At 36.4% G+C, this 288,358-nt stretch overlaps 3 protein-coding genes and 1 long non-coding RNA gene across 4 annotated transcripts in view; 2 read left to right on the top strand and 2 right to left on the bottom strand.

Annotated features, from left to right (window-relative positions):
* The window catches only part of PIP4P2 (phosphatidylinositol-4,5-bisphosphate 4-phosphatase 2), a 46,137-nt gene extending 18,228 nt beyond the window's left edge, over nt 1-27,909 (top strand). The window contains exons 3-7 of the mRNA XM_032249550.1: nt 930-1,036; nt 2,659-2,782; nt 13,240-13,292; nt 25,486-25,576; nt 26,401-27,909. Coding sequence (XP_032105441.1) covers nt 930-1,036; nt 2,659-2,782; nt 13,240-13,292; nt 25,486-25,576; nt 26,401-26,544 — 519 coding nt within the window. The 3' untranslated portion in view covers nt 26,545-27,909. The remainder of the gene's footprint in view (nt 1-929; nt 1,037-2,658; nt 2,783-13,239; nt 13,293-25,485; nt 25,577-26,400) is intronic.
* A 7,512-nt stretch (nt 27,910-35,421) lies between these two features.
* On the bottom strand, nt 35,422-42,129 carry LOC116530989. Its single transcript, XR_004260209.1, has 3 exons — nt 42,062-42,129; nt 37,410-37,414; nt 35,422-35,500 (listed from the first exon to the last, which is right to left on the bottom strand). It is a non-coding gene; the product is annotated as an uncharacterized LOC116530989 (long non-coding RNA).
* A 1,879-nt stretch (nt 42,130-44,008) lies between these two features.
* CUNH8orf88 (chromosome unknown C8orf88 homolog) lies at nt 44,009-68,796 on the top strand. The gene is made up of 6 exons (XM_032249588.1): nt 44,009-44,156; nt 48,859-48,957; nt 50,672-50,748; nt 55,200-55,275; nt 64,957-65,063; nt 67,881-68,796. The coding sequence occupies exons 2-6, from the start codon at nt 48,879-48,881 to the stop codon at nt 67,902-67,904; spliced, it is 363 nt and encodes a 120-aa protein (XP_032105479.1). The 5' UTR covers nt 44,009-44,156; nt 48,859-48,878; the 3' UTR covers nt 67,905-68,796.
* A 2,285-nt stretch (nt 68,797-71,081) lies between these two features.
* On the bottom strand, nt 71,082-226,271 carry NECAB1 (N-terminal EF-hand calcium binding protein 1). Its single transcript, XM_032249579.1, has 13 exons — nt 225,862-226,271; nt 215,913-215,937; nt 196,967-197,075; nt 150,966-150,991; nt 142,842-142,939; nt 107,148-107,284; nt 98,496-98,617; nt 95,837-95,913; nt 89,763-89,816; nt 83,252-83,364; nt 77,533-77,610; nt 76,390-76,481; nt 71,082-71,437 (listed from the first exon to the last, which is right to left on the bottom strand). Exons 1-13 carry the CDS (start codon nt 226,252-226,254, stop codon nt 71,409-71,411), a joined length of 1,353 nt encoding a protein of 450 aa, XP_032105470.1. The 5' UTR covers nt 226,255-226,271; the 3' UTR covers nt 71,082-71,408.
* Nucleotides 226,272-288,358: the final 62,087 nt, after the last annotated feature.

Consider the following 288,358-nt stretch of genomic DNA (forward strand, 5'->3'; position numbering starts at 1 on the left):
CTAAACTTCATTACAGTTGTAAACTTTGTCCTATTTATGTGGAAAATTATTTAAAGTTATTTTATGTCTGTAAGATGTCACTATTGTTTTTCTGGGCTTTGGTGATTACGAATTTGTTATTAGCATCTGTGCCAAGTGTTTACAAATGGTTTCACATTTTATTTAATTTAGTTGATAGTAATTTAGGAATGTTTAAAAGATTGAAGAACACCTTTCCTTTTTTTTTTTTAAATTGAGCTTTGGGGAGCAACTACATTTTCAACAATATTTTTATAGTTTTAAGTAATAAAACAGTAAAACATATACTGGTTTAGCTGAAATACATTTCTTTCGTAGTTAGGCTTTATATATTAAATTTTGGGCTGGGTGCGGTGGCTCAAGCCTGTAATCCCAGCACTTTGGGAGGCTGAGGCGGGTGGATCATGAGGTCAAGAGATCGAGACCTCGTGAAACCTCATCTCTACTAAAAATACAAAAAAAAAAAATTAGCTGGGTATGGTGGCGCGTGCCTGTAATCCCAGTACTCAGGAGGCTGAGGCAGGAGAATTGCTTGAACCTAGGAGGCGGAGGTTGCAGTGAGCCAAGATCGCACCATTGTAACAAGAGCGAAACTCCATCTCAAAAAAAAAAAAAAAAATTTGATCTCTGGAAATCTGCAATTAAATATTAATTTTATCTCTGGCGTTTTAATTTTTTTCTCTTTAGAAAAGTTTTTTAAAAAGTCAGCCAGTGATTACTGTGTCTTGAAGAACTGCAAAACATGAGTAATTGACTTTATATGTTTTATGGAAAAATCATAAAATAAAATCTTAAGTTATGAAAGCAATACATTTCATTAGTTTTAATGGAAGTAATTCCTTTTTAAACACAAACTTTGACAATCTGTACTTTGGTTAATTGCTGTGTTTACGTTTTCTTCCCTTATCCAGCCAATCAAAAACCCTCCAACAGGGAAGAAATATGTTAGATGCCCTTGTAATTGTCTTCTTATCTGTAAGGACACATCTCGACGAATAGGATGCCCGAGACCCAACTGGTAAGAAATAAAGATTAATTAATTAATTAGTTCATTCAACAAGTATATACTAAAGGTTCTTTATGTGCCAGGCTTTGTTCTTGAAAGAGTCTTTGTTTTCAAAGTCATTCATAATCTAGATTTTTTTTTTTGTTGTTAAAGGAATGAAAAGCTTAGTTTGAACTTAGTCATAGATATTTGTAGGATATAAAATTCTTAAATGAACAATGAATGTTTTCTTTGTGTTATGCAAGTATTTCGTGTACTGTAACAAATCAATGGCTCATTGAACTTATTGAAAAATAATGAGGCCAAGCTAGTGGCTCACACCTGTATTCTCAGCAGTTTGGGAGGATTGCTTGAAGCTGGTAGTTTAAGACCAACCTGAGCAACTCAGTGAGACCCTGTCGCTACAAAAAATTAGCCAGGTGTGACAGCATGCACCTATATTCCCAGTTATTTGGGAAACTGAGGCAGGAGTATGATATGGGCTTAGGGATTAAAGCCTGCAATGAGCTATGATCATGACTCTGCACTCCAGCCTGGGCGACAGAGTGAGACCACATCTCTCTCTCTCTCTCTCTTTTTTTTTTTTTTTTTTTTTTTTTAAGACAGAGTCTCAATGGGAAAAGTCTCAGAGAGTTGGCTCACTGTGACCTCTGCCTTCTGTACTCAAGCAAAACTCCTACTATGGCCTCTTCCTGAGTAGCTTGAACTACACGCACATACCACCACTCCCAGCTAATTTTTGTATTGTTTTGTAGAGAAAGGGTTTCACCATGTTGCCCAGGCTGTTCTTGAACTCTTGAGTTCAAGTGGTCCCAAAGTGCTGGGATTACAGGCATGAGACACCATGCCTGGCCCATCTCTGAAAAAAAAATCAGTTAGTTTACTTTTGATATAATTAATCTTCATCTGCAAGTGTTTTGGTTGTTTTTGTGTATCTCACTGTATGTTACACTAATTTCTGCTGAATGTATATGTGCAATAAATTCTGGAATTATTTGTCCATGCCCAGTACCATTATGGATGTACCCAGATACAAGTATGTATATAAAGGCCTTACTTGTGTTTTTTTTCTGTGACCTCCCTGGCTTTTTGACCACTACATAAATCATGTACAGACCTTGCCAATGATAGACTAGAGAACAGAAAAGAAAGAAGAATCTTGTTGTTTTCTTTTCCCTTCTGATTAAATAGGCATCAAGGAATATCACACTGCTCAGAGAAATTTGGTTGTAACCCAGCACTTCAGTGCCTTCATGGCACACACGTTTTTGTTGATATAGAATATTTTTAACATAGCCTTCTACTTAAGTCAAGTTGGCTTCCTAGATAGGGAAGGGTAAGAATTGTTTTCTGATCTGAACTTATAAAAACTTAAAAATGGCAGTTAAATGGTTCCCACTGATTAGGACCAATGTTATAATATATTGTTTCTATCTCAAGTACAGAAAGACTCATATTTTGCTTTTGAAAAACTGACTATTGCTACTCTTTGCTGTTTTGCCTCCAGCTTGGCATTTAATTCACTTAATTTATAAAACAAGTAATATATATTTCATATTTTTGGCCATATGTTGTAGGTTTTGCTTTCAATCCATTTGTGGGATAGTGAATTTGTTTCTTTTCTCTTTTTACAGTAGACGCATAATTAACCTTGGCCCAGTAATGCTTATTTCTGAAGAACAACCCGCCCAACCTGCATTGCCAATCCAACCAGAAGGCACAAGGGTCGTGTGTGGCCACTGTGGTAACACATTCCTGGTAAGTCACTGGACATTTGTCATTAATCTGTAAACATAGGTCATGACCTTACAGATTACTGCTCATAGTCTTAGGGTTTTGTCCAAATGCAAATTGATTGCAATATTAAAATAGAGCCTTATTTAGGAAGATAGTCAGATGTGCAGCTAGGATATACAGCATCTTTTGTGATTTAGAAAAGGTACATCCTCTGATTGGTCCAGTTGCAAAAAGGATCCTCTCTATGAAGGCCAGTGAGAAATTGTGCCCAGGCTTAGTTCCTTGAGTACCTTGGCTTGGTGAGCAGCTGGATCTTATCACTGCTCTCACCTGCTCAGCAGAGGTCAAAGTGTACAATCTCATGCAGTAGATCTGCTTCATGGCATCTAGATTCAAGAAAAATTTGAAAAATAATTTATCAAAAATTTTCTGACGTTTGAAAATTATTCTTGGACCAAAGGGAATTAACACTGTTACCCATAATTAGATAAAACCAATTTATCAAAAATTTTCTGATGTTTGAAAATTATTCTTGGACCAAAGGGAATTAACACTGTTACCCATAATTAGATAAAACCATTAGATAAAGAATAAGAAAGTATAAGTAATTCAATATGAGAAAAAGCTATAGAAGTTTTTGTTTTACTACTTCTAACTTAAACTTAGTTTGATTTTTTTAAAAGTTAAATTCATAATCACTTATCCTGTCAGGAAGAATAAGGACAGGTTTTCTTTTCTTTTTTTTTTTTTTTTTTGAGATGGAGTCTCCCTCTGTTGCCCAGGCTGGAATGCAGAGACGGGATCTCGGCTAACTGCAATCTCCATCTCCCTGGTTCCAGTGATTCTCCTGCCTCAGCCTCCCGAGTAGCTGGGACTACAGGCATGTGCCACTATGCCCAGCTAATTTTTCAATTTTTAGTAGAGACGGGGTTTCACCATGTTGGCCAGGATGGTCTTGATCTCCAGGACAGGTTTTCTTTAATTGTTCAGCCCACATAGGAGACAAAAGATTTTCTTTAAAACTTGAATATGAAAAATACTTAACAGAGTATATACATGGGAGTCTGTAAACAAAACCTGCTGTTACTAAGACAAGAAAAGCTTAAGGAAATGTAGGTTATTTGCTTTTTTTTTTTTTTTATAATTTTACTTTTATTAAAGAACTTTGGCTGGGCGTGGTGGCTCACACCTATAATCCATGCACTTTGGAGGCCAACGCAGGCAGATCACCAGAGGTTGGGAGTTCAAGACCAGCCTGACCAACATGGTGAAACCCCGTCTTAAAAAAAATTATAATAAATAAATAAATAAAAAGAAAAAGAAGAAGAAGAAGAAGAAAGAACTTTATGTACATAATTCTAAATGTCAAATGGGACTTCTTCTCATCTAGCTGACCCCGTTACTGTTCCCAAAATGCTTTCAACTCAGCTGCTTTACTGATAGTCACATCTATTATTTATTTATTTATTTACTGAGATGAAGTCCCACTCTGTTGCCCAAGCTGGAGTACAGTGGTGCGATCTCAGCTCACTGCACCTCTGCCTCCTAGGTTCAAGAGATTCTTCTGCCACAGCCTCCTGAGGAGTAGCTAGGACTATAGGTGCAGGCTGCCACACCTGGCTAATTTTTGTATTTTTAGTAGAGAAGGGGTTATGCAATGTTGGTCAGACTTCTATCTGTTTAAATTGCTTGCTTATCCTTTTTCTATTTGATTAAGCAATTTTAGGCATTACCCACTAACTTGTAAACTGCAAGATGGAAACTTAGCATTCTTACCGCCTTCCCTCTCATTTTCCTCTCCTTGCTTTCATACTCACAGGCGAATTGCAACATTTTGTTTAATACTTAGTGTTTACAATTTTTATGATAAGGTAAATTCCGTTCACAGCTAAACCAAGCAATATGGTACATTTTTCTTCTGTATGATATGGCTTTTAACATTTTCTTGGATTTATAAACAACTGCCCCCTCCTTTGGATTTAATTTTCTATGTATAAATCATTCATTCTTCTCATATTCTTATATAGAACTATAAAATGCCTATCATTATAATTAAATGCAACAAGGAATTTATTATTTAGTCTTCTTGCGACACAATTGTCATTCTTCCCATCACCATCATCATTAAAATTCCTTTTATCTCTTTCCTGTGTTAAATCCCATGCCATCCTCACAGTTCTTGGTTTATTCCTTCATTCTGATGGAGCACGTCTACTCTTTGTTTTCTGGGAAAACATGCAGGGAAATATTATATTTGAGCTCCTTTTCTCTTAAGCAATTTTTAATCTGATCTTACATTCACTTTGTAATTTGTCTATGTGTACCATTCTAGGTTGCCAGAAATTTAAAGTATTTGTTCCATTGTTGATGAGAAGATCAATTGCTATTCTGCTACCTGATCCTTTTGATATGACATATTTTTTCTTCTTTTTCTCTTTCCTCTTTCATTTTCTTCAGTGTTCTGAAATTTCATGAGGATGTGTCTTAGTGAAGGTCTTTTTGAACTCATCATTTGGATATTCAGTGGGCCCTCTTATTGTCCCTTACATTTTTTTTTTGTTTTTAATTTTGGTTTCTTATATTACTTACTGGGAAGCTGCTTCATTATATCTCCTAATCTTAATTTAAAATTTTAATTTCAGATGATCTAACTTAATTTTTAATTTCCCAGAGCCTTTGTTCTCTGATTTTTTTTTATGCATTCCTTTTTCATCTTTCTGAGGCTATTAATTATATTTTTTCTGAGATATTGCTCTTCTTCATGCTTTCTTTCTTTCTTTTTTTTTTTTTTTACTACTTTTTCTAGTTTTTTTATTTTGATAGAAGTTTTATGCAGATGTTTATCTATATTTAAGAGCAAGTCACTGATTCAAGTCTCTCTGCATGCAGGCAGGGGATAGGTGAAAACTTCCTCCTCCTCATCCTCTCCCTCCTCCTTATCCTTCCATGCCTCCTTGTCCTCTTCCTCCTCCTCCTCTTCTTTTTTTGTAAAGCTGTCAGCTATAATATCAATTGGTCTTTTTTTTTTTTTAGGGCAGATTTCTCTGGGGAAAGATCCTGTAATCTCTTGTAGGAGATATGTCTGAGAGACAGCCTTCTAGGAGATAAGAGAGGTAATAGGGGTGAAGCTCTTACCCACTTTTCAGACAATAGACTTTAATTTAATTCCTTTGTTTTTAGAGTAACTTTTTATTCTTGCCTTCTTCTTTGCCTGGTATTCCTGGTCCACAAGCTCTGTAGTCCAATTTCTCTACAGAATAAATTATTCTTCTCTTAATATATTGGGGAAGGGTGGTTTTCTGGTTTTGTGAGAATTTGCAATCAATACTTCTGTTTCTGTTTTTCTCCCAGCTTTATTGGGGTATACTTGACAAGCAGAAATTGTATATTTCAGGTGTACAACCTAATGTTTTGATATATGTATATATTGTGAAATGATGACCACAATCAAATTAACTAACATTTTGATTGCCTCATATAGTTACTCTGTGTGTGTGTGTGTGTGTGTGTGTGTGTGTGTGTGTGTGTGTGTGTGTCTTTGTGGTAAGAACACTAAATATCTACCTTCTTGGCAAATTTCAAGTATATAAAACAATGTTGTTAACTATAGTCACTATACTATACATTCAATTATTCATCCTGCCTAACTGAGACTTTGTGCTCTTTGACTAAAATCTCCCCATTCCTCACCCACCTCAATGCCTGGCAACCACCATTTTACTCCTTGCTTCTATGAATTAAACAATTTTACATTCCACATATAGTTATGATCATGCAGTGTTTGTCTTCTTGTGTCAGGCTTATTTCACTTAGCATAATATCTTCCAGGTTAGTACATTAGTACATGTTGTTACAAATGGAAAAATTCCCTTTTTTTTTTTTTTTCTTTTTGAGATGGACTCTTGCTCTGTCTCCCAGGCTGGTGTGCAATGGCACAATCTTGGCTCACTGCAACCTCTGCCTCCCAGGTTCAAATGATTCTCCTGCCTCAGCCTCCCGAGCAGCTGGCATTACAGGTGCCTGCCACCACATCCAGCTAATTTTTGTATTTTTTAGTAGAGACAGGGTTTCAACATGTTGGCTAGGCTGGTCTCAAACTCATGACCTCAGGTGATCCACTAGCCTTGGCCTCTCAAAAGTGCTGGGATTACAGGTGTGAGCCACCACATCTGGCCAAAATTCCCTTCTTTTTAAGGCTGAATAATATTTAATTGTATGCATATACCACAATTTCTTTCTTTTTTTTTTTTTTTTTTTTGAGACAGAGTTTCACTCTTGTTACCCAGGCTGGAGTGCAATGGCGCGATCTCGGCTCACCGCAACCTCTGCCTCCTGGGTTCAGGCAATTCTCCTGCCTCAGCCTCCTCAGTAGCTGGGATTACAGGCACACGCCACCATGCCCAGCTGATTTTTTGTAGTTTTAGTAGAGACGGGGTTTCACCATGTTGACCAGGATGGTCTCAATCTCTTGACCTTGTGATCCACCCGCCTCGGCCCACCATTTCTTTATCCATTCATCTGTTGATGGAGATTTGGGTTGTTTCCATATCTTGGTTTTTATGAATAATTTTGCAGTGAACTTGGGAGTGTAATACTCCTGCTTTATCCTTACCCTAACCTCCACCTTTAAAAGTATGGGTCAGCAGTACCTCACCGGTTCTGGGTCTTTCAGTGTGAAACAGTCTGCCGTCATTGGCTAATCTCTCTGTAGGTAGTCAAGTTTCAACAAGTCATTCTGCTTTCCATTGTCCAAAAATTTGAAGCTGTATTCTCTCTTTTTTTATCCTTATGGTATTATACATTTCAAAATTCATTTACTATTATTTTAGTCAGGTTTGGAAAAAGTGGAAATGCATGCATTTATTTAATTTACTATATTTAGCCAGAAATACTAGGATTTTTCCAATCTAGTAGGACGAGGTAAGTCTTCTTTCTTACACTTATATTTTATTGATTAAATCAGTAACTAAGTATATAAATTAGAAAATATACTTCGTGGGGATACATAGCAAGTTTCTTTTTAAAAAATCACTATAGGCTGGGCATGGTGGTTCATGCCTGATATCCCAGTATCCCATGCCAGATACCCTGCTTGAGGCCAGGAGTTTGAGACTAGCTCGGGCAACACAGAAGAGACCCCACTTCCACAAAAAACAATTAAAAAAATTAGTGGCCGTGCGCGGTGGCTCATGCCTGTAATCCCAGCACTTTGGGAGGCCGAGGCGGGTGGATCACGAGGTCAAGAGATCGAGACCATCCTGGTCAACATGGTGAAACCTCGTCTCTACTAAAAATACAAAAAATCAGCTGGGCATGGTGGCACGTGCCTGTAATCCCAGCTACTCAGGAGGCTGAGGCAGGAGAATTGCCTGAACCCAGGAGGCGGAGGCTGCGGTGAGCCGAGATCGCGCCATTGCACTCCAGCCTGGGTAACAAGAGCGAAACTCCGTCTCAAAAAAAAAAAAAAAATTAGCACCTATAGTTTGAGACTAGCCTGGGAAACACAGAGAGAATTCACCTCCACACAAAAAAATTTAAAAATTAGCACCTATAGTCCTAGCTACTCAAGAGGTTGAGGTGGGAGGATTATCTGAGGTCAGGAGTTTGGAGGTTGCAGCAAACTATGCTCATACCACTGCATTCCAGCCTGGGTGATAGACGGCAACCCTGTCTCTAAAATAAATAAATAAAAATCAGTATATCTTTATTTAATATAAGCTAACACACTCTAGTTACCAATAGATATTACATGAATTAACTAAATTAAATATATAAAGCATATTTGTTATTTTCTTTTTCATATGTGAACAGATTTTTGAAAGTAAAGCAATTTTAAAATCTTCTATATAGATTTGTTTCAACCTACTTCCAGAGATCTCCCTTCCACAGCTACTTTGAATTCTTTCTTGTTGTTTTATATTCCAAATACTTGCCACGGATAATCCTTGTAGCCATATTATAAATAAAATTATTTTATTTATTCAATAATATATATTGAATATATACCAGGCACTAAGGTAGGTGCTGGGAAACAGTGGTGAACAGGAAGCATAGTCTCTGCCTTCATGAAATTTTCTAACCTAATAGAGAAATGGACAGCAAACGGACAAGCCTGAAAAAGCACAAGGCTACAATTTTGGCTTTTATTTTTCAGCAAAGTGATGATGATGGTCAAGAATAGCATAAAGAATTTGGGAGAAAATTGACTGTACTAATAAGGTAGAAAAGGGAATGAGGAAAAAAGAGCAATCAAAAAGACAATTGTTATAAAGGTTTATATTTAATTTCTAGAATCATCTGGCAATGAATTCTAGACAATGATCTAAATTGAGAGTTTAGATAGATATGTATGTGCCATGGTTTTTATTATTTTAAAAAACAATTTATACATTTAGTTATTTTTCTCCCAAAAGAAAATTACTAAAGTAATGTGCAAGCCAGAGACGACTAACTTCTAAAGCTGGCTCTTCCTTACCTAACTTTCAGTGCAGGCAAGTGAATCATATTATCATATTAGCACAGTAATTATGATTTAAAACTTTAATCCTTTAGCACGAAAAGATGTTTTGGATTAAAATACAGTATTTAGAGATGATTTCTTCATAACATGTTATTTGCCCTTCAAACTGTTAATTACTAGATTAATTCATTTACTTATTTCCTACTTTGTTTTAGCCTTCGCTTACAAGGCTCAAAGCAATTGAGATAAGTTACAAAGATGCATTAAGTTCAATAGGTTTGAAAATCAAATGTGAAAAAAATCAGGAAAAATAATAAGTAGGGCAGAAAAAATAACCTGAAGTCAAACATAAGTATGCTAATATTTAGTCTAATACAGTTGATAAAATTAGGCTGAATCTTAGCTCTGAGTTATCCAGAGTCAAAGAAAAGAGGAAAATATGATCTGTGACAAAACATTCAAGATATTTTATTGAAAAGATCACATAGGAAATACTTATCCTGAAATAATGAGCTCTCTCTTGAGAAAGAATTCTCCCAAGGATTAAAATAAAAGAACTATTGCATGTGACAAGGCTTTTATCATATAAAAAAAGAAAACTTGTACTTAAAAATAATTTAATTTTGATATTTTAACCTGAGAAAAAAAAATGCTAAAGTAGGCCAGGCATGGTGCCTCACACCTGTAATCCCAGCACTTTGTGAGGCTGAGGCAGGTAAATCACAAGGTCAAGAGGGAGACCATCCTCGCCAACATGGTGAAACCATGTCTCTACTAAAAATACAAAAAATTAGCTGGGCATGGTCGTGTGTGCCTGTAGTCCCAGCTAAAGAATTGCTTGAACCCAGGAGATGGAGGTTGCATTGAGCCAAGATTGCACCACTGTATCCCAGCCTGGCAACACAGCGAGACTCCATCTCAAAAAAACAAATTAAAAAAATTGCTAAAGTAATATGCAAGCTAGAGACTAAGTTCTCTATATTCTCACAGCATCCTTTTGTTTATAATAACATCTTTCAATATATCAATGTTATAATGCTAAAGTTAAATTTTCTAGGAATTCACAATATTTACATTATTCATTTCACAGCCTAGTTGGGACTATGGATGAATTTAGAAAAGCGAGATTTGCGTTTTCCAAGATGTATTCAATGGCACATTCATTTTGTAGGTTAATAGTAGGTGATTGTGAGTAAAGAGTTCCATGTTCATTGGGAATCACTAAAATTAAAAAAATTAAACAGAATTTAAAATAGGATATTATTTAACAATTTTAGCATATACCATTGTATATATTTAAGACGGAGTTTTTATGTTGTATGTCCAAACATTTTTTATCCTCCAAACCATTTTAAGATCATCTAGCCTAAGTAGTGATTTGAAGGGCATTGTTTAAAAATAATTTCCCAGAAGAATGAAATGACTATAAATCCTGCAGCTTGTTCTCCATGAATGCAAAGAAATTTCTTAACACAACTGAACAGCAGAGTTTATTATTACATTTCTGAATGGCCCATGGTCTCTGTTGATGATGAAAGGCATATCCAGATACTTTGTCAATCAACACTAACTGAGGGCTGTTGTTCTTCAATAAAAGCCAACACAACTTCGTTCAAACTTTGTCCTGAAGTGGGCCAATTTAGTAACTTCAGGCAGGGTCAGATTTTTTTCATCTGTATACAAGGACAAATGGGTGCCATAGCAGAAAGGGACAATAGTTTTAACTTGAACATATTTCAAAGTGTTACCAGTTGCCTATACCTATCTATCTACATATTTCAGTAAGGTACTATATTAGTTTTAGGAAATACAGTTTTTTTTTTATTTTTTTACAAGTCTTCTAAGATTAGTTGCAAAATATATCTTGGGGAAACTAAATTTATCCGTTACATGTTACAGAATAGTTAGAAATAAGTCAGATATTAGAAGATCTTTACTAAAAATGATTGGAGTTTAGAGAAGTTGCTTTTACTCTTTCTGACAGAAATAAGGGATTTTATTTATTTATTTATTTTTTTGTCTAATGAGACTTTAAGGTCTGGCAATAAAATTTTAAGAATCCAGAGGCAGATTTTAGATGAGAAAACAGTACTAACTCAACTTATTTTCCGAAGAATAGGTATTGGTATTCATTTGAATAGATTCTAAGAACCTTACTCTAAAAATAGATGCTTTTATTTCTTAGTTTGCTCCATTTAAATAAATACTTGCAGATAACAACAACAACAACAAAAGATATGGTAGATTGCTGGCAATGTAATATATGAACTGCAGAATAAAGTCTCCACTGTTTGTTAGTTATTGATTTATCATGCATAATTTGTGCTAAAATGAAGAACACTATAAAATGATAACACTGGACTAAACAGTCTCCTTAGGGGCCATCTAAAATACTGGAATTCCTATGTCAGTCTGTTAGCCTTAAGTCTTGGATTTTGAGTTACTCTTGACTCAAAGGTTTCACAATTGCCTTCTCAAACCAGTTTGCTCTTTTAACTATGAAAAACTTAAATTTATTATTTATAAATAACATTTGAAATGACATTAGAAGTTCACTAACTATCCTAAGCCTATTACAGAAACATAAAAAAGCACTTCATAATAGTTCTATATTCTTCCACTGCTTAATGTTCTGTATTATTTCTGTAGAAATCTATATTAATATCTGCCTTAGCACATTAACTCAAAAATTTTTACCTTAAGAGCAATTTTAAAATAAATCAACTTGTTACAATAAGTAACTTTCTCATTGTAAGTAAGGAAAGAAATATTTGCTCTTGTTTGAAAAATAAGTGCCCTTGGTTTGACATTTGTAGCTGTTAAAAAATAATCAGTTTGTAAAGAGAGTGAACATTCATGTGAAATTTTCTTTCTTTTTTATTTGTTATTTATCTTGGGACTCTATGTTCCTGTTGTGACTGAGAGAGATCATAACAAGGTTAACTAAATTTCATGAGATTTGAAATAAAAATGAGGAGAAAGGAGTCTATGAAATTTAAATTCATATGTTCTTTTCTGATATCTAATCATAAAAGAAAAAATATGCATCAGATATTTTCTAAAAGCTATCTTCTATTGTGTGGAAAACATTTGAATATGCACAAGTTGAAACCCTACTGTAACTAGAATTTGAGCTTTCTGAAGAGAAAAATTAATGGCCTAGATTCCCAAATGAAACAATTTTAATAAAAACAAGTTGTTTTGATGACAAACTGCCAAAGTACTTAAATAAATGTCCCCAAATCTATCAAGGAAATATACCCTTTATAAGGAGGTATATAGAAAAGCAAACAAGATAGAAGAAGATTGTTATAAAGTCAACAAAATATATTTCATGGGATAAAGGTTTACTTTAAATTTATATTTCATATTCTTTCAAAAACTATCTACGACCAGTAAGTCATTTCAGCTATCTGAATAACACTCCTATGAGGAAGGTGGCACATTTATTACTTACATTTACAGGGAAGAAAACTGTACTAAACAGTGTGTTTTTGTTATATTGTATAAGGAATGACAACAAGAAACAGTTCCTGACTTTAGTTCTACCTATATCTAATTTGTTTAGTTTACATACTTGGTGGCTTTCTTGTGTAAAATAAATAGTTTAATTTTAGTAATGAATCTAAATATTCAGGTATTTGAAAGGCCAGCCTTCAATACTTAAAGGAAAAATAACTTTGATGATATATGAAATATGTTTTTATTCCCTGTTAGTGAACTGAGACTTACTGAACAAGATGACCCCAATTACGGTATTACATTCAGTATTCATGTAAAGCAAACCTAGATTGCGTCAAAGCATTGGAAAAGTCATGGGAACTGTTTCAGAGGAAGATCCTAAACTATATTTTAAGAGAGGGAGAGAAGTGTTGGAGGGAAAAGCTCATGTAACCATGAGAAGGTGATTGCTTCTGTTGTGATCCCTGATGACATTTTAAGGAACAGAAATGTCTTATCAGATTGGATAGTTTTCAGTTGTTTTTCTTTTCAATTCCTCTCTTTATTTATTTTACAGTGGATGGAACTGAGGTTCAACACTCTGGCAAAATGCCCACACTGCAAAAAAATGTAAGTTCCCTACCATTGGAAATACTATTGAGAAGTACTTGAGAAAAATTTGAAGAGTTCAGAATTTTCACTTAAGTAGATTCTGATTTGAAGACATGCTGTGAAGTGAATGCATGCCAATATATTTATGCTTTGTAAGACTAAAAAGAAGACATCCTAAAACAAATATATCCCATTATGAAATTAAAATGATTAGGCTTAAGTATCATTCTCCAAAGGGAAATCAATTTCTAGTATACAAAAGTAAAATTGCTAAGATTATCAGTAACTTGGTTAAAAGATTATAATCTATTGCAAATAATATAAAATTTACATTTATAAAATGGGCTACAATCTAGGAGAAAATTAAAATTGTTCTGGCCTTTTTCATCTCCTGCCTAATAATATTATTACTGATGGCAACATTTATATAATTGTCTATCTTAACTATTTAGCCTATTTTTCTCTATTCCTAAATGATGTACCTAATGAAAATAACATGACAATATAAAATGGAAAATAATTGAAGATATTTTGATTAAAGACATTTTATGGCATCTGTGTTGGGGGTCCCAAGACTACACCAAGGTTCCTTTATTTTATACGGGGACTCATAGAAATTAATATATAGTTGTACTTACAGATATAATTTATCACAGCAAAAGTATGCAAAGCAGAATCAGCAAGGGGAAAAGTCACATGGAGCAAAGTCTGGAAGAAACTAAGGACAAGATTCCAAGGGGCTCCTCCCAGTGAAGTACCCCAGCAGTGAATTATTACCACGAATGTACCATGTTGTCTACCAGGAGGTTCATTAGAAACTCAGTGCCCAAAGTTTCTACTGGAGCTGGTTCCATTGGCACTTACTACCTAGCACACACCAAAATTCCAAATTCCTGTTTGAATGGAGTTTGTGTCTAGCATAAACCATACTGTTTACACAAATAATTTATACATAATAAGCCACTTTTACCAGTTAGGGAATGATGAGAATTCTCCCCAAATCTAAATTTCTAGTTGCCAGCTAAGGGCCAACCTTGCAAGCAGGGCTTTGTAAGGATAGAAGTCTTGGGCCTGCTGTGTTAACTCTTTTCTGCATAGCATCTATTTTGATAATAAAATTATAATTTAAAAATTATTGTTATCCTCATCTATATGAATTATAAATTAAGCAAAGTAAGTTAAACTAGAATTCTTAGACAATTCAATTTTTATTATTGAAAATAAGAGGTTTGATATAATATTCATATTTTAATTTGTGTGATCCTTAGTAGGATATAAATACCTTATCTACATTGAAAGTTGAAAAATCCCAAGAATGGTTTGTGGGGAAATAATTGAAAAGTAGAATATATATAACAAAATATCTCTATCTCTGCTAGATCTGATTTTAACTAAATATAGCTCTGTAAGAAAAACTTCTTTACAGACAATTCTCAAAAGATAGGTGGGGTTTCACCATGTTGGCCAGGCTGATCTCGAACTCCTGACCTCAGGTGATCTACCCGCCTTGGCCTCCCAAAGTGCTGGGATTACAGGCATGAGCTACCGAGCCTGGCCCAGCAGAGACCTCTTGTGATTAACAGACTGTGTGCTAATCAGAGTGATAGTTGGTTTATATATACATATACACTAGCTAATCTTTACAGCAGTCATATAATACAGGGATTATTATTGTAATTTTACAAATCAGAAACTGTTAAGAGAGGTTAAGGATTTTGCTCAAGGGAATTGGTTGGTTAATTATTTTCCTACAATGGCAATATTTTTACTACTAATAAAGAAGTATTGAATGTCTGACTACTCTGTGATTTGTTAAAATATCACAAGACAGTGTATTAATATGAAGAAGAATCTGTATCAACTACTTAGGGAACAACTTACATAGACATTCACATGGAATACATAGGCTTCAACATTATTCTAAGAGGAAGGTTGGTAGAATTGGAGTCACATGCTAAACATGGGAGGACTTGGAGCATTCATTACTTATTTGAGTGCCAGTACTGTTATCATGTGAACTCTCCTAGCTGGCATCTGAATTTCTTTGCTTTTTGAATGTTTTCCTTCATAACAAAATAATGGGTGATCTTTTGGACTAAGATTCTGAAACAGTTTTATTTCTTTAAACACGAATATACTAACATTAGTTTTAAGTTACAGAAGTTGCTAAATTTATTACTATGAAACAAGTGTGTTATGTGCTTACCTCACAAAATGTGTGGGACTGCTCCAAAGACTAAGGGGCATTTTCTCATCTTGCTGTTTCTTACTCATATGGTAGCTAGTACTATGATAGCTAAAGGTGATGTCATTCTTTTAATTGGGTGGCTTGTGGCCACTGCCAGAATGAAGGTGTACTTGTAGCATTCTGAAATACAGTTTGGGCTATGTTTCTGTGCAAATGTTATAGTGTACCTATGACTAGTAGAGACATTGATTTAATCATGACAATTGTCACTGAATATCATTTCTTTTACATCACTGATGTCCTCCTTTTTGAATCACTTCCTGCCATTTTAAACAATAGTGGAGTTACTCTTAAGTGTTATTAACCTTTTATTTTGCCATTTAGTGCTACATTTTATAATTATTCATTAATTCAACAAACAATTCTGTGCTAAGTACTGGTTGCTTGAAATAAAAGACAAAATCTTGCCTTAAAAGAATTTAGTCTTGTGGGCAGAGTGGGGAGAATAATTAATAACTGTAAAATTTTAAGTGCTTTGAAAGAGGTATGACCAAAATGCTCTGCTTTGAAGAGTCCCTAATCCAGATTAGAGGGAAAGGGATTATGAGTGAAGGTTTTCAGGAGGGAGTGATATATGAACTAGGTTATAAAGGATGAGTGAGAATTATGTGAAAAAGAGGGTGGGATAATACACTATAGAAGGAGCTACCTGTGCAAAGGTACAAAGAAGTCAGAGTATAGATGTATTAGTAAAAAAAAAAAAAAATGTAATAGATAGGACTGAATGTAAAGGGATGAGAGAGAGATATTGGGGTCAAGAATGACTCTATTACTGAGAGGCTGTAGAGCCATTCACTGAGACAGGAAATGCAGGATTTAGAAGAAATGTGTGTGGCAGAAGATGATAAATTCATTTTGAATGTATTAGATAGGGAATCCTTGGTTTGCTAGATTGGTTAATCATCATTCCATCTATCTGCTTTTCAAATCAGCAATCTTAGATCAATATAGCCATGGCTTCTCCCTTTCTTACCAAGATAACTGAGAGTTGAAAAAATTCTGTGTTGATCAGCTCTTTACAAACATGTAGCTTTATACTTTATCTAAATTGCTCTATATTCCAAAGTGTCCTTGATTCTCTCCCCATTTCCCAAAACAGCTATCTCCAGATATTTACTATTCCTTCTAAATCCCCACCTCAGTACCCCAGCTCTCCAAGTCTCATCCAATGAATTGCCTCCTATCTCTCTAAAATAATTGAAGCTATCTGTGAATTCTCTCATTTTTGAGAGAATTCTTGTAAACCTGTTCATACTTGTAAACCTGTCTTTATCCATGCTCACTTCATTTTCTCTTCTTGAGGGATTCAGGTCTCTTCTTTCCAAGGCTTATGCCTTCATATAATTATGGCACCCTATTCTTTCTGGACAATTAGTCATCAGTCCCCTGTAGGCCACTGAATTTGCTGTAATGAAATACACATCCTAATCATAAATTCCAATATTTTGGTTCTCATCTTGCTTGTTTTCTTTGTAGAATTTCGTTCTATTGATCATCCTGGGTGTGCTGATTAATTTTAGGTGTCAACTTGACTGGACTAAGGAATATACAAAGAAATGGTAAAGCATTACTTCTGGATATGTCTCTGAGGGTGTTCCTAGAGGAGACAGGTGTGTGGACTGAGTGGAGAAGATCTGCCCTCAATGTGAGTAGGCACCATCCAATTGACTGGGGGCCCAAGAGAAAAAAAAAGGCACTGTCCAAGTTCACTCTTCTGGAACTTGGACAGTCTTTTCCTGTCCTTGAACATCAGAACTCCAGGATCTCTGGCCTTTGGACTCTAGGACTTAGATCAGTAGTCCCTCAGCTTCTCAGGCCTTCATCCTCAGACTAAGAATTACACAGTTGGCTTCCCTGATGATGAGGCTTTTGGACTTGGACTGAACCACACTACCAGCATTCCAGGGCCTTCAGCTTACAGATGCCCTGTTGCAAGACTTCTCACCCTTGTTAATCGCATTAGCCAATTTCCTTAATAAATTGCCTCTTACTATCTAATGTATCTATCTATCTATCTATCTATCTATCTATCTATCTATCCATCCGTCTGTCTCTCTGTCTCTCTGTCTATTTATATACCTATCTATCTGTCAACTATCTCCTATTGGTTCTGTCTTTCTGGAGAACCCTGACTTATACAGTGATTTCTTTTCCTTAAAGTTTGTTTTCTTGGTTTCCAGACACTGCTTTCTCCTGGGTTTCTCCCACTTCTCACAACTCTCCTTTGTTGGCTTTATTTTCTCTTCCAAGTTGTTAAATTTTGTTATTTTCCAAAGATGGAACTTGACCATACTGTATCTGGGTTTTCTCTTATGTTCCTGTGTCATTTAGATGCCATTAAATGACTCCAGATATTTCTTTGGAGCTTCAGATGTAAATATACTATCTCTATTCACTATCTAGCCTAGAGTTAACTTGGTATCTCATGGTCATTTCAAACACAACCTGACCCAACATTTCCACCTTACTCTGCAAACTAATCTCCCATGTGTGTTAATAAATATATTTTGTTTTCCTTTTTCACCCCCTACATTATTTCTAGAAAAATATATTATATTAATGAATGTTATCTTGTCTGTCCAATTGACCAATCTAGAAATATGAGTATATTTTTCATCATTCTCTGTATTTAAATGGTAATATCCTATCAATTCTATCCCTTGACATTTTAATTCTATCCTCTTATTCTCATGATTTCTACTTTAGTTCATGCATTCAGTATCTCTCACCAAGACTATTATTGCATTGGTTTTCTAACTTATCTCATGACCTCCAATCCTGCAATTATCTGTTCCTTTACTAGAGTAGTAGTTCCTAAATGCATACATCATTTTAGATTCTCTGGCATCAAATCTTTTAGTGGCTCCCAAATTCATAGCTGTGGCATACAGTTGTGTAAGTTGTAGCCTGCACAATCTGAAGAGGTATAATTTCCATTGTTATTTTAGGTTTGTATATTTAGTTGCATATAAATTATTCTGAGGACTTCTTTTACTTATTGGCATCAATATACCATATGGTTTACTATCATCCCATTGGATAAAATCCAAAATCAAACTCCAAACTTAACTTTAAGTCTTTGCCTAACCTTTCTACGATATCTTTGTTTTATTCTACCTCTATACACACAACCTATTTATTTCCTTGCCCCAATAAATTCTACTTCTACTTTCATAAACATATTATGCAGTTCCTTTCTTCTGTTCCTGAGTCTTATTCTGAGAGGCCTAGAATGGGCTAGCTACTCCTTTCCTCACCCTTGTCTAACTGAAAAACACCTATTTAACCTCAAATATTAGCTGAAACTTCCCTTGCTTCTACTATTCATCTGTAGAAACCTTCTGTGGCAGAAAGGCTGTTCTGCTGCTTGTTCCTTGAACAAATTTTCTTTTTTCACACCTGAACAATTCTTATATAATCAGCTGAAATGACTTATTCCCACATCTACTCACAGTTTACTCTACCCTTAAGTCTCATGTAATAAAGCCTTTCCTGGCTGCCTTGTCTGAAATTGTAATGTAAAGAACATTGTTCGGCACATTTTTCCCTTATAAATTCCTGTAGCACTAGCTACACTAGTATTTTCCAGGTATCCTTTATAATCCTAGTGTTTCATAAGGTGTTTTTATGAAGGGAAAGGTTAATAATCTAAAGAGTGAATAGTTAGATTTTTGGGAGCATTGAATGGTCTTTTCATCTTGGAAATTCACTGTCCACATTTTTGAATATGCCCTTGACTTTCACATCCAGTAATATGAAAAACCAATTAACTAAAAACCATTCTTTTAAATGCATGTGACATTTAAAAAATGTGACAGTTAAATGTCTCAGCTCATGTGACAGTTAAAAAAAAAATTCTCAGGGCCCAAAAATGAAGATGAAATGACAACCAGGACTATCCTAAAGGTATTTGCCAATACTAGGGATTTAGAGCCTGGGTTTCAGCGTTCAGTAAAGAATGTGAGAAAAGGCCTTGGCCTCACACAAGGTAGAGGGGTTGGAATACTACCCCCTCTCAATAAAGTACTTAAAGTGCACTTCCCTTAGAAAACAGTGGGTCAGGAAAAAGAAATTTACCAGAAAAGGAAGATTGCAAAGAAAAAAATTCATAATAACAGTGAATTTAGGTTTATATTTTATATTACTTAAAATCAGATGTAGGAAAACCTAGTTCTAGAAGCTAACTTAAAAGTTTAAGGTTGGTATCACTCCAAGAAGCCTGAGAAAAGCAAATAAAAGTTCTGTGTGGAGTAAAGCATCCCTAAACTATCCATGCAAAGATTTTTTTGTATTAATAGCTGCCAAAATAAGTTTTCAAAAAAAGCTACTAGTCACAGGAGGAAACAAGATTCCAGAAACATAATCAACATTGATAACAAACAGCATAATTAGACTCCTAAAAACTTCAGATTTATAATTACTAGATATAGAGTATGTTAAAACTATGCCTAAGATGTTTTAAAAATAAAAATAAGAGAAAACAAATAAGACTATTTAAAAATTACCAGGTAACTCACAAAAACATATACATGATTATTGCAAATGTGACACATGCAACAGCTTGGATTAATTGAATTTATGCTGAGAAAAAACAAAAAACAAAAAACCTAGCCATACAAGGCTACCTGCAGCAAGATTTCATTTATGTAACATTTTTCAAATGACAAAATTGCAGAAATAGAGAACAGATTAATGATAGTGTGGCAGGCAGAAGGTGTGGGGTGGGCAGAAAGGAGGGTGTGGTTATAAAAGGATCCTTAAACAGTGATAGACTGTTCTCTATTTTGACTAAGGTAATAGATCCATGAACCTAAACATGTGACAAACTGCATAAAATTAAAGACAAATCCATACTCATATAACTGAGAAATCTGAATACTGGGGGATTATATGAATGTTAATATCCTGTTTATAATACTGTATTATAATTTGCAAGATTTACTATGGGGGAAATTGGGCAAAGGGCACGTGATATTTCTGTGTGTTATTTATTACAACTGCTTGTGAATCTATAATTGTCTCAAGTAGTAAATTGAAAAAAAAACAACCAGACAGATATAGAAATAAACAATAGCAATTCTAGAAATTAATACAGAAATTAAAATGCCTGTAAAGGATAAAGAACAGATCAGATGAAGGAGAAGACTAAAGTTATAAATTGGAAGATAGAGGTAAGTGAATTATCAAGAATCCAGCATAGAGAGACAAAGATGAATGTAAGATTAACAGAAAATATATTATTAAGATGCCTAATACATATCTGATCTAGAAGGAACAAATAAAGAATGGGATAGGGCATTTTAGGAGATAATCTCAAAGAATTTTCAGATCTATGAAAGATATGAATTTTTAGATTCAAAAAGAATAGAGAAAGCCAAGCAGGATAAATAAATGTGTTACAGTGAAATTGTAAAAAAAAAAAAAAACCTAAGAGAAATAGTAATTAAAAGCAGAGAGACAAAAGGCATATTTTCAATATGAAAAAGACAACTGTTCTGTCAGCAAATGTCTCAACAGCAAAAATAGAAGCCAGAAAACAAGTTTTAAGATATATCAAAAACACTAAGAAAAATTAACTGTCAAACTGGTATTATACACCTATCTAAACCACCAAAGAATTATGAAGGTAAAATAAGGATATTTTCAAATGCAAAACCAATAAATCTAAAAACAAGCAAACAAAACCCAGTGTATCTACCATCCTGGCACTCTTACTAAAAAAAACTGCTAAATGATGAACTAAGAAATATGAACAAATATTCCAGAAGAAATTTCTGCAATGCAGAAAGAAATGGTAAAACAATAAATTGTAACAATTCACCAGAAACACTGACTGTATTAAATATCAAAAACAACAATATCAATTATATTAATGCTAATAAATTTCAAGAAACAAAAATACAAAACTGAAATACTGGAAAACAATAGCATTAAGATGGGAGTTGAATGTTTGGAGTTAAAATTTTCTAAAATCCTTGTGTTTATCAGGAAGGTGGATTTACTAAATGACTTTAGTTTTTAAAAGATATATATGTTAAAATTTTAAGTACCACTGCCAAATGAATGAAATAAATTGTAACACTTTAGAATAATAATAGGAAAATGAAATAAAAGAGTAACAGTCAATATGAAAGAGTCTGGAAATAAAGGTAGAAAAGCAGAAAACACAGGAATAGTAGAAAGCCAAAATACGATGTCAGAAATAGTCCAAGCATACCATTAGACTAATATTGCTAGTAAAACTTAACAGAGGCTGGGCTCAGTGGCTCACGCCTGTAATCCCTGCACTTAGGGAGGCTGAGGTGGGTGGATCATAAGCTCAGGAGTTTGAGACCAGCCTGGCCAATGTGGTGAAACCCCATCTCTGCTAAAAACACAAAAATTAGCCAGGCATGGTGGCAGTGCACCTGTAGTCCCAGCTGCTCAGGAGACTGAGGCAGAAGAATCTTTTGAACCCAGGAGGTGGAGGTTGAAGTGAGCCAAGATCGTGCCACCAATGCACTCCAGCCTGGGTGACAGAGCCAGACTCCTTCTCAAAAAAAAAACTTAACAGAAAGGATAAGACTAGATGTAAGAACCCCTATATACAATTTGAAGAGAGAATACATGAAATATTAGAACAGAGTACAAAAGTATAAGGATAGAAAAAGATATAAGCATGAAACATTAACCAAAGGAAAAGACATACAAGGCAAACACTAACCAACATTAAAATAATAATATTAATATTAATTAAAATAACAGAAACTGCTGTTTTCTTCTTCCTTTTACTAGTAGAACTCTGAATTTGACTAGTCACCCATCTAGAGACTGCATTTCCTAGCCTGTCTTGCAGATAATGTGGCCGTGTCTAAGTTAGGACCAATGGAATGTGAACAAAAGTGATGAGTACAGTTTTCTGATACTCTCCTTAAAGACAAAAATTGCTTATCTTGGTTTTTTCTCCCCTCATTGAATTAAGTGGAAAAGGCAACTGTGGCAGGAATGTTGTTACCTGTGTAGAGTTTGGCAATACCAATTAATCAGGGAATAAAGCTGACTACTAACAGTAGGCTGTACATTTACCTTCAAGTTTTATATGCTAGAGAAATAAACTTCTTTTTAAACTTCTGTATTCTGGGTTTCTAAATGTTATGTTCCCGTTTCTCCACAACCTTGCCAGCATCTGTTATTTTTTGACTTTTTAATAATATTAATTCTGACTGGTGTGAGATGGTATCTCATTGTGGTTTTTATTTGCATTTCTCTAATGATCAGCGATGTTGAGCTTTTTTCATAGAATTGTTGGCCACGGCAGGGCACCATGGCTCACACCTGTAATCCCAGCACTTTGGGAGGCCTAAGCAGGCAGATCACGAGGTCAGAAGTTTGAGACCAGCCTGGCCAACATGGTGAAACCCCATCTCTACTGAAAATACAAAACTTAGCCAGATGTGGTGGCACACACCTGTAGTCCCAGTTACTGGGGAGGCAGGGGAAGAAGAATCTCTTGAATCCAGGAAGTAGAGGTTGCCGTGAGCCGAGATTGCACCATTGCACTCCAGCCTGGGCGACAAAGCAAGTCCCCGTCTCAAAAACAAAACAAAACAAAAGAATTGTTGGCTGCATGTATATCTTCTTTTGAAAAGTGTCTTTTCATGTCCTTTGCCCACTTTTTAAGGTTTTTTTTTTTTTTTCCTGTAAATTTAAGTTCCTCATAGATGCTGGATATTAGACCTTTGTCAGGTGCATAGTTTGTAAAACTTTTCTCCCATTCTGTAGGTTGTCTATTCACGCTGTTGATAGTTTCCTTTGGTGTGCAAAAGCTCTTTAGTTTAATTAGATATCATTTGTCAATTTTTGCTTTTGTTGCAGTTTCTTTTGGTGTCATCATCATGAAATCTTTTGCCTGTTCCTATGTCCAGAATGGTATTGCCTGGGTTTTCTTCCAGGGTCATTGTAGTTTTATAGATTACATTTAAGTCTTTAATCCATCTTGAGTTAATTTTTATATCTGGTATAAGGAAGGAGTCCAGTTTCAATCTTCTGTATATGGCTAGCCAGTTATCCCAGCACCATTTATTGAATAGAGAATCCTTTCCCCATTGCTTGTTTTTATCAGGTTTGTTGAAGATCAGATAGTTTTGTGTGGCCTTATATCTGAGTTCTCTATTCTGTTCAATTGGTCTGAGTGTCTGTTTTTGTACCAGTAATATATATTGCATGTAGATACCACATATGTATTAAATGTGTAAGAGAGTTTACGATTGATCCAATAAGTACTTGTTGATAATTGCCTTATCCTGTAAGGAGATGGCACTTGAGTTGTGGAGTAGGAGTAGGTTATTTTTTTTTTCTGAGAAGATTTCTCAGATGTAGTGACAATTTGAGTGAGGGAAAAGAGCATGGGTTTTCTAAGCAGAATTTAGGCACTGAAATTAATGTACTAAACTGTATTCTCTTGGCTCACAGAAAAGCTGCTCTAATAGTCACTTAGAAACTTTTGGCTTGTTCAATACATAATTCTAATAAGCTTAGTTGGCTTCTAATGAATGGTATATTACAAACTGCCTAAGGCAGATACACAGGCAGTGATGAGAAACAACCACCAGCTGTGAGGCATAAGGCAGGAAAACCCACTAGTGGATGCATAGAAGTTAGAACCAAAAATAGGCTGGGGCTAAATATTACAGAAAGGCAATGAGTCTACATGCCATAGTAACTCTAGATAGCAAGCTGTACAATACAATAATTAATGGTGGTTCCCAGGTCATCCAGATGTTTGTGTTTGGGCTCAAGTATCCAGGAAAATTTATGATGTATATTTGCAACAAATTTCGGAAATTAAAGGAAATAATTTTGTATGCAAAATTAACCTATTTCGAACAGTATGTTTCTAAATCGTGTCTACTAAGTGATGAGTTTCTGTATTTTATTTATTCATCAGACATTCTTTGAAAGGTTATTATGTGTTAGGTATAATCTTGACACTGGCCATACAAAGGCAAACCAGATACTTATGTGTCATTCACTAACACGATACCTTGCATATGGTATATAGTAATAAATATATGTATGTTAAGACAGAGAAGAAAGTGCTAATTTGGCTACTGATCTCTGCTATAACTTATATCATTTTGAAAATTACCACAATTAGAAATTGAGAGGGATAATACCATTAGATTTAGAATTTCATTTGAGTAGCAAATGGAAGTTTTTGGCAGTATATATTAAACAGACTTCAAAAAGTTAAATCCCTTTAATTTGTAATCCTAATTCTAAATTTAAAAATTTTAAGAATGATTAAAAATAAGCACACTGGTTTTAAATGCTGCTTTGTTGGCATTATGTATAATAAACAACATACTTTAATGTACAATGGTAGAAAATTTGTTAATTATGTTATATTCATCCATCAGAATTTTAGTTTGAGAATATTAGAGGGAAAAGTTCATGCTATATATTAGTAAAGTACAAAATTGACTAGAGGAAAGTATGCAAAATATTGAATGACTATTTTATATATTGGGAATATAGGGAAATTTTTCTTTTCCTTTTTATTCTTTATTCTTTCTTTTCTTTCATTCTACTTTCTAAATTTTTAACCTTAAACACATACTATTTTAACTGCTAAAAAAAATCAAATACTATTCGTAAGATAGCTCTTTTTCCATTCTGAAGTAGATTCCTTGGAAATAAATTTTTATCTTAGGAGATTATTAGGTACTATGGTGGATATCTGTTGATATTATCAATAACCAAGGCTTGAACTTTGTTTAAAGCCACAATAATATCACAAATTCACCATGAACAATTTTGTCATCCATTAAAAATGATGTGTTTAATGCACGTTCTTGTCTATAAAGTTGAAGCAATTAATAAAAAATATATAAAGTAATATTACCAAAGCCATAGATAAGAACTTACACAAATGAAATGGTGAATTTTTATGTAAATGTTCTCTGTGCTCTCATGAATTTGCAGCTCCTCAGTGGGTAGTGCGCTTCCACGAAGACGCTGCTGTGCATATATTACAATTGGAATAATATGTATTTTAATTGGAGTAGGATTAACTGTGAGTATTACTTTGGTGTTAGAATTCTGTCCTCTCACCTTTATCAATAGTCAGTCTGAGGCCTGGGACAACCTTCAGGGATCCCTGAAGAGGCTGCATCCTTGGCATGCCAGGCCTAGAAGCTTCTGAATGACTATGAGCAATCAGAAACCCAATCCATGGACCTCTTTTTAATGGAACGTCCATCCAGGTGAAATGGTGGCTTTGGATCCCTCCAAGAGTCCTTACTGTTGGAGACTTTATCATCTATTTAGCAACAGCCCTTTTTTTTTTTTTTTTTAATTTATTGCCAGAACTAATTTTGCATAGCTATGGGGTATCGTATATTCAAAGCAACATTCCTTCAGCTACGGAGATCTGCAAAACCACTCTTCTCTTTATCCAAATCAAGCAGAGATTTATCACCAATATGAAGATGCCTTATTTTTAGAGGAGCCTGGAGCTAAGCAGTTAGCATGGGTATTATACCAGAAGAGGAAGATAATCTCTTTTGCGGCCATTTCCATTCTCCTTTGTTCATCAGTACAGCTAGTCCCTTATTATTAGCAATGTCCTACTGTGTCTCATGATAGTTACATAAATTAAATTCCTTTCAGAGATAACATATCTTAGTGTGCTTTCTTGTTTATAACATTTATAGTTAATATAAGTAGCAGTATGGTCTATCAGTTTTGTCAACAGATACACCTACTCTTATAAGGACTTTGTGTATTCAGTCTGGGGGTTTGTTTCATAAAAATCACATGTAAGCTGATACAAGTGCTCTAAGAAGATATTTTCTTAAAGTCTCTAATCTTTTGTTTTTATATTGCTTTTTACTTTAGGTTGGCACCCAAGATTTTGCAAGGCGATTTCGAGCAACCTATGTTTCTTGGGCGATTGCTTATCTCCTAGGGTTGATCTGCCTTATCCGAGCTTGTTACTGGGGAGCCATAAGAGTCAGTTATCCAGAACACAGTTTTGCATAAGCTTGTTTATTTTTCAGTGATGCAGGTGAGAGTGTCTAGCAGTTCTTGGTAAGCTACTCTGGGCATCTTTAAATTATTTATCCTAATGGATTCCATTCTGGTTTATACATAATAGTTTCAAGACTTTGGGAGTCTTTTATGAACAAATGCTCATTGCACTACATTATATGCAAATTGTTTTGCTGCTAGGTTTTCATAATTGTAATAATAAAGCTTTTTCATGTTCTTTTACATCTCTTATAGATATTTTTGGATCTGTTACCAAACATTACATTTACTCACACCCTTTCATTATTTTAAAATCAGTTATTTCATTACTTGCTGATATGTGAATATTCCTAAGTGTTTATAAATATTTCTACAATAGTTTCACATTTATACTTACATTTTAATTAAACAGTATCAAAATTGCTTGCTTAATACCTAAGCAATATGCATTTTGCTTGAACTGCTTACTGTAACTTTAACCTAAGATTATAGTGACCTTATTCAGGAAAAAAATTTAGTGTACCTTCAAAGACTTGACATTCTTGACAGAGAAAAAAACATTTCTAGATACTGTATGCTTGTTTTTGTTGTTTGTAGAAAGATACAATATTTTGGTAGTAATTTAAAATACAAGAATGAATATTTATTTGTCCACAGTTGGAGATGTTGGATAAATGTCTTTTCTCAAAGATCACAGGACTTTTGTCTTTCATTTTTGTCTTTTTATTTACCAGTTAGAAAAGATCTGGTCTGGATTTATGGAATTTAATGTTTATCATTACATGTTTTATAATACTTAACTATTTAATCAAAGATATATTTACATTGGGTTGTGCCCCTTTTCCTTAAATCATGGTACATTTTTCTTATTGAGGTAATTATGTACTACTGTACTTACATTTGAAGAAGCTTATGACATTTTACAATAGCTAAAATAATTGAAATTGGAGGTAATTTTACTATTCTCCTCAAAGGTAACTTATCAGATAATTACCCAAATTATTCAAGAAACTAGATCAGAGAAGAAGAACAACGTAGTTTTCTAAGAATTCATTGAAATTTATGGAATCAGCTCCTGCACTGCCCATCTTTGCAGTTTTGAAAAATAAATTGCTTAATTACAAATGTTCTACAGTCTTTAAATGTAGTCAAATTAGACAGTGAGATCGTCTGAGTAAACTAATTGGTGATTCCAGAGATAAGACTAACATTTTAAACTATTTATGTTACTGATTAGTATAAAGACGTACTCATCCCAGAATTTGGAGGAAAATACATGTACACTTCCAAGAGTAAATGACAAATGTATAAATGTGTTAGCTCAGGATTATATGTACCTTTAAAAATACACTAATAAAGATTATTGTTCAAAAATTACCTTGTTTTATTCCATTAAAAATAATGTCATTTCTGAAGTTGTCTTGAAATCTTGCTGTAAAATTTCCATGTTTAGAAATATACGTAATTTTTTAAATAATATTCATTTATGTTTTTGTACTATTTTCATGGCTTTATTTTTAAAATACAGTTTTTAAATCCAATTTTAATGTATTTGATGTTAGGTATAAAATAATTTTATTTCTTTTCCTATGGTTAACTAGTTGTAACAGCATTGCATATTGAATAATCCATTCTTTCCCCGATTGATCGGAAAGCTCACATTAAATTACATGCTATATCATATTCCTTCTGGAAAAATAAGTTTATGAGAGCAGGAACCCTGGTAGTCTTGTTCCTAGCCTTATCCCCACTTAGAACAGTTCCTGGTGTATATGTGCTCAATATACATGAGTGAATATGCATGAATGAATAAATGGTTGAATGAATTGTTATTTTAAATTCTTATATACAGTTGAATATGTACTTTATATTTCGTACCAGAATGTATAGGTAAATATTTGTATAATCTTGGGTTAAGAAAAACGTTCCAAGTAGAACCTAAAAGAAGAAATTATATAGAAAAGGATTGATATAACCAAACAACAAAAATCTCCCCAAAATTTCTGTATTAAAAAAAAACCATAAGCTAAGCCAAAAGACAAACCGGTGAAGCTATTTTCAAAATAGTAGAAAGACTGTAATATCGGAAGGGACTAAAGGTATAAAAATGCAATTCACAAAAGAACTACAATAGGTCATAAACTGTTTTTCAATTTTTCTTTTTTTTTAAGACAGGATCTCACTCTGCCACCCAGGCTGGATTGCAGTGGTGCGATCTCAGCTCACTGCAGCTTCAACTTCCCTGGCTCAAGCCATCCTCCCACCTCAGCCTTCAGAGTAGCTGGGATCACAGTGTGCATCACCATGCTAGGGTAATTTTTTGTATGTTTTGTAGAGATAAGGTTTCAGTATGTTGCCCAGGCTGGTCTGGAAGTCTTGAGCTCAGGTGACATGCCCACCTTGGCCCCCTAAAGTGCTGGGATTACAGGTGTGAGCCACTACACCCAGATCCCAGTTTTCTAATATTTGAAGAATATAAGTTAAAACAAAGAGATGCTATTTTTCACTTACTATATTAACAAAGAAAGAGAAAGTGCAATAATACCCCTGTAATGCTGAGGATATGGGAAACACACACACACACACACACACACACACACACACACACACACACAGCCCACATATTCTTTGACCTAGTAATTCTCTAAGAATTTGTCCTAAAGGCATTATCAATTTTCTGTTTACAATAGAAAGTAAAAAGAAAAAAACAGTCCAACAATCCAATAACATGGAATTGGTGAACCAAATTATGGCACACTTACACAGTGAAATAGCAGGCAATCAAGAATATGATGAAAAATTTCATCCATTGAATTGGAAATGGCTTGCAAATTGTGTGATACACAGAATATGATCCATATTTTAAAAAATGTATTTTATGTGAATATATTTTAAAAAGTAAGGAAAATAAAGCAAAAATGTTAAGAGTGGTTATCTCTGGGTGATGAGAGAGAAACGATTTTTATTTTATTTACTTATGAACTAGATTGATTGCTGGAAAGTAAGTTTTACTCTTGATGAATAGATAAGAGTAGTTTATGATGATTACGTCAATATTTGTTAATTTTCATATTGATTCTTGAAGAGTTTTAAAATAAGTTTATTAAAACCCAAATGCATTTCATTGATAAAACTTAAGCTTTAAAGTCAACATATATTTAAGCTTAGTCCTATATGAGCTACCAAAAATTTTTAATTTATTAAATTCAAATTTATGAGATTTTATACTGTTTTTTGTTTTTTGCTGTTGTTTTTTTTTTAAGTAGAGCATGTCTTCCAGTGCCTAGGGAATACAGAAAATAACTGGGAAGAGATTATTTGAAAGAACACATCATAGCCACAAATCAGACAAGGAAGGATGTGTTTGTCCCTGGCTGTTCAAAGTAGTAAAAATTGCCTTAGTTCTTCTTAGAAGAGAAAAAAAATGGCACCATGACCAGGTGTTCTTGAAAAAGTCATTTGTGAGTACATATATGTTATTTTAGAAGAAAAAAAGGAACCTAATAATGACGTGCCAAGTAGAGTACTAACCTCACAATACATGACGTTTAAATATTCACAAGAACCTAGGAAGCAAGTACAACATTATCGTTTCTGTTTAATTGAAGTGCTACTCCCACAGATCTGAAAAAGTAGATTCTGAGTAGGACAGGAATCTGCATTCAAAACAACCACTTCCTCATGATTCTACTGAATACTTTTCCTGTATCACACCTTGAGAAACACTGTACTATACAATGTTGAAAATCTTATCACATGTTTATATCCACTTTGTCTGCCATTCATATTTTTGCATACAGAAAAATGCTGTGATTGTATTTAAAAAAATTTTTTTTCTCATAAGTTATTGGGGTACAGGTGGTATTTGGTTACATAAGTTATTTAGTGGTAATCTGTGAGATATTGGTGCACGATTTCTTTTGTTTAGCTTTTGTTTAGTTTTGATATGGTTGTACTTGCACTAACATGCTATGATAAACCTCTACAGCTATTTCCATGTTTATGATCTGCATAAATTGCTATGAAATCTAAGTTTTCATTTATTCAATGTATGTTTCTGGTATGCACATACATACACATGAAATAAGCAATGAAAGAAAAAGCCCTAATGTTTATTTACCCACCTTATGTATGTATGTTAACATTTAATATTCACAGTTATGATTTTACCATTGAAGACGCTAAGACAGATTCAATAATTAAAGGTCACTTAGCTTATACTTGAGGAAGCCAGCTGGAATCAGTCTGTCTGCTTCTAAAGTGCATCTTCTTTCCACTACGTAAGGTTTTATTGTTTCACTTTGTAGTGAAAAACGTTTGATTTTTGTGCCCCCTGCTGTTCATTGTCTGTAGGTCATCTGTAGAAAGAGAATTATGAGAAATTATTTGCCAAAAATAGTTATTTGAAAATCATAACGTTTAAAATTTTTAAATGAATTTGATATTATATCCAACTACATTAAGTGTAGAGAATTTTGATTTATGTAGCAAAATATTATTACCTATATTTTCTTTTTTATAATTAGCATACATTTATAGGAAGGCTGGGCAATTTTTTCTTTCTTTCTTTCTTTCTTTTCTTTTTTTTTTTTTTTTGAGAAAGGGTTTCACTATGTCAGTCAAGCTGGAGTGCAGAAGCAGAATCTCAGGGCTGACTGCAGTCTCAACCTCTGCGACTCAAGACGTCCTTCCATCTTCACCTCTTGAGTAGCTGGGACTACAGGTGCACCACCATGCCCGGCTAGTTTCTTTTTTGTATTTGTAAAGATAGGGTTTCGCCATGTTGCCCAGGATGGAATGGAACTCCTGGGCTCAAGCGATCTGCCTGCCTTAGCCTCCCAAAGTGCTGGGATTAAAGGCGTATGCACCCAGCCAGAAGTATTTTCTATTAAATATGAGGAAATTGATATTCAATGAGCTTTAAATAACATAACTGTATTTTCTTTTTCTTGTAATAGCAATATTTATGAAAATAATTATTAGCACAGAATGCTAATAAGAACTTGTAAAGGCTTTTAATTTTAAAATTTGTTTCACGTACTCAGTTACAAATTTAAATAAATACTATGCTCTTTATATTTTGCTAACATGCATGTGTTTGATTAGAAGTGTAGTATTAGATTAAAAGCAGAAAAATAAAGAGCCTATCTATATTCTTTTGGGGACAACCTCACAGAGTAAGGATCAGGTAAGGCTGAAGATTTAAGAAGTGGGTCTAGTTTGTAATATAGTAAATTAGAGTCTTTGATCTAACAGTCTTTTCAATTTTGTAACTAAGAGTTATTTAACGTAACTTACTAAATAGGGAGTGATCACACACATTGCTCTTACGAAGTTTTTGAATGCCTTGAGTGGCCTGTTCAAATATGTAGGTAATAACGGCAGAATAAATAAAGCTATGGAAAAGTTCCCAATGTTCCAATAAATTTTTCTGAAAAACCAAAGGATTATAAATCATTCTATTATAAAAGGACACATGCACATGAATGTTCATTGCAGCACTGTTTACAATAGCAAAGACCTGGAACCAACCCAAATGCCCATTGATGATAGGCAAAATGTGGCACATATACACCATGGAATATTATGCAGCCATCAAAAACGATGAGTTCGTGTCCTTTGTAGGGACATGGATGAACCTGGAAACCATCATTCTCAGCAAACTGACACAAGAGCAGAAAATCAAACACCGCATGTTCTCACTCATAGGTGGGTGTTGAACAATGAGAACACATGGACACAGGGAGGGAAGTACTACACACTGGGGTCTGTTGGGGGGAAATAGGGGAGGGACAGTGGGAGGTGGGGAGTTGGGGAGAGATAGCATTGGAAGAAATGCCAGATATAGGTGAAGGGGAGGAAGGCCGCAAATCACACTGCCATGTGTGTACCTATGCAACAATCTTGCATGTTCTTCAAATGTACCCCAAAACCTAAAATGCAATAAAAAAAAAAAGAAAAAAAATATTTTTTCTGAAAAACCTTGCCTCAGTATCTGATATTTCCACATCAGATATACCTTTGGCTTAAGATATTGGACATTTAAATAATCTTGGAAATGCATTAATTTTTTTTTAGTTATTAAGCCTCTAGCAAGAGTTTAGGAAATATTGAGAATTCCTTAGCTTGTGTAAGGCCATGGTTTTTTCTGCTTTCTTCCTACCTGCCTCACTCCTTTTATAACTTCCCCTCTACCTACCATCTGCTATCCACAGATCTCCTTTAACTCCCTCCTCACCAATGCAGACTTCAGTACCTGGTTTTCATTCTTATCACATGCTACTGATTAAATGTCAATGTGAATGGCTTATCTAATACTGTAGTCTGGACTCACAGTTCTTAATCAAGTCTAATGACCTTTATTTTCCTTCCATTTCTTGTATTCACCTCTGTAGCGGCATGCTGGGTGGTTATACTCAGAACCACTCCATGTCTAAACTCTCACACTCAGTTATCCCACTGTCTGAAAATATACCTCTTTTGTCTAGAATTCTCACTCTGTGACGACTTCAGGTTTACTATTACTTCAATTTATCATCCCCTCCTTTATTTGCCAGTGAATCTCACCACCACACAGGTAAATGGCCTTATAAATTTCTGATTTTCACCTTCAATTGTCTCCTGAATCATTTCAGTGAACATTCTCCAGAAATGCTATCTCAAAACTTCAAAGTCCTGCAGCTTTCCAGTAGACCTCTTCCACTTAAACTGGATGATCTCTACTTCACCTAATCTTGCTTTTGTCCCTTCCTTTCACCTACAATCTAGATGCCATTCTCTTATGCCTCCTCAGACAAATCACAGTACCTTTTTGTTGTTTTCTCTATCATTCTGAGTGGCCAAGTCAATAACTGGCATCACTATTTTCCACTTCTCATTCTCACACTCTCTGAACTGTTGCAAGTTTTCCTTATTCTCTCAGCTATGTGTCCCTCCCTCCTTTCCTTCCTTCCTTCCTTTCTTCTTTCTTTCTCTTTCTTTCTTTCTCTTTCTTTCTTTTCTTCTTTGTCTTCTCTTTCTTTGTTTCTCTTCCTTTTTCTTTCTTTTTTTCTTTCTTTCTTTCTTTTCTTTTTTCTTTTCTTTTCTTTCTTTCCTTTCTTTTTCTCTCTCTCTTTCTCTTTCTTTCTTTCTTTTTCTTTTTGAGAAGGAGTCTCACTCTGTTACCCAGGCTGGAGTGCAGTGGTGCCGTCTCCCATCTCAGCTCACTGCAACCTCCTCCTCCTGACTTCAATTACCTGCTTCAGCCTCCCGAGTAGCTGGGATTACAGATGCCTGCCACCATGCCCAGGTAATTTTCATATTTTTAGTAAAGATGAGGTTTCACCATCTTGGCTAGGCTGGTCTTGAACTCCTGACCTCATTATCCACCTGCCTCAGCCTCCAAAAGTGCCGGGATTACAGGCATGAGCCACCGCACCCGATCGTACTTTTCTTTCTTTGTGGTCACTTCTACCTTTACTTATGGCTCACAATAAACATTGCCTGGATTTCTGTAAGCCTCTGAACTGATTCCTCTGCCTCTCTTCTTGTCTTGCTGATGTCTACTCTGCTTCCCAATCCATTTTTCACATTGTCATTTAAGTAATTTTTTTTCCAGATGGTCACAGAATACTATCAAACACAAACTAAAATCCTTCAGTGTCTCTCCATATCGTTATAAAGGAGATAAAAGACACTTCATCTTTTGTTAGCCTAATATCAAGCTACTACCAGGCAGTCTCTTGTATTTGTGTTTCTGCAGTACTAAATTACCGATGTTTTCTTGTATTGGCTGTTGCTTTATTCCTGTGTACCTCTGGGCTTGTTCTTTCACCTGCAAGGAATATCCTTTTCTAAGGTGGGTAAATGTTTTATCCTTTAAAAATCCTGCTCAGGCATTACCTCCCGTGCGAACCCTTTCGTGATGCCTCTTCAACAGAATTATGCCTTTCCATGTAGTACTTCTTTTATTTCACATAAAGGCTTCTACTACATATACTATCTTCTATTTCATATATAGGCACTATTATTAAGCTAGTGTTCTTTTCTTGCTAATGTGCATCAGCCATTCTCGTCATATTTCAGTTTGTCTTTGTATCCTCAGTTCCTAGCACATAAACATGGGTCTTCACAAGTTTTTTACTGAACAGAACTGAGCTGAATAAAACTAAGTCATTATTATATCTTTTAACAGAGGGGTTCTTAACCACTGCCCTCCCCCCAACCCCAGACTGCTACTGGTCACTGGCCTGTTAGGAAACAGGCCACATAACAGGAAGCGAGCGGCAGGTGAGTGACTGAAGCTTCATCTCAATTTACAGCCCCATCCCATTGCTGGCATTACTGCCTGAGCTCTGCCTTCTGTCAGATCAACAGTGGCCCACAGGAGTGAGAACCCTATTAAAAACTGCACATGTGAGGGATCTAGGTCGTGTGCTCCTTATGAGAATCTAATGCCTGATGATCTGAGGTGGAACAGTTTCATCCTGAAACCATCCCCTGCCCTTCCAGTCTTCCAAGAAATCAGCCCCTAGTGCTAAAATTATTAAAATGTTTTAACACATTTCCATAGTAATTATGAGTGTCTCTGTTGTATGTTTGTTAGTGTATCCTTCAAAAACTACTTTGTAAATGCTTGAGGAATAAATGAATAAAAGGCGACTATTGGCAGGAGGTTGGTAAGGAAATCATTTGGTAAACATTAGATAACGCTACCTCTTCAGCTTTCTGAGTTGCCAGGCTTTCAGTGGGACCGCCCAGGTTAATCTTAACAATTAACTTATTGAGCTGAAATTGTCTGTTTGCATATCTGCACCCTCACTAGACAGCACATATCATGAGATCAAGATCAAGTAACCAGTTTGTATGTATGTGTGTGTGTGTCTAGTACTAGGCACCATGAAAGTAGAGTTAAATAAAATAGGAAAATATAAATGTAAATAAAACCTCTACTTATAAGTAGTAAGACACATTAGAAATTATTATCCTTCTGGAGGACGATCCAAGATGGCCGTTTAGGAACAGCTCAGTATTGCAGCTCCCAGTGAAAGCACAGAGGGTGAGTGGACGCCGCGTTTTTATTGCCCACAGACTAGGAAATTCCCGGGCAGAGGAGCTCCACGGTCGCCAGCGCGGCTGTTTCGGCCAGCGCGGCTGTGCCGGCCAGCGCCACTGCTTTGCCCCGCGCGTGCGGCTGCTTTGTTGGCGCCCCGGAGCCGCGGTTCTCCATACAAAATACACCGGTCCGGGTGCCCTTTTGGCTGGCGATTGGAGCCACGGGAAGTCGCCCATTCGTTGGTTCAAAGGGGACTGAGCAGAGAACCAGGACAGTAGATTCCAGGGCAAAAAAAAAAAAAAAAGCTCCACAAACCTCAGTGCTGCTGTTTAAGCCAGCGCAGTGAGTGGCCGCAGGGGAAAACAAACAGACCCCGGCGCCTCTTCAACAGGCGACTGGAACACCAACTTAAAAAATGAGCTGAGGCAGGGAGCCAGGCGATCAGGCTCGGCTGGTCCCACCCCCACAAAAGAACAGCAACCAGAAACTCTGGACTGAGACTTTCACAGCAAGCGCAGCTGAACCAGGGACGGTCCAGCTATGTGGGGGAGGGGCGTCCGCCATTACCGAGGCAGCCTGCCGTTGCCAAGGCAACCCGCCATTGCTGAGGCAGCCCGCCGTTGCCAAGGCAACCCGCCACAGCAGAGACACTCTGCCTCAACAGACACGGGCCACCATCGCCAAAGCAGTTCTAACTACACCCATATAAACAGGACTGCAGGGAAGTTCACTCAGCAGCGGGGCGGAGCCCACAGCAGCCCAGCAAAGCTGCTATAGGCCGACAGTGACTAGGCTGCCTCCTTGCTGGGCTGGGCAGGTCTGAAGGAAAAAAAAAAAAAAAATAGAAGGCCGCAGCATAACGGAAACTCATAAATAAAGCCCTAAATCCCTGGGACAGAGCACCTGGGAACAAAAAGCAGTTTATGAGTTCTGCTGCAGCAGACCTAAAAGTACCTGCCCAGCAGCTCTGAATGAACAACAACAGAGCTCACAGCTCACCATTTGAGCTCCTATAAAGAAGAGACCGTCTCCTCAAGCAGCTCCCTGACCCCTATATATCCAAGAAGACACCTCATAAAAGAGAGATCAGATTGACACTAGGCGGGTATCCTTCTGGGACAAAGATAGCAGCAGAAGAAAACTGGTAACAACCCTTGCTGTTCAGCAGCTGCTGCAGGTGAACCCCAGACAAGCAGGGCCTGGAATGAACCTCAGCAGACCTACAGCAGAGGGGGCCAGACTGTCAGAAGGAAAACCAAGAAACAGAAATAACCTCATCATCAACAAACAGAACGTCAATCTGAAATATTTGAGACCCAATCTGAAAGCCAGCAACTACAAAGTCCACAGGTGGATAAATCCTTAAAGATGGGAAGAAACCGGCGCAAAAAGGATGAAAACACCCGAAACCAGAACACCTCTCCTCCTAAAAGGGATCACAACTCTTCACCAGCAAGGGAACAACGTTGGATGGAGAACGAGTGTGATGAAATGACAGAATCAGACTTCAGAAGGTGGGTACTAAGAAACTTCTGTGAACTTAAAGAACATGTTCTAACCAAATGCAAAGAAACTAAGAACCTTGAAAAAAGATTTGATGAAATGCTAACGAGAATGGACAAAATAGAAAGGAATATAAGTGAATTGATGGAGCTGAAAAACGCAACACGAGAACTTCGTGAAGCATGCACAAGTATCAACAGCCGAATTGACCAAGCAGAAGAAAGGATATCAGAGGTCGAAGATCAACTCAATGAAATAAAACGGGAAGGCAAGACTGGAGAAAAAAGGGTAAAAAGGAATGAACAAAGTCTCCAAGAAATGTGGGACTATGTGAAAAGACCTAATCTATGTTTGATAGGCGTACCCGAATGCGATGAAGAGAATGAATCCAAGCTGGAAAATACTCTTCAGGATATTATCCAGGAAAACTTCCCCAACCTAGCAAGGCAGGCAAACATTCAAGTCCAGGAAATACAGAGACCACCACAAAGATATTCGTCAAGAAGAGCAACCCCAAGGCACATAATCGTCAGATTCACCGGGGTCGAAATGAAGGAGAAAATACTAAGGGCAGCCAGAGAGAAAGGTCGGGTTACCCATAAAGGGAATCCCATCAGACTCACAGCAGATCTCTCAGCAGAAACCCTACAAGCCAGAAGAGAATGGGGGCCAATATTCAACATCCTTAAAGAAAAGAACTTTCAACCCAGAATCTCCTATCCAGCCAAACTAAGCTTCATAAGTGAAGGAAAAATAAAATCCTTTGGGAACATGCAAGTACTCAGAGATTTCGTCACCACCAGGCCAGCTCTACAAGAGCTCCTGAAAGAGGCTCTACACATATAAAGGAACAACAAGTACCAGCTCAACTAAAGGGCAAAACACCCAGCTAGCACCAAAATGGCAGTATCAAATTTACACATAACAATATTAACCCTAAATGTAAATGGACTAAATGCCCCAATCAAAAGACACAGACTGGCAAATTGGATAAAAAGACAAAACCCATCGGCGTGCTGTATCCAGGAAACCCATCTCACATGCAAGGACACACAAAGGCTCAAAATAAAGGGATGGAGGAAGATTTACCAAGCAAATGGAGAGCAAAAAAAAGCAGGAGTTGCAATTCTCATCTCTGATAAATTAGACTTTAAAGCAACAAAGATCATAAGAGACAAAGAGGGACATTACATAATGGTAAAAGGATCAATGCAACAAGAAGAGCTAATGATCCTAAATATATACACACCCAATACAGGAGCACCCAGATACATAAGGTAAGTTCTTAATGACTTACAAAGAGACATAGACTCCCACACAATAATAGTGGGAGACTTTAACACCCCATTGTCAACATTAGACAGATCAACCAGACAGAAAATTAACAAGGATATCCAGGACTTGAACTCAGACCTGGACCAAGCAAACCTAATAGACAATTACAGAACTTTCCACCCCAAATCCACAGAATATACATTCTTCTCAGCACCACATCACACCTACTCTAAAATTGACCACATAATTGGGAGTAAATCACTCCTCAGCAAATGCAAAAGAATGGAAATCGTAACAAACAGTCTCTCAGATCACAGTGCAATCAAGTTAGAACTCAGAATTCAAAAACTAACTCAGAACCGCACAGCTTCATGGAAACTGAACAACTTGCTCTTGAATGTTGACTGGATAAACAATGAAATGAAGGCAGAAATAAAGATGTTCTTCGAAACCAACGAGAATGAAGACACAACATACCAGAATCTCTGGGACACATTTAAAGCAGTCTCTAGAGGAAAATATATAGCAATAAGTGCCCACATGAGAAGCAAGGAGAGATCAAAAATTGACACCCTATCGTCAAAACTGAAAGAGCTAGAGGAGCAAGATCAAAAAAACTCAAAGTCTAGCAGAAGACAAGAAATAGCTAAGATCAGGGCAGAACTGAAGGAGATAGAGACACAAAAAACCCTTCAAAAAATCAATAAATCCAGGAGCTGGTTTTTTGAAAAGATCAACAAAATAGACCACTAGCCAGATTAATAAAAAAGAAAAGAGAGAATAACCAAATTGATGCAATAAAAAACGATAAAGGGGATATCACCACAGATTCCACAGAAATTCAAACCATCATCAGAGATTATTACAAACAACTCTATGCACACAAACTAATAAACCTGGAAGAAATGGATAAATTCCTGGACACTTGCCTCCTGCCAAGCCTAAACCAGGAAGAAGCCGAAACCCTGAACAGACCCATAACAAGGTCTGAAGTTGAGGCAGCAATTAAGAGCTTACCACCCAAAAAAAGCCCAGGTCCAGATGGGTTCACAGCTGAATTCTACCAGACATACAAAGAGGAGCTGGTACCATTTCTTCTGAAACTATTCCAAACAATACAAAAAGAGGGAATTCTTCCAAAATCATTTTATGACACCAACATCATCCTGATTCCAAAACCCGGCAGAGACTCAACAAGAAAAGAAAACTTCAGGCCAATATCCATGATGAACATAGATGCAAAAATCTTCAATAAAATACTGATAAGCCGATTGCAACAGCACATCAAAAAGCTTATTGACCATGTTCAAGTAGGCTTCATCCCGGGGATGCAAGGCTGGTTCAACATACGCAAGTCTATAAACATAATTCACCACATAAACAGAACCAAAGACAAAAACCACATGATTATCTCAATTGATGCAGAGAAGGCCTTTGACAAAATTCAACAGCCCTTTATGCTAAAAACACTGAATAAGCTAGGTATCGATGGAACGTATCTCAAAATAATAAAAGCTATTTATGACAAACCAACAGCCAATATCATACTGAAGGGCAAAAACTGGAAGCATTCCCCCCGAAATGTGGCACCAGACAAGGATGCCCTCTCTCACCACTGCTATTCAATATAGTATTAGAAGTTCTAGCCAGAGCAATCAGGCAAGAAAAAGAAATAAAGGGCATTCAAATAGGAAAGGAGGAAGTCAAATTGTCTCTATTTGCAGACGACATGATTGTATATCTAGAAGACCCCATCGTCTCAGCCCCAAACCTCCTGAAACTGATAAGCAAGTTCAGCAAAGTCTCAGGATACAAAATCAATGTGCAAAAATCACATGCATTCCTATACACCAATAACAGACTTAAAGAGAGCCAAATCAAGAACAAACTTCCATTCACAATTGCCACTAAGAGAATAAAACACCTAGGAATACAACTAACAAGGAATGTAAAGGACCTCTTCAAGGAGAACTACAAGCCACTGCTCAACGAAATAAGAGAGGACACAAACAGATGGAGAAACATTCCATGTTCATGGGTAGGAAGAATCAATATCGTGAAAATGGCCATACTGCCCAAAGTAATTTACAGATTCAGCGCTATCCCCATCAAGCTACCAATGACCTTCTTCGCAGAACTGGAAAAAACCACCTTAAACTTCATATGGAACCAAAAGAGAGCCTGCATAGCCAAGTCAATTCTAAGCAAAAAGAACAAAGCGGGGGGCATCACACTACCGGACTTCAAACTATACTACAAGGCTACAGTAATCAAAACAGCATGGTACTGGTACCAAAACAGAGATATAGACCAATGGAACAGAACAGAGGTCTCGGAGGCAACACAACATATCTACAACCATCTGATCTTTGACAAACCTGACAAAAACAAGCAATGGGGAAAGGATTCCCTGTTCAATAAATGGTGTTGGGAAAGCTGGCTAGCCATGTGCAGAAAGCAGAAACTGAACCCCTTCCTGACACCTTACACTAAAATTAACTCCAGATGGATTAAAGACTTAAACATAAGACCTAACACCATAAAAACCCTAGAAGAAAATCTAGGCAAAACCATTCAGGACATAGGTGTAGGCAAAGACTTCATGGCCAAAACACCAAAAGCATTGACAACAAAAGCCAAAATAGACAAATGGGACCTAATCAAACTCCACAGCTTCTGCACAGCAAAAGAAACAATCATTAGAGTGAATCGGCAACCAACAGAATGGGAAAAATTTTTTGCAGTTTACCTATCTGACAAAGGGCTGATATCCAGAATTTACAAAGAACTAAAACAGATTTACAAGAAAAAAACTAACAAGCCCATTCAAAAATGGGCAAAGGATATGAACAGACACTTTACAAAAGAAGACATACATCAGGCCAACAAACATATGAAAAAATGCTCATCATCACTGGTCATCAGAGAAATGCAAATCAAAACAACATTGAGATACCATCTCAAGCCAGTTAGAATGGCGATCATTAAAAAATCTGGAGACAACAGATGCTGGAGAAGATGTGGAGAAATAGGAACACTGTTACACTGTTGTTGGGAGTGTAAATTAGTTCAACCATTGTGGAAGACAGTGTGGCGATTCCTCAAGAACCTAGAAATAGGAATTCCATTTGACCCAGCAATCCCATTACTGGGTATATATCCAAAGGATTATAAATCGTCCTACTATAAGGACACGTGCACACGAATGTTCATTGCAGCACTATTTACAATAATAGCAAAGACCTGGAACCAACCCAAATGCCCATCGCCGATAGACTGGATAGGGAAAATGTGGCACATATACACCATGGAATATTATGCAGCCATCAAAAACGATGAGTTTGGGTCCTTTGTAGGGACATGGATGAACCTGGAAACCATCATTCTCAGCAAACTGACACAAGAGCAGAAGATCAAACACCGCATGTTCTCACTCATAGGCGCGTGTTGAACAATGAGAACACATGGACACAGGGAGGGGAGCACTACACACTGGGGCCAGTTGGGGGGAAATAGGGGAGGGACAGTGGGGGGTGGGAAGTTGGGGAGAGATAGCAAGGGGAGAAATGCCAGATGTAGGTGATGGAGAGGAAGGCAGCAAATCACACTGCCACGTGTGTTCCTATGCAACAATTTTGCATGTTCTTCACATGTACCCCAAAACCTAAAATGCAATAAAATAAATAAATGGGAAAAAAAAATTATTATCCTTCTAACTGGGGTTTCTATTTCTACTGTCGCTTTTTTTCAATACATTCTCCAATTCTTTGAGTGACTGAGGCAGGGCAGGAATCGGACTGGGGGTGGGGAAACCAAAGTAAATATTTACTTAGAATAAGAAAATCAATAACAACAAATTAGAGATTTTAAAAAAGATAAATACCACAAATATTTTAGAAATTCAGTAAAATGATATTTTAAATTAACTACCTGAACCATCGCTATGTTTTTCCTATATTTTTAGTTTTACATTTTTTATTGCCTTGTCATTTGACAGGATGAGAATGAATAATGTGCTATTCCCTTCAAGCAAAGTTAGTCAACATTTATTTTTTATTATTGGAAGCTTAGAAAAGTTATTGCAGTTTCACGATTTGTTGTTGGTAATAATGTCAATTTTTAGTTCTATTAAATTTGGGGAAACTTGTCATGAGGTAGGTTCTTATGTGAACTCTGATTTCAGGGCACTTCAATTTTTCTTAGGCAGTAACTAACCTTAAATAGTCTTTAAGTTGCTAAAAATCATTAACCTGTTTGTTGTCGAGTTCTTCTTGTAAAGGTATGAGTTCTAGATTATCTTTATAGATGCCAATATTTTATGTCACATCAGTTAAACATTTTGAAAAGTTTCAATGTGTTTACATGGTTCATTTTTCTTCCTCAATTATAAAAAAAAATCAAGGAGTCTGTCTATTCTACTCTAATTTCTGTCTTCCTCTCAATAAATTACTAATATTGATCTGAATTGGAAATTTTCCAATTTACATTTTTGTCACAATAGTTTCTACTGACTTCAGTGATATGCACAAAATAATTTTATTGTAAGTTGTATATAAAATTATACATGTTGCATTGTTAAGCATATCCTGAAGAAGAAAACTTCGGTTGTGACTAGATGGATGAAAATCACATCCTGCACTTAAAATGTTCAACATCTGGTGGTTAGAATATATTGATTCCACTGTGCAAACTTCTGGTGCCTCACCCTAAGGGATTCCTTCTTATCATGACTCATGTCTGACCCTGGACCCTAGTCTCTGATGCCATGTGAGTTGTCTCAGCGGATGGTAGGAGTGTTTCTGGGAGCCATTTCTACACAGAGACAGCTAGCCATAACTTGACTATACATGGAAGTGCTAGTGAAACTTTATACCTTCCAAAATGGTAAATCCAGATAGTGCCCCACTTAAAACCGTTTAGTGTTTCCCATTTTCAACTGTCCTTCTTGCTCCTGGGGACGTGAGGGACGGCCACTCCCACGTCCCTCAGTACAAACAGGTATCCCCAGAGGGGACACTCAAAGATAACAAAAATGAGCAAAACGATTGACGGTGAAGCTTAAAAAGAAATAAAAGTTGCCTTAATTCATTTTGTTCCTTTCAGGATGGCAGTTTGTGTGAAACGCTGTATACCCATCTGACATAAACCATGTCTCTGCCAACCCTAATTCTGGCACCCTCTAAATGCACCAAGAGGAAAGCAGGGCCTGCCTGCCGCTCTGACGGGCCAGAGGGGGGACGGGAGGGGGGGTGGGACTCAGTCGTCAGCACGACGGCGGCCTCCCTCACAGAGGCCCTTCCTCACAGAGGCGGCCTCCCTCACAGAGGCGGCCTCCCTCACAGACGCTGCCTGGAGCCCGCCGCCAGGCCCCCCGCGTCTTTGCACAAGCAGGGACACGCACTGGGGTCCCGAAGGCTGTTCCCGCAGGCGCGCCCTGTCCAGGGCGAGCCCATTAGCACCTCACCTCACTCGCGCCCTCCTGCCTTCGACGACCGGTTCCCGGCGGCGCCGCTCCAACCCCACGTGCCTAGCGCACCCGGGGAAGCGCGCGCCACCTGTTTAACGGTTCTAGCCCTGCAGGCGTGCTGCCGCTCTCGGGCTCGGCGCCCGAGGCCACGCCCCGTGCCCGCCCCGGGCCAGCCTCGCGACCCTCGGAGCCGCCTCCCGCCCCGCCCCCCGTCGCCGCCACCCGGGTCAGCGAGCGGACGAGCGGCTGGAGCCGTTCCCCGACGGGCAGCAGGGCGCTCGGCCTCCAAGTCTGGGCTGAGCGTGGCGACGCTGCTGCCCCGAAATCCTCGTGGATCTTGAGGCGGTAAGTGTCTGGGGAGGATGAGCGACACTAGGGGACGAAAGTCGAGTCCCGCGGTGTGAGGAGGCGGGTGAGCGCCGTCTCCCAGGCCCAACCCCAGAAAAGTTGAGACGAGGGAGAGAAGCTCTGAGGCGGGTCGGGAAATCTCTGAGGGCCCCTTCGGTCCCCTGTGGACCCTGAAGTGGGAGTGGGATGGGAGTGAGCGCTTTGGAAGGGGGGAAGGAAAGTGTAGGGTGCCGGGTGAACCCGGCGGAGGGCCAAGTAGCCGAGACCACAGCCACCGCCAAAAAAGGAGCTAAGTACACAGCTCCCCCTGGCTCTGCCCCAGCACCTGGTGCCAGGCGGTGGGAGGCTTTCAAGACGATTTGCCCCCTACTCCTGGTGGCACAGGTTTTCATTCCTGGTATTTTAGTCAAAGCTACGTAAAGGACAATTACATGACTAAAGTAATCACAGACACCTATTACCTGGACAGCTTTAGCCCATCTAAATGTTAAATTGTGTTTGTTTTGAGAAATCCCTCAAATGGACCAAAAAAAATTTTTTTAAAATTAATTATAAAGAGAAGGCATGAAATGGAAAATATGATGGAACTCTCTTAGCTTCTAGTTTTTGGATATTTTCGTTTTAATTTTTTTTTAATAGTGCAACCAGATACGTGAAACATGAAATGTCTTTCACCACTTGAATCATAAGTGGTTTATTTCTTACTCCCCGAAATGTCCTGTATGTTACTTTTCGTCTGTCATTTTGTTAGTATGAGCAATTTACTTACAAGCAGCATTTGGTTGCAAGGAATCCTAACTCTGTAATGTTTTGAAGTTGGAAATTGAGATGAAATTTTATCTGGTTATCATATATGAAATATACACAAGGTAAATGCAAATATGGTCTTTTCATTATTTCACTTCATATGATCTCATTTCTCAACAGCAGCGGAATCATCAGCACTTTCCAAAGAAGACTAGAATTTATGTTAGACTTTAAGTTTAGTACTCAGCTTCTAAAAACAGTGCAGAGTATGTTTTACATGCTGTGATCTGTGGTTAGTATGGCAGTATACCATGTCTGTAGCGTGAGGAAAGCACAGTACTCCCTAATTTATTTAGTATTCTAAGAAAAACGGTAAATTGAGGAAATGGAAATTATTAGCATGTACCAATTTATTCTGCGTGGCTTTATAAATGTTACTTTTCATCGTTAATTTTTAAATCTATACACACAGTGTTCACATGGAATAAATGGAAAGTCAGATGTCTTTCTTTTATGTACCAAATAGGCAAGTTTTGGTACAAAAGTGTGAACTTTGTTGTCAGTTCCTGACGTCTAGCCCTTTGTAGCTGTGCAGACTTGGGCATGTCTCTTATTTTTTAAGCCTCGGGTTTCTTATCTGTAAAGTGGGGCTAAGAATAATTTTCTTCCACAGTTCATATATTGCTTAAAATTAAATGAGATGATATATGTAAGGCATTTAGTATGTAGTAGGACCTTAAAAATGGCACGTTAATTAAAAAATAAGATTAATAAGATTTTGTCCAAATTGGTCAGTATATCTGCTTATTATCCCATTGTATTTTAGAAAATTCTAGGTTTATTGGTTATATTAGGACTGATAGGGCCTGAGGATTCATACTTAGGTGAATTTTTTAAAACAGAAAAGGAACCTAAGATATAGTTAGTATTGCCAGATGTAGAATAGCAACTGTAAATAACTGATTTACCAATATTCTATTCATACAATTTGGCCTTTAAAGATGATTTGTTAAGTGTATGTGAACTTGGAAAAAAAAAGATTCAGCAACCATTTCTCAGCATGTATTAATAGAAAGTTTTTTGGAGATGTTGGCTCAAAATATCCCTTAAAAAGCATTTATGCCATGTAAATATACATTTACATTTTAAAATTTACATTTTACAACATTATGATAGGCCCACTACTTGCTACCCAGTGTTGTAGGCAGAATTCTGTTTCTTTTGTAACTGTGCTTTGAATAGTTGATATCATACATGTCTACTCTAGGTAGTACCAGTAGCTTCAAGGGAAATTTTTTGATCTCTACATTCCATGGATTAAGCAGGCATTAGAGTCTAAGATTGAACTTATTTTGTATAATGACTTTGTAGTGCAGTTAAGTCTTTATTATTTTTTACTAAACTGAGAATTCGGTTTTGGTTTATGGAGTCCTTAATTATAATCTCATGAATCAGTTTTACGATAATAATTACTTTACATAAACACTTAACCTTTTTTATTAATAACATGATGGTGAGATGTAATATGCATTGTAATCCCCAACTTGTCCCCTATAATGTCAATGATTCCATGCAGGCATAGTTCACTAAAGAAAAAAAATATATATATTAAACAGAATATTGCATGACACCATCTATTCTAATTTCCTTAACTGATATGGATTTATATAAAGGGAGCTGTTGCTGTATCTTTCCTATTGTAAATTGAAGGGTAGGTGGCAACAAAAGAGCTTTTAATTTTTATTTATTTACTTTTGTTGCAAATTCATGTAATAGAGTTCTGTAATCCTCAACTCTTGAAAATCCCTAGTTTGAATACTGTGGATTTGTCTTGCTCAGCATTTGGAAAAGACTTAACAACCTACAACTAAATTTCAGCTGAGCAATGAAAAACAAGGAAGTGTGTGCCAAAGTACTCTATTCTATTGTATTCTGATTCACTAGTTTCATATGGGGAACAGGATGGAAAGTTACTACATACTAGTATTGGGATCTTAACTAAAATAGGTAGGATAAACATCTAATAAAGCAATGTATAGTAGGTTGCTTTTTGGTCCTTATTTTAAATATACTCTTCCACATGGAAAATACTAGTAACTATTTATTTTAAGTATTTTTTCTACTTGTGCTTATAACTTTTTTTTTTTTTTTTTTTTTTTTTTTTTTGCTTCTGGTTATATCAAGTTGTACTGCCCAACAAGTACAGAGAGCATTAGTTTTGTTTAGAGGCTGTTAATTGCCATGTTGAAAAACTAGTTAACAAACACATTACAAAGCTGGGTAGGTATTAACTTGAAGTACTTGCTGGTTTATCTCCAGATAGTAGCTTTTGAGGGGCTTAATTATCATTCCTAATTTTGGGAGATTGTTGATAAGTTTATAATTTTAACTTTTGAATTATATATGTCCAAAGATATTTTAAAATAGGATCAAGCATTTATGGAAACTTAAAGAGTTACTAACTGTATCTTATACTTGGGGAAACAGTCACTTAGACTTATTATTTGCTTAGTATCATATGGTTACAATTATTTCTGGATAAGCAGGTGCAGGAGCAACTGGAGTTTGACTTTGTCTTGATGGGCATCAAAATTTGGAAATCTTGTGTCCAATACAGGCATCAGATTTTAGTTGCAATGAGGAGGTATTATATGGAGTTTATTTAGTAAATCTATGTTGCAGATATTAGAATACAAAAATAAATAAGGTCTAGTTTTTGTGGCCTCAACTGATAGTCCAATCAAGTAGACATGTAATATATTTATTATGATTTATTTTAGAAAAACTGATAAACAAAATACAGTAGGGACCAGTGGAGGAGGAAGGTAAGGAAAGAGGAATTATTATTATTATTGATATTATTAGTTTATTATTAGAGAATACTATTTTATTTAACCTTACCTGTTGAGACATGAGGATATTTTCCAAGGAAGTGGCAAGAACTTCATCTTGATCTTGACAGCTAAATAGCTGTTTGGAAGAAGAGCAACAGAGATAGTGAGGGAACTCTAAACAAAACACTTGCATGTCCAGATATATGGTGAAACAACATTAATATTTTGGAAGTAGCATGAACAGGAATTAAAGACTGATTTTGGGATCAGAGGCTCTAATTTAGACCATCAAATTGAAGGCTGTTTTACCAAGTGCAGTTCGAGGGAGTTGGTGATGACTTTAAAGGAATACAGGAGTCAAAGTTATTAATTTGATTTTGGATATATTGAATTTGAGGTACCTGTGATAATATATAAATTGAAATATTATTAAACAATTAGAAAAATATAACTGGAGTTTAAAAGAGAAGTGGATGCTGAAAGTATAAATTAGTGCATATTTATCTTATAGACAAAAAGTTGCAACCATGAACATAGATGAGTTTTAACTAAGAAGACCAAAGCCAAATTTGTAAGAACACCTACATTTAATTAAAGACAGAAGAAGAGGAATCAGCTAAGGAAGTTAGAAGAGGCAATCAAATAAATAGGAAACAAACCAAAAGAACATAGCCAGGGCAATGTAGTGAGACCCCCATCTCTTAAAAAAAGAAAAACAGCTGGATATGGTGGTTCATGCCTGTAATCCCGGCTACTTGGAAGGCTAAGGCAGGAGGATCTCTTGAGTCCAGGAGCTTGAAGTTGAAAGGAGCTATGATTGTGTCACTGCAGTCCAGTCTGGGTGACAGGGTGAGGCTCTGCCTCAAAAGAAAAAAGAAAAGAAATATAGAGTCAGTAAACTTAAGGAAAGAAAATGTTTTAAAGAGGGAATATTAAACTGTGACAAATGCTATAAAAGAAGTCTGAGTGTTGCATATTAAATGCTTTTTTGTGTTTGTGTTTTCCACTTTAACTTATAAAATAGGTGACTTTAAAAAAAAGTTGTGGTTATCTGTATATATCTAAAGCATCTTGATTGTTTTGTCCAAAAGATAAAAATGTATTTTTTCATCTTCAAGTATGGAACCTCAAGGTCTTTATGACAATGGAAACCAAAAAATTAATTGGTAAACCGCTTCAACCAGCAAGACCTGTTCGTCATCTGACCTCTCCACCAGGTGAGTAATAGAATGTACAGTTCTTTAAATAATGAATTTATTAATGGCTAATTTGTATTTGAAAGGCTAATATACAAAGTAATTGTTTCAGGTGGATATTTAAAGACATAGTGAAAACTAAGAGTTTATAAGTATTACTGAAAGAAAATGATTCGTAATTATCTACCAATCTATAGTCTTATAGACCAACAAAGGAAAGAAGAATTACCCTTGACTGAAAGTAACTTTTTTTGTGTGTGGTTTTTTTCATGTCTCCTTTTTGTAGGCTTCCAGTTTCTGATTAGAGTGATACTCCCAGTACCAATTGTATCCTGTGATTATGATCACTGCAGAACAATCGTGCTGGACAGATAATGTAACCTTTTAAAAAAATAAGGGCATACCTAAATGCAAAAAAAAAAAAAAAAAAGATTAGCATAAAGCTTAAAGATTCTGTAGTAGTTTTGTCATACTTGTACTCTGATAGAGGTTATGGCTGTGTTTGAACGGGAACATATCTAATTTTAAAAATTTTATTTTAAACATTCTAAAATGTTTTTCTTTTACCCATGAAAATATTCTTTTGGACAAATTATTGAAATACCTGGTATTTAACTTCTAAATTAGAATATTAGTCTTTTAATTATATTCATTACTTGTTGCCAGAATGGCTCCTGTGTCTACTTTAGGTGATATACATACAACTTTAAAAAATTTTTCTTAGTCTGGGTATTCAACTGAATTAACTTACTACTTAGAAAAGGGAAATATAGATATTTTATTGAGTCCACAAATGAAGCAAAAAAGGTAGAAGTGTCACCAATTTCTATCTTGTGTTCATTTTCCCATCATTGGATCCTTCAAGGAAGATAATCTCCACATTGGTCATGTTTGCTTTCAATATGCCTGTGACTTAGGTCAGATAAATGAAATTTATGGATCTTTTGGGACCATAGCTGAGTAATGCTAATTCTGTATACTTCTGGTGCAGTAGAAGCAGTTCTGTAGGGTCAGGTCTCAAATTTTATCCTAAAGGAAAGAATATAAAGCCATTGCCGCAGTTCTTTTCTGTGACCAGACTTTTTCCAGCAACTCCCACCCCACTTCATCTCTGCAGATCCAATTTTGCACTGGTTTCTCTCCAAGATTGTTACATGGAAGAATGAGAATGAGGGGGAATACAAGGTGGGCAGGTAGCCCTGGTATCTTATTTAATTGTATCTTCTTAAGATCCATACAGCAGAGTAGGGAATTATTAGACAGAAAAGTCTAGTAAAACAAATTAATTTTGGTGTTTCTTAACACGCTTACATACTCCCTGGCCCATGCAGATCCCTAAAGGAATTATCTACTTTTTCTTTAAGATTCAGATTCAGATTTAATTACTTCATCTTGTGAAACCTATGCAATTCCCCAAATTTACTCTGCTTGCCCTAGTACTTTCTATAAATCTCTCAATAAACTTACAGTTTATCAAATCATATCATTATATACGAGCTTGTCTTTTAAAATGGACTGTGAACTCTTATGTCTGAACTCTTTTCATGTCTGTATGCCCATCCTTTTAACACAGCATCTGACATTTCATAAGGCTGGATGAATTTTGAATAAATGAACTATCAGAACACAATTCAAAACAGTGCCAAGAATATCCTGGATACTTAAGCTTTTTAGTTGATGATATTATTTATTGAAATAATAGTTATATAAAATCATTTTTTCCCTCTCCTAACAGGAGCAGTGTTCCCTTTCAACTTTCAAAATGAATATCCATGCAACACTCAGTGCATACAAAGTGGAGTTATTAGCAGAGTAAGTCTTAGAAATTAAAATAAAAAGAAATATTATAGATTGGAAAGTAACATGTGTTAGATGGCTATTGTGTGCCAGATACTATGCTTTATATACTTACTAAAAATTTATTGTATATTTTAAGCATATGTTAAAGAGAATATAACATGCATTAATCTGTCACCCAGCATTTTCAAATCTAAACATTTTGCTATATTTGCTTTAAAAAACTTTAAAGAAAAAAACTTAACATATAGTTACAAACCCTGTATATATGCTTCTACCATCCCATTTCCTTACCATCCTGCCCATAGATAACTATCTTCAATTTGTTAGTTTTTCCATGAATATATTTGTACTTTTGATAAGTAGAATTGTTTTAAGTTTTACATAAATGTTTTTGTCATTTTTGCTTTTACTTTTTATTAAAAATTTTATTTTTTTTTACTAATTAGCCACAAAGTTTAAAATTCAAAATACATAAAATGACATTTATTGAAGTTTCCCTCCAATCTCTGTCCCAGTCTCCTATTTCCTCTGATCAAAAGTAAGCATTGTACCAGTTTCTTATCTAGATACTATTTCTTTCTTTTTTTCTTTTTTTGAGATGGAGTTTCACTTTTGTTGCCCAGACTGGAGTGCAATGGTGCAATCTTGGCTTACTGCAACCTTCGCCTCCAAGGTTCAAGCGATTCTTCTGCCTCAGCCTCCTGAGTAGCTGGGATTACAGGCACCTACCACCACATACAGCTAATTTTTTGTAGTTTTAGTAGACATGGGATTTCACCATGTTGGCCAGGCTGATCTGATCTCGCACTTCTGATCTCATGTGATCCACCCGCCTCGGCCTCCCAAAGTGCTGGCATTACAGGTGTGAGCCACTGTGCCCAGCCTCTAGATACTATTTCTTATCCAGGAATAGACTATGCATGCACAACCATAAGTATATTCATAAATGGAATAGTAGGCAACTTTACAATTAATAAAGCAGTTCAATATGTGCTGATACAGAACAATCTTTTAATATATGTGACTATACTGTATTTTTTTTCTATTTTCTGTTGATGGCGCTTGTTACTATATTATAATAAATGCTACCATGACTGCCATCTATATGTTTCATTTTTACATGTTTGCGAGGTTCTCTCTGTCATACAATTAGAATAGAATTGCTAAGTATTCTTAACTTCAACTTTTAGATACTGCCAAATTACTCTCTAAAGCAATTTGTATGAGCAAAGGCTCTGATTTTTCCTATGTCCTCACCTTGCTGTTGTCAAACTTGAACACTGGGTAAGACAGTGGATGAGAAATTATACATTTTGGTTGGTTTTAATTTTTAATTCTCTGTTACTTGTGAAATAGAGCATCTTTTCATATGTTTAGTTTGATCATTCGGATTTCTCTTTCGTGAACTGCCAATTCATATCATTATCCTACTTTTCTTGGGTTTTCTTCTTTTTTATTTATATGCCTTTAAAATACCTTCTGGATTCTAATTATTTTTCTTATGTTCATAACAAATATTTTCTTTTCCAGGAATATGGTCTGTGAGAGAGTCTCAGACCATATTTTTTTTGTTTGTTTAAAAGTTTTAAATATTAATGTAATATTATCAATGTTTTTCTTTAGGATTTCACTTTTAAGAAGTCTTTGCAGTCCCAAAATTAAGATATTTTCTTTTATATTCTTCCAAAAAAATTTAAGGTTTTGCTTTCATATTTAGGTATATAGTCTACCTGAAGATGAATTTTTTGGATGGTGTAATACAGAAATCTATTTTTTCTCCTATAAGCAAATGATTATAAAGCATAATTCATTGAATAATTCATCCTTTCCACACTGATTTATAGTGGAATCTTTATTAGATAATAAGTTTTCATGTAGCTATTTCTGTTCTAGGCTCTTTATTCTGTTGTAGTGATCATTTTTGTGTCTCTGTATATCAATATCATGATGTCTTAATTACACTGGCTTTTAAGTTTTCTATAAGTCATAGAAATGTTTTATTTGTTCTGGCAGCTGACATTTCTCTAATACAACAGTAATATTCATTACTTTTTGGAATTGTTGACCTTCTTTTACTTTATATGTAAAAAAATTAGTATGTTAATATTGCAGTTTTACAAAGAAAAATCAAATTATGGAGTTAAATTACTTCCAAACATACAATTTTGTCTGTTGCTTCTATTATAATGCAAAAGCTGTTAGAACCTATGTTAGAGATAATTGATATATTTTTGAATCACCTTTATTGAGGTGTAATTTACATACAGTAAAGTGAACTCATTTGTTCAGTGAGTTTTGGAAATATTTATCCCATGTAATGAACCCCACAATGAAAATCTTCAATCTTCCTCCAAAATGTCCTTATGTTCCTTTGCAATCATTTACTACCTCTGCTTACACTAACCCCAAACCCTCCTTCCTGCTCCATACATCCATTGGTTGGCCTCTTTTAATGAGAGATAAGTTAGTTTTGACTGTTCTAGAGTTTCATATAAATGAAATACGATAATATGTATTCCTTGGTGTTGGGTTGTTTTGCTCAATGTTATGTTTATGAGATCCTTTCATGTTGTATATATAAGTAGTTGGATTTTTAATGTGGAATAGAATGCAACTGTAAATATACAACAATTTGTTTATTCATCAGTTGACAAACATTGGATTGTATCTAGTACTCTGTTTCCCAGTCTATCCTGCCAATAGGTTGTCAGTTAATACTGGCTATTGGCTTGGAGCTCAGCCAGTACTATGAACTGAAGTGAGCACCTACAAATGGCCTTTCCAAGTGGCTTGTGCTTCTTATAACACTACATGTGGGTTCTAAGACTAATGTTGAAGAGACAGGAGGTAGACGTTGCCAGCCTCTTAATATGTGGGACTGGAAACTAACACAGTGTCACTTCTGACACTCTTCTGGTCTGATTTTCCTTACCTATAACACAATGATCATAACACTTGCCTTATTCCTTATAGGATTATAATAAATGAGATAACATATAGATGATCACTGTGTAAAACTTTTTGTAGGTATACTTTTTACATGCTACTAAGATTTAAAATAATCATTATTTTAAAATTTTAATATGTACAGACATGACAAAGTAAAATTTTACCTTCAAGTTTGATTTTAGATCTTACATTTAAGTAGATGTTAAAAATTAGTGAAGTGTGCATCTGCTAACATTTCCAGAGACTAGAAATAGTTTTTTATTTGTAGAATACCATTTTATAGCTAATTAAATACAACAGTCTAGAAGATCTTTGGAGAACCCAAATCATATACATTTTCCTGGTTTTCTATCTCTACTTAAAAATAAAAAGCTCTACTACAACTTGATTTTTTTCTGATGACATTCTTGACTAAATAGTGAGAATTATCTCCATGGATTTTATTGTGTCATAGCATTAGATAATTAGTCCTACTGCCTTGCGTGGAGTAGCTAGCATTTACAGAAATTTAATTTCTGTATAATTTGTCAATACAATGATGGAGCAGAGATATTTATTTTTTAGGATACATGTCTCCTCCAAAGAAACCTGCCTTCATGATTTATCTTAATTCAGTCATGGTTTGCAAACTGACTTTGTCAGCACAAGAGGAGATCATCTCTCAGGGGTAGATAGTTATTGACCAAGTTTATTAAACTGATTTGTAAAATCAGAACACCAATTATTTTTTAATTAGAAATCTTGACGTCTTGTGTTCTGAGTTCCTTTTATTGGTACAACCAGTGTATTGTTTACTTCTAGGGAGATTTATGGATAGCTACATTGAATCTGAATATTTCTTGGTGAGCATGGAATCAGAAGAAAGGGATTTCGGTAAAAATTGATTTTTAAAATATCATTAGTTTAGCCAATCTTATAATAAAGATGCTCTTGCAAGTGAGACTGGGAAAACTCTGCACTAAGGCATCTCTCTTCAAGACATAGAGCTCTGCCAGTGTTTCTGATGTTCTTTGTCTCATCAGATACATCAATTTTTCTTATTTACCTTATTTCCAAGGCACTAGATGAAATAGTCCATATGCCTATAAAGTTACATCAGTCTCTACTTCAGATATTTAAAAAGTAAATAATATTGTTGCAGAATTTTTGTGAATACAAATGTGTTGTTTTCATCAATTAAATTTTTCTTCTGAATGGCATTTTTTTCAGGAAAAAATTTTTTAATGGCTATGGAATTATTTATCTTTAGGACAATAAAATTCATCTTTAGTTTTATTTTCCTTTTTAATAATCATAATAATGTCAAAAAACCATAGATATATGTGAATATATTTTGAAAGATGTTTTTGTTGCTCATTTTTAATAAGCAGACTTATAATGATTGCTATTACTTAGCCCCCACTAAAAGGATTGACTAATACATTTATTATTAGGAAAATATTTTTGGGTAGTTAAATGAATTATATACAGTTTTAAAACCTAAGTTAAAAAATTACTTTCTTCATGTTCAATAGTGTAAGACGAATGGAATGCAAGCCTTTTCACAAGGTCTTAATGAACAGCAGCAACATCAGTCTCCAGTTAAAAAAGGTAAAATTTTATCATAATTCCCAATTTCATCCTAGAATGTCTTAGCATTCATATAAAGTTAATATGATTTTATTGCTTAGATCCAAACCTATGTAAATATGAAATTTTATTATATATTTTTAGATTGATTTCTATCTGTATAAGTCAGGCTACCAGTTTGACTGCTTTCAAGGAGACACTGGAATACAATCGCGTAAACAAGATAGAAATTTATTACTAGATTTTCTGTATCATGTAAAATTCTGAACTGTCATAATGATTTTTCCCTGTGAAGTTTCTATTTTCCTATTGTTCTCTTACCTTATTGCTATGCCATCCTCAATACATGGCTTCCATCTCATGGGCTCAAGATAACTGCCTGAACTCCTGCCATCATGTTCCCTGTGTCGCCATTAGGAAGAAGGGAAGGGGGAAGGGGGAAGGGGGAAGGAAATTCACCTTTAGAGTATGACCCAGAAGTTGCACATAGTACTTCCACTTACATCCCATTGCCAGAACTTGGTCATGCTGTGCCTACCAGGCAGCCTACCTTACCAGGGTAGACTGGGAAACATAGCCTTTAGCAATACAGTCAGTTAATTCTATTACTGATATGAAAAGAAAGAACTGCTCTAAGGGAGAACAAATAGTCTCTCCCACACTAGCTATTTTAAAATAAAATAAAATGATTTAATTTAGTTTCCAAATTTTTGTCAATCAATGTATGTAGTTTAAAAGTTTGACGTACGAAAATACCATTAGTTTTTTCTTCTAATATTTATCATCATATTTCTAAATACAATTATTTTCAAATTTCTCAATTTTTAAAAACAATATATTGATGTTTTATCTTGGTAATTGAGAACTTAAGCTCCTTTGCTTCTTCACCTTTCCATCTCCTCACCATGTAATTATTTCACAAGTTTCAATTAAAGTGTTACTCACTCTTTGTACTATTATAACTGTGTAAAATATAGCTGCTTAGCCAAGAGGTGCGTATCTTCCTTTTCATGCAATTACTTACTTATTCTAGAGCTAATGGTTACTTTATTTTTCTATGTTATCTATTGTTAATTCTTTTCCTAAAATGCTCTGACAATTCTGTCACACTTGTTTATACTTACAAGTATACCAGTTCTTTTTTTCCTTAGATGGGACATTCCTTTCAGAATACTCCATTATCCTATTTCAGTATGGACCAGTTGTCCTTTAGTACTGCTGTACAGCTATTTTTCTGCAGTGGACCTTTGCTATTATCTTGGGATATTCCTTTATAATCCTTTGGTTTCTTTTTTAAAAAATTGAAGCAGAGTTCACCCATTCACCAATTTAACAATTTTAAAATGTACAATTCAATGGCTTTTAGTACATTCACAATGTTGTGCAACAATACTACCAATTCCAGAACATTTTTATCACCCTAGAAAGAAACCTCATGCTCATTAAGCTGTTACTACTTTCTCTCCCCTCTGCCTAGGCCATGTGGTAAACACTAATCTATTTCTATTTGGATTTAGCTATCTGGCCATATTATATAAATGGAATTATACAATATGTGACATTTTTTCAATTTATTTTTTAATTGATATATAATAGCTATACATATTTTATATCAATTAAAATAATTGAAGGCAGATGTGGTATTTTGATACCTATGTGCAATGTGTAAAGATCAATAAGGGAAATTGAGATATCCATCACCTCAAACATTTACCTTTCTCTTGTGGACAATATGTGATCTTTTGTGTCTGGCTTCTATCACTTTCCATAAGGTTTTCAAGGTTCATCATGTTTTAGCACTATCAGTACTTTATTCCTTTTTATGACTAAAAAATATTCCATTATATGGATTATGTCACATTTTGTTTATCCATTCTCAACTGATGCACATTTGAGTTGTTTTCACTTTTTGGCTTTTGTGAATAATATTGCTGTGGACATTTGTGTACGAGTTTTTGTTTCAACATTTGTTTTCATTTCTCTCAGGTATATACCTAGGAACAGACTTGCTGGTTCATTGGTAAATCTGTGTTTAGAAGGAACTGCCAAATTTTTTTCACGGCAGTTCTACCATTTTACATTCTTAGTTGCAAGGTACTTGGGTTTCCAATATCTCAATAGCCTTGCTATTGTAATCTCTTTTTATTATAAGCAATCCTAATGGGTGACAAGTAGTATCTCACTGTGGTTTTGATTTGCATTTTTCTTATGGTTAATTATTTTGTTTTTTCATGTACTTGTTGGCTATTTCTATTTCTTTTTTGGAAAAATGCTTCAAGTTCTTTAACAATATTTTAACTGGGTTGTTTGTTATGGAGTTGTTTTGTTATTGAGTTGCAAGACTTCTGGATATTAGACTCTCATCTATTATTTATTCTCCTCCTTCTTCTTCCTGCCACCCTTCTCCTTCCAGTGTATGCATGTGTATATATGTTGTCTTTTCGTTCTCTACTGGAGCTTATCTTATTCTCTTGATAGTGTCTTTTAATGCACAAATTTTTTAGCTTTGATGAAGTTTAACTATTTTTCCTTTTGTTGCTCATGTTTTTGGTGCCATATCTGAGAAATCATTGCCACATCTAAGATTCACTCCTGTTTCCTTCTAAGAGTTTTATAGCTTTAGCTTTTGCATTTAGGTCTTTGATTTATTTTGATCTAATTTCTGTATATGATGGCCACTTTCATTGTTTGTCATGAAGATATCCACTTGTCCCATCATAATTTGTAAAATAGACTGTTCTTTTTTCATTGAATGGTGTTGGCACCTTAGTTGAAAAATCAGTTGACTACAGGTGTATGTGTTTAATGTGTTTATTCCTGGATTCTTACTTCTGTTCTCTTGATTTATATGCCTGTCATATAAAATATGTTATATGTCAGTACCACACTTTTTTGATTACCATAGCTTTGTAGTAACTATTAAAACTGGGAAATGTAAGTCTTCCAAATTTGGTCTTTTTCCAAATTGTTTTGGCTGTTTAGGGGTTTTTGCAATTTCATGTAATTTTTTTTTAAGATCAATGTTTCCATTTCTACAAAAGAGGCTATTAGAAATTTGATAGGGAGAGCATTGAATCTATATATCACTTCAAGAGGAATATTGCCATCTTAACAATATTAAATCTGACAATCCATAAACGTAAGAAATCTTCCCATTTAGGTATTCTTTAACTTCTTTTAGCAGTATTTTATAGTTTTCAGTGTACAAGTCATATACCTTCTTGGTAAAATTTATTGCCAAATACTGTATTCTTTTTTGATGCTATTATATATGGAATTTTTCATTGTCCATTGATCACATATAAAATAAATTTATTTTATGGGGGGACATTACTATGAATTTATGAAAATAAAAAATATTATGAGAATATTGTGAACAGTAGTTGTATGCCAAAAAAATTGATAACTTGATAAAATAGAAAGATTATTAGGAACACAGAATTTACCAAAACTAACTCAAGAAGAAATGGAAAATTTGAATAGGCCTGTAGCAAGTAAGAAGATTGAATCAGTAGTTAAAAACCTCCCCCCAAAAAAAGTTCAGGACTTAGATGGCTTCTCACTGGTAAATTTTACTAAATATTTAAAAAACAATTAACACTAATCCTCAAACTTTTCCCAAAAAAATGAAGAGGGGAGAACACTTCCAGCAAGGCCAATATTATTCTGATAGCAAAGCCAAAGATATCAGAAGAAAAGAAAACTATAGCCAATATCCCTTCAAATATAGATACAAAAATCCTCAATAAAATACAAAAAGTTTTTACTATCAACATAGTAAAAAGATTATATACCATGTTCAAGTGGGATTAATCTCAAGAATGCAAGGGTGAGTCAACATATCAAAATCAGTAACAATATACCACATTAATAGAATTCAGGGGGAAAACACATGATCATCTCAATTGAAGAAAAAGCATTTGACAAAGCCCAACATCCCTTCTTGATAGAAACTAACATGATAAATATATATATGAAAACCTCACAGCTAAAATCATCCTCAATGGTGAAGACTGAAAGCTTGTCCGCTAATATCAAGAACAAGATAAGGGTGCCTGCTTTCACTGTTTTTATTCAATGTTATACTGAAAGTTCTAGCCATAGCAATTAAGTAAGAGAAAGAAACAAATGACATTTAAATTGGGAAAAATGAAGTAAAAGTATCTCTATTCACAGAGAACACAGTCCTATACAGATGATCCCCAACAAGATGGTTTGACTTATAATTTTTTGATTTTATGACAGTGCAAAAACAGTATCTGTTCAGTAGAAACTGTACTTTTCTCATGATGCTGGCAGCATCAGCAAGATGCCACTCCTAGTCAGCCATACATTTTCATCTTTTGCTATTTTTAACTTGAAATGGGTCTATTAGGATATAGCCCCGTTGTAAGTTGAGGAGCATCTGTATTATAGAAAATCCTAGGGAATTCACATAGACTATTAGAGCTAATAAAAATAAATTCAACAAAGTTGCAGGATGCAAGACCATTGCTTATGATTTTAGTAGTTTGAATCATTTTTTTCCTAATCAGTCCTGGTAAAGGTTTGTTAGCTTTTATCTTTTCAAATAATCAACTTTTGATTTTGCCGATTCTGTTTTTTTTTTTTTTTTTTTTTTGTCTCTATTTCATTTATCTTCACTCTGATCTTTATTTAGTTCATTTTTTCTATTATTTAATTTAGTTTGCTCTTTTATACTAGTTCTTTAATGTGTAATGTTATTTAGTTAAGCTATTTCTTTTTTAAAATAGACATTTATAGCTATAAACTATGCTCCAAACATTGTTTTTACTGCATAAGTTTCAATATGTTGTGACTTTGTTTTCATTTGTCACATATTTTCTAAGTCCCCTGTTGTTTATTCCTTGATCCATTGGTTGTTTAAGAGTGTGTTTCAATTTACATGTATTTTTTAATTTTCCAGTTTACTTCTGTTTTTGATTTCTAGTTTTATTTCAATGTGGTCATAGAGCATACTTTGTATGAATCTTTTTAAATTTATTGAGACTTTTGTGGCCTAACATATGAGTTCGTCCTGGAGAATGTTCCGTGTGTGGAACATGTGTGCTGTAGTTCCATATGTGCCTCAGAAGAATGTATATTCTGCTGTTGTTGGGTAAAGTGTTGTATACATGTCATTAGATTAGTTGGCTTGTAGTGTTGTTCAAATTGTTTACTTGTTGATCTTCCGTCAAGTTTTTCTATCCATTATTGAGAATGGGATATTGAAGCCTCCAGTTATTAATGTTGAAATATCTATTTCTGTGCTTAATTCTGTGTTTTTCTTTGTGTTGTGTACATATGTGCTTATAATTGTTATATGTTCTTGATGAATTGATGCTTTTTTCATTGTATAAATGTCCTTTGTTGACTCTTATAACAATTTTTGTTTTAATGTCTATTTTTGTCTAATGTTAGTATACTCACTCCAGCTATCTTTTGGTTACTGCTTGCATTGAATATCTTTTACAGTCTTTCACTTTAAACTTACTTTCATCATTGGATCCAAAATGAGTCTCTTGTAGACAGAATATAGATGATTTTAAAAAATTCATTTTTGCCAATCTCTGCCTTTTATAATAATTGAAAAGTTTAGTACATTTATTATAATTGATAAAGGATTTAATCCTCCCATCTTGCTGCTGTTTGTCTCCTATACATCTTTTTTTGTTATTTAATTCCTCCATTACTGTTTTTTGTGTTTAATAGATATTTTCTAGTGTACTATTTTTATTTCCTTTTAATTTTCTTTATTTTATATGTTCCTAGTTGTTGTATTTGATATTTATAACAAACTAGTTTGAATTAATATCAACTTAGTTTTGATGTTATATAAAACATTGCTCCCATATATATGTCCAAACTCACCCTTATGTTGTGCTTTCAGCATTTTAAGTATGTCATCCTGTCATCCCATGACTTCTGACATCAGTAGTTTTTGATGTGAAATCAGCTGTTTATCTGATGGAGAATTCATTGTAACTGAGGAATCGCTACTCTTTCTGACCTCAAGATTTTTGTTCACTTTTATAGATTATGATGTATCTATGTGTGAAGAATCTCTTTTAGTATACAGATAGATGCTCCTTAACTTATGGTGGGATTACTTCCCAATAAACCCATCATAAGTTGAAAATATAGTAAATTGATAGAAGAGTCTTTGGCCCAGAAAGTCTTTGGTCAGAGAATTACCTATGCTTAAAGACTGATAACTTGAACTGCTTTCATATAATCATGAAGTCACACAGTTGTAAGTCAAACCATCATAAGTTGGGGCTGTCTACATTCTTTATACTTTATTGAACTTCTTGGATGTATAGATTCTTTTTTTGTTGTTAAATTTTGGAAATTTTACTCTACAGTTTCTTCAAATATCATTTTTTCTCCTTTTTTCTCTACGTTTTCCTGGGACTCTCATTATATATTTCTTGGTATGCTTGATCATAATGTCTTAGGCTCTGTTCATTTTCTTCTTTCTGCTCCTCAGACTGAATTACTTTTAAATTTGTTGATTCGTTCTTCTGCCTGCTCAAACCTACTGTTGAAACCCTCTCATGAATTTTTCATTTAGTTATTGAACTACTCTAGAATTTGTATGTTTTTTCTTATAAGTTCCATCTTTTTATGGATATTATCTATTTAATGAGACACTTTTAAAAATAATTTTCTTCAGCTCTTAGAGCATATTTAAAGTAGTTTATTGAAAGCCCTTCTCTAGTAAATTCAATGTCTTGGCTTCCTTAGTGAAAATTTCTATTAATTTCTTTTTTCCAGTGCATGAGCCCATATTTTATTCTTTGCATGCTTTATAATTTTTGTTGTAATTGAGAACTGGACATTTTGAATGTTGTAATGTAGCTGCTCTGGAAATCAGATTTTCTTCCTTCCCTTAGATTTATTGTTGCTCTTTGTAGTAGTTGTTGTTGTTGGCTTAGTGACTTTTCCACATGAATACTGTAAAATCTATATTCTTTGTCATGCATGACTATTGAAGTCTCTGTTCTGTTATCTTAGTGGTCAGCTAGTGATTTGACAGAATTTCCTTCAGTACCTAGAACCATACCAAACTGAAAAACAAAGAAATGCCTCTTTAAGCCTTTGCATACGGCCTCTTATTTTGAGATATTGCGTCAATTCTGCCTTCCCCTTCATTGTCTGCTTGCTAGGAATCTGAAAGTCAGCTAGGAGTGAGTGCTTAGGATCTTTTCAAGTTTTTCTGTGAGCATAAGCCTAGTTTTAACATGCATGTGAGCTTCTAGAAATAATATTTGGGATTCTTTCAGTGCCCTTCTTCCTCAAAGCATCTTGTTATTAGCTTTTCCTCCCAAGCTTTTTGGTATGCCTAATGTTTGCTCCAACTGTTATCCCTTGTCTCAGGTGGAAGCAACTAATACATTTTCCTGTAAATGTTTGGACAAATGGATTTTGGGTAGCAGCCTTAATGCTGGGAGAATTCTTAGTTAAGTGTGAAGTACAGGCAAGCTTCTTGAGATGGTTCTTCAGGGAACCACCAGAAAGGTCAAAACAAACAATCCTAATTTTTTTGAAAATAAAGTCTATACTACCCCCTCCAGTTCTGGGGACCTATAAAAGTAATGAGGGCTGTTGTCTGCAAGGCCATGAACTATCTGGGAAATAGTCCCAGGTAAGTTACGTGCCACAAAACTTTTCCCAAATTTAGCTATTTTTTCTTCACTAAGCATTCCCCTGGTTTTTACAAGCTTTGGGTTAGATTCCAGGGTTCTGAGAAAATTGATTCTGACAGCTTTTATGAGCTTACTTGTTTTTGTAGACTGAAAGACTTTTACAGTTCTCTACTTGGCCATTTTCCCTGACATCACTTACCTCCATTTCTTGAGTTCTATGTTTTCTTCTTTTTTGATTTATGTCCTCATTTTGTTTGCCCAAGTGCATTCTCCAGAAGTTTCATAAAAAAAGGGTATTGGGGGCCGGGCGCGGTGGCTCAAGCCTGTAATCCCAGCACTTTGGGAGGCCGAGGCGGGTGGATCACAAGGTCAAGAGATCAAGACCATCCTGGTCAACACGGTGAAACCCCGTCTCTACTAAAAATACAAAAAATTAGCTGGGCATGGTGGCACGTGCCTGTAATCCCAGCTACTCAGGAGGTTGAGGCAGGAGAATTGCCTGAACTCAGGAGGCGGAGGTTGTGGTGAGCCGAGATCGCGCCATTGCACTCCAGCCTGGGTAACAAGAGCGAAACTCCGTCCCAAAAAAAGAAAAAAAAAAAGAAAAAAAAACAACGGTATTGGGTTGTGAATTCTTTGAGTTTGTATATTTGAAAATATCTTTATTCTATTCTCACACTTGATTGATGGTTTAGCTATATAGAATGTTCCAGATTAAGGATGAACTTCAAAAATGTTAAAGAAGCCAGACCCAAAATTTCAGGTAAGTTAATTTTTGCTTGATGTATTTCAGAGCTGTGTATTAGGAACAACACATTGATAATTCTTACCTTTTAGTTGATAGGAAGATAGGATAATTCAAGCCTTATTATTCCTAGTCTTTGCATATATATCTTTTCATACCCATTTACTTTCAACTTATATATCTTTTTATTTAATGTATGTCTCTTGGAGACAGCATATACTAGGGTCTTCTTATTTTTTAAATCCACTCTGTCAATTTGTAGTCTTTAATGTAATGTTTAACATAGGGGGTCAGTAAACTATGGCCTACAGGCCAATTGCTGTTTTTATAGATAAAAATTTATTGAAACATAGCCACACCCTTCATCTATATATTATCTGTGGCTGTTTTTGCTTTTAACAGTAATACATATTTTTAAAAATAAAACTTAGAGAAAAAAGGGAATCTGTTATACTTACCTATTTACCATCTCTTTTGCTCTTTATTTCTGAACAGTAAAGTCTCCATCTAGTATAATTTCCTTCAGCCTGAAGAACTTCCATTAGCATTTCTTGAAGATCACATCTGCTGGTGATGAATTCAGTTTTACTTTATATGAAAATGTCTTTCCTTCACATGCATTCATGAGGGATTATTTTCTCCTACTGGATATGAAATTCTGGGTTACTGTTCTTTACTTTTAGCACATTAAAAATATTATTCCATTGTCTTCTGGCACAGCATATAATCTGTCTGGGTGATCATTTCTGGTAATCATTTCTGATGTGAAATCTGCAGATATTTGAAACATTGTTCTCCTTGTAGATAGGGGCCCTATCTTGGATCCTATTCATTATTAACCTAGCACAGTTCCTGATATATAGTAAGATGTACAATAAATGTTTCTTGAATTGAATTTATTTTTATTGTATTAAATGTTTAGTATTGATTGAGACTAGATAGGCTCATTAAGGTTACATTTTGACAGGATCTGAATTGCCCAATAGTTGTTATTGTGGTTATACTTTATACAAGATCATTTTACTAGGTTTAAATAACCAGATGAAAAAAGCCATGCATTTCCCACTTTTCTAATTATATTTCTTTTATTTTTCCTTGGTTACTTGGTTTTCTTTCTATGTAAAAGGAGAATTGGAGGCAGTAGATACTTTTCAAAGCTTTTTCTTTTTCTCCTCCTTCTCTTTTGCATAGACACTACTCATCATTTTATAAAAAATGAATAGAGGACATCTAAAAAGAAATGAACCAAAAAGTGATCTAGATAGTTCTACATTTCATACCATTACATTTGATGTTTAATATCTACAGAGAGAATTAAATACAGCAGAGATTTCCTGTTGAAGCTCTCAAGTGTTTCCATCTGCAGAAAAAAACCAGACTTTCTGCCTGATCATCCCATTGTACTGCAAAAACCAGTAAGTAGTTTTCTAATTTTGTATTGTAATATTATATGACAAAAATATTTGCCTTTAACGTTTTCATCAGACTCTACCTCTAGATTTTTAATCTTCCTTATTACAAAATATAAGTAATTCAGAAAACTGCAAAAATCTAAAGGTATAATATAATCAGTTATTATAAAGTAACTACCCAAGAAACAGAATGGAATAGCTATATTTTGTTTAAGAAATATTCTTAATTGAAAGGTCATGAAAATATTGTCCCATACTCTAAAAGTTTTTTCTATTAAATTATATCATTCACCTGGAATTAATTTTACTCTATGAGGTGGGCACTAAGTTTTACCTTTTTATACATGGATTTCCAGTCATTTAAAAAATATTTATTACTTCTCTGACATCTTTGTGGCAATATATGCATGGTCTGTTAATGGGCTATCTAGTATGTTCAATTAGTTTTTTTATACAGTATAACAAATCATATTTTTCTTTAACACATCTTTTCTATTCTTAGCCCTTTATATTTCTGTGTTTCCTTATCAAATTTCATTTAAATAAATACACATAATAAATACTTACATGCATCTTAGGATCGTCATTGGAAAGGACATGAGTTTTGTCATCAGATATGGCTTCAAATTGTAGCTCCACTCTGTGTGCTGGTAGTTCAGGTTTGGACAAGTCATTTAACCTCATTGAACCCTAATTTTGCTATTGCTGATAAGGATGATAATCTCTGGCTGTCAGGATTAATAAAATAATGCAGGGGAGTACTGAGTATGATACTTTTGTCTCATTATGCACTTAGTAAATGATTCCCATTCTTTGTGGTCTCTACTTAAGTTTGACTGGAATTTAACTTTGTATTAGAGTTTTCATAAATGCTTTTATTTAGGTAAAGGCAGCTGTGACTCCACTGAAATGAGACTCAGAATATAGGTATACTGAGAATAGTTTGAATGGGAGATATACACTACTACCTCATATCTCCATTTTTGGGGTTCTAATTCTTTGAAATTCATAGCATTTTTCTCAGATTATAATTTTTTTAATGTTATGTTGTAAACTCTCTATTTTTTTTATTATACTTTAAGTTCTGGGGTACATGTGTGTGAACGTGCAGGTTTGTTACATAGGTATACATATGCCACGCTGGTTTGCTGCATCCATCACCCCATCATCATCTACATTAGGTATTTCTCCTAATGCTATCCCTCCTCTAGCCCCCAACCCCTACTATCTCTCTCCTAGCCCCCCATGCCTGACAGGCCCTAGTGTGTGATGTTCCCTTCCCTGTGTTCATGTGTTCTCATTGTTCAACACCTTCTTATGAGTGAGAACATGTGGTGTTTGGTTTTCTGTTCTTGTGTCAGCTTGCTGAGAATGACGGTTTCCAGCTTTAGCCATGTCCCTGCAAAGGATATGAACTCATCCTTTTTTATGGCCGCATAGTATTCCATGGTGCATATGTGCCACATTTTCTTTATCCAGGCTGGGTTGGTTCCAGGTGTTTGCTATTGTGAACAGTGCCGCAGTAAACATACATGTGCATGTGTCTTTATAATAAAATGATTTATAATCTTTTGGGTATATACCCAGTAATGGGATTGCTGGGTCAAATGGTATTTCTAGCTCTAGATCCTTGATGAATCACCACACTATCTTTCACAATGGTTGAACTAATTTACAGTCCCACCAACAGTGTAAAAGCATTCCTGTTTCACTACATCATCTCCAGCATCTGTTGTCTCCTGATTTTCTAATGATGGGCATTCTAACTAGCATGAGGTGGTATCTCAATGTGGTTTTGATTTGCATTTCTCTAATGACCAGCGATGATGAGCTTTTCTTCATATGTTTGTTGGCGGCACAAATGTCTTCTTTTGAGAAGCATCTGTTCATATTCTTTGCCCACTTTTTGATGGGGTTGTTTGCTTTTTCTTGTAAATTTGTTTAAGAAGTCCTTTGTAGATTCTGGATATTAGCCCTTTATCAGATGGGTGGATTGTAAAAAGTTTTCTCATTCTGTAGGTTGCCAGTTCACTCTATTGATAGTTTCTTTTGCTGTGCAGAAGCTCTGAAGTTTAATTGGATCCCATTTGTCTATTTTGGCTTTTGTTGCCATTGCTTTTGGTGTTTTCATCATGAAGTTGTTGCCCATGCCTATGTACTGATTGGTGTTGCCTAGGTTTTCTTCTAGGGTTTTTATGGTGTTGTTAGGTCTTTTTTTTCTTATACCACAGTGGCACCTAAACTCCCTAACTTTAGATCTCTAGCCAGTTCTTTTTAAGTTTTTAATTCTTTTTAAGGAGTTAAAATATTTTTATAAAACTTCTGGTACAGGAATATTAAATAAGAAAAAATGTACTTGAACTTTCCCACCTGTTCAACAATCTTTGGGATATGTAATTCATGGTCTGTAAGAATAAATATAACCTTCGGTGCTATATAAACTATAGTCACCTTTTCATTTGTAGACTTTCCATCTTTAATAACATTTTATTGTGTAAATAAAAGATTGACATACACTTTTTTAAACAAACTTATACATTACAATTAATTTTACTTTTGATTTACACATTAATACATTTTTTAAAGTTAGGTGCCACAGAAACAGAACAACAGGTTTGGAATACAATATATTTTTAAATGAATTACATATATTTTTAAAACATTAACTGTTTTGTTATTTGACAATTCTAGTTACTTTAATAGTAACATGCATTTACATCTATAAACACCTGGTACATTCACAGTATTTGGTTCGATAAACTAATTAGTAAAAACTGTATTCAATCAATTGGTAAATTAACCTTTTATTTTATTATACAGGAAAACAACCAAAGTTTTAAGTAGCATTTGAAGAACAGATGAATATGAAGATAAAGAATTATTCATTTTATATTTTGGACATCTGTAAATGAGGTGGATCTAGTAACAATAACTGTAATGGACTGTGACAATTTATTCTTAATTTTGATGGTTGGCTATTTGACGTCTCTAAAAATGAGAAAGAACTATTTTAAACTATAAAGAATTTTCTAATCAGTTTCAGCTTTGCAGGCAGTTTCCTGCATAAATTGGGAAGTAACACGGGAAAGTAAGAATTTGGTTAGTGAAGTGGTAAAACTGTGTATTTATAATTTGCATGCTATTTGCAATGTTTTGTTTTTCATCACTTGTAATAATGGAATGGAAATGTAAGTTGTAAAGACTCCCAAATATAAAATATTTGCTACAGTGTATATATGGTACATAATTTTTTGCTGCTTTTAAAGTTGTTTTTGTTGTTCTGCTTCCCACTGATTTCATACCAGCTCATGAATGGATCATTACAGTCTCTCCAGAGGATTAGAATGATTCAGAATGTTCAATGCATAGTTCTCAATGACAGGAAAGAGAATTTTTTAATAGGGATTTCTTTTCAGATATATGATTGGTTACTAGCACAGATTGATAATTTGGAAACAATGGTAGTGAATGAAACTGAAGTTGAAAAACAACTGCTACTTATGTCACTAATCAGACCACATGAATAGTAGAAGTTGAGCAATTTCAAAGTAAAACTGATACTTTTATTTCCAAAATAATTTAGGCATTTGCAAATAATTGAAGTACTTGAACTTTCAATTCTGTAATTTCTTATAACATATATGGATGAAGAATTTTTGGGTTTAAGCTTTTAATTCCTAGAAATTTTATACATTAATTCTCCTTCAGTTTGTCACTCTGGATGTTGCTGTTTTTTTTTTTTTTTTAAAAAAAGGTTTCTTCCAGAAATATCTGCTGATATATAGGTAAGTGTAAACTTTCCCTAATTCTGTTTCTCAGATCCCTAGGTCTACTGCAAAAAGTTTGTTTCACTGAATTTTGAACTCCTAAAACTAGTACCTTTTCCTTCACTGGTTTTTGATCTTTTTTCCCAGATTCAAGCTTGTAGTCCATGTTATGTTTCCCACCTTGGTCTTTTAGTGACGTCTTTTTTTTTTTTTTTTTTTTTTTTTAATTACTTTGTTCTTTAGGAAAATGGATTGTTTTTTAAATAGAAAAAAAAATCTTTGTTAACTATAAACTTATTGTTTACTTTAAAATGAGATATTTATACTTAGGTCCCAGTTTTTTCTTTTCTTTTTTTTGCCCTACTTGTTTCCTTTTCTACAATAGGTTCCAGTATATATGTGTATGTTAATACACATGCACACATGTTCACACACATGCAACTCTCACAAACATGCCCAAATATATATATAATTTGTATAAGAGCTGGGGTCAGAATGACCATATAATTAAATTGGTTTGCTTTATTATTTGCCCATTCTCAGGTCATTTTAATTCTTGTTTCAGAATATGATAGAGCATATTCCAATTTGGAATCTACAGACCCCTTCTACTTAGTACTGTTACTGAAAACAGAACCCTTTTAACAAGTAATACTACCGTGCTACTTTGGAAACTGCCTCGTTCCCAAAAGATTTGATATGCTTTTTGAACTGGATACTTCAATGGACTAACCAAAGCAATGTTTTGATTGGCTATAATTTGTATTTTTGAAACCATTTACAACGAACATTTTCAAGATGTGTTTGTCAAAAGTCCCTTAGGTTTTGATCTTTTCTTACTGTATACAATCAGTCTGCAGAGACTTGTTATGTGTCTGTTTGCCTTCGTACATATGTATAGCCTGTTTGAATAATCATTGTATATCTCCATTTATGTTGTTCTTTGCTTTGTATATAAATTAAAAGAGTTGGCCCAGGTGTTGTTACACAGTGCTTGTCATCCTTAGAGTTGACCAGAGGCACACACATACACATATATACACACACATATACACATGTGTATATGTATAATATATCAAAATTTCCTACTTATTTCTAAAGAAACTATGAAAGGATTTAAAATTTTATTTATATTGAATGAGGATTGAGAGTATACAAAGGTATTGGTAAGAGTTGCTGTTTCATGAATCAGTTTGAGAAAATATTTTAGGTCAAATTTATACTTAAGAAATAAAATTTTATTAGTTCAATCTTCCTTTCTTTTGAGTTTTTCAAAGGGGAAAAACAGGAATATTTTACCTTATATTTTTCCCTGAAGACTTATAATTTCAAAGGAATTTATACTAGAAAATAGCATGGCAATACATTTTTATATGTATTATATTTTCATTAGCAGGGTTTATAACTGGAACAGATTTTTATTATTACAAATATTTAATTTTTGAGCTTGTCGAGCAAAGTATAGATAATATACTATCTATAGACAGTTTTATATAGATAATATGCTATCTATAGACAGTTTTATATAGATAATATACTATCTATAGACAGTTTTATATAGATAATATACTATCTATAGACAGTTTTATAGGTAGATATCTATAGGTAGATAGTTTTAGTCATTCTAGTGTTGAAACCAGAAAGCAGATGTCTTCTGTCTAATACTTTCCCTATTATTTTATGACTTCCTTAAGGTTTTTTGCTTGTTTTATAATTCTTCTTTATTCCTTTGGGTTAACATTTTTTCATGTATTTTGAAATCCTTATTTACATGCAAATATGTATTTTTCATAAGAAAAGTTAGCTGTCTTGACTGCATACCAAAACTATATGCCATAAAATTTGAACCACATTTTTCCAAAGTAATACTCTCTTCTTTCTTGATATATTTAACTTATAAAGGAATTATAATGCTAATAAATGATACAATGTTGCTATGTTACTAAATGGTACTTCAACTTATCACAGAATTGTTCACTTTTGAAAAACCAGTTTATAACTTGATACATAGATAGAGATTCTATAGGTTACAGCCAAGGTTATTTGATGCCTATATACTAACTTTTTAACTAATGTAAAGATAATAGTCATAGGGCTGTTGGGGATGGAGTAGACATTGTTGAAGAATAAACTTCAATCACAGAAAATCTGTTACTTAAAAATCACAAAAGGCTGATTTAACCCTTTACAATATACAACAGTTTACAAAATCTGCCCTATGAAGTAATGCTCTAAAAGTTTCCACTTTAAATATTTTATCACAACAAATTCTTTTTCACAATATTATTCCTTTATGCATATGCTTTTTTCCACATATTAGGATTTTGTCACTAAAAGGTTTTAGGTTGGTTACAATGTAGCAAAGCATTTAGCATTAAATATTGAGAATAGTGAACTCTGAAAATTGAGCTAAAATTCACATGAATGATAAAGTTATAGAATATGTTTTAAAAGAGTGCACTTAGTAAATATACTAAACAAAAGTATACAGATTAACAACCACAGATAATTTTCTAATTGACATTTTAGATAAGAACACCTGTTTTGCACTTGGAACCATAAAGAAAATGTCTAGGAACATCTAGTTGTTGTTCAGGATCCACCATGAAGCTGAGAAGAGAAAAACATTTTTTAAAATGATGAAAATATAGTGCAAAGAAACTTCAAGGTGCAAATTATTTCTAAAGAGACCATTTCCCTTACCTTTTGCCTGCATAATAACTTATCTTTCTAGTCACCGTTTCTTGACTATATGAGGCAAGATTGAACTCTTCCTATGCACTTGTTATTTGTACCATATCTTTTGGCACTTTGTTGCAGTCTAAGATTTTTTGTTCTATGCGAATAGAACTTGTTTTGGCAACAAGATTACAAATGCCCTGAGGATAAAATCATTTTGTTATTCTTATTAGAATCTACCCAATACTGGCAGTAGTTAGTGTGTGTTTGTGTGTGTGTGTGTGTGTGTAGTATTTATATGCTCAATATTTATGAAATCCTGTATGTAGAAATACCATATATTTATACATATAGTGTACATATATACACATATTTATACATATCTGTATTATAAATATTTGTGTAATTACACATGGTATTTATAAATACCATTTATACATATAGAATTTCATAAATATTGGTTATAAGCAAGTAGATAGGTTATAATATTTTAGTAAATCTGTATGTTAAAATTATAAATGTTTATCCCAGTGAATATAAATGTCCCAAAGACAAACCAATGGCAAAGATGTATGATTGGTGGAATGCTGTGAGAAACAGATAAATGGAAAGGATTAAAACTTGCCTTCAAAGCTGTTCAAGTAGTTTGCTGACAATAGGATCTTTCTTTTGTATCCTGTTTTCTCATAACCATAGGCCTTTCTCTTATTGCCAAGAGACATTCTGCTCCACAGACCAAGTTCATAAACTCCTTTTGTTTGGGTGGTTTATGATGGCTAATGGATCTGGGTTACAATATTCTAGTATACCTCATGTGAATGATTTTGTATTTGAGAGGTCATAGGAGTAGATTATAGTGTGTATTTCATATCTGGATGCAGTCTGGCTTAGTTGCGTAGTTTCTTTAGAAGTATCTTAGGTAAACCACTTAGTATCTTAACAATAAAAAGCAATCTTACCAGAAATCATAATTTGTGAGTTAAATTAGAAATATAAACCCACTCATACTCTATTTCTAAATGTAATAACTGCTTGTTTTTTTTTCTTTCAGATTTTAATTTTAGGTATAAATGTGCAGCTAATAAATCTTTAATTATTTATATTTATTTATTTTGAGACAAAGTCTTGCTCTGTCACCCAGGCTGGAGTGTACGGGCACAATCGCGGCTCACTGCAACCCCTGCCTCCCAGGTTCAAGTGATTCTCCTGCCTCAGCCTCCCAAGTAGTTGAGATTACAGACATGTGCCACCATGCCTGGCTAATTTTTTAAATTTTTAGTAGAGACAGGGTTTCTTCATGTTGGCCAGACTGGTCTTGAACTCCTGACAACTGGTGATCTGCCCACCTCGGCTTCCCAAAGTGCTGGAATTATAGGCATGAGCAACTGCACCCAGCTAATTATTTTTATTTTTAATCTTTATAACCATTATAACACAGACAATTGCACAAAACTGGTTTTAAAAAATAGTATTAGCAGTTATATGGCCATAAAACCCATAAATTTTTATGCTAACTTCAGCTTGCTGGAATAGACCTGCTGTCACAGTGATAAAACTTTAAAATAGGGTTGGATGTCCCAATAAATGTTAAAATGTTGTAGGTTTAGAAATCAAGCCTAACTTTTCCTCTTGTTCTACCAAATTTGAGTAATCATTGTTGAAATTAAATGTAATATGAAGATTAATGCCAAATAGAGCAGCAATTAAAAGGCATTAAATTGTATTGAACCTGAATTCACAGAACAAGAATTGATCCAGTTTTAACTGTAGTCAATTTTTCTTTCTAAATTAGGAAATGCTCTGAGAGAGAAACAGTAATATAATACATGTGCCAGTGATACTAACAGTGCATAGAAAGTTAATTCAAGATAATGATGAAGTTGGGTCAGAAACCTCTATCAGAGATAATTCCACATTTTCAATTCTTGCTATAGCATTTTCCCCCCCACTGATAACTCATTATCCTCCTGTTCTACCCTCTTTTCCTACTTTATTTTTGTTCAGCTGTTTTCTGTCCTGGAAAGACACAAGACACCAATAAGAACAAGCTTTGTTCCTTTCCACATTGGTTTAGGAGAGATGGAAATGGGTGTGATGGCAGACATAATAATTACAAGTGTCAGGACTTCATGGAAATTTTGACTGATGCCAAAGTCCTATTCATTCCTTCAGTTAGGAAATAATTGTTTCTTTTTGTAATACACTGTACTATAATAATACTGTATTATGTTAGGGAATGTGAAGAGAAATAAAATGTGGATCTCACTTTCTTGCATTCTATGTACAAAGTCTGCAGCAGTCATATTTACAGAAGTAGTACTCTAGGATCCCCCCCCCATTTTATTTATTTATTTAAAGATGGAGTCTCTCTCTGTTGCCCAGGCTAGAAGGCAGTGGCGTGATCTCTGCTCACTCCAACCTCTGGCTCCCAGGTTCAAGCATTTCTCCTGCCTCAGCCTCTGTAGTAGCTAGGACTACAGGTGTACACCACCACTGCTGCTAATTTTTCTATTTTTGGTAGAGACCGGGTTTCACCATGTTGGTTAGGCTGGTCTCGAACTGCTGACCTCATGATCTGCCCACCTCGGCCTCCCAAAGTGCTGGGATTACAGGCGTAAGCCACCGCACCCGGCCTTCCTCCCATTTATAAACTGCATGAGTCAAATTGTGAATCTTTGAGGATTAAATTTAAGCTTTACAGTGAGAGAATACATGCCGACTATTTTCTAGGCCAAAGCTGTCCTTAAGATTTAGAGTAAATACATAACTAGAGCTCCACCTGAGGCTGTGAGTCAGCCAACTCAAAAGCATTCACACCTGACCTCCTTCATCTCCTCACCTAGCTTTAATTTCAGAATGAACTTTTTCAACTTCTGTGTTCCCCAATCCATCAAAATCTACTTTAATTTTAAACTCCTATTACTCTATTAAAACTGTTTTCTTGAACAGTGACCTTGTCAAATCCAACTTCCAGTCCCATTCTCTTTAGTCACTCCCTACTATACATCCCCACTCATCCCCACTGTATCTTTGCATTTCACTCTTTTGGTTGATACTCCACTGCTATGATTCTCCTATCTCTGACTGGTTCCCTTTGACTTCTTAATAAAGGAGGGTTTTCTCCTTCTACCAAACTTTTAAAGAAAGACTCAGCAATCCCATTACTGGGTATATATCCAAAGGATTATAAATCGTTCTATTATAAGGACACATGCACACGAATGTTCACTGCAGCACTGTTTACAATAGCAAAGACTTGGAACCAACCCAAATGCCCATCGATGATATACTAGATAGGGAAAATGTGGCACATATACACTATGGAATACTATGCAGCCATAAAAATCAATGAGTTCGTGTCCTTTGTAGGGACATGGATGAACCGGAAACCATCATTCTCAGCAAACTGACACAAGAACAGAGAATCAAATACTGCATGTTCTCACTCATAGAAGGGTGTTGAACAGTGAGAACACATGGGCACAGGGAGGGAAGCATCACATACTTGGGTCTGTGGGGGGCATATAGGAGAGGGACAGTGGGAGGTGGGGAGTTGGGGAGGGATAACATGGGGAGAAATGCCAGATATAGGTAATAGGGATGAAGGCAGCAAACCACATTGCCATGTATGTACCTATGCAACAATCTTACATGTTCTTCACATGTACCCCAAAACCTAAAATGCAATTAAAAAAAAAGCCATCACCCCAAGCTTCTCTTAGATATTTTGTTCTTGTCTACATACTTTCTCACCAATCCCAGGTTTCAACCATCATCTTGCTGTGGTTAACTCCTGAAAATTATATCTGTAATTAGAGTCCCAAACTCTCTGGCTAGTTCCTGGTTCAGTGTTTTTTTTTTTTCTTCCCTGGCCTAGATTATTTCCCTGATTGGTTAATCTCTCTCCTCTCCATGACATCCATTTCTCCCTCCTGTTGGTTATTACTGATTAGAATGTCATCATCCCTCTCAAAAACCTTAAATTACTCCAGGTCACTATTCAAACTCCTCATTTTGCCATTTTTAACCTCACTTCTTACTCTCTCATCTATCTCCATTTGTACTATGTTTTATGCCTTAGTGACATCTTTGCACCAATAAAGCACATTCACACTTCTTGCATTTGTTCATGTCCAGAATTTACCAAAATACCCTTCCTCTCCATCTTTACTTGTCCACATCTCATCTGTTAAGGTCTAGCTCAAGAGTCATTTTCTTAAAAACTATTAAGGAAGTAATCACTTCTCCAAGTCTACAAAACACATATTATCTCTAATGATGACAGCTATTTTATGCCCTGAGCTGGTTTTTTTTTTTTCCTGCTAAAATTTGTCATTGCAAACATTTCTTTCTGTCAAGCTGAACAGAAAGCACTTTATGGGTAAAGGTTTTGCTTTCAGTTTATACCCTCTGTAACTCCCAACAATGCTTATTCAAATATAGAGCTCAATCAGTACGAGTAAATAGACTAAACACCCTGGCGCCTAGCACATATTAATACTTAGTAAATATATGTTTAATCAGTAATTGGATGGGTAGATGAATAAATTGTATCCAATAAACTAAATTATAATATGGTAAAATATTTGAATAATTTTTTGAAATATTATGTTTTGGTGGTACTTCAAGTTAATATAATTAGCAGATGACTAATTTGTAGGTTTAATATAAGTGGGAATACAAAATAGGGTCAACTAAGGACAAAATAGAACAAATATATAGATCTTTTATTTCTTCCCCCCAACTCCCAAATCATAAGATATATAAAGAAATAAATAAGAGAGCACCAATGATAAAATACAGAAGGAAAGAACATATTGTCTTTTAAGAAACAAAAAACAACATAAAAGGACATAGAAGCATTGTAAACCCAGGATAATTACCAGGAACTAGCATTGTAGATGTGAGTTCTGGAGTTTCCAAGAAATCCACATTACTTCTTTGAAATGTCTTGCTATAATTTGTCTGAAGGTGGCTGTATAAATAATTACAGGTTAAGGCTATGCATTTTTATGTACAATCTTCCTGAGTACAGCAGAGATCAAATTTAATCAAGATGGCAAGGTTTGGGATAATATTTTGGCTGTCGGGGTGTTTAAAAAATAGGATAGATAAGAAGGCAGACTGTATAGTCTACATTTCTAGAGAATAAAAAGAAATTTAAAAAACTATCTGAAAGTGTAGGCCTGGAAGCACAGAGTTGAACCATATTCCTCTATGGCTTAAATACCGTTGGTGTCATTTTGCCTTCATTATAGCACAGAGTGCCTTCAAAATTGCCATAGAAATAATATGTTTAGGTGAAATATGAATCAACTGAATTTCCAGGTATTCTATTACTTCCATAACCATATTTAACACCCTAAACATGGACTTAATTAGAGAGCTATATTCTCTGTACCATTTTAAACTGTCAGGAATTGTTTATATTCTCTCAGATGAGCAAATATTTCCTTCAATCAATTTTAAAATTATATGTTTGTTTTATGTTAGTAATTAATTTCAAAGACGCTGATTTCTTTTGAATGTTCGACAATGTCCTGAATTTCCACTTTATTTTCAGTGTTAAAAGATATTTAAAAGGTGCTAGGCTGTGATGATTCTAAAAATTAGATGTAGTTTTATTGTAAAATAAAATAACTGCAGACAGTCTTATGAAAAATTAGGAGGTAAAGCTTTTTTCTTCATCTCCCTTTTGTGCATCCTTTGTCTCCACCCCTACCACTACCCTCACCAGCTTTAGAAACCCATACCCCCTATGTATATCTTCTTATCTGAAAACATCAGTAAAATGGTAAGACTCAAAGTCGGATCATTACCAAAAGTATTTGTGCTTCAAGACAGAAGTGGTTTCTAAGCCATGAAATACATTTTTAAAAGTGTGTAGAATTCAGGGTAATGGGCAAATGGGACAGGTTTTAAGGTAAGGTAAAAAAGAACAGAGCTTTCCTACAAATCCTAAAATTATATCATGTATATTGCCACCTTCCTGACTTCACATAAAATCAGGCTTGCTCACAACTTACCTATTCCACACACTACTATTCTCCCAGAACTCATAGATCATGTAGCGAGATTCATTTGAAAGCTTTTGTGTAGAAATACTGAAATGGAAAATAAAAGGCATAATTAGCTATGGGAAATTAAACATGCAAGCTAATTTTTCTAATCTTTATATGTAGTGTGAAACAATCTTATCCATTAATATAGGAAACAATCTAAGGTGCCTGCATGAAAATCAAGCAGGTTTGTCAAAAATTTATTTGTTCAATATGTCTGTTTGCCATAAGTTTTTTTTTTTTTCTTTTTTCCAGTTTTCTGGGTTTGCATCATGAAAATAGTCTCAGTATATGGCAGACATCACAAATGTAACTTGTAAAATTTTATTCATTTATTGAAAAAGGTTTATTGAGCATCTGTTGTTCTAGGCCCAGAAAAATGTGAGTGCATGCTAGCTGCCTTTGCCCTCAAATGTGCTCTTAGGATTGCCCCTGTCAACCACCATAGCTCTGCCAAATTCTCAGCCTTAACAACATTCTTGAATTGACAGTTTTTGTGTGGGGTCCTGCTCTAGGCCATTTGAGCCACTTAGACCATACTACTATACAACTGACTCCTAGTTTGCCAATACCTAATGGTTCTCTCCCTTTTTCTCCTTTCCCTCTCTCTGAATCCCTCTTTCTCTAACCACTCAACATTGTCTCTGGATTAAGTTTGAGAGTCCACATGCTGGCCATAATTGCAAGGGTTTTTTGTTTGTTATCTTTTTAAATTTCCTTTCCAATTTGCAGGAGAAAATTTGTTTCTTCCAGTCCTTCAAATAGCCTGAAGGAGGAAAAAGCCTACATAATATGTTTTGAAGGAATGAAGAAAGCAGGCTGGCTGAAAATACAGGTTGAGGTGACTGCAAATTTAATCCTGTAGCAATGAGGAGCCACTGAAGGACTTAAAGCAGGGAAAGTGACGTGGCTACAGCTGTATTTTAAAAGATTCTTCTGATGACAGAGTGGGTATTGTAAGGAGGGTAGTCATACAAAGCATAAACAACAGCTAGAAAGGTAGTGAAATAGCATAGGTGAGAAGTGATGAAGACCCAAATTAATGTTGAAACAAAGGAATACAGACAGATTCATAAACTTGAGTGGGAGACAAAAATAAAGATGCCTTTAAAAACTTAATAATAAAAGTACAGATTGTTCAGCCTAATGGGTCATAATATAAAGCAAAACAAGGGGTCAGAAAAACAATACGGCTTTTGGGTTAATAGAGAACAAAGAACTTACCAGTAAAATAGTTAATGTAGATTTAGGATTTACCTAAGTGTGACCAGCAGGTGGCAGTAACTACACACAGACATTTTAGTTTTTTTTTCTTTCGGTCTGCTTGTAAATAGTGTTTTTTCAGAGTTGTTTATCTAGTTTGGTTCATTAAGGTATGGTGCGGCAAATATTGTTTTTAGCTAACTTCAGATTTTCGAGAGAAAGGTTTACTATAGAATCATAAGAATTGAATAGAATGTGGAATTTGTGATTTTCTAATCCCAGGAGTTCCTGATTATGCTCTTTGGTAGTTCACTAAAATCCCAGAAATGATGTGCAAATTAATATGCATATATATGTTTTCCTAGGAAGAGAATCTATAGCTTCCATCATAGTCTCAAAGGGATATGTAATCCTCAAACATAACCTTGAACAGTATACTGGACAAATTACAATTCATATCTGTTTTCTTTAGGCTAAAGTTTAAAATACTCAGCCTTGTGTTTCAGGCTCTTCATCAACTGCTTCCTGAAAGAAAAGTAATTCATTTGTATACTTATTACATTAAAAGCCCACTTATCCTGCTATTTGAACCTTTCATTTTCCAGACTAGCCATAGGACCGTAAGATAATAAATTAATAAAATTTTATCATAATGCTCAAGCTTTTAAAGGAGTAAAAAGGATATCATAGCATGAAATGGTAGTAGTTTAAAGTATAGCCCAACAGTACTTCCACCATTTACCATTTGTTAGCTGTGCCGCCTTGATCCCAATACTCAACCTCAGTTTTCTTATCTGTGAAATGGTGATAACAATACTGTAAGAATTAAAGTGCCACTGCACTCCAGCCTGGGTGACAAAGCAAGACTTTGTTTCAAAAAAAAAAAGTTACCTGTAGAATTCTTAACCCAGTACTTGGCTGTGTGTGTGTGTGTGTGTGTGTGTGTGTGTGTGTGTGTGTGTTTAATTAGTTGTTAGCCCAATAGCTAAAAGGAAAATATCACTTTCATTGGGTGAGTAGCTATGAAAGCTAAGCTGTTATAGTGTCAAAGCTAAGAAGCATGACAGAAATAAAAGGAATGGGGTGAGAGGAAAACCAGAAAAGAAATGGAGGGAAATGTACGTATCTATTAAAGCAATAAGAAGCAGGAAGCTAATAAATATAAGTACTAATAGTGATTTAAGCAGTTTCCATAGATAAGCCATTTTACCTTAACAGCAGCTAACACTGACCATTGTCTCCCCAAATATGACTCTCCTCTTACTAACATGACTCTGCCACTGTTCAATATTTGCAACACACCCAATGTACCAATCAGTGTTGGACTGAGAATATCCTGATAATCTTACTCCTCTCTGCTGGATGTTTGTTTCCTAGCCTTCCTGGGGGCCAAGAATGACCATGTGACTTGAATTCTGGTCAATGAGATGCAAGGGGAAGTATGCTGGGCAACATGGTGAAACCCCATCTGTACAAAATTTTAAAAAATTAGGCAGACATGGTGGCACATGCCGGTGGCCCCAGCTGTTCTGATGGCTGAGGTGGAGGGTCGCTTGAGTCCAAGAAATTGAGGTTACAGTGAGCCATGATTGTGCCACTGAACTACAGTCTGAGCAATAGTGCAAGATCCTGTCTCAAAAAATAAATAAGAAAATAGGTGCAAAATGCCTAATGTTGTTAGCCCTTACTAATATCTATTTTATTTTATGGCAGTTTTTTGTGCTTAACCATGGTGATACTGAGCTAAACATCGTGGGAGAAGAAGCTACAGAACCTCTGACATTCACAGAGCTTTATTTTCTCAGCCAAGCACTAGGCAATTGTGCTGGACACATTGGAGCATGACTGATAGCATTAGTGGCATTTGATAGAGGTAGAAAATTGAATTTGACTAACTGGTAAACTGAAAAATTGAATGTAGATAGGCACACTGGCATAACATCTATACCATATATATATTCTATATGGGTGTAGTGATTCTCTGATGCTCATTCTATCTGATGTAGTCTACATTTTGATAATTCCAGTAAAAGAAAGAAATTAGCTAAAAAATCAGCAATAAGAAATGAACAAAGAACTGTACAAAACAAACCAGTCTTGGAAAGGAATAGGAGAGGCTGAGAATATATCTTACAGGAAAAGGATACTCTCCTTCCCTCTACTTCACAGCAGGAGCCGTTGGAGCAATTTATTGTGGTTTTTGAAAGAACACAGTGCAGCAGGCAGCACAAATCTATACACTCTCTCACTCTCCCACAGCCTGTTTCTCTGGGGCTGTTTTAATAGCTTGAGCTTATTTTCCCAACACCCATTAAAGCAGTATTTCTGAACCTAAAAAATAAACCTGTGTGTCCTTTTTATAAATATGAAATTTCTAATCCCTAGAGATTGTAATACACTGAAATGGACCTTATCTTCTCTATATCCTCACTAAAAACGGTTTACTGAGCTCTACTTTGGGAACTTTACACCAAGGAAGGGGTATATGTAGGTTCTCTTTGCTTGTTTTTTTTTTTTTTTGTTGTTTTTTGTTTTGAGACAGAGTCTCGCTCTGTTGCCTAGGCTGGAGTGCAGTGGCACGATCTCGATTCACTGCAACCTCCGCCTCCCAGGTTCAATAGATTGTCCTGCCTCAGCCTCCTGAGTAGCTGGGATTACAGGTACATGCCACCATGCTTGGCTAATTTTTGTATTTTTAGTAGAAACAGGGTTTCACCATGTTGGTCAGACTGGTCCTGAACTCCTGACCTTGTGATCCACCTGCCTCGGCCTCCCAAAATGCTGGGATTACAGGTGTAAGCCACTGCACCCGGCCCACTTTGCATTTTTAAATATTCAATTTTCAAATGAGTATGCTCTTAAAAACTACACATATTCCCACATTTGCAAATCTGTCTTGATTTACTGAAGTAAAAAGGACTAAAATGGCATTTTGATTTGTGATCTTCTGAGTCTGGAGTGAAGTAGAATAATAAAAATAATAATGTAAACACAACATTTCCTGTGTTCTTGTTATGAAGGCACTACTGTAAGATGATGAGCTGTTAGTGGCACTGAGGAAGTACTGTACTCATACTCTAGAGAGGAGGTGAGCCACCCAGACAACCAGGAAACAATAGTAAACACAATAGTGACACCAGCTCACGTCTTTAGTAGATGGGAGGCATTGTGCTGAGCACTGCATATAAACTGTCTCACTTAATCCTCCCAAACATCTCATGAGGCTCTTGAAGCTCAGGCTTAGAGCCAGTGAGGGTCTTTCTCAAAACTACAAAGCTAGTAAAGTCCCATGTTTATTTCCAGAACCAGACATTTTAGCTAGAGAAATATTCTACTGGGATATGAATAAAATATAATTAATTAATCAACGAGAGGAAAAGCAAAACACCCAGAGACGTGAAGTATCTGTTTATGCGTGTGTGCGCGCGCACACACACACACACTCTTCTAACAACCTTCCCAAAGCAATATTTGAAGAGCATTATGAAATACAGTTTAAACAAGCTCACAAGACAGACTTAGCCTTGATTGTGGAAGTTTTCTACCTAGGCTCTGAACTTGAGGCAGTGCATGCGCTGGCAGAGACTTGCAGCTGGTTGCACATTTCTTAGAGGAAGAGTAGCCAAGTCTAAGGCACAGTGGTAGGAATGAACAGATTATACTGGAAATTCTAGCTGTTCATCATCATCAAGGCAGAGTGTTTAGATGAGGGAGAACACATCATAATAATGATATGGATTCCTGGGTCTGTCAGTAGGATTAAATATAAAGTCAGGAAAAACATCTAGCATTTGATAAGATACTCATTAGAGAGTTACTATAGGTTCTCAGTTAAAGGAATTCTCTGATAACTGTCTCTGGAAAATTATTATAGTAGCCGTTTATTGGACTGGTTGGAGTGGAAAAACTAAAGATAAGAAAACAGTATATTTTAGTAGCTTGAGATATTTGAAGCCTGAGCTGGGTGGTACCCATGGAAAGAGGAAAGAAAAGATTTGTTGCTGCTTCATTTTCTTTTAATAACTAAGGCCTGAAATCATGACTTCAGGGATGCCTGCAATTTCATAATGGCTGAAATGGTCATTAGGACACAGGGCATGGTGCCAAGGGAGCAATCACAGCTAGATGTCCTAGAGTTGGTGCCTGATCTACCAGAGATGATTTTAAATCAGTGTGTGGGCTGCCTGGATGCAAAAGGGAATTTCAACTTATTTGAAATTCAGTCTCCTCATTTGAGTTGTTCTCTCCATTTTGTTTTGCTTGGTGCCCCTAATGACCAAACGACACAGGGCCCAAAGATTAAAGAAAAAACATCCAGTTAAAGGCAGCAAGCGACATCACCAGATAGAATGCTCTGTATAACTTAATGTATCAATTCACAAATATCTGTCTTCTAGACCCCCAGTCTTGTCTAAAGTGGGAAATACCTTCACTGCATTCCCGGGCTGTTAAAGGTCTCAGGTGCAGGAGTAGGAGCGCTTACCGCAAGCATCCACTTTGGGAGGAAGCGCTCTCCACGTAGTGTTTCAGAGCAAGTTGGAATTCTTCCAGGTCCTCTTCTATCACAGACATCTGCCGCTGCACAAGCATGATGTGCTGCCGAGGAAGGGGTGAGGGTCACTGCATTGGCTGTCACAGAGCCTGGTTTAAGCTGACTCCTACTGCCCATCCCATACCTCCTCAAAAAAACAAATGATTGTCATCCAAAAATATGACCAAGGAAGGTCCAGACTATTCCAAGTATAAAATTGCATAAAGGCTGTAATCTAGGCAGGATATTTTCCTTGCCTCTAGTCACAAAAGCTAAACAAAGTGTTCTTTACAATGACATGTTTCCCCTTTAAAAGCAGTGATTCTCAATGAGAATAACTCGAGTTTTAAAATTATCTTTATATAAAAATTTCTGGGAGTGGGGCCCAGGCATTGGTATTTTTAAAACCTCCCTAAGTGTCTCTAATGTGCAGCCAGAGCTGGGATCACTTCCCTATAGCCACTTACCACTTTTTGAAGAGAAGTCCTATTGTGGATTATACAGCTCCAACTTCTTGGATATTTTGTGATATTAGACATAAGTGACAATCATTACAAACAACCAGATTTCAAAAAAAATGAGTAACTCATGCATTTCCAAAGGTACTTCAAATATTACAGTGTTGTCAAACACATTAACTACTTAAACAGGCCCTGTTCAAAAGATAATAGCATCAGATGGTGCTTGTTTTTAATGGATCACACTGGATTGGATGCCGACTGTTCCCTGTAACAAATCCTATTAGCATTATAGCGATTGTAGTTTCAAGACTTCCCTCAAGATCAGCCTGTGGGCTTCTCATGGAATTTTAGATCTCAACATTATGTCTTTTCGAGAATTGGTAGTGAAAGTATAAAAGTGCAGATGAGAGTAAGGATTGGCATGAATCATAAAAGTGCAAAAACAAAACACAGCAAAGTAAGGATGATCTAGAATATGAGAAAAATAACTTCCACAGTAATACCAGCTATGCAGCATGAGAGCTAGAATTAAACCTCTGCTCTACTGTTTTCTGTTTTCTAATCCAATGAGTTTCTATTTCATGTTAATAGCTATTATTTGTTGAACAATTATATTGTAGAGACTGTTAGGTATTTAGTATATTCAACAAATATTCCTACTTTTGTTGGACTAACCAAAGCACATGGTTTTAATATTAGTAACTAAGTAGAGTTAAAATTTAATTTTTACCAAAATAACAATGGATATGTCCTTTTCACAAAAATCTGCAGGGACCTCTTGGACATTTGTGATTACTGACTTATATAATTTGGAAAGCTCATGGGCTTTCCTAATGAGATATATAAATACATCTACCTATTCCATCATAATTCTTTTTGTCTAAAGGCAATTATTACATGATCAAGTGGGATGGATTACAAAAATAAAAAGAACCCTTCACTCTGCCCCTGAAACCATGCCCTTTGAAATTTGACTTTTTAGCTTCTCTCATCAAGACATTCACTCTATCCCCCACCCCGCCCCCGACCTTGGATCTGGGTTGGCTTTCTAATTTGCTCTGGCCAATAAACATGGCAGAACTGACAGTGTACCAGTTTCAAATTTAGGGCCCAAGAGGCCTGTGGATTTCCACTCTTTCTCTTGGATCCCTGAGATTACCACGTGCTACATCAGCGGCCAGCAAACATTTTCTGTAAATGGACAAATAGTAAGTATTTTAGGCTTTGTGTGCCACATGGCTCCTGTTGCAGTCAGTCAACTCTGCTATTGTTATGTGAAAGCAGCCACAGCCCACACATAAACAAATTAGTGTGGCTGTGTTAAAATAAAATTTTATGAACAAAAACAAGAGGTATGCTTTAGTTTGCCAACCCCTATATTAGGGGATTAAAAACCACATAGAGCACAGCTGAGCTTCTTGACGAGAAAGCTCAGCCAACATCAGCAAAGCTGACATGCAGCTTACTGCAGACACAAGGAGCCCATTTGAGACCATAAGAACCAGCCAGTTGATCCCAGCCTAAATTGCCTGCCTGCAAAATTGTGGTTATTGTGTTAAGCCATCAAATTTGGGGGTGGTTTATTATGTAGCAATAGCTAACTGATTTATTCACTTATGTACATTGATGTATACATTGGAAAAATTGAGTTCTTGGCTTCCTAGATTGGGTTGCAATGTCCAACTTTGCAACCCAAACCAGACATATATTTTCCCCCTCCTTTCCTAAGATATTTGCACAAAGAAATTCATTTAAAGAGGCCCAGATAATCTGCCAACGTTTGATGACTATTGTGGAGCTTTTTAAATAATGGTTAAAGTAGATTTTCTGAAATCCAAAGAAAACACAAATTTTCTGTGCTGGCCAGGTCAAGACAAGTTGTAGGATATGGGGTTTGGGAGAGGTGGAACAGGAGTCCTACTATCTTGTTAATATTTCTATGTGTCTCTTGTGTCAAATACACAGCCTGAAAGCTTACTAAAATGTGGGATCCCAAGACATAGTTAGCTCAGAGCATTCTTCCAGGGTTGAATATTCTTTCATGATGCTACATTTTTGTTTCTCTATTATAGATGTAGTAGTATATTAGTTATCATTTATCTTATAGGAATTTTGTTACAATTTCCATTGTAACAAGATATGGCTGGATATTTGGAATGTCTTGGACTAAATAGTGCTGTGTAAATATGAAAAGCCAATCTCAGTTCATAAGATAGTATTTGCCAGTGACATTAGATTATGTTCCATCAGCCTTTGAGTTCTTGGAACATTTCAAAAAATGTCATCGTTTTTAGTCTTAGGACAGAGACACATGTTTTAAATATAACCTATTTTTTCATGTTACTTGGTTCTATTTACTGCATTTACAGTTATGTTCCAAATATGTCTTCAGAGATACCATAGTCTTTCTTGTATGCTCTCATTGACTCTCTTAACAGTCATGGTAGAACAAGACTTATCTTTTGATAGTCCCTGTTATATTACTTGACAATAGCCCCAAAGCCTTAGGAATGTATGGAAGAATGGATTGCCTTCACAAGACAGTCTCCATCGGTTTTATATGAGTGTAGAAAGGCAGAAAAAGATACTAGGTTTGTAGACTCATTGTATGATAAGCTATTTTAGTGTATTATAACAACAATGTGCTGAAGAAAAGTTTGAGTTTTTGAAAAGCATAAGAATATACTCATATGTTGTTTAAAATTATCATGACTTTTTGAAAACCTTTGAATGAAGAAAATATCTGGAAAGTGATCATCTTATTGCACTACTCTTTTGGTAAGAAGTGCCATACAGGCGCATCTTTATAATATGCTTGTTATAAATCATTTGGAACATTTAAATATTTCTATCTAGCACTTTAGTGTTCTTTTAGTGCAGTGTTAGAAACATTCTATGTAGTAAGAGATATATATATTTTTAGAAAAATTTCTTTTTATTTTTTATGACTTCATCTTAAATATTATGACCTTTTGGAAGCATTCCTTGGTCTCCTAAATTGAGTTGTGCCCCCTTATTGTGCAAATCTATACTTTCCTATAGTAATCCTCATCACATTTTATTGTAAATTGTGTATAATTTCCTTCTAACTTATAATATTCACCACTTTATTTCCAGATGCCTCTCTCCAGGCCTGGAACATAGTTGGTGATCAAGTTATTTGTGGAACGAACACATTAAAGGTGTTTTTGCTCTTAGCCATTGACTAATCTTACAATCCCCTTAATAAACTTCATTTATTCCAGAAGAGGATTTGAGGTGGCCCTGGAAACTCAACAGCACTACACAATTGTTAGCTGCTTTTTCATCTGTCTCCTTCACCCTGTCCTCTTTTTCCTTTCTTCCTTCTCCTTCAAGAGCAGGGATATAAAGTAAGAAGAATTAGCTTCATTTTTCCTATGTGGCATTTAACAAGTTGCTCAATCCTTTCTCAGTTTGTCTCTTAATAACATAAAATTAGAATAATGGTACTTATATTAGAGTTTTGGGGAGAATTAAATAGAATAGTGTATATAAGGATCCTTCCCATGACAGGTACTCAATAAGTGTTACATCTCTTACTCTGGGCTGAGAAAAAAAATGGACTGAAGAAATTATATCCTAGATTCATCATTATGTAATGGCTCATTGCCCAGAAAACTAGATATGGCAGTTGCTAGGGTTCAGGACTTTTGCTGTGTTCTTAAACAAGCCTGCCAGACAATCTGCTCTGCTCTCGTAGGGAATCTCATGAAACAATCATCCATTCATCCACAACCCTGCTAGCAAACAGCAGTTGTACTTTACAGGCTAGAAATCCAGTAAACACTAGGGCTGAAAATGTCAGAGCATGCTGATGAGCATAGGTCTGGGGTTGAACTGCAGCAGTTCAGCTATGGTAGGTAAACTCCTTTAAACCTTGATTTCTTCATTAACAAAATGAGTCTGAGGATAGCACTACCTCATCTGGCTATTGTGAGGATTAAGTGAGTAATGTGTGTGTTTAGTACAACACTTGGTACAAAGCAAAGGATCAGTAAAGATTAGCATTTCAAAAACCAAGTGTAATACAAATTTATTCTTTGCTTTCTGTCATAAAATTTATTTTTCCAAGTTTTCATGCATTCACTAATGAAAAAGGAAAAATACCTCTCTACTCAATGAATTATAAAACTGGTTTTGGGCATCAGGATAAATCATTTAACACATGGTAGGATACAGTTATGAGCACTAGCTGTGAAATAACAGTGAAAAATAATTTTAGTCATTCTGAATATAGGAGGTTTTATAGGAACTCATAGTAATGCACTTACTACCATTAATACAAAATACAACTTTTAATGACAAATATCTTATTGTTACTTCTGAAAAGACAAACCAGTTTAAATCTTTACTATATGTCTATTCCCAAAGAGCATAATTGTTATAACTGTATATATGGTTGGAAATAGGGAATATCCTTTCCTGCTTTCAAACAATATTGAAAGCTGAATGACCTTGTGCAGTTTTATTTGTTTAAAGTACTTCTATGCACAACTGAATTAGTAATGTTGTGTATGTTGATCTTTTAAAATTGGCATTGGCATTGGTGGCTCAGGGACGTGAAAATGGAATAGCTGCCTCTTTTCACAAACAATCCTTAGAGAATTTTTCTTTCTCATAGCCAGACAGAAAAAATAATCTCATATTAGAAAATTATTTAAGAATAGACAACTATCTCTCATAACATTAGAAAAGTTATATTTGCTTTTCCTTTGACTGGAGTATAGTTTTTCCTATATGCAAAGTTATGAGAAGATAACGGATGCATGATCACAAGGTTAACAATTCCTGTTGCCTCTGGGACTGCACAAACCCACTATTCTTAGTATATATGCTTAACACCACTCTCCTCTCACTTTCCCATGAAAGCCTACCATTTTAAAATGTTGGGTTCTTGATGAATTAACATAGATTACAGCCTTGTCTCTGGAGGGATAAAAACACTAGACATAGAGTGACAGATACACCTTATTGGAAGAAAGTATTCATAACTATAGGATTCTAACAGTGCCAGCTATGATTAAGCTTTTCTGAGAATCCCACAAAGCTTCCTCTGAAGAATCCCTTTGGATTATGAATTTGGACAGATAGGCAGGAGCCTTATACACAGGTGGGCCTCACCTTCCTCTATCATGTAGTCAGTGCTTGTGCACATTCAGAGATGAAAGATTATTTCCTATCTTTGTTTCATATAAATGTGACCGATTCTTCAACATCTGCAAAGTATATAATACATTTAAGGTATTAAAAATGATTTTTCTCCTAGTCAAGATTTTAAAATCCAAATTTCCACTAAATGTAAATGGAAACATCCAATTTCCTGAAACAGAATGTGCTATATATGTTTGCCTCAACATAAGGGTAAATAATAAAGCATGGGATGTAATGCTTTTAATTTACTAACTTGTTTTTGTTGCATTTTAATGTACCTTTTAGTATCCCTTTGTCCATTTTTCTTCTGTTTCAAAAAGTGCTGCCACTCCGAATGGACATCTTATACCTAGGGATACAAATGTTCCCTTTTCTCTAAAAATCTATTTATTCTTTGAAAAATTATTTCTGAGCATTTTTAGTTTACCCGGCCCTAGGCTAAATGCTGGAAATATAATAATGAACAGAACCTGGTTTCAACTCAGGTATATCCAGTATTCAAAATAGTAGGATTTACAAAATGTGTTTAGGATACAACTTAAATGTTGCCCTTCTCTACCAGTCATATTTCTTCAATTATTCAATAATTCATTGATTTATACATGTATATAATGCTCATTTTACACGTATTACATGCCAAGTACTGTCATAAAAGCTGTGAAGTAGTTATTAGGTTTACATAAATCACAATGAAGAAGGTGCTATTTAACCATATAAAATGAAATACAACTAGTTTTTTGATTTTTCATTAAGATAATGACTAATTTTTGAAGAAATTATGTTTTTAGAGAATATATTTCTAACATTTTTACCTGATAAAAAATACTTACAGATTTAGTATTCCCTTCAATAATTTCTTCTTCCAGTGGTTCAAGTTTGAGGTCCTTCAATAAGAGAAAGAAATGTCAGAAAAAAATAAAAATTACATCATTTAAAAAAATGCCATATATTCAAATCATAGTTCTTTCATCGTTAATATTGAACCAAAAGAACATGATTATTTGAAAGATTAAATAATTCTGATTTTTAAAAACTAAGCTGTTCTGATAAAGACTCTGTACTCATTTATCAATTGCAAGAAGTTGTTTTAGATGTGTTCGATGTATTGCTTTAAATTTACTTCCTGGATGCCATTAGAGAGCAAAGTGGAAGAGATACATTAAAACAGGGAGCAAAAGGATATGAAGGCAAACAAAAGAAAAGGAAAAAGTTAGAATGACTAAGCTAACAGTCTGATTTATTTTACTATGAGTATTGCCACATTTCTATATTTCTTGGGACATTATTATGAACATTAGTCTATTACAATACATTTACACCTTAGTGCTCATTTTCTTTATTAAATAGAAAGTAAATTTATTTTATTTTATTTTTAAAGATGGGGTTTCACCATGATGGCCAGGCTGGTCTTGAACTCTTGACCTCAGGTGATCCACCCACCTCAGCCTCCCAAAGTGCTAGGATTATAGGCGTGAGCCACTGCGCCCGGCTGAAAGTAAATTAAAGAGTAATGAAAATACAATTAATATTTGCTAAAAGTGAGTAACTCTTATAAAGATCTTGAAGTCTTAATTTTTTTTTTATTTCCATAGGTTTTTGGTGAACCGGAGGTATTTGGTTATACAAGTAAGTTCTTGAGTGGTGGTTTGTGAGATTTTGGTGCACCCATCACCCAAGCACTATACACTGAACCCAATTTGTAGTCTTTTATCCATCCCCTCCCTCCCAACCTTTTCTCCTGAGTCCCCAAAGTCTATTGTGTCATTCTTACGCCTTTCCATCCTCATAGCTTAGCGCCCACTTATGAGTGAGAACGCACAGTGTTTGGTTTTCCATTCCTGACTTACTTCACTTGGAATAATAATCTCCAGTCCCATCCAGGTTACTGCAAAGGCCATTAATTCATTCCTTTTTATGACTGAGTAGTATTCCATCACATAGATATACCATAATTTATCTACTCATCGATTGATGGGCATTTGGATTGGTTCCATATTTTTGCAATTGCAAATTGTGCTGCTATAAACATGTGTGTGAAAGTATCTTTTTTGTATAATTATTTCTTTTCCTCTAGGTAGATACCCAGTAGTGGGATTGCTGGATCAAACAGTGGTTTTACTTTTAGTTCTTTAAGGAATTTCCACACTATTTTCCATAGTAGTTTTACTAGTTTACATTCCCACCAGCAATGTAGAAGTGTGCCCTGTTAACCACTTCCATACCAACATCTATTATTTTTTTATTTTTTGATTATGGCTATTCTTGCAGGAATTAGGTAGTATCACATTACGGTTTTGATTTACATTTCCCTGATCATTGGTGATGCTGAGCATTTTTTCATGTTTGTTAGCCCTTTGTATATCTTCTTTTGAGAATTAAGACCTTAATGTCTCCTGTGATGACCAATGAATAATGGTAATGTCCCCAGTGAAACCAAGTGCTTCATCTCTCAGAATTTCATTCTGTGAATGGCTATCCTAGCATTGTTTCCAATAAGGATTATGTAGAATAATTCTTCAAATAGATAAGAAGTGAAAACTGTAAAAAGCCAGACTATCTGAAATAACATATGCCTGTTGATAATAGAGCTATGTCATTCTCGCTGTGCTGTTCTCTTGTGGTGGAACTTTTGGCAAGGTATTTAACTTCTGTGAAATTCACTTTCCCTGCTTTGCTGTAAATTCTCTATCTCTATAGCTTTACATAGCTAGCTTCTTGTTTTTCACATCTCACCTTATTAGAATATCACCTTATTAGAGAGACCTTCTCAGACCACTCATGTGGAGTATTCAACCACCTATCTGCATTCTATTGCTCTACTTTTTCTTTACAGCACTTTCCATTATCTGAAATTATCTTGTTTCTAGATTTGTTTTCTTGTCTGTCTCTTCAAAGACCAAGGATGTGCTTTTGATCACTGCTATATTTCCACTGCTGGAATAGTATCTGACACACAGTAAGTACTCAATAAATGTTGAATAAATGAATGACTGAATGAATGCCCTGTCCAAATCATAGTTTTTCCATGAAGGCAAAATTATATGTAATGCATATAGATGTGAATTGAAAACTAAAAAGTACTCCACAGGTAGAAACTGTAACCTAGTAATCTCTTTGACCACTATTTCCCTGACACTAACTAAGGTACAATTTGCAGTTCTACATTCCGTGATCTAAGATACAGAAGACTTAAAACAAGTTGTTTGAGTATTACATCCTGAATTATATCCTTTCAAGTGAGAATGTCCTGTGATCTGATGATACACTGAGGACTTAATGAATGAAGAGCTTTCATTGTTGTCCTTGTTGTTATTTTGTTAAACATTAAAGGTGTTTTGTTTTGTTTTGAGACTGAGTTTCACTCTTTTGCCCAGGCTGGAGTGAAGTGGCACTATCTCGGCTCACTACAACCTCTACCTCCTGGGTAAGAGTGATTCTCCTGCCTCAGCCTCCCAAGTAGATGGGATTACAGGCGTGCACCACTACACCTGGCTAATTTTTGTACTTTTAGTAAAGAGACAGTTTCACCATGGTGGCCAGGCTGGTCTTGAACTCCTGACCTCAGGTGATCTACTTGCCTCAGCCTCCCAAAGTGCTGGGATTACAGGCATGAGCCACTGCACCCGGCCATTAAAGGTGTTTTCTACAGGGATTAAGCAAAACCGAAGACATAACTCAGTATATCCCCGTGAACACTTATGGAGTCTGAAATGGATACGAGGAATACCTGAAGAAACTTATAGAAATTGCTGTGTTACATTCCCCTGTATGCATGGAATAGGGCTTGGTTTCACTGCAGGAAGAATTTATCATAAATACTTAATAGAGAGAAAACATATGTTCCACTGCAGGTACACTTCCTTTTAATGGGAAGATCAAACCTAGTGTTAACAAGTACAGGAGACAAGGTACTTAGCAGTGAAATGACGTGCACTCAGCCACTGTTTGGCAATTGGGTAGTTTTTCCTCTAAAAACCTCATCAGCACGGTGTAGAATAAGATGTGGAAAACTGAACTTGCACTGCTTCTCCATTCATTAAGACATCTCACACTGAGCTTCACACAGCTGGAGCCCCATGCTGAAAACCATCACATTGTACTTTTAGCAAACCTCTTAGATACTGTCCTCAAAATGAAACCCTTTTATAGGAAGGGAGGCAGAAAAAGTCTAAGATAAAAAGAAATGTGACAAAACTTTGATTTAAAGTTAGAAAAAATGCATGAACTAAGTTTGAGCCATTCCTTTAAAAATAACTGTAAAAATTTCAGATATCAAATAAAGACAGTTTTGTCCAAAATTTCAAAACCACTTTAAAAAGAGGTATTTGTGTTCTTTAAATGAATCTGAACTTATTTAACAACTGAATCCTTATGTTTCAATAAGCTTTAGTTTTCAAGTAGAGGTCCTGGATTTGGCTTTCCAATATTGGAAAACTAATTTTCACAGCCACTATTTTTCCTACAAATCTTTTAGTTTCAGCACACATATCAATAAAATAAGAAAGGAGGAAAGTTGATTTGCATGAAGCTAGTAGTTTAGGTACTTGCTTCAGTAAGTGGTCAATATAAATTTAACAAATAAAGACACCATTGCAGAGGGACAACAACTCTACAGGGCTGTTTCCCCTTGACATGGCTCTTCTTGCACAGAATCTCCCTTTTCAGAGCCCTTACCCACCCTCAGGACTTGAGGAAAGAAAACATAACTTGAGAGTTCATCTTTGTGGAGATAAGTCTAAAGACCTTAACCTGTTGGCCTGACTTCCCTCCTACTAACATCTAACTAGCTATTTCTGCCTAAGTGTTCCACTGCGCCTTCAAATTCACACATCAAAAAAACTAGTTCACCTTCTCACCTTATCTCACAAATTATCTCTCACATGTTTCTTCCTTTTCTCTTAATGCTATAATTAATTGTTTTGGAAACACAGGCTCCTATCCTCAGATTCTTATTTGAGCTCCGCCTGTCCTTAACCCATTCAATAGTGCTATTAATTTCACTTCAATTGTTTCAAATCTACCATTTTCTTCTGACTTATCAGATTAATACAGGCCCATCTCTTATCATACCTGACTTCACTGGGTTCAGTTGCACAAACCTGCTCTTCAGTGCCATTGTCTGAGCTGGCTGTAGTGTCTCTGAGCCTCATTTTTCTTGTTTTAATCCATTTTTCATTTGTTTTCATCCATTTTTCATTTGTTTTCATTCACTTTGCATCTTGCTGCCCAATTTCCTATCTAAAGGATTTTTTTGGTTTGTCACTTATCTGTTAAAAAATAATAAATGCCTTCTGTTGTTTCCTGGACCAAGTCCAAATTCCTTAGACTATTATTTGAGGCTGTCCATAAACCTCATTTGTTATGATTTCCTTACGTGAAAGACTATCAACCAGGCTGATCTATTGAACCTTGCTCATGCCATCACCTTACCTGAATGCCCTTTCCAGCTGCCCTCTATTTACTAAAATTTTACTTCTCCATAGCAAATATTAGTTTCCTTGTTAGTTAGCTGATCAGCGTTTATTCCAACTTTAATGACAATACATTTTCTTTTCATTGAATTATTTCTTCTTCTTTCTATACTGTGCTCTGGGATTGTTATCAAGACTTTTTCCCCTCCCCTATCTAGGAGGTCAGCAATGTAACCCTACCATGACCAACCAGACTCTTCTTCTGGGAAGCAGAATTTTGAACAGAAAGCCAGCAGACTGGAAATGGCAGAAACTCATTTATTCCAGTGGAGATAACTTGAGAGACTGTTGAGTATTTCTTGCTATCTAGTTCTCTAGGGTTATCTTGTCTCCTGACTTTTCCTAATTCAGATCTTTGGACTATCTGTTGATTCTGTGAGTGCTTCCATATTCTTCCAGAAAACTCTTTTTTTTAATTAGAGAAATGATTTCTGTTGTTTGCAATAACATTTTTAATTAAGTCACCATTTTTAAAGCCCCATTTGAACTCTTCCTGTCACACAAAGTCCTTCCTGAGCACCCCAGGTCACAGTGATCAACCCATGAGGTGAACACGGAGAGATTTTGACATTTGCTCCATTCCTTTAGCATGTCTTGGTTAGTCACCAAATATTTACTGACCATCAACTATGAATTTCATTCTGTGCTACCAACTATTTTTTTAAAATAATCTGTTAACTCTCTCTCTCTTTAGGAGTATAGCTTGGTTGTATAAGTAGATAATGGTTTTCTTCAAAGTCAGTGCTGTCACAAACATAAATGTTTCTTCCTTGGTGCCTGATATGTGCAGAAAACATTTTCTTACTGATTGACAAAAGTTGTCTCTCCCATCAAAGATGTTTAAGGAGAATATCACTATAATATCAGGACTATTTGGTACTAACTAAATAAATAAAAATACAATAATTAGGAACATAAAATATAGTTATAAAGAACTCTTCTTCACATTCTAACTTGCTTGCTTAGATAGTTTTAGTACCGAAACCATCAGTTAATGTGCTAATTTCCAGAAGTTGAATGTGGAATCTCATCTTTTGGTAGATAGCACTGCCATTTTCCTGAATTAATTTGAAAGATTCCTAAGACTTCAACCATCTTATCCCTAAGAACTGTCATTAGCATCATTCAAGCACACTGTCACCTAGTTCATTTGAAAACCTAAGAGCCAGGCAGTACAGTTAGATTTATTTAACTCTCAACTCCACATCCTATTTTAAATATAATGGGGGTGGGAGGTTGGAGGAGAATTAATGTAAGCTTCTATATTTAACAACAACAACAAAACCTAAATTACCAAACAGCCATTCATAGAATCATTGCAATCCTGTCTGTTATTCTATCTATGGGGCAGCCATGGATAAGAAGCAATGAGGAATATTGGGTCAGAATATCTTGATAACTGGAAGAAAGAATAACGAAAATAAAGCACCTACCTTCTTTTCCAGTCTATCAATTAATTTCTGGAGTCTATTTATCTGGGTCATCCACTGGTTGTCTTCTTCTAATAAGCCTGGGGTCGGGGGAATCATGAGGGCAATATGTTAAACTTTAGACAGAGGAGAAATGCTTGGTTATCTCAGAGCTTTTCTTCAACCCTGAAGGAAGGATGCAGTGTCACTGACTGGTCATTTTTTTAAATGTATTCATGAGCGCTTTCTAAGTTATTGATTTCCATAAATCCATGCATCCCAGGGGTTCACTTCCACAGGCCTGTTTTTTATGTAATTGCCTGTCCGGCCTTTACAAAGACCCTGCTGAGATCTTTGAAAAGATCTTTGAAAAGATCCTGCTGAGCCATTTATAAAACCCCATAATGTAGTTGGTTTTCTTTTGCAAAAAGGAAAGCATCAATCAACAATTCTAAACTTACTTGTAGGGGAGTGGCAAGAGCCAGTGAAACCATACCCCTGACCATGGCAAGGTGTAAACTGCTACAACCAAAAAGAAGCATAAGGACAAGATAGTTGCTCCTTTCCCAGGAACTAACTTGAGTATACATACATGGCTCTATAATCATGGCATAGTGATTACAAGTACAGGCTGGAGCCTGTTGATCTATAGTCACATATATGATATATACATACATTTGTATACATAGGTATGTAGTGTATGTGTGTATGTGTATGTGTGTGTGTGTGTGTGTGTGTGTGTGTGTGTGTATTTAGTACCATGTTAAATATTATAGAAGTTCTGCTACTACTATTGTTTTTATTAACATTATTATGCAAAGGGAAGAGTTATGGTCTGAGCTCATGCACAAACATCCTGGCATGTTTGTTTATACCGATTGAAGCTTAATAAAAATGTTTTTATAGGCATTTGCTGAAATAGTATTGTTTAATATTTCTTGAAATCAGGATGTGATTGAATTCAAGACTATAAAGCCTTGCATTAGCTTTGAATGCAATAGAGACAAGACCTAAATTATAAAGGGACAATGATGTCCTCAGAATTTACTTCTCCACCTGCCTTCTTGGAGGAATCACCTTTCAAAGCCCACCAAATGATGATGTAAAAATGAGCATTGGCACTGCTGCAAAGAAGTGGCTTCAAAAAAAAAAGAAAGGGGCTGATTAGAGAAAAGATTATACATGTATTAATAAAATTTATGTTTTTTAAATTCTAATACAATATTTTTAATCTGGGTTATTCCCAAAATAATTTAAAGTTGCTGTCACATCAAAGACCCAAGGAAAGATATTTTGTTCTATTTTCTAAATGGTTAAAATGGAAAGAACCATCTATATTTTGTTTCAGGAGCTTAGCATTATTATTTTCTAGTTTCATGTGGTAGATTGTATTATTTTTCCTAATTCTTCCCTTTCTTCATGCTATGGAAGTATCTGTATATACCCTTGCACCACAACTTTGCAGTATCTCCTATTATAATGGATGAAGCACATTTCCCTCCCCATTGTTTCTGTGCTTGACATGTGACTCGTTTGGCCAATGAAGAGGTAGCAGACAAGATGCACACAGTACATAAAACATGTACTTTTAATATGCATGTATAATTCTGGGCTGGCTGCATGTGCTTCTGACATCCCCCAGGAGAAGAAAATGTTCCAGTTGTTGCTTATTCCAGAAGGAGGCTACATGAGAAGTGGAGCTGAAAAGCTACATACAGCCTGGAACCACATTCAGCTGAAATTGCCCAAATCAACAACCATAGACTCATGAGAGAGAAAAACAAGTATCTACAAGTGTAACCATCAAGATTTTAAAAGTCACATCACAATAAAAATGGGCTAATACTTCATATGACTTTGGACAAATCACTTAAGTTCCCAGGCTTGTTTCCTTACCTGTGAAATGGAGAAATAGGGAAATTAACATCAACCTTATAAGGTGTCAAGATAAAATAAGGCTTTATTCATGAAAATGCTCTGAAATCTTTCAAGTACAATTGGTAAAAATATAGGATGTAGTTTATACCTTGATTTGCATTAGATATTTAAAAACTCATTTGTGTTAAAATGATATGTTCAAGTGACATGTATATATGCATGCTTTATAAAAATTACTCAAATATTTAGCAACATGAGTTTGCATATTTCAAATTGATTTTAAAAGGGTTATAAGTGACACAGTTAGAATTTAATAACCTAACAGTTATGTGTATGGTTTAGCCCAATAAATCCAACATCATATTACAAACTTCAAAAACACCAGCTATGGCTAATCCTATCATGCAAACAAGGATCCTTTTCCTAAATGAACTTACAATATGTTTAGGGAGGCTTGGAGACCTAGAGGATATTTGTAGAGCCCCTTTATTTCAAGATGATGGGAAGTCAGTCATGCAGAAATCACGTCTTTTAGATATTAGTGGATGGAGATACTGCCTTCCCTATTTACCATCTCTCTATGTGCTTTGCAGGCACAACTGTTAGGATTTTGACAGTGCTGATGGTTAGGCTCACCACTCTAGTTCTTCATACCCTTTGCCCTTTACTGCTTCTGTCTTGAACTTACCTGGTATAAGGAAAGTGTTCCATTACTATTGTCTTATCTGTTGTTTGTTAAAATAATCAATTGGAAAACGCAAGATAAATTGACTTTGACAAAGAAAAACAATGAAGGATAAGTTACCTTGACCACTGACATTAAACTGAGGGCTGTTTGGGGAGAAGCTGTTGTGTCTCTGGACTCGGCGGCTTGATCGTTTTCCAGGCCATTGAATTGACAGGACTTCTGGCTTGGCTGGCCCTTGCCTTGAATAACAGATATAACATTTAACCTTAATGTTAGTGCTTCAGTCTCTTCCCTCTTCCCTCAAGGAACAGATCTTTATACGTCAGTCACAAAGGTTTTCTAGTGCAGTGAAATAAAAACATATGAGAATGACTGCTTGTAAACACTCTAGAAACCCAACATAATTTGGTACTACAGTATGTGAACCTAAGGAAGAGAATTCTGACCTTGCTTTATTCTTAAAACTTTGAGTAAAAATTGTAATTTAAGGTCGACTTTTTTCCTTTGTTGGTCAACTTTCAATGGAAAAACATTTATGTATATGCAACTATTGTATTTTGTTTAGTTTGAAAACAGAGTTTTTTTCTATAATTCAGTTTTTAAATTTGGATCAACGCTATACATCCATATATTTTTAGCAGTTAAATAATTCTGTAAATCTTATTTCAACAAATAGAAGCTCCCTCCTTTCACTTCCATATCATATTTCCACTCCTCTTTCAAAAAGGCACACTTTTTAGCAGGTGTTTACTTCCATATCAATATATATTATGATATGAAAGTTATATATGTTAAAGTATATGTTATATACAGTATGTTATGTACTATGTACAGTATATGTTATATATTGATATGAAAGTAAATACCTGCTAAATTATCAGTATATAACATGCTTAAATTGCTATGCCTTTAATTTTTAGTTTTAGGCTTTATCTATTAAATTTGCAATATGGAAAGCTCAGGCCAATGATATACAAATGGAAATGCTATAAGGAATTTCCAGGAAGGCTGCTTAAAGGTACAGATTCAGCTAGAAGGGAGCCCTTTTGTCTTTCCTTCATCTTCTTTCCTGGTTGAAATGTGAACATAGTAGCTGGATCTCCAACAAACATCTTGGAGTATGAGGCAAACCTGAGACTAGTTTGTTATATTAATATGTACTTAATATATGAAAAAGACAGAAAGTCTATGATAAATCTGTAAGGACATGATATTTAAGCTGCCTCCAACAAGATTTCTTTATAGGAGATATAATCTTTTCTGTGTAAGATATAATTCTTCTGTGTTTAAGACAAACCTAAGATTAATTTACTTATTATCTATCAGCTTCATTATCTATCAGCTAGGGAAGATTCCTTTAGCCTTTCTCCTGTGTTGGATGACCTCTGATACCCCTTTACTAGATTTCATTTTTTTTTCTTAGTTGACACCTTTGTTTTGGTGGAAAATATCCCCTAATTGCTTCATAAGAAATGGTGCCTGGCCAAGTGTGGTGGCTCATGCCTGTAATCCCAGCACTTTAGGAAGCCAAGGTTGGCAGATCACAAGGTCAGGCGTTAGAGACAAGCCTGGCCAATATGGACTCTACTAAAAATACAAAAATTAGCCAGGTGTGGTAGCAGGCACCTGTAGTCCCAGCTACTCAGGAGGCTGAGACAGGAGAATCTCTTGAATCTGGGAGGCAGAGGTTGCAGTGAGCCAAGATCGCACCACCTCACTGCACCCTGGGCGACAGAGCAAGACTTCATCTCAAAATAAAAAAATAAAAAAAAAATAGAAATGGTGCATAATGAAAGGTAAAAGTCTTGAAACATTGCATGAATAAACATCTACCTTACTTTGTTGATGGTTTTATGGAATATAGATTTCTAGATTGCCAATTGTTTTGAAAAATTTGCTCCATTGTGTTCTATCTCCCAGAGTCACTAGTGAAAAATCCAATGTTTTCTTATTTGCATACGGCTTGGTTTTTCTCTCTGGGAGTTTTTAGACACTTGTCTTTGTTTCCCGTATTGTGAAACTTCATAATGGCATGGTTTTTTGTTGGCTTTTATTAGCATCATAATGAGCTCTTGGTCTGTTCTATCAAGCTGGACACATATGTCCCAATTCTGACAATTTTTCTTAAATTCTTCCTTTGATAATTTTTCTGATATCTAAACCTTCCCCAGAGAATGTAATTTTTGCAATTATAATTTCTAAGACCTCTTTTATGTGTTTTGAATATTATTATAAAGCATTCTATCCTTAATTCATAAATGCCATATCTTCTCTTACATTTCTGAAGGTACTGAAAACTTTCTTTTGAAAGTTTTTGTCTGCTTTCTGGATTATTTGTTTGTTCCAAGTTTCTTTTCTTGTCCTTTTGGTTGACTTCACACATTTTAGAAGGAGGAACTGCAAGGCTGACTGGAATCTGCATGTGTGTGGCAGGGATTGCCAACTTGCAGTCTTTACTGTACAGTGGCATGGCTGGGCCTGTTCTTCAGGGTACCCTGACTATTGGCATTGTTAATTATTTTCTATGGGATTACTCAGATCCCTCAACAAAGCATGCCCCAACTAGGCGGGGGGTGGGGGGGCGTGAGCTTCATTGTTAGTACTCTGGAAGTACAACATATGAAGGGGATTTTGCATCTCACTCTTCAACATGGAGACCTTCACTTTGCGTTTCCTTTGTTAGTATTGTACCCTATCATTTGTGCCAGGTATACATCTGCACACCTTCTCCAGAGAGCTTATCTCTGGGGTTCTTCACTATATAGGAGCCGTCACTATATAACACTGGGTGGAGGTTCCAACAATATATCAGCCCTACCTCTGCCCTCATTATCAGTTCCCCATGGTACAGCCAAGTCTGGAGCTTTTCTGAGGTTTTGTGATACCAAATATATCTCATTGTGGCTTCTTATATTGCCTGCTTCAGTTTCAGCTTTCTCAGAGCTTTTGAATCAACTTCCACTAGATTCACTTTCTCTCCAGGTTCCAAGTTTCTGTCCTTTTGGCTCTTCTTCTATTCTTATTTTTGCAGGTTAATGCCTCCTTTTGTCTAGGTACTTTTAATGTCATTTTTTGAAGAGTTTAAAGAGAGAGCAAAAGAAATCATATGCACTTTTAATGTCATTTTTTAAAGGGTTTAGAGAGAGCGCAAAATAAATCATGTATGTTTAATCTTCAATCTTTAACTAAATCTTCCTATGAATTTTTCTATGGTATTAAAAAAATCCAAGTTTTTGGACAGCCATGGTGGCTCACACCTATAATCCCAGCAATTTGGGAGGCTGAGGCAGGCAGATCATCTGAGGTCAGGAGTTCAAGACCAACTTGGCCAACATGGTGAAACCCTGTCTCTACTAAAAATACACATATTAGCTGGGTGTGGTGGCAGGTGCTTGTAATTCTTATTACTTGGGAGGTTGAGGCAGGAGCATCGCTTGAACCTGGGAGGCGGGGGTTGCAGTGAGCACTTCAGCCTTGGGAACACAGTGAGACTCTGTTTAAAAAAAAAAAAAATCCAAGATTTTAGCAGATTTGGTGGTCAGGGGAGTAGATGATTGGAGCAATCCTTCTGTATGTTCAAGCTAAGGAAATGTAAGGTGTCTAAACTTTCATAACCACCTATATGTAAAATTAAAGCTCTTCCTTCTATAATAGACAACTATCAAAAGGAGAAAAGTAACTTTCAAGTCAAGAAGGAGTTAATTACATCCCTGAGTATAGAAGAACTTTGGAAAATAGAGCAAACTTGCAGATTCCATTATAAAAAGGAAATCCACATATAATGAAAACTGTGTCCCAGAAGTTTAGTTTGTTAGGAAGAGAGGTTTATTTAAGAGAACAGGGCAACTCTAGGAGGAAACTTGCATATGACATGATTATTATTCTTTTCATTAGCTATTCTTTTCATTAGCTATTTCAAAGCTTCACTTTCTGAAGACATGGAATTAATATAATTCACATTTAGTCTGTTTGCCAGGGCAGATACAAAGACTGTTGCAGAATGTTATCTGAAAATTTCACCTCTGTGGCATTCCAGCTATACACATTTCTCTCAAATAACCAATTTTACATGAATAGACACAGACATTTTGCCCAACATGGCATGTCTAACTCATTACTGCAGGATGAATTATACTCTGTGATTCTCCCCTGGGCCTGTTGGATGGAATAGATGACTTTCCTAAATTTGCTATATTCTAAGGAGTCTTTATATCCCTAGGTTTCACAAATATTAAATGCAAAAGTAATATTGATGCTGAAGGAAAAGCAAATTATCACAACTCTAGAGATTTTAATGATATCTGCATGTTGCAACTCTTTTTTGTTTTGTTTTGTTTTGTTTTGGTATGGAGTTTTGCTCTTGTTGCCCAGGCTGGAATGCAGTGGCACGATCTCAGCTCACTGCAACCTCCACCTCCTGGGTTCAAGCAATTCTCCTGCCTCAGCCTCCTGAGTAGGTGGGATTACAGGCACCTGCCACCATGCCTGGCTAATTTTTTGTATTTTCAGTAGAAACAGGGTTTCATCATGTTGGTCAGGCTGTCTCGAACTCTTGACCTCAACTGATCCACCCTTCTCAGCCTCCCAAACTGTAGGGATTACAGTCATGAGCCACTGTGCCTGGCCTGCAGGTTGCAGCTCTTCACTGTGAAAGGCATCATAAAATCTTCCTATATGACATAAAAAACTGATGAATTAGCTGTATGCAGTGGCTCACACCTGTAGTCCCAGCGCTTTGGGAGGCCGAGGTGGGTGGATCACCTGAGGTCAGGAGTTCGAGACCAGCCTGCCCAATATGGTGAAACCCCGTTTCTACTAAAAATACAAAAATTGGCTGGTTATGTTGGTGGGTGCATATAGTCCCAGCTACTCTGGAGGCTGAGACAGGAGAATTGCTTGAACCCAGGAGGTGGAAGTTGTAGTGAACTGAGATCGCGCAACTGCACTGCAGCCTGGGCGACAGAGTAAGACTTCGTCTTAAAACAAACAAAAAACTGATGAATTTTTGGATACACTGATTTGACCCATCCTCACTGAGCCTGTTCGTATTCCTCAAATCTGTACCACATACTATTGTTAGATGAATTTTTCTTGAATATTGTTTTCATGATGTTCTTTTGTTTACAACTGCCAATGACATTCTCTGACAGAATTAAATCTGAATGCATCTGTCTAGCTTTTAAGATCTTTCTGAACCCCAGATGCCTGTTAGACTGCTCTCCTCACTGTCCTACATCCTCATCAACTGCTCCTCAGTAGCTCTCTTTTCACCTAGAATTCCTTTCATTCATTCACTTCAGATGTTTACCATGCAGTTGTAGTAAGTAGAGAGGATTTATGCAAAGTCTCTGCCATCTAAAAACTTGATGTCTAATGAGGGAGGTAAACAAGGAAGGGGGTGAGATAAGTAGATATAAATACTACTATGAGAATACATGGTAATGAAGTGGGAAGCATAAATGAGCAGTGAAGGCTTCCCAGAGAAAGTCCTGTCTAATCAATGACCAGACAGATGAGGAGAAGTGAGCCAGGTAGAGATGGGTAACACGAGGTGGGTAAGACAGATCCCTCTAGAGAGAATCTCATTCTGCCATTCAAATTCATCCTAAAGGTCCAATTCAAGTCTTATCTTCTGATCAGGCTTTTTCATTAGTCTCTTGATTGACCTCATAGGAAATGTATAGTTTTCCTTTCTATCTTTTCTTCATGGCCAGCTGATCATAGTGTTTGGAAAGGAGACACAGCCCCTTTAGATTTGGGCCTAATTCACATGTTAAGTCTGGTTCATAAGATGTTATGGGCATAAATCCATAGTGGCACCTTTTTTCTTTTCTTTTTTTTTGAGACGAAGTTTCTCTCTAGTTTCCCAGGTTGGAGTGCAATGGCACCATCACGGCTCACCGCAACCTCTGCCTCCTGGGTTCAAGTGATTTGCCTCAGTCTCTGGAGTAGCTGAGATTACAGGCATGCGCCACCACACCTGGCTAATTTTGTATTTTTTAGTAAAGACAGGGTTTCTCGATGTTGGTCAGGTTGGACTCAAACTCCTGACCTCAGCTGATCCACCCACCTCAGCCTCTCAAAGTCCTGGGATTACAGGCGTGAGCCATCAGGCCCAGTCTGACACCTTATTTTCTGTTTGGTTGTTTATGCGTTTCTTTAGAAACCTCTCAGAGGGAGTATCCCAGATTTGGGGTGGGGTTTGGTCATTCCTGGGTGCCTTAGTCAAATGCCATACAACAGCACCCCTTAAACTGCAGTCAGACGTGTAACATTTCCCCTTATTTCAAGCTGTTTTTGAGTGAGAAATCCAGAAGTAAAAGGCTTATTAATCCTCTAGTGTCTTCTGCTTTCCTTAAAGTCTGTATTGTCATGCTCCTTCTCATTAAGCACAGCTGCTAGGCAGCTGCTGGATGCAGCCACAAGAATTCAGGGCTAGCCTGTGGCCTAACACAAAGAACAGCTGCTCATTAAACATTCACTGCATGGTGGTAAACGCAGAGCACAAGTTTGCAGGGGATGACTGCAGGAAAAAACAAAAGTGCAGGTGAAGAAGGGGGTCAGAGCATTTTTTCAAGCCTCTTCTCAGGTGGCAGATGACTGATTCTAAAAAGGGAGTTCCCATTTTATTTGCAGAAAGTCTAAACAAAAGAAACAACACAGGACACCTCATTTTTCTCATTAAGAACATTCTGCCATTCAAATTCATCCTAAAGGTCCAATTCAAGTCTTATCTTCTGATCAGGCTTTTTCATTGGTCTCTTGATTGACCTCATAGGAAATGTATCGTTTTCCTTTCTATCTTTTCTTCACTGGTGAAGGTCCCAGGGCTCTCCTCACTTTTGGTGGCCAGCACAATCAATTTCATTGTGCTTCAAGACATTCAGGTATCCTCTGCTCAAAGCTAAAAAGATCAGTTGCTTTTCTAAAGTGAATTGTTATACTTTGCCATTTGATATGGAATCACCCAATGCAGTGAAAATAGGAAGTTTATGATGTAAAGAATGCTTCATAGATCCATTGAAGAGTACTTCCCTGTGTTTGTCAGCTGCATGGCCTGATTAGATCCTGGAATTACAGGCTTTTTTGTTAGAATTTGGTGGTGCTCACTCATTTTGACATTGTAAACATGGTTGAAAATTCCAGTATTTTGGAGATGTCCTAATAATTATGTATCAGTTAATTTGTTCAGAAAAACCGGTCCTACAGGGTAGTCTCTTATCAGCCTGTTCTGAAAACTTACTATTTGCTTCTCTCTAATTTAAGATGTAAAAGTTAGATAAAGCATGTCTATAAGTTTAAAGTAACACATCAACCAAAATATGCCCTAGGAGCAAGAGTTTTGCAAGCTTCTCTAGCTTGCACGGTATAAGCAATGACAACTCAGAAAAATAATTGTTGGCTGGGATTACCTTGATGTCTTCCTTAAACATTTTTAGTATAGGTTTCTCTTAAGCATTAGTGCTTTTATTTATATAGCTATTGCAATATGACCACTTATTTTCTCAGTGATACCTATGGTGGCACTGAATTTTGAAATAATTCCTATCATTTACTTTTCTCCATTTCCTGAAATAATTAGGCTTAATGAATTCCCAGGTCTCCCCAGTGTATCCAGGTTCATGTAGTATGTAAGGATCTTTCCCATCATTTCCACATTTTCAAACTATAATAAATTAACAACGAAGGGGCTGAGATAAGTAGATCTAAATAAAGGGCACTGTGGAAATACATGGTAGTGAAGTGGGAGGTATGAATGGGCAGTGAAAGCTTCCCAGAGAAAGTACTGTCCAATCAGTGAGCAGGCAACCAAGGAGAAGTCAGCCAGATGAGAGGTGGGTAACAGAAGGTGGGTGAGACGGATCCCACTAGAGAGACTCTCATTCTGCCACTCAAATTCAACCTAAAGGTCCAATTCAAGTCTCGTCTTCCCATCAGGCTTTTGCACTGGTCTCTTGATTTTGCAAGGCAAGCTTAAGTAGAGAAATTCCACGAAATTGACTTTCTCATCCTTCCATCCCTCTATCCATATTTAATCTTTTACTATTCTTTAAACCATTGGCAATGTATTTCCTCTTCTCTATGGTATTTATTATCACTTTGTTCCTTGCAGCATACTTTTTGTGTTCATGTCTTAGTTATATAACAAACATAGGCCTCCTTAAGGATTCACATTATGTTAAATGTATCTTTATATTATTCATACTCTTTTAAAGTCTTCTCCATAAACTGAATTTTCAATTAAAATTTGTTGACTAGGTCCAGACTTGGTGGCTCACACCTATAATCCCAGCATTTTGGGAGGCAGAGGCAGGTGAATCACCTGAGGTTGGGAATTCAAGACCAGAATGGCCAGCACAGTAAAACCTGTATCTACTAAAAAATACAATAAAGTAGCTGGGCCTGGTGGCCTACACCTGTAATCTCAGCTAATTGGGAGGCAATGCACAAGAATCACTTGAACTGGGGAGGCAGAGTTTACAGCGAGCCAAGATCATGCCACTGCACTCCAGTCTGGGCAACAGAATGAGACTCCATCTGTAAATAAATAAAGTTGACTAAATGACTTACAGTAAAAGAAAAAAAATGGAATGATCTTTTTAGAGGCAAATAATAAGGCAAGCAACTATAGTGGAGGTCACTGTTATTCTTTTAAAATATATCAATTCTCATTTTTACTTTTCAGTAGTATAAGTGCAATGCCTCTCAATTGTTTTTTCATAAACATAGAGTCACCAAACAGACATCAGATGAAAACATTTAAGTTGCCTTTCTTGACGTGTTTGCTCCTCAGTAGTTTCCATGGCACATTCCAGGGAATTCTGGAGAGACTGCAGCTGATTCAGGGTCTCCTTCAATAAAAATCGAGTTACAAATTGTTCCAAATTGGAGGCTTCTTGGTAGTCCTAAGGGTGACAAAACAAATGCAATTAGAAGTATGGTAGAAAAAAATACCCAGGAATGTCTTTTTTACCATGTACCCATCAATCCCGATTGATCCTAGAGAGGAAGGGTGAAGAGAGGAGAAAAGATCTGTTGAGTCCTGGAGGCTACAACATAGCTCTCATTCACCCACTAGGAGATGAATAAAAAAGGGGCAGAAATGACTGGAATATCTCACCTCCCATTGTACCTGCCTCAAGATTAAGCAAAAGAACAAAGCCAGCAGAGTTGCAAAATAGACATCTGTAGAAAAGAAAAAACAAATATCTGGGGGAAAAAAAAAAGATCAGAATGTGACTGACGCAGGGTTTGTTCTACGTTTCATTTGAATGTTGACCATGCCATCATATATTTTCTCTATAGCCAACAAAGTGCAACCACGTTTCAGCAATCGGCTTAATTCACTCTTGATGTATTTATTATGCTTGATCCGTATTATGCTGAAGACAAAGAAAATTATGTGTAGTTATTTAAAATTCAGAAAGTATTAGGCTTGGAATATTTAAACAGTTTACTAAATCTGCTTATGTCTCTCCCTCAGCAACTTTACCTGAAGCTCACTGACAGCTAACTTCTAGGACAACACCTGAGCCACAAAAGCAGCATTCACTGAATCAGCCCCCAGGTCTACACAGAGGTCACTGCAGACTTAATAAGTGTACTTGCCAAGCTTACTCAAGGTAGATGGGTGAGCTGTGAATGGTGCCACCTGCTGTACTTATCTTTTAAAGTCTCAGGGAGAATCAACAAAGAAAACCAGGTTAGTGTGGAATAAGATGATGACAGGGCCACTCTTTCAGGTCCTGTGACCAGCTGGTGAAATCTGATTTTCTAGAGTCTTGAGTGGGATGGTATGTCCAAGTTCAGCCAAGGAAAAAATTTGTCTCTGTCTCTAAACGAAAATTTTTTATGACTGAAAGTACAAAACACCAAAGGACTGATGGTGATAAGATAATACCACAAATCATGATGTTCTAAAGAAGATTAGGGCATAGTTATAAACCCAAACAAATAAGAGTTAGGTATCTAACCTTCCTGGTTCTCAGCTTTCCCACTTATAAATCACTAAGCAACTCTGGTGTACATTCCAACTCAAAAATATTGTGCTTCTATCCACTCTAATTTAGGAAGTATTGGACTATGGCCTCCTGATATAATTTACTTTGGATGTTTTTCTAATAGAAGAATAAGGTAATAGCATACAAAACCTCATTTCTTTCTCAATTTGAAATAGTAAAAGGTTTCAATCATCAGCTTCTTTTTAAGCCCATTCATTACAGGTGAATTAATACTGAGTGTCAACTTGATTGAAGGATGCACAGTACTGTCCCTGGGTGTGTCTGTGAGGGTGCTGCCAAAGGAAATTAACATTTGAGTCAGTGGACTACAAGAGACAGACCCACCCTCAATCTGGGTGGGCATCACCTAATCAGCTGCCAGCATGGCTAGAACAAAGCAGGCAGAAGAAGATGGAAGAGCAGATTTGCTGCATCTTTTGGCCTTCATCTTTCTCCTGTGCTGGATGCTTCCTGCCCTTCAACATCAGACTCCAAGTTCTTCAGCCTTTGGACTCTTGGACTTAAACCAAGAGTTTGCCAGGGGCTGTGGGGCCTTTGGCCACAGGCTGAAGGCTGGATTGTTGGCTTCCCTACTTTTGAGGTTTTGGGACTCAGACTAATCCACCACTGGCTTCCTTGCTCCTCAACTTGCAGACGGCCTATGTGGGACTTTACTGAGTGATTGTGTGGTGTGAATCAATTCTCCTTAATAAACTCCCTTCATGTAAATATCTATCCTATTAGTTCTGTCCCTCTAGAGAACCCTAATACATCTACCATATGAAATAGTCCTACTTAAAAATTAAAAATTGCAATGTCTTTAAACTCCATTTAAGAAATTAACCATAAAACAAAATATTACATGCTTATAATAATCCTAAGAATTTTGGGTGAGTTAAATCAAGCTAAAAATACTCCAAATATTTAATTTGATTTCATAGCTTGCTCTTTATTGGTTTAAAAAAAAACTTCAAAAATTCTCTCTGAATGAGTTTTTAAAATTGAGGAAGACTTTTCTTTGAAGTTGAAAGAAAATTTGATGATAGAAAAAAAGGTGTGTTTGAGTCTTTTCCCAGCTATTTCCGTATTGCCAATGCATATTTTAAAAATAAAATTTATTAAAATTAAGACAAAATATAATTGCAAAGTCAAGGATTATGCCAATTATTTTTGCATCTCAGTGTATATTAATTTGATTTATAACTAATATAAATCAAATGATAAAAAGTTTTATACTTATTTGTAGACCACATTAAAAAATGAAGGAAGCATACATTTACTGAATAATAAAGCACAACATTGGCCTTATTCTTTTCTCATTTAAATGTTAAATATTTGTCATGTCAGTATTATAGAAAAGAGATTCAAAAAATTATAGTTAGCCATTTTAAATGCTTCAGTCATTGCAATAGGTTTCAGCTTCTTTGACAGAAAGGTCATGTCTTTTATTTCTGTATCCCTTATGGTAGCGAAGATGTTTGTTCATACCTGATTGTTTTGCAGGTACACTCCTAACTCTAAGAATTTATTGCATTTGGTATTGTGATCTTACATATAAATATTTTTATGTTTTTAAAGTTAGATAACTAAGAAAAGTTAAAGTCAGACAACTGGCCACTCCATTATTGCTACACCATAGCAAATCAGAAAGTTATCATGAGGCTGACCTCTTACCTCACTCTGATAAAAGTTTGCTAACCTTACTAGTGACTCTGTAGATAACATTTAAAGTGGCAGAACCCAGTTTGATACCTTTGATACAAATGTTGATGCCTTGACATTGAGAGGGGTGGTGGGTGGGTTTAAGGTTTGGGAGATTGCATTTTTTGATTCAATTATGATGGTTTGCTGTTTTACACTACCCCTCAGCGGTAGGAAGAAAAAAATAACTTGTTTTCTCATATTCCTACTTATCCTTCCACTCAGTTTGTAGCACTGTCTCTGTACAGACGTTCCTCTCCTTGAACCACCACTTCTTTGTACAGGATTAGGAATGCATCTTTCCCCTTTATGTATTTCTGTGACATTTCTTCCCTACCTAGGATACAGAATTTTTCATTGTGATATTGTGATCTGTTGTTCACTTATCTATCTTCCCCATCTTAGGCTAACTCTTTAAGCATAGGGAATTATATCTTATTCATCTCTGCCTCCAGAGTACTCAGAACAAAGCTGCCCCATAAATGCTTAATGAATGTCTGAGAAACCGGGTCCCACATGGAGAGTCAGACACCAGAGGAAGTGTCCAAATTCTGAGAAGTGCTCTTGCCACTGGCAAGTCACCAGCTGCCTCCCTATGCATCCAGCACTTGCTGGTTGTAGATGCTGCCATCCAGCTTGCCCCGTCATGTGGGCTCTGCAATAAAGAGAAATACAGCTTTGTTCTTAACAGACCATTTGTCCTCATTTTATTTCCTGGACCATTTGTTAGTCTCCTTCCCTTCCCTTATTCTGGATCTCAAGGTTTTGGACTGCAGACCCGGGTGGCACAGATCCAAACTTCCCTTTTCTCAGATATGCAGCAGATGTTCCTTTGGAAGGCAGTGGCAAAAGAAGCAGATGGAAAATTAAATAGATAACAAGCTGGAAAATGTCAAAGCCTAGCCCTTTTAATTCTCAACAAATGTGTTGGTTGTGAAGGTACAAAAAGGGATATTTTGCATTCCTAATTCCCCAAAAGACTGGTATGTTGGCATAAGGCATGTATTCCTTTAAGCAAAACCTGTATTTGAGAGACTGGCAAAAAGAACTCCTACTGACGTAATAAAGTAGTTTAAAAATGTACAGATTATACTCAATTTTCAGATTCTGCTTTTTTTTTTTTTCCAAACAGTTGAATCCTCCATGTCTATCAGAAAGGATATAGGCAAATAAAATCTAATGCTATACTTTTCAGATCCTAATAATGTTAATTCATGTCATTAATAATTATTAGTTACACAAATCAGTAAGCAAAAATTGTGAACAAAGTAGCATTAATACTTCCAATTTTGTCAGTGGAAAGCCAAAATGTAAACATTTCAATCTACATGTTTCCTTTAGTGGAGCTGGAACAGGGCTAGCATTCATTTAAGTAAAAATCCTAGCATTGGAAGCACAGTGCTTTGAATTAGGTTTCTTAGAGGACTGCCTGTGCATCTTAATTATCAGATAATTTCTCAGGTAAGCAAGCTCTGCCCATCAGGTTGATGGAATTATCTGAGTTAATTAGAAAAATCAGAGCATCAGTCTTCCCTGTTTGTATTTGCCCTATTGAAAATCAATCAAGTCAATGACATTAGGATCAGTGTATTCTTGTTTATGAGGTCAGATAACAATTATATTTAGCAGTGGGTACTGCTTCTGACTGTCTTTTGGATTAACTCCCTCCAGCTCTCACCGTTTTTGTGTGAGACATCTGAGCCGGCTTCTATAACAGGAAAAAAATAACTTTACAAAAATAAGATTGTCTTTTGCTCTTTTTCTACTCTACCCACAATTATTACTTTTTAAAATACCAACTAGTTATACACATTATTTATGTCCCATTTCTTTTAAATATTCTTAGGCTTTTATTTTAAATGGCACATTTGTTTTTTCAAACTGGGAGACCGCTATGTAAAATAAGCCTTAAAAAATAGAAAAATAAAGAACTGGCTCTTAATTGTCCTAACAGTGGACAGAAGCCAATTCCAGATAGTCTTTGTAAACATTAGATGGCAAAACAAGAGATCATAATAATTTCAGATTCTCACAGATTAAGGGAATGATAAGATTCTCAGCTTAGTGAAAATTATAATTTTGGATTAAATATTATTAAATGACCAATGAATTGAAATAAGTTCTGAGCCCCATCTTAACCACTTATTCTGTAGTTTGAAATAAGAAAATACTTTAGAGATGAGTTTATTAAGACCTTAACATTGACAAACTCCATGATAAAGGGTTCAACTTAAAGTCATCAAGAACTTATTTTGTGTAGGATTCTTTTCTCTGGCTCCTCCTATTGCACTGTCTCATACCAGAAGACCCTAACAAGAACATAAGACTACTTGGATGTCTTTGCCTAAAGGACAATCCCATTCTGCTGGGAAGTAATTCATCTTCAAACAATTGGAATTTTAGAAACATGCACATGGGTATGAGGATGGGGACATCTAGAGAGTCAGACAAAATCTGAGATTACTACATGAGGACCCAGGTCACATTCATAGGTGTCTAATAACATAATGTGGCGGTGAAGAAGCTGGCTCTGAAGACAGTCACACTTAAGTGCTGATCTGTAGTTGTGCCACTTGACAGCTATGTGAACTTTGGAAAGTATTTAACCTTTCTAAATCCTATTTCCCTAACTGTGGATAAGAATAATTACCATAAGTTACGAGTATTAAAATTAAACACAGCATGCGGCACACACAGTAGGGTGTATAGCTCATAACTTTTGATCAATGCTCACTATTGCTATTAATCCATTGGAGAAAGGATATTGTAAAGTGTAATGGACAGATCATTGGCTCAAACTTCTCAAGACCTGTGTTTGTCTGCCATGATAATAGTTCACCTCAGAATTACTGCTAGGATAAATGTGCAGCTAGCGTTTGGCATGTAGTAGGCTCTCCACAAATATTACTTTTCCTGAGTTATTTTTCACATATATTTTCTACTGCATATTTGCTACCTTAATTATTCAAAAATGTACACATTTTACATACATAATTGTTACCAGATTGAAGCTGTGACCCATGGAATTTGGTGTTTGAAGAGCGTCAAGTTTAATATGTAGAGTTCAAGTGCAAAAGTTTTCAAAAAGTTTTTCTATTCTTGACTCCTTTCTCCTCAAGGATAGTAAATTAGATACAATTTAAAAATCTAAACAGTACTTCTGGCATTCCCCTCTGTCTCCTCTGAATTCCATGAGACATATCCTCCTATATAACATCTAGAATTTTTCTAGAATCTCTCCAAAATTCTTTCTTAGTCTTTGATTGTACTCCTCTTTCTTCCTTTCTCTCCTATATCTTTATATGTATATTGATTAAGATTTTTTCCTTTCTCTTCAAATTTGTATGAGTCTGGTTTTACTCATCTAGGCCCAGATCTTGTTCTGTGTCACAGATATGTAGAAACCAGAAAATAATAACAGGGGGATTTGGGGAAGATGGCCATGTTGATGACATAGTTTATGAAACCCTTGGAATCTTCACATAAAAACAGACTGAACGACTAGAAAAAAGCGACAACAAAAAGCTCCAATAGACAACAAATGCAACAAAACCAGATGATAAGGTGTCATCATCAACCTACAGTTGCAAGTGTGTAAGGACAAACTCACTGACAGCCACAAGAGCTGCACTGCATGGTGTTGCTTGATGTGTAGGCAGAAACAAAGGAAAGTAACAGATCATGAGGCAAACCTGAGAACAAGAGCAAAGTAGCCAGCAAATGTTCACTAGAATAACAATGGCTAATTTGAGAAGAGCAGCTGAAACTGGCAGGCTTTTCATCCAAAAGTGGTTAGTACAAAAACGAGAGAACACAAAATTCTTAGTAAGGCCTAAAGGGACTGGAACTGTGTAACCCCTGTGAACTCTTAAAATCAGTCACTCCAAAGGCTATGTCAGGAGGTACCTACACTGAGGAATTAGCTAGGAGTGGACTCAACATTGAGAGGGATGGTCACAGAGAGAAGAAATAAAAAGGGAGATTCAGATAAAAAGGTGGGGAGAGAAACAGAGCCAGAAATCACTGGAAGCAAGCTACCTTATTTTTTCAGTACTATAAGACAAAACATTTAAGAGGAAGTTCTGTGAAGTTAGAAAAACCATTTTGAACCCAACCTCCTTTGAAAAAATTCAGGAAAACTGAATTTTTAAAAGCATCAAAAATTATTAAGGTCAAATCCTATAGACAATGAAAGCGTACCAGAGAGACAAGACCACAAAACCAGTCCAAGTTAACCAAGTATTTAAAAATAAGGTAGAAGATGATAAGAAAAAAAAATTCAAGAAATCACAAAAACATAAATCAGAGTTACATTAACTCAGAAATGAAGTGATAGGATACAGAAAAAAATTAGTAACCGAAGAAAAAATATTATTTTAGAAATTAAGTCAAAATTAGAAGGAACATAGAAACAAACATGGCTGGGCGTGGTGGCTCATGCCTGTAATCCCAGCACTTTGGGAGGCTGAGGCAGATCACAGGGTAAGGAATTCGAGACCAGTCTGGCCAACATAGTGAAACCCATCTGTACTAAAAATACAAAAAATTAGCTGGGTGTGCTGGTGCATGCCTGTAATCCCAGCTACTCGAGAAGTTGAGCAGAATAGTGTGAACCCAAGAGGAGGAGGTTGCAGTGAGCCAAGATTGTGCCACTGCACTCCAGCCTACGCAAAAAAGTGAGAGTCTGTCTCAAAAAAATAAAAACAAAGGAAAAAAGAAAAAATAAACATTACATGTAATACCTTAATAAGAGAAGATGAAAGGAAAGAAAGCTTTTAAAATCAAAAATAACAAAGAAAACAAAAGGGATTTGCAAGGAAGTAACAAATATTGAACATACAAAAAATATACAATATACTGTAATAGAATTTCTAAAGTATAGAAACTAACAAAGGAAAATAACACTAAAAACTATTATACAAGAATGTATTCCCAAAATAAAATGATTTGATATTAAATACTGGAAGTATGCTGTATATATTGAGAATATCGACTCAGAACACATCAAGACATATTTTAGTAAAATTGCTGGACTTTAAAAAACAAAGCAAGAATTCTTTATGCATGGAGACATATAGAGCAAATGACTTATGGCGTAAAAAACAAAACCAAACGAAATGTAGATTACCACGAGGCTTTCCAAAACCAAGAGTTTTATTCCAGAAAAAATATAGTAACATATTTTAACATATTTAAAATAGAGCCAAGAATTTTGTATCAAGATTTATTGTCTTTTAAGTATAAAGGGTCCCCCAAAATTGTGAACATGCTAGAACTCAGGTAATATTGCTCGCATGAGCCCTTCCTCAGGAATCTTAGAAAATTAGCTGCAGACAACCAAAACAACCAGGGACACTTTAACTTCCTAGGTCAGATCCAGGTTTTTTTTTTTTGGTAGGGCCCAGACAGTAAATGTTTTAGACTTTGTGAACAAGAGGTTACATGAAAGCAGCCATAGATAATACTGAATTAGTTGGACTATGTTTATAGACCATATAAAATATATAACTGGCAGAATTTGGCCAGTAGCTGGAATTTGCTGGTCCCTGTTTGTCACTGAGTATCAAAGCCTGCCAACCTAAAAAAACAAAAAACCAAAAAACAAATAGCTACAAAACAACAACAACCACAACAACAACAAAAAAGAGAGACAAACAAATAATATGTGATTCTTGACGGGAGAACACACTATCCACTATAGTTTTGCCAAATTAGCCTCTGGATTTAGCTGACAATTTACAGAATAAACTGTAAAAATATACAGATAAAAGGAATTGCAAAATAGCCTACAAATTAAAAGAGATATAATAGAGAGAAAATGAGTTCAATTTAACTACCCTCTCTGGGGATAAAAATCTGTGTAATGAAACCATAATAAAACACAAGGAAGTGACTACTAGAAGGATCCGTTGGTTGTGGTTATTTTTAGGGGAAGGAGGAATCGTAACTGGGACAGAGCATGTGGAAGGACTTCTGGGGTAACTGGCAGGTCTAGCTTCTCAAATCTTGGTGATGGCTTCAAGAGTGTTTACCTTATGATCATGAAGTTCTACATTTGATTTGTCTGGCTTTCCTTTTTGTTTGGTTTCACAATAAAAAGGTTAAGATATGTATAGGAACCAGTCTATTAGAAATATACTATCTTCATATGTTTGAGGAGCTGTGGCGTAGACAGATAGGAGCTGTAAAATACAGGACTCTTTGGCAGGCAGTAGGAAATCTGTAAACACTTCCAAATTAGTAATTTTTGTCACCTCTTATATGCCATCTTCTCAACTGTAGCATGCATTTTTCTGGAAGTGTAACATAGAACCAAATGTTACATTTTTAAGTATGGAGAACACAGAACTAAGTTCATACACAAATTGGATTCAATTTATGTTTGTTGATATTGATGACAAAGTAGCACCAAAATTTCTTCCCCATAAATACACTGCTTTCCACCTTATTGCTCGCACACTTTTCTTTGAATATCATTTTTATGCTTGTGGAATTGACATAACACAAAGTTAACGTAAATGATACTCAAAGGATAACACTCATTTGTAATGTGACTACTCCTAAACAGTATATGTGTCAGATGGTTAGTTCTATTTTAACCACAGTTCTATAATATGTTGAGTTAATAGGCCTAAGTTACTAAATTTGTCAGAGAAAATACATTTTTCAAAATAACGTATATGATCTCTCTGCTGTCAAAGGCAAATTATCCTTGATTTTGATTTAAACAAATTTTGTGACAGAAAAATAATTGAGCATTAAAATATTATGAGCATTTCTAAACAGCATTGTGTCTGAAAAATAGTAGATAATTAATAAATATGTGAACACTGACACATTTCCAAATTCAATTTGCCCTTGTGGCTCACTATGAATAGAATACCAAAATTTTCCAGTAACTTTTTATTCAGGAAAAAATAACCTTTGGGAATAGATAACTTGCTCAGAATAATAAACAGGTAAGAAATTTTTTTCCAGTGGGACTTAAAAAACAAAATACTGTATTTCTTCAAATATGAAGTGCCATTAATTGTAATATGCACTACTATTTTGGTATTTTATATATCACCAGGAAATAAAAATATCACCAATTAACTTTTATGCACCATCAATTGCTATATCCCAATTCCATAGCTGTCAAAAAGAGGAAACATATGTATCCTAGAATTACTGAAATATATTGTGTTTTTTATTACATTTCAATATGGCCCATGACTGAAAGCAAGGGATATGGGTTATCTGTCTATGCCTATAACTTTATTGTGTTCTATAGCCCACATTTGGAAGTCAGGATTGAAAAACAGCACTGACCATTTGTCATACATGTTCAAGAAAATGACTGGGTAATGTAATAGACAGGCTATACCCTGAAATCATAGCCTGGGCTTGCCTTTCTTATCACTGAGATTGTGTCAAGTGATTTTAGTTTAGTTAGCTTCTGAGTCTCTAGATAACCCTGTCATTTTAGGGGTATCTAGAGACTCAGAAGCTAACTAAAATCTTAATGGTAATCCAGAAGAACAAGTCAAGAGTTCATAGTAGAAGGGACTCTGTGGTATTAGCTAGCTAAAACAATGCAGCCTACCAATTCTACTAATTAGTAGAATTAATTCTCTCTTTCTCTCTCTCTCTCTCTCTCTCTCTCTCTCTCTCACTCACACACACACACACACACACGCACGCACACACGCACACAAATACACACACAAACAAAGTGGGTGGATTACAAGAAGTAAAGACCGTTACATTTTCATTATTAAAAAATATATGGGTTACAGGAAGTTAGCCAAGCAAGGTGGCATGAGCCTGTGGTCCCAGCTACTCAGGAGGCTGAGGTGAGATGATTGCTTGAATCCAGGAGGTGGAGGCTGCATTGAGCCATGTTTGCACCACTGCACTCCAGCCAGGGCAAGAGTGAGAAGCCATATATATATATATATATATCATGTGTAAAGAAACAATAGATTATAAAAATATACCTGCATACTCCTTTCTAAAAAAGGTTTCTAGATGGCTACACAGGCTACTTAAAATTAGTTCTGAAAATCTTATCAATAAATTGGAAGGCAATATTTACATTAAAGAAAATTCCCGGAAGTTCCACTTTTGGCATTAGGATTAGTTAACTATCCTAAAATATTTCTTCTATAGAATGCATTGTAAAAGGCAAAGTGTGGCAAACAATATTTGAATGTATAGCAAAGTTTCTAAGAACACTAGAGAAAACTAAGAATGGCAACAATGAACAAGAGACAGAGAAATAGACGGATTAGCAATCTTGCATTGAAGGCCTTGCTCTCCTGCAGGCATTTTCTTTAACTAGAAATTCTTAAGTTACATATTTTAACAACTTTTGGAAGAACGGGATGAGTCAAGGTAGGGGGTTGAAGTTGGAACACTCAAAGGACCACACTTTTACTAAAAGAGAGCTGGGAATAAAAACTCTATGCATGAACAAAGGAAGATGGCAAATAAGTTTCTCAGTCTTAACTCTGGGTACAAAACTCTCTTCTGAAAACTTAAAACTAAAGTTCAGTCGACTCAACAGTCTGAGATTCAAATTCCTATAACTGCATATTCATGGAAGCCCAAGACTGAGAGTTTAACTCACCTCAGTTCTGTATTAGTAGTATCTTGAGGTATCTGGCATAAACAAAAACATACTTTCAGTAAAGAAATACATCGAATTCCCAATGATTTAATCAGCCAAGTATAAACTAATAGTAGAAACAATGCCAATCTATCCACACATAATCATATCACACAAAGAAAAAAAGTATCATGAAAAAGAGTCACCAGAAACATGCTTCAAATGTTCAAAGAAATAAAAAGGGTAATCGGAAACCTTGAGAAAGGAGTGAGAGACTATAGCAAGAGGCCAAGCAGATTTCAAAAAAGGCAGTAAGAACTTCCAAATAATAAACACCCAATGGATATGTTAAATAGAAGATTAGATACAGATGAAGAATAATTAGGAACTAGAATATAAATCTGAAGTAATTCTCAAATTGAAGCAGAGAGATGAACAATATGAAGCAAGTGACAGAGAAGAGAACAAGAGTATTTAACTTATATATAAGGAGTTCTAAGAGATGAACAAAGAGAACAGAAGAGATAATTGCTGATAATTTTGCAGTATTAAACAGAGGTGTGACTCTTCAGAATCAGGAATCACAGCAGATGCCCAGCAGCACAAATAAGATCAGTACCCAGATGCAATATAGTAAAACCTTAGAGAATAATAGAAATCCACGGCTAAAACAATATGTATGAATCCTTGTTCCAACTGCCTGTGAAACTGTGGCTGTTAACTGTGCAGCTTTGCTCTTCTGTCTTCCACTGGGCACTTAAACTCTGTGGTACAAGTGCTAAATACTCTGCATGGACCCCTTGAACCACTGTACTAACTTGGCTTAAGATAAGTCACAAATGCCCAACACTGTACATTACAACTCTCTGCAAACAAGAGTTTCATTAATTCTTCATAGGAGGTTATATTGGACTTTTCCCTGCTTCTTTTTGAAATTCTTGTTCCAGTATTTTGCCAAATCATTTGCTATTATGTATTTTAATTTTTCCTTATTGATTTATACTATTTGTTTAAATGTTTTTAACATCAGTCCTTGGTAGTTGAGTTTTGCAAATTCTCTTGGTTTGTTTGTTTCAATTTCTAACTGCTGTCTTTTGCACAACTTAATAAAGTGAAAGTTATGCCATACTATGTTCTAAAGGTGTAGTTTATATTTTGTATCTTGTTCAAGAAATCCTTCTTTACTCCCGTCATTAAACTATTTTCTTATATAATGAAACTGTGAAGTCTTTACTCTTCACATGTAAGTTCTAAACTGGGGTTGATTTTTGTGTATGGATTTAGAATTTAACTTTTGTTTTCATATAGATATTTTCCCAGCACCGTTTATTGAACAGTGCAATATTTTTTTGACACTGATATGTCAGCTCTATCACAAGTAAGATTTCTATACATTTTTGCCAGATCCATCATAAGTTAGGTTTCTATACATGTTCTAACTTTGTTGGTTTATAGATATACAATCTTTTTTATTATTTGCTTTGTCTGCTAACTGTCTTATTTTTTGGAAATTTGATTAGAGGTATATTGGACCTTCCCACTCAATCTTCTACGTCTCTTAACCTCTTTTATATTTTCTAGATCTTTGTTTCTCTAAGTCACGTTCTGTGTGGTATCTTCAGTTGTGTCTTCTGGTTCACTAATTCTCTTTTCTATTCTATTTAATCTACTGTAAAACCAGTTTCCTGATGTTTTCATTTCAATTATTGTATTTTTAAAATGCTTAGCAAATGTCTTTGGTACTTTCTCAAATTTATTTTGTCTTTTTAATATCTTGCTCATTTCTCCTATTTTTAATCCCACATGTATTTATACAAATACATTAACACACTTACTATTTAGCTGATATATTCAATATATAAAGTCTTTGAATACTGTCTAAAGTGTGTTTTGAGATTTTTTTTTCTTTCAGTACATATTCCTTGCAGGATTAATCTGTGGAAATTATTTCAGATCTAGATTAAGAGAGAATTTGATTTTGCTCTTGTCCAGTGTCTGGAGGTATCATCATCTTGAAATGATTTTAAATTAAATTCTTGGCTTGAGGCCTTCCTCTCCACCCAGGAAGTTTGGATTTGGCCTGCACATTTACATGAGGGCTAACTTGTAGTAATAAATTCTCAGGGCAGAGTTCTTTCCCCCTTTCTTTATTTGGTACCCTGGATCACTAGGGGTAACTTTCTTTTTGAGGAAAAGTAAAGGCTTTTGGTTCCAAGTTTTTGCAGAAAGTTGTTAAGAGGATCCTTACCTTGCGGGGTGCTGGTGGCTATACTTTCTCTTGCCCCAGCACTGAAAGTCTTCAAAACTAAAACGTAAGATCAGCGAGTTAAAGCCGCTTCCCTGCACTGCTTATTTGTTTGTGTTCCCTCTTTCACTTAGATTTTGGCCTCTGAGGAGTCTTTGCTTTCTTGCCAGGCATTGGATACATTTCAGAAACGTAAATATATATTCTATCCATTATTTTTCGTTTGTTTCAGCAACAGAATTGTTGAAAAACTCTCTTCCCCCAGACTACCATAAACAGAAGTTGCTAAGTATTTTCTTTTAGGTCTCCCAAACTTGGCATAAGAGATAAAGTAACCTGCCTAAGGTCAGATAGCTAACAGGTAAGTTTTGACTTTTTGTTCATAAGTAAGTAATCATTGGTCCATAGATAAAAATTAACAAATAAAAAACAACTGGTTTTTGTACCTACATTAAAGCTCTACTGACTTTTATTATAACAAACCTATAATTACAGACTAAAGTGGTTGAAAAGATAGGTGACACTTTTTTTTCTGTAAAGCTATATGAAAATTTTAAATTAAAAATATAAATAACTTTCACATTTGAAGTGATAATGTTATAAATTAGAAAATACTAATTGACAACATAAAATATTTTTTAAAAATTGTTGTAAAATGGGTGGTGGTTGTACAACTCTATAAATTTACTAAAAATTATTTACTGTATACTTAACACTGGTTAATTTTATGGTATATAAATTATAACTCAATAAAGCTATTGAAATATCTAGAATATATATTTTTTTAAACCAACTACATGTACATTTTAAATCACTTATTTGCACATAAAAATACATGCATCTTTCCATATCTATTGTATTCATATGACACAATGTTTAATGGCCAAATAGTATATTTTATATTTATAATTTATTCATTAATCCCATATTGTTGAATATAAACTAAAGATAGTTGTCTAATTTTTCTTAATATAACCATGTATATGACAAATATTCCTTGTATACATACTAAATAGTTTCCTAGGTAATGTTCTAGAAATGAAATTACTTCGTAGAATAATATCTGCATTGAAAATGTGAGGCATGTTTTCTCACATTTGCTTTCCTACAGGAAGGTCACTAAATTTGCCCTCCTACAGGTAGTACTAATTTAAAGTCCCATTATCATGTTTAAGAGTCTTCATTTTCCTGTGTATTTGAACAATGGGGCATTATTATTTTGAACATTTTTTAATTGAAAGAGATATATTTTTATCGTAAATTTAATTTATATTTAACTACTGATAAACTTGAACATTTATAGAATATAAACTGTAAAATGTGTGTACTTGTACATCATACATATATTTCATGTGTGTTATACACACATGAAGAGAGACAGAGAGCCCCTTCACATTAGTAAGCACAACATAATTCAGTTGACTCCTTTTCTACATATATAACTTAATAGTGATGTTTCTTTGTTTTTTGAGATGGAATCTCACTCTGTTACCAAGGCTGGAGTGCAGTGGCAGTGGATCTCAGCTCACTGCAACTCCTGCCTCCTGGGTTCAAGAAATTCTCCTGCCTCAGTCCCCTGAATAGCTGGGGCTATAGGCATGTGCCATTGTGCTTGGCTAATTTTTGTATTTTTAGTAGAGGTGGGGTTTCACCCTGTTGGCCAGGCTGGTCTTGAACTCCTGACCTCAAGTGATCCTCATGCCTTGGCCTCCCGAAGTGCTGGGATTACAGGCACGAACCACCACATCCAGCCAGTAGTGATGTTTCATAACAGAACAATCTGAGAAGTTTCAAAAAAACAGGCTTTTCTTATTTTAAGAGAAAGAATAAAATATGTGGATTAGTACCTATTTTATTTATAGAATATTCCTTTGTAAACATAACTGTGCAAAGTACATTAAGGGAAATAAAACATCCTTTTGCAGTATAGATTAAAATGTTTCAGCAAATACTTACATAACATTAAAACACACACACACACACACATAAAACATAAAAATAGTGCAAATGAGGTTTTAGCCAAACACTAAATATAGATAGGGTTTGCTAATGAAGAAATATTCTCATTTCTCCACTAAATGTATATAACTACAAGTCTCAAATTAGTGTCTGAGAGAGATATTATTCGATTAATGACAAGAACAGAGTATATATAGTTTGTTGAAGTGAAACAAAATTCAGGATCAAATGGTGACAGCATCCAAATTTCACAGGCAATCAGCAAATCACCCAAAGACATTGTAGATCCAGAAGGAAACACTGAATACAAATTCCTCACTTCCAAAAAGTCCAGATAAATTAAGGAGACTTGCTGAAGACCACACAGCTCTCCTCAGCTAGACTAGAATACAGGTGTTCTTTTCCTGCAGCCTCTTATCAAAAGATGTTTAAAGCACAAAACATGAAAAGCTTTTTGATTCTTCCTAGGTCAGTGTCAAACATAACTGGAGAGAAATAGCAGGTTCTAGTTTCATCAGGCTACAAGGGGCAAAGGCTCTTGATTATAAAACTGTGCCCTTGAGGGCACCACTGGAAGGAAAGCTTTTCAGAGCCGAACCAGCAATTAAAAAAGGAAAGGAAACATCATCTAAATTGCAGCTGAATTTGTATTTAAGCTGAGAGTAGCAAAAAGGCAGCATAATTTCTAAACATCATTTTTTTTTTTTTTTTTTAACAGAGAGACTTAAATCATATCGGCCTCAGAAGGTTTTTCTCAGAAAGGTTTAACTTCCTTCAGGAAAAGATTTATCAAAGCCTGTGCTGGAATAAATATCCCCAGGCTGCCAGTTATTTCATTAATAATTTTATATTCCTCTTTTATATTCGAGATAGGTTTTTGTGTTTTATACTGAAGCACTCAAAAATATTAATGTTGAAAGATAAATTTCAGATTGTAAGTTATAAATTCACTATGCATCAGTCTATTTCTTACCACTGAAATTAAAAAGTTCAAATATTTAGAATGATTAAAGTACCTTTATCTTACTGAAAAATCATCAAGAAACTGGTGGGGCAAAACTAATTCTGTTATTATATGAACAATAAAAAGAAATTTCAAGTAGGCACTTTGAGCCCCAGGCTTGGGCTACTATGAAAAATGACAGAGTTTAATACAGTGATGAAACCCTAACAGGGATCTTGATTATTTCTTTAAAAAGCATTTATTTTAATCAGAGGCTTAGATTTTGCTCCTTTGCCATGGCAACAGATAAAGAATCCTGTACCTGGAAGGTAACAGTGATAGTCTTCGTTATGCTCCCAAGAGGCATTCTGTTAACAGTTTAGTGATTGTATGGCAAAGAACTAATTCTACCTAATTCTGAATAATATTTTTCTTTTCCTCTTTGAATATAAGATTCTAGATTGGGTTATGGGCTTGGCCATTAACTCATAATGTGATCTTAGGGAAGTCTATTAACCTTCTTGTATTTGTTTTCTCAAATGTATGAAATGGGAACATGGGGCTCCGTTTCCAACCTGGAACTGGCTAAGTCTATGTTCACTGGTTCATCTAGAGTTAAGGGAGAAGAAAAGAACCGTTTTTTCCTTTTTGTTCTATTGGTAAAACAATTCTGTCATGCCTACTCTACCCTTCTTTTGTTACTACCTGGCCTCAAAAATGATCAACGTGGGAAGATTCAGAGTACACAGAATTATGCTTGTTTTGTTGTGTGCAGCTCGGCATTTCATGTGACCTTTGAATCATCCCATATTGTTATATAAAGACTAAGGTCAGCTGCTTCGCTCCTGAGCAGATGCCTGTTTTACTAATGAAATGAAAATAATTCTAATGAATAAACTACAGCACACTAAGTTTACTTATAGAGAAAGTGAGGGGAAAGGTTCATGCCTTTACAGCACTGTGTTAAACATTAAGGTACTCCTCAAGACTCCCTGTTGAGTGCTCATTGTTGGTTTAGTAATGTTTATTATTCTTACTAGCGTATCAGACTGTAGGGAGAAAGGAATGTTTCCTTCCTTCTTACATATTGTCGAGTTAGGGTCTCAAAATATTTCCAGAATATTCTGAGAACTATCATTTTCAGCTTTATTATAAAGCTGGTATCAGAAACAAGCACCCACCTGAATTATGAGTTTCTTATGATGAAGAAGGAAGCACTGTAAACCTTTCTGGATCAAAGCAAGGTATAATAAACATATACAAAAATCAAATGTACTATATAATATCACATACATCAGGGACAAAATTTGAGGATCAACATATTTTAAACTGTGGCAGAGCTAAACCTAGGCAATTGGTTTTTGGTGCATCACTATTTCTTTCTGCAGATTTCTCTGTTCCAGAGTTTCTAACCTTGCTCCAGCTCACATAAATTTTGGATTCCATCTCTTTACTCTTAGCATTTAATTATCCTCTGCTAAAGTATTCAGTAACTAAGATTTTAACTCTTCCTATTCCCAGGGATGTTTCCTTCTAAAAACTTGTAAAGACTAGACTCTTAAAGACTGAAAAACCTTTGAGAATAAGAGAATGGGATCTTTAAAGGTGAATTTTCACAGATTCTTTATTTTTTGCCCATGTTCCTGAAATCACATCCTAGTATACACTATGGCAGTCACCAAAGTGTCACAGAGGGAAACTGTCATAAGTATGCTTAACTATCTGTCTACAGCTGCCACACCTTGGGGATTGGCAGTGTTCATGCTGAAGCCACATTCTCTCCAGGATATTCCTTGCCAAGGACTAAGGATTGTGGAAGTCTGGAGGGACTCCTCTATGAGCAGTCTTTTCCCAAGGCTTCCCATTGGCATAGCCAAAACTTTGTCAGAGACTGTGCCTGCCCAATTTCCATTTATTCCTCCTTTCACATGTGCCAGACCTGCAGGGCAGTCAGAAAAATCTTCCCACTGCTCCTGCTCCCTTTACCTTCCATGGGGATTTCTCCCAATACATCTTTTGCACTTGGCTTCTGCTCTCCAGAGGATTGGAGCAGACACAGTATTCCATAAATATTGTGGCAGATGAATGAATCCCAGTTGGGATGAGACAAATGAACTATAAGGGAAGGTGAAGAGAGGTGAGAAAAATGAGTACCTACCATGTACCAGCTGCTTGACTGTGAGAGTGACTCAGTGCAGCAGGGCTAAAAGACTAATTGAGATAATGTATGCATCATGGTCAACATGTATTATGCTCAATAAATAGCAGCTATCTCTTTCCCAAGAATTATACTGAATTAGGTGTGTAAAGGACAGATAGGTATGAGATACTGGGCGTCATGGAAGATGCAATGAGCCAGGCAAGAGAAGAAGATAGGGGTCTTGGAACAGGAAGCACAGTCCACGCAGCAACTAGACTTCAAACTCCCTTGGAGCTGCTGCTTCTATTGAGGTTTTAGGCCTTCTGGAGATTGTCAGTCCTAAGTGGCCCAAAATATCAAATTTGTTAATTTTTTAGGGTCCTGTGGTTTTACAGGTCCCCAAGTGCTTTAATATGATGTCTGATCTCAGTAAAATGGGACAAGATTGGCTTAAATACAAAAGTTATGCTGTTCCAGGTCTAAAGACAATGCTATATTTTAAATTTGGATTTGGGGAAATGAGTGGTGGTAGTGATGGAAGAAGGGAGGTGAGACTCAAGAGATAGCTTTGGGGTGAGCCTTGACTGCCTTCCTATCTGAACTTATTCTCAAGGGAACAGCCAGTCTAGGTAGTTTTCCATCTGCTTAAAAATGCAGCCTGATGGTGAGGTGTGTAATTATCGGCTTTTCTTAACTGTAATTTGATTAAAGAGATGTTCTATATGCAAGGAACAAATTTGAGGTCATATTACCTCCAAAGAAGATACAGGCTGTAAGTAGGAAAATTACTACAGAAAATGAAAGGGGATAAAAAGCTCATAAAGAGATAATAAGTAATCTTATTCTGCAGCAATAGTAAAACATAAAAAGGAATTATTCTTCAAATCAACTGATTACTCTCAAAGCCATTTAAGCCATCTGCCAACAGTGACTTACAGTAGGCAAGTCCTGATTTATCTTAGTAAATTGAGCCTACAAATAAAGGCATTCTTCATTCATTTCATGCCAGTACACTTGCCACAAGCATAATCAGTTGAGTTTCCTAGAAGTGTCATTTTTTAAAGGTTAATAAATCCATTTACATTTTCCCTAGATCACTAGGGGTCAATTTTCACTTGTTCATGCATATTATTTGACTGTTCTTTGAAATGCAATAAATTTTTCAAAGAATTGATAGTTTCTTATTTTACTTTGTTTTTTTAACATAAGATAGTATTACATTTCAGCATTACTGAAGCATACAATCTGATAATCTGAAAAAATAATTAGCACATCTATTGCCATAACATATATAATGACATAGTCATCTTAACTCAATCTTTTATTGAAACCATTGGGCCAGATATGTTTCAAAGTTCAAAATTTTTCAGAGTCTAGAGAGGTAATACCTATCATATATCATGTAGTGATATATTACCCACAGCAGGGTCTAGAGGAGTACCCTGTAATGACCATATTGGTAATTTTGCAGCAAAATTCCTAATATTAAAATAGGTTTTGCTACCAAATGGATTTTGGTGCTAAGTTTACCAAACAACAACAGCAAAACCAAAACATTCCATTTTCAGAAATTTTTAGATTTTGGAATTGCAGATAAGTGGTGGACCTATAGTAAATCTGCACCCCTCAAAGGATCCTCTTAAGGACTGTGGGAACAGAAGAGGAAGAGTTGCCAATAATTTAGCTTGAAATTGAAGTAGAAGACTTTTAGTGCTGCTTTCTACCTGCTAAATCCATTAAGACTCATCTACAAAATGTCTCTTAGCCTGCATAAAATACAGATTCTGCATAACATTTGGTCTGAAATGAGTAACTTGGAAGAATTGTTCGCCTACTGACATCAGCTCATTGAGCTTTAATTGTGCCTCTGATTTGCATGAGAAAACATAAAAGGGAGTAGTAAATTAGAATTAAAGGAAGGAAAACAGTCCCTTTCAGCTACTGTCACAGATCTATTGCGCAGAATACTTCTCTATGGAATACTTTTCCTATGGCCACAGGCCAATTCCACTTGGCACTCCTCTCTTTGAAAAGAGGCCACAAATCTAATTTTCATTTTAACTTCATGGGGCAAGGAAGGGGGCTTCACAGAATCTCCAAATCTATTTATCAGATACATAATTACTTTTTCTATTAGCTGAAAAATAAACCTGCCACAAAATGATCAAGACAGTAGAAAATGCCGTTATTTTTATATTATTTGATCATAGAGCAAAGGCTAATTTTTGTTTCCTATTATATTTCTTTTGGTTGCTAGCACGTGGTAACACTGAACACGGCAGGTGCTTTTTAGGTCTATTAAACTGAACTGAGGTAGCACCTGCTCTGCACATACATGCCTTGGTTTGTTTTTTGCTTTTCAAAAGTTATCTGTGGTTCTTCGGTGTTGAGACTACTTTTTCTGTTTTCTTTCTCTGGGATTCAGAGACACTGAGTTCTGCTCCAGGAGTTATTTATAGTTTTGGTAGCTAGGTCCTACATACCTCCTTGGTGCTTCCAAGAGTGTTGTAGGAATATATGTTCTGTCACTGCAGATGATCTGTTTTGATCATATTAACAAGGAAATGGCTGACTAGGTGCTGTGCTTCCTTTTCAGTTGTTCCTTTATATTTTTATGAATTAATTTCTGTTTAGTTTTGATCATTCTGTTATAAACAGACATTTGTGCTTCTATGCAATCGTATGTGTCTCTGCCCATAAGCAGCAGCTTAGTCAATCACTTAGGGAAATACATGCATCTCTGTGCATTTATCAGACTGAAGTTCTCCCAGAAACAAGTCCTGATGATTCATTCAACTATTGATTTGATTTTCATAGATCAGCTAAAATGTATATCCTTAAAATGAAGGGAAGTATCATGAAGCACTTATCTGTTTTTCTAAAAAAATCATGATGGTAAACTTCTGACTTAAAGTTAACATTTTCTCTGAAGCATTAACATTCTAATTTTTTACTTAGATTATTAGTTTGCTGCCCTGTTGAATTCTCTCCTCTACCTTATAGAAATAAAATATTTTGCTTGTTGTTTTAAGAAATAATCCATCATATCCGTACAAAGCACCAAGCCACATGTTTCCAATAACAAAGTATGAAACTTGAGAATGACCTTGGAAGTAGAAAGATGAATCATCCCATGACTGTTCTGCCTATATTGTGCCTATTTTGGGCCACTTGCTGTTCTAGACCCCCTACATGCATTATATCATTTCATCTTCCCAACATCTGACAATGAAAGAAAGGAAGGCAAAAAGATTAACGTGGGCATATGCTAGCAAGTAGCAGAGCTAGGAATTAAATCAAGTTTTTCCTGAGTATGAAATTGTTATTTCTGGAGACATGTCTCCATTTATTCCACATATTCTGATTTGTATAGTTTGGGAGCCTGGAGGTAATGTTCCATATTCTAATGTATATAAATGACCTATGCAGAACTCAAAGGCAGAATTAACAAGGAAATAAAAAGTTTTATTCTTCTATTATCATGTATTTCTTTATATATTAAAGAAGAACTGGGCTCTGTTTAGCATAATCATTATTAAAAATATTTATGTGAGAAAAGTGTGTCTGGAACTGTTACAAATATACAATTAAATATGCTATCAGTCCACTTTATATATTTATGCTATATTTATTCCTTGTTTTTACGTTACCAGCATGACAATCAGCTTTTGGTTTCTAAGAAATTCTAAAAATATTATTCACCTGTGCCTATCATGTCCTGCCACATTATAATCTTGGTTACAGCTCTCAAAATGTCAGAGCAGATCATGAACTAAAGATGTGTCACAGGCAAAATCATTTAAAAGGCAAGTTCAACATCATTAACTGAAGAAAAAAATCCAACTGTCAGTAAAGTTGATGATGACCTACAAAATTTTTTTTAATACCATTCTTTACAAACTACAAAACTATATGAGCACTATGATTAAAACTGCTAATCCCTTTCTTTTCCCCAGAGCTCCGCAGCTGGCCACAAAATGCATCTGGTCCATTGAAGGGGGTGCCTGATTGCTTCCTGCACTGGCGGAATTCAGGCAGGAGGGAGGTATGTAGCTTTCACCCCATGAGTTGGTGAGCTCAGAAAGAGCATTGTGTTGGTCTGGACAAGCAATCATTCCAAATTTTAGAAACAGCCTGGTGATGGATATTCTGTAAATCTGCTCCCTCTTCACCATCTCCATAGTCCCGTGGAACGGACACCCATCTGGCTGTCCATCTGTCCAGAATTGGTTGTGGTCACCAATATATACATATATTGGTGTATACACACACACACACACACACACACACACACTGTATATTATATATAGATAATATATCATCTATATAATATATAGATAATATATCATATATAATATATAATAAATATATCATATATATGTTTTTAATATATTACATATATTTTTAAATTAACTGAGTGCCTTAACTAGCCCAAACAGTAGTTGTTGGTGATACAGTGAGAGAGAAGACACTTCAAGACAGTTGGGGTGACAGACAAGTAAAAAGCAAAAAGAGCTACCATGACGATGTGCAGGAGGTGGTTTGAATACACCTAATCTCCCCTGTACCCCCACTAACACCCCTCTTGGAGGATCAAGAAAGGCTTCCTAGGGGAAGTGACAGTTAAGCTAACTCCCATAGTATCACCAGGAATATTAGAGGACCAGCTAGATGAAGAGCATAGATAACTGGAGGAGCCCTGAGGAAGGACCTAGGGAGGGCTGAGTAATGTCATCCACGAGGAAGGACCACTATACAGCAAGGTCCAGTTGGGAGAGAGAGATGGTAAGGAACTCAGAGAATAGAAAATGGCTGAGTATGGCTGAAGAGAAAGTCATCTGGTAAGGTCTGGCAAGAGGTAGAACCAGAGAGATGGGCAGCAGGGAAGGCTCAGATTTGGATGGGCCTGTGTGCTCTGGGCAGAGTCTGGACTTTTTCCTGAGGTCAATGAGGAGCCATTGTAAAGTTTTAAGGAGGTGAGGGGAAGTCTTATTTTTTATTTTTTGGAAAGATGTCTCATCCTGCAGGGTGGAGCATGGTCTGTAGACAACACTGGATAAAAAAATAATGACTTCGGTATCTGTGGCAAGGAATCCCTGTGAGAGTCAAGGAGGCTCTGCTTCATGTGGCCCAGTGGGTTGCCAGGGAAGAGGATGGACGTGAGGAACATGAAGGACAAAATCATTAGGACTAAGTGACTGACTTGATCGTAAGGGATAAAGGAAAGAGCACAAGGCAACAAAGATCTAAAAGGGGTACAGATATGACAGTCATTTTTTTGGGGGTTTAATAACCATATGGATTTCTTTTTCGTATATAATATTTACTGTTAAAATATCATTTTAAATATTGTATATGTTACAAAGAAAATTTGATAGATGTGATACTTAGTGAACCAATGTTTCTTAAGAAAATGGAAATTATGATGCTATCAAATGTTTATATGAACTGAAGAAAAAAAAATCCAACTGCAAGAAAAGTTGACACTGACCTACAAAAATTTTTAGTTGTTAATGCATATATTTGACTGAATGATGAAGAAAATCAAGGCACATTTCTCTCTCACAATAAAGAAAAATCCTATAAGTTAACCCCTCACCCACCTCAATTTTATTTTACTGAAATGCTGACTTTCAAAGTAATATAGAAAGACTACATGACCATGTAAGGAAGAGAGTGATAAGCTGTATCTTCTGATGTTCCTGAGAAAAACAAGAAAACTCCTAACACAAATATTATCTTAACATTTTGCATAGTTGCCATTTTGCTTGTTGTTATAAACCAAAGATTCTTGGCCTTTGTCTGCTACATTTGGGTAATATAAAAGCATACTTGAGGCTGGGCGTGGTGGCTCATGCCGGTAATCCTAGCCATTCGGGAGGCCAAGGCAGCTGAATCGCTGGAGCCCAGGAATTTGAGACCAGCCTGGGCAATATCGTGAAACCCCCTTCTCTACTAAAAATACAAAAATTAGCCAGGCTCAGTGGTGTGTTTCTGTGATTCCAGCTATTTGAGATGCTGAGGCAGGAGAATAGTTTGAACCTGCAAGGTGGAGGTTGCAATGAGCCAAGATCCCACTACTGTACTCCAGCCTGCGCAACAGGAGTGAAAGCCTACCTCAAAAACAAAATAAAACAAAACCAAACAAACAAACAAAAAAAAAACAACAAGTATACTTGAATAGAAAAGCATTCAGTACTAACAGCTTTAACTTTGTGTTTCTTATTTCCTTCTTTGAGTGTCAACAACCAAAAAAAGAATCAAATCAAGAATGACATTTTTTAAAACGAGAACAATTCTTAGTTCTATTATATTTTTTCTATACGGGAATAAGTAATATTTGTTGAAAATTGTGAAAACCCTATTTATGTATAGGATAACATATACATAAATATACACAAATGGCATAATATGTACAATAGCTTTTCTTTCAAACAATAAAAATCAATATTATGAGTGAACATTATCCTCATTTTAGAGGTGACAGTTGGGAAACAAATAAGTAGATATGAGAGAATGTGACCCTCATGTGACCAACTTTCTTTATTTCCATTATTCGAAAACTTCCAATATACCTCTGCTACTTAATGATTAAATGCTAAATTTCTCAGCCAATTTGCCTTTTAGCCTGGACACTCACAATGTCCAAAATCGCTTGATGCTTCAAACACTCTGTATTCCCCAAATTTCTATGAAAATGCATTGTGTTTCTCACATTTTTGTTTCTGTTACTTCTTTTCCTTGAAGTGACTTTTATTCTATTTCCCAGCAATCTTTGGCCATAAACGTTTCACTCTTTGAAGTTTATTTTCAATACTGTTTACTCCATAACTTTCCAGATTCACTGGACAAAGTGATACTTTCCTATTTTCTATTATTACCATGTTATTTAAACCATTCTTATGAAATCTACTTAAAACTTGGATGGCAGATAGTCCTAAATTACCCATTTTGTTTTATGGTGAGACTCTTGAGGGCATTGTGTTGCAAAACTTAGATTCCTTTCCATTTCCTAGAATGACATTTCTGCTGAACTAGTGAATAAACTGAGTTGTTTTTCAGGGACATGGATTTTCAGACATTAAAAACTGAACCCTCTTTGTTTGAAAGGTGATAGTTTAAAAATACTTCTTTAAAAGCTTGTTTAAGAGTGACTATATTTAATATTAACTGAAACTCAGGAAAATGTATTTTTCATCTTGTTATATATGTTTTGGCTTTATAGATATATAATCATTATATATTCATTTGTATATGTGGCTTAGTTCTAAAGATAAAACATAATTGACTCTCATTATCTTTTGGAATTTTTTCTGTATTAGTCTTTCCTCACATTGCTGTGAAGAAATACCCAATACTGGGTCATTTATAAAGAAAAGATATTTAATTGACTCACAGTTCTACATTGCTGGGGAGGCCTCAGGAAACTTCATGGTGGAAGGCAAAGAAGGATCAGGCAGGATGGAATGAGTGTGAGCAAGGAAAATCCCAGACACTTATAAAACCATCAGATCTCATGAGGCACATTCACTGTGATGAGAACAGCATGGAGGAAGCAGCCCATGATCACATACCTCCAGTTAATCCCACCCTTGACGCGTGAGGATTATGGGGATATAGGGTTTATAATTCAAGGTGAGATTTTGGGTAAGGACACAGCCAAACCATATTAGATGCATTCAACTAACATAAGGGGTAGCCATGTACGTCAGTTTCAAAAAATCAATTTGATTTCTTTTAATGGGGTAGATATAAATGGAGGAAAAAAACAGATGAAGTTTTTTTTCCACCACTCCACCATACACACACACACACACACACACACACACACATTAAAAGTTAACTACTATGGTGGTTTTAAGGATACATACACACAAGTGGAGTTTAATTCCCCTCCCATTGAGTGTGGGCTGGACTTATTGACTTGTTTCTAGTAAATAGAGCACAGCAGAAGTAATAGGATGCTATTGCCAAGATTATATTATAATCTTAGTCTGTCTCTCATTTTATTTTATTTATTAATTATTTTTGAGATGGAGTCTTGCTCTATCGCCCAGGCTGGAGTGCAGTGGCACAATCTGGGCTCACTGCAACCTGCACCTCCAGGGTTCAAGCAATTCTCCCAGCCTCAGCCTCCCGAGTAGCTGGGATTACAGGTGCCTGCCACGATGCCCGGCTAATTTTTGTATTTTTCAGTAGAGATGGGATTTCTCCTTGTTTGCCAAGGCTGGTCTTGAAAGCCTGATGTCAGGTGATCCACCCACCTCAGCCTCCCAAAGTGCTAGGTTTATAGGCATGAGCCACCACACCTGGCCTCTCTTTCTTTACAATCATTCTCTACAGAAAGCCAGCTACAATGACGGAGCAGCCCTATGCAGAGGTCCATGTGGTGAGAAATGGAAGCCACACAGCTGACTCTATTTCCTTGAAATGTGTCAGCAGCCATGTGAATGAGCTTGAAAGCAACTTCTCAAGGACCTTAAAATGACTACATTATCATGATAATCTTTGAATAGGAATCACCCACTTAAGCCTTGGATTCCTGACCCTCAGAAATTACAGCAGTAGGTAACTCTTACAACTAACAAACCCTTCAATATATTTTCTGTCTTCTCAGCCATAATTTTTGCCATCTTCTCAAGAAATTGGCTAGAAGCTAAATACCTTCATGCCAAGAAGACTAGAAAGCAATTCATAGCGATCAAGTTAAGATAGCTGTCCACATCTCAGCTGTGTGACCTTGAGTGAGGTAGCTGACATTTTTTGTCTTCATTTTCTAATACACTTACAGGGATAATCACTGTATCTACCCAATAAAAGATTAGGATAAAATATGCTACTAAAATAAAAGTACTTTAGCATTGTACCTGGAAACTGGTAATGGCTCCATAGATGTTAGCTATGTTATTACATTATTGTTATTATTTTGGTTCATAAAATAAAGCTAAGTAGTCTCCTAGATAGACTTCAGTCTTACAAAGTAACGACACACAGCCAGTATTCTGAAACCCAGATGTATGACTGATGAAAACATCTTCTCATCCTGTCAGAAGCCAGGCTGCTTGTGGCATAATTGGTAGTCCTAAAATGTGAGTATGATCCATAACAGAAATTTAAACTGAAACCCAGAGAAATTGTAGGAAAGTTTCCCAGAGATCGCAGTTAATTCAATAACACTGCCTGGCTGCTAGAGCTACATTCCATGTGTTATTATACAACTGACAGGTCACAGGATAAATCATTCCAAATGGGTGTCACACAATACCACGTGGCCCTGAGCTATCTTATCCTGTAGTCAATGGGAAGCACCTATAATAGATTTTTTGCACACACTCATTTTCTTTTTGAAAGTACATTCTTCTGGATGTACTTATTTTGCAAATAACGACTTTGCCAAAACTAATGAATTCTCAAATAACATTGAGTATTTTTGGTTTGCAATATTTAGTATTTCCTATTTGTAAATAAGAATGGGAAGGAACAACTTCAACATGATAATAACTAATGTCCATCAAATCTGAGAAACACAATACAGACAAATTTTTAATCTCTCCCTCTGCACTTTTCCACTTCAGGCAAAAGAAATGAGTCATATCAAATTTAATTCTCGTGACAGAAGGAATCACATGCTGTGCTGTTTATCCCCCATGAGTGTTTGCATTAACTTCTCTCCCTTATCTAGCTTTTAGCATTTCAAAGTTCAGTTCTTCAGAAATAGAGCTGTACATTCAATCAGGCAACAGTAGTTCAGAATTATATTTTTGAGCAAAATAAACCAGCTTTTCTTTTTAAATAGAACAGTGTACTTTGTACTCATCCTTTCATTAGGCAGAAAATTAACTCCCAATTTATTTTAGGGATATAAGTGGTACAGCTAGTAATCTAAGTAAGATAAATAAAAGAAAATCTCTACAAAGGGAAAAAAAATGGCTGTTTAAAATTATAGGTACATGAAACAAAATGAAAGTAATTTATCACTATATCTTATTTCTGGTTGGGGTGGGGCGGAAGGATTGGTAGAACTGTCTGAAAATAGAAAACGATCATGAAAAAAATGATTACTAATAGGGACCTCTGTGACTTTGGGGTACACTAGCGGTTGATCTGGGGTTTCTGCCTGCCACAGCTCTAGTAATCTGTTGTTTATTTTTTTTTAAGTCCTCTTGATTCAAGATTATTTGCAAGATCAAAGTTTGTTATTTATACATTCCTTTGAGAGACTATAAATAAGGTGAAATGCCAGCTGCAGTCAGCATGACCTGACCCCTCCATCTGTAAACCACAGCCTCTTCTGGACATGAAAGAGGGCCTCTGGCCGAAATAGGCTTCACAGCTGCCTCCTTAAAAAGTCAGAGAAGGGTCATTATCTATAGGCTCTTCTATTCTTTTTCCTTTATTAAAATTGTCTATTCTTTGAGGCTCATTTGAGTCTCACCTTCTTCCTGATGTTTTATCTGACTACTCGGTTAACACTGACCTCTCCCTTTTCTGAATGCCAAGTTTATTTTTGGCCTATATCAATGTACTGCCAATTAATTAAATACATTGTTTACTTACTTTTATTGTTTGTGTCTTTTCTGTTTAAAATATGTAAGAATCTGCTAATGTCTTACACGATTGTATTTATAGATTTTGTTATTCAAGCTTTTTAAAACTGGTTTTGTAGGAAATGATCTTATTCCTTTAAGACACAAGATTCTAAAGTACTGTATAAGTCACATGTTTATTACTGCCTTGTGGTACTGAAGCAGAATTTGAAATCTTATGTAACAATAGGTGTAAAGTATAGCTTCAAAGTTCAGATCAAAAAACTGGGAGAAAATAGACAGGGCATTAAAGACTGTATACAGATTGATCGACTTCTGTAAAAGAGAGATTAGGTGGGTTGTTTCTTACAGTGGCAGAGGCTCTTGATGTTCAAGCTGTAACATCGTAAAGGATGATAAATGGCATGCCATGGACAGAACAGCTACTGAAGATGGTAGCTGATCTAGTTACCAAATGTGCACACAAAAATCAATCATTTTCCAATATGTCATCAACATTATGTAGGAAGTTAGAGAGGGTGGCCATTTAAAACAACAAAAATATAAAACATATATGAATTGATTTAACAAGAGATGTTTTGAACCTATCTGAGGTATCATAAAAATATTTAATGAGCCATAAAAAGCTTGAATAAGTGAGAAAACATATTTGCACCTGCATGGGAAGGGGAACTATTACCAAGATGACAATTCTTTCAAAATTATTTTAAAAATATAATGAAAATTCTAATAAAAGTTTCCAAGCATTGAAAAAACAATTATAAAACTTATGCAAACATGGCAAACAAAGGACAAAAATCTTTGCTAAAGAAGAGCAATCAGGCCTGGTACAGTGGCTCACGCCTGTAATCCCAGCACTATGAAAGGCTGAGGTGGGTGGATTACCTGAGCTCAGGAGTTCAAGATCAGCCTGGGCAACATAGTGAAACCCTGTCTCCACCAAAACAAAAACAAAAACAAACAAGCAAACAAAAAAATGAGAGCGAGAGAGAAGAACAATCAGAGAAGACTTGCACTTGTGCATTTTCAAATATACCTAAGTATACAAGAATTAAGATAATGTATCAATAATACTTAATACTAGAAAAGATAGTTTACCATGGGAACAGAATAGTGAGCTCTGACACAAAACCGAGTACATTCTAAGTATTTAGCAAATAGTAAACATGACATTTTAAGTGTCGATCAAGAATGGATCATTCAAGAAATAGTACAGTTACCTATTTGAAATAAAAATCAGTAAGACTCTTATTAAGCTTTCAGTTCCTTTATAAATTCATCAAGAACCCAGAAGACCAATATTTTTGCTTACTGCTCTCAAGTACAATAGCCTTTACTTTGGATATATTTCATTCTAGTAAGTAAAAAGCTAAACATCCATTGTTTGACTTGGGCATGTAACTTGCCTTATTTTCTAATTAAAGTTCATTTTTCTAATGACAACAAACTATAATAACAAATATGAACTTCCTTGCCTAGAACTTTGCTTATACACCTTCATCTTTTGATTTCAGGATTTAATTGTAATTTTAGCATTTAATTATCATCTGCTTCTATCTATAACTTCTTTCATATGTTCACATATTACACTGAGCTTTGGACACCTACTTATTCATTTGTCAAAAACAAAACTAAAAATATTTCTAACAGAGAAGCTAAAAATCTTTATGCCTTTGCTCATCCACAGCTGAACTCTGAAGACTTTGATTGTTCCAAAGAACAAATATACCTAATACAAGAAATGTTTTGTGTCGTGATATAATTTACAGTTGCTTATTTATAGCATGTTCATGTGGAAGCACATAAACCTTAAATAAAAAAATTTTAAATGAGAATCACTTGGTTTGAATCTCATTATCTTTAGGATATCAATAAATCAACTGGTCACATTGTGACTCAGTTTCCTCATTTTTGAAATGGGTATATTACCTTTTACCTACCATTCCTTACTAGGATATGATGAAGAATAAGTGAAATACATATATTAAAGCATGTTGAAAACTCCAAGGTGCTATATAAATACTAGTTGGCATTGACAGCTATTCCTCATCCTCTTTTTGGCCATAGCCACTGAAGCCCTAGCCCAGCAGGAAAGAAGAGTCATTAGGCATTGTCTGGCAACTTGGCTCAGAGAAGTCAGAGCAGTCCCCAAGAGTCTGGTGAGGCTGCAGCAATGGCTAGAAAGAACCATTGACGTGGTTGCCAGGTAGATGCCCATCCAAGTCCCGAGCCTGTGCAGACATTACTATGCACTCTGTCCTCTATCCTCCTAACGTATCCACCTTAGTCACTATCTTGTTCATGATCTTTGCCTGAACTAATGTGTGTACATCTACAGTAGTGTAGGTGTACACCACTGTGTAAACTTTATCGATAACCTCAAAGTGGTTTCTTATCACCTTTAAATTACCCCCAAAGTAATGTGCTAATGAGTTAGAAGGGTTAGGGCTCTCATCTCAGTTCTAACGCCTCCTTACCCAGTTAGAGGTAGAGGTTTCTGGGCCCAGGAAGTAGGTGCTGCAGAGTCCTTCAAGATAACTAGGGTCTTCTATGAGAGAACATGTTTCTCCTGACTTCACTGAGCAACCTTTCCAGGGGTGTCGAGTTCCTCTTTGCCAGGTGCTGGGCAGAAGTCTGGCCAAGATTGCACGGGGGATTCTAAGGCTTAGGCCTGACTCAGGGCTTCTCTCCCACTGAACCAGACTTGCAACCTCAAGACACTTCTCCCCTAGTTTGCAACCAAAATAAGATGTCAAATAAACCGTTTGAAAAGTGTTTTTTGTGGTTGCTCTGAAGTCCAAGAATAATGTTTTCATTATATTTGTAAATACTTAAGGACTGAATACTTAAAAGACTGTAATAAAACTGTAACAAATAATCAAAATGCTTGCCTTCTGTGAGCCTACGAGGGTATTTTACTATGCCACATACGGTATTATTTCAGCTTGGATATTTTGCCTGAAACAGGGAAAATTTTAATAGTAAGTCCTACATAAAATTATAGTAATGATGTTTGTCCCAAATAGAAATTCTGTGTTCTATTGTTATTTCATCTTTTTCACAGTAAGACTCATAAATAAATGATTGTGATATTTAGTGAAAGGAATATGGAGCCCTGGGAGGCCCAGATGCTCAACATAAAAATCTAGAGATAGAGGAGAGATGGAAAGATTGAGATAAAGTGATCTGCAGATGCTACAGAGAGAAACAACATAGATCCCAAAGACAGATGTAGGAGGGTAGAGAGAGACAGAGGCCCAGCAGTGCTAGGATTCAAGTCTATTTTTTTCTTAAAATTACTGAAAATGTATTGTAGGGTATGTTTGTTTGAAAAATAACTTTTAGAATGAAAAGTATATATACATTTTAATTTTGGAAAATTTCACAGCTACACTCAGTAAGGTAACTAACAAACCCTAAATAATTATTTGAAGAATGCCTTCTTCACTTTAGCTTATGATCATCTCCTTTGAAGCCCTACAAATAAGCAGGGAATTCCATTTGTGTTTATATAACACAGCCCATGATGAATTTAGCTGTAGCATCAGAATTCTACATTCGCTTTGAGATTAAAAGCACTTCACATACTGATGCTATAAGTTAGTTTACCACCTCTACCCTATAGAAAGAAGAAAAATTAATTGACAAAGCTATTTTTTGTGTGTGTTTTTATGACATTCCAAAGTCAGACAGAGGGTTCTGGTTTTAGTTACCGCTGGGACTTTCAAATGGCCATTTGGAACTTGACCTATGGTGTTTTGTTCCAGAAAAATAAGCAAAGTAAAATAATCCATGTAGCCCTTGAGGATCTGACAAAAGGCTGGGGTTGAGGGAGAAGGAGGAGGAGAGGAAATAATGACAGACTGTATCTGTCCTGAGTCACCTCATGGAGTTTAAGGTAGGCAGCTAAATCCCATTTTATCCATTCTCTGACACAGCAAACAGAGGTACTGCCAGTCAAGATAGATCACAAAAGGCTTGTATTTCATGTTTCATAAAAGCCTAGAACAATCACACCTTCTTACTGAGACAGGACTTTTTATCTGGGTAGAAATATAGAGAAAAAAAATGCCAGATTTCTAACTCCGAAGGGTCCATGTGCTAGGCAGCGTGGAGATGTCTATTCAATAGTGGCTTGAGAAATGTCAAAACTCCTGCCTTTTCCTCATCTTTGAGCTATTAAACAAAGGGGCTTTTTCTAATTTTGACCATTTCTTATTTTTGTTTTTCCTTTTTTATTTTAAATCAGAGACACATGCTTTTCTTGATTAAGCAGTAAAATATGAATCAAATGCATTTTTCAGGGTGAGTGCCAAGAAAAGGATTTTGTAACTTAAGAAACCAAAACAACAGGTTGACCTCAATTTGAATCCCACAAAACCTCATTGTCTGAATACAAGGAAAAACAACATGATTTTAGTGCATATTTGTGAGGAAATAAGGAAGATTATATAACTTGTTTTTTTCTTCCTATTAGAGGAAATCTGTAAGCTTCTTAAATTAGCTTAGGAGCAATTTTTCTTTTAGGAGCAAAAGTATTTCTTTTGGAACTATATGTGTGTTCATTTAACCAATCAATTTATTTAATCCATCAATAAATGTTTTGAGTACAATTTTAATTGTTAGGTCCTGTGCTAGGCTTAGGATACACATGGTGAGCCAAAAACAAAACAAATAAAAAACAAAAATCCAGTCACCGCCCTTTTCTTTCTTTACAGACAACAAATAAACAAAAACAAAAACATTGCACAGTTTCTCATTCATTCTGATAAATTGCCAGCAAGGAACAGGTGAGATACTCTGAGATGACCTTTACTTTTTCTTAGCTAGGTGGGCAGAGAAGACCCTTCTGAGGCCATGGTATTTAAGATGAGACTTAAAGAATAAGGAGAAGAAGCTAGACACACAAAACAGAGATTTTTAAATGGCCATTGCTGGAGAGAAGTTTCAAAAGATGAAGTTATTATAGAGTTTCCAAATATTCCTGAAGAGGTCTAAAGAAAATGTATTCCGATTCCACTTTTTATCTGTTTTCCTTTTTTTTTCTCTTTTTGAAATTTGTTATTTGGATATAGGATACTCTAGATTGATGCTCCACTTTTCTTATATTTTCTGTTTTGCTTGAAGTTTTAAGAAATATTCTTAACTTTATTTTCCAAAATTCAGCTGAGTCTTTATTGCTGCTCTCTTGTTTTCCTCACACCAGCGTCTCTTACCCAGACTAATGAACCCGTCTACTAATTTTTCTGATCCTATTCCTCTATATTATCCACCCCAATTCCAAGTTAATTCTTGTATGATTTTTTGAAAGAATGCATGATTTTTAAATTTCTGCTTAAAATATTTGCTCATTTATTTGCACGTAGGATACATAGGATACTTAGGATACTTAGCTTTGCTGACACTTAGGATACTTAGCTATGCTGACATCATGAAAGATGTGGGCCCTCCCTAGCACTTCAGTTTCATCTCACATCTTGCTGCTCTTTGGTTTTCTGTACTTTATCCTTATTGTCCAGCTTCCTTTCCTAGAATGTCCTGTGCCCCTCTTGACTCAGAGTCTCTGCATGTGCTGTTCCCTGTGTTTAGGTCTCCTTTGTCTAGGTACTTCCTTTATCTCTAAGTGCTCAAGTGTCATCTCATCTCAAGCATGAATTAGTTGTCTTATCTTGTGCTTCTCATTGGGCTACATTGTAATGCTGAGTGGATTAGTCAGTTCTCTCACTGCTATAAAGAAATACCTGAGGCTGGGTAATTTTATAAAGAAAAGAGGTTTAATTGGCTCACGATTCTGCAGGCTGCACAGGAAGCACAGTGGCTGCCCATTCTGAGGAGGCCTCAGGGAGCTTTCAATCATGGTGGAAGGCAAAGGAGAAGCAAGGCATGTCACATGGCCAGAGAAGGAAGGAGAGGGGCAGAGGAGGAGCCACACAGTTTTAAACAACCAGATCTCATGATGACTCATTCATTCTGTATCAGGAGAACAGCACTGAGGGAATGGTGCTAACTCATTCATGAGAATTCTGCTCCCATGATCAAATCACCTCCCATCAGGTCCCACCTCCAGCACTGGGGATTACAATTCTACATGGGATTTGGGGAGGGACAAGATCCAAAACATATCACTTAGTTTACACACTCATATCCCCACCAGGCTGGGAGCTATTTGAACAGCTCTGTGTATCTTTGTATCCTCAACACAAAGCACAGTCTTTGGCATATAGTGTTTATAATTATGTTATGAATAAATAACATAGCTCATTTAATATGAAGAAAAAACTATCAGTGGAATAAAAAATCTATGCCTTGAAAACAGGTATGATTAACATTTTCTTACCTTCTTTGTTTTGCTCATTGCCTTCAGGATGGAAAGATTTAGGTCTTCAAGTGCTGCCAGTACATTCTCATACTCGCCCAGGTGCTGAGAAAAATATTCTGAAAAGAGAAAATATTGAAATAAGTTCATATTTGAGTTTAGATAATCATAAAACAAAAAAATAATCAACTAATTATTTATTCCTTAAATGAGTAAAACAAAATGCCAGCTATAAATGAAAACTGGAAGGTTTCCAAATAAGACTAAATAAGGTGACAATCTGCTCATTTCACTAAAACATCAAGAAAAAATAAAAGAAAACCTGAATAATTACCATTATCCTTGAAGAAATGTTCCTTCCTACAACTGTAGGAAAAAATGAATCTGGATCTACTGACAAGGGTGTTTCAATAAAAATAAATTGTTTTTGAAGCAACATAAGAATATAGATCTCACTAGGATAGTAATTTTAGCAAAGAGTTAAGTTACATTTTATTGTTTTTGGAGGAAACATTAAGGAAGGTAAGCTCTCTTCAAGGTTAAGAGTCAGTGCTGCAAAACATGAGATGGTCTTCTGTGGCACCTTCCATGTCACTGTCCCTGTCATAATCTTTTTGTTTTTTTTCAACAATTTAGGCAGAGAAAAAGTAAAGGCTATCACTTTTTTCAGTTGTTAGGAATAAATAATATGGTGGATTTACGATTGAAATTAAAAGTATGGAACATGAACTGATCCTAAACTAGTAATTTGAAATGTATATAAATGCAAAATCTTATATTTACTTAGGGAAACCTATACATTTCTATAATGAAAGCAAACTAGTGTAACACAAATTTATATATTGAAAAGATCTAGGGTTTTCAGACACTAAAAAATGAATAGTCCTCACCATTCCTGTGAACTCTTCCTTGGATAAACTGTAGTTTATTTCTGTCTATCTTTAATGTGCCTCAGTATTTGTGGAACTAAATTGAAATAATATATAATCACATATAAGCCACTTGAGATTACAGGAATACATTTCAGCATGTTTGATGGAAACTGCGTTGATTAATTTATTTAATACTCCAGGAACTATTTGTTGATACTGATGTTAATAACAACTGGAAAGTGCCATTGACAGATAAAATAGTAGAGACTTCTTTAGAGAAGAAAAGAAACACAGGTAAACACTAAATCAACTCCAGATCATGGTTGTCAAAATACAGTCTGTATACACATAGTTTAAGAACAAATGACATTTTTTGACACAGCAAAATGCATTCCTTAAAAACAAAGTGGCGTAAATTATCTCTTATAAGGATTCTTTAGAAAGTGATTAATTGGAAGATAAGTAAGAAAGCATTTACTCCTTAAATGCCTGCTTCAAAACATTTTAATTTGTGGTTATAATGTTGACTTTCTGATAAGGTTGACAAATACGTCTAACTTTATTTGTGTAATTATTTACAATCAATGAAGTCCCTGTGCAATTATTTATAACAAATGAACACTCTTCATCAACCAGTGAGCAACTGATGTGCTGTAGAATATTCCTAAGTTGGGAAAATAATGAATATCAGAACTGAGTCCATGCTATGTTGAAAACAAGCAAAAGTGTAAGAAAAATGCCAATAAATGAAGCTGTTACTTCATTTTCAGTTTAAAACTTGTATATATAATGCCTCAAAGAGGATTGTGATGGGGTTTGAAATGCAAGTAGACAAAAATATAAAGTGAAAACAGGCTAGGCATGGAGGCTCGTGCCTATAATCTCAGTATTTTGGGAAGTTAAGGCAGGAGGATCACTTAAACCCAGGAGTTTGAGAGCAGCCTGGCCACACAGCAAGACTCCACCTCTACAAAAAAATTTAAAAATTAGCCAGGCATGGTGGTATGTGCCTCTAGTCCCAGCTACTTGGGAGGCTGCAGTGGGAGGATTGCTTGAGCCTGGGAAGTTGAGGCTGCAGTCAGCTGTGATAGCACCACTTCACTCCAGCCTCAGTGAGATTATATATATATATATATATATATATATATATATATATATATATATATGGGGAGAGAGAGAGAGACAAAGCCATGTTTTAAAAGAAATATTTCATTCATAGATAAGATATTTGGCTTAATCAGCACAGGTTCCTGGAGAGAATTTAAGTTGTCTTTCCACTTTGAAATCGCACCTATACATGCAGATGCAGGCACATGCTGATAAAGCACATGCGAAAAACAATGACTAGAAGCTTCAGAGCTGACACCTACTAGATTTCATTCTTTCTTTCCTTCATTCGTCCATTTGCTCATTTCAACTCTCCCAGTTAGAAAGAAAGAACGATCAGTAGATAGTAAAGAAAATGACTGAGAAGGAAGAGAATTACAATACTCAAGTCCTGGATAAGAGCTTAAGTTTGAAATCTAAGTGTAAGGGTTATTTTGAGGTGGTGCAGCTCATTGTCACTAAGGCTCTTTTATAACTTACTCACTGTGGAATATGGGTCAGACCGTCAAGGCAAGGGGCTCCAATAAACTCAAAGAGGGAAATTAGATGAAAGAGTCAGACACATCCAACATAGATAAAGAGAGATAACTCCCCTCCACTTCATCATAGTGAGTGTTCACTTACTCGTTCTGTGGCCTAACATCCCTTTACTTAGTGCCTTTTATGTGCTAGGTGCTATCGTATAGGAGCTTGGAATACAAAGGTGAAAAGGCAGAAGCGCTACAGTCAGATAGGAGACAGAAACATTCCAACAAACTGCAATACACATAATCATTGTTAAAGACAGTGGTTCAAGAGCCCAGATACCAGGTGCAATCCAAATAGAGGGTAAGGCAGAAGAATTGCTTGAACCCAGGAGACCGAGATTGCAGTGAGCCGAGATTATAGTGACATTGCACTCCAGCCTGGGTGACAGAGTGAGGTCTTGTCTCAACAACAACAACAAAAAAGATAAAGAAAAAAAAAAAAGAATTCCCAAGTCTGCTCAGGTAAGTCAGAGAGGGCTTCATAGGGGAAATACCACCAATGGTTTAGTTAACAGATGAATAGGACTTAACCTGCTGGATTCTCAGAGGAAAGGCATGGAAGCAGCTGCTCTCCTGTCCCGTTTGCAGGAATATGTGTAGTTCAGCACTGCTAAGAGATAAAGTACAGAGCTGGAACATATTTGAGAATGGGAGGCAGCAAGCAAACAAATCTAAAAGTCAGTGATGGGAGTCAAAGCATATGTTTTGGAAACACTCCTTGCCAGATGCTCTTTCATCCTCAAGTCTAGGTCAGTGTTTTTGACCACCTGCATCAGAATCCTCTAGTACCTCACTGTTCAGAGTTTGGTTTGTGGACCAGCAGCATCAGTTTCACCTCGGAGCTTGTTAGAACTTATCTCAGGCCCACTTCCAGGGCTGTTGAATCACAGTCTGCATTTTAATAACACCCCCAGGTGATTTCTAGGCACATTTAAGTTTGAGAAGTACTACTCTAGGGTACTTATTAGACATGAAGATGATTAAGAAGGTCTCATCTAGTAAATCAGAATCTTTGGGTTGAGACCTACACTCCCTAGGAGATTATGATTCAGAGTACATTCGATACCGCTATGGAAAATGGGAAGCTATGGAACAATTTTAAAAAGGAGAGTGACATCCTCAGATTTTCCTATTAGAAAAGGAAAGGATACACAAGGGATGATTTGGGGGAATGTTGGTGACACCGTCAAGAGAGAAAGGAGACATCAATTGACAGGAGTGATTTCATCAGAGAACTAGGACTATAAGCCATACGAAAGCTGTGAAGTGGGATGAGGGGTGGAGTCCAGAATTTCAGCAGATCTGCAAACTCCAACATGTGGCAGGCAGGAGAGAAGGACAGTGATGGCTTTGAAAGTGGCTGTGCGTGGACCAAAGTTTTATAACAAGTTTCTCATGTTTGTGACTCATGTTTCTCATTTGAATCACATTGCCAGTGTGAAAGGGGCAAATGTATATTGTCATTAAGTCATGACATTAGAGAGAAAGAATGATTTGGAACAGATATTGATTCCTTAAAATGCTTGTCCTTTGATAACTGGAATAACTTCCTGGAAAAAAGACCTATTTTGTTGAAACTCGCATGTGGGCTTCATGAACTTGAGCAAAATAGTTATATTGTACTTACGGAAATATGTGAAAACCAACCCTCATCAGTTTAAGTGAAGTATCATTAAAAAGTAGAGTCTGAGCATTAGGTATGATGAAAAAGTAGAGCACAATTTATAAGGAGATGTAGTAAGTTATCTGTCAGAAAGCAGGCTGTATTCTCACGAATATACAATGTGCCATCTTCTCTAACAAAATGCTAACAACAAATTAGTTTCTCCCTTCCTTTCTGTACTTAATCAGTGGTGTTCCATTACAAAACTACAGTTTTGTTTTGTTTTTTCTATCCTGCATCTTAGTTTTTAAAGTTGTTGAGTTTTCAGGTCAGCTTAATAATTCTGTCAGAACCAAAGGACCCACAGCTGTCACAAAAGTCTCAGTAGAAATTGGTCTCACAAAGTATTCTCAAGAGTTTAGATGAGTTTCATCTAAACTTCTCAAGCAGTTAGAATTTCTCAAGTAGTAGACTAGGTAGAAAAGAAAATAATTGAGAGAGTGTCAAAACCCACATGCTGTGAATAGGGAGATAAGTCAGATGTAGAAATGTGGGGTATTTTGAGGGGATGCAGATAAGCGACACTCAAACTCTTACATCTCAATCGCCAGTGACATGTGCCGCTGGAGAAGAACACATTAGTCTGGAGGAGGGCATAGAGCCTTCTGATTTTCTAGCACCCAGACTTGCAGGCACAGGTCTCTCAGCACTGTCTGGGCTCTGCCAGTGCAGCCTGGTGCTTCCTGCACAGCTACTGAAAAGAGCCTTGGTATGAAGGGAGTAAGTTTTTATTTTGAAGTTTCCTGTACCCTCAGGATTTATCCATCTTATTTATAGACTTCATCTAACTTTTAATATAGTTTAATATTTGGTAGATAACAACCAACTAGATGAGAAATTACACTATTAAATATATTTAACCTTGCTAATGAAGCTTTCTTACAGATATGCTTTCAGATCAAGCACATTCGTTGCAATTACCCTTTACCCATCTATAAATATTTCAACTACCTACTCTTAACTACCAAGTTCAAGATCTGCATAAAAATGAGTAGGGTTATGAAAAGTCATAAACAAGGTAGGGCCAGGAAAAGTAGTAATTATACTCCTGAATGCTTTAGATTGGAGCTAATTATGGTAGAAATACAAACCAAAGCTTCAGTGCTAGAGTTCAAACACAATTCCCTAATTAAAATTGAGTTTTGTATTGACTGATAGTGATAAGATACAGCAAAAAAAAAAAAAAAAAAAAAAAGCCTTTAGGAAGTCCTTCACAATTGTATGTGAAGAGTGGATAATTTTGGCACCTCTGTAAATTGCTGGTGGGTGTGCACCTTAGAGAAACCTTGATTGAGGAATTGCATGTTTGGGAATCTACCATACAGAATTACTTGCACATGAGTGTGAAGATAATGTATATGAGAATAGTTACTTCAATGCTGTTTTTCCCATGGAAAGTTGGATTCAAACTGAAAATCCATTAAAAGGAACTTGGTTGAAAAAATTAATGTGCATTGGACACTATGCAGCCTTTAAATAAAATGAAGTAGAAGGGGATGCAATTACACTAATCATGTAGTATAAAATGCATATGCATATATATCAATCATATAGTATGATATACATATGCATATATATCAGTGTCAGTATACACATAATAATGTCTGGAAGAATATGTTCCAAGTAAATAGTAGAACTTGGTACTGGAGATGACAATGAGTGACAGAGAAGATTGACAAATTAGGTTATACACCTACATAACACTGTTAAATTTAAAAAATAGCAGTTAAGTATTACTTTCATAATTAAAATTACAAAGAAATTTTTTCAAAATAAATATTTTAATAGATTTTAAATTCTAGGTCCTTAACTTAGTAACTGACAAATTAAGTAAAAGCCTCAGAATAAAAGTTTTAGGTACCTGCAACTTGTAATTGGCTTCTAAGAAAGAACATATGAAATCTACTTTTCATGCCAATCAAGTTCTGTCCCTCCCACGCACAAGGGGGAATTTGTGCCGGGTATGAATTGACATATTTCACTTGCTAGCACTGAAGCATTTGGCATTGATTAGAATCCAACTTAAATATTTACTTTATATTCACAAAATAATGAGAAATGAAATGACACTCCGGAGATTAAAATGCATATTCTTGAACAGAGAGGGGGAGGATTATAACACATGACTGTGAATACAATCACTGGATTTAAAAACACAGAACAATTCCTGTTGGATTAAAGCCCCACATTCCAGCTCCCTAACTAAAACTGTCCAAGGGAAATCATAAAGCTTTTTTAATAAATACAGTATAGGCACCTAATCTAGTTCCCTTATTATAGAATAAAGGCATATTTTTAAAATATATTTTTTCAGTAGAGGAGTAAGTGGAGATTTCCATGATATTTAAAAATTTGAAGTACTTTTAGAGGAAAATAGAGGATAACACAATATTCCTTAATGATGATAGGCAGGCAACATAGCATGTAAAGAAGTACCACTTAGTGTTATTATCTTAAAAGTCCTTGTAATAGTTTGCTTTATCATCAGCTGTGGCCTACCCAGGCAAAGCTAAGTGAAAAACAAAAAATAGTTACAAATGAATGATTTGAGGAAATTACTTTGGCCTGACATATCTAGATATTTTAGAAATGGGTCTGCCACGTTAATGAAATTATCAAGATAATCTTGTGCTCTTCATTTTATCTTTTCACTTCATTGACCAGGACTGTGTGCACATAGCTGAGAGTGGACTTTATGTTGACTGCTATTCATCATAAACCTCATGGCAATGGCCTGCATGGGCCCTTTCAGATGCTTAACCATGTGTACACAATGCTACCATCTGACTGTGTCTGAAAGAATGGCGGGATTTTCCCTGCTGGCATTTCATAACTAACAAAAACATGACCTGCTTTGGTATCAGAGTACCTCGTTCCTCCATAAACATATCTTGAATTTCAGTTGGGTTTTCCTCCCTGAACCTGAGATGGACATTACGTCAGGATAGGAAGCAGGAGTTTTTTACAATAATTGGAAAATTTGAAAGCTCGTGGTTGGAGATTACATTCATTTTATTCAGCTATTGCCTCTGAAATCACGCATTCTGATATTTTGTTCTTGTATAACATCTTTTGTTATTGCTCTACCACTTTGAGGAAACGGAAATAACCACTCTTGAATATAAGAAAATGGCCCTTTTGATGTTTTGAGTTTTGGCAAACTCTAAAACTATAAGGATTATAAGATGTTCAGGAAGTGCTGCTAGTTTCAATGAGGAGTTCCCAGAGAAAACTCAACTCTAACTATTAAAAATGTTTTGAGCAGCATAGACAATCAGATCAAACTTGGACAAAGGTATTATCTTAAACATTTACCTTAAAACATAAAACCTTCCAGTATTCAGAGAGATACAGCGGTTTCAAACTGAATAGTTTCATAATGTTCCATTTTTTCCATAAAATAATAAAATTCAAAAATTTTAGCTTTACGTATTTCTAATCATTACCTTGTTTCCAATCATAAAGATGAAACAAATAAATGAAGAGACTGTTAAACCAGGTAATTGTAAAGATTTATCTCTCCCCATTGAATCACTTACTTTGAAATGACATTTAAAACTCCAGAATGGTTTAAGGCAGGTATGAGACAAAGTTATTTTTACATTTCAAGAAGACAGCTTTATAAAATAGTAACAAAAGGCTCTTCAAAATATATTGTGCAGAGAATAATGAAGTTGTATTAAACACCAATTTAAAAATATATTGAAACTTGTGGAGAATTTGCTTTTATAAAACTAATGTACTGATTGTAATAACAATTCTTTTTCTATGAACAAGCTAATGAGGCCCGGCTCTTTCTGGAGTGAAATACATGACTGAGCAAAATTCATGGAAAAAGATAAATCCCTTGAGATCTCAATTTATATTTTATTTTTGAACTCCTAATCTACAACATTAATTCCAAGGCTGATATATATTAGACATTGCTCTTTTTTCTTCTTAAACAAGTAATGTGTTTGATGTTAAAGTAACTTACCACATAGCTCTTCTGTGTCAAGATTGCTGAAAAGATAAAAAAAAAAGTCTTATTACTTTGGTAATATTTTTAACTAAGTTTTAAAATAGTGACATAGTCTCCAGTCTATATTGTTAATTGATGGTATGTAGTTAGGGCATTTCTCTTATAAATTCTTATTATTTAAATAGTCATAGGTCAATTAACAATGATCATGTCATTCTTTAGTCAAATAATAATAAATCCTGAGATTTGTGTTTCTCTCTGCAACATGATGGGAAAATTAATGTATTTTGGTAAAGAATGTAGGCTCTGGAGCCAGAATGCCTTAGTTCAAATCCTGACTCTGCAATTTACCTTCTATGTGACCCTGGGTACTTTACATCTCTGTGTTTCAGTTCATCTGACCTAACATGGGGATAATAATAATTTCTGGTTCATGGGATGCTGTAGGGTTTAAATGAATTAATACAGAAAACCCTTAAAACTGTAATTGGCACAAAGTAAGCACTTGATGAATGAGCTATCATGAGTCCTGACTTGATAGAATTGCTAGAATTTCCATCCTAAACTCAATCTTTGAAGTAAGTTTGAGTCAATGCTTATTTCATATGATTTCTAAAACAAAATGAAAAATTACATTAGTTGTAAACTATATAAACCTATTATTCTTATGAAGGCAAGTGCAAAACATTAAGGTGAAATGTTAGCAGTATAATACATGACTATCAGAAGAATAATGTCCTTTACCAAAAAAGGTATGGTATGGGAAGGCAGGTGGTTCAATATCAGGTAATAAATCAATATAACTTACACTAAAACTTAAAGGAGAAAAATGATCATATTAGCAAATTCTAAATGGGAATTTTTTTAAAAAATTGAAGAGTAATTCATAATTTTTAAAAAATTTAAATAAAATAGAACTCAACCTTGTCAAGATGCTGAAGGCTATTAAAGAGCAACTGCAAACATTAGTAGTTAACTGGAAATCTTGGCTTTATACAGTTGTCACCTGTCAATGCTCAATGTAGATATTCTTCCTAATCCAGTTGTCCAGTAGTCAGAAGACACATTGGTATGAACATTCCAAGTATTGAGTACTTTTACCAGCTCTGTCAGTCATTTTTAAAAGTTATTTTAAACTAAATATTGCATTCTAGACACAAAATATTTGATCTTAGATAAATTATATCTTCATAACTAAATGAATCTTTTTGTAAAGTAATATTTGCCACCAGGTGGAATATGTTAAGTCTTCTCCAGTAATTTTGGTGTGGGCTCCTATTCATTCATTCACTCATTCCACAAACATTTATTGCTATGTGCCAGGCATTATTCTAAGTGCCATAGATGTATGAGGTTGCAATAACAACAGAGATCAATCTGTCAGATTGCTTGTGTCTAGAATCTCAGCTAAGAGGTAGACTCATACAGTACATAAATAATTCAAATGCAATAATATAGCTGTTACCAGGGAAATAGAGAATTGGCAAAAGGTGTCAGGAAATATATCGTAGAAGATAAAATTGTGAAGCTAAATCTCAAAAGTTAAATTGTTGAGCTAAATCTCTAAATAGGAGTAGAGGAGGCAGCCAAAGGAAGAACATCTGGTTAAAAGAAACACTGTTTATAATAAAAATAAAATAAAATAAAATAAAAATATGAAGAGCATGTCATTCAGTTTCAGAAAACTGAGTAGCTTTTTTTGGTTAGAACATAGATCAATAAGGAGAAAATGGAACTACACAATGAAAGGCCTCATATGATCATCTAAGAAGTTTCTACTTTACCTTTCTGTCAATTAGGAATTATAGAATATTTTTTAGAAGGTTAATAACATGGCCATATTTGCACTTTAAACAGGCCACTGACAGATGGGTTGAGGTTGCACAATGTTTTAGTCTGTTCTTACATTGCTATAAAAAAAAAACTATCTGAGACTGGTAATTTATAAAGAAAAGAGGTTTAATTAGTTCATGATTCCACAGACAGTACAGGAAGCATGGCTGAGGAGGACTCAGGAAACTTAACAATCATGGCAGAAGGCAAAGGGGAAACAAACACCTCTTACATGATGGGAGCAGGAGGAGGAAAGAGGGAGTGAATGGGGAAGTGCTACACATTCTCAAACAACCAGATCTTGTGAGATCTCATCACTATCACAAGAACAGCAGGAGGTAAATCTGCCCCCATGATCCAATCATGTCCCACCAGGTTCCTCCACAACACTGGGGATTAGAAATTCAACATGAGATTTGGGGGAGACACAAAGCCAAACCATATCATTCCTCCCCTACCTCCCCAAATCTCATGTCCTTCTCATCTTGCAAAATATGATCAGCCCTTCTAACAGTCCCGCAAGTCTTAACTCATTTCAGGGTTAACTCAAAAGTCCAAGTCCAAAGTCTCAACTTAGACAAGGCAAGTCCCTTCCACCACTGAGCCTATAAAATCAAAAACAAATTAGTTACTTCCAAGGTACAATGGGGGTACAGGCATTGGCTAAATACTCCTGTTTCAAAAGGGAGAAATTGGCCCAAAGAAAGGGCTACAGGTCCCATGGATGTTTGAACTCCAGCAGGGCAATCATTAAATCTTAAAGCTCCCAAATAATCTTTTTTGAATGCATATCTGATATCCAAGCCACAGTGATGTGAGGGGTGGCCTCCCAAGGCCTTAGACAGCTTCAGCCCTGTGATTCTGCAGGGTCCAGTCCCTGTGGCTGCTTTCATAGGCTGGCATTGAGAACCTGTGGCTTTTCCAGGTCCACAGTGAAAGCTGTCAGTGGATCTACCATTCTGGGGTCTGGAGGATGATGGCCCTCTTCTTACAATTCCAGCAGGCAGTGCCCCAGTAGGGACTCTATGTGGAGGCTCCAACCACACATTTTCTCTCTACACTGCCCCAGTAGAGGTTCTCCATGAGGATTCTACTCCTGCAGCAGACTTCTGACTGGACGTCCAGGCATTTCCATTTATCCTCCGAAATCTAGGCAGAAGTGTCCAGCTTCAAGTCTTGCCTTCTGCACACCTGCAGGCTCAACGCCATGTGGAACTTGCCAAGGTTTATGACTTGCACCCTCTGAAGCAACAACTAGAGCTGAACCTTGGTCCCTTTTAGCCATGGCTGGAGCTGTAGTGACTGTGGCTGTGATGCAGGGCTCCATGTACTGGAGGCTGAACAGAGTAGCAGGGTGCTAGGCCTGGTCCATAAAACAATTTTTCCCTCCTAGGCCTCCAGGCCTATGATGGGAGGGTCTGCCACAAAGGTCTATGAAATGCCCTGGAGGCATTCTCCCCATTGTGTTGCCTATTTACCTTTGGCTCCTCTGTACGTATGCAAACTCCTGCAATTGAATCCATCAGAAAATGGGTTTTTCTCTTCTACCACATGGGTGGGCTGTGAATTTTCTAAACGTTTGTGTTCTGCTTTCCTTTTAAATAAAAGTTTCAGTTTCAGATAATCTCTTTGTTCACACATAAGAGCATATGCGGTTAGAAGCAGCCAGGCCACACCTTGAATGCTTGGCTGCTTAGAAATTTCTTCTGCCAGATATCCAAAATCATCTCTCAAATTCAAAGCTCCACAGATCCTTAGAAAAGGGGTTCAATGCTGCCAGCCTCTCTGCTAAAGTACAGCAAGAGTGACCTTTACTCCAGTTCCAATTAAGTTCTTCATTTCCATCTGAAATCACCTCAGCCTGGACTTCACTATCTATATCACCATGGACATTTTGGTAACCACCATTTTACAAGCCTTTAGGAAGTCCCACTTTCCCTCACCTTCCTGTCTTCTTCTGAGCCCTCCGAACAGTTCAAACCTCTGCCTGTTACCCAGTTCCAGAGTTGCTTCCACATTTTCAGTTATCTTTACAGCAACGCCCCACTTCTCTGTTACCAATTTTCAGTATTAGTCCATTCTTGCATTACTATAAAGAACTACCTGGGACTGTGTAATTTGTGAAGAAAACAGATTTTATTGACTCAAGGTTTGGAAGGCTATACAGGATGCTCAGCTGTATAGCCTTCCTGGAGAGGCCCCAGGAAACTTACAATTATGGCAGAAGGCAAATAGGAAGCAAACACGTTGTATATGGCAGGAGCAGGAGAAAGAGAGAAAGTGAAGGAAGTGCTACACACTTTCAAACAACCAGATCTTGTGCAATAACATCAAGGGGGGAATTCCATCCCCATGATCTAATCACCTCCCACCAGGTTTCTCTCCCAATGTTGGGGATTATAATTCAACATGAGATTTGGGTTGGAACACAGAGCCAAACCATCACAGACAGAAAAAGGGTGAAAAAGAGGGCAAGAGAAAAGTTTGCAAGTTACTACTACAGGCTGGGCCAGTTCTCAGAGTGGGGAATATAACCCAAGTGTTATATAAGGCCAGCCACTGAAGGGGCAAGAAAAAGAAAAATAATTGAACTTCCATTTGTATTTACATTTACTATTAAACTTTTTCCATTTATAATTGTGTAATTTTACAAGTATAAATATTAATACAGTGGTGCATTTATATAATTGATAAACAAATAAATCTATATACCTATATCTGGATTGCAAGCTAAAAATCAATACCTAATAAGGGAGTTTGATTAGTATCAGTTCAGAAGCCTAGGAATGATAGACAGGCATGGAAAGGGGCATAGAAACCAAAAGACAGATGTGAAGGATTCTGAGGTCAAATCAAACAAAATTGAAAATGTATTAGATTCATGATTAGAGAGTTTAGAAATTTTTAATAGTTTTAAATGCATTGCAAGCATTTTGGTCATCAAAATATGCATTTCCTAATCATAGTGTCTTCATAGCACTTCAGACTTGAAAAGGGCATGAAAGTTCACCTTATTTTTATATTTGTTTTCCTCAGAATGGTTTGCAGCTTCATATTGAGATTTATTTTCAATTTCCAAAAGAATGAACAGTCCTAATCCATGACTGAAAATGAAATTACTTGGAATATATTATACAACATAGCAGTTTATAATAATCTGTATGGCATTAGTTCTACTTTTTTTTTAATAAAAGACAAGGTTTGTAAAATATTATAATGCTTGTGGCCTCAAATATTCCTTTATTCAGCTGTTTTTATGCTATGTTGCTAGTAGTGGGTAGTAAAACACTGTTATAGAAGGCTTACATGGGACGAACTCTAGTAGAATTGATTTCTTACTGTGATGTGTATATCCATTCTTTAGTAATACAGAATTTTAAAAAGAATACTAATCCATAGATAAGCCTAGTGTACATGTGATAGCATGCAACATTTTCCTGCTGCCTCTTACGTTTACAGCAAGAAATTCTATTTTAGTGATGCCATCAAATTAAAAAAAAAAAAAGCTAAATGGAAAGATGAATGCTAGTTACATAGTAAACATATTCTTGTTGAAAGAGAAACAGAGGGTTGTTATACAAGAATGTATTCTCAGCTAGATGCCAAATAAGAGTAAAGAACAAAGATGTTAATCGCAGCCTGACTGATAATACTGAAAAGAGTGAAAACAAACTAAATACTCATTAGATGAATACCTAAGTAAATTATGTATCATTGTAAAATCCTTAAAATGTATCTAACGAGTTGTTAATAGCTTGGAAAAATTATGTTTAAAAGTTACATAAAGATTAAGCCAGATTAAAAATAGTATGCATTAGTGAGACTGGTAATTTATAAAGCAAAGAGATTTAATTGACTCATAGTGCCACATGGCTGGGGAGGCCTCAGGAAACTTACAATCATGGCAGAAGGCACCTCTTCACACGGCAGTAAGGTAGAGAATCAGTGTCAGCAGTGGAAATGTCAGACGTTTATAAAACCATCAGATCTCATGAGAGCTCACTCACTATCACAAGAACAGCATAGGGGAAACTGCCACCATGATTTAATTACCTCCCACCATGTCCCTCCCACAACACATGGGGATTATGAGGTTTACAACTCAAGATGAGATTTGGGTGGGAATATAGCCAAATTATAACGTGACATATATACAATGATATATGTATTTTTAAAGGCTCAGAAGAAAACATGCATTTTTAAAGGCTCAGAAGAAATGAGCAGCAATGGCCAACAGCAGGCCACATTGTTTCTGGATGCTAGGGATTACAGTGGGATTGCTCTTCTGTCTTTATAATTTTCCATATTTTTTTTCTCTAATCATGATGTTTCATTCATAATGGGAAAAATAAAATAAACATTGTGATTAAAAAGAGAAGAAATCAGGAAAAGTAAGAGGTGTGAATTATAAAAGTTAAGTTTTGTAGTTATTCTGTTCTTATTACATTATTTCCTATAAATCTATTTGGTATAAATGGCACTTGATATGTGAGTTTGGACCAGACTCTCAATTTTGCCAAGAGCCACAACATACACAATTTAATACCATTCATTTACAATCATTATGGGCAGTTGAAATTGTTTTGATTTTATTCTTCTACATTGGGCACTCCAAGTTCTGATGATCCAAATTCCTAAGAAATATGTTTACTGATCAGGGAAATAAAAAAATATTTCGAATATGCAGTCTGATGTCTGTTGGGAATTCAGAATCCTTCTATTACCCCCTTTCTATACGCCAACTCTCAATTCTAGAGTACTGTCTCAAAACAATTTTACATTCAGAATAATATTCTTAGTTACCTGTTAAGTGTTTTTCTATAGATTAGCTTTCTTTATCACTTCAATTTATAAATAAGAACAAAGGTTTGCAACTTCTTACTAAAAAGCCGCTGTTCTAAACTCCTCCTTTGCTTTTTCTGATTATACTTAAGCTTATTTTTAGCTTCCTCTGCTTCAAAACTAAAATTTCCCTACAATGTGGATCTAATGACGAATCTTTAAATTCTGAGTCCTAACTCGTTTTACTGAGTTTCCTCTTCTTCACCCAGCAATCTGAATATTAGCAGTGCAGAAGAATTTTTTTTCAGTTGGCAAAATAGTCTGCTAAACACTGCTACACTCCTTAATAGCTTAAAGGGGTTAATTGGGCTTGCAAAGACATTTTCAACAGTGTTTGAGGCAGGAGAATCTGACCCAGTAAGCAACACTCTGAGCTACTCTGATGGAAGTGGATGCACCCATTGGTTTATTGCCGACTAGCAAGTAACAAATATGCTCAGCCATTATTGTGTTCTCCATTTTACAAAGTAATATTATAATCTTTAAATTCATAAAGATAATTTGAGCAGATTATGTTCCATTATCAACAGGGAAAATGTGTTGAGCTGGTTCTGGCACACTAACAGAATGGCATCAGTGAAAATCAGCAGATGCAGAATTGGGAGATTAGAAGAATAGTCAAGTACCTGACCTTGCAAATATTTTTGAATTGTTCTTAATTCCATGAATTATATTTGTAATTGGTCATATAAGAATCAGGTTAACAGCAAAGGGACAGAAAGGACTGTAGGAAACAGTGACCTAGAATTAGATATGTCTCCTACAATAGATCAGATGCTGCATATACCAACTAAACTGAGTTGAGCTCTATGAACTGGGTGAATTTAACCTAGAAGAATGTGGTGACATAATAGATGCAACCAAAGGGATATCAGGAACAGATGTTATTCCAATAGCCCAATAGGCAGGTGCCAATCGTTTCAGTCACCAGAGTTCTAAGCCCATAGCTGAACACAAGGGCCTAGCACAAATACAGGCCATGCTTCTATGAACAAGGATAGTGTATGAGTTATTAAATAGGGTCTTGAAGTGTGCGATGAGCTGAGAAAGACATAACCAGGGTAGAAGAGGAGATTGGTTCCTATATAATCAAGATAAATACTCAGTTGTTAGAAGCAAGATGATACATAAGGTCAGACTGTCAACATAGTGAAACATGGTGTTGAGTTCCAGAATATAAGTAAACACAGATGAAAGCTCTTCAAGTCCCTTCTGCTTAAGATCACAATTATTCCTAGAACCCTGAGTGGGCCAGAGCCTAAATATATACAGGGCTTTGGAGACTTGTATTAGAGAGCATTTGGCACCCAGTTGGCTTGAAGTCTGTCGTACATAGGGTATAGTGATCATCACACGCTCCTCTATCGGGGTCTATAGGAGTCCAGTCTATAGGAGCTCCTATAGGAGCTCTCATAAGCAAGACTGAACCTTTCTAATTCTGGGGTAAATTAGAGTCAGACTATTTTCATATGTAAACAAAGTGCCTCATGTATGAGAGAGAAAATGGAATTGGAAAAACAAACCATCTTATTTTTCTGAAGTTGCTGGGAGCACTTCTTTCCCTTTACTTTTTCCTGATTGAATTCTTTTTTTTTTTTTTTTGAGACGGAGTTTCGCTCTTGTTACCCAGGCTGGAGTGCAACAGCATGATCTCAGCTCACCGCAACCTCCGCCTCCTGGGTTCAGGCAATTCTCCTGCCTCAGCCTCCCGAGTAGCTGGGATTATAGGCACGTGCTACCATGCCCAGCTAATTTTTTGTATTTTTAGTAGAGACAGGGTTTCACCATGTTGACCAGGATGGTCTCGATCTCTTGACCTCGTGATCCACCCGCCTTGGCCTCCCAAAGTGCTGGGATTACAGGCGTGAGCCACCGCGCCCGGCCGCTGATTGAATTCTTACATATGTTTCCACCACGTGCTACTTCTTATATTTGCTGGATTCCATGCTTGTTCTGCTCAGCCCTTCTTTCATTCTTCTGTAACATCATCTCCCTATCTTTGGGGAACTTGCCTTTAACAATGTGTTTGTGGTGGGGCTGTTGATCATAATTCTCCATTTGTACCCTACCCCAATCTAACCCACCCTGGCCACAGGCACATGCATAGATGCATTCTCCTTTCCCCTTGACTGTGAGAAATGGTACAAAATTGAGCCCATTGCATAAGTGGGGCCGTTGGAGTAGTCCTTGGGTATTTTATGCTTGCTGTCTTAGGCCCACTTATCTCTGAAGTGGCTAAGGTAAGATAACATAAGCCTTGCACCATCAAAAGCTATCCCCTCTTCCCCACTACCTGGTAGAATCCCATCTATGATAAAACAGCATAGGACAATTCTGACAGAGAGATCTCCCTCCCTTCCTCCCTCCCTCCCTCCCTCCTTCCTTCCTTCGTCCTTTTTTTTTTTTTTTTTCCCCACCAGGGAGTTGTTTCTTATCCGTTTCTTTCTCCATCTGAAACTCTTCCTGGACCTCACAAATATTCTCCAGAGCAGTGCTTATTAGACTTTCTGTGGTAAAGGATAAGATTTTTACATTTCCATTTCCTGCCAGACTGATATTTTTGTTGCAACGTATAAAAACGAATTACTAAATTGTGTGCTTGGATGTTGTAGCAATATCAAATTGCTACAAAAGTTTCTAAAAACTCAAGTTTTCTTCCTATCTCACTATGAACAAGTAACACTTTGAGGACCAGCATCAGTCTGTGACCCACACTTTGAGCCACACCAATATAGATAGCTGCTACAGTTCAAATGGGTTCTAATACTTCTGTTTTAGTTTTCAGAATTTATTTCCAAGAAATGTGGGTTGTGTCAGAAACATTTGCACAATATGGAATAAAAATTGGCCTCTATTTCTGGTAGAATGAATTCTTATTCTGCCATCAATAGGTAGTCACCATTGTCTAATCTCTTAAAATAATTGGACTTTAGAAAATCCAAATTATCCCAATTTTAACTGAAAAAAAGAAATGATTCTAGATTTCAAAAACATAGGAAATAATGTAAAGAAAATATTAAATATAATAACACTCTCTCATCTCTTTATTGCTTAATGGAATTTCCATATGAAACGGTCTGTTTTGTCATATATAAATTGTTTTTGCTAATAAGGGGGTTCCACACAATAGGTGGGTTTAAGTTTCAGAAAACTCATTCACATATTTTTGTAAGTATACAAAAGCATCAGAAAATTGTCCTAATTTAAGAAAGCTTGATATGACTCAGAAAGTCTTAATCTTTTCAAAAATGGAAAAGAGCTCAAAGAAATAAGAATGTTACTTTAGAGAATAGGAAAAATGATGGGTTTAGGGCATGTTTATACTTTCATATTTATGCAATAAAAATTGTTTTGCATAATTCTGAATCTGGTATGCCTCATAAAATACATGCTTAATATTTCTACTAGTATTCTAAAACCAAATGTTGTGGGCTTATTTCAAATATCACTTTGCTTTTGAGAAATCAGTCTTTGTCACCAGGTAGATAGTATAAGAAAGGCAAATAGAAACATTCCAGAAAATTGCTCAATATAGTGGAGAAAGATTGGGGGTGAAAAGTAAATTATTATTTTTTTCCTTCCTTCAAATCACTATTGTGTTTTCACCAAATCCATTCAAGTGCTTGAGATGGACAAAGGGGGACAATCCATTCTTGTGGGGTTTACATATACTGATGTTAATAGAAGGGGAAGATTTTGTAAAAATTAAGCAATATATAAAGTTTAAAAAAGTAAAATGTTAATTATAAGTGGAAGAGGAGGAAGATTATTGTATGGGAACAAAACACTTGGTATCTATTTCAGTTTTCTCATATACTCATAGCAAGTTTTCTCATATTCTGAACTTTGTATGTGAGTTGGAGGTAGGAAAGTAAGGGAAATACTTTGTAAGAACATTTTAAACTTTTCATATACTCTATATTTCCAATGTTCAATAGAATTTCTTCCATTCCACTTATTAATTTATCCCCTCAAAATATAGCTTGTTAGTGAGCTTATATTTTAAAAATTCAGTCTCAAAGGAAAAAAGTATGAATTCAAACATAAACAAATACAAAAGTCTAGGTACGTATGCTGAACAATATATTCCTCCAATAGCCTGCAGATGCCCCTTCAGGACCAATAAAGAACATATGTCATTGGTTTGCTTCATAAAATACCGCATTTTACTAAGGTTTCTGAAACTAAAAATTGTAAGTTTATTTCAAATATCACCCTTCCTGTTGAGAATTTCATCTTTTTCATCATACAGGCAGAATGCCTGTGTGTTTAAATGGGTAATACATGTGTACTATACAACATCCAAAAGGTAAAAAGGTATCTCAATGAAATGTCTGTTTCCCTCCCACTTCATTCCCTAGCCACACAAGAACATCTATTATTTCCAGTTTCATGTGTGTATTTCCATGAATATTTTTATATTTACTAACAAATTTACATATATATCCTTGTCAATCAGAAAGTATCAAACTGCATAGGCTATTCTATATTTTCTTTGATTTGAAAACATATCTTGAAAACATATCTCAGACATCTTTCTTTATCCATATACAGTGTTACTTCATTCTTTTTAACAGTGACATTGTTTTCTACCATAATTTATAGAATCTCTACTGAATGAATATAACTGTTAAAACAGGTCACTTCTAAACTAATTGAAAGGTAGCTGACAGGGAAAAAAGTACTATATTAGTGTGTTCCTAACTATTTCTCCTAAGCCCAGGCAATTCCCTCTTCAATTCATTCTCCATTCATTCCTATCAGGTGACATTCTATTCTCAAGGTACTACTATCATGTTTCAAACTTGGACTTAAATCTATATATACTAGAAGGCTGTATCCTGTAGTGCAGAGAATGAAGAGGTCTGGGTTTGCCCTGGCTCTATCATTTACCAGATGTGTGATCTTAGGCAGGTTACATTTCTAAGCCAGAATTTCCTCATGTATAAATTAAGGTTAATAATATATTTTTCACAACATTTTTTGTGGAGATTGAATAACCTAATATATGTAATGTCTTTAGCGCAGTGCTTAACACATAATTAGTATCCCTCAAGTGGTAGCTCTTATTCCAGGAGATACTTAGATAATTTTGCTTCAGCAGACCAAAGGAGTAAGAGACTCAGTCATTTGCCATGTGACAGCATTTCCTTTACCCTTAACCATATAGAATTGGTTACTTTTCATCAGGAGTGGATGGTGTTGCAAAGCCTAGGATATTTTATTTCTAGCGATAATTTATATGTATGACAAGGGAAAAATAATAAATGCATGAGATACGCTTTAATCTTTATATCTTGCCCTATGTCAGGGAAATTTTGCATGCATGCTACTTTGAAAGAAGCTCAAATGAGGAAGGTGAACGTGGAATTGTGTGTCATCTCTGCCAGTCACATCAGGTTACCTTGAGAGAGAGAAGTCCCCATTTACAGAGCTTGCCTGTGGATCAACCTCTCCTAGGCTGTCCCTCCTAAGATGGACAAGGGAGATCTTGTAGAGAATGTTTTTAATTCTCCCTGGACATGGAAACAATTCTAATAAAGTTCTCATTATCACAGAAAACAGAGGATCCAGTGGAGGTGATACTTGACAGTTACCAAATGTTATATTAAACAGAAAATAAAGGAATCTGTAGAAGTGCCCATCTGTCTTCTCAGATCATCTTCATAGAACATTGAGCCTTTCACTCATAGTCTTATAAAAGAAATCTATTAATTAGTGAGAAATCTGGAAGGAAGAAAATAAATCACCCTGACATTTAATTTAAAAATTTTCCTAGGAGCCTCAAGGCTAAACTTCCCTCACAATAGCCCCAAAAGTAGCAGGCATATTTTTGCCTCCATAGCTTTTTTCCTGCTCCCCTCTGGACCTTCCTTCCTTCCTTCCTCTCACATCATCATGTTGGGCTCCTTCAATGCCCTGCATATGTTCTTCTTTGCAATTATCTCTCTGACCACTGCATCCCATCTGGATCTTTACCTCTTCTGAACCCTCAGCAGTAATTCTTAGCCTTTTCTGTATCAATGATCATACTGAGAATCTGATAAAAGTTATGAATCATCTCTTTATTCATCTATCCATCTATCAGCCTTGGAACTGAATATATACATATGCACAAAAACTAGCTTGGTAATCTGAGGATGTCCTAAACCTATCCTTGAAACCTTAGGTTCTACAGCATTTGTCTCCAAATCAACCAACACAGCACAACCTTCTATTATTTAGCTGATAAATACATGTGTTATCTTCATACTAGTTTAGTAAGTTCTTGAACACATGGATAATAAATTTTTTAATGTATTGGCATTATTTTCAGAGCTCTATAAATACTTCTTAAGTACAGTTGCCTTCTAGGAGTTAGGAGTGTATCAGGAATACCGATGATTCATTGTGCAGTGATCCTCAAAATTGGCTGCCTGTTAGAATCACCTAGAAAGTTAAAAAAAAGAAAAGAAAAAAAGAAGAAAGAAAAACACTGATGCCAGGGCCATGTCATTCCCCAGAATTCTCAGTTAATTGTTTCTGGGTACAGATATTTTTTAAGGTCCTAGGTGATTTTAACAAGCAGGAAAAGTTGAGAACACTGGTGGGTGGCAAGTAGTGAAATTTTCCACGTCAGATTTATCGGGTTTGAATCCTGGCTCTTGTCCTCTAGCTGCATGGTCTTAGCCAATTTGCTTCCTTGCTCTGAGGCTCACTTGTAAAGTTGCTGTGGGAGTCTGGCTTTAGGAGAAAATATTTCCCTGTAAATATTTTGGTGAAGTAATAATCTATGTGTAACAATGTTTTACTCAGCTTCAAATAATACTATCCATATTTTAAATTTGAAAAGGTTAAAAAAAAGGTATATTAAATAATGTACTTATTACATTAGACAAAATGGTGAGCTCTGTTTCAATCAGTTGAATGGCACTGAAGCCAGCTCAGTTTTCCCAAAGAACTAATGTTTATAATTTTTTGAATAAATATAGAAATTAGTCCTCACCATCATAAAGCTTGAAACTTACATTTGTCTTCCCTGAGTTCCTTTGTCAGAAGACCAACTATCAGGCTTCTCAGATAGTATCAAGGAATTGAAATTCACCAGATGACTGCATCCAGACGGTGAGACACCAGACTCCTCATCCATCATGACTGACTAACCAACCACTTGTTTCTTGTTGACCAACTCCTCTCCCTTATCAGTCCCTAATTCCTGTTTTCCTGCACTTAGTTACATTCCTTCCCCACTCCATAAAACCCTAACTTTAGTCCATTGGATCTGAGACTTTTCTCCCATCTCCTGGCTGACATCTCCCACATTAAAGCCTTCTTCCCTAGCAATACTCATTGTCTCATTGGATAGCTTTCGATACAGTGAGCAACCACACCTTGGCCAACAACCAGGCATTCAGCAATGAAATTCTGAGCTGTGACTTGGACTGCAGTACTTGTGGCTTGGTGGCCACAGGCCAGAGAGATCTGGAAACTCTCCTAGTAGCTGCCCAGCTATGTTTGTCCTGAGGTGGGTTTTTGTCTCTCTTCTTCTGTTGCTGCTGGCCCCAACCGTATTCTTGATTGCTTAAGAAGGACAGACAACCTTTGAAATTTAACATCTGTATCCATAAAGGTGAGTGTCTTTTATGGGTACTAGGCAGTGGGAGCTACTCCTCAATTTGGGGAATTCCAAAAGAATTTCCACTTTTTGCAGGTTGGAAAAGCCCAATCGACTGGCATGGGAGGAGAAAACAACCCAGCTGTTTGAGTTTGAATTCTTGGGCTTGTTAGTCGCTGCTACAGTTAGATTGTATTTTGATAATTATTTATTTGTGTATGTGTGTGTGTGTGTCAATATAATCATGGGAACAAAGGATTTGATCTAGGAATGCAGCCCACTTGGGTGCATTCTTCAAAACTGGTCTGAATATAGTTATGAGCCAATGGGATAAAGAAAATGGTATTTTTTTGTAATGCTCTTTGGCCCCAATATTCTTTGGAATCTAGATAAGTTTGGCCCCACCAGGGGTCATTCTGAGGAATCATATTTGCTCATGCATTTTTTTTTCTTCAAATTGTGATTTTTTAAATTTTGTATTGTAATTGGCTATGACCATAAGAAATAATTTATTCTTCAGGTGCAGATATTCATGGATATGCTCTTTTTCTTTCATTAGAAATGTTTTTCTGGTAATGAGGAAGTGTCAGTTGAAGAAGTTCAAAACCCTTTATATAGAGCATTTTACAAGTTTGCAACTATTTAACAACATTAAGTGTGAAATAGAACCTCTATAAAATAATTAGAACAGAGTTTTACACCTAAAGTTTTAAGCTGTGCATTGGGTTGATTTCAGGGGACTTTCTTGGATTACTCACATCTCTCTTATGTACTTACTACACCTGCTGCCAGTTGGAGAGAAGCTTCAGTGTCTTTATTTCAAGACTGATACAGCCTTTGGTATTTTATTATCATATTCTTAGTACTCATGTTGGGACTTCAATTACTGCTACAGCGCAGTAGTGGTTAAAAATAAGACTATGAATTTATTAAAAGATTTTCATTGTTTAAATATATTTTATATTAGGATTGACATGTAAAGATTCTGTTGCAAGATGATACATTGTGGTTTCTGCATTGTGTGAAATTGTTCTTATTGAAAATCAAGTGACATTTCAAAGAAGTTCTATAACAAACTTATGTTTCATGCTTAAAGTAAAAATTCTCAGAGTTTAGTTTTAAAAATGTAATTTTTAAATTTCAATCTTAAATTTCCAATATTTTCATAATTCTGTATTTTGACAAAGTATTGAGTCACCACTTTATATCCACAAAGGCAAATAACTGATCTATGAGAATTGAATAATTTTCACTAATGATTGTAAATTCTCCTACTCTTTAAATGAGTTAAGGGTCTGAAAATATGAAGGACTGAAAATAAATTGAGTATCTGGTACAATATAGGAGAGGTTGACCAAGGAAGAATTGCAGCTTAGTGCCAAGGTTAAAATGACATTTCTCTATTGCCTGTCTGATATGTTAAACTTTGATTTCTTTTCGTTTCATTACATTTTTAACATTGCTGATAGAAATTATGCTCCTGTGTTTCATATGAAAAAGCATATATATGCAAGTTAAATATATTGTGTAAAACATTTTACAAAGTTATACATTTACAAATTTTTGAGAAGTTAGCCACTCAAATTAATTTCACAAGGGAAAGGCCTTTGTTCTATAATATACAGTTTTTCTTCTTAGTTTTGATTTAAAGGGGCATCCGTTTCAGTTCTCAAAATATAACTTGGCTGTTTCACACTGTGTCTGAACATTGTTTTCCATAGGAGTGGGATAATTATATATAGAATCATGATACTCTTTATCCATGTGCCAAATGGGAGTAATATTTATTTAATACTCTTAGATGCCTTATGTTACCAAAACATACAGTAAAAACACAGAAATTTAGGCACTTGTTCTTTAAGTAACCTGCTTAGGTCTCTTCTAAGAGTACCTTCCTTCCTTTCTTGTTCTAAAGCCTTTTTAAATAAACCTCCACTCCTGCTCTGAAAAAAAAAGTAGAAACATATGAAATATTTTTTGATAAAAACTTTCTTTTGTGCTTATCATAGGGAGTACTTTCACAATAGCATATCATTCCTTTTGTTGCAGTTGGAATTTCTTCTGCTGTCAGCACTTAATTAGTCCTACTTTAAAAAACTTTAGAAATTAGACAGCTTTCTGTTTCATTAAGTCTTTTGTTCATTCTAAAAGTTGCCACTTAGTTCAGAGGAAGTCTGTCATCTTACAAGAGAGGTGATTATCTTTAGGAGGTTGTACAAAGTTACCTTGATACTTGCATGGTAGCAAGTGCTGTGCTTTGTCAGCACTCCAGGTCAAAGTATAGGCTAGAGGTAAGGGTACTGGCAGACTTAGGGATGCTGGACAGAGCTGCAGTTCTTTTAAAGTCATGTTCTCAAAGAAATTTCCACAATAACACACTCATGTTCATACATCAGACAAAACATGTTCCAAATAGAAATCATGAGTAGATTAAAAGTTTTAGATGATTCAATCTCTGTTCCATTACTATTGAACTATATGAACTATTCCATTACTTCAGATATTTAAGTGTCGACTTTAGTAAGCTCTTTCTGTTATTGTTTAAAGAAGGTTGCCCGTGGGTCTTTGCCTAATGTTAAAGCTGATCTTGTTTTCATCCTTTTTTGAAACCTTTCTAGCTCTGGGGTGCTCTGAGGGTGATCACATTAGACTTTGGGATATCATCTCTCAGACTCAGGCTGAATAGTTTTTAGAAATTAAATAAACTTTTTGTTTTTTAAAAAAAGAAAATAAATTCTGCTATGCATTCTGCTACCTATATGAAAATACATTTGTTACTACCTGTATGAACAATACATTTATTATTATAGTAATGAAGTCAGCAGATTGGAAAACAGTTATTTCTTCTCCCTTAAAAAATTTGAAAATGTGTTAACAAGTGACTGAAACTGTTACCTTGAACAGAGTCCCCAAAATGAGTCTAGATTTTGCCAAATGTTTACTTTGTGTTTGATTCCAGAAGAATCCTCAAGCTGCACAATCTAGGGGTGGTAAATGTGTTTCATTATTCTTGGAGTAAGGTCAGGAGAAAGTGCATCCTAAGTAATAGGAACCATTTCTCTTACCCCCGGACTCCCTATCACTTGAAGATTTTACCTCCCCCCAAACATATGTAAAAAAATATAAAATATATGGACTAGTCCATCTGAGTTTGTGTCCAATATGCTCCAGTTCCCTACTGATGTGCCTCTCCACTATATGAAACTGAGGGACCAAGTCCTGCTGAAAACCTGGAAATCCCACCAGGCTGAAGACCAACTGTGACTGCAACTGACTACCCGCTCATCTGACAAGTTAGCCAGTATAAAGCCATGAATTCACCAAAATTAGGTAAAACCAGTCCTTCAAGGATCCCTCCAGAGGACGCAGTCATGGTCTTGTAAGCCCTCCTACAGCCTTAAATTAATATTCAAAGTCCAGCCAAAGACCTTACCTAAGAAATCACAAAGGAACATGCGCTTGTCAGGCTGTTATTATTCTGGAGATCCTCCTGCTTCTAGATGGAAGGAAAATTCACTAATTCATATTTCACAAGCTGTGGCTTCATCAGCAACCTTATTCCACTGTTGGATATGTCACTCAAAGCTCCAATCTGTCTGGACCATAGCAACTCCTTAATCCAACCAGTTCATAGCTTTCTGCATATCTCTATCTGCACATTTGAACAACCAAAGACTCCTAAAAGAATAATATAATAGGTACACCTTACATAAACATTTGTAGGGACCAGGAAGACCTCCTGTTTCTATTTGTCATCCCAGAAAGGCTATCCCTTACTCTTCCTAAAATAAATAAAAAGGCAAGCACATTTTTTTTTTTCATGGTGACCCAGACATACTCTATTAGACCAGGATGTAAGGAATCAGGAAGAATTTCGGATAGCTTTTGTTTTACCTGAATATGGTAAAAATTGAACTGATCTCTGGTTAGAAAAGATAGCCTGAATGACTGCTTCTACTCAAGATACAGTGGCCTGTGCTCCTGAGGGCTACATGTTTGTTTGCAAGCAAGAGAATAGACCTTGGGCATATGGATGCTTAGGAAAGGAGATAAAGGGCAATGTCTATTATGATACTCTGTTACCACTTTTTTTAGTAGACAATGAGAGCTCAGTAAGACATTGGACTAGTGCTTTGAAATTATTTTCCAGAGTAACTAGAGTACTCTTGGAGGGATATTCCAATTAGGATGTCCCCAAGGAGTATTTGCCTGGGAGCATTCTCGACAGAATCAGATATTTTTTGGTTACACTGTACTCCCATGATGGGGAGAGACAGCTCATCAATATGTACTTAGAAATCTCTCCATTACCCTGTTCATTATAGCAAGTAAAATAGTGGCTACTAGTGCTGCCCCAAAAAAGTCTCTAGACCCCTTGGCTAGAGTAGCTTTAGATAACCACATAGCTTTGGAGTATTTGCTCACTGAACAAGGCAGGGGTATATGTAATTGCCAATTCATCTTGCTCTACCTACATTAATACATCAGTTGAATTAGGAGTCAATATTGAAAAGATAAGAGAGCAAGCATCCCAGTTATAACATGTAAAAGAGAACAGATTGGGATTAGGGGATGGGTTTTCAGAATTCTCTGGTATTTTTAAAGTTGGGTCATCTATGTTATTAATTATCTTGGTCTTACACATCATGATCAGTCTTATTTTTAAATGTGGCTTAAAATGTTGTTCTAAAACCATTAATGAAAGTACCCAGAGTATAGTTCTCAAACAAGCCCAATGCTGATCAGGTACTCACAAGTACTTCAATTGCAGGCATAATGTTTTTCATTCCTCATCATTATCCCCGCACTCCCTTTCTCAGCATTAAGCAGCCAAAAGATCAATACCAAGATGCCCTATGATTGAGGAACCAATAACAGAAAGAGGGCAACTAAAGCCAGCCCAATTTTCCAATAGAACTAATGTTTATGATTTTTTAAATAAATATAGAAATTGACCCTCTCCATCATAAAGCTTGAAACCTACATTTGTCTTATCTGAGTTCCTTTGTCAGGAAACTAACCTTCAGTTCTCCCAGATAGTATCAAGGACCTGAAACTCACCAGATAATAGCGTCCAGACAGTGAGATACTAGACTCCTCCACCCTTATGATTGATTATCTAACCAATGACCTGCTTCTTTTTAACCAACTCTTTTTCCTTGCCTCTCCCTAATTGCTGTTTTCACCTATGTAGTTACATTCCTTACCCACTATATAAATCCCAGTTTTTAGTGGGTTAGGGAGACAGATTTGAGACTTATCTCTCATCTCCTGGCTGATACCACCCACCCTAAAGCCTTCTTCCCTGGCAATATTTATTCTCATTGACTGGCTTTCTTTACAGCAAGCAGCTGGACCTTGACCAAACCCCTGGTGTTGGCAACTATACTAGTTTCCTAATGTCTTTATATAAATATGAAGTTGAAATGATAAAATTGAATATGGATTTTAACATTGGATTCTCTTTGTTTAAGACGAATAAACAAATGCTGTAAGAAGTATTAGTGAGCTGCTATAAATAAAAGAACAAGATTTAAGCAAGTTAATAATTCTCAACTTTAGTTTTCTCTATTTAAAATGGGTGTAGCCAAGTTTAGGATGGGTGTGGAAACATGTAAAGCCCTCAAAATTGGTCCTAACATTCCACTTATTCCTGGTGAAGCAGGATATTTCCCTGACCTATTCACGGAACTCACAGCAGGGATACCTCATTTACCTAGCCTGCAGCTTTCAACTCCTCATGGAAGGGAGCATGCAAGAGAGCAAGGTGGGAACTGGAGTCCATGAGTGCTGGAACCAGCTGGCTGCTTCTGCAGTGGCAAAAGTGATCTCCACTCACTCGGACCTGCTGCACTTCACTTCTCACAGGAGGGAGCATGCAGGTGAGTGGTTACCGGAGCTGGGACAAGTGCTTTGGGCACTAGCAGGAGCAAACACCATGCAGGCCCCATGGCAGCATCTAGGGGGCTGCCTGTGACCCTTGAAGCCCCAGAAGGTGTGTTCCAGTGCTCTTTTAGCTCTGCCATCCAAGGATAGCTTTAGAGTAAACAGCTCAGTGAGCCTTCTGCCTTTTCACATGAGGCAGCTGCCCTCCACTAGCAAGGGCAAAGGCCAGTATGACAGCTTTTTGCTTCCACACTTATGTCTTTCAAGCTCTTGTCTAGTGTTCAGGAAAAATGAGGTTTCATGAATGAAGTGGATTTGATTGCTGATGAAAGTGGTTCTCAGCAGGAAGGGGAGTTGGAAAGGGGACAGGGCAGGAGGGTAATCTTCCCCTGAAGTCTGGCCATTTTTGTCCAGATTCTTCTCCAAAGTTTTGCTGTCAAGCTGTCCTTCTGAAGTGAAGCCACTTCTCTCTGATATCCACCCATAGTTTCCAACATCCAGTTGCTTCTCTTCTTGACTGGCTGAGTCTGGGGCCTTTATAGGCACAGGATGGAGGGCAGAGTGCCCAATGGGTAGTTTAGTAAAAGGCAACATTTTATCAGAAAACCAAGGATGTAAGTTCTCATTTTGGGCTGCAGTTTCAGGTTTTTTGGTTTGAGGGTGGGGTTTTGTCAGGAACCTGCCCTTTTCTGCCTGGAATTTTTCTGAGTCCTGTTCTTATCACTGGTACAACCAGTGTATGTGTACAACATATTATGATGGAGAAATACAAACCTGAAAGCTACAAAATCCTGGTTTGATCCCTCATCTACCTTTTACGACTTATGTGATAATGGGCGAGTTACTGAACTTTTCAGGGCCTTGATGGATGCTGGTAATTTTAAAGGAGGTAACAAGATAGAATGTTTAGAACAGTACTTTGTACAAAGTAGGAATTTTTCAGATGTTAGCTTGCACCCTTCCTAATGGACATTCATATAAGATGAAATCAGGTATTTCCTCAAATGAGTGAGCATGCAGCATATCAAGGAGAGGCTTCTACTGATGCATCTCTTCAAAAACAATATCCACCTTCTAAATAAAATCAAAAACAACAACAAAATTATATTGATTCATTTTAACTCATTTTAGTGAAGATGACAATGGAGCCTGTGTACTAGGGAAGTAAAGAACAATTAAAAACAAAATGGGGTTGGGTATGGGGAGGGATACATAGGTGGACCACAGAGGAACTTGGGGCAGTGAAACTACTCTTTATGATGCTATAATGATGGGTACATGTTATGATAAATTTGTTTCCATCATTCATCATATGAGTACAGTTGATATCCGTATGATAAATGATGAGTACCCATATGACAAATGATGGGTACAAATTCAGTCAATATCTAGCCCCTCTATCCTTCCTGGAGGTCCAGAGTTTGGGCTGAAAGTTCCGAACCTCTAATCACTTAGTTGGTTCCTCTGGCAAACTAGCCCCTATCCTTCAAGACTTAGCTTATTAGCATAAACTCAGGTATGGTTGAAAAGTGCTTATCATACATAACAAAAGATACTCCTGTCACCCCTAACACTCAGGAAATTCCAAAGCATTTAGAAGCTCTGTGCCACAAACCAGAGACAAAGACCTATTATATAGTTTAATTATATCACAATATTGTAGGAAATGTAATAATTTCAATGGAAACTAAGAGGCTTGAACCCCAATAAGAAGATATCAACAAAGTACCAAAACCCTAGTTTTCCTAGTTCATAATCCAGTACTCTTTCCTCATAGCTATCCAATAAAGCATATATTCTGATTTGCATGGTGTTCTTGTATCACGTGCTACACATTTATCAGCTCACTGTATTTATGACAAACAATACTTTACATGATTCATCTTCCCCCTCTCTCCAGGGTTTACTATTTGCTCCAGACTGCTGGTTCCCCAGGCCTCTCTAACATTACACTGGATCTCTTCAAGCCTACATCTTCTATCGTTCATTAATTTTACTGATTCCTTACTCAATATCCTAGTGGGAAAATGCCCCTTGATACTCATCTCAGTAACTTAAAGATGGCCCTGTGCATAAAGGGGCATTACTATCAAAGAAGATAATTCTTCTTCTTGTAGAGCAACTTCATTAATCATGTTGAATCACGTTTGCATTTAAGAAAATGGGCCTTAAAATTAAACAAGTAATTGTCTTTTCCTACCTCCACCTAATTTATGCTCCTTTTGTCCATTTTCCACATCTCCATTTTTATCTTTCTCTCTCTGTTCCTCGCTGACAAGTCAAAGAAGTTTAAGTGATTTCAAATTTCCTTGCTGACAGCTAGAAGTAGTTTAAATGATTTGAAGTTAATTGGTGACTACTCTGTTTGACAGATTATATTGAATTATTCTTTCCTGTTACCAATTCTGGCATATTAAATTAATGCTAGACCACAGTCCCTTATCTTTCTGCTTTGAAGGGTTCAAGTGCAAATGCAGATAATTTTATTATAAAAATGGAAATTATGACCAAACACAATGATCAACTATGGCCATTTGTTAATGGTCTTATTAAAAATAAGTAATAATGGAAACTTTAAACATAAAAAACTAGTTTTTCAGGTCTTCTGCTATAAAAAAAATCAAAGCTAAAAAATGACAATTCAAATTATTCTGTTATATTAAGCTATAAGTCAATCCTATCTGGACAGTTTGGTATATAGGAAGCACTGAATTATAGAATAGATGAGTGGAACATAGCAAAAACTGAAAACATACGTATTTTTCTTTACTTTTCTTTTTTGAGACAGGGTTTCACTCTTTTCCTCAGGATAGAGTTCAGTGGCCCAATCATAGCTCATTGCTGTCCTGAACTCCTGGGCTCAAGTGATCCCCCCACCTCAGCCTGCCAAGTAGTTGGAACTACAGCTACCCATCATCACACTCAGCTAATATTTATTTTTATTTTTTTGTAGAGACAGGGTCTTGTTATGTTACTTAGTCTGGTTTTGAACTTATTGCTTCAAGCAGTCCCCCTCCATGGCTCCCCACAGTACTGGGATTACAGGCATGAGTCACTGTACCCAAACCTGTACTTGATTTTTGGATTGATGCAGTCTCATTGCTGAATGTACTTAAAACTAAATTTCCTGTTTGATATGGTTTAGCTGTGTCCCTACCCAAATCTCATCTTGAATTGTAGCTTCCATAATCCCCACATGTCATGGGAGGGACCTGGGGTGGGAAGTAATTGAATCATTGGGGGCAGGTTTTAGTGTGCTGTTCTTGTGGTAGTGAATAAGTCTCATGAGATCTGATGGTTCCTTTTTATTTATTTATTTATTTGTTTGTTTTTGAGACAGTGTCTCGCTCTTGTCACCAGACTGGAGTGCAATGGCATGATCCTGGCTCACTGCAACTGCCACCTCCTGGGTTATAGCAATTCTACTACCTCAGCCTCCCAAGTAGTTGGGATTACAGGAGCCCTCCACCATGCCTGGCTAATTTTTGTATTTTTTTTCTTAAGCAGAGATGGGATTTCACCATGTTGGCCAGACTGGTCTCCGACTCCTGACCTTAAGTGATCCACCCACCTCAGCCTCCCAAAGTACTGGGATTACAGGCATGAGCCACTGTGCCTGACCTCATCTGATGGTTTTATAAAGGGCAGTTCCCTGCATAAGCTCTCTTGCCTGCCACCATGTAAGATGTGCCTTTGCTCCTCCTTTACCTTCTGCCGTGATTGTGAAGCCTCCCTCACCATGGGGAATTGTGAGTTCATTAAACCTCTTTTTCTTCATAAATTACCCAATCTTGGGTATTTCTTTATTAGCAGAACGAAAATGGACTAATACAATAAATTGGTACCCAGTAGTGGGGAGCTGCTATAAAGATACCTGAAAATGTGAAGTGACTTTGGAACTAGGTAGCAGGTAGAGGTTGGAAGAGGTTGGGGGGTTCGGAGGAAGATAGGAAAATGTGGGAAAGTTTGGAACTTCCTAGAGACTTACTGAATGGCTTTGCCCAAAATGATGATAGTGATATGGACAGTAAAGTCCAGGCTGATGTGGTCTCAGATGTAGTTGAGGAACTTCTTGGAAACTGGAGCAAAGGTGACTTGTTATGCTTTAACAAATAGACTAGTGGCATTTTGCCCCTGCCCTAGGGATATGTGGAATTTTGAACTTGAGAGCAATGATTTAGGGCATTGGGTAGAAGAAATTTCTAAGGTACAAAGCATTCAAGAAGAAGCAGAGCATAGAAGTTTGAAAAATTGGCAGCCTAACAATGCAATAGAAAAGAAAAACACATTTTCTGGGGGAGAAATTCAAGCCTGCTACAGAAATTTGCATAAGTAACAAGGAGCCAAACGTTAATCACCAAGACAATGGAAAATATGTGTCCAGGGCATGTCAGAGACTTTTGCAGCAGCCCCTCCCATCACAGGCCCAGAGGCCAAGGAGGGAAAACTTGGGACTTGGTGTTCTGTGTCCCAGTTGCTCCAGCTGTGGCTAAAAGGAGCCAATGTACAGCTGAGGCCATGGCTTTGGAGGATGCAAGCTCCAAGTCTTGGTGGCTTACATGTGGTGTTGGGCCTGTGGGTGCACAGAAGCCAATAATTGGAATTTGGGAACCTCTGCCTAGATTTCAGAAGAGGTATGAAAACACCTGGATGTCTAGGCAAAAGTTTGCTGCAGGAGCAGAGCCCTCATAGAGAACTTCTGTTAGGGCAGTGCAGAAGAAAAATGTGGGGCTCGAGCCCCCACACAAAGTCCCCACTGTGGCACTGCCTAGTGGAGTTGTGAGAAGAAGGCCACCATCCTCCAGACCCCAGAATGGTAAATCCACTGACAGCTTGCACTGCAGACAACACCAACCCATGAAGGCAGCCAGGAGTGGGGCTGTATCCTGGAAAGCCACAGGTCCCAGGGTGGGAGATAATCGAATCATTGGGGGCAGGTTTTTCCCATGCTGTTCTTGTGATATTGAATAGTCTCATGCAATCTAAAGGTTTTATAAAGGGGAGTTCCCCTGCACATGCTTTCCTGCCTAACACCATGTAAGATATGACTTTGCTCCTCCTTTGCCTTCTGCCATGATTGTGAGGCTTCCCTAGCCATGTGGAACTGTGAGTCCATTAAACCTCTTTTTTATAAATTTCCCAGTTTGGGTATTTATTAGCAGTGTGAGAATGGACTAATACACTGTCTTAAATCTTTTGCTGTGAAAGACTGAAGACCAGTCATAGCTAGTCTCTTACAATAAGAAAATTCTAAAACACTTACTAAGGTAGTTTTCTGAAGCATGTAGAACTATTGTAGTTTTATCTAAACAGAGATTAAGTTCATAGATTAAATCCATTATGACATAATTACTGCATTTCCATTTTGATGGCAATAAATACCTGTTATTTACTATTTCTATTTGAAGTATCAAGAGCAACTTTAAGCACATTCACAGTGAAATAACTACTTCTGCAATTTCAGTGTTAAACCAAAAGCTATTTTGTTGTAAGAACCCTAGGAAAATTTTAAATATCAGTGACCAAAAGGCAGGCAGCCATACTGATAACAAGTGGACTCAAAGGGTACCTGTTAAAATGCAATATTAAAATGCAAGTTGCAAAATCAGCAAAGTTAGTTTGGTTCAGAAAGGTAATCTTATGTAATTTCCTTTAAAATCAAACACCATTTCAGCTGTGTTCAGTACTACATTAAAGCTGGCATGAAGGTAATTAGGTATCATTTTGTGGTAATTAAGGATATGCCACTTTTTGTTCCTTAGCCCAGCTTGATCTCTGCTTCACAGAATTTAAGATGTACCAGGTGGCACTTCAGGCTAGAAAACACTGGTCTCCCAGCAACTCAAAGGAAGATGTAAGTATTACTTTGTTGGCTCTCAAAAATCACTCAGAGAATATCTACTTTTAAAATTAAGAAAACAGATGATATTCAAAGAAGAAAAACTACCATGTCGTTTAAAGCAAAAACCATTCCTCACTTTGGAAAATTCTGTCTATAATTTTTCCCCTACTAATGACCTTTGATTTTGCATAAAGACAAAAAATACAAGTCTCAAAAAATTTTTTTGAAAATCAAGTTCAATGAAAGCATTTATACTTCAATGTTTTTCTGGTGACAAATATTACTTGAAAGTTGCACAGCTTTCACTAATACAGTGTTGCACCTTGTGGTTTAAAAAGAAATATTTTCAATTAATGGAACTTACTATTTATATAAAATGCTGCAATCAATGGGAGATGAACCAATGTCTGCTTTCAACAAGCGTTATTTCTTTTGAAAACCAAAGATTAAAACCTCTGCAAAAATGAAAATGTACTTACGAAGTAGCACACTGAGAAGTTCTAATTAGCAAAAGTGAAAATAAATAAATACATATTATATGTGGCAGGTATTTTTAAAAATATAAACCAAAGTCTCTCCATCTGCTTTTACCCTCACAGCACCTGCCATTATTTCCTTGTACTGAGTAGGCTGCTGTTATCTTAGAGAAGCAATGACAAGACAGGCAACACACAGGATAGGGATGTGATAATTTTATGAGTCAACTTGGCTTGGTCACTGTGCCCACATATGTGGTCAAACATTATTCTGGTTGTTTCTGTGAAGGTGTTTTGGATGAGGTTAATATTTAAATCAGAGGAATATGGATAAAGTAGATTGCCCTCCACAATGTGGGCAAGACTCATCCAATCAGTTGAAGGCATTACTAGGGAAAAATAAAAGACTGACCTTCCATTAGCAACAGGGAATTTTCCAGCATGTGGCCTTTGGACTTGAACTGCAATATAGTTCTTCCTTGGTCTTCACCCTGATGACCCACCCTGCACATTTTAAGCTTGCCAGACTTTATAATCATGTAAGCCAATTTCTTACAACAAATCACATCCTATTGTTTCTGCTTCTCTAGAGAACTCTGACTCAAACAAGGGGCCAAATTTTAACTTTCAATATAAAAAGTCTAAGCCTAGGTATAAGAGAAAAGATTTAGAAGAACATAGCTCAGTAATAACTACCTTTTAATCTCCCAACTGGATAAAGTTTCCCTAGAACAAAAGAGAGAAAGTGAAAGTGAAGAGAGCTTAGATTCAGGTGCATCCCAAGAAGGTGCTATCTACACTGTCTTCCCTTGTAGGTCATGCCTGTAAGATGAAAACAGGGTGGAAATGATGTTGTGGGTGGCAGAGCCCTATAGAAGTTTAGACATAGGGACATTAGGGAGGGTCTGTCAACAGGGAGGATCTGTGACCCATCTGCAGATAGAAAGACTGCTCTCCTCCATCAGCCTGGTGGGAAGCAGCAGACACATCTGCATGCTATGTCTGGCCAGGGGGACTGAGATAATTCTGCAGAATTACTTGCATTAGAGACTGGTTTGAAAACTCTATAGGAACTCTTAGAATCCGAGAGCAGTGGTGACGTTACAGAGAGAGGTGGCAGACTTGAAAAGGGCTGGAGGTTAAGAAGACAGGAGTAAATGCAACCTCAACTACTAACCAAAGGTCAAGTGGGAATGAAGACACCCCTACAGACACATCCTGGAGAACTGAGCAGACAGAAAGAGATGCCTCTCCTCTCTCATAACTTTGTGCTAGGTAACACCCCAGATTTATATACAACCCCCAGTTATGGAGGAGAGTAACCCTAAGTTGACTGAAATTAAATTTCTAATGCCCAGTAGGATTAAGATGCAAAATGGAATTAAGTTACAGAAAAAAAAAAAACAGTTGCATTTCTCTTTTCTGCCCACGTGAGTTTCATGATCTCTTATAACTGTAAGGAAGATGGCAGTATGGAATAGAGGAAAGATAGAGGGATGGATTCAGGAGACATGGATTCCAACCTAGGATTCATCAGTCATTCAGTCATAATTTTGGGAAGTCCCTTAGCTTCTCTGAACTCAGTTTCCTCAAAGATGAAGAATTTAGACTAGAGTTCTCTGCCGGAAGCAAGGTTTTTTTTCTTTTCCTTGATGTACATTGTCAGTGATCTAAAAACATAAAAGGATACATCCAGCTTAAAAGGAAGTACTGCTGTCCAAAGATGATACTAGATTTTGCATTTTTACAGTTTCTAGCCCAGAGCCAGTGCTCAATAAATATCTGTTTAAGTGAAATGAAGAAAATATCAGAGTTCAGTGTTGAATTATATTTGGGGTCTTGCCACCTACTTTATGTTTCGCTGTTCTGACTGATGAGCATAATAGTCAGTTCTCTCTAACAATAGACAATAGAGCCAAGGAAAATTCATCAAATTCATTCTCTGCTACATGCTAAGCAATATTAAAGATCTTCTATTAATGACCCTTCATATCATAGCTGTTTCAGAACTTACAGAAAAATAACAGAAGGAGAAAGCATAAAAAGATCCTTCTCTTTCCTCTGCTAGGGAAGAAGTTTACCCATAATACTCATATATGATGGGGGAAAAGAGACAAGCAATTATGCACTTATTCAACCAAAGAAATGATGTGTTATGTGGTTTGGCTGTGTCCCCATCCAAATCTCATCTTGAATTGTAGCTCCTATAATTCCCATGTATCGTGTGAAGGACCCAATGGGAGGCAATTGAATCATGGGGGTGGGATTTTCCCCTTGCTGGTCTCATGATAGTGAATAAGTTTCACAAGATTGGATGGTTTTATAAATAAGAGTTCCCCTCCACATGATGTCTTGCCTGATGCCACGTAGGACGTGCCTTTGCTCCTCCTTCGCCTTTCGCCATGACTGGGAGGCCTCCTAGCCATGTGGAACTGTGAGTCCATTAAACCTCTTTTTCTTTATAAATTATTCAGTCTCAAATATTTCTTCATAGCAATATAAAAATGTACTAATACCATGTGGAAGGGTCACAGAATAGTGAGGTAAACCTCACGTGTTTCCGTTTATCCCTACCTGCCACTTTCTAAGGCAACTTTTCTATAACTTACAATCACGTACCATTAGCACTACTCATAAAAGCGTTAGCAACTTTAGTGAAACTGAAGGAACACAGCATAAAAATCATGCATGATATTCTGACATCCATTAAGACAGACAACAAAGGAAAAATCTCTGACCATCTAAATGACAGCATTTTCTCGGTACTTTGTGTTATCATAGAAAATGCCTTACATTGGAAAAGTCTTTGAATGTGGTCACAAAGCTCTAATGGGGCACAATGGCAGGCAAGACAGCCCAGCATTCATTTGAACAGCAAGGAGCTCTGCAGAAAAGCTGCTCCAGCAGACAGCCCACATAAAACAAACAGCTCACAGCAACCAATAAGCCCACCCACACAGCCAGGCCCTTGAAAGCCTGCTGATGATGTTCCCCTGCAGACAGCTTCTATCATGTGAGATGCAGCTTAACCAACCTTCACTCCTACCCTCTACCTATCTTGAAGGAATGAGAAACAATGGAAAATTTCAAAAAAAGGCAACATCACATCTCTCTGTTAGGCATATAGGTTTGTAGTGTATACAACTTTAAGCCCAAGGACAAAAGTTGACCTTTGAAGCTGAAAGTGGATGAACCTTTTAGGGGTTTCCCAATGGTCTATGATGTAATACTCCCCAGGCTCCACCTTTTTATTATTATTACCATTTTCACCTTTTGTTTTAAACTTAAGGGTACATGTGCAGGGTGTACAGGTTTGTTACATAGGTAAATGTCTGCCCTGGGGGCTTACTGCACGATCATCCCATCACCCAGGCATTAAGCCCAGCATCCATTAGCTATTATTCCTCATGTGCTTTCTCCTCTCACCTCACCCTCCCACAGGCCCAGTGTATGTTGTTCCCAGCTGTTTGTCCATGTGTTCTCATCATATTGCTCCCACTTATAAATGGGAACATGCGGTATTTGGTTTTCTGTTCCTGCGTTAGTTTGCTAAGGATAATGCTGGCTTCACCTTTTAGAGAATTGCATGGGATCCTGACTATTAAGGCCTCTAAATTATTTCTGAGGCCTGAGATGCCTCCTCGTGCCATTTTCATGCCAGGATTCAGATTGCTTTCCTATAATTCTTAGAGCTGTCCCCTCCCCATTATTCATCAAGAGGGTTCTTCTTCAATACTGAAACCCAGAATGCTCCGTTCCCCCTTTTCTTGCTGTCCTTGAAAATAAAACCCCAGGTCATTTTCACTGTTACTGAAGTGAACACTAAGGAGGAGAGAGGCAGGCAGAGTCCCCAGCAGGTATGGCAGTTCTTAGCTCCCTTTCTTAGGTGATACCCAGAAGTTTAAGTGGCCTCCAATATTCTCCTATTATTAAAAATGTGATGTTGCTTTTGACCCCCATATAGCTTGATACTATGTTAATCTCTGTTTTCAAAGAAAGCCCATTTTACAAGATACTATTGCATCTTGAAGACATAATGAGGGAAAAACCAGTTCCTGTCAACTGGAGTGCACATTTCTAAGCCTCTTCAGAAAGGGAGATATTAGTCTTGAAGAGCTCTCTGCCCAAGATAGGTCACTTCTGTGCACTATTTTCCAATGAACTACTTCAACTACTTGGTCACTTTTTAAAATAGGTTTACCACTACCATTTTGTTCTTTCTCCTGAAATATTAGATTTATATTGATTAAAGATATCTATGCCTACACCACAAATAGCAGCAACATCCCCCAAAGAAGAGTTAGGACATTGTGCAGAGAACTAAATGAATGGTCTGGCTTCACTGCTACCGCGATTTTCCCCTGCTGTGAACCCAAGAGGCAGCAACAAGCAATGACTGTGTGCCATGTGGTACTGCCCTTTAAGAACTACTAACCCCAGTAGAACAAGCCTCACATATTTACATAGCACCGTCCCTGGCTAACAGACTACACTGCTTTTAAAAATGTGCTCATAAGTTTTTACAATTTTCCTGCCAGAAAATATTAGCTCCCACTTAATATTGAGAGATAATAAAGTAATAAAAAAATTTGCTTGGCCAGAGCCTTCAGAAACAGAATGAAGATTACCACTCTGACAAATTCCTAAGGCAGTGAACAAACTTGGATTTAGTGGGAGGCTGTGTAGAATAACAGTTAAGAGCCAGAGTGGCTTGCCTTAATGCATACACTTTGGGCAATGCTGGGAAAGTGACCCAACCTCACTGTGGCTCAGGTTCTTTATGTGCAAAACGGGGTCAATCATAGGTTTGTTGTAGAGATTAAGTAGGTTAATAAATGGAAAGTGCTTAGGTGTGGCACATGGTAAACATTATCCCTTCTTATTGTTAATAATCCATAAACGTTATTACAGAGATTAGGGAGCCTCCCTGACTATTAAATTTGAACTCTAAAGTCAAGTTCCATCTAACTCAATCCGTGAAGTCAATTTTATATTGCCTATACAAACTGAGCTATAGAGGTTAACCATTATTAATATTATTATTATTATTGTTATTATTATTGTTTTGCAGCATCAGGGTAATTCTTATTTAAACGTTTTTCAGATCAAAAAGATTCACGCTACATCAGAAAGACTAGAGATACAGATCTTTCAAAATCCAGCTAACATTTTTTAAAGCACAACTGAAGTACCCTTACCTGGTTTTGCTGTCTTCAGACTTGTTACCTCCCACCAGTTCTCTTCACCTTGGGGAGATCTATCTTTTGAAAACAGAAGCCTAATCCAGTCACTCCCAGGTTTAAGACCCTTCAATGTCTTGGCACTGACCTGAGGGTAGAAATTTGAATATCCCACTGATTCTCAAGCCTTTTACAGTTAGGGTCCCTGTTGGCATTTCTAGCCTCTCTCCGCCTCGATTCAGTGCTCCAGGCATGCTGAATGCCCTTGAGCTTCTCTAACATGCCATACTGGCTCTCGTCTACAGGCTTACACATGTGCTATTATCTCTTTGGCTAAAAACCTCACTCATCTCTGTCCTCATCCTTACTCATACCTCTTCTTAGTAAAACTGCATGACTTCTCCTAGAGGTCTTGGCTAACCCTTAAGATAAGGTTAGCACACCCTGTTCCCCTCAAAGCACTACATCTCCCTGTCATAATTAATCAAGTTATTGCTTGTCTACTTTCTCTGCTAAACTATAAATCCCTTGTTTATGACAACTATATCCCTAGTAGCTGGTACAATACTTTGCACATAGTGAACACCCAGGAACTCTTTGTTGAAAGGGAAAAGCAAGCTCAGTTTGTATAGTCAATGCAGAACTGACTTCACAAATTGAGTTAGACTTGGGTTGACTTCAGAGTTCAAATGTAATAGTCTCTTCTCTCCCTAATCTCCTGGGTCTTCTTCCCAGGAATTCCTATGAAACTTAACTAGCTATTTGTGGTAGCCTCTTCCAATATTTAAACTGTTATTACTAGAGCAAGATAAATATAAAATGAATTGTTAAAATTAATTATTTGATTTAGAAGTTAAGAGAGAAAATAAGTACTGGTTCTTTGCTGTTTTGGCATAGAACACCGAAAGTCTGATAAAATATATCAATCATCCCTTCCCTACTTCTCTCAAAATAAAAATAGGCAATGTGCAATGACATTTTATTTTTAATTTTACATTAAATTTCCAGGGGTTGATTTTACCCAGGTTAAGAGATCTTATGCAAACACCATTAAATAACAAATCAAGGACAGACATTTTCTGTGTAGTCTGACTGTGAAAGGGAGATTTATGTCATGGGCTTGGAAATTTAGATTACAGCAGGTCCTTGAATAAAGTTGTTTCATTTAACTTGGTTTTGTTATATCATAGACAAGGAAAAAAACTGATTCCCCACAGAGGCCACTGTCTGTGTGGAGTTTGTATGTTCTCTCCACATCTATGTGGGTTTTCTCCAGATACTCAGATTTTCTCTTACCCCTCCAAAGATGTGCACATTAGGTTCACTGGCCTGTCTGAATGGTCTCAGTCTGAGTGACTGTGGATGTGAGTGTGAGTGCACCCGTGATGGGACAGCATCCCATCCAAGGCTGGTGCCTACCTGGTACCTGAGCTAGTGGAATAGGCTCTGGCCACCTGCAACCCTGAACTGGAGAAAGTGGGTAAATAGTTGTCTTATTTGTTTTTATTAGTCTTTCTTAAATGTGCATGTAGCTCACATTTTTTTCAACGTTTAATATTAAAAATGTTTTTGGTCTTTATTTAGAAGTTTTATGATGCTTTTATGACTAGAAATATGCTATAGGAACTTTACTCTTATTTACATCAGTCTTTGGTAAAATTGGTTTTGTTATATGTTGTTTCAGTTTCCAAAAACCTATCAAAGATACAAAATGAAGACTTAAACACTTTCTTCACCCTAGTGAATAGTTTCAGTCAAATACAACAAGGATAATAATTTTTCATACATTTGACAAAAATTAATTTTAAAAACACACCCTTATTTTTTTCACTGGACTATGTTTCTCTGACTATGCTCTATTTTAAAGACACAATCGCTATGTATTTTTATGAGCCAACCAGGACACAGACACAGTTAGCTCTATGGACAATAAAGAGATTTTGAAATGTAAAATATAAAGGGCAAAAATTTCAGGTTAGGAATTCAGAATACAAGTAGAAATGCAAAGAAACAATTACATTAAACAGCAAAACAAAAACTCAATGACTGGAGGCCTCTTACAGTCCATTCTAATTTAAGTGAGTCTGGTACAGACATAATGATTTTTCAACATCAAGCTTGGAAAAGGATCACAGCAAGAGAGCAACAGGGAGCAGAGAGGGAGAGAGAGAGGGAGAGAGACAGGCCAGTGGAAGAGGCTTAGAGACACCAGACATAATTCTATTATTTCCACTTGTACTTTAAAAATAAAGGTCAAATGATAATTGGCCCTGTTTGATTCTTGATGAATCCACAGAAGGGGCCTGATCAATCATTTTTCAATTACAGTAGTTTTCCCTTCTCTAGGGTTTCACTTTTCATCGTTTCAGTTACTTGCAGTCAGCTGTAGTCCAAAAAAATTACATGGAAAATTCCAGAAATAAACAATTCATACATTTTAAATTACACACCATTCTAAATAGCATGGGGAAACCTTTTGCAGTCCCACCCAGGATGCGAACCATCCCTTTGTCCAGGGTAACCACACTGTATATGACACTGGCCCATTAGTCATTCAGTAGCCCTCTTGGTTATCAGATAGGAAAAAACATAGTATATGTAGGATTCTGTTCTATCTGGAGTTTCAAGCATCCAGTGGGGGTCTTGGAACTTATCTCTGGCAGATAAGTGTACTGTAATGAGATTTCACTGCCCCATCTATATTATTTCCTTAGGTGATTGGCCTTTGGCCAAAGTAACACAGCTGACCTCCCTGTGATTAGCAGATTATCCAGGCATCTCTGGCTTTTTGGAACTATTTTTTAAAGGTTAGTTTCCCATTAATAACATTCTGACAATTTTTGTAAAAAAAAAACATAAATATGTTAAAGTGCATTTTATCAACAATTAACTATTGCAAAGATCCTGAGTTAAAGACAGGCATAGAGATAGAAAGTTTAATGGACAAGAGTGCTACATATGCTCCTCAGTCATACCATCATAGTAAGTATGAGCCATTGTCTTCACTTTGGCAAAAGATCAACCTCCATGAGATATTTGGAAAATAATTTTCTATCAGTATGTCTGCATCCATAAAAATAAATATTCACTCATTTGTTCATAATACATGGCACATGATATCATTATAGATTAATAAATGCTTGTTGAATAAATAAATGAATAATTAGGGAACAAATGACTAATTTTTTGGAAGCTGCAAACTCAACTAGAATAATGGTTGTCAAGTATGACAAAATGAATTTTCACTTGGAAACTATTCACAATTCAAGAAAAATAAAGAAAATCATTGTGCCAGGCTGAAGGCAAAATCTATTTCAACCTGATGGCAATGAGGATGGTGGAGGGAAAAGTTAGTTATTTAAATGATCAAAACCCTGTGGTCCACTACAGGTACATTTGTAATTATTCTAAATCATCTTTTTAAATCTAAAGTTGATTAAAAATAGGTTCCTAGGAAAATCTTAAAATAAAATTAAACCATTAAACCCATTGCTGAATGAGACAAGAACAATAACATTCAGCTGATTCTCATGCCCAGCTTTCTTCCTATGATATTTTGAGGTAACTACTTAAAGGTTTTGCTATTTAGTCTATTATTCCCACTGAGAAATCTTTTAAGACTAGAACAGAAAATATAATATTCTGTGTAGCAGGAGCCTTTTTTAAGCAATGAAAATTTTTTAACATACAAATGAAGATCCAATAATTATACTAGGAAAAAGAGAAATCCTTCATTTGAACATATTTTGTGTCTGTTAAAATATGGAAATAATCCACATTTACATCCAAAATTATATTTCATGGCCTTTAATTCACAAGAGTAGAGAATTATTTTAATATAGCAATAGCATTTGATACTGCTTGAGTTTGAGAGTCTAAAGTCAAATTTATCATTTATCCTGCTCCCAAACAAAAGGAATCAGTTCTTTTTCTGTGTTTGACAAGATCTGTTAATGGCATTACTCTTTCTATAATCAATCAGCCAGGATCTACCCTCTAAAAGTCACCAGCCATGTGCTTTTGCACACCTTTCTTACATCAAATCAAAATATCCTTTTTCTATATCAATCAAATAACTGAGCACTTATTGAATGTATTATAGCAATTGCTGGAAGTAGTAGAGAACAATGGCTCTTGCTTCAAAGGAATTTACAATTATATTTGGAGACAAGATTAACATGCTAATGAAATAAGCAAACATAACAGAAGATACTATATAATTAAATGGTACCTTATGAAGGGATAAAGTATAATTACAGAAATTTGGAGAAAGCAAATGATCCAAAAAAAAAAAGGAAAGGTTAGTGAATACATCTTAATAATAATAATTATTTGTATATTATTCTGCAAAATGGGTTCTTTCACTGGATCCCTTTTAAAGTCAATGAAATTGTGGTCCAGTGAAAAGAATGACCACCCAAAGTCCTCATAGACAGATAGTGGAGAGACATAAGCCCAAGCCTGGCAAGTCTGAGTTCTTTCTGCATTGCAATACTCCTTTTATGGCATTGGGTGGCCTCTAACACCTAGAAAATTTTACTAGGCTGAGAAGGGCAAGGATATTCAGGCAAAGTGCATAGCATGAGATTTGGGGAAGCAGGAATTTATCTCTTATGTCACATGTTTATTGATCTTGTAATATGTACTAAACACTATGTTGGGAATCAATGAAAAGCAAGATAGTTATGGCCTCTGCTTTCATGGAATTTAGATTAGAGGTAAATCGCAATCAAATAAACACCCTAATAAATATAAAATTGTAAATAATATAGGTGCTGTAGAGAGTGGTCCATGTTACAATGAGAATACAGAATTGAAAATTTAACCTAATAAGGAAGGTCAGGGAAAGCTTTCATGAGACATACAGATGTGTATATGATTACATAAACATGTAAAAAAGATACACAAGACCACTTTAGGTGACAAAGATTGGTTATGGGGGATAATATAAGGGTAGAATGTAGAAGAGGAAAAGAAAGCTAAAAGCAAGTAGTTTTCCATGATTAAAATAGAATGTATACATTAAAAGCTATGGTAACTAAATGGTATCAGCAATTATCTTACGGTTGTGAGGTTTCAGATATTTTATGCTCTTATTATTTTCTACATATTCAATTCTTTTTACAATAATTATGTGCTGTTTATATTATCTGGTTTGTGGGTGTCTTAGTCCTTTTGGGCTCCTCTAACAACATACTTTAGACTGGATAATTTATAAGCAACAGAAATTCATTGCTCACAGTTCTAGAGGCAAAGTCCAAGATTAAGACACCAACAGATTTGGTGTTTGATGAGGGCTTCTTACCAATGGCGTCTTCTATGTATCCTTACATAAGTGGAAGGGACACACAAGCTCCTTCAGGTCTCTTTTATAAAAGGGCATTCAACCCATTAATGAGGGTGGAATCCTTATAACCTCGTCATTTGCCAAAGGCCTTACCTCTTAATTCTATCACTATAGATGTTAGGTTTCAACATATAAATTTTCAGGAAACATGTACATTCAGACTATAGCAGTGGGGGAAATATTTTCCTAAGAAAATTGCTCTTGAAAAAACCTTCACATCAAAAGTAAGCAATGACTTTTTGGTTACTTGTAATCTAGGTTTATTTCTAAAATTCTGAAATCTTTTTTTTTTTTTTTTTTTTTTGAGACAGTTTCACTCTGTCTCTTAGGCTGGAGTGTATGGCTCATTATCTCAGCTCACTGCAACCTCCACTTCCTGGGTTCAAGCAATTCTAGTGCCTCAGCCTCCCAAGTAGTTGGGATTACAGGCATGTGCCACCATGCCCAGTTAATCTGTGCATTTTTAGTAGAGATGAGGTTTCGCCATGTTGGCCAGGCTGGTCTCGAACTCCTGACCTCAAGTGATCTGCCTGCCCCAGCCTCCCAAAGTGCTGGGATTATAGGCATGAGCCACCACCAGAATTTTGGCTGAGAATTCTGAAATCTTAAGGATTCATAGAGAACAACTGTAACTGTTTGATTAAACTGACAATTCTTGAGAAAACTGTAGTTGCACAGGCAAAAAGCTTATACTTGGGTAGTGGCGGTGAAGATTAAAAACAAAAAAGACAGACTTGGTTGGGGCATTGAATATGGAGGAAAAAAACTATCCACAAAGTGAGTATCATGAATTTTAGAGAGATTGGGGTCACAATTTTACTGTATTGATTTCATTCATTTGGTGGATATTGATGAGATAAGGAAAAAAACTGCATTTATGTGAATAAATCATTCACCTAGCATCCTCAATAGACAATTTATATTTTGAACAGAAATTGATTTTTCTTCACTAATGGCAACTCTTTCATGGCTGATGGAAAGAAAGAGTTCAATTAAGATTAAAAAAGAATTTAAACATGTGTGTGATGGATGCAGCAAACCACAGTAGCACATGTGTACCTATGTAACAAACCTGTACATTCTGCACATGTATCCCAGAACTTACAATTAAAAAAATAATAATTTATGCTTTTTTTGGGGAGGAATAGATGAAAAGCAGAAAAATAATTCTCTAGATAAGATTGAAAATATAACAAGATATGAAAAAGTTTGAAAGCAAGGGCCCTTAATACAAACAATTAAAGAAAAAAGCAAAACTCTGAGTGTTCTGAAGAACAAAGAGAAAATATGGCAAATGCAAAGTGATGGGATGGAGAAGGGCAGGAACTAAGTCTAAAAGTAGAAGGTGAATTCTAAGTATAAAGGTAGGATAGAGGGAGAGAAAATGTGCAAAGAATGGAAACAATGTCCACAGAAAAGAATAACATTTCTACATTGTAGCAACTCCCACACTGTAAAAACCCTACATAATAGATATAAAAAGAGAAGAGATAAAGGCAGCAATTAAAGCAATTACCTTTATAGTGTACATCCAAATATATTCTACTGCTAGAGAGAATTAACCATCTTTTCATCAAGGATAAATTACCTGAAAGTGATTTTTAAAAATTGCCTTGGAATATTTTGATTTCTGATACATGAAATTACTTCAAAAATGATGAAATTTTACTAAGATGATACGGCAATGGAAAGAGCTTGGGTTTGGTTTTCAGGAAGACCTGGGGAAATCCCAGGCTCTTATAATATCTGTGTAACTGTGGACAAGTTATTTAACTTTTTGTGTCAGATTGCTTAACTGTTGGCTATGAAAAACAATATGTTCTTATTTTGTTTGTTAAAGATTAAATAATGATGCAAGTGAATTGCCTGGTACATAATCACTTCATAAATGTATTTTCCTATTTAGTTAGAAATTAAGCATTTCCTTTAAAAATTAAATATCTTTAGAAATTATATAGGAACCGCCTTGAACACAAAATTTGACGTGAGTACCATTTTTGTCAGAGAAAATTAGAACCAGTTCTTTTTTTTTAAATTATGACTACGAATAAACTAGTTCCATGTCATTTGAAAAAATCCCTTTAAAATCCTCTCCTTTATAAATTCTCCAAACTTTGCTAATCTTTTAATTATGAAGCAGAATTTGGCTTGTTGATTCTGCACACTTCCTCCAGGGAAGAATGCAGTGCCCCAATCCACACTGCAGGTTGTGGAATGGCCTGATTTAGGAGGAGATGGTAGTGATGCCCATTAAATGCCTTCCTAGGAAAGAAGAGTTTTTAAAAAAAACTTAGGGTTTTTTTCTCTCCATATCTTTGTGAGCTCATCAAAGATTCTCAAAGCAAGTAAATGGGTTTCAGTTGAATCAAGTAAATGGGTTTCAGTAATTGCTGAAGTGAAAAGTAGACCTAAAAATCAGTGAATGATGAGGAAATCTGATGGCCACAGGTTAGTTCTAATGCCCAAATGGAATCAATAACCGTAGGCCCAGTAATAGTTTAGAGTAAGTCCTGGTAAGACTGTAAGACTTCAGTTTTCAGCCTCTAAAAATGTGGTAAAAAGTACAGCTGCATAGGATATTATCAAATAGTGTTGCTTAGTTTTGTATGTAATTCTTCATAATTTTTAAATTCTCAAGAAATAAGTATAGCACAATATGTGAAAACTTCCCAGAACATCTAAACTAGGTGAGTGATTACAGAGAAAGACTAAGGGGAAGAAGACCAGGTGTTACAAAGTCTAAGTTTTGGTAGCTGCTGAAGATACAAAGAGCTGTCAAGACCAGAAGGGCATCAGAGGCATTGCTCTAGTAGGTAAGAGATTGGGAAAGCAGGACTCCTGGGAACAGAATCAATCAGATGGTCAGGAAGGGTGAGGGTGACAGGGGCTAGAACCCTGGGCAGCTCAGTGGGACCAGGAAGCCTGTGACAACAGAATTCTCCCTGACTTCAGTGTTTTCCATTATAAATAGCTACAGATTTTCCTGATTGATCCCACAAGTAGTAAGAACTCTCTGGAGTTTAAACTCCATGCCCTTTGTCCTCTTGGGGAAGGAGATTATCTTCCAGTAAAATATGAGAGGGTAAAGAGAAGCCTTTGAGGCTGAATAAGCAGTTATTTGATCTGTGAGAGACTCAAGTTTTGCCTACCTGGCATCTATTCACCTTTATTGTGAAACACCATCCTGGTTCCATTTTGTTTTTCCATTTCCATTATGTTTTCTTGAAAATGGTGATTTGTCCAGGAATATGCATGAGATCTAAGCCAGGCTAACGTAATTCAAGACCAGGATTTGCTAAGACTATTGGGAAATAAAAGCAGTTTCTCTAACATTTGCTAAGTCAGTGGCAATATGAACCTTGAGCTTCTAGTAACCATCTTGGCCTCTCAGCGAGAGGACCCTCCCAAGAGAACACTTAATACAGGGACAAGAAGAGGTGAGAGACAATGGGAGACAGATTTTCAGCAACACCGTTTGAATAGCTACCTTCAGCACATGTGAAATCTATCACTGGACGTATAAGACACATCAGCCAGACAATTATTTCCTTAAGTCAGTTTAATTTATATCTCTGTCACTCACAACCAATAATTCTTACCTACTACAGAATCATTTGCCCTGCTGTGACTTCTGCCAAGTAGGGCCTAAAGAGAAGTTGAGAAAAATCTGTCAAAAGAATGTTATTCTCTCTATAGCTTTGTGGTTCCTCTGACTCCATCCCTCATCTGGCATGCAAAGCATTCTGAAAATCATGCCTCTCTCTCAAAAACAGCATACATCTGCTGGCCTGTATCTGTTTATGCCAAGGAAGCTACTTAAAGCCTGGACAGAGATCAGCCCACTGCCTAGTTTCCACAGCTAAGCCTTGGTTCATGGATAGAAAGAAATTCTAAGTGGACTCTATGTCCTCCACTAGTTTCCTGATGGCCAGCGCAGGCCTTGTCTGAAAACCTGAAGCACAGTTCTGCCAGGGCTTCTGAGCCAAATTGGTATTGCTGAAGTCCAAGCCTGGCAAGCCCAGTGTGTCCACTGTATGTATGTTAGTCTGATGTAGTCTGGACTTTGATCTTCACTTTGTTCTCTTGACATACAGCCAGACCATCTCTCTCTCTTTTCTTGTTTCTTCCTGTGTATCTCTCAGTCATACCATACTTGCTTAGCTGAGTACCTGGGACTGTGGCCTTCTCTATTCTCCAGGAACTTAAGTCTTGGTACTGCTTTCCAAGACTTCAGCTTAGTTGAAGATAGTATAAGCTATATTAAGCAGGAGATCTCTCTTGTGCACTACTGGAATTGCAATAAGCTTTGTAGTTGCAATGTCATGCAGATTGTGCTCCATGCTCTTTGGATCAACTTATTGCCTATTCCATGAGTACTGATGCTTCCTTCTTTTCCTACTGCACACAGTATATGACCACTTAAGCATAATGGATTATTCAAGAAGGAAAGTGGCTTCATCACCTAACTCATCAAGATTTGGAATGTATCTGTCATGCACAAATACAATATGAAGCACTTTTTCTGTTTCCAAAGGAGCAAAATTCTGCCATCTGAAACAAATCCTTTGATATCATTACTTTCCAATTATTATGGGACTTCATCTCATTGGTGCATGAAAACTGTCTTTAAAGATTAGAAAGACTTGACATAAAATATGCATATTCTGCCCTACAGAGCTGAAGCAAGTAGAAGTTGAGAGAGACAGATTTCAGTATGGTTTAAGATAGAGCTTTTTAAACTTTCAGAGCTAGCTCAAGATGGACTATGCTCTTTTAGTAGGCGGTGATATTTTTGGTGTGCAGTGATTTAACAAGTACTAGGTTGAAATCCCAATGCTCAGCACCCAAAAAATCGTTTTAGCTTGGAATAAATAAAGAACACTTGATCAGAAGACATCAGTCATCTATCTCTACTCGCAGACTCCCATCTGAGGGCCCTGGGATGTTCACTCTCTGACACAGGAGTGAAAATTCCATCTGGTCTACCATTTGGTCTACCCTGACAATCTGGAACTCTAAAGTGCAGTGTGCTGGGAAAATTGGTTTTGGGCTCCAGGGGATCTCTCCCCTTTGTCTGCTATAATTAACATCACAAGGATTTATGCTAAATTCTTCATATTTTCCTATAACTAACTGCAGAATGTAGATGGACTGGCTTTCTGATGAATGAGAACACTTTTGATGAACCATGGAAGTTGCGTCTTTATGATCTTTCCTGTATTTATTCTTGCTCTCTGACTGGTGTGATGGTTCCAATTTGCAAGATACCAAGATGTAGATTTAGGTTCTGCTAGGATAGTTTCTTTTACAAACAAATTTTAAGGGCTCTAACTATCTTTTATGAAGAGCAACTTCATGAAAGTTGAGAAAAACGTGAGTTTAAAAAATCTTTAATGAGTCTGGAAAGGATGCAATAAACTCAATAAAATGACTGAGGGATTGATTTTTTTAAAAAGAATATGAAAAATATATTTGACCCAGAAACAATAGAGTTAAAATGAGGCTTGACAAAAGTCTTGGAAATTATGAAAGTTTTATAAGGTGGCCATGATATCCTTCAGGATTATTTCAGAACATTAAATTGTATGCACTTTTCTTAAAGCTTGAGAAAAATCAGTTTTCAGCACTATTTTTCCCTGTTGACAAAAACATATTTGACCTTATTCTCCTTTGCCATGCAAAATATCCCAAGTACCATCCACAGAAACAAGCTGGTCTTTTGTTTCACACTCAACCAATTACTATATGCAAGAAAAACTCAGGAAAACTTTCCAAATGTCTGAACATAATGAAAAATGTCTATCAATTTAAAATAATAATTAAAAAGGTGTGATGGAAAGCTGGGTTTCCCATGCCTCCAAATTTCTCTTACTTTTACTCAGGGTTCTTTTCACTTCTAAATTCACTGCTCTGAATGAAGTAATCAGGATGTATAGACTAGGAATGTAATTTCTATCAAAGATTCACAATATAAGGATTCTAATAGAGCAGCAAAAAATGTCTTAGAACATTCTTTCACAAGGAACAGAATCTTACTTAAACAAGTTCAAGAAAATGGAGTGTTTTAGAGAGATACCAATTAAATGGACTCCAAAGTGAAGTCAAAAGTCCTGACATTAGGAAAGGCAGGAACCAGGTAGCCAGAGGGGCCTCGGCAGCAGATGTTCATTGACTCTGACTCTCACAGCCCACCATAAACAGTGTGAGACTGTGAGTCGGATTGTTTTGGTCCAAGTTACCCATGACTGGCTCCTTCAGGCCAGGTTGTACTCTTGATTAAATCAGAGTGGTCAGGGATATTGAACAGAGGCAGGATTTGGAGGAAAGCTTATCTTCGTAGAAGGTGAGTGGAAGAGGAAAATAATTGGCATATATAATGCATTGGTTAAAATAATTAAAACTTGGATCATGTCAAGATAAAAGTTATCAGTTTCTTCAAATATACGTCCAAAATTTCTGTGCCAATGTTTGATTTAATCTTAGTAAAAGACTGACACTGACATCCCTTTCTTTTTTTTTTTTTTTTTTTTTTTTGAGGCGGAGTTTCACTCATGTGACCCAGGCTGGAGTGCAATGGCGCAATCTCGGCTCACCGCAACCTCCGCCTCCTGGGTTCAGGCAATTCTCCTGCCTCAGCCTCCTGAGTAGCTGGGATTACAGGCACGCGCCACCATGCCCAGCTGATTTTTTGTATTTTTAGTAGAGACGGGGTTTCACCATGTTGACCAGGATGGTCTCGATCTCTTGACCTCGTGATCCACCCGCCTCGGCCTCCCAAAGTGCTGGGATTACAGGCTTGAGCCACCGCGCCCGGCCCATCCCTTTCTTAAAAAAAGAAATTTCATGAATTCAGAAGTCTCTACCTAAAATATACTTTAGCTACAAATTAAGGTTGAACATCATTATGATCAGAAAACATTTCTTGTTACTAATGCATATGAGAGAAACTGGTAATAATAATTATTCCTTTAGATTTGCTGTATCAATCATTACATTAACTTCTTTAACATTTAGTAGTCTTAAAGCTATGCCAAGTTATCTAAATTAATAACTATATAAATCAAATAGCAAACAGGCTGACAAGATCTATTGAAAATTGTTTCATTAATATGAATATTAATATTAATTAAATTTAACAGATTAAAAAGTCTTCATAACACCCAATTTTGGAACTATTATGGCTCTCAATAAATGTTCCAAACTCAGATGTTGTTTAAACTCCAATACTAATTGTAACGAGGAAGATATAATCAGTATATATAACAAAGCATTAACATCTCAACTTCCAAAACCTAAGCCACAAAGGGAGCCTCTGCTCCTTCTTTCTTTCAAGTATCATGTCTCAGTAAAGTACAACAGGGCTTCCTTTCTTTCACGAATAAATATTCTTCCCCAGTAGCAATTTAAGGAGTCAACTATTACCCCTTTAAGCCTGTCCTTTAGTAGATCCACAGTGACCCATAAAGATGTTGCAGCCTGGCTCAAGTTCTCTAATAGTTTTCCCTGGCCTTCAGGATAAAGTTGAAGCACTTCTGCAACCACAGAATGCAAACTTGTCTGGTCCTTTCTTTCCTCTCCAGATTCAGCTTTCACTCTCCGCCTTACCAGCTGATAGTTTAGTAGTAAGAAACTACTTGTTGCTGCTCTTCACCTTCTTCTTCCCGGCCTTTTCTCATGCTTCTCCATCTGATTGGAATATTCTTCTCCCCACCCCTTTCTTTACCTGAGGAATCTCTAATCTCCCATAATGATTCAGCTCCTGTAAATCTTCCCTGGGCCTACCAAATTGGGCTAAAATTTCCTCCCTTTTGGGACTTATGGTCCCAAAATGTCCTGTGCATTCCTCAATTAAAGCATTTATGAATTATATTGAAGAGATCAACTAATTGGTCTATTTATCCATAAAACCATAAGCTGGTTCATGTTGTACTGCCAATACCTACTGGGGACCCGATATACTAGAGTTATTGTTGAGTACAGTTACCCAAGAATACTGTTTCTGTCAACAAAATACTTAAGCCATTTGATGAAGAATTTGAAGCCCCAATGAGGTCAAGAAACTTATAAATTAGTTATTTAAAAAATATTCAACTGCTTGAGTAAAGTGAATTTAATCTTTTAATTTTTCTTAATAGCCTCAAAAAAATGGCTGTTTATAGATGTAGCCTAAGAGCATTTTCTTGGCATGCTGGTTCACTGCCTGGAGCCATCTGAACACTTTGCCTAAGACGAGATAGTGATTTTTCAAGCAATGGACACACTGATGGGTCTCAAGGCCATGGCTGAAATGGTGGTTTTTCATATAAGGGTTTTGTAATTGTGACTGTCACAAACGATGTGATTTGGTTCAACTGCCCAAAACAAGCAGCATATTTCCACTGCTCTATACCCTAAAGTCCTCATTATTTTATATTTTTAGCATAATGAGAATATAAATAGCAACTTCATAAATGTTATGCTAATGCAAAAGAGAGATCTGTATAGGCAAAGTAAGTAAAATGAATGGATCACTGTGGACAGTGGCTCTTCAGAGATAATCCTGTTCTGCATTACTTGCATCTCTCAGATAACAGTGATTTGGAATTCAGCACACCTGAATTGTCCAGATAACTGCTACGGTTCTTCCATTTCACTGTGTTAATGTAAGAATGGCCTAAGAACAATTTTTGAACAAAGCAAATTGGGATGAAGCCTAAATAACAAGGCAAAACTCTACTTTTTAAATTAATGGTAGAATCAGAATTATTTATAATTTATACTTTTGTTTTACATTCTGGAAAGTGAGAACAATCTAAAAACACTTCAGGGGAGCTTAATACAAAAGATCATTATTTTCCTATTCCAATTCAGTTTTTCAGAGCATTTTAATTGCTGACGAGATATCTCAGAATTAAACGTAGGCAAACATTGCAAAATATACCCTCTACATTGTGCCTCTTTTTCTCCTTTCTGGGTATGAATGCATTCACATTCTCTCTGCCTCATTTATGAAATCCAGGGATAAAAAGTTCCTTACTTAGTATTATGTGTATCAATGGTATGGAAGAGCTCATGTAATTCTTCTCCACTGAGAACACCATCTGCAAAATATGCTTTGAATTCTTCAAAGGATAATTTTCCATCATCTGAAATGGCAAGAACAAAGAGAGGAAAATTATTTTAATTTTACACCTTGTTCTACCTTTTGCTTTATAAAACTTTGTCCAAATGCTTGTGCATGTACATACATGTATTCAAAAAGAAAGAACAGCTCAAGGTGTTAAAAAGAAAAATAACTTAATATATCTTTATATGACATAGAATGTAGACATGTACACTCTGACAAAATATAATTCTATGCCATTTTGGGTATTTTTTTCGTTCATTTATTCACGTGACAAACATTTAACATTTAATGAACCATTTAACTGGCCATACAAGAAAGATATCCATATAACCAAAGAAAGAGCTCAACACAGAATCAATTATTTAGATGTTTTACCTTCATGGTACCAAGCATATATAGGACCTAGTAGATTCCAGGATAAATATTATGTGTTTAATAAATTATATCAGAGTTGTTGTTATAGTCTAACAAACTATGTCCATTCCTATCGCCTTTAAATCAGTGAGTACCTTTAAAGCCAAACACATTTTACTTACTGTAGAGGACAGTAAGTAAAATATATAATAAATATATGATAAAAGAGATAACATATACAGACATTATAAGTATTTTATATAGTAGAAAACAGTTAATGCAATAAGAGACAGAGGTATTTTAATGGTATGGGAGTTTGGGCAATAAAAGATTCTTTTCATTTGAGGGCCTGAGGGGTTTTAGTAGCATTCGAGTGTGCCTTTGCACAACAGGTAAAATCTAGATCAGCAAAGATGGAAGAAACACATTAATAGCAGGGAAAAGTTTTGTACAAAATACTCCTGAGGGTTTTAAATTGTATTTTATTTTGGTTTTTAACACAAAAGCATAATAATCTAATTTTCCACTTAATTCTTGCCAACAGTTAACTGGGCAGATGCAGCCTTAGAGGTAGAATAAATCCAGATTTGGTTGAAGCACTGAGTCACGGACTTGATCTTTGGGGACCTCCTGGACCAGCCCGGGTTAGCCATTCAGGTGACGTGACAACCCATTGCAAAATGAAGTTTAATCCCCAGGGTCATCAATTGCCCAATTTTGTGTTTCTGTTTCTGAATGAGTTAGTTTTATGCCTCATATGACTGCTTTAAACTTAGCCCCACGTAACCTGATTGATATGCTAGATTAGACACAGTGTGGTAATTCTAGTGTGTATCTTCTTGCTTTGATGAAAAATATATTGCCAGGTTGGAAAACAATACAAATCAGACTGAGTTTAAGGAGAGAAAAAGAAAGACCTTTTCATCTACTATTTTTAAAAAAACAATAAAAGAAAGAGAAACAGAAATCGATCCACTATTTCCATCTCCAACACTATGACATGTAATGAATGTAATATATTTATATTGATGATGGAATATGTTTTCCTTGGTGAAGACTTAATATTTCTCAGGTGGGTGGAAAATATTTTCTCGGGTTGCCTGTGCACCCTGTGGATAGGGTGGGCCCCTGTAATACTGCTTTATAATTATAAGTAAGAGATTTCAAATAAGAATGTGCATTCTACCAAAACAAGCATTGATTAGTAAGTGCTCTGATGATTCTCTGGGGCTAAAATCCTTTTATTTAGGAAAAAACACTTATTAGAAAAAATATATAAAAAGAAAAAGGAAGCATTAGCTTACAATCTTGACTTGTAGGGTAGAAAGTATGCTTTAGAAAACCTGTTGTGATGACATGCAGTATTTCTGAAAGGCTTCACTTTAGGGGGCCACGCTTTTAAACAAGCAATTGCAGAGTTACTTTTGAATACTTATAGATAAATACCTTAATATTAAACAAAAGTATTACATTTTTTAAAGGAAAGAGAAGAAATATTCCCTTGTAGTGTGATTCTGTATTGATAAAGCAATTATAAATTTTTATTAGAAACATTTTATTCAAACTTCAACTCTCCTACTGATATTTTCTTTTGAATCTATAAACCTTTGATTTATACTGATTTGGCTCACATTATAGCCAAATCTTGTGAGGTCTGATTTCCTATGTTAATAAATTTGAACTTTTACCAACAAAGGACACCGATTTTTAGCTTTTTCTATTGGAATTAGATGCTTTGTCCAAGTTTATCCTGAAACTAGTTGGCCCCTCTCTGCTTTATTTAAAAATTGTCCTGGCCTTATATTCCAAATTCCAGTAACTTTTGAGATGGAGGCAGCAGAGTGCAGTTGCTTAGGCCATAGTCTTGGGACAAAAAAATCTTGAGTTTTAAACACAATTTGCCATTTGCTAGTAGGGCACTTTATCCACTCTTTCATTAAATGTTTATGAAGATACTGTATATGCCAAAAACTGTGTTTTGTATTAAGAACATAAAGGTAGACAAACTTTTATGGATCATATAATTATGACATAATAAATGGTATGATATAATAAGGGTAACTCTACGAGACACAGGGAAATGTGAGAGCATCTTGAAAAAAAGAAAAACTGGTCAGCAATGCACAGTTATAAAGGGATAGGGAAAGTTTCCCAGAAGAAATGGGACTTGTGATGAGACATAAATGAAAAATAGGAGTTAGTGAAGGAATATCTTTAAAGAGAAAGAGTATTCCAGGCAGAGGGAATGTAAATGACAAAGCTAGGAGGCAAAAAAGGACTAAAGCAAAGAAAAGCACAGTCTGAAGAGACAAAACAAGCATTAGAACCAGATTCAGATATAACACAAATCATGAATTATGAAACAAGAAATTTAAAATAACTATGATTTAATATGGCTGTACTGGAAAAACCACACAATATGCAAGGAGAGATGGGTAATGTAAACAGAGAGATAAAAACTAACAAAGAATGAAAAGAAATACTAAAAATGAATAAAAACTCTTACAGAAATAAAGAATGCCTTTGTTGTGCATATCAGTGGACTTGACACAGCTGAAGAAAGAATCAAAGAACTTGAGGATAGGTCAACAGAAATGTCAGTATTTTTCCTCCCCTGTGGCAATTTTAATCTAGTTTTTGTGAGCATTTAAAATGATTATCCTTTTAGAACACTGACTTTCTGAAATAGCAATGCATAGCAAAAAGAGAATTAAAAAAACCCTGAACTTCTAAGAACTCTGGGAAATTTTAAAAAGTGTTACATATAATTGGAATACCAGAAGAAGAAAGAAAGTACAAGACAAAATAAACATTTCAAGTAATAATGACCAAGACAAAATTTATGACAGAAACCAAAAACACTGATCCAGGAAGCTCAGAGAATACCAAAGAGGATAAATCTCCCCTCACCCAAAACCAAAGTTATACCTGTGTGTATCAGATTCAAACTGCAGTATACGAAAGAAAAGAGGAAATGTAGAAAGAAGGAGAAGAAAACAACAAGCATCTCCTCTATTGAGGGGTAAGGAGAAGAATTACAGTTACAGTGGACCTCTTATCAGAAACAATGCAAGCAGTAAGAATGTGCAGTGAAATATTTAGAGCATTGAAGGAAAACATCACAATCTAGAATGCTATATCTAGTGAAATTACTCTTCAAAAGTAAAGGTAAAATAAAGACCTTCTCAGACAAATAAAACTGAATGAGTTAATTGTCAGCAAAACTACCCTGTAAGAAATGTTAAAAGAAGAAAGATCCAAAATCAATATCTGAGCTTCAACTATAGGACACTAAAGAGAGAAAAATAATTTACTTCAAAATAAGCAGAAGAAAATAAATAATAAAAATTAGAGCAGAAATCAATGAAATTAAAAGCAGGAAAAAATAGAGAAAATAAACAGAACTAAAATATGATTGAAAAGACTGATAGAATTGATAAACCTCTAATCTGGCTAAGCAAGAAAAATGAGAGAAGACACACATTATCAATATCAAAAATGAAGGAAGAGTTAATCATTGTTGTTCCCACAAACACTGAAAAGATAATAAAGTACTGTAGCACTATGAACAACTCTATGCCCATAAATTTCATAATTCACCTGAAAAGGATCAATTCATTGAAAGACACAAACTTCCAAAACTCACACAAAGAGAAAAGGTTAATCTCCATAGGTTGATATGTATTAAAGAATCTATTATTAATAACCTTACCAAAAAATAAAGCATAGAACAAATGGTTTCACTGGTAAGTTCTATGAAACATGTAAGCAACAAATGATACCAATGCTCCATTATCTTTTTCAGAAAACTGAAGCATAAATAACACTCCCTAATTCATTGTATGAAGCTAGCATTAACCTAATACCAAAACCAGATAAAAAACATTACAAACAAGGAAAACAATAGAGCAATATAGCTCATGAACATAAATGAAAAAAATCTAAACAAAATATTAGCAAATCAAATCCAACAACATTTTAAAAATTACACACCAAGATCAAGTGGAATTTAATTCAGGTATGGAAGGCTGAATTGATATTTTAAAATCAATCAATGTAATCCATAAAATCAACAGGCTAAAGAAGAAAATATATCAACTGATGAAGAAAATGCATTTGAAACACTCATACACCCATTAATAACTCTCAGCAAACTGAGAATAATCTCCAATTTGATGAAAAAAGAAACTACAAAACAGAACAAAACAAAACAAAAAAAACCATAGCTAACATCATACTTAATCGTGGGAAAGTAGGTGTTTTTTTTTTTTCCTTTAAGATTGAGAAGAAATCTTAGGAAGTGTCTTTTTTCACCAGTCCTATTGAACAATACCTATGAAGTACTATACACTGCTAAGTCAAGAGGCAGGAATAAAGATTATATATTATATAGATGGGAAGATAGAAACAAAATTGTCTTTCTTCACCATGACGTAATTGTCAATGTAGAAAATCTCCCAAATTAGCAAAACACAAAACAGAAACCCTAGAGTTAAAAAGCAAATATAGAAAAGTTATATGGTACAAAGCTAGTATACAAAAATCAATTGCTTTATTTATTTCAGCAATAAACAATTGGAATTAGAAATTTAAAACAATGCTATATATAATAGAAACTAAAAAATAGTTTGGTGCAGATCCAACAAAATCATAATGCTCTAAATGCAGAAAACTACAAAACTCTGATGAAAGAAACGGAACAGGACCTAAGTAAGTAAATAAGGAGATATTCTATGTCCATGGGTTGGAAACTCAGTATTGTTAAGATGTCACTCTTTCCAAACTTGCTCTATTGATTCAATGTTATCTCAACCAAAATCCCAGAAAAGTACTCTGTAGTGTTTAAAAATTGATTTAAAAAAAAGACCTAGAATAGCAAACACAATACTGAAGAGAAAGAATAAAGTTCAAGGACAGACACTTCCCAATGTAAGATTTACTATAAAGCTACAGTAATTTAACCAGTGTTGAATTGCAAAAGAATAGATGCATAAATGAGCTAAACAGAATTCAGTATACAGAAATACACTCACACTAACATAGTCAACTGATCATTGAGAAAAAAGAAAAGGCGATTCAATTCAACAAATGGTGCATAAATAATTGGATGTCCATGTATGAAAATTTAACCTAGACACAGACCTAACACCTTTGAGATAACAAAAATTAACTTCAAATGGATATTAGACCTACATTTAAAATTTAAAATTAGGAGAAAATCTAAGTGACCTTGGTTTGAATGATGAGCTTTTAAATACAATGCCATAAAATAAAAATGAATAAATGAACTTTATTGAAATGAAAAGCTTTTGCTCTGTGGGGAGGGGAAAGTGTTAAGAGAATAAAATACAAGCCACAGCCTGGGAGAAGATATTTGCAAAATGCATATCTGAATAAGGACTTGTATCCATAATATACAAATCACTCTTAAAACTCAACTGTAAGAAAACAAAAACCAACTAAAAATGGTCAAAAGATCTAAACAGAAACTATACCAAAGAAGATATACAGATGACAAACAAGCATTTGAGAAGATGTTCAATATTGTCATTAGGGAATTGAAAATTTAAACAGTAATGAGATGCCATTTATCAGAATGGCTAAAACCTGAAAATACTGAAAATATCAATTTTTGGCTAGAAAGTGGAACAATGGAAACATTCATTATTGGAGGGAAAGCAAAATAATACAGTCACTTTGGAAGGTATTTTGGCACTTTCTTATCTAGCAATCACATTCATTGGTGTTTACCTAACATTTGAAAACTTTTTCCACTTAAATACCTGCCGGTGAATGTATATTGCAGCTTTATTCATAATCATAAAAAATGGGAAACAAATTATTTTAACCATGTCTGTACTAAAGTAGCTCAATTGAAGTAGAAGCATGGATAAAATAATTTCATACATCCACACAATGAAATATTATAAAGTGTTCTATGAAGTCATGGAAAAACTTGATGAATGTTAAATCCATATTGCTAATTGAAAGAAGCTAGTCTGAAAAGGTTATATACTATATGATTCTAATTTTATGACCTTTTGGAAAAGGCAAATTTATAAAGATAGCAATAAGATCAGTGGTTGTCAGGAGTTTGAGCAGGTTGGAGGGAGGGTTGAACAGGACAATCACAGAGGACTTTTGAAGATGGGTAAACTATTTTGTATGACATGGCATGATGGATATATAACATGCATTTGCCAAAACCTATAGAACTTTATTGTACAAAGAATGAACTTTAATAGATGTAAAATCTTAAAAAATAAGAGTTCAGAGGATCCCAGGATAGAATGCAGAATGTGACAAAAAAATGTAACTGTATTAGGAATGTAGAAAACAATCTCACTGAAGGGACTGAAGGAAAATGGTGCTAACCTAAGTAACTCTGGAAAACAGTAAAGTCTGTAAGTTAAAGGCAAGAGAAATTATATATAAGACTGTACTATAGTTGATGAAGTTGTTTTCCATAGTGTATGAGTTAAGCGTTCTGATACTGGCACACATGTTGACTGGGCTTAAACAATTATGTAAATAGATGGCTGAGGCTAGGAGCCAATTTTCTAACTGTTGGAATAAAAGGATATTGACAAGCAAAGAGAGGAGTCTAGGATAATCCATGTGGTAATGGATTAGCATCTGAGACATTAATACAAACTCATGTTTAGCTCAGCATAGATACCTGTGGGTACATATAGATATGTTTATAAATATGTGCATATACATGAGTTAGGATACACATATTTATTTCCTTGCTTCTCAGCTGAGAGGGCTTAGAAGCAAGGATGATGATGATACATCAGTAACAATGAGTACACTTATCATCCAGATCTTGGTTTCTAGTAACATTCTCTGATAAAAAAAAGTACCTGGGTTTCTTAGAGAGATGAGTTTTTTTCTAGGATTGGAGTAGAGATTATAAAAGATGAGCCTGAAGCATCTGTTAATACCAGAATGTAAAATCTCCCCCAACCATAATTATGAGGGTATGTTAAAGGAACAGAGACGTCAACTAAAGGAGTTTGCAATGGCCAAAGTGGGAGAATTTGAACAACAAAACAAATTGAGTAATTTTGGATTATAAACCAAAGCATAAAATAAATATCCGTGTTTCCATAATGTTCTGAATAAATGTTCAATAAATAAGAGAATAGACAAATCTCCCATGCAGGATTCTAAATAATTCATGCAGATTCTCAGCCATCAAAGAGGTATAACCTAACTCCCTGCTCCTTAGGCGTGGGGTGTGCATAGTGACTTTCCTACAGAGTAAAGTATGAAAAGAGGTGAAAGGGTAAACTTTCCAGGGGAGAAAGCTGACAAACGTTACCTCAGCCAGGTGATGAAAGTCAACATCAGCATCCTAAATCGTATTGATCATATGTTTCCTTGATATAATATCATGGCATTTTACCTTTGTGGTTTTTCCTCTCCCAAACACATAAGTCCAGTCTCATTAAGAGAAAAACATCAGACAAATCCCAGATGAAGGACATGCTGCAAAACAGCAGACCTAGTACTCCTTGAAACTTGTCAAGATTATCAGAACAAAGAAAGTCTGAGAAAGTGGTTCAACCAAGGGGAGCTTAAGAAGACATAATGACTAAATGCAGCTTCCATCTCTTTGATGTGGTCCTGGAACAGAAAAAGAATATTAGGCAGAAAAAAAAGAAAACCTGAATAAAGTATGGTCTTTAGTTGATAAATAATTTATGAACATTGATTTATGAATTATGACAAATGTGCCAGACTAATTAATTATAGTGTGGTTAATAACAAGGGAAACTTGGTTTCAGGTTATAGGGGAACTCTGTACACTAGCTTCACAATTTTTCTCTCAACCTAAAACTTTTAAAATAAAACTTTTTTTGAAAAATTAATTTGGGAGACCAAGGCAGAAAGATCAGTTGATGCCAGGAGTTTGAGGCTAGCCTAGGCAACTGAGTGAGATGCTGTCTCTACAAAAATATTTGAAAAACTAGCTGGGTGTGGTAGTATGCACCTATACTCCCAGCTACTCAGTAGGCTGACAGGAAGGATTGTTTGAACCTAGGAATTCAAGGTTGCAGTGAGCTATGATTACACCACTGCACTCCAGCCTGGGTGACAGAGTGAGACCTTGTCTCTAAAATAATAATAATATGAATGTTATGTAGCATTAAAATATTTTTTTTTTTCTGAGCTAGCCGAGATTTTATTTTGGACTAAAAAAAAAAGCAATTGAATTGTTTTGCAGCTGGAGGCATGGGCAAGGGGGGTCCCCAGGCAGCAAACTCCCCAGCATTAAAATATTTTAAGATATTAAAATATATTAAAAGCTGACTATACTATCAATATGGCAAAATTAGTTATACTTATTCATATTAGCTCTTGAAGTATAACATATATTTAACTCAGTAATCAGTTCAACGGACTGAGTTTCTTAACTCTAGACATTCTACTCTGGCTCCATGTATTTTACAGATTATCTGGAGAAATGAAATTCATTTCATTTGTCACTGCTTATACAAGTTAGTATATTTTGACCTGTTATCTTGTGAGGCACTTTCAGTCTAAATTTTATTGATTACAGTCCTCACAATAATTTCTTGAGGTAGTTTCATCTTCTTATTTGTCTTTTCAGGAGAGAAAGAAAACTGAAATATGACAAGGTTAAATGATTCAGATGAGGTCCCTGAAAGCACATCTCCCAAGACGCATTCCTGGAAGCAGGTCATTAAAGCTGCCTTCAGTTGAAAATCAACCAAATGCTCAGATATCAGGTAAAAAATGAATAATTCAGTCAAATGCTTGGCTCTTTACTGACCTGACACAAATATTTAGATACTTTTTGGGGAAAGCTCATTTGTTACATCAAAATATTTTTATCACTTGGAATTGTGCTGGGAAAATGAAAAAAAAAACTGCCTTAATTCTGAGGGAAAGAAATGTATATTAGCTTTCATGGCTAGAAAGAATATGCTTCTAATTTAGTGGAAAAAAAAATCCATTTAATGTCATTTCCATGGAGAATTAACAATAACATTTTATGTGAGCCTAGGAGAAAAGCAACAGAAAACATTTCTAGTTACTCAGGCTTTCGTAGAATGACAGATGAAACATTTGTCAGTGGAATATTTAGTTTGTAGCGGATGTAGATTCAAAATTAGCAAAGTAAAGAATACTCCATTTGTAGACAAATTTCACTGGTAAATAAAAATTAAATACTTTAACACAGGCATTAGTGGTAGAAAGAGAAGTACACATAATGGAATTGCTTTTATTTGCTCTCCTCTATACTTGTATTCTCACTGGATAATCACTTTTTTTTCAGCTAGTTTACCCTACAAAAGAGGAGCATCTGTTAACTGTGCCTGGTCAACATCTATTCTCTCTTCTTTTGGTAGAAACACTGATTTTTGCTTTAGAATCATCTGCTTTCTCTTCCGTTCTAGCTGAGGTGAAGCTTTATGCACCCACCCTCTCTGGGCGTTTGTATATAATCTAAACCTAGAAAATCACTTCATTCAATCACTCAGTTACTGTTTCAAGAATGGGCATGTGATTAGTTCATCAATCAGAGAAAATCTTGGGATTTTTGCTAAAATTAATGTAAAGGAGAAACTCTGTCTTTATTCTGACATGTTGAGCTGGTGGGATATATTCTAGGTACTATCTTGCCACCCCTGGTAGGAAAGCCTATCTGAAAGGAAAACCAATCAGACACAAACCAAAATTGAGAGAGGTAGAGATGAGAAAGGAGATAGATAAAAAGAGTAATTTCTGAATACCTAGATACAGCTGTACTCAAAGCTTTACCATTTTGGGTTTTTTTCCAATTATAAGAGCCAACAATTTCCCAATTTTACTTTAATTTTATTTAGGTTTTTGTCACTTAAACTGAATTGGTCCCAATCAATAATCATCTTTTTCCCTAGCTGTCTGAATTTTTACTCATCTTTGGGGATTTATTTGAGGACAATGAGTCCATAAGCCTTTCTAGGCCATCCTATCCCAGAGACCTCTTCCTCCTCAGAACTCTAATGCATTAGGGTGTTTTCTCACTCGTTTGGCTTAGTGATGCCTCTTGCATTGTTGACGCATTGAAAATTATGGATGCTTCATTTGCTGTGGCTCATCTTTGTAACAGAGTTGTGCTGTTGATGTTGATGTTGAAAATTATTCAATTTTCTCTGTGTGCATGACTCATTTATTAAGAAGATGCTAAGCTACCTGAGGACAAAGTTGTCCTCAACCAACATGTCCCTTACCCTACCTCAAGTCCCTAAGAGTTTAGAGTTTATTGACTAAGTTTTCTCAAATCCATGTGTAAAAATCAAAGATGAGTTCCTTTTATTACACAAGTATATAATTTGTCCTAGTAACATGAAATTTTTTAAGGGCTCAGTTTTTATAGTCTGCCTTCCTTAGTTCGCAAGTGAAGAAATAATATCTTTAGGACCTGTAAGAAATTAGTGAAGGCAAAGGGGAACTGACATGTTTTGACTACTCACAATATTCTAAACATCCTTGGGACTTTACATATATTTACCCTGCTTTTTCTTCCCAGTATCCCTGCAAATTCTTATTATTCCTATTTTCAAAAATGAGGAAATGAGCTCAGAGAGGTTAATGAATTAGTCTAAGATCACATCCTAGTAAATGTATACTAAAGTGTATGTATACTTTTATCTTTGTATTCCCACCATCTAGCACAGTCTCTGGCATTCAAAGGGGACTCACAAAATATTCGGCAAATAAAGGAATGAGTGAATGAACAAATAGCAGATTAAAGTTCCAACTTTCCATCTTACCATGCCACCTTAAAACAGGATCATAGTCAAAAGAGTTTCAAATATTTTTATCTTTTTTAAAATTAAACTGAATCATTTAGGATTCTTCATGTGGAAAGATTGGTATTTCTAGATTTCAACCGCACAATTCTGCTACAGAGATGAGCTACAGCAAATGAAGCATCCTGGTTAAGTGCTAAAACTTTTGGGTGAGAAGAAAATCTAGATACAAATCCTGTTTACTCATTCATGAGTTACCTATGTCTCTGATTACTCATGAATAAAATTGGGATAATGTCAGTAATCTTCCTTGCAATATTGTTATATTGATTAAATAAAATTATGCCTAGCACAGCATCATAATCTTTTAATAAGATTATTCACTGTTATTACTGTAATATTTTCTTGTAAAGTCTAAACCAATATTCTCATGGCCATAAATAACTTGGTAATATACAGGCTATTACATTTTTCAGGTATTTTTAACAACTTAGGTATGATTTTGAATATTAAGAAAAACAGAAACATTGCTTATTACTAGAGAAACAGATATTAACAGAACTCTCGTAACGAAAAGTTACCAATATTACAACAAAATCAAGATTTTATACATAAGGCAATTTCATAACTATAAGAAGTTAATAGCCTCATTATCCATCTAGTTACTCAAGTCAGAAACTAGAAATCAAACATACACAACCTTGCATATGTACGCATCAGTAAATACTTTCATCTCTCTTACTTAACACTTTCAATTAATTGCCAAGTCTGCTAATTATACATCCAAAAGTATCAAACTCATTTTCTTATCTCTATCACCTTTGCCACTGATTTTCTGAAGTCTTCAATAGCACTAATGTGGAAATTTCTGCTGTACGCTAAGTGCAAGATTGAGGAGGCTTTAACTAGGGTGGAAGATTTGGAAATAGCAAGAAGTGATCAGGTTTTGAAGATATTTTGACAGTGGAGCCAACAGGGCCTGCTAATAGAATGGATGTGGAATTATTAGAGAAAGAGAAGAGTTCTGGAAGCTTTTGGTTGGAACAAGGGTTGCTTGGTGGTTCCTGTCCTGAGATGAGGATGCATCTAGAGGAGCAAGTCAGGCGGCTGGGCACAAAGCACCAACTCCAAGACACTGGAGACATTAAATTAGGATTATTGGCTTGCAAACAATAAGAAAAGCTGAATGACCGGGGCAAAGGTAGAACAAACGCTAGTGCAGCTCTGGGGTCTTAGTAAGTTGGTCACGGACAGACCTCTGGGCACTATCCTGTGAAAAATTCAGCACCAGGACATTGTGATTGACAGTCCCACCAAATAAATAACAATTAGGATGAAAAATGGAAATAGCTAACACTTATTAAGAACTTCCTAAGGGCTAGGCATCTTTCCAAAAATTTCTGTGTATGATCTTATTTAATTTTCCAAGTCTGTGAGAGAGGCAATGCCTTTATTTCCATTTCAAAGATGGGGAAGTTACGTTACCCAAATTGCACAGTAAGTGGAATGGGGATTTGAGCGCAGGTAATCTGATTGCAAAATCATACATAAGCTTAACCATAATGCTACATATCTCTGGGATCTAGATGGAGCAGAGGAAATGATTAAATTGCAGGAACAGAAAGGAAAGGAAAGCCAACCACAGATCTCCATTACAGAAAGCACTTAAGGTAGAAGCCATGTTTCAGGATATCTATGCTGTGTACCCTCCAGGATCTGGCATTGGAGGACGACCTGATTTTTGAGCCTTTGACAGCTCATGGCAGCCATTTTGTGGGCTCAGGAAAGTGAATCTAAATTTTCTGTTTGTTACTGTAGCAGCTGATAAACTCAGCTATGTAAAGATAAGAATTTTCCGATTTCTGTTTTTAGCAGAAAAGTAACACATTTATGGGTGTGAAAGTGCTTTGCATTTTACAAAAAAAAAAAAAGTCATACTATGAAAATAGAATATTTGTTTTCCTTTATTTTGTTAAAAAACATCATTACAGTCAGAACTTGCACTCACGGGTTTCTCCTACATATTGCAGTGGTGGAGGAGCCAATTATTTCAATAAGGTCATTGTTGGGGCATTTTTTTTTTAAGTGAATCACTTCTAATAGACTTTGCTTTGACTTTCAAGCTGGTAGATATGTAGTTGAGGTGTCTGCATGTACTGAGAGTTACCATATGAGTACAAATCTATATGAGAACACTGCTAATCTATAAGTTACCTGATTCTCGTTTCATTATTTTCCCAAAAACATTTGCAAAAAGTATGAGGAATTATGAAATACAAACCAGCCTTATGCCAATGTTCCTCACTTCTTGGGCCCAGCCCTTAATCTTTCCATTTTATTTGGGGCAAAGAGCCCTGATTAGAAGATAAGAGAGTCTGGAGAGCCCAGTGAGGGGTGGTGATGCTTGATTGAGTAGCTCACATCAAAGGAAAGCCTTATTCCGAAGCGCAAAAGGCAGAATCACAGAGCTCTGTGAGACTCTGAAAGGTTGCTAGGTGATGACCTAGACTTTAGTGGAAATACTCGTAGTTCGGTAACTATGAATATTGTTCTAGCTTCTACGTATTTTTACATGTTAATAGAATAAACCAAACTTTGGGTAAGCAGTTTGAAAGACTCTTACCAATTCTTACATAATTCCAAATGAATTGATCATAATCCAATGACGTCTTTAAAATATCTCTAAATACACAAATATTCTAAACACACAAATACTATTCTTAGGCTAGGAATTTTCATTGCCAACATTATTTTCTGGAGGTGTGTTAGTCATTCAGTCATAATTCAGCCTACCAAGAAAGCATCAGATGCTTTAAATCAATTAAGCTACCACATATTGGAGCATCAGAGCATCATATTCAAGATGTATACAAATTCAGGCTATAACTATAGTTATATTTGTATATTTGTAATCTGAAATACACATATAGGTGCATATACAACAAAGTGAAAAAAAATTACCAAATATGAAGTGAGACAGACCTCATAATATATCCTCCATACATTTTATTGAACATTATTAATTAATAAACAGGTAATCAACAACAGTGCTTGATTTGCTTAGATTATATATATGATTATATTTCTTCAGTGAAATTGTTGGTTATGCATTTCCTAAAAATAATTCACAAATATTTATGAACGCCTGTGTTGCAGCAGCCATTATGCTCATCATGGTGGACCTGGGGATATATGAAATAGGCACCATCTCTGCCCTCAAATTTAATATGTACAGACTGCTGGACTGGACTAAAGGCCTGAGGAGAACTATAACAATCTCTTAAAGAGGACAGTGATTTAACAGGGATCAAAAGTGCCACCCATACAGCCTTCCTACTTACTGATCAAGAATGACAGCAGATCTTAGCAAGTGCAAGTCAACAAGAGGAATCTGATGGTGCTATTCACTACTATGAAGCTTTTCATTTTGCCTCTAAGATTTCAAACACATTCTTGCCTACAGACAGAGAAACAAATACTGTGCAATCTCACTTATATGTGGAATCTGAAAAAGCTGAACTCGTAGAGACAGAGAGTACAATGGCGGGTGCCATGGGCTTGGCATGGAGGAAATGGGAGATGATGTTCAAGGGTACAAACTTTCAGTTATAAGATGAACAAATTCTGGGGCTTTAATGTACATGATGGGTGGTGATGAATGTTTTAATTAATTTGGTTGTAGTTAGCATTACACAATATATACAAGTATCTAATCATTATATTACGTACCTTGAATACATTTGACCTTTCTCAATTAAATATTTTAAAATAAAATATATTTAAATTTTAAAAATATTTTTGCAAATTTTATAAATACCCACATATCATTTCCATTTTCATTCAACCCGTAAATAAACTTTCTCAGAAGTTTTACATTTCTGAAAGCTTGAATTTGGGGCTCTTTGGATCAAAGCACTAGCATCTCTCCTAAGCAACCCTATTTTGTGGTCTATCTTTATGGTTAGGATCCTAGCCTATGATTAAAAAAAAAAAACAAAAAAAATCTCTCAAAGATACCATCATTTTAGCTAATCACTAATTGTGTATCCTCCCCCTCCCCCTGCCCCCAGCAGCTTCTCTTTTTTTGTCAGATGTCAGATAGATTCCAAAAGCTAAATCTGTCCTCTGGGCAGGCGAACAATTATACCGCCTATTGCCTCTTCTTCCTTTCGTTATTCTGTCACCAATTATGCTGTCCACAAGGGATTCTATCACATAAGGGTCTGTTACTAAGAGCTGAAATACATGTAACAGCTGTTTATTTGCAAATACAGAATGCGGTGAACACATGGTACAGAGAGATGCTTACTTTCTTATGCTTGTATCTTCTAATTTACATTAGATTTTCCAAGATCTTTTTCCCTTTTAAATATTGCATATATGGTAAATAGCTTTATTTTTCTTTTCTACTAAGCTCCACTGCAATGGAAATAACTAATATGTTAAAAAATATCTCAGATAACCAAGTCATCACAGCACAAAAAACAGCTCAAGCTTTCAGTAGCAATGGAGATAATACTAATCATAACAGCAGTAAAATGAGCAAGTGTTTAGTTGTTACTATGTTCCAGGCATTTCCCTGGCAACTTTACAGATAGTCCCTCATTTATTATTCATAATTACCACATTACATAGTAGATGTCATTATCTATGCTCTTCACAAGGTTACTAGGGGCATACCTTTAAAAGGTTACGAGGTTGCATACTTGTGGTTTAAATCCAAACCTGCTTGACTCTGCCTCCCTCCAACTTTACACTGAGAATGAGGGAGAAGAGTCAGGTGGGATGAAAGGTAGGGGGAAAGTAGACATAGAAGAGAGAGAAATAATGGAGCAAACCATCCTCAATCCTTTTTAAATTTTTATTATACACTGACAAATTATAGTTGTATTTATTTATGGGATACAAAGTGATTTTATAATTTTTAAATATAATATGGAAAGATTAAGCTAACTAAGATCTCTATCACCTCAAATATTTGAGATTTCTTGGTGATGAGAACATTAGAAGAAATTAACTCTCAGTGATACTAAAATGTACAGAACTCAATGATGAGCTATACTCATCATGCTGTGCAATTGATCTTAAAAAAAAAAATTAAACTTATTCCTCCTGAGGCTTTGTACCTTTCGACTATCACCACCCCACTCTTTTCACTCCCCAGCCTCTGTAACTACCATTCTACCCACTGCCTCTATGAGTTCAATTGTTTTAGGCTCCACATAGAAGTGAGAACATGCAGTATTTGTCTTTCTGTTTGACTAATTTCACTTAGCATAATGTCCTCCAATTCCATTCATCTTGTCACAAATGACAAAATTTCTTCTTTCTTTTAAGGCTGAATAGGACATATGCTGTATTTTCTTCTTAATTCATTAAACAAACATCTATTGAGCACGTAGCACTAGCTGGGCCTACTTTCTACTTGTAACACAAGTTCCTTGCCTTAGAGGGGCACGTTTGGCTTAGAGAAGTACAATCTCCAGCCAACAACTGCAGTCTCCACTTTGAGGACAATAATCAATATGTGCTAAAGTGTTGAGAGCACAAGAAGAGGAACCGGGGGAGGTTTCCCAGATAAGGTGCCTTTTGAGCAGGAATAGCAAAGCATGAGTGTTCTCAAGCTGACTGAGGGTGGAAAGTTGTAGGAGGCGGAGGTCACAGCAAGGCAACATCATAGCAGTTTGGTAGATGGGGGGTGCCCCAGGGATTGAGTGCTTCAGCAGCTGCAGAGGAGGGTACATGTGGAAGATTGTGAAAGATAAAAGCAGAAAGGCAGGTAGTATGACAGCATGTTGGGATGGGCATTCGGAGAGGCGGTAAGGGGGGAAGAGGTGTCTGTTGCGGAAGGGGCAGGTGAGGAAATATGAGACATGGGTCTGCCAGTGCAAGTGACCACTTCATGCAGCATGGTATTTGAGGTTATCATAAGCCATTGAATCATGTGAATTCTTTTGTTCAATGCTTTTTTTTCTGACTAAGGATTATGCTAACTTTGATGGAAAGAAGAGAAATACATACAAAGTTAAGAGTGGCCCTAAATCAGAGATTTGTGGTCTAGAAAATGAAAGTGTAGCCTGAGAAAACCAGGAGCCTGGGTGGAGAGGGAGCAAAAGCATTTCTCAGATGGATACAGCACTGAAATACAGCGCAGGTGGCATAGAGACAAGTGGGCTAATCAATTGTATATCAGGCATCCCTGGGGCTGGATATCAGGCAAAAGATGGAAGGATGAGATGAGAAGACAAAATGATGCCGTCACTATTTCCGTATTTAAAAGTAATCAAATGGGCTGGGTGCAGTGGCCCATGCCTGTAATCCTGGCACTATGGGAGGCTGAGGAGGGTGGATCACTTGAGGTCAGGAGTTCAAGACCAGCCCGGCCAACATGGTGAAACATCGTCCTTAGTAAAAATACAAAAATTAGTCGGGCGTGGTGGCATGCGCCTCTAGTCCCAGCTACTCGGGAGGCTGAGGCAGGAGAACTGCTTGAACAAAGGAGGCAGAAGTTGCAGTGAGCCCAGATCACACCACTGCACTGCAGCCTGGGTGAGAGAGCAACGCTCTTTCAAAAAAAGCAAAAACTAAAACTAAAAACAAAGTAATGAAATGCTTCAAGTGGAAACAAAAAGCACATTTAACTGACAATATAGCAATCAGCACAATATAGTCTGAGAAAATCTTTTGATGACCAAGCACAATTAAATATTATTGGGACTTGGACACTATTACATTGTTCCTTGGATTAACAATCTTCTTTTGTGTAGAAATGTGTGTCTTGTCAGTCAAGTTTTTCTTGCTCTGCCTGATGAAGGGTGACATAGACCACAACATATGTCTTAAACTGTCAGATCTGGACTCTGCCTGTAGCCTTTCCCCATAGATAAGAAATGGGATTCCAAAAAAAGGGAAAAAACCCTTTGTATCCTAAATTTGTCAAGAAATTCTTGTTAAGCATATACCTCTACCAGAGTACTTACAATATAGCAGGAAAAAAAAAAATAAGTTTTGATTTGGTGTTCTCTGGGACAAAGTTTCTAGTGGAATAATAGAGTGAAAAGATACTGCTTATGACAGCTTCCAATTAGACTTTGTGCAGTCATCATTAAATCAACAGAGCAAGTTTTTATTTTGGAGTTTGCATCTCCTACTTCTCTGTCACTACAGATGATCACTTCCAATGCATACATTTCAAATGGGAAAGCAGTGTCCAGGAACGATGGGGTAGAGATAAACTGCCAATGCAGGTTTCCAGGCAGCCCTCCTGCAGTGCAGTAGCATCCCCAAGGCTACCATAAAGTTCAGTGTGGAGAGTCCAGACTTGGGTGTCATACAGACCTGGGGTCCGGTCTCAGCTTTGTATCTTAATAATTCTAGGACATAATATACACAAAGCACTTGGCCCAATGCCTGGCACACAGTAGACACTCAATGAATAGAAGCTGTTACTGCTGCAAAATTATTTTTTAAAGCATGAAAAGGAAAAGCCAGAGCTCAAATATAGCAGAGCTCCTCACTTCAAAGGCATAAACATTCCTGTCAAATGTAAATTTTTCTGCCAACTTCTTATGAATATTTAGGGCCTAAAAGTTACCTAAAATGATCACTAGTACAATAAGGTGGTATTTTATATGTCATTTTCCAGCACTCTCCCCTTTTTCCTTATTATTCTTTATAAGGTAGTCTAAAATGTAAGAGATTAATAAATAGAAACTGTAGATTTTTCATCTCACCATTTTTGTCTGCTCTCCTCAGTATCTGGAAAGGAAAAAGATAAAAAAATTATCACCATTTTAAATAAATATTGCAGTGAACATTACACCTACACATAATTTATCCAAGATTAAATAAAATACAGTATAATTTTAAGGGTTTCCCAATTAAGATCTTTCTTTATAATATCTAAAACCTGAAAACAACCCAAATGTCCATGGATAAACAAACCATGAATGGAGAAACAAACTGTGTTATAGCCATACAATAGAATACTACTGAGCAATAAAAATGAATGAGCTGTTGACACAACAACTTGGATAGATCTAAAACTAATTAGGCTGAGTAGATAACCTAGACACAAAAGAGCATCTACTTGTAATTCCATGTATATAAAATTACTAAAAATGCAAACTAATCTATAGGGACAGAAAGCAGATTAAGGTTCCTAGGAACGGGCAGGGCAGGGCAGGGCAGGGTGGATTACAAGTGGATGTGAGAAAACTTTTGCAGGTGATAGAGTTACTATCTTGATTGTGATAATGGTTTCATATATGTTAAAACTCATCAAGTTTACACTTCACACACGTGTGCTTTAATGTAAGTCAACCTTACTTCAATAAAACTGGGATTAAACAAAACATAAAAGAAAAATAATACATCATGGGCAAACAGTAGCCCACATGTCTATACTATATCTACTTTATTTACACTTTATTAATCATATTATTTTGGATGCATTTAAATTGTCTTGATGTATAAGAAGTATTTGGCTATCCAGTATCTATTATTTTTTAGTAATGATTTCTAATGTTCTCTGGGAAGCCAACCTTTCCTGCTTGCTTGGCCTAGGTGCTCCAGTGTTGGGCAGAGCACTCATGTCTGAGAAACAGTGACTGCTCAGACATGAGCACATTAGGGCCAGTGAATGACAAACCATGGTTTTGCTTGAGTGGTTAGGAGAGGGACATACTATACCTTCTGCTGGCTTTGAACTTGGGAATATATAGTCAATGCATTGCTATCAGTCATTTTGTTATTGGATATATTGTAGGTTGAATTGTGTCCTCCAAAACTAAATGCTGAAGTACTAATGCTCAGTATCTGTGAATGTAACTTTATCTGGAAATAGGGGTTTGGGAGGAAAAGCCCTCAATAAAATCTAACATTCCTTCATGATAAAAACTCTGAACGAACTAGGCATTGAAGGAACATATCTCAAAATAATAAAAGCCATCTATTCCAAACCCACAGCCAACATCATACTGAACAGGCAAAAGCTGGAAGCATTCCCCTGAATGCTAGAACTAGAACTGGAACTGGAACTAGAACAAAACAAAGACACCCACTCTCACCACTCCTATTCAACATAGTACTGGAAGTCCTTGCCAGAGCAATCAGGCAAGAGAAAGAAATAAAAGGCATCCAAATAGGAAAATAAGAAGCCAAATTATCTCTTTTCACTGGTGATATAATCTTATACCTAGAAAACTTTAAATATTCCACCAAAAGACTCCTGGAACTGATAAATGACTTCAATAAAGTTTCAAGACACAAAATAAAGGTACAAAAATCAGTAGTATTTTTATGCGGCAATAAAATTCAAGCTGAGAGCCAAATCAGGAACACAATCCCATTTACAACAGCCATACAAAAAATAAAATACCTAGGAATACATTTAACCAAATAAGGGAAAGACCTCCACAAGGAGAATTACAAAACACTGCAGAAAGAAATCAACAATGACACATACAAATGGAAAAACATTCCATGCTCATGAAGTGGAAAAATAAATATTGTTAAAATGGCCATACCACCCAAGGCAATGTATACATTCAATACTATTCCTATCAAACTACCAATGTCATTTTTTACAGAATTAGAAAAAACTGTTCTAAAATTTACATGGAACCAAAATGGAGCCTGAATAGCTAAAGCAATTCTAAAAAAAAAAAAGAGCAAAGCAGGAGGCATCACATTACCTGACTTCAAACTATACAATAAGGCTACAGCCACCAAAACAGCATGGTACTAGAACAACAACAACAACAACAACAACAAAAAAACCAGATGCAACAATGGAACAGAATAGAGAATGCAGAAATAAAGCTGTACACTTACAGCCATCTGATCTTCAATGAAGTTAACAAAAATAAATAATGGGTAAAGGATTCCCTATTCAATAAATGGTGCTGGAATAACTAGTAGGTCATATGCAGAAGAATGAAACTGGAGCACTATCTAATACTATCAACAAAAATTAACTCAAGATGGATTAAAAATTTAGATATAAGACCTCACACTACAAAAATCCTATAAGAAAACCTAGAAAATATTATTCTGGACATTAAGAAGTAATTGGCCTTAGGAAAAAATTTATGACTAAGTTCTCAAAAGCAATTGCAACAAAAACTAAAACTGACAAGTGGGAACTAATTAAATTAAAGGGCTAGAGCACAGGAAAAGAAACCATCAACAGAGTAAAAACAGAGTAATCAGATAATCTACAGAATGGGAGAAAATATTCACCAACTATGCATCCAACAAAGTACTAATATACGGAATCTGTAAGGAACTTATTTCAAAAAACAAAAACAACCCCATTAAGAAGTGGGCAAAAGATATGAACGGACACTTCTCAAAAGGAGACATACAAGTGGCCAAAAAACATATGAAAAAAATGCTCACCATCACTAATCATCAGAGAATTGCAAATCAAAACCACAATATGCTATCATCTCACATCTGTCAGAATGGCTATTATCAAAAAGTTAAAAAACAAAAAACACAACCAGATGCTGGAGCTGCTACAGAGAAAAGGGAATGCCCATACACAGTTGGTGGGGTTGTAAATTAGTCCATCCTGTGGAAGGCAGTTTGGAGACTTTTCAGAGAACTTAAAACAGAACTACCATCTGACTCTGCAATCCCATTACTGGCTATATATCCAAAAGAAAATAAATCATTCTACCAAAAAGACACATGGCACTCTTATATTCATTGCAGCATTATTCACAATTGCAAAAATGCTAAATGAACCTAAATGCCCATCAATGGTCTATTGGATAAAGAAAATATGGTACATATACATCATAGAATACTACACAGCCATAAGAAAGAACAAGATCATGTCCTTTGCAGTAACATGGATGCAACTGGAGGCCATTTTCCTGAGTGAATTAATGCAGAAGCAGAAAACCAAACACTGCATATTCGCACTTATAAGTGGGAGCTAAACATTGGGTACACATGAACATAAAGATGGCAGCAACACACACTAGGGACTAACAGAAGGAAAAGGTTGAGGAAAAAGGTTGGAAAACTAACTGTTGGGTATTATGCTCACTACCTGGATGATGGAATCATTTCTACCCCAAATCTCACCATCATGTGATATACCCATGTAAGAAATCTGCACATATGCCCCCTGAATCTAAAATAAAAGTTTAAATTATAAAAGAGAAGAAATAGGATTTGCTCATATGATAATCATATTAACATAAAATATAGCTGGATTGGGTGGTCCCTAAGTCCAATGATGGGGACCTTATAAGGAGAGAAATTCAGAGATGCAGAAATAGATGGTAGAAATCATATGATCAAAGAGGTAGGTATTGGCATGGTGCAGCTGAAAGCCAAGGATGCCAAAGGACTGACAGGGGCTATTAGAAGCAAGAGAAGAATTGTGACACAGTTTCCTCTCTGGAGCCTTCCCAGGGAGCACCATCCTGCTAAAAGCTTGATTTTGCCCTTCTCGCCTCCAGAACCGTGGAGAGTACATTCTATTGTGGTAGTTTGTTACAGCAGCCCTAGGAAATTAGTGCAATATATAACCTGGAAAGAATCAACACCCAAAAAAGCAGTGTTCAGAGACTTGAAGAAGGCGGATCCAGATAGCACTCCCTGAGTCTCTGATTAAGCAATCTTGATGAGATGATCTCTGCTTTTTCATTATAGGAGCCAATAAATTATTTCAAAAATAATCTTAAGACAGTTTGTATGATTTTTTTCTGCTAGCTGCAATAAAGTTAGCCCTGATAGGCATGCTAATAGAAAATGATCTGGATAACACACTACAGAGTTATGTTATATACAGTACCAAAGAGGATGTCCCACTAGCATATTGCAAAGACAAATTTTAATTACTTGGAAGGGGCCCTTGAGGATTTTTTTTCTTAAGTAACTTGTAGTTATAGTTAAATAACCAGAGCTATTTTTATATTTAGATTGTCACTTTTTGCTGGCCAGCTTGAAACATGAGCAATCATTTTTATTCCCAAGTTGTCTGTTTTACCGCTTTCTACTACAAAAACGTTATCCTTCTTTCATTCTGCCGACTTCACGGAAATGAGGTACAGATAAGTCTAATCATTGCCACAGTGTGTTTTATTATAAGACACTAGTATTACCACTAAAGATCTCACTCATGAAACTTTTTCAGAAACAGGTATGTATCACCTAGACTTGCATGGAGAAGAAGATGATCCTTTTTACTAAATTGATGTAATTACTGCCGGAGGACTGCTTTCAATAGTAAGAGCTATGCTTAAAGCAAAATGAGACCCAGATTCTTTTTTCCTCTATAGAGGTAATTGCTAGTGGGGATTTTGAGGATTCATTCTTTCATCACAACCAGCTTCTTCCTGTCCTCTGCAACCATGGATCCCCAGCTGAGAGTCAGGGAGAAATGAAACACATCCTATTTCTTACTTTTGATTCACTCTAAGATTCTATTTCAAGCTGTATTTTGTCCTCAGGAATTCAAAGTAACTAGAATAGGAATAATCATACACCACAGAGTTAGACCCAGGACTTCTGTTCATTTCATTTCATAAAGAACAATCTCAAGTAGCATTTAGCTTCTTAGAGATGAAATCAAAACGGCAGTTTTTGTTATTAAGACAGTTCTTTGTAACTAAATATGAACAGAACTGTCTCTGTTCCAAATTTTGTCTGAGTCCATGGGCTAATAAAAAATGTACTGCAGATGAGAATCAAGCTCATTATGTTATGGTACCAGAATAATCTGTGTCAGCTGATCTTAAGGTTGCTACTACTAGATGGATGGTAAACAAATTTAAATATTATGGTCAGGCTCAAAATTTGAAGACAGGTAATACTGTGTTTTTGCTACAATTTAAAGGTTATCAAATAGATTCCTTTATATCAAAATTTATTTGATGGTTTTGACTAAAATTCCTTATTTATCACTTTCAGTTATTGAAGGAAGGTGTTAAAAGGCAAATGTTTTCTTTGAAGCATTAAAAAATGGACACAATCATCATTTACTGAACTAATATTTCTCAGTGCCTCCTACCAGGCATTAGATTAAGATTTGATAACGAGGTGAAATAATCCCTTTGTATATTCCTGAGAAACTGGAATATAAGGCAGGGACCCAGGACACATCTAGAACATGGAGTCCCACCACCCAGGGAAGGCAAGTGTCTGAGTCAGGGTACGTGGGTTCGGACTTCCAGCAGGTAGTTTCACTACTGGGCCACTAGTTGCCCTGAAACTGGATGTGAGGAAGCAGGACTGAAAGATGGATGGAGAGATGGAATTAGCACACGTTCATCTTCTCAATGTTGCCTAGGGTAGGTCCAGTGTGGGCAAACAATTTTTAATGTATGATAGCAGTGAGACTAACTTTTACTTTTTTTTCTTTTTTAAAATAATTATTTTGGCTGGGCACCGTGGCTCATGCCTGTAATCCAGCAGTTTGGGAGACCGAGGCAGGTGATCCACCTGAGGTCAGGAGTTCGAGACCAGCCTTATCAGCATGGAGAATCCCTGTCTGCACTAAAAATACAAAATTAGCCAGGCATGGTGGCGCATGCCTGTAATCCAAACTACTCAGGAGGCTGAGGCAGGACAATCACTTGAACCAGGGAGGTGGAGGTTGCGGTGAGCTGCAATGGAGCCATTGCACTCCAGCCTGGGCAACAAGAGAGAAACTCTGTCTCAAAAATAATAATAATAATTTTTTTAAGTTCCAGGGAACATGTGCAGGATGTCCAGGTTTGTTACATAGGTAAATGTGTACCATGATGGTTTGCTGCACCTATCAACCCATCACCTAGGTATTAAGCGCAGCATGCATTAAGTTTTTTTTCTAATTTCTGCTGGTTCCTATAACTACAAGAGTGACAATTGCCTTACCAATGAGGGTAGACAATGATGGGGCTAACTGCCATTTCCTGAACTGGATGATCTCACTCAAATGAGCAAGTGTGTGTGTGTGTCAAGGTGAGATGGGTGGTGTGTGGCTATAACAGAATTCACTCACAGAACCATTGCATCTGGAAGCCTCATTCTGCTTTGACAGTCCTCTGTCCATCTCACACGTCATATAAATAAGCATATGCAGGGCTTCAGATACTTCATTAAGTACCCTTGTGAAGAGAAACTAATTCTTCTTTTCACCAAGTTCCTGTCTACACACTGTATCTTGTGTTCAGAATGTACATGAGTGTGCATGCTTAGATGAAGGAAAGAAGGGAAGATAAGCAGTAAAGTCATTCCTCCCCTTCACAACCTCTCAGCCTCCTTCCCACTTCAGCAGTGAAGTGAGGAATAGTCACTTCTCTTCTAGTTGAAAATCAAAAGAAAACTGATGGGCAAGGAAAGTGGTATTGGGTGGGCGAAGTTGTTCCCAAACTAATTTCATTTGGGAATTTATCTTGCTTTTGGGAGTGAGTTGAAGGTTTGTTTTTCTCCCTTTGCAGAGTAGTGGAGTTGATTAATGTAATGACTCAAAAGAGGAGACGTATGCTATACGGACTAGTTTTCCAAACTAGAGTTCCTCCTCTGTTAGCTGGAATGCAACAAGCTGGGAAATGATAGTCCACTGGTGTAAAAGGAAAAGCAACAGTCATCCCCCTGGCCCCCTGTGTTGCCAGGACCCAGTTCAGTCCCTTTCCTGTGGCATGCTCTGTGCAAATGCTCGCTCCAGCCTCAATGTACTGGCATACCTTGGCACCAATGGTAGGTTTTCTAAGCCCCCAACAGGTATTCAAGAGTATTTATGATGAACTGATAATTAATTCTGTCATATTCTAGCAAGGCAGTTATATAAATTAGATTTATGAAGAAATAGTCCCCATATCAGTTTGTGGATTTAGCTACTGTTGCTGTTACTTATCCACTCAGTGTGGAACACTGAAATAACCATAATAATTTAAATTTATGGAACGCTTTTTGTTTCCATTTTCTAGACTATGAACTCTTATTTCATACTCACAACAGAAGTATCATAGACATTACTATTGCTGATTTGGAGAGGATAGTGAGCAAAAGCCAACAGTTGTGGCAAATCTGTCTCTGATTTTCTTGTTAAAATCTCTCTCTAGTTTCTAACCAGCTGGTCATGTGTATCATGTCATTAATAGTATCCTCAATAGCAGTTTCATCCTTTCTTAAATGATTATTCCAGTGACATTGCAATAAAAAGTTCTAGAAATCAAAGTTTTCCTCAAATTTGGAAATTATTTGTATGACACAGAGGCCACACAGATAATTACTTGTTCCAGTTTGGAACAGGTAATATCTATCACCTATTTATTATAATATGAAGAGAATTTTAAAAGTAATCTTCCTTGCTAGTGCCACTAGAATATATTAAATCTAATAAAGTGATGCATGTATATTTCACATTTTATTTTGCTAAAAGCATATGATCCAGAAATGAATAATTCACAAATTCTTAAGTAACAAATCATTTTTCATATCACATATTTCATCAGTGTTAGATTTTTCACAAAATAACTCAAAGAAAAGTGTAAACAAAATCTTTTCCATTTGAGACAAAATCCAACGGCAGGTGTTTTTTGTAGACTCTAGCATTTTACTGACAAGCATGTCAAAACTTCTCATATAGAATCAGTTTCATATTTTTATTTTTAAATCCCTGAAATATAAAAAAGCAAGAGCACCCTATTAATAGACTACAAGTTCTTTTAGTACAAGTCTGATGCTGTTTGTTTACAGACTTGAAAACAATCATGCATACATAATAAAAAATGAAATTTTAATTTTCTCTTTTTAAAAACATTGCCGTTGAACACTTAAGCTATGGCTGGTGTATGAGTCAGGAAGATGACTTTCCATTTGTATAGTTTTAATCCATTCATCTCCACACTATCACCAGGGTTTGTGAACTGCTTTTTAAAAAGCACAGGGAAGCATTTGATGTCGATGTGCGATGGAGTGAAGATCAGGTCAGAATGAATGGAGGCCCCAGTTGTTCCCTTTCAATCAACTTCATGGTTACTTGTCAGCCTCATAACTGACATGATTTCCATGGGCCCTGACTTTTAAGGTGTGTTGTGGTGCCCTTCTCTTCTCCCAGCTCACCTCCTCAAGGGCTTTATGGCCCTGAACAGCAAAACTTGAAATAATATCAGTCTGTTAAGCTATCAGCACCAATAACATCATCTGATTGGCCAAAGGCAGAGATAAATTCTCATGAAGGATAAGATACTTCAACATCTGATTGAATGGCTCAATAGGAATCACCCACCTGAGATCTGGTGGGAAGGAGGTGACCATTCCAGAATGCCTGGATCTCCAACTGCAGCCACCAGGTGATAAGGGGTGAAGTCTGCCAGTACATACAGTTGAACCTTGCTTCTATCATTTGCCTTACAACAGGTTGAATTATTGATAGGAGTTTATTTCCCTAGAGTTAAAAAGAATTCTGGCCAATCCATTCAAAATAAACTTAGGAGAGTTCTTTGCGTCTTCCTAACCTCTTTATCTCTGCCTCACCATGATGATACTAATAACTTGATTTCCTCATATTTTTATCTCTCCATGAACAAATGTATCTGGCCTCTGGCCCATCTCCCACTCATTTTGATTATAATAAGAAAGGATAACTCAGAGAAGGGTAGAAGACAGAGCACATAGCACTCCTCTATACCCTTTGCCATTTTCTATCATGCCTCAATAAGAAGCAGCCAGAATTGTCCCCACTGAGCTAGACATGACCTCGGGCAACAGCATGAATGTGACAACTGAGGGGCTGGGAGAGCCCTGAGCTGGGCAAGTAGCTGAGAGAAGCCCTGAAGCAGAGAAAAGAGATGGGCAACAGAGGGAAAAATGCAGAGAACAGAAACAGCAGGACGGTGAGGAAACAAAATCGATAAATAAATAAGAAATAAAAGTGCCATAAAGACAGAAACCACAGCATATTGGAAGAAAAACAGCACAGAAAGAAAAGAAAGGATGTGATCAGGTCAGAGTAATGAAGGCAGGCAGTCGATACCGAAGTGAGAAATAGGACCAAAGGGACAGTCAAAAGCTAGAATTGATAAAGATGACAATGGTAATTGCAACTTGGAGAGGTACAGAGAAGGAGAATATCAGGGAAGAAAAAGGGAAAATAGAAAAGGTGGCAGTGACAAAAAGAATAATTATGAAAATGATCTTTCTCACCCCTGTAGAAAGAAAAACAAATATGCTCAAAGTAATTGTTTTCCAAGGGGGCCTGGGGGAGGGTGGCGAGGGCCTCTCAATCTCTGCTGCTTCCCTCGCTGGGTTGCTTGAGCGCATCCATGAGGGTGGAGGCTGCAAATAGGGCGCATTAGAGATGAGTTGGGACAGTGTCCCCACCTCACCCCCGCACACCTTGCGCCCCTTTAAAATGTCCTATGCATGCAAATGTTGACTGTTGTATTTGCAATAGTGTCCCTATGAAACCCAGCCTGTTGGAAAATCTAACTTTTGTAATTTTCTTAAGGGTTGTTAAGCCACAAGCTGCAGGTCTGGGACAGCCCTAGCTGCAAGTTAAGGGACAGTTGTTCTTCATTTGCATCGGTGTTTTCTGGAGGCAAAGGAAGTAGTTCTCGCCCGTGTTCTAGGGACAAAGCATTGGCTGGTCAGCACCTGAACCGAACCCCTTCCTTTGGGGAGGTGAAAAGAAAGATGCTGGGAAGCACCCGTCTAGCTTCTGCCATCTGTACTTACGTCGAGGAAGATGGACATGCCCTTGGACAGCTGCAGGGCAGAGCTGAGCTCCTCCGAGGAGTTGTTGGAGGATGGCGATGTCTCCTGGGAATCCTCCATCCTCTGCAGCCCTGACCACTGCGGGCGGAGCGGGGCTAGGCGGACGCACGGGCTCCGGCAAGGGCGCGGCCGCAGCTGCTGCTTTGGCTCAGGATCCGGGTGGATGTTCGCTCCCGCGCGCGCCTCCCTCCGCGCTCTGTGCGCTCGGGGTCCCCCTCCCTCCTCCAGCCTCTGCGCTCCCACGCGCTCCGACTCTCGCCTCTCCCTTCTCGCGGCTGACGGCGTCTGGATCCGTGTCATCCTCGCACTTAGCAACGGGCGGAGGGGAGCGGGCTCTGCCCCCGGCACGGCCATTGGCCACGGCTGGAGGTAACCTGGGGGCCCCTGCCCACCCAACGATGGCTCCAAGTACAGGGACGGAGGAGGGTTTTCGGAGAGAGAGAGGGAACGGATGGCAGGGCGTTTGTCCTGAGCAGCCAAAGCGCAAAGTAAGGACACCCCAGCCTCACCTCAGAGTGGATACCATAAGTAGGAAAGAATTCTGACAGGTTCTACTCGCTTTGCTTTTGGTCCCAGCGGCCTCTCTCCCTTACCCTTCCCAAAGGCAGAGGCGAGGATCATGGGTACCACCAAGCAGGGAGCAGCGGGTTTGGGGTAGGGATTGAGCCATTCCGTGTTATCTTGCTCTCTAAGAACTTACTAAACCTGTAAGCCTCAGTTTTCCTCCTCAGTAAAATGGTCATAGTGGTCTCACCACAGAGGGTTCTGAGGCTTACCTTTGGCAGTGCTGCTGACAAAGGCGGTGCTATGAATTCTGCCCAGAGTAGGTTTCACAGCGTTTGCTCTGGGCCAAGGATTGTTAGGTAACGTTCAACAATGCGGTTTTCCAAAGTCAGGATAAAGATGCGGTCCTTATCTGTGTTTAACCATTTAAACCAGAGTAGTTATTCCATATGTGAGGGCCTCTGTGAAGCCTGTAAAAATAGGAAGTTGACCACAACTTTCATCAGGAAAGAGATCCAGTTTATTGGGAATCTAAAATGCGTATGTGTCGGTTACAAACTTGAGCTATCTGGGAGCAAGAAAAGGCAGAAGAGAAAGCCTTGTCTACACACAAGACTCTGCGTCTGCCAGTGGAAACCGATAGAGAGGATCCACATCTCCTTTTTGTGTCCTTCACAGGAAAGTAAACATGTTCTTTCAATAAGACAAGCCCGCAAACAACCAAAGTGCTGATCAACATGTGAATGTCTTAAAGGCATGTAAATGTGCTATGGGTTTCTTAGGAGGGACGGTTACAATCTGGCTGTGGGGACCAAGAAAAGCTTCATATAAAAGGCAGTATATGAAATGGACCTTAAAAATCAGTAGATATTCCATACTTGATAGAAATAGAAAGAAAATACTTCCAGGCGGAGGGAACAGCATAAGCAACGGCATGGCACCAGGAAAGCACATGGAAGCTGGAAGTAGCCTAGTGGGGATTCCTGTAAATATACAGAATCCCAGATCCTACCTGGGCTTTGCAAATCCCAATACTAAAGCGCTGACTAGTCTAGGAATCCAAGTCCCCCTCACTCTAATGGTTCACAGTTGCTCTGTAGCAGGGTCAGAACTAGGTGTGGCAAGTGGGGCACTTTGAGCACAGAATGGAAGGAAGCACTTGCTCTCAGGCCCTACCTGCGCTCTCATGATCCTGAGTGACTTTCTTAAATTTTGTGCTCTAAGTGTCTCATTCACTTCACCCAAGTCCGACTGCTGCTTTGTAGATGGGTGCTTTAAAAAAAAAATGAATCCAGTTGTTCTCAGCTCTGCCTGTACATTGGAATCACCTGAGGTGTGTGGCAACTTTAAAATTTGCCCACAAATTCATTGATATTCTTCCTATAGAGAGATGGGTCCCCTTTCCTTGAATCTGAAAGATTGTGACAGCTTCGATGAGTAAAATGGAACACAAGTGATGCTAGGTGCATAAAAGCCTTTGCAATTCCACTTTTTACAGTGGATTTGCTCCTGAGTTCCTGAACTTCCATGTAGGAAGTTTTTCTACTTTCAGCCACCATGCTTTGAGGAAGACCAAGCTATGTGGAAAGGTATATGTAGACACCTGGCTTACAGGTCTAGCTAAGCTGAGCCTCTGCATTATTCCAGCCTCAACAGCGGGAATGTCAATAAGGAAGCCTCCAGACGACTCCAACCCCTAGCTCCTGGAGACATTCCTAGCCATGTGAGTTGTCCCAGACAAAATGCTAGACATCATGGAGTAAAGGCACACTGCCAGTGCTGTTCCCTGTCAGAACAGTTGGCCCACAGAACTGGGAGCATAATAAATGTATCCTGTTTTATATAAATAAGCATTGGGGGTGGTTGGATTTGTAACAATAGATAACTAAAATAAGGAAAAACCCTCCCTGCACAAACACACACATATCAAACTGATGCCTGTGTTTCATCCTCAAATTCACTTCCAATTAGCATGTGGTGGACCCAGGGCATTCATGCTTGTTTGTTTGAAGATTTCCATGTGATTCTGATGTGCAGCAAGGATTAAGAATCACCAAATTTGTGCTGTACATACAGTACAGAAAAAAAGTAGAATAAAGTCTCAGAAAATAGGCAGAGGCTATAGGATGAAAATCTGTGAAGTCCAGGGATAGGACTAATTAGGTAGAGAGTTAGAGAAATTAAAATTAATTAGGGGAGATATATTTATGGGAGCTGTTCTTCAGGAATATTCATCTGGCATTTTTATGTGCATTTTCCTAATTAACTGCAAATTTCTTTATCTGAGTTGTGAAAATAGACCCTTCTCTTTGACAACTGTTAATCAAAATTAATACAAAATTATTTTTAAAAACCATACTGGTCAACCCATCAAATGAACACTGGACACTCAAATCACTGAAGGAGAAAAACCAGGAGAAGGACGGGAGCTATCAACCATGAACATCAAGTTACTGAATTTATCAAAATAATATGTTGTTTATCCCTGCCATTGGATAAAGAATTGAATAGTTTTTTCTGCAACAAGTGCAATTTAAGTCTGACACCTCTAACCCAAGTTGTAAAGGTTCCTCAGCCCTCAAATTCAACTGCACAAGTGGTAAGATTTTTATGCCAATCCCACAGTAACAAGAACAGGTAATAAAGGAGACTTTCTCTGATTACAAATGAAGAACAGGAGAATAATCAGTAGTCATGATTCAAAACCAGGAAGCTGTTTGTAACACTTCAGTAAAAACATTCCTTTTCCCTTCACTGGCAATGAATGACATTTTCTGTACCTTTGGCTTTGCTTATTTCTTCTAATGGTCCATCAAGAAGAAATCTAAATTATTAAATAAACAACTGGTCATTATTTATTCTTATGATTCCTGTGTGAACACAGGAATATATTCTGCTATAGCTGACTAAGGGAAATGTAATGTTCACGGAAGGCTCTAGTAGAAATAGATGACAATTAGATTCACATTTACAGACAAATTCAATAGGCCCTACGAAGTGGTAACCAAACATATTTTTTACAGTTTTCTTTTTATCTAGACAGCATGCATTTTTGAAAACAGTTTTCACACGTTTTCATGAAACACAGGTGCTGCACTGCTGTGCACAGTATCAGTTGCAAACAGCAGACAACCAACTTGAGGGAGGAAATGCAACTTCTTTGTAGCAAGGGCCTAAAAAAAAAATAGAAATATAATTCCGATTCCAGCTCTCAGGCTTCCTGTGATAAGACTTTGACACGAAGGTATTTCTAGCATTTCAGTAGATGATAGCTGTGTGGGAATATATTGTATTTCAATCCATCTCTGCCTCGTAGAAGAACTATTATCTAAACTATTTCAGATAGCTGGGAATCTATCTTATTTATATTTCAAATTCTAGGGCAGGTTATCCTTCCCTTTTGAGTAATGACTCAGAATCCTTTCAGTGAGGTTAGTGGACATTTTTGTTGCCTTGGTAGCTTAGGATCTAAATCCCCCTCCTCTCTAAGTGCCTATCCCCATGGTGCGGGTCCTGAATGGAGGCAGAACCCACCTCTTTTGCAGGGAAGGAAAAGATCCTTCTCTTCCCTGGTAGCTGGAGCACAGGCTGAGAGCTAGGCTCAGTTGATAGGACACTTCACTTGTGTGTTTAAATCTGAATCCAGGGATGTGCGGGGAAGTTTATTAATGGCAGTAGACACATTGTAGTGTTGAGTATGGCCACAGTGCCAGGGGAGCCCTGAAGATGACTTGATCAATTGGATAATGGCACTCTATGATTTCAGCAGCCCTGTCCTCCAAGCTTGATCTCCAGGCTTCCTGCTAAGAGACCTAGTGTCCTTCCGAAACTTTCTTTTCTGTTTTACCTTAGTCAAAGTTAGGTTTTTATGTTTGAACTCTGACAGATAAATTCAATCTAAATTTCTAGTGTTAAAGAAGGCCATTGTGAGGTCATTGGAAAAAAATGGTTAAAAAATTTAATTCTTTTCAGACATTTATTGAGTGCTCACTTCATTCCAGGCAACTGACAGACAAGTTGGGGAAACGATGAAAAGGACTGGTCCTTGCCTTTGCAGAACATATACAACTTAAGGAGACGCTATTTTAATAGATAATTTTAATGCAGTGAGACAAGAGTCACTCCAGATGTTTTCAGTGAATGTAAACACCAGATGAGGTAGGACAGAGGAAGGGACTCCTTCCCACGAGTGCCTATTCTGTGTGGCCATTTATCTAACTGAAGAGGTCAAAATTAGGACTCAGGAGTAGTAAGTGCCATGGGCCAAAATTATTAACTGATAATGGTGATTTTTCTATGAGCTATTTTACCCTGAGGATAAAATTTTTCTGGTATGCCACTGTGAGTGAAATAAAACCCCTATCTAGTGGCTTCCTCAACTTAGAGCTATTTCATCTAGAAAAAGAAAAGAAATCCTCATTGCCTAGTATCCTCCCTTAACCCTAAGTGTTGTTACAGTTAGCGTTCCCTATCTTTATCTTTCTCATGCGTAAAGACAAGAATGAGTTATTGTGGGCAAAGAGTTTAGTAAACAGTAGCTGCAGAGAATGAGCTCAACAGTTAATCATTGTTTTCCCAGTTCCACTGCTTTGCATGTTGTTAAGAACAGATTTCATATAAGGTACACGGTAGAGTATGGTGTCTGGAACACTGGGGTTGGTAAGCAGTGATGGTCACTATGACCAAGACATTGCTATCTATAGCCCTAGGCACTGCAGATTTTCCACGCCTTCTTGAAACTCTTGCTTTTTCTTTCTGATCATGTTCCTCCTACTCTCCTTATTCTTCATGGAGTCTCCTAATTCTAGCCTTCTAGATGTTACATTTCCTAAATTGTACTCTAGCTTCGTCTGTTCCCTTCACATTTTTGCTCTCTTTCTTTTCTCCATACACTGATATTACCCAAGCCCATGATTTTCCACCTGTAGGCTGATGACTGTGTAGACTTATATATCAGTTTGACTGGTACACATCTCCTTATGAATTTTTGAATTGAGCCATATCCAAAAAGGAATTCATCATTTTTTCCTAATTACTGTATGCTCCATCACTTGTTGAATAACATCAACCTTCACCAAGTCATCCAAAAGAGAAACTCCAAAATAATCTTGGACTCTTTCCCTCACTGTCCCTCACCCTACCTCTATCCCATCTTCATCTCTCTCTAATCAGTTGCAAGGGTTATCTTTGGAATCGCCCCTCTCCTCTCCACCTCTATCACCACTATATGAGACAAAAGAACTGTCATCTCTCACCAGGAGCAGTGCCCAGCTGCCCATCTGGTTTCTCTGTCTCCAATGTGGCTCTCTTCTCATCCGTACTTTATCTTTTCCACAGAGGCTTCTAAAATGCACATCTAAGCATAGAACACACCTGCTTAAAATCCTTCAGAGATTCACTGGAGCCTTTAAAATAAAATCATCTTTTTTGTGTCATCTCTTGCCTTTCCCTCCTTGCCTCCTCCCCAGCCTCAACATTCTGGCCACACAGAATTACTGGAGTGGTATGGAGTGGTTGAGCAGACAAATTATGATATCCAAAAGACTGGAGCGCAAAGCCCAGCCCAGCTTCTTATTATCTTTGAATAATACTAAGGCATGTTATTTAGCCTCTATTTTTTTCAACTCTCAAATTGAAATAAGAATGGTACCTGCTGCACAGGGTTTAGATGGGAATTCAGCTAAATAATGTATGCAAAACACTTAGCACAGAACCCTGCACAAAAATAATGGCACAAAAAATGTGTCTATTTATCATTACTTGTAGATCTCTGTATACGCACTGCTCTCCCATGCTCCTAGGCTATAGCCCTTAGCATTATCTGCCTAGAGCACATGCCTTCCTTAATCATGCAGCCCATCATTTAGTTGGCTTTTTAAGAATCAGCTCAGACATCTTTTCCTCTGCGGAAGAGCCTCCTCCTCACTCCAACCCCATCAATCCCTTGGGCTGGATTGGTTTCTCCTCCTCCTTGTTTCCATAGCACTCTCTGCATACCCCTTTCACGTCCCTTATCACATTTTTCTAAATGATTTTTTAGTAACTTCTCTGCCTGCCTGTCTGAACTCTGAGATGCTTAAGAGTAAAAACTCGATTTTTCGTCTGTATCTTTTGCCTGATATATTGCTACATGCATGGTAGGTACTCAATAAACGTGGAATGAATGAACAAAGGAAGGAAAGGTTAAATAAATCTTATACTGAACATAAGTATCAGAGAAAGAAAATGAATGATGTTAGCTGCTTCCTGGTCATAATATCCAATTACATGAATTGGTGATTAAAAGATACAGAGACAAAGCAGAGAGGCCTCAAAATCTGGTGAAAGATATATAAGCATGGCTTATAAAGGTGGGCAGAGCTCAGGTCTGGGTAACCAAGTGGCAGATAAAGGGTGTGCTTAGGGAAACAAAGCACAGAAACCCTTGTCTCTCCTGAAAAAGAAAGGTTCAACTTTGATGAATTAAGCTAGCATTTCACAATTTAAAAATGCAGAAAACAGCTATTATAATTTTAGATCTACTTTTTTTAAACTTTTTTTTTTAATTTCAAACATAAACTTTGAAATGAAGAGAGGATCTGGCAACTCTGTAGAGAGGCCCTAAGGGTTTTGCCCAGGTCCTAAAAAACAGGCCTACTTTATTTCAGACTTGGCCTATTCACACTAATGTGGACATTTAGGAATCTCACGGTAAATTCCTAGGGATATGTTACTCAACCCTGGGGAACCATTAGGAGGGAATGCAGTAGGGGCAGGATATGGGAGCCACATCCAGCTTTGCCATGCCAGCCACTGAGCCATGAGCAAGTCACTTAACCTGTCTAAGCTCTAATTTTATTCCTAAAGATCAGATAATAGCCACTTTATGACTTTGTAGGATTCATCAGAATGGATGAAGATTTTGCTGTGAAGACTCAATGGGCAGACCCTGTCCTGTTTTGTTCATTATTGTGTCCCAGTTCTGAGTGAATACCAGTTGAATAAATCAGCAATCTGTGCATAGTAGGATCATCATTATGTGTACAGTATCGTGAACTTTATTAACCTCAAAGAGACATAAAGAGAGGCAGGTGCATCATACTGTGAAGGTGGTAATGTGCCCATTCTTCACTTTGGTGGGCATTGTGGTAGTCATGAATTTCTTCATATGCCTGCAATTATGGAGAGGATGAAAGCATCCAGGTTCACCCTAATTACAATTTTCCCCTCTTGGTCGCTCCTTTATATATGAAAAGGGGCTTCTGCAATGCATTTGACATTTCCCTTAAGAAGTACAAATTTGCTTCTAATTAGGGAAATACATATAAAACAGATGGACCACTTAACAATTTCTCTGAAACAGAACCCCCGAAAGCTAAAATATGTTACTTAGTTTGTGAATGAGCCAAGGTTACTTGAAACAATTTTAAAGTGATTTTTAAAATTTTATTTATTTATTTATTTTTATTGTACTTTAGGTTCTGGGGTACATGGGCAGATCATGCAGGATTGTTGCATAGGTACACACATGGCAATGTAGTTTGCTGCCTCTATCTCCCCATCACCTACATCTGGCATTTCTCCCCGTTATCCCTCCCAAACCTCTCCACCCTCTTGCTGTCCCTCTCTTGGCCAACCCCCAAGCAGACTCTAGTGTGTGATGGTCCCCTCCTTGTGGACGTCCATGTGTTCTTATTGTTCAACACCCGCCTATGAGTGAGAACATGCGGTGTTTGATTTTCTGTTCTTGTGTCAGTTTGCTGAGAATGATCGTTTCCAGATTCATCCATGTCCCTACAAAGGACATGAACTCATCGTTTTTATGGCTGCAGAGTATTCTATGGTGTATATGTGCCACATTTTCCTTGATCAGCCTATCATTGATGGGCATTTGGGTTGGTGCCAGGTCTTTGCTGTTGTAAACAGAGCCACTATGAACATACGTGTGCATGTGTCTTTATAATAGAATGATTTATAATCCTTTGGATATATACCCAGTAATGGGATTGCTGGGTCAAATGGAATTTCTATTTCTAGGTTCTTGAGGAAGTGCCACACTGTCTTCCACAATGGTTGAACCAATTTACACTCCCACCAGCAGTGTAAAATTGTTCCTTTTTTCTCCACATCCTCTCCAGCATCAGTTTTCTCCAGATTTTTTAATGATCGCCATTCTAACTGGCATGAGGTGGTATCTCAATATGGTTTTGATTTGCATTTCTCTAATAATCAGTAATGATGAGCATTTTTTCATATGTTTGTTGGCCTCATATATATCTTCTTTGGAAAAGTATCTGTTTATAGCCTTCTCCCACTTTTGAATGGATTTATTTGCTTGTTTCCTGTCAATCTGTTTTAGTTCTCTGTAGATTCTGGATATAAGTCCTTTGTCAGATGGGTAGATTACAAAAATTTTTTCCCTTTCTGTTGGTTGCCGGTTCACTCTAATGATTGTTTCTTTTCCTGTGCAGAAGCTCTGGAGTTTAATTAGAACCCATTTGTCTATTTTGGCTTTTGTTGCCAATGTTTTCGGTGTTTTAATCATGAAGTCCTTTGCCTATGTCTATGTCCTGAATGGTTTTGCCTAGGTTTTCTTTGAGGGTTTTTATGGTGTTAGGGCTTATGTTTAAGTCTTTAATCCATCTGGAGTTAATTTTAGTGTAAGGTGTCAAGAAGGGGTCCAGTTTCTGCTTTCTGCACACCGCTAGCCTGTTTTCCCAACAACATTTATTAAACAGGGAATCCTTTCCCCATTGCTTGTTTTTGTCTGGTTTGTCAAAGATCAGATGGTTGCAGATGTGTGGCATTGCCTCCAGGGCCTCTGTTCTGTTCCATTGGTCTATATCTCTGTTTTGGTCCAGTACCATGCTGTTTTGATTACTGTTGCTTTGTAGTATAGTTTTAAATCAGGTAGCGTGATGCCTCTGGCTTTGTTCTTTTTTCTTAGGATTTTCTTGGCAATGCAGGTTCTCTTTTGGTTCCATATGAAGTTTAAGGTGGTTTTTTCCAGTTCTGTGAAGAAGGTCATTCATAGCTTGATGGGGATAGCACTGAATATATAAATTACTTTGGGCAGTATGGCCATTTTCACGATATTGATTCTTTCTAACCATGAGCATGGAATATTTTTCCATTTTTTTGTGTCCATTCTTATTTCCTTGAGCAGTAGTTTGTAGTTCTCCTTGAAGAGGTCTTTTATATTCCTTGTTAGTTGTATTCCTAGGTATTTTATTCTCTTTGTAGCAATTGTGAATAGGAGTTCGCTCTTGATTTGGCTCTCTGTTAGTCTGTTATTGGTGTATAGGAATGCTTGTGATTTCTGCACATTGATTTTGTATCCTGAGACTTTGCTGAAGTTGCTTATCAGTTGAAGGAGATTTTGGGCTGAGATGATAGGGTCTTCTAAATATACAATCATGTTGTCTGTAAATAGAGACAATTTGACTTCCTCTCTTCCTAACTGAATACTCTTTTTTTTTTTCTTTCCTAATTGCTCTGGCTAGAACTTCAATACTGTACTGAATAGGAGTGGTGAGAGAGGGCATCCTTGTCTAGTGCTGGATTTCAAAGGGAATGCTTCCAGTTTTTGCCCATTCAGTACGATATTGGCTGTAGGTTTGTTGTAAATAGTTTTTATTATTTTGAGATATGTTCTTTTGATACCTAGTTTATTGAGATATTTTAGCATAAAGATAAACATTGAAATGAAGGCAGAAATAAAGATGTTTTTCAAAACCAATGAGATTGAAGACATAACGTACCAGAATCTCTGGGACACATTTAAAGCAGTGTCTAGAGGGAAATTAAAGCAATAAATGCCCACCAGAAAAGGGAGGAAAGATTTAAAATCAACACTCTATCATCAAAATTGAAAGAGCTAGAGGAGCAAAATCAAAAAACACTCAAAACCTAGCAGAAGACAAGAAATAACTAAGACCAGAGCAGAACTGAAGGTGATAGAGACACAAAAAATCCTTCTAAAAAATAATCCAGGAGCTGGTTTTTTGAAAAGATCAACAAAATGGACAAACTGCTAGCCAGATTAATAAAAAAAGAGAAGGGAGAAGAATCAAATAGACGCAATAAAAAATCATAAAGGGGATATCACCACTGGCTCCACAGAAATACAACTATAATCAGAGATTACTATAAACAACTCTATACGCATAAACCAGTAAACCTGAAAGATATGGATAAATTCCTAGACACGTGCACCCTCCCAAATCTAAACCAGGAAGAAGCTGAAACCATGAACAGACCAATAACCAGGGCTGAACTTGAGGCAGCAATTAGTAACCTACCAACCAAAAAAAGCCCAGGTCCAGATGGGTTCACAGGTGAATTCTACCAGACATACAAAGAGGAGATGGTACCATTCTTTCTCAAACTATTCCAAACAATACAAAAAGAGGGAATCCTTCCCAAATCATTTTATGAGACCAACATCATCGTGATACCAAAATCTGTCAGAGACTCAACAAAAAAAGAAAACTTCAGGCCAATATCCATGATGAACATAGATGCAAAAATCTTCAATAAAATACTGGCAAAACAATTGCAGCAGCACATCAAAAGGCTTATCCATCACGATCAAGTATGCTTCATCCTGGGGATGCAAGGCTGATGCAACATATGCAAGTCTATAAACGTAATCCGCCACATAAACAGAACCAAAGACAAAAACCACATGATTATCTCAATAGATGCAGAGAAGGCCTTTGACAAACTTCAACAGTGCTTTATGCGAAAGTGATTTTTAAACTAGATTTAAGCTGCTTTTCACTGCATGGGTTGGAAATCATATTCTTCGATTCATGCAAGTATTCTTTTAGTAGACATTTCAGAACCAACAACATAAACCTGTTACAATATTTTTTTACCAAAAACACTAGTCCTTTTGGATCATAGTTCACACTTGAAGTGAGTGTATTCAGTCCTATGTAAATACCATGCAAAATACAGCATTTTACTTACATCTTTGCAAACATTTTCCAAATAATCTACTTTACAAAAGCAATTTGCAGACTGAATTACACTTGGAAAAATTCTCAGAGCTTAACAACAGCAGTGACTTCCTCTTTCCAATTTTCTTCCCAACTTCAAATTTGTGTGTTGGAAAAAAATGAAAGGAGAAGATTTTGGCTTAAAGGCATTAACACTTTAAAAATTAACAGGCCAGGCATGGTGGCTCAAGCCTGTAATCCCAGCACTTTGGGAGGCCAAGGCAGGTGGATCACCAGGTCAAGAGATCTAGACCATCCTGGCCAACATGGTGAAACCTTGTCTCTACTAAAAATCCGAAAATTAGCTGGGCATGGTGGCATGCACCTGTAGTCCCAGTTACTCGGGAGGCTGAGGCAGGAGAATTGCTTGAACCAGGAGGCAGATGTTGCAGGGAGCTGAAATTGTGCCACTGCACTCCAGCCTGGCACCTGACGACACAGTGAGACTCTGTCTCAAAAAAAAAAAATAAATAAAAATAAAAAAATAAAATTAACAATACAAATCATTTAAAAATAAAAAAAAAAAAAAAAGAAAAAAAAGAAAAAAAATACTTCTAAGTAATCATGAAGTTCTGCCCTACTAGCCTTGATACTTAATGTCTAAGAAGTTGGACTTTAAAAATATTTTTAAGTAAACTTCCCATCTTCCAATTGGCAAATTTGCTTCAGCTTTAAAAGGATTCCCTAGCATCACTGGATTCTCTTTAACTGTTGCTACTAGAAGGCATTATAATAATTGGCTCAGGCTGCCATAACAAAATACCACAGACTAGGGATCTAAAACAACAGAAATTAATTTTCGCACAGTTCTGGAGGCTGGGAAGTCCTAGATCAAGGTGTCAGCAGTTCTGGTTCCTGACAGGGACCCTGTTCCTGTCTTGTAAACAGTTACCTTCTTGCTATGCCCTTACATGACGTTTTCTATATATGTGTGTGGAGAAAGAGCTCTTGTGTCTCTTCCTTTTCTTGTTAGTATACCAGCTTTATTGGATTAAGTCTCCACCCTTGCAATCTCATTTTAACAAAGGAATTTGGGTGGTGGGGTGGGGAAAAATCCAGTCCATAATAGTCATCATTATAATGTGAAATTTGAAGAGAGAGAGAGAGAGAATTAGGTCTTGCACAGGCTCTTTCACTTCTGAGCTGCCTGTCCGTAGGTCATTTAACCTATCTGTGCCTCATTTGTTAATCTGTAAAAATGAGCAATAATAGCACTTACCTTATGGACAGTTGCTAGGATTAAATCTCATGTCTGGCTCAAAATGATTGCTCAGTAAAGTTAATTATCATTAATTTATGTGATAAACAATTTTATAAATCTCTTTGCAATGCATTGTGAATATGAGCAAAAGAACAGGACATGCTTTGATGGAGATTTTCATTTTTTTTTTTTAAAGAAGACTAAGAATTATCTTTGATTCCCTTCTTCTCTCACAAATCTGGTCATCCACAAGGTCTTGTGCATTTGAACACACAAATAGTTCTGGAATGCACAGCCCTTCACCTGCCTGAATTTCTGCCCTAGCTCACGTCCCTGAGTACCTCATCTCCAGAGTTATAGCCTCCTCCTGGAATACCTGACCTCTCATATTTCCTTTCCTTGTTAATGCCACAGTCAGAGCAACAATCTTGAACACATACTATCTTATTTTCTCCTCTGTTCACAAATGTTTAGTGTCCACCACTGACCTTGAGACTGAGTACAAATGTCCATTGTGTTACTTTCAAGACCCTGCAAAATCTGGTTGCATCTCTCCCCATGAGCCCATCTTCCAGACACACACTCATACATGCATTTGCATACAGCTGCATGTGCACATATACTTACCTTCACATGCACACATGTACACACAAGACAGGAAAGAAAGATCACCAAAATACAAAGTATTAATGGCCATTTTATCTAGATAAAAGTATTTCACGTGACTTCCTAGACTTTTTCTAAATATTTTTCATATTTAAAAATTACAACATATGATTGCATACATTTTATAATCAGAAATATTGCAGTTATTTATATTTTTAAGCATTTCACATTAAGAGAGATTCATACAATGATACCATAGCACTTGTCATAAATAAGAAGAAAATAATTTTTATTTTCAGTCTGCAATTTTCTAATAGACCCACTGCGACTATAACCTCAAAAGATTTGGTATGTATATCAATACCACATAACAATACCTATGGTTTTATTATCACACATGAATTAATTTAATTTGCTCGGAAGCAGCAAGGATGAAGCATGGATACATTAAAAGTGTATTATTTGAGGATTTCTATAGGTGTGTCCCCATAATACCTTTTTAGCCATTTGTTTGGACTATGTTCCAAACTGGACACCAGTAGATTTGCCTCACTTTAACCCCATCTTTTCCCTTCCCCATCCCTTTGCTTGTGTCATATATACATACTTTCTCTCCAGTATATCCATACATGCCATATATCCATACCATATCCATACATGCCATATATCCATACCATATCCATATATGCCATATATCCATACCTTTGATTCAGTATATCCAACTCTCTGCTCTCCCCTACCTCATATCTGCACTTGGGAACTTGACATCTTCCTCCAAGTCCCAGCTCACATGTCATGTCTTCTGTAACACCTCCCCCACAAATCAATAAACCCATTTTGCAGTTTACTGTGATTCTTAAAATTCGGATCCCTTAACATCTTGATAGAATTCATAATATTAAATATTGTCAAGAATCCCAAGAAAAAAATTTAATCCGTTTACGTAAGCATGAATAGCTAGATTTGCAGTCCTAAATGAACAAATTTATCATTTCATGTGACAGGAACAAATTATGCTTGAAAATGATACTCAGTTGCAAAATGAGTACAGTGATACAGTCAAATGTATTCTAAAGCACTGAAGTTGAATAGATAAAATGACATGATGGTTTTGAAGACTCTTACAGTCTGAAGCTGGCTCTTGCTTCATAATGCAATTAGTTCCAAAGCACAGAGAGCATAGTAAACTCCATTTACTTCTTCAGGGGTAGGGCCACTTCCAGCCAATGCAAACTGAGAGGAAGTGAAAGGTAGTTGAAAGGAGATGGAGTTTAGAACCAGATCTGCCCACTGGGAGTAGAGGCCAGCAGACAGAACCTGAGATCCAGGAAGGAGGTGACAGCCGTATTCAAGAGACTACTAGGACGTAGGGTTGGGGTGGGAGAGCATTGTTTTCCAACATACTGGTTCAGTAAAGCCCTGGGGAATCCAGGAAGAGGCAATATTCTGAGGCCCCAGCAAATAGCATTCATCGACGAACTCTTTCAGTAGTGATAAAATGATATTTTTAACTTCTGAAATGAAGCCAGGGCCTTTTAGAAGCACATGATCTTCTCAGAACTCATTTAATGTTCTCCCTCTGTGAAGTAGGTATTATTGTTATCCCCATTTCATTCACACACACACACACACACACAAAAATGAGACTCAGAAATTTAAATAATCCCAAGATCATACAGCTTGCAAGAGGCTTGATGCCAGTCAGATGACCTTGTAGCCACAGTGCTTCTGCCATCTCTGCCAGATTTATGTAGGTCACTGTTTGGTCCAAGCACAATCCCAGAAGCAAGCATGTTAGGACTGGCCCTAGAGACCTTTGCCAGGACATAACAACCAGGAGACTGGGAGAGTTCCCTGCATTGACAAAGTCTCCTGCATCTTGCTTTTCATTCATACCTCCCAGTTCAGTCCACACCCTCCAAACTGCTCAGAGATGCCCTCACATTCTTTCTGCTGGTACTTGTGCACCCTCCCCAGTCAGCCCTCCTCAGCAGCCATGCATTGGTCACGTGGGGCCCAGAGATGGGGAGACAGGTAAGTTCCCATTAGGATGTAGATTTCAGCTGACAGCAGCCAAGATCCAAAACAGCTGGGGAACTGGCGCACAGCCTGGTAAAGGGAACTGGGTAGAGCATCACAGGCAGGGGGTAGAGTACTTTTCCTGAATCTGGTACTGCACCTAAATTTTCAAACAGTCTAAGATTCAATAATCTGTCCAGAGAAATCTGGATGCTTTCTTTCTCTTTCCATATACCAGAGCCCTGCCATACTGGGCCTGATGTGTAGTCTGAAGTCCTGCCCTTTAAGGAGGTAAGATAAGGTAGTAGGTAAGACTATTTTGAGGGAATTAGAAAATAGAAAAAACTATTCTAAATTTCATACGAAACCGAAAAAAGAGCCTGAATAGCCAACATAGTCCTGAGAAAAAGCAATCAAGCTGGAGGGTTCATATCACTCAACTTCAAATTATACAACCAGGCTACAGTAACCAAAACAGTGTGACACTGATATGGATATAGACACATAGATTGATGGAACAGAATAGAGACCCCTAAAATAAAGCCACACACCTACAACCAACAGATCTTTGACAAAGTTGACAAAAATAAACAATGGGGAAAGGATACCCTATTCAGCAAATAGCGCTGGGGAAACTGGCTAACAATATGCAAAAAAAATAAAACTGGACTCCTACCTCTCACCGTCTACAAAAATCAACTCAAGGTTGGGTACGATGGCTCATACCTGTAATGCTGGCACTTTGGGAGGCTGAGGCAGGTAGATGTCTTCAATGGTTGCTATTTGCTGGGGCCTCAGGAATTCATGATCAGCCTAGGCAATATGATGGCGCCACTGCATTCTAGCCTGGGTGACAGAACAAGATTCTGTATATTAAAAAAATCAACCCAAGATGAATTAAAGACTTAGATTTAAGTCCTCAAACTATAAAAATCCTAGAAGAAAATCTAGGAAATACTCTTCTAGATATTGGCCTAGGCAAATAATTTTTGACTAAATCTTCAAAAGCAAATGCAACAAAAACGAAAATTGACAAGTGGGACCTAATTAAGCAAAGAGCTTCTGGAGAGCAAAGAAATTGTCAACAGAGTAAATAAACAACACACAGAATGGACAAATATGCATGTAACAGAAGTCTAATATCCAGTATCTATAAGGAACTTAAACAAATTTGCAAAACAAACAAACAAACGTTCCCATTAAAAAGTAGGCAAAGGACAAGAACAGACACTTTTCAAAAGAAGACATACAAGTGGATAACGAGCATATGAAAAAATTTTCAATATCACAAATCATGAGAGAGATGCAAATTAAAACCACAATGAGATATCATCTCATGCAAGTCAGAATGGCTATTATTAAAAAGTTAAAAAATAACAGATGTTGGCATGGTTATGGAGAAAAAGGAAGCTTATACACAATTGATGGGAATGTAAATTAATTCAGCCACTGTGGAAAGCAGTTTGGATATTTTTCAAAGAACTAAAATAGAATTACCATTTGACCCAGCAATTCCATTACTGGGTATATGCCTAAAGGAAAATAAACCACTTTACCCAAAAGACATATGCTCTTATATATTCATCTCAGCACTATTCACAATAACAAAGACATGAATCAACTGAGATGCCCATCAATGGTAGACTGAATAAAAAAGTGATATATATACACCATGGAGTACTACACAGCCATAACAAGAATGAAATTATGTGTTTTGCAGCAACATGAATACAGCTGGAGGCCATTATCCTAAGAAAATTAATGTGGAAACAGAAAACCAAATACCATGTGTTCTAATTTAAAAGTAGGGGCCAAATGCTGGGTACTCATGGACACAAAACTAGGGCCAATAAACACTGGAGATTCTAAAAGAAGAGAGAAAGTTGAAAAACTACCTACTGGATACCATGTTTATTACTTGAGTGATGGACTCATTAGAAGCCTAAACCTCAGCATCACACAATAAACCCATGTAATACACCCACACATGTACTCCCTGAATCTTTAAATATAATTAACTAAAATAAATTTTAAAAGAATACTCTCAGGCAATTTAGGCAGGGATCAAAAGTTTTGGAGAAGTGAGAATGCTAAATTTATTATGTAAGTCTGAAAGATCCACTAGTTGTCTCCCTTGGAAAGGCCAAAGAACATTTCTTTTGGCAAGAAGGAATACTCTGGTGAAAGAGATACTTTAATTACTGACAAGCACAATGGTGTCTGTCCCCTGTAGGTTGATAGTGGAAAACACTGTTAGAGAAGTGGGCTCCTAAATATCAGTGGGAAGGATGGATCTCAGAATAGCAGAAGTCAGGCAACAGCATGTAACTACCAGAGACAAGATGGGTATAATTACTGTTATGGGCAGTAAGGTCAGAATGGTAGCCACAGAACATGTCCTTCAAGAATTTATGGCGATTGCTCATAAAATGTGGTTCTCAGAGGCAAGATACACAGATAGTGAACAGTACACACACACACACACACACACACCACAAGCTGCCCAAAGAAAAGGCATCAACCCTCACCCAGTATTCATACTTGAGAATGTTCTCAGAATTAATCAATTAAAAGAGGAGCTAAGCCACCTTGAATAAAGAGCCCCAGAATACCACAGCAAGTAATTCCCAATAATTCCCCTAAAGGGACCTACAGATACTTAATATGTAATTGTACACTGGAAATACCCATACTTTATGAAGGTTGTTGGATAGAGTCCGAGCTGGCACTAACACTTGGAAACCCTAAATCCGACTACAAGCCCCTCCTCCCACATTACAGCAGCAGTCAATGGAGGTCAGATAATAAGTAGAGAACTGTCTTGGATATATTACACCATTGGTCTACTGGGCCCACAGACCCACCCAGTGATCATTTTCCCCATTCACAAGTGTAAAATAAGAATAAATATAGTTCATCATCTGAATTATCACATTTGTTCTTTCACCTGTGCAAGAAGTGTTACTGGAGTAGCAAAGTGAAATCCCCTGAAGCTTCCCTTTTCAAAATAATAAACCAAAAATAGTATCACACTAATGGGTAGATTGGCAGGGATTAGTGGCACTCTCAAAGACTTAAAGGATATAGGAATTGTAAGCTCCATTATATCCCCATTTAATTCATCAGTTTGGCACTGCAGGAACTGAATAGATTATAGTCGATGGCAGTAGATACTGCAAAATTAGCCAAATAGATATCTGTGCCAAATGTACTGTCATTACTAGAAGAGATAAATATTCCTGTCTCTAGTATGTGGTAGGTGGCTATTGATCTGGAAAATGAATCGTTTTCCAGCCATCAATAAGGAAGAGGAAAAACTGTTCACACTTCCATGTGGTGTAAGATGTAGATGACAACGTATTCTTGGTTTTGCTCCAGTGCTAGTTAGCTCTTCTGATATCTGTTACAATATTATTCAAAAGTATCTGGATCATCTCAATGTCCCGTAGACCTTAATGTTGGTCCACTATATTGCTGACATTTTATTTCAACCTCATAAGCAGGAATTGGAAAGTACTCTAGATGTCCTGATAAGACTCATACTCCAGAGGGTGAGAGCTAAACTCTGAAATATTTGAAAAGTATGTTACATTGGAAAAACTTTTAGGGGTCATATGCCAATCATCTCGTTCATGGTGAAGAACCCATTATTTTATCTTGTCCCTACTACAATTAAGAAAGAAGTACAACTAAATAGGCCTCTTTGGGTTTTGGAAATGCTTCAAATCATTCATAAAGTCATATGGAAGAATATCTGTTTTGAGTAGGATTCAGAACAAGAAAGCATCTGTAGTTAGTCTAGGCTCTGGTCCAAGCAGCCCTGCCTAGTAGTCCATATGATCTGATACAGTCGACTGTGTCCCCACCCAAATCTCATCTTGAATTCCCTTGTATTGTGGAAGGGACCTGGTGGGAGTTAATTGAATCATGGAGGTGGGTCTTTCCTGTGCTGTTCTCATGATAGTGAATAAGTCTACTGAGATCTGATGGTTCTGTAAGGGGGAGTTTCCCTACACAAGCTCTCTCTTTGCCTTCTGCCATCCCTGTAAGATGTGACCTCCAAGCATGATTGTGAGGCTTCCCCAGCCACGCAGAACTATAAGTCCATGAAACGTCTTTCTTTTGTAAATTGCCCAGTCTTGGGTATGTCTTTATCAGCAGTGCAAAAACAAACTAATACATGACCCAACAGATTCTAAGATAGTATAGCTTTCTGTGTGAAATTTCTAGCAAGGCCTAATAAGAGAATCAGATTACAGATGCCTCAGTTTCAGGAAGCAGGCCATGTTGTCTGCAGCAGAGAACTATATGAAGAATTATAAAGCATTTTTGGCATGTTTATGGGCCTGAGTGGATACTGAGCTCATGATTATGGGATATTAGTTGACCATACACCCTGAGCTGTTTACCTTGAACTGAGTTCTGCCAGACTCACTGTCATATGATCAGCAGAAATCCACCTTCAAGGGGAGGTGGAATATCTGGGATTGGGCTTCAGTATATCTAGAAGGCAAGAGTAATCTCTAAGAACAGGTGAGCCCTACCTTCTACATTGCTGAACCAACACCTTTCCTTCAGCTCTCACTATGGTCTCATGGGGCTTCCTAAAATCAGGTGATGGAGGAGGAAAAAACGCAGGCTTGGCTCAAAGTTGTTTTAGCTCAGTATGTTCTGCAGGTTGAAAATAGACTGATGATAAACTACATCCTAACACATGGGTGACCCTAAAAGACAGTGTTGAGGTAAGCTCCTTTCAAAGAACAGAACTCTTGGACAGAGAACCTCAAAATGTATTTGTGTGGAAAGAAAAATGACCTGAGTTAAGACTGTACATAGAATCATGTGTAGTGATAAATGGCTTCACTGGTTCATCAGTGACCTGGAAGAAGCAACATAAGAAGATTGGGAACAATCAGGTCTAAGTAAGAGGCACCTTGGTATACCTGGGAAAGTGGGCACAAAATGAGAATATCTTTTTTATTTCTACATTAGTACACGCTGGGAGACATCTAGTGCAGATGAGGCACTGAACCTCCAGGTGAACAAGATTGCTTGCCTCACCTCTGTCTTTGTCCACCCCTGTGCTTGTGCAATGTGCTCATCAATGGAGCAGACATGGTTGCAAAAATGGACGCTATGCATGGGCCCAAAGGTATAGGTGCCTTCTCACCAGGGTTGATCTAGATAATGTCACAGCTAAATATCTGGCCAATAAGAAAGGGCACACCTAAGCCCCTGATATGGGATCAGTCTTTAAGGAGATGAATCAGACAGTTGGTAGCAAGTTGATTACACGGACCACTTCTTCCATGAAAAGGAGATAGAAATATAGGTTAACCTGTCCGTTCTATAGTGCTTCAACCAGTACCATCACCAGAGTACTGGCTTTTCAAAAAATGATATCCTGTATGACATTGCCTTGGACCAAGAGACTCACTTTATAGTAAAGGAGGAACAGCAGTGGTCACATGATGATGGGAGGACCCATTGTTCCTACAACATACTGTTTATGGATATAATAAACCTGCAAGCGTGGAGCTCTCTTCTTCAGGGTACCATATATGCCTGAAATAAAAAAACCTTTACATGGTACTGTGTCCCCAGCAGATAGAACACTTGGGTCAAGGAACTAAGCCACAGAAATAGTAATGGCCCCAGTCACCATCATTCACAGTGACCTACTTGGGGAAATTGTTTTTCTCACCTCTGTAGGTTTAGACTCTGTAGTAATGAAGATCCTAGTTCCTGGAAAGCGAATGCTTTCACCAAAGGACCTAGTAAAATTTTACTAAAGACAAAGCTGTGGCTGCTACTTGTGCTACCTATATACTTTGGGATGACAGCCCCAATAGACCAGCAGACAAAGAAATTAGATGCTGTGTGGATCATCATACAGATATAAGGCTGATGTTATACAAGAGAGACAGGGAGAAATATGCTTGGCAAACACATTGTCCACTAGGTATTCCAAGGTAACCTCCTAAGTCCAATTTTAATTAAAATTGGCAAATTCAACTATGGCCTGACAAGGGCATGATAATCAAGATCTCAGAACTCTTAAGGGTGTGAGCCTAGGCCAGCCAACAGGCAAACCACCTAGTCAATCAGACATATGAACTGGGGTTGAAAGAAATAAAGAATAGTGGTAAAGGAAGGTCATCATGAGTTTCACTTGCTTTTTCAGGACCAATAGCAACAGCAGGGCTGTAGTTTGTCTCACTAGTGTTCGCCTTGTAATTTTTACTCAGAAATTATGACTACACCAAAACCAGAAGAAGCCATGAATATATTGAGAAAACTTAATGCAAGAAGCAAATAAATCTGTGTGGTGACAGGTGGGCTGGAGTGAATGGTGGTGGTTCTCTGCCCAGATGTCCTTTGCCAGACGAGTGTACCTGTCCCCTAGGTACTGCAGGTGTTGGCTGCTGACAAACTTTCTATGGATGAACACCGTCCTACCTAGAGATATCCTAACTGTATACCTGGTCCCTCCTTGAGGGTGGCTAATATCCAAAAATTGACTTCTTTAGACATATTATAGTAACCTATTCCCCTTGCCTCTGGAATGAGAATTGCATCCATGCGGTCAGGAGATCAGGCTGAGACTAGACTTATTCCTAAACTATTGCTCCAAATCCTGTACTATTCTGGTTTTCTCACTCCCTGACTGGTTTCTTCTGAGAGTATTTTGACTGTAAATTATTTGCCCAATCAATTCAGACCCTGCTTCTAGGGAATCTCAATTAAGACAAGACAGTAGCACAGTTTTTTTAAAAAAGTATTAGTACTTTGGTGTTAGACTATCATGATAGATGATGGAATACTAAACTTGGATCTCTGGGCTAGGGATGTTTAATTCTTTTTAGACTGTAGCTGAGGGTGGTGCTAGGGACTAGAACAGGGCTGAAAATGAGCAGGGAGATGTGGCAGTGGGAAGTGTCACCAGCAATGAGAAATGCAAACACCAGAGGGTTGCACTGTAAGTTCCAGGCAGTTCTAGCCAAGTCAGAAATAAACTCTGCAGGTTAGAAAATGTGAGCAGAGAATGATGGTTTCCCACTCATAGGCGGGTGTTGAACAATGAGAACACATGGACACAGGGAGGGGAGCACTACACACTGGCGTCAGTTGGGGGGGAAATAGGGGAGGCACGGTGGGGGGTGGGGAGCTGGGGAGAGATAGCAAGGGGAGAGATGCCAGATGTAGGTGATGGGGAGGAAGGCAGCAAATCACACTGCCACTTGTGTACCTATGCAACAATCTTGCATGTTCTTCACATGTACCCCAAAACCTAAAATGCAATAAAATAAATAAATGGAGGGAAAAAAAAAGAAAATAAAAACATTAAAAAAAAAAAAAGAAAATGTGAGCAGAAGGAAGAAGCAGTTGCTGCACATGAGTAAACTACCCTCATGAGACTCATTTTATATTTGGCTCAAAGAGGTCAAGAGGGGTTTGCTGTCTTTTCTAAAGGTAACATCCCACCTTCATGATCTCCATGGCATTTAACCAGGCAGACATTGTCTCACCTCCTAGGGGTATCATTCCCTAGGTTATATGGTAATAACACTAAATAAACATTTGCTTAAGGAATGAATGAATCCCAAATCCTCAGTGTCAGCTTGTGTGTATCTTAAGTGCCATGAGTCTGCTTATCACTGTATATAATATTCGTAAATCATCTTGAGCCCCATAATAGAGGCTCCTTGCAGATAGGCTACAGTTCTCTCTCTAAAGGATATGGTGAAGATTAATTAGCTAATTTAATAAAGTGCTTCAGGAATAAAAACTGTTTTATAAGAACTAATTATAAACATCACATGTATATATACCATAAATTTATCCCTCTGAAGTTGAATATAATTTTTTTATTGCCAAAAAGGGTATTTATTGGAGTTGATATGACATTTCTTTTTTATACCACTTAAGATTATTCTGCTGTTCGAAATGTAGGTTATGGGTATCATACCACAAAGGCAGCTGTGTCTTGCTGTGCAGCCAGGAAAATAGCACCAACTGCTTCTCATTTTGGGTTCATTCAGCACTGCAGACATAACCTATTATCATTTAAAAATTCAGTACATGTAGCAGAGTTCATATCCTTGCTCTACTGTATACCCCGCTGGGAAACTTTGGGAAAATCAGTAAAATGCTTTCTGAGTCACAGTTTTCTCGTTTGTCAAATAACAGAACCTCTCCTGTGGAACTAAATGATACAATGCAGCTACAGACATAGCAAAACACCTGACTCATGGTTAGCACCCAGTAATTGCCAATCTAATGACTAAGTCAAACAGTCATGACTGGCAAGTATGTAATAAAAAAAACTCCATATTTTTCTTCTACTGTCTCCTTAAAATTTATACATTGTGGGCATTTTTTTTTTAACTGTGCCACTGCATAAAAACTCCTGGCAGGCCTCATATTTTTTTCTGCTCATTTTTGGGTCACTTATGTCACAAGACAGTCTCAATGTGATAATTAGGATGACCATTTCTGCAGCAATAAATTTGGAGGTAAACTCTCCTTCCCAGCTAGAACACAGTTGTAGCTAGATTACCTGATTTTGGTGCATGGGCCCTACCCTTCTAACCACAATACAAGGCAATTAAGGCTTCAGACTTAGTCCTTCAGGCCTCAGAATGGCATTTCATTCACAGGAACTTGGTTCTTGAGTCATGGAATCTGGCCCTGCAGGCATGAAATAACAGCCCTCTATTCCCACCTAGGCATGAAACATGATCCCATGCATTTCCAGCTTTCAGTGTGAAAATGGACCCTCTACACATGGAAACTTGAATGCAGTCATATGCCACACTCCACATATATGAACTCAACTCCTCCAAGCATACATTCCGTCCATCTAAGTGTAAAATCTGTCCTTCCAGATATGGGAAGAAACCCTGCAGTCACTGCAGTATGTAACCGCCTTTGCACTATGCAATTATAGTTCATGAATGGAACTTGACATAGTAGGCATGATGCCTGGATTTTCAGATGCGTAGTCCAGCCTTACCAGCATGTAGCATGGTCATCCAGTTGTGAAAACTGGCATGCAGGCATGGAGCCTTGTACTCAAGTCATGGAACCTAGCCCTAGACATAGAGTTTGACTCTACAAATAAGGAATTTCAAGCTCCCAGTGTAGAACATGAGACTAGAGGAATGGAAACTGACCAACCAATTATGGATCTGGTTTTCAAGGCATTAATTTGGGACTTTTAGGTATAAATTATGCCTTTCCAAGCATAAAATATGGTTTTTCACATAAGATCCAACCTTACAAGCATGAATTTAAATCTCCAAGAGTGGAAACCAGCCCTCTAAGCATGAAATCTGTCCTTCTGTCCATTTAGTCATGGAACATAGACCTCTAAATATGGTATCAGACTTTCCAGACATAGAAAGTAGCTTCAACATTAGAAACCTTGCCAATTTTGCACTACACATATGTAATCTCAATTTCCAAACATGGAATTTAGCACTGTAAACATAAAAACCAAAGGTTCATATGTGGAATTTCAATCTCAGAGTATGATACCTGGCTACAAGCATGGACCTGCTACTCCACTAGTGTAAACACAATCTTCAGTCAAGGAACTTGACCCCACAAACATTCAACTTGGCAATACATATGTGAAATATAAATCTCCATGTATAGTATATGAAATTACCTGTGGTGAGTGTGATACCTCAGACTGGAACCTGGCATTTGAGTTATAAAATTTGTCTCTCCAAGATATGGTCTCATGTCTCCCAGGCATGAAACTACACTACACTATACATGTGTGCTCAACATTGAACATGAAAAATGGTCCAACAAGCATAGAATCTAGTGTGCAATGTGTAAACTCTAAAATCGCATGCATAAAACCTTTACAAGCTTGGAGTCTGACACTTTATATACAGAATGTCAATCTCAAAAATGAAACTTGACTTTACATGTATGAAACATGATGCTTGTTTTTATATAACTTCATATTTCAGCCATACATATGTGCTCTCCAAAACTTGGAAACTGGTATTCTAGTCATGGATCTTGGAATTCCATGTATTTAATTTCAACATCCAAGTAGATGAATGCATAGAGAATAGCTCCACATGTATCATATGTTTATCTTGGCCCCCAAGACATGGAAATCTTTGTTTATCTCATAGATTTTGAGTCTCACATATGGAATGCACTCTTCCTGGAAAGAAAGCTCAATTTCCACATACGTAATCAATCTCCAAGGATAGAAACTCCATACAAGCACAAAACCTGACACTTTGTGCATAAAAGCGCAATATCTAAGTATGGATATCCAATATACAAGTAAAGAAGCTAGTGCTCTATGTGTGGAATCTCAATTTCCAAGCATGGAGTTTGGACCTACAAATGAAACCTGGCACTTACAGTGTGGGTTACAAGCATGAAACATGATCAAATGAGCTTAAAACCTGGTATTTCAGACATGGAAATTGGCATTTCAATCACAGACATGACTCTCCAAAACATGGAAACTGTCCTACAAAGCATTATACCTGGTGCACCATATGTTATGGACTAAATTATGTCACCCTCAAATTCATATGTCAAGGCTCTAACTCCCAGTATGATTTTATTTGGAGATAGAGTCTTTAGGGAGGTAATTGAGGTTTAGGAAGATCAGAGGGTGGGGCCGTAATCCGATAGGACCGTTGTCCTTATAAGTAGGATTAAAAAGAGGAAAAGACACCAGAGATTACTCTCTATCTTCATGCATACAGAGGAAAGATCATGTGAGGACACAGTGAGAAGGTAGTTTTCCATAATCCAGGAAGAGAACCCTAACCAGAAGCCAAATTTGCTAGCACCGTATCTTGGACTTCTAGCCTCCAGAACTGTGAGAAAATAAATTTATGTTGTTTAAACCACACAGCCTGTAATATTTTGTTATGGCAGTCCAAGTAGACTAATATATCATGTAAAGAATCTAAATCCCAAGTGCTAAAAACATGGAACCTGGTATACTACTTGTGTAATTTGAATCTCTGAGCATAAAAGCTGGCACTGAAAACAAAGAATCTGGCTCTCCACGTGAGGAGTCTCAATCTCTGAGCATAGTGCATGTCCTTACAAACATGGTAGCTGGAATTCCGGTGTGAAATCTCAAATCCAAGGATGGAACATGGATCTACAAGCATGGAATCTAGCATTCCATGTGTAGAATCTCAATCTCCATGCATGGGACAGATGTGGACTTACATGTACTGAAACTGGCACTCAAAACATGGAGCCTAATGTTCATGTTATGTAAATTGACACATTATATAAAACCATGTATGATATTTTGTGCTACATGGATATTCTGTTAATATCCAATCATTGAAATTGGTGCTACAAACTTGGCACTTCCAATTATATGGGGAATCTCAATCCTCACGTACAGAATCTGGCCCAACAAGAATCTAACCTGGCATTCCATGCGTAAAATCTCAATCTCAAAGCATATAACCCAGCCTTAAAATTATGCAATCTGGAGCTCCACACCTGGAATTTCAATCACCAGACATGAAGCCACGTCCTATAATCATGGTACTGATATTCTATGTGTGAAGTCTCAATCTCTAAGCATGATCTAGAACCACATGAATGGCACTTGGCATTCTACGTCTGAAATCTCAAATTCCATACCAATGTTTAATTGGAACATTGTCCAATTAAAATGAAAACCAGCACTTCATATGTGGAATTGACATCAATAAGCATTTTACCTGGCCCAATGAGCATAGAACCAGGCACTCCATATCTATAATCTCAAACTGCAAGCATGAAACATAGTCTTGGTTGGGTGGAACCTGGCACTCTAGACATTGAACAGCAGTGTGAGGTGTAGCTGTTGGCTTTCCAGGACAAGGAACCTTCATTCCCAGGCATGGAATTCTGAATACACATGTGCATTCTCAACCTCCAAGCATGGACTTGTTTTTAAAAGCATGAAAAACAGCATTTACTATATGGAATTTCAATCTCCAAGAATGGAACCAGGCCTTAGAAGCATGGAAACTGCTATGTCATATATGGACTATCAGTCTCTAGGCATGAACTATATCATCCCCCAAAATGGAACCTGCAATTCCATGTGTGTAATTTCAATCTTCGGATTGGGAGCATGCAACATGGTACTTCATGTTGGGCATCCTAATCTCCAAAAATGTAGTTTGATTTCATACATTTTAAAACTGTCATTCCAGACAAGGAACATGAGGTTTGACTCCTAGAATTTGGCTCTTCAAAGCATACAAATTTGCCTCCCAGCATGAAACTTATTCCTACCCAAATGGATTCTAAATCTGCATGCACAGAACCTTTCTCACTATGTCATGTGGGGAACATGGACCAACAATGATAGGATCTGGCATTCCATGTATGTATTTTTAAACTCCAAATATAAAACTTGACCACAGAAGAATTATGGCACCTAGTCATGTACATTTCCTCATCATTCATTAACACAATTTATCTCAATCATGAAACCTGGTCTTCAAGACATGGAATCTGGAACTTCCTGTATGGAATATTAATCTTCAAACATGAAACTTGGCCCTAAAAAATGAAACATGACACTTCACATGTTGAATCATCATGATCCCTGTATTGGACATAACCCTTCAAACAAGACACCTGAATCTCAATGTGTGGACTTTTAAACTACAAGCATGAAACATGGCCTGACATGTGTGGCAGTCCAGACATGGAAGGTGATGTTGCAATAATAGACTTTGGCTCTATAGATTCCCAGGCATCATACTTGGCACACTATGCATAGAATCTCAATCTCCAAGCATGGAACTTGACAATCAATTTGTGGAATTTCAGTATCTGTGCATGGAGTCTTGTTCTAAAAGCTTGTAACCTGGAACCCCACATTTTAAATATCCATTCTTTAAGCATGGAATTAGATCTACAAGCACAAAACTGGCACTCCCTATGAAGTACCCAAAAGACACACATGGAAAATGATACTCCATGGTAGAATCTCAATCTACATGTATGGAACTTGGCCTCCCATGTGTAGAGCCGTATAGTTGACACAGAACTTGGCATTTTAATCGTAATCGTTGGCCAAGTCATGGTAACTTAGTTCCTAGGCATGGTATCCATCATACCATGCATAGAGCCTAACATTACAAGTATGAGACCTGATCTCTACGTGTAAAATTTCAATCTTTGAAAATGAAAATTCGCCCTACAAAAAAGGAACCTGGCATCTCATGGGAGAAAACTCTACCTCTATGCATGGAACCTGGCCATACACAGAGAATGGAACATGGTACTCTAAATGTGGAATCTTAATTTCCAAGAATGAAACCTGGCCTTACAAGCATTGATCCCATTTGTAAAATCCTTAACCTCAAGCAGGGAACATTGCCTCTATGTGAGAAACCTGACACGTAAGACACAGGACCTGACATTTTAATTAGAGAGGTTGGATTCCTAAGATACGGAACCTGGTTTCTTAGGCAGTGAACCTGGCACCCCACCTATGAAATCTCAATCTCCAAGCATGAAGCCTGAGCCCACAAAGATGGAACGTGGTGCTTCATGTGTGGATCTCAGTCTCCAAGCATGAAGCAAGGTCTTACAAATGTGCAATATGGTAATCCAGACTTTGTGCCTAGTGTTTGAGTCATATAAGTTAGCACTCTAAGATAAGGATTTTGGTGTCCCAGACTTAGAACATGGCACTCCTTGAACTTAGAACATGGCACTCCTTGAATGAAATCTGTACTATCAGTCATTGATTTCATTCTAGGTGTAAATTATGACTTTTCAGGCATAAAAATTGGTTCTCCATTAAAACTTAGCCTTACTTTCTTAGAATCTAAACTTCCTATAGTGGAACCCAGCCCTCTAAGGATTAAGATTGGTCTTCTAAGTGTTGAATGTAGCTATTTAAACATGGGTCCTGACCCTTCAAGTACAGAATCTGACTTTATAAGCACGGAAAGTCCATCCAAATGTGAATCCTGCCTTTCCACACATAGGATTATTCCTACAGAATCATTCATTCTAGAATCTCATGTGGAATCTGAGATTCAAGATGTGAATCAGAGCTTCTACCCATAGAATTAGGCCTTCCAAGCAAACCATGACTTCCTACCTATTTGATGCCTCTTTCTCCAGGTTTAAAACATAGCCTTCCAGTGGTAGAACCCAAATTTAGAGAGAGACTATCTAGCTCACCAACTATGGAATCTGATCATCTAGGCCTAAAACATCTAATCTAAACGTCTAAGTCTGAAATAAAACCTTTCAGTCTAACTCCTGACCGCAGACATGGAGTCTAATTCTCCATGTTTGAAACTGGCCATCTATAAGTAAAACCTGGATTTTTGAGTGTGGGAAGGTAGTTCTCCAGACATTGAACTTGATCCTCCATTTATAGAACTGTGCCTTGAGGTATGGAACATGTCACTTCATGTGTGGAATCTCAATCTGAAAAGAAGGAAACTTAGCATGAAACTTGGCACTTCCAGTATGAAGTCTCAAATTCCATGTGTGACACATGACTCCACATGCAAGGCACATGGCACATTATGTATGGCTTACAAGCATAGAGCCTGGCACTTCGTGTGCAGATTAATTTATCAAACATGGAACACTGGTATTACAAATGTGGAAACTGGCAATCTAGACTTGGTACCTGAGTTTCAGTTATAGATGTCGTGTTATGTAAATGAGCCAAAGATGGCCTTTGTGTATTGGCCCCTAAGTCATTTCTTCACTGCTGGTTGAGAATCATTATCTCAAAAGCCTACTGATGTCAAACTTAATTTTTTACACATTTAATTATTTTAAAGATACGCCCAAACAAGCAGAATTTTGGCATTTAGAGCCAACTTGCTTTGCATATTCCATGAAACCACACCCAATATCTGATAGCCATTTATAAGGTAGAGCCTTGTGGCTATAAGACCCCAAGGTGCTGATGCCCTTCTGAGCTTTCTGACCCAGAGACTCTGTTATGCTGCTGCATGGACATCTCTTAGCTGTAACAGCTTCATCTTCTATCCCCCTAACCGCAGTTCCTTTGTCTCCTCCTCTTCTGGATGATGGCTCACTCATCATAAGACTCTGGATGGACTTAGGCTGTAGGGACTTCCCCTGTATGCAACCCTGTTCAAACCCCACACAGTAAAGCTTATTGGGTGTTACTGCATCTTGTAGTCATCTCTCTTTCCTTGATTAGTCCCAAATCTCTTAAAAGAACCCTTTACATGTTGCCACTCTGAGATATGGAAACCAGTCTCCCAGGAACAAAGTCTGATATGTCATATATGAAATCTCATTCTTCAGGCATGGAACTTGGTCATACAAGATACAATCTTGTCCTCCACGTGAGATGTGGCTTTAAAAGCACAGAACTTTGACCCTGTCATCTCCAGCATAAAACCTAGACCTCTAACTAGGCACACTGGCCTTCCAGGTGTTTAATGTAGCTCTTCAAATATTAACCCTGACTCCCTAAGTATAGAGTCCGATTTTGAAGACATAGAATGTCCTTGCAGATATAAATCCTGCCTCTCCAAGCATACACACTTAACCTAGGTATAGAACCTGAGCTTCTGTGTACGGGGTCCTTGTCTTCTAGGCGTGGAGTAGTCTTTCAGATATGCCACAAGTTATGAGCTATGTGAAGTATCTTTTGCTAAGCTTGGACTCTCAGGTTCTTATGGAAACTGAATCTCAAAGCATGACATCTGGCCCACTAGAAATGGTTCGTGGCCATCTAGGTCTGAACTCTGGACTTCTAAACATCTAATCTTCACTGGAAATGAAACAGGATATTTAAGTCTTGGCACTTGATTCCTAAATATGGAATCTGAGTCTAAGTGTTTGGAATTTGGCTATCTAAGGATAAAGTCCGGCTTTTTCAGTATGACATCATACTTCTCCAGGTTTTGAATGTGTCCCTCAACTGTAGAACTGTGCTTCCAAGGATGGAACATGCCACTCCATGTATAAAATCTCAGTCTCCAGCATGAAATATTATCTTTGGAATATATCATTCAATGTATACAATCTTAGTCTCCAAGAATAGAATATGAGCATGTAAGCAGTGGAACTGATGCTCCATGTTTAGAATCACAAATTCCCAGCAGGGAACATGGCCTTACAAATGCAGAATTGACATTCCAGACATGGAACTTAGATTTTGGTCATGGAAGTTGGTTTTCCAAGACATGGAAACTTGCTTCCTTAGCATGAAAAGTAAGATTCCATGCATGGAATATAAACTTTCAATCATGGAATTATTCACAGAACATCAGATATTGCCCACTGAGGCATGAAATATGGTCTCATAAGTTTGGATTTTGTCCTCAATGGCAAGGAAACAAGCCCTTAGTATATGAAAATTTTTTCCCAGAGAGAGATGCATATATACTTAGATAAATAAGTAGATAAACACAAGTAGGCAAAGTTTTGGGGTTTTTTTGGAAAAATTTTCTGTTAAGTGTGTTATAAGAATTAAGTCACTTCTAATTCTTTTAGAACAATGCTTGGTTCATAGTAAGCACTTGGAAAATACTAAGTGAAATTGTTATTTTTGCCACTATTACTATCTCTTATTTATTTATTCCTTCATTCAGAAAATGTTCAATATAACAAACATAGGGTTCCAGCATGTATTTGTTGTTTTTATTGAACAATAAGAATCCTCATTCACTAGTGTGAATAACATTTTTAATGAATTTTAATAACACATTGTTCTATTTTTATGTATAGTTGTATAGATGTGACTCACATAAGAAACTTCATGCATTTGATAATATTCAGCATCCATTCATGATAAAAACCCTCAAAAAACTGGAAACAGAAGGCACATAACTCAACATAATAAAAGCCAAAAATGACAGATCCAGAGCTAGTATCATACTGAATAGGGAAAAACTAAAAGTGTTTCCTCTGAGATCTGGAACATGAAAAGGATTCCCACTATGACAGCTATTATTTGACATAGTACTGGAAGTCCTAGCTAGAACAATCAGACAAGAGAAAAATATAAAGAGCATCCAAATTAGAAAGGAAGACATTTAATTATCCTTGTTTGCAGATGATATGATTTCATATTTGGAAAAAAACTGAAGACTCCACAAGAAAACAATTAAAACTGATAAATTCAGTAAAGTTGCTGGATACAAAATCAACATACAAAAATCAGTAGCATTTCTATATGTCAACAGTTAACAATGTGAAAAAGAAATTTAAAAAGTAATCTCACTTACAATAGCTGCTCATAAAATTAGTATCTATTAATTAACTTAACCAAAGAAGTGTTATAACCAAATTAAATTTAAAGGAGTTTGAGCAATAAATGATTTGTGAAACAGGCAGCCTCTGAAGCTGGAGTAGGCTCTGAGAATCCAGTGCAGCAATGTGTTGAAAGATGATTTATGGACAGAAAAAGGAAAGTGATAAACAGAAAATGGAAGGGAGGTACTGAAACGGCTGGCTTGGTTACAGCATTTGCCTTATTTAAAGATAAGTTTAATAAGGTTTGAACAGCTGGCTATATCCGATGGCCCCAAACTTGGTGCTTGGCGCAAGTATATGCTACGGTCTATTTACACCTCCACTTGTTATAGCTCATGGTGCATAGAGAAACCTCTAGGCCAAACTTGAAAGATGTAAGGAGGCAACTTTAGCCTGAACTTGGTTTAACAGAGTTGAAACCTCTGTATAAGGAAAGCAATAAAACACTGATGACAGAAATTGAAGAGGACACCAAAAATGAAAAAATATTTCATGTTCTTGGATTGAAATAATCAATAGTGTTAAAATGTCCATATTGAACAAAGCAATCTAAAGATTCAATACACTCTTGATCAAAATATCAATGACATTCTTCACAGAAACAGAAAAAAACAATTTTAAAATTTATGTGGAACCAGAAAAGACCCAGAATAGCAAAAACTATCCTAAGAAAAAGGAACAAAACTGGAGGAATCACACTACCTGACTTCAAATTATACTACAGAGCTATAGTAACGAAACAACATCGTACTGGCATAAGAATAGACACAGAGACCAATGGAACAGAATAGAGAACCCAGAAACAAATCCGTACATCTCCAGTTAACTCATTTTCAACAAAGTTGTCAAGAACATACACAGGAGAAAAAGACAGTCTCTTCAATAAATGGTGCTGGGCAAGCTGGATAGCCATATGCAGGAGAATTAAACTAGACCCCTATCTTTTACTATGTACAAAAATAAAATCAAAATGGATTAAGGGCTTACATTTAAGACTTGAAACTATGAAAATACTACAAGAAAACACTGGGGACATTCTCCCAAACGTTGTTCTCACAAAGATTTCTTGAACAATATCCCACAAGCACAGGCAACTAAAGCAAAAATGGATAAATGGGATCACATCAAGTTAAAAAGTTTCTGCACAGCAAAGGATATAATACACAAAGTGAAGAGACAACCTTCAGAATGGTAGAAAATATCTGCAAACTACCCATTTGACAAGGGATTAATAACTAGAATACATAAGGAGCTCAAACAACTCTACAGAAAAAAAAAATCTAATAATCTGATCAACAAAAAGGACAAAAGACTTGAATAGAAACCTGAAAACAAGACACACAAATGGCAAACAGGTATATGAGAAGGTGCTCAACATTACTGATTAATGGAGAAATGCAAATCAAGACCATGAGTTATAATCTCACCCCAGTTAAATGGCTTATATCCAAAAGACAGTCAATAACAAGTGTTAGTGAAGATGTGGAGAAAAGGGAACCCTGTACACTGTTGGTGAGAATATAAATTAGTACAGCCACTATGGAGAACAACTTATATGTTCTTCAAAAACTAAAAATTGAGCTACCATATGATTCAGCAATCCCACTGCTGGGTATACACTCAGAAGGGAAATCGGTACATCAAGGAGATCTCTGCACTCCCGTGTTTGCTGCAGGACTGTTTATAACAGCTAAGAATTGGAAGCAACCTGTGTCCTTTCAACAGATGAATGAACAAAAAAAATGTGGTACATATACACAATTGAGTACTATTCAGCTATAAAAAATGAAATCCAGTCATTTGCAACAACATGGATGGAGCTGGAGATCATTATGTTAAGTGAAATAAGCTAGGCACAGAAAGACAAACATTAGATGTTTTCACTTATTTGTGAGATCTAAAAATCAAAACAATTGAACTCAAGAACATAGAGAATAGCAGGATGGTTGCTACAGGCTGGGAGGGGTAGTTAGGGGCTGGGAAGGAGGTGGGGATGGTTAATAGGTACAAAAAACCAGAATGAATAAGACCTACTGTTTGATAGCACAACAGGGTAGCTATAATCAATAATTTGTACATTTTAAAATAACTTAAAGAGTGTAACTGGATTGTTTGCAACTCAATAGATAAATGCTTGAGGGGCTGGATACCCTTTTCTCCATGATGTGATTATTATGCTTTGCATGCCTGTGTCAAAACATCCCATGTATCTCAAAGTATATACACCTAATATGTACCCACAAAAATTGAAAATAAAAAAAGAAACTTCATGTGAAACTCTTTTTAGAAAATGTACCCAGATAATACGCAGGAATGATATAGGTGTGGGGAAAGTGGGGCCTTCATACACTGCTAAGGAAGGAAATTGTCAGCTTTTGTAAAGAGCCATTTGATGATGCCCGGAAAAGTCTTCAAAATTCAAATCTTCTGACCAGTCATTCTGCTCCTAAGATAAATTCTATGAATTTTTGCTTAGGAAATAGTCAGAAATATGAGCAAAAAGATATATGTAAAAGGATCCTCACTGAAGAATTGTGTATCATAGTAAAACACTGGAAATAGCTTACTTATTTAACTATAAGGGAGTGGTGAAATATATTAGGGTACATGCTACACTGGAACACCATGCTAATATTAAATGATCATTAAGAACAATTTTAACCCCCAAATACCCAGTAACGGTTGCTATATGAAAGTGACAGTTGGTAGAGCAGTTTATATAGTTGATTCCATCTGAGGAAACATGGATGCACGGGCACCAGGATATTGGTGACAGCTGTCTCTAGATTGTAATATTGAATACTGTTATTTTAATTTGTATGTATGTGTGTTGTTTATTTCTACAGTCACTATGTAATTTAAAAGGAAGAAGAAACTTGCACAGGGAAAAATGTTTCCTTTAATGAAAAAAGAAAATTATATAATATAGATTCTGGTTTGTAATGCAGTCCTTTAAAGAAGTCCATGCCTATTGTGTATAATTTTCTATTGCTATAACTCTTATGCCATCTTCTGGTCTAAATATAATTCAACCATTTGGGAATGTCTAGCATTGGTAAAATAGCATCAGTTTAATGCTATTTCCAACGCTTTACTCATCCTGCTTATGATTCAAATATCTCTATCAAGTATAGAAATTTAAGTTGGCATATCAAGTATAATAATTTAAGTTGGCAACTTAAAAATTTATGATCAGAAAAAGCAGTGTCAGTGCATCAGGAAGAGGACACTGAAAAATTTTGTCAAAATGTAACTTCAGAGAGATTAAATACACATATTCTTGGATTAATTTATATAAATTTTAAACACAACATTAATATAGTTCTAAATATTTATTTAGATACATTATAGAAAAACACAGGACTTAGAGTCAAAAAGCCTGGTCTTAAATACCACCTCTGCCACTAAGTTATTACATAATCTCTACAAATTCATCTTCTCATTTACTTATTTCATCCCTATTAAATGAAGAGAATATCTGCCTTTCTCACTACCTTTAATGCTTTTCCTTCCTTATTTTGAACTATTAAATTCCTGTAAATCAGTATATATTGTTGACTGTGTGCTAAGGATATAACAAGAGTTTAGTTCAGAAAAGATAATCAATTATCTTTTTATGACAGTAAGGAAAATAGCTGTTCAGAGTTGGTTGGTAATCTAAAATTTATATCCTAGAATTTTTAAAAAATGTATGCTACTATTCCACATATGCTGAAATACAAGGAATGAGAATTGGTAAAATAACATTCCTTTATCTACCACATAATGAAGAATAATCACAGACCTAAAGAAAATAAAACTCCAAAAGTGCCAAAATAAAATGAAAAAGATGTTAGTCCTAAGAAGATATAACATTAAAGTTTAGGTTCATTAATCTGAATAAAAAAATCACTGTTACTTCCTGGTGATAATTTTTGAAGCTAAAGCCTGAAGGCAGCTCCCAGCTCCATGTCTGGCTCCGAAAGAGCTGCGGATATCTGCTCAGCGACTCTTATCTCCAGTTTTCTCCTCCAAAATATGGGGTGTTTTACCCTTTGCTATTAGCATGCCCTGTAGCCTCAGATGGAATAGCCATCATTCTCTATTTATTTTGGAGTGTGTTTGTGATAATTAGTGAATGTCTGTCCACAGTCCTGTACTGCCACCACTGGTCAGCTTCAGGAGAACAGGAACCCATGTGTTGACTCACCATTAAAACCCAAAACCTGGCACGGTGTTTGGAGCATAATAGATGCTCTGCAAATACTTGGAATCAATGACTGAATGGATGTAAAAAGTTAAGAAGAAAGGAGATAAAAAGAACAGAGACAAAGATGAGAAAAGAGCTTCTGCATTTTATCTACACAATGTTTTTCTTCTGGCCATACTGAAAATGTCTCATTTCACTCTTTTTTTAATGGCCGAAATAAGGCAAATTTTCTTTTTTTTTTTTCTTCTTTTTTTAAAAAAAATATACTTTAAGTTCTGGGGTACATGTGCAGAATGTGCAGGTTTGTTACACAGGTATACATGTGCCACGGTGGTTTGCTGCACCCATCAACCTGTCATCTACATTAGGTATTTCTCCTAATGCTATCCGTCCCCTAGATCCCCATCACCCAACAGGCCCCAGTGTGTGATGTTTCTCTCCACGTGCCCATGTGTTTTCATTGCTCAACTCCCACTTATGAGTGAGAACATGTGGTGTTTGGTTTTCTGTTCTTGTGTTAGTTCACTGAGAATGATGGTTTCCAGCTTCGTCCACGTCCCTGCAAAGGACATGAACTAATACTTTTTTTATGGCCGCATAGTAAGCCATGGTGTATATGTGCCACATTTTCTTTATCCAATCTATCATTGATAGGCATTTGGGTTGGTTCCAAGTCTTTGCTATTGTGAACAGTGCTGCAGTAAACATACGTGTGAATATGCCTTTATGGTAAGACGATTTATAATCCTTTGGGTATACATCCAGTAATGGGATTGCTGGGTCAAATGATATTTCTATTTCTAGGTCCTTGAGGAATTGCCACACTGTCTTCCACAATGGTTGAATTAATTTACACTCCCACCAACAGTGTAAAAGTGTTCCTATTTCTCCACATTCTCTCTAGCATCTGTTGTTTCTTGACTGTTTAATCATTGCCATTCTAACTGGTGTGAGATGGTATCTCATTGTGGTTTTCATTTGCATTTCTCTAATGACCAGTGATGATGGATGAGCTTTTTTTCACATATTTGTTGGCTGCATAAATGTCTTCTTTTGAGAAGTGTCTGTTCATATCCTTCATCCACCTTTTGACAGGGTTTTTTTTTTCTTGCAAATTTGTTTAAGTTCTTTGTAGATTCTGGATATTAGACCTTTGTCAGATGGATAGATTGCAAAAATTTTCTCCCATTCTCTTGGTTGCCTATTCATGCTGATAATGCTTTCTTTTGCTGTGCAGAAGGTCTTTAGTTTAATTAGATCCCATTTATAAATTCTGGCTTTTGTTGCAATTGCTTTCAGTGTTTTAGTCATGAAGTCTTTGCCCATGCCTATGTCCTGAATGGTACTGCCTGATTCTCTTCCAGGGGTTTTATGGTTATAGGTCTTATGGTTAAATCTTTAGTCTATCTTGAGTTAATTTTTGTGTAAGTTGTAAGAAAGGGATCCAGTTTCAGTTTTCTCCATATGGCTAGCCAGCTTTCTCAATACCATTTATTAAATAGGGAATCTTTTCCTTATTGCTTGTTTTTTGTCAGGTTTGTGAAAGATCAGATGGTTGTAGATGTCTGGCATTATTTCTGAGGTCTCTGTACTGTTCCATTAGTCTATATATCTGTTTTGGTACCAGTACTATGCTGTTTTGGTTATTGCAGACTTGCAGCATAGTTTGAAGTCCGGTAGTGTGGTGCCTCCAGCTTTGTTCTTTTGCTTAGGATATTCTTGGCTATGCAGGCTCTTTTTTGGTTTCATATGATGTTTTTTCCCATTCTGTGAAGAAAGTCAACGGTAGCTTGATGGGGATAGCATTGAATCTATAAATTACTTTGTGCAGTATGGCCATTTTCATGATATTGATTCTTACTATATCCATGAGTATGGAATGTTTTCCATTTGTTCAAGTTCTCTCTAATTTCCTTGAGCAGTGGTTTGTAGTTCTCCTTGAAGAGGTCCTTCACATCCCTTGTAAGTTGTATTCCTAGGTATTTTATTCTTTTTGTAGCAATTGTGAATGCGAGTTCACTCATGATTTAGCTCTCTGTTGTTGTATAGAACTTGTAATTTTTGCACATTGATTTTGTATCCTGAGACCTTGCTGAAGTTGCTTATCAGTTTGAGATTAGGTTTTCTAAATATACAATTATGTCATCTGCAAAGAGAGACAATTTGACTTCCTCTTTTCCTAATTGATTGCCCTTTATTTCTTTCTCTTGCATGATTGCCCTGGCCAGAACTTCCAATACTATGTTGAATAGGAGTGGTGAGAGAGGGCATCCTTGTCTTGTGCTGGTTTTCAAAGGGAATGCATCCAGCTTTTGTTATCTCAGTATGATACTGATTGTGGGTTTGTCATAAGTGGCTCTCATTATTTTGAGATATGTTCCATCACTACCTAGTTTATTGAGAGTTTTTAGCATGAAGGGCTATTGAATATTGTCAAAAGCCTTTTCTGCACCTATTGAGATAATCATGTGGTTTTCATCATTGGTTCTGTTTATGTGATGGATTATGTTTATTGATTTGCATATGTTGAAACAGCCTTGCATCCCAGGGTGAAGTCACCTTGATTGTGATAGATAAGCTTTTTCATGTGCTGCTGGATTTGGTTTGCCAGTATTTTATTGAGGATTTTCACATTGAGGTTCATCAGGGATATTGGCCTGAAACTTTCCTTTTTTTTGTTGTGTCTCTGCTAGGTTTTGGTATCAGGACAATGCTGGCCTCATAACATGACTTAGGGAGGATTCCCTCTTTTTCCATTGTTTGGAATAGTTTCAGAAGGAATGGTACCAGCTCCTCTTTGCACCTCTAGTAGAATCTGGCTGTTAATCTGTCTGGTCCTTGACTGTTTTTGGTTGTTAGGCTGTTAATTATTGCCTCAATTTCAGAACCTGTTATTGGTCTATTCAGGGATTTGACTTCTTCCTGCTTTAGTCTTGGGAGGGTGCATGTGTCCAGGAATTCATCCATTTCTTCTAGATTTTCTAGTTTATTTGCATGGAGGTGTTTATAATATTCTCTGATGGTAGTTTATATTTCTGTGGGATCAGTGGTGATATCATCTTTATCATTTTTTATTGCATTTATTTGATTCTTCTCTCTTTTCTTTGTTAGTCTGGCTAGTGGTCTATCTATTTTGGTAATCTTTTCAAAAAACCAGTTCCTGGATACACTGATTTTTTTGAAGAGTTTTTCGTGTCGCTATCTTTTTCAGTTCTGCTCTGATCTTAGTTATTTGTCTTCTGCTAGCTTTTGAATTTGTTTGCTTTTGCTTCTCTAGTTCTTTTAATTGTGATGTTAGGGTGTTGATCTTAGATCTTTTCTGCTTTCTCTTGTAGGCATTTAGTGCTATAAAATTCCCTTTACACACTGCTTTAAATATGTCCTAGAGATTCGGGTATATTGTGTCTTTGTTGGTGTCTAAGAAATTGCTTCCTGAATCTGGGTGCTCCTGTATTGGGTGCATATATATTTAGGATAGTTAGCTCTTCTTGTTGCAATGATCCCCTTACCATTATGTAATGCCCTTCGTGTCTTTTTTTAATCTTTGTTGATTTAAAGTCTGTCTTATCAGATACTAGAAATGCAACCCCTACTTTTAAAATTTCTATCAGCTTGGTGAATATTCCTCTATTCCTTCATTTTGAGCCTCTGTGTGTCTTTGTATGTGAGATGGGTCTCCTGAATACAGCACACCAATGGGTCTTGACTCTTTATCCAATTTGTCAGTCTGTGTCTTCAAATTGGGGCATTTAGCATGTTTATGTTTAAGGTTAATATTGTTATGTGTGAATTTGATCCTGTCATTATGATGCTAGCTGGTTTTTTTGCTCATTAGTTGATGCAGTTTCTTCATAGCTTTGATATTCTTTACAATTTGTTATATTTTTTCGGTGGCTAGTACCAGTTGTTCCTTTCCATGTTTAGTGCTTCCTTCAGGAGCTCTTTTAAGGCAGACCTGGTGGTGAAAAAAATCCCTCGGCATTTGTTTGTCTGTAAAGGATTTTATTTCTCCTTTGCTTATGAAACTCAGTTTGGCTGGATATGAAATTCTGGATTGAACATTCTTTTCTTTAAGAATGTTGAATATTGGCCCCCACTCTATTCTGGCTTATAGGGTTTCTGCTGAGAGATCTGCTGTTAGTCTGATTGGTTATTTTTGTGGGTAGCCTGACCTTTCTCTCTGGCTGCCCTTAACATTTTTTTCTTCATTTCAACCTTGGTGAATCTGATGATTATGTGTCTTGGGTTGCTCTTCTCAAGGAGCATCTTTTTGATGTTCTTTGTATTTTCTGAATTTGAATGTTGGCCTGCTTTGCTAGGTTGGGGGAAGTTCTCCTGGATAATGTCCTGAAGAGTGTTTATCAACTTGGTTCCATTCTCCCATCACATTCAGATAAACCAATCAAATGTAGATTTAGTCTTTTCGCATAGTCCGGTATTTCTTGGAGGTTTTAATTGTTTCTTTTCACTCCTTTCTCTCTAATCTTGTCTTCTCACTTTATTTTATTAAGTTGATCTTCAATCTCTGATATCCGTTCTTCAGCTTGATTGATTTAGCTATTGATGCTTGTGTATGCTTCAAGAAGATCTGTTAGGAGTGTGCCAGTCATCTGGATCCCTCAGTGGCAGCTGTTCCACGTGGCTGCATCTAGTCAGCCATCTTACCCTCTCTCTCATAAGCACTTTTTAAAGAAAAATAAAGGGAAACACTAGAAAAAAAATAGCTGAAAGAAGTGAAAGCAGTTGCCTCCTATGAATACAAATTGACTATCTATAGGAGTGGAATAGGAAATAGCCTATTTAATATTATAAAACTTGCAGAAATATTTTTTAAAACCCATATATGTAATTTAATAAAAGTAGAGTTAACCAATAAAATTAAAATAATTGAAAAAATAATTAAAACTTAACTTTTATTACATATGCTGCCAGAGTATTTTTGCCAGACCCTTATTGAAAGGGTCAATAGTCTGTATTTCTTCTTTTTGGCCCAATTTTCTAAGTTCCTTAGCCTTGAATAGCATGGTTAGGTTCAAAGAAAAGATCACGCATTTTAAAATGTTTTTATGAAAGAGGATCAATAAGTTATTACATCAACATTCCTATAAATTGAATGGATGTCACATATACACTTCTTTATCCATTAACAGTTCCAATTTAGCTACAAGAGATTTTTTAGAAAGTGGAGTGTGGGTGGTCCACTAGTCAGATTTAACTTGCTGATATAATTTATAGCATATACGCTATATGTTTGCATAGTTTTCTAAAAATCTTTAAATATTAGTATCCTCTTTTACAATATGGAAGAGTTAGCATAAAATCTTTAAGCACTGGTGTTCTTTAGAACCATCATTCTCAGCAAAGTGAAACAAGAACAGAAATTCAAACACCACATGTTCTCACTCATAGGCAGGTGTTGAACAATGAGAACACATGGACACAGGGAGGGAAGCATCACACACTGAAGTCTGTTGGGGGAGACTAGGAGAGGGACAGTGAGGGGGTAGGGAGTTGGGGAGGGATAACAGGGGGAGAAATGCCAGATATAGGTGATGGGGATGGAGGCAGTAAACCACATTGCCATGTATGTACCTATGGAACAACCCTGCATGTTCTGCACATGTACCCCAGAACCTAAAGTGCAATAAAATATAAAATAAAATAAAAAAGAACATTGTGATTTGGCTACATTGGGCCTACATTCCCACATGGCTACACTGGGAGAAGCTGAGTAAGGCACTAGTTAAATTAATATTCTTCCAAATGCAGTCATTAAAAAGAATGAGAAATCTCTTTATGCAATGAAATAAATATATATATGTACAACATAAATTAATAACAATAAAAACCTCCAAAGACACAGAATATTGCATGTAATCTGCTACCATTTGACAAAAAATGAAAGTATAAGTTTATATATCTACTAAAACATGCGCAGAATGCTCTGCAAGCATACAGAAACAACTGGTAATGTCTGAAGGCAGGATCTGTCTGGGGGCCAGGAAGAAGGGAATCACTTTTGTGAATACTAGATATTGAACTATGCAAGTATATACATCTTCAAAAACTAAAAGTGATTTTTAAAATTCAGATTACTTAGCTCTAGAAATATAAACATGTATATATAATATACAAATATGCATATATGACTAGAAATATAAATTTATTTCTGTGTATTATATATTCATATGAATATATAATAGTTCTTCCCCTTTTGATGAAATGCTTTGATGACCACATCTAAGGATGGAATGATACAAAGCTAATTCTGTTTGGCACTTAAAAACATCAACCCCCAAATCCCCAAATCTTTCACTGACATTTCTGGGTTTTTTTTTTTTTTGGATGTTGATATGCACTACTGAGTTTCCTTCTCTGCCTACAAAATTATTCCACCCAAAGAAAGAAATGTTAGAGACACCACATTATCAAATCTAGTGTTAATTCCTGAGAGTTAAAAATTTCTAATAGCAAAGACAAATATTTCTGTTTCATAAGTCAATGAATTATTTTTAAATATTCCCTCTACTTGAATAATATTATTATACTAGATTGCCAATTATTTTTTTCCACTTGTATTTGCTATGTTGATAACCAGAAAGACTCCTCTTTTGATTGAGGAGCTCAGAAACATCTTACAGAACAACCATCCCAGTTTCCTTCTGCTGACTTTAACTCCTTTATGATCATCATATCCTTTGATTTCAATTCTGATTGAAGGAAACCCTTATGTATCTCAAAGGTGAGTGAATAGCTTCAGTGGACCTTCCTTAACTACTGACTTAACCTTATTTTATACAGACAAGTCCAGTAGCTGGGCAGAAATGGGAGCCATGTACACAAGTCTTTTCAGATGTTAATGCCAAATTGGCTGAACAACCCACCAAACTACTTAGTGGACTTGAGTACTTTTGCTGCCCTGTAAGATAACCCAGTGCAAGTATTAAGGTTATAAAACACATGGAGGCAGAGAGACTGTTTGGCAGAAAATTGGAAGAACTTCATGGAGAGAAGAGAAAAAAGAAATGAGGCTAAAAACTTTTATCTTCACCTAGTTATTTAATTTTTTTGTCCCTTAAAGCAAGGCTGAGGTTTTTATTCATGTCATAGTTTATTTTCTATTAAAGACATCAAAGAATAAAGCAGTATTTATCTGAATAGGGTATGATTTTTTTTTAACTACTGAAATGACAATGATGATAGTTATGCCAATTTTCTGAGCCTTTAAGGTTGGTAACATATCTAGTATAATAAGATTATTCAAGTAGAGGGAATATTTAAAAATAATTCATTGACTTATGAAACAGAAATATTTGTCTTTGCAATTAGAAATTTTTAACTCTCAGGAATTAACACTAGATTTGGTAATATGGTATCTCTAACATTTCTTTTTTTTTTTTTTTCCCTTTATTTATTTTATTGCATTTTAGGTTTTGGCTAACATTTCTTTCTTTGGGTGGAATAATTTTGTAGGCAGAGAAGGAAACTCCGTAGTGCATATCAACATCCAAAAAAACCCTGTAATATTATAAAAGAATTTTTTTAATAAAAACTTTTATTTTTATAAACGTTATAAAGAATGACTATTTTAATAATTCATACAAGGAACCATAAGGCATAACCAAACACAGATGCTCAGTAAAGTTAAATATGTCTATATGCTTTTTAAAATCAAAATAGTAAAGGAGAAATGTGAGCATATTGAAACCATTAGAGTAGGGTGAGTCACTACAGATGATTAAACAAATATCTTTTTCGTATCTCTTATTTAGTTTTTCTTGCTTCAAAACCATGATCTAGTAAGCCATTGCGTTAGAGTGATACACCTACTGCCCCACATGGAAGGGAGCATAACATAGAGGTTAATTAATAATGTCTATTCAGGAGAAAGAACACCCACGATCTAATACTAGCATCATCATTTACTAACGCTGACCTTGGGAAAGATCCTCATCCATCCTCTCAGGGTTTGAGTTTCTTTATATGTGAAGGAGAATGATTAGATGAATTTGTTAGGAGGATTAAGTATAACAGCAACTAAAAGAACTTAAAATAGTGCCTGGGGCATTGTAAACACTTAATAAATATTGGCTATAATAGTTATTACAACTGCACCCAAAGAATTATTAAATTATCTTGATGTACCTAACATATGCTTAATTTCCCACCTCCTGAAGGGCAAAACAGAGGAGACTGAGCTGTAATAAAGTTAATCTGCTATTTCTCAACTACCCTGACACAACAGTTAGCCCCATGGACAACTACTGTACCTCAAGAAATTCTAGTATCAGAGATTCTATGGCAAAGATCCCTTCCACAGGAAGGACATGATTTTACTCCTTTCACAGATATTGCTTCAGTGTACCTCCCAAAATTTTGGTTATATTGATTCAGCAATAGCATGAACAGCTTAGACCTATAGTGTAATAGTTGGTAGTAAGCAAGAAAAGTTATGATTTTGTAGATTATCCAGTTTTACTCATTGTTACAATGGGAGTCAGACTCTCTTATGACTTTCTAGATCCTAAAGAGAAGCAGAACTGACTTGGGCATTATTCTGTCAAATAACTTTCATGTTCTAGCATTTCTCTCCTTTAATTCTAGGACTACTTCATATGTATTAGAACTTTAGATATTTTCTCATGTTTCCAAGGCAATGCTGATATTTTCTCAATCTTTCTCTCTTTATTCTTCTGATGGCCTAATTTCTAGTAGTTTATGGACTCTTTCTTCTGTATCCTGTTCTTAAGCCCTACCAGTAATTTTCAATGTCATATAATGCATTTTTAGTCCTAGAATTTCCTTATCGAGCATTTACTGGGCACCAGAGGTGACTCTATGTTTTGTTTATACCTTAATTTGTTTGATTATTTTAACACTCCTCACTCACTGTGATTCACTGACTCACCCAGAACAACTTTCAGTCCAGCAAGCTCCATTCATTGCACGTATCCTATCCAAGTATACCACTTGTAATCTCTTATACTGTATTTTTACAGTGCCTTTCCTATGTTTAGGTATATGACTATTTCCCATTGTGTTACAGTTGCTTACAATATTCAGCATAGTACTATGATCTGCAGGTTTGTAGCAAAGGAACAATAGTCAGTTCCATATAGCCTAGGTGTGTTTGTGTAAGTACACTATAATGTTCTTACAATGCTGAAATGGCCTGAAAACACATCTCACAGAATGTACCGCTGTCATTAAACAACACATGGATAGAGTTCCTTTTTTCTTTTAAATATATTTTGTTCAGAGTTGTTAGTTGTCACCATCACGAAAGACAGCTGGTCTAGTAGGAGCTATTCCTCCATTACCAAAAGACAAAAGTCTACTTTTACTTTTGTCACTGGCTGTCTGAAAATTCTTATATGGATTGATATCATCATTCTACTAAATTTATCCAAATTTGTATGCATCCCACACTTCAAGATTTGTCTATATATTTATAAATATAAAAAATCAGAATACTTAGGAAAAACATATAAGAGCTGAAAGTTTACTTTGTCCTTTAAAAAAGTTACTCATTGTGATTTGCATCCCGGGACTGTCATTTGCAAATCCCTTAACTTGTCCAGTACTAAGCTTTATGTGTTATATGATTATAAGGATTCTCCCAACATTCATCTTCCAATATTTTATTTTTTACTCACCTTGAAGTCAAAGGACAAAATCCTATTGTATGAAAGCAGAACTTTGTTGTCTGGATAGTTTTGATGACACATGTCAGGAATCGGCAAACTTTTTCTTTAAAGATCTCATGGTGAATGTTTAAGGCTCTGTGGGCCATAAGATCTATGTTGCAACTCTTCAGCTCTGCCACTGCAGTATGTATGCAGCCATATGCAAGGCATAAACGAATGGGCAAAGCTACGTTCCAATACAACTGTTTATAAAAATAGGCCATGGGCTAGATTTGGCCCAGGGGCTATACTTTGTTGGTCCCTGATACATTGTTATGTTGTCCTTTTTCTTTTTCTAAGAATGATGGGATTTATTTAAGAAGAATCTACCCCGAGTTAAAAAAAAAAAAAAAAAAAAAGAATGGAGATTAGGTATTATCTAATGTCTTTTGAACAAAATATCCCAGCTTTTAAGCTTATTAAAATCTACATAATGATCATAAAGATTTTATGGATCTTTGACATATTACAGCTTCTTTCAATAGCTTAGATGCTTTTAAATAAAAAGAAAGTTTAAGAAACATTGGCTTAAGGCAGGTCAGTTCTTCAGATGAAAGTAACTGTTAGAAAAGAGTTTCTTTGTATAGACTGTGAGAGTCATACTCAAGACAGACCCTGAAGAAATTGCATACAGTTATCATGAAACACGATGCAATTGCATATGAGAGTTTTATTTAAAATGTACCAGTTGCACCCACCATATCCTAATTCCCTTTCACAAACTTGGCAAGAATGAACATGAAAGAATTGAAAGCAACTTTTTATTTTTATTATTTATCTATATAAAGAACCATCATGAAAGAGTCTAAGTACATAAAACAGAATTGCTGAGTCATTGGGAAAAATGCTGAGGAGAAATCTAACTGAAAAGAAATAATCTCTTCACTCCGAAGGAAGATATTTTTTTACCTCAAACTTAAATCCCTTCACAGGCTTGGACACTCGGCTATGAAATTCTAATTTTAAAGACTTGGCAAGTGGGTCTCCAGCTATGGGATGTCATGCCAATATTTCAAGAATAAGACAGTAAGGTATAGTGCAAATAAAAAAGAATAGATTTTTGTATTAATTGTCCATTTTTATCTACTTAATTGAATCTCACATTATCGAATCTCACACTACTTCCTATTTTACATACTTCACCTCTTCTAGATGTTTCCTTCCCATACTGTGGCCATTTCATTTAACTATAAGTTTATATATACTGTTTTCTCCTGCTTAGAATGCCCCCCAGACATAGAGTATATTTCACTTTCGTACTCACATCCTTTTAAACCCAGTTCGATCAATTCATAATTCTACTTTGTTAACAATCTGTATAATTTATGCTAAGTCTTCCAAGTATGAGTCTTATTAAAACACTGTTTTACTAGTAGTTCTTAATTGAGAATATAATGATACCTACTGATAAATTGCTAGGACCCCATGAAATACCTCTGCTGCCCTTCTGGGTCCTGGATTCACAAGTTGGAAAATAAATTTAAACACTTATATCATACATTTTTGTTCTAATGTTTCTCTGTGAAGATATAATTTCTCAATTAAATATTAGTTTCATAAAAGTAACAACTGTACTTTGAACTATTTTATCCTCTATATTCCCAGTATGGTACAGATACTTCTTATTGGCTGAACAAGGCAATAAATGACTGAATTCAATTTAATTTCTTGTATTGCTTGTCAACACTAAGAGGCAAATAAAGACATTATGTGCATACAAGTTCATGCATACACATATATGTATATGCTAAATAGTAATACATTCAACTAGTAATGTTATATGGGACAAAATTCTTTACATAAGTTAAAATTATAGGTAACTACAGACTCAAGGAAAGGAACTCCTTGAAAAGGCACCAAATAATAAACCACTGTCAGCACATTCCAAATTTTAAGGCACATGCAAATCACTCAAAGATCTTGCTAAAAAAGTAAAAAAAAAAAAAAAAAAAAAAAGATTCTGATTCATACAATATGGGTGAGGAGAATGAAAAAATTCAAAAATTCTCAAGTGATGATACTACTACTGATCTGAAGACAGAGTAAGTGGCAAGGCTATAGTCCATCAGGATTCAGATAACTTCCTTTCACAGTACTTAACTGGAGCTCCTTATTAACATACCAGGAAAAAAATGATAAGAATCAAATATCAGGCTGGGTAGCAATATAGATTTAGTTAATAGTGTCTTAGTAAATTGGCAAGATACCCAAGTAACGTCACCCAATCATTCAGTGACTTTAATTCACTTCTTAGTCCTCCACAATATTCTCTGTTGCACTAACCTCTTCTGTTCAGAGTTTTCATGACTGTTTTTGTGTTTCATGCAGTTCTCTCTGGCTATAGTGACCCTAGATTATGGGTGCATTATTTGATGAATAATTATTATGGGAAAACATCTTTCTACACTTATCTGTGAATGTTTCATAAATATTACTGCAATAGTTTCTAACCTGTTTTATATTTCTTCCTCATTTTCATTCTTTTGGCAGGTTTAAAATAACAGCATAAATCTTATATTTTAGCAGGTAACATCACTTTTGTCTAAATAAGAAATGACTTCCCTCTCTATGTGAAAGGAGGGATAATATATTTGCTGTGTGATTCTATATAGGAAAGACTGACTTCTGAGATGCATTTTGGAAAGTCATAACTCTTCAAAACCATAGTATACCCTTTTCACATTGATTCTCTTGTTTCTACTTTAAAATAGTCCAGTGAAATCAAATACCCTTTAGTAGAGCAGCTGTTTGTTGGGAGGTGGCAAAGGAAAACAGTTATCTCAGCCCTCTAGATGAGGTATAAATTCTCCTCTGATTTAACTCTCTATTAATTGGACATGACTTTAGAATCTCTCTTGATCATATTCACAATAGTTTACTCATATAACACAACATCAGAGCACCAGGGTGGGAGAGGAGGCATCTTTCATATGGATATACACAACACTGTGGTTTACATTGTGACCCCACTTTCTATTTTTGGTTATAACATGGACTTCCAGGTCGCATATAGGCTGCAAAAACCTCAATCTTGTATATGTTCATGTAGCTTTAAAAAACTACATGGTTTTCCCCAGAGAAACTGACACTCGTGCTACTAGAAAAATAACGTACTATTCAAATGAAACAAAAGCCCTCCATAAATGTATCCCACATTCTGATCACTCATCTTTGGCCTTTCTCTGCAGCTTCTTCTTCTTCTTCTTCTTTTTTTTTTCCCCACTCACCAACCCTTTAAAATTTACTAATCCAGGACTCTGTCCTTAATCTTATTTTCCTCCATTTATGTACTCTTTTTCTGCTCAAGCTCATTTGGTCATTAATGAAACTCTTCAGAAATTATTCACATTTCTTGGTCCAGATCTCCTCCTTGAGGCCCCAAAGCTTTATAACTTATTGCCTACTAGATAGATCTGCCTGAATGTACCGTGCACATCACAGATGAACCATGTTCAAGTTTATCATCAAGTCCTCTAGTAGTCTCCAAAGTAGCTAGTGAAAACAAATTCATTCTGAGTATATTTCAGGAGTTATTCTAAACTCTTTGTCTTCATCACTTCTGATATCCAATCAATCATCAAATCTTACTGATGAGATTCCTAAATATTTCTATATTTATCCATTGTCTTATTATTTACTATAACTACTTTAATTCAGAAATTCATTTCTTTCCTGGACCTTTGCAACATACTCTCTATTGCTCTTCCTACCTATAGAGTTAACATTCTTTAATTCATTTTCCACACTGCTTTGGGAGTATCTTTCTAAAGCACAACTGTTGTCACTATCTAGCTTTAAATCACTGAATGGCTCCCCACTAGCCATAAGGTAGCATTCAAACGGCTTATCATTTGGTCTTTTTTGTCTACTTTAGTTTCTTCTCCTGTTTCTTTCCAATCTGCATTTCTTCCTCCAATTATTCACAGATCTTCATTTTTTCTTATTCCTCCAATCCTACGTATGTACTTTTCTGCCTTTAATCCTACTGTAGCTGCTTAAGAAATATTATTCATACATTAAGACTCACCCTGATTCTCATTTTTCCATGGAAGAACTATGTCTCTTCCTGTTCACATTATCTTGTCTGTGTAGTTCTATTACATTTTCATGCTGCTGTGAGATTACTTGTCTGTTTCCCACAGAGGATCATAAGCATTTGACCTCACATGCTTTCTGGCACAGAACATCTGTTCAATAAACATCTCAAAATTATTCATGTGATTGTTCGTCCAGTGCATTTTAGCAATTTGTTTTCTATACTACACCTAATGTGTCTTGTCATTCTTGATTAAAAATAAATCAGTCCATTCTAATTTATACATTCATCTAAGTAGCTTCCGAATAAGGGCCCCTAGCAGAAATTTTTATCAGATACTAGTACCAGGAACAGCTGTGCATCTCCTAAACAATTGGTGTTTGTGAATCTTCAAACAATCGTTTGTAGTACTGTGAATCTTGAAACTGATTGTTTTTCCCTCTTTGCTTTGTGACTAAAAGAAATTCAGAGTCAAATGTGTAGCTCACCTCTAAAAATACTACACAAACTTATGATGATTTTGGTATACTTAGCTTGTTTTATTTTCTATCATTATTTTCTCTTGTACCAGATAGTCTCATCAATTTTTTTTTTTTTTTTTTTTTTTTTTTTTTTTTTTTTTTGAGACGGAGTTTTGCTCGTTACCCAGGCTGGAGTGCAATGGCGCGATCTCGGCTCACCGCAACCTCCGCCTCCTGGGTTCAGGCAATTCTCCTGCCTCAGCCTCCCGAGTAGCTGGGATTACAGGCACGCGCCACCAGGCCCAGCTGATTTTTTGTATTTTTAGTAGAGATGGGGTTTCACCATGTTGACCAGGATGGTCTCGATCTCTTGACTTCATGATCCACCCGCCTCGGCCTCCCAAAGTGCTGGGATTACAGGCGTGAGCCACCGCGCCCGGCCAGTCTTATCAATTTATCCTTTCTTTTATTATTTTTTTTTTTTTGAGACGGAGTCTTGCTCCAGGCTGAAGTGCGGTGGCACGATCTCGGCTCACGGCAACCCCTGCCTCCCGGTTCAAGTCATTCTCCTGCCTCACCCTCCCAAGTAGCTGGGACTACAGGCATGTGCCACCACACCTGGCTAAGTTTTATATTTTTAGTAGAGACCGGGTGTCACTATGTTGGCCGGGCTTCTCTCAAACTCCTGACCTTGGGTAATCCACCCACCTTGGCCTCCCAAAGTGCTGGGATTACAGGAGTGAGCCACTGTGCCCGGCCCAATTTATCCTTTGTATATTTATGTGGTTTGTAAGAAACATTAACTTTTAAAATATATTTAATTAATGAATAAAATTTAATTACTATTCACAAATTGAAACGTTCCATATTGTGATATTCAACCCTTTATATCCTAATCCTGTTGAGAAAACTGTTATGAATAACATAATCAACCTCCCACTTCTTTGAATTATCCATGATGTGGGTTTATTTTAAGCCTTGGTCAGTTAACAGGTTTCTGAATATTCTTATTTTTCTCCCACTCTGAGAAATTTACATTCTACTTGGAATTAATAAAATTTATTGAGATAAAGTTATAATTTCTTTGTAAGTAGCACTTGAAACCTTTCGTTTCTATATGCCTATCATTGTAATTAAGATTGCTATATTCCACTATGTTACAATCATTATTGTTGGAGAGTTACCTATAAACTTCCTAAAGTCAGATAATTTTTGCTTAAAATTAAAAGTCTTGAACTTTGTGGTAGTTACATTGAATATTCACGTTACAATAAGTAGTTATGAGTAGATTTTGTATGAATTTTTCTAAATGTATGATAACTCACAATAAAAAAATTTTCATAACTATTACTAAAAGCCCAGCCAGATATAAAATCAATTATAAATATAATCCTGGGGAGATACATAAACACATTTAGGAATTATGAAAATATGTATTCAGCTTGGTCGATGAGTTGATCTGAACCAATTCTATTGCTAAGAACAACTAGAAAAGTTTGATAAAAATTGTTTTTAAAAATATGAGAATATTGGTGAGCTACAAAGGACAACATGAATACCTGGAACAAAAGTGCAGAGAAGAAAACCCAGAAAGGCCAGCCTGATATGTGGGCTACTTTTCTCCAGAGACAGTAGTTAATTCTACAAGAGAAGGTTCAGAGGCTGAGTAGCTAAGCTGAGCTTTCAACAGCATTGTGAGCTTAGGAGGGTACAAACTAAAATTTAGAGGCTTCCAAGGCGAGGGAGAGCCCTAGAAATCTCCAAATTTTAGGAGATCTCCACGTAATGACTGAGGGTAAACTGAATGAAATTAAAATCTTAAACTTTGTGGTAATTACATTGAATATTCACTTTACATTTAGACTTCGGCCGCTATAGTTTTTCAAATACCAACAACTGGCATGAAATTTCAAAGATTAGGAAAACAGAGAGACAAAACTATGAGATGGAAACCAAGGAACACCATAGATAATACAACAGATGCTCAGATCATCTAGCTAGTAATATTTCAGAAACAATCACAGATTGTTTAAATCATACATAATAACAATTTATTGTGTGGTTTAAATTATCTGTAAAAGTCAAATGTATGACAGTAATAGCACAAAGTACAAGTGTATAAATCAAAATATAGTTTGGAAGATTCTTATATTACAATGAAGTGCTGCAATATGAATTTAAATTAGACTGTGATAAGTTAAGGATACATAAGTAAAGAAGTCACTAAAAATAAAAGAGTTACAGATAAAAACTCAAAAAAGGAGATAAAATAAAATATTTAAAAATTGACTAGTCAAAAAGAAGGTAGAAAGAAATAATGGAGTCTCAAGAAAATACAGAATAGGAAAGAAGCGGCAAAATGATTTTTTAAAACCCAACCATACTGATAATCACACAAAAGGTAATGAACTAGATACTCCAATTAAAAAGCAGAGAGTTTTAGAGTATTAAAAAGCAATGCCCAATTGTATGTTATTTAGAAGGAAATGCATTAAATGTAAAGACATAAACATATTAAAAGAAAAATATGATGAAAACAGTAAGCATAAGAAAGAAGTATTTATATTAATAAGGCAATGCAGATATCAAGAAAAGCACCAGAGACATCATTACATAATGACAAATGAATGTATTCATTAAAAAGACCTATCAATTCTATTTCAAGAATGAGCAAATACAGTCTGTGAGCTAAATCTGGGCTGCTACCTGTTTCTCTCTTTTTTTAAATTTTACTTTAAGTTCTGGGATACATGCGCAGAATGTGCAGGTTTGTTATATAGGTATATATGTGCTATGGTGGTTTGCTGCATTCATCAACCTGTCATCTAGATTTTAAGCCCCGCATGCATTAGGTGTTTGCTCTTCCTCCTCTTTTCCCCCCTCCCCCTCTAGGGCATGGTGTGTGATATTCCCCTCACTATGTGTTCTCATTGTTCAACTGCCACTTATGAGTAAGAACATGCGGTGTTTGGTTTTCTGTTTCCATGTTCATTTGCTGAGAATGATGGTTTCCAGCTTCATCCACGTCCCTGCAAAGGACACGAACTCATTCATTTTTATGGCTGCATAGTATTCCAATGTGTATATGTGCCACATTTCCTTTATCCAGTCTCTCATTGACATTGTGTTGGTCCTAAGCCTGTGCTATTGTACATAGTACTGCAATAAAAATATGTGTGCATATGTCTTCATAGTAGAATGATTTATAATCCTTTGGATATATACCCAGTAATGATATTGCTGGGTCAAATGGTATTTCTAGTTCTAGATCCTTGAGGAATCACCACACTGTCTCCCACAATGGTTGAACTAATTTACATTACCCCCGACAGTGTAAAAGCATTTCTATTTCTCCACATCCTCTCCAGCATCTGTTGTTTCGGACTTTTCAATGATTGCCATTCTAACTGGCATGAGACGGGATCTCATTGTGGTTTTGATTTGCATTTCTCTAATGACCAGTGACGATGAGCTTCCATGCGTTTTTTTGGCTGCATAAATGTCTTCTTTTGAGAAGTGTATGCTCATATCATTTGCCCACTTTTTGATGGGGTTGTGTGTTTTATTCTTATAAATTTGTTTAAGTTCCTTGTAGGTTCTGGATATTAGAACTTTGTCAGCTAGATAGATTGCAAAAATTTTCTCCCATTCTGTAGGTTGCCTGTTCACACTGATGATAGTTTCTTTTGCTGTGCAGAGCTCTTTAGTTTAATTAGATCCCCTTTGTCAATTTGGGCTTTTGATGCCATTGCTTTTGATGATTTAGTCATGAAGTCTTTTCCCATGTCTATGTCCTGAATAGTATTGCCTAGATTTTCTTCTAGGGTTCTTATGGTCTTAGGTTTTAGGTTTAAGTCTTTAATCTATCTTGAGTTAATTTTTGTAATTGTTTCTTTTTTTAAATGAAGTTCTATGCATGCAGCCATGCTTATTTGGTTACATATTGTTTTTGTCTACTTTAGAGCTACAAAGACAGATGTGGGTTGTGACAGAGATAGTATGGCCCCCAAAATCTAAATTGTTTACTATTTGGCCTCTTATTTTTTTAAATGCCAAATTGATTATGTGCATATAAATTAATAGTAGAGCTTCAAATACACAAGAAAAAAACACTGAAAAAAAAAAAACTAAAGAAAAAAGCAAGAATTTCTAAATATTTAGCAATCAGGCAGCTCATTTCTAAATAAACCCTGAATCATAAAATATTAGCAAATCAAATCAAGAAATATATAAAAAGTTTAACACAACAAGACTAAGGATTTTTCGTACTAGGATTGGTCTAATGTTGTAAAGTCAAACAATGTAATTTACCACATTAACAGAACAAAGAAAATCATATAATTTTACTATATCCAAAAAATCACTAGAAATAATTCGATACCTATTTATGATTATTTAAAATCTCAGAAAACTAAAAGGAAAGGAAAACATTAATCTGACCAAGGGCATCTACAAAAATTTTCAGCTAATCAGTATATTTAATGGTAAAAAACTGAACATTTTACCCCTAAGACAAAGATTTTTTGCTTTTATCACTTATATTCAACCTTGTACTAACCTGTACAATAAGAACTAACCATGAAACAAGGCAAGAAAAAGAATAAAATTTGTAAAAATTGAAAAGAAAGAAATAAAACTGTCTTTATTTGAAGATGAAATGACAGTCAATTTAGGAGGTCTAAAGGCATCTAGGAAACAACTGTGGGAGTTAATAAATGAATTTAGTAAACTCATAGGACACAGATTCAGTGCTACCCCTATCAAATTACCAATGCTATTTTCCATAGAATTAGAAAAAGTTATTCTAAAATTCATATGGAATCAGAAAAGAGCCCAAATAGCCAAAACAATCCTAAACAAAGTGAACAAAAACACAGGCATCACATTAACTGACTCCAGATATATTATAAGGCTACAGTAACCAAAACAGCATGGTACTGGTACAAATATAGACACATGGGCCAATGGAACAGAACAGAGAATCCAGAAATAAAGCTGCATACCTACAACTAACTGATCTTCAACAAAATCAACAAAAATAAGCAATGGGTAAAGGACTTCCTATTCAATAAATGATGCTGGGGAAATTGGCTAATCATATGCAGAAGTGCCCAATAAACATATTAAAAAATGGTCACCATCACTAATCATCAGAGAGATGTAGATCAGATCAAAACCACAATGAGATACCATCCCACATCAGTTAGAATGGCCATTACTAAAAAGTCAAAAGATAACAGATGTTGGCGAGGATGGAGAGAGCAAAAGGGGCAAGAGCTGCAAAACTTTCTGTTGGGTACTATGTTTACTATCTGGGTGATGGGATCAACTGAAGAGCAAATCTCAGCATCACAAAATACATCCTTATAACAAACCTGCACATGTACCCCCTGAATCTAAAATAAAACTAAAAATTTTAAAAATAAAAGCAGCATTTTAAAACAATAAGCAAAAATCTAATCTTTTGTTCAGTTTAAACTTCTTATTTTGTTAAGCTTGTATTATTATATTTTTCACTAAGATGCATTTAAATTAAGCCTCAAGAGTTTGGAATAAAATTAATTAACATGTATGTATTAAAGAACATGTCTATATATATATTTTAAATGCACAACTTCTATTCAGCTCTTCTATTTTCATAATGCCATTTGTTGAATACTTTCTCCTAGTTCAGCATTTAACACTGAGTCCTTTCTGTAGCTCATGTTTTTGGATTTTTATTACAATCTAGTAAGTTATCATTATCATTTTATAAAGAAAGAAAGAAATTGAGATTTAAAAATAAATCAGTTATATTCTTATATATAAGTAACAAATGTTAAAATTTTTAAATATATATTTAAAAAGCATGAACACATAAAATACTTATGAACATTTAAAATATATATGACCTCTAAAATAAAAACTATAAATAATTCAGGTAAATTAAAGAATGCCTAAATAAATTGAGAGATATACTATGTTTATGGTTTAGCAATAATATTGATAAGATATTCTTCTCAATCTATTCCGATCAATCAAAATCCAACAAGCTTTGTGTTGAAATGAACAAAATAATTCTAAAAGTTACATGGAATTTGAAAGTATTTAGACTAGCCAAAACAATCTTGAAAAATGAGAACAAAGTTGGAGGAATTAACTTTTTTTTAAAAAAAAGGGAACAGGACAATTCACAAAGGAAGATATACAAAGAGCAATAACTACATAAGAAAATGCTGCACCTGGGAACAAAAAGCAGTTTATGAGTTCTGCTGCAGCAGACCTAAAAGTACCTGCCTAGCAGCTCTGAATGAACAACAACAGAGCTCGCAGCTCACCATTTGAGCTCCTATAAAGAAGAGACCGTCTCCTCAAGCAGCTCCCTGACCCCTATATATCCAAAAAGACACCTCATAAAAGAGAGATCAGATTGACACTAGGCGGGTATCCTTCTGGGACAAAGATAGCAGAAGAAGAAAACTGGTAACAACCCTTGCTGTTCAGCAGCTGCTGCAGGTGAACCCCAGACAAGCAGGGCCTGGAATGAACCTCAGCAGACCTACAGCAGAGGGGCCAGACTGTCAGAAGGAAAACCAAGAAACAGAAATAACCTCATCATCAACAAACAGAACGTCAATCTGAAAGATTTGAGACCCAATCTGAGAGCCAGCAACTACAAAGTCGACAGGTGGATAAATCCTTAAAGATGGGAAGAAACCAGCGCAAAAAGGATGAAAACACCCGAAACCAGAACACCTCTCCACCTAAAAGGGATCACAACTCCTCACCAGCAAGGGAACAAGGTTGGATGGAGAACGAGTGTGATGAAATGACAGAATCAGACTTCAGAAGGTGGGTACTAAGAAACTTCTGTGAACTTAAAGAACATGTTCTAACCAAATGCAAAGAAACTAAGAACCTTGAAAAAAGATTTGACGAAATGCTAACAAGAATGGACAAAATAGAAAGGAATATAAGTGAATTGATGGAGCTGAAAAACGCAACACGAGAACTTCGTGAAGCATGCACAAGTATCAACAGCCGAATGGACCAAGCAGAAGAAAGTATATCAGAGGTCGAAGATCAACTCAATGAAATAAAACGGGAAGGCAAGACTGGAGAAAAAAGGGTAAAAAGGAATGAACAAAGTCTCCAAGAAATGTGGGACTATGTGAAAAGACCTAATCTACGTTTGATAGGCGTAACCGAATGCGATGAAGAGAATGAATCCAAGCTGGAAAATACTCTTCAGGATATTATCCAGGAAAACTTCCCCAACCTAGCAAGGCAGGCAAACATTCAAGTCCAGGAAATACAGAGACCACCACAAAGATATTCGTCAAGAAGAGCAACCCCAAGGCACATAATCGTCAGATTCACCGGGGTCGAAATGAAGGAGAAAATACTAAGGGCAGCCAGAGAGAAAGGTCGGGTTACCCATAAAGGGAAGCCCATCAGACTCACAGCAGATCTCTCAGCAGAAACCCTACAAGCCAGAAGAGAGTGGGGGCCAATATTCAACATCCTTAAAGAAAAGAACTTTCAACCCAGAATATCCTATCCGGCCAAACTAAGCTTCATAAGTGAAGGAAAAATAAAATCCTTTGGGAACATGCAAGTACTCAGAGATTTCGTCACCACCAGGCCAGCTCTACAAGAGCTCCTGAAAGAGGCTCTACACATATAAAGGAACAACAAGTACCAGCTCAACTAAAGGGCAAAACAGCCAGCTAGCACCAAAATGGCAGTATCAAATTCACACATAACAATACTAACCCTAAATGTAAATGGACTAAATGCCCCAATCAAAAGACACAGACTGGCAAATTGGATAAAAAGACAAAACCCATCGGTGTGCTGTATCCAGGAAACCCATCTCACATGCAAGGATCCACAAAGGCTCAAAATAAAGGGATGGAGGAAGATTTACCAAGCAAATGGAGAGCAAAAAAAAGCAGGAGTTGCAATTCTCATCTCTGATAAATTAGACTTTAAAACAACAAAGATCATAAGAGACAAACAAGGACATTACATAATGGTAAAAGGATCAATGCAACAAGAAGAGCTAACGATCCTAAATATATATGCACCCAATACAGGAGCACCCAGATACATAAGGCAAGTTCTTAATGACTTACAAAGAGACATAGACTCCCACACAATAATAGTGGGAGACTTTAACACCCCATTGTCAACATTAGACAGATCAACCAGACAGAAAATTAACAAGGATATCCAGGACTTGAACTCAGACCTGGACCAAGCAAACCTAATAGACATTTACAGAACTCTCCACCCCAAATCCACAGAATATACATTCTTCTCAGCACCACATCACACCTACTCTAAAATTGACCACATAATTGGGAGTAAATCACTCCTCAGCAAATGCAAAAGAACGGAAATCGTAACAAACAGTCTCTCAGACCACAGTGCAATCAAGTTAGAACTCAGAATTCAAAAACTAACTCAGAACCGCACAGCTTCATGGAACTGAACAACTTGCTCTTGAATGTTGACTGGATAAACAATGAAATGAAGGCAGAAATAAAGATGTTCTTCGAAACCAACGAGAATGAAGACACAACATACCAGAATCTCTGGGACACATTTAAAGCAGTCTCTAGAGGAAAATATATAGCAATAAGTGCCCACATGAGAAGCAAGGAGAGATCAAAAATTGACACCCTATCATCAAAACTGAAAGAGTTAGAGGAGCAAGATCAAAAAAACTCAAAGTCTAGCAGAAGACAAGAAATAGCTAAGATCAGAGCAGAACTGAAGGAGATAGAGACACAAAAAACCCTTCAAAAAATCAATAAATCCAGGAGCTGGTTTTTTGAAAAGATCAACAAAATAGACAGACCACTAGCCAGATTAATAAAAAAGAAAAGAGAGAATAACCAAATTGATGCAATAAAAAACGATCAAAGGGATATCACCACAGATTCCACAGAAATTCAAACCATCATCAGAGATTATTACAAACAACTCTATGCACACAAACTAATAAACCTGGAAGAAATGGATAAATTCCTGGACACTTGCCTCCTGCCAAGCCTAAACCAGGAAGAAGCCGAAACCCTGAACAGACCCATAACAAGGTCTGAAGTTGAGGCAGCAATTAAGAGCTTACCACCCAAAAAAAGCCCAGGTCCAGATGGGTTCGCAGCTGAATTCTACCAGACATACAAAGAGGAGCTGGTACCATTTCTTCTGAAACTATTTCAAACAATACAAAAAAAGGGAATTCTTCCAAAATCATTTTATGACACCAACATCATCCTGATTCCAAAACCCAGCAGAGACTCAACAAGAAAAGAAAACTACAGGCCAATATCCATGATGAACATAGATGCAAAAATCTTAAATAAAATACTGACAAGCCGATTGCAACAGCACATCAAAAAGTTTATCCACCATGATCAAGTAGGCTTCATCCTGGGGATGCAAGGCTGGTTCAACATATGCAAGTCTATAAACGTAATTCACCACATAAACAGAGCCAAAGACAAAAACCACATGATTATCTCAATTGATGCAGAGAAGGCCTTTGACAAAATTCAACAGCCCTTTATGCTAAAAACACTCAATAAGCTAGGTATCAATGGAACGTATCTCAAAATAATAAAAGCTATTTCTGACAAACCAACAGCCAATATCATACTGAATGGGCAAAAAATGGAAGCATTCCCCTTGAAATGTGGCACCAGACAAGGATGCCCGCTCTCACCACTGCTATTCAATATAGTATTAGAAGTTCTAGCCAGAGCAATCAGGCAAGAAAAAGAAATAAAGGGCATTCAAATAGGAAAGGAGGAAGTCAAATTGTCTTATTTGCAGACGACATGATTGTATATCTAGAAGACCCCATCGTCTCAGCCCCAAACCTCCTGAAACTGATAAGCAAGTTCAGCAAAGTCTCAGGATACAAAATCAATGTGCAAAAATCACATGCATTCCTATACACCAATAACAGACTTAAAGAGAGCCAAATCAAGAACAAACTTCCATTCACAATTGCCACAAAGAGAATAAAATACCTAGGAATACAACTAACAAGGAATGTAAAGGACCTCTTCAAGGAGAACTACAAGCCACTGCTCAACGAAATAAGAGAGGACACAAACAGATGGAGAAACATTCCATGTTCATGGTTAGGAAGAATCAATATCGTGAAAATGGCCATACTGCCCAAAGTAATTTACAGATTCAACGCTATCCCCATCAAGCTACCAATGACCTTCTTTGTAGAAGTGGAAAAAACCACCTTAAACTTCATATGGAACCAAAAGAGAGCCCTCATAGCCAAGTCAATTCTAAGCAAAAAGAACAAAGCGGGGGGCATCACACTACCAGACTTCAAACTATACTACAAGGCTACAGTAATCAAAACAGCATGGTACTGGTACCAAAACAGAGATATAGACCAATGGAACAGAACAGAGGTCTCAGAGGCAACACAACATATCTACAACCATCTGATCTTTGACAAACCAGACAAAAACAAGCAATGGGGAAAGGATTCCCTGTTCAATAAATGGTGTTGGGAAAGCTGGCTAGCCATGTGCAGAAAGCAGACACTGGACCCCTTCTTGACACCTTACACTAAAATTAACTCCAGATGGATTAAAGACTTAAACATAAGACCTAACACCATAAAAACCCTAGAAGAAAATCTAGGCAAAACCATTCAGGACATAGGTGTAGGCAAGGACTTCATGACCAAAACACCAAAACCATTGACAACAAAAGCCAAAATAGACAAATGGGACTTAATCAAACTCCACAGCTTCTGCACAGCAAAAGAAACAATCATTAGAGTGAATCGGCAACCAACAGAATGGGAAAAAATTTTTGCAGTTTACCCATCTGACAAACGGCTGATATCCAGAATTTACAAAGAACTAAAGCAGATTTACAAGAAAAAAACTAACAAGCCCATTCAAAAGTGGGCAAAGGATATGAACAGACACTTTACAAAAGAAGACATACGTGAGGCCAACAAACATATGAAAAAATGCTCATTATCACTGGTCATAAGAGAAATGCAAATCAAAACTACATTGAGATACCATCTCACGCCGGTAAGAATGGCGAACATTAAAAAATCTGGAGACAGCAGATGCTGGAGAGGATGTGGAGAAATAGGAACACTTTTGCACTGTTGGTGGGAGTGTAAATTAGTTCAACCATTGTGGAAGACAGTGTGGCGATTCCTCAAGGACCTAGAAATAGAAATTCCATTTGACCCAGCAATCCCATTACTGGGTATATATCCAAAGGATTACAAATCGTTCTACTATAAGGACACGTGTACACGAATGTTCATTGCAGCACTGTTTACAATAGCAAGGACCTGGAACCAACCCAAATGCCCATCGACGATAGACTGGATAGGGAAAATGTGGCACATATACACCATGGAATATTATGCAACCATCAAAAACGATGAGTTTGGGTCCTTTGTGGGGACATGGATGAACCTTGAAACCATCATTCTCAGCAAACTGAC

This window comes from Sapajus apella, unplaced genomic scaffold, assembly GCF_009761245.1.
Source record: "Sapajus apella isolate SASKATOON/1434 unplaced genomic scaffold, GSC_monkey_1.0 scaffold3, whole genome shotgun sequence".
In the NCBI taxonomy this organism is placed as follows: domain Eukaryota; kingdom Metazoa; phylum Chordata; class Mammalia; order Primates; family Cebidae; genus Sapajus; species Sapajus apella.

Excerpts from the sequence above, each read along its gene's own strand:
- CUNH8orf88 (XM_032249588.1), top strand. The coding sequence starts at position 48,879 with ATGACAATGGAAACCAAAAAATTAATTGGTAAACCGCTTCAACCAGCA. Across the intron at positions 55,276-64,956 it reads TCAGTCTCCAGTTAAAAAAG|AGAGAATTAAATACAGCAGA; the intron begins GTAAAATTTTAT and ends TAATATCTACAG. Across the intron at positions 65,064-67,880 it reads CCATTGTACTGCAAAAACCA|GAAAACAACCAAAGTTTTAA; the intron begins GTAAGTAGTTTT and ends TTTATTATACAG.
- NECAB1 (XM_032249579.1), bottom strand. The coding sequence starts at position 226,254 with ATGGCCGTGCCGGGGGCAGAGCCCGCTCCCCTCCGCCCGTTGCTAAGT. Across the intron at positions 215,938-225,861 it reads GCATGTCCATCTTCCTCGAC|ATACTGAGGAGAGCAGACAA; the intron begins GTAAGTACAGAT and ends TTTCCTTTCCAG. Across the intron at positions 107,285-142,841 it reads CAATGAGCAAAACAAAGAAG|GACTACCAAGAAGCCTCCAA; the intron begins GTAAGAAAATGT and ends TGTCACCCTTAG.